The sequence below is a fragment of the Poecile atricapillus genome, chromosome 2 (assembly GCF_030490865.1).
Source record: "Poecile atricapillus isolate bPoeAtr1 chromosome 2, bPoeAtr1.hap1, whole genome shotgun sequence".
NCBI classification, from domain to species: domain Eukaryota; kingdom Metazoa; phylum Chordata; class Aves; order Passeriformes; family Paridae; genus Poecile; species Poecile atricapillus.
In genome coordinates, this window is record NC_081250.1 from 45,652,854 (window position 1) to 45,937,311 (window position 284,458).

The window sequence follows — 284,458 nt, forward strand, 5'->3', positions numbered from 1 at the left end:
AACCATCTGTGCCTCTAATACAATGTTCTTAAATAGCCTCCAGGCAGATCTCTATGGTTTTTAAGTACTTCTCTTTGCCCTTCAGCCTGCTGTTAACCATTTTCCTCATAGTTTTATAATCTGCCCTTTTAAAGTTCGTTGTTACTGTGCTGTCCCTAAGGGAACAACTCTTTCATGATATCAAAACTAAAAGTGTGCAGTGATCACCGTTATCCTACAGAGGCTTGACAACACCTTCCTCTAATAACTTCTGCCTCTTACAAGGTAGCTCCCTCTTGCCCACGGCCTTAACTAATCAGGCATGGCACTGAGGACTGCCACCAGAGTCAAGGAAAAGGAACCCTTTGCCATATGGATTGGAATGGCACCAAAGCCACTTCTGATAAGAGGGAAAGAACTGCTTTACCAGCTGTTGCTTTACCTTCAACAAAAAATTTGTTAACAGTGAGGTAAATAACAGTAAAATTCAATTTTGTGTCATTTTCCTGCCTGGTCCCATTTGTTTTTCCCAGGAGGAAGTTACTTCCCAGGGGCTGGCTCTGAGATTTATAGGTTCTTAATACCTTGAGGAAGTCTACAGGAGGTTGCAGTCACATATAACCCTATGGTCTGTCTCCCTTGGTTTTAATGGCTATCTTTGTGACTGCTGCCTGTGAAATGTTCTCAAGGAAGTGGGGTAGAAGGGAAGGTCTACAACATGAAAAATGTCTTTGCAGATTAGCACCTTGCTCTAGGAATGGTAATAAAGGCATGACACTGAAGAGGCAGCTGATACACCAACCTTTCTGCTTGCTGAATGCACAAAGGATTGATTTATGGCATCTTGCCACAGGAGAGGCCTATAGGTTATTAACCAACTTCAATGGACAAACACTTGCTGAGGCTGCACATCATACCTCTTGTGCTGCTCAAAAGGTAATGACTCATCTGCAGGCAAGCCTGATGTCCTTGAGAACGCAGCTGGCTCTGCACAGCCAACTGAAGCATTACTTAGTTAATACACTACAGCATAAGGAAAACAATCAGCTGAAACGATGACATTGCTGCTTCCTGCTTCATTTTAAATCTGCAGCTTTCTAACAGGATTATATACTGAAGCACTGTAAAAAAGGACATTAAGTCCTGTGATGAAACTCAAAAAATGTGTAATTAAAACTGCTAAATACAGGCTTTTTCTTACAGGCTCGGTGTCTGCAAAATACAGCCTTTGATCCTCCAAATGATATTTCTAGGAAAAGTGCTGGACAAAAAAACCTATCAGAATAGAATTCTGACTCATCCCTTCCTCTTTAGGCCAATGAAATGAACTTTTGCAGTACAACAAATTTGCTTGTATTTCAGAAATACAACCAAAGGTATGAACTCGTGGGCCACCTGCCCACGTGCATTTTCTTGCTCGTTCTATCAAGAATGTAGCATTTTTGATGATTCACCTTGATTCCTATCATTTAGAGAAAGATCCTGGTTCTTCAAAAGAAATTAAGGAGACAGAGCATCTCACCTCTCCTACTCGCATCCAAGCACCTTTGCAGTGTAAAAAGCCTCCATTAGATGCATCTGTTGCTGCAATGCTACTACAGTTCACCAGATTTGTTATACCCTACTGCTCAGCTAACACCATCAATAAATGTTTTAGTCTCAATCAATTGGGAAATTTCAAGTATTTTATTAATAGAAGCTGTACAAAATTCCCATATGAAGTAACAGGATGCATCTGACCAAGATTCTTGTATTGGGTAACAAGCCTTAGCTACTCTCACCTTGCTCCTCCAGCACTGCTCTCACATTTAACTGGACAAACTCCATGAGAAAATAAATGCATATACATTCTCTACTACAGTAGGGGAAAAGGACTGGGACTGGGAGCAAGCAAGAGAGAAGGAAAACTCAGGAAAATTGTCATTTCCTGTCCTAGCCTCATGTTCCATGTATTTACCTTTGGCTTCCCCTTCATAAGAAAGCTCTGGTTATTATTTTCCCATGGCCCATTAGGACAGGTGATTGCTTAAGCATTTCACATTTCTTTCCAAATGAACAAATAATTGTTCTCTTTAATCATGGGTTCCATGAGGAGTTGGTAGTGTGTGTGTTTTTCCTGGTGTGTCATGGTAAAAACACTGAATTTTTACATGACTACCTGATTAAAATGCTTTTGTGCATCACTCACACCCCTTAATAAATCTATTCAATTAGTTATTGTTAGGTGAACTGGGAGTGAAATACAATGAATACAAAGGTCTCCTCCCGGTCAGAGCACTACAAATCAGTCGGAATAAAGGGAAGAAACTGGGTTTCCGCATCCACCTTTCCTTCTCCTGCTGTGTTGACTAAACAACATACCTTTAAATTTATTATTTCCAAGTAAACTCAATTTATTTGCATTCCAGACATCTGTCATGAGGTTGTAGAGCTAGAAGCATGACTAAGGAAAAGTACTGCACTCCACACTTTAAGGTAACCCTCACTTTACTGGAATTCAGTCTCCCAAGTGCTTCACTAAAAATGGTAACTTTTGTTTGAATGCAAAACTATCCAGAATCAAACAAGAACTCAATCTTATTTTGAACAGGCCAGATCAGCTGCGTATTTGTGAGTTTCTCTAATTTTTAGGTAAAACCAAATGCCCTCTGGTCCTTGGCAAGCACTTATCTCAACAGCCATGCCTCCTAAACTGCCTCACAGCTCAAGTCACGAGCTTCCAGGTTGTGCAAGAAAAATAGAGGCAAATGTATTTCTGTGCTGACAAACAGAACCAGAAAAGTTTAAGTAAGCAGCCAGTGGTTAATTCATTCTTTTAGATGAGTCTCAGCAAGTCAGAGTATCTACTTCATTGTTGACATATGCCCTAATATTCCTTTTGTATACTGGAATGCTACAAGATTACTCATGGGTGTGTATGTGTATATATATGTATTTTAATGGATTCCAGTAAGTTTTAAGTATACAAAATAAAAGGGAATACTAATCCCTGAGAAGCTTTGGTTCTGTACTTCTTTAAATTTCTTCATCTTTTATATAGAATGCAGACAAATTACATATTTACAAATGCAGCACATCCTCATGGGAATAATCAGGTTGTCACACAGCACCTCTGTCACAATTCTAATATGAGACCAGTGCAACAAGACTTTAATATCCATTTACAAGTCTCGTTTCAATTTTTGCAAAGGACAGCAGATCTATTAATTTTCAAAATCAGGGTAACATGTACTCACACAAACAGTGTGAAACAGTGTGCAGACTTGCATCTGATGTTATGCTGCAGGAAGCTGGTGTGTAGGGAGACAGGCAGCAGGTACAGGAGGCTCTAATATCAGGAGGCAAAAAAAAAATCTCATTTCATGTACTGAAGTTTTTATTAAAATATCTTTGGACCACTTAAAAGAAAACATAATTTATCGTTTACTACCAGATGAACAAACTAAAACCAGCTGTTTCACACAGCAACTTGAAATTTGCTCCTCGATGAAGCTTTACAGGCGAAATAATTTCAAATGTCCTGTCATGCAGCAGAACTAGTTTCATATGGTTACAGAAGACACCATACATCCAATATAATTTCAAAGTCATAAATCACATTCCCACCACCTTGTTCTCCCAAATCCCATCAGCTCTCAGTGTTGTTTTTGTCCTGTTACAGGAAAGATGCTGAAATTATCACTTTCTTTCTATGCTCATGTGCCCAAGATTATTACTCTCTCTTCAAGATCCAGGGGTCAGAACCAGAGGGTCTTGCACCAGGTTTGTGGAGGCAGGAGATGCTAGGATCCCTTTAAAAGTAGGACAACACTGACACAGGCCTCTCCTTCGTTCCCACTAGCTACTGAGAAGCTGAGGCAGTGCAAGGCAGAAGCTCCTATTTGTTCTGGTCTCTGGGCCAGGGAGGACTTTCTTTTCAGACCTTTTTTCCTTCCTTTCTTTTTCATTGCTGTCACCCAGGATGGCTAGCCATGGCACCACAATTGGAAAAAGAAACAGTCCCTGCTCCATCTGGTCACTCCAGCCCCCACAGCAGCCCTCAGCTGAAGAAGAAGGACACAGAGTCCAGGCTGCTCCAGGCATCTGCCTGTCATCTTCTGCTGAGGAGGAGGCCAAGTCCCTCCATGAGTTCCAGCCACTGACCAGTTCCAGCTGCCACTGTTGATGGAGCAGCTGCCACTGCCGGGAGAGAGACCCTGTTGAGTGATGTGAAGCAAATGGATCAGCAGCATTTGACTGGTTTTGGAGTCCAGGTTTCTTTATGTTTTGTTCTTGTTCATCATTGGTTGCTGTTTGGTGGAAGACAGACTTTTATAATTACAGAGTTTCAGATGCTGTGATGGTCTTTTTCCCTTTGCTCTCTCTCCACCACATGGTCAGGAGAAGGGGTTTCTCCACCAGCTTGTCTTTGTTCCCTGGACCATGTGGTCTATGGAGGCCAACATTTTTGGAGAGGGGTTTCTCTGCCATCTTGTTGTCTTTGCTCCCAAGCAGTCCATGGGATTCAGCACCTTTGTATCTGATGATTACTGTTATCCTTCAGTTGCTGTTTCATTTTTTTAGTAAACTGTTATTTTTTTCAGTTAAATGTTCTTGCTTTTATCTTTGCTTATTGGTGAAAGGGAAGCAGTTAAAACTAAAAAGGGCAGTAACTCATTTTGGAGTGTCTGCCCTGGAAATTGTCTTAAACCAAGACACACATAGCTATAGTGTTGCTTGGCTTAAATTCCCTATTTACAAGTTCCCCCCTACTAAATTAATGCTTTTCCACAGCTTAAAGGTAAGATACAGTTTTTTAAACAAGCTGAGATCTCAACTAATTATGAGCACATAAGTAGTCAACTGGAATAAATATACTAAAAAAAACCAACCCCAAAACACCACCAAATCACTGAGCCCATCAGTGTCAAAACCAAAGCGCACAATCTCCAATGGCTTCTTTAGCATTAGTTGATACCATCAAGTAGAATAAAAATTGCTGTACCTTGCTATCACAACCAATTCAAATGAATTTGAATTTCTTAGACTGCATTCACCAAAGACAGGATCAAGACCACACGACTTTAGCAACTGCAGCCTCATTTACTGCAAGGCTCTGCAAAGAGCTAATCTTGCAAATCACAAATGCAAAGGTTGTGCTAACTTTTGTTAAGCTGTGAGACAGAAAACTTCAGTCTCTGTTTCATAGCAATGAAGTGTCTCTTGAATGTCAATAATATGTTAATATGCAACATAAACCAGGTGATCTGGGATACCAGGATCATAAAGTCACCTCAGGACAACAGGTAAAAACCACTGTTAACTAAGGCTATTCAATATAGAAGAAATACATTTTAGTAATGGAGGGCATTTTAAAATTGATAGAAAATTCATAAGCTGAACATATACAGGTATATTTTGCTACACATTTGTGACCTCAAATAGTTTTTACATACATGGTTAAACTCTCTTTTAAATTAAAGACATGACAGACAGTTCCAACTTACTGGAAAGAAAAGACTTAGCTCTTGCTAATTTTATACAATATTTCATTAGGCTGGACTATAATAAAGTAAGAGAAGACTCAAGACATCATGCTTCAATTTCTATGAAAGCCCTCAATGTTATTCAGGTCTCCAGACAAGCAAGTGAAGCATAAAAAAATACAACCCCTAATCATCATTTTCCTCATCATCAAATGAGAGAAGACTGCTGTTTTTTACTTGCTTGGCTGTACTCTGAGAAGTAGTTGCTTCCCTCTTAGTTTTCTTTGCTTCTTTCATCTTCTTACTTGAACTTACATTGAAGTCCAAACACTTCTCTGATGAACGTTTGGCTGGTTTCCTGAACATAATTTTTCCATCAGCAGGTTCTGGTTCATCATCTGTAACAAAGAGAGTAAAGTCAGAACTCATATGCACATGTTCACAAACACACACAGACCTTGAACCAAAATCAGTGAGACCTCTGGGAGAATACAGCAACCATGAAAATGTACTTTTTGGCCATGAACTGTATCAATGAATGTCCTTCCTGTACATGCACCTGCTCCATGGCAGCCAGCCCTTGAAGACAATCCTCCTGCAGTTCCTATTGGAAATGGGGTTTCATTAACTAGAGCTCTAACTCAGAAGAGACTGTGAGCAGTAGAGCTTTTGCTGCACATTCCGTTCACATCCACTTACCAAAACAGAGAGGACAATTTCATAGGATCCTCTCACTCTGCTTCAGTATTTGTAAAATTTGTGACAACAAATGCCCTTATTTCAGAATTATGGCATCCCTTTAAATAACAAAATGGCACATATACAAGAAAAACTTTTTTTTCCCTAATATATTCTGTCCTGCTGAGACAGTTGAAAAGATCATGTGGTAATGAAACACCCCTTTATTATCATAATGGATGAAAGTTTCAGGGTTTCTTTGTATCCACAAAATCATCCAACTATTCCAACTGACTAATTTTGCTCTAATACAAGCAGAGGAGCAGACACCAATCCTGAAAACAAGAGAAGTCCCTTCCATGATTATCAGGCAGAGTGGGAGAGCTACCGCATAAGTAACAGAATCAGGGCAGTATTTCTGAAAGATAAAGTATAATTGTAAAGTCATGAATCAGACACAAAGGTTCATGCTGCAGTTTGCAATTTTTATAATGTCTGTGACAGGATGTTAAGAAGCCATAGCTTCTATGCAAGATATTTTTCCTAAATTACTTTTGTGAAATTCATTACTCAACAGAAATGTGTTTGACAAGATTATGTGCTATTTAATTATAATCAATAAATAACGTTTCTCTTTAGCTAAAATTCTCTCCTTAGTATATCAGCACTACAGCAGAAGACTTAACATTTCAGTGTTATCTACACAGCACTGGCTGAAACTTTCCTCAGTGCATTCTCAAAACTATACAACTAAAAAACCTGGTATCTTTAGGGTTGTCCGGGACAAATGAAAACATCAACTTCAGCAGGAAATTTCACATAGAATGCCTTAAGTTTCAGAGACCCTCTTAAAGAAGAAACCTTGCTTGAAAAACGAGGCACCAATTCTGTCAATGGCTTCTATGGAATTCATACTTCCAAAAGGTGCATATGGTGATGAGCTGGAGCACAAGTCTTATTGAGAAGCAGCTGAGAGACCCAGGTTGTCTAGACCAGAGAAAAGGAGCTCAGGGGAGACCTCATCTCTCTGCAACTTCCTGAAAGGAGGTTGTAGTGAGGTAGGCATCAGTCTCTTCTCCCAGGTAACAGGACAAGAAATGGCCACATGGGGAAATTTAGATTGCATACCAGGAAAAATTTCTTCACTGTGAGAGTAGTGAGGCATTGGAACAAGTTGTCCAGGGAAGTAGTGAAAACACCATCCCTTGCAGCATTCTAAGAACACGTGACACTTCAGAACATAGTTTAATGGCAACAAAGCAGTGCAAGGTTAGTAAGTGGGGCTTCATATGGATCTAAAGGTCTTTTCCAAACCAAACAATTCCTTGATTCTATGATTCTACCCTAGTTTATGAGAAAATACTACTATGCAAAAAATAACTAACTAGGTTTGGGGAGAAATACTTCAGTCTTAGCACATTAGAAAAGCACTGCAGTTACAAGGAGTTGGCAGCAGTAATAAACTGTAGATATGAAAAGCACAGTTCTCAGTGGATCCATGTGAACTCTGCACAGAAAGCTTAGGTATTTAGATGCTGTACATGCAATACAGAAGTTTGGGAAGTGCCTACAGTAAATTTTGGGACAGAAATAGAACTCCTGAAAGCATATCACACCTAATGAATCAGAATACACTATGCATCATTTTTCTCAGAAGCTGGGCGTCTATTTTTGGGCTCAGAAGTTTAATAGCAAATATTTTTCCTTACTAATTGTTGCATTAACTACAATGTTTATTTGGAAACACAGATATTGTAATTTAAACAAGATCTGAAGCACAATATAAGCCAAATTCTGAAAAAAAAAAAAAAAAGAACCAACAAACCAAATGAAAAACAATTTATAAGAATTTCCCTTATGTGCAGACACAGCTGTCTATGTACTGGAGCCAGTTGGAGTGCCAACAGTATCCAGTACCCATATCACTGTTGAAATGACACAACCAGCTACTGGAAAAGCATGAGGAGCAAAAAAATCAAACCCCATTGAACAGTCTATAACAAACAGATTACTGCATTTTCTTAGAGTGGTAAGTTTAAAAACCTAACCCCTCAAAAATGTAGTTCAAAGCATATCCATAAAAGAAAACAGATAAACAGCTATGTATTTGTAATCCATGGAAAAACAGAGAACAGAAATTTTAATTTTACTCACAACTGTCCTGCTACCCACACAAAAATAATTTCATTTTGCCAACCAGATGGAAAGACTGAAAAGTATCTTTGTAATATGAATTTAAACATGCAGTAAGCTAAGGGCACAAACAGCAAAGCTCAAAAACTCCACCAAAATGGTAACTAGCTCAGCTCTGACCTCCAGGATTACAATATTATTCACAGGTCATTCTGCTTCAAAGGAAATGATTTTAGCTCTTGGCCTGGTTAAACACTGTCAAAATTTCATTATATGCTCAAGGACATTCCTTTCAGCTGGAAGCCCATACCAGCTTCAGAGAGCAGTGTGTGCTGGCAGTGTTTGACAAAGAATGAAGCAGATGAAGAAACACAGTAGGCCTAGCCTTACCTTACCTACATGTGGAGAGAGTGAGAACAGACTATTCTTTTTGAAAGAATTTGATATAGCAGTTCAAGAATTTTGTGTTGATTTGTTAAGACTGTCTTTTCCAGCTGGTAAAAAGACTTCACTTTATCCTTTGTAATTTTACCAGGTTCTTATGTGTCAGCTCTCTGTTTGTATCAAAGACCTACAAAAAACTGACTTGTATTAAGCAATGAAAAAAAAATAAAAAAAATAAAAATACTAAAGAAACAATCTCAATGTTGGTAGTTTTTAAAACAGAGTCCTAATAAAAGACTCTGTTAGTATTACAAATTATGGAAAGCGGGATTTCTGGTAAGCACACTGAAACACACAAAGTAAAATACATAAAATACATAAAAGCACAACGAATAATAAATTCCACTTCTGACAAATGAGTCAAAAACTACGCTAGCAGTTCAAATTCCCACTGTTCTTAGTCATTGCTGCTATTTACCTGGATCACACTTTTACACTAGTTGACCAACACAAGCATAGTCAGATGTTGAGCTGAAAACTCGTATCACAAGTGACATCAATTTAAGAAACCACAAAGTCAGAAATTTCTTCTTTTCTTTTAATTTCAATTTATACATTAAAATAAGAGCAGAAATGAGGGTCTGAAAAAGAAATGCTGCTCTTCAGTTTAGAGGGTTTTTTATTTAATAGTCATTTGTGTAGTCAGCAGCACCACTTCTCAGCAGTTTCTGTCCACATGGGTCAACGAGGCAACAACAGGAAATACAAAAGCCACTAAACTGTCAGGAACAATGGAGCCCATAGATATATATTCAAAGATAGAAGGTTAGGAAAAAAATTACAATAACCTGGCAAATTTCTTAATGGTTTCTAAGGTTAGAAGTTCATGTCAGCCACTTCAGATGCTCCTTCCAGTGCCTTCTAGCCATCCATTCTCTATGCATGCCTATGGAAGCATTTACTCCAGGAATTTGGCACACTGGTGGTTTGAAGGTAAGAAGGCCACTCTTGCTCTGTAGTCAGTCTCAACTGTTTATAAGAACACTTTTCCTTCCTTAGGTTCCTGCTATTTCACATATGATGAAGAGCAGCATTACCTCTGTGAGATGTATCTGACAGAACAGCTGCTTAAATCAGAACAGCCTGTGCTTATTCAGAAAGGGCTTCAATAGCCAAGACAGCAAGGACTCCTTGTCTCTTCCCTCTACTGTCCTTCCCCAGAACCCAGCATGTCAAATGAAACAAGAAAAATATTATAAGGCTTTGAACAAGAAAAGACACCTTGTGCCAAATTTAGTCATTTGCATGTCAGATTGTCCCAGAGGCCATATGAAGTAGAAAAGCAGTAGAAAACAAAATCTATTTCACAGACTGTAACGAATGCTGGGATATCTTGCAGTAATTCACATATTTTCTTTTGTGCAAATTTAATTTTTCATAAGACCGTTTTTCTTTGTCTCTGAACCAACACTGACAATTTTTTAAATGATGCATAAAACATGAAGCAAAACCAGTGTTGATAAACAAACTACTTTTTAAAAAGTCTGAGTCTCTGCTCGATGGAGAAAAATATTTCAATATAGAAGGGCATTTTCTTATATAAGAAAGGTTTGGTCCTAAATTAAAAAAGATCCCTGTGGCTCTACTTGCAAAAGCCAACAGAAAAGCTAGGATTTGTTCTGCCTTAGGAAGCAACTAAATGCAGCTAGGACGTTAATCAGCTGGTTTTACCAGATGAATGCAAAAATGTGCATCTATATAAGAAAATGCAAGTCATGGGAACATCTGGTGTCTAAAATTAAAAATAAACAAAACCAAAACAAACAAAAACAGTAGCCATGTCAAAATGGTTCTAGAAGAAAACAAAGGAGAAAGTATGTAAATGAGATATAGAAAATTCTAGTATTATCACAATCCTAAATCTGAAGACAAGGTCCTTCAAATGAAGACAATCACTACAAATATAAAAGAGAAGAGGGCAGAACCTCAAAACTGAGTACCTGCCATGTTTTAAAAAACCGTTTGTACCCACGACAGACAGTTAGTAGCAAATTTCTTAGGTTCCATCAAAGTCCCTCAGCATTGATGCATGCTGGAAAGTAAGATTATCAGTTGGGAAATTTACTTTCCTATTACCTTTTTAAACTTCATGCAATTTCACTAATGATCTGATTTGGGACTCTATAGTAAGGTCTAGTAGCCATTAAATAATCTGACTTTCAACTCTGGGATTAAAATCAAAGCAATATGAAATGCAACCAAGTCATGAAGCACCAAACTTTCTTTATACCTCTTATTTTCAGAATTGACAGCCAAAATAATAAAAGCAATTCACATGTTACTCAAAACTCTCTTTATTAAACTGGGGTAAACAGCTGTCTAAATACCTGCCTCAGACTAGAAATCAAAATTTAAATCTAGGTCAGACTGACAGTACAAAAATGGCCCAAAATGCATAAAAGCCTCCAGCAAGTTGTAGCACAGTCATACACACCTCCCTTCATTGAAAATTTCACACTGGCTTCTCTCCACAGCAGAGGAACACAGCAGCACTTACCCTGTTTATTCCCATAAGCCATAAAAAGGAAAAGGACACGAAGACCTCGTATTAACTGCAAAGGCAGATGAATGAACAGTAACACAATAATGCAGAACAGAGGGCAGCAGTCCCCAACACTCCTGCTACCTATTTCTGTGGATTTTTTCCTCCAAATTCAAGTTATTACTGAAGGGCTGAAGGGGTAATAAGCAGAGGTGACTAAGTCCTACAGGGACTCAATACTGCCATCCTCACTACATACAATTATGTCTTAGGAATGTCTTTTTCCACCAAATAAGTTCAGTCACTCTATTCAAATACACTTCCATTTCACACTGTGTATTCAGCTTGGTAGCTCTTTTGGACTTTTTTCACAGCATGGACTCCACCTCAATAGATTCTCATGGACAACTACTTCTTTTTGCCCAGCCTTACAAAACCATTTTTCCCCCTACTGTGATCACTCAAAGTTCAAGTTGCTTATATGAAAAGGAAGTCAATGCTCAGAAAGAACCATGACATTTCTTTCCAATAAGTTGAAACTTCTCCCAATACTAGAAGGGTGAAAAGAAATTTTGTGAGGACTTTAGAAACTGCGACACCAAGCATCTGTATGCATTACACTTCAATAACAAGACACCAGAAGTAAGCCCAAAGCTGAGCATATATTCTCAGAGGAGTTCAAGTCATATGCCTGCTCAGACCTAACAAATACATATCTACCTGCAGAAAATAGGATGTAGTTTATTTAGTTTCAAGCTAACTTATGTTATTAAAAAATAAGATTTCTCAACAATCTGCTTTTCAAAAAATATAAGACTCTCAACATATTTTCTGCCACTTCTGTTACTGACTTCTCCATTTAGACCATTTGAATTTTAACACGTATGTCTACACAGAGACAGCAAAAACCTGAATTTTCAAATGCAAATGGCAGACAAAGAGAGAAGCTAAGCATGTCATATTGACAGCCATGTGCTAGGTCTCACAGTGTCCTCCAAATTCAATTAGCAGTTTTTGTAAATAGCTGTAATGGCTAACCACCGAAGACATCCCATTTCTATGATTTACCTTTCTATTTTATACTTGTGAGGTTCCAGTTCCTATATTCTTAATTGTCAAGACATTTCCACTAGAGACAATATTAGCTACATTCAATCTGTCAAGTCTTCTGTCAGCAAAAGATAAAGCTATATTTCATCACACCCTGTGTAATGATTGAGTTTCTGGATGCTCAAAGCATTTATGAATGATGAATACTGAGAAAAATTCTTAACATAACTGTATCCATCAGCTGTAGTTTCTCATTGTTATTGTCAAACTGCAGCAGTCCCTCCCACACCACTTCCATCTTTCCATTCTGTGGAATGGAAATCTGTAATTGCTTGTGGTATAGAAACATTGTTTTTCTGGACCTTTCTGGGTTTTGGCACTATTGTATCATCTGTTTATCTTGCTTAATATATTTTCAAATCACAACACATACTGGGGTTGATTTTAAGCAAGAGATCATATGGACCACTCAGCTAAGTTCCCAATGTTCCCAAGCCACACATCTGCAATTCTTTCCACCGAAGCACAGACCTGACACTCTCTTTCATGAACTCATACGATTACCTTTTAAACATCCACTCCACTGTCAAATTTGGCTGAACTAGTCAATGAGTTCAAAAATTATCACAAGTGATGTCAAAAGACTATGCACTGGAATAATACAGTAAAAACAATTAATTTAAGGGAGTATTTAGAGGGAGGATGGTGCACAATCAAGAAGCACAGAACTATATCAGTATAAAAAGCTAGACAGCCGGAATATGTACTTAATGACTTGAGATTAGGAACCACAAGTGCAAATTATTTAGGTGAAAAATTCAGAACTAATCAAAGGTAGTATTATTAAACAGTAGAAAGCTGAGCAAGTATCAGACCCGCTTTTGTGGGTTATCTCTTTGACTACACAAAGCAAGAAATTAGTATTTGAAATTCACCTGATTCTTTTGACTTTAAGGCCTCTTTGATTTGCTGTTTTATTTTCATTGCTTCCTCTGCAGTCAAGTCCCCTTTTTTCAGTGTCACAACTTGAGGCTGCTCGTCTTCCTTGTCACTGCCATTGTCACTGTCATCATCTGCAAGTGGAAGCTGTTCTCTCTGGAGAAGAGAGAAATAAAACCCATTCTGATTATCACTCCAGCTGCGGGCCAGTTCCCTTTGGTTTCACTTTTGCAGAAAGGTTAGTGAGGAGACTTGGCACAGCTGCCAGATCCAGGCCCTCCCAATGTGTTGTCTCTCCAAAAGATCAATCTCCAATTCTATCATTGAGACATCTCAAATTCTATCACTGAGATATAGTTTCCCATTGAAAACACCAGCATGGGAGTATGGGCTCCTTCAATTAGAGACCAGAACAGTAGGAACTTGGAAAGCAAGGAATTAATTACTTTTCTTCACCATCTTGATTGTGCAGCCACTGTCTGCTATACAACACTAAAAAAAGCTTTAAATGCATGGGTCTAAATTTGAACCTTCCATGCTGCAGTCAAAACAACACAAAGGGAAATGCTGGTCCATGGTGGCTGGATTATTAAACCTGGCTAAACAAATCACTGTAAGCAGCACTGACACAAGGAAGATCATACTCCTGTTTCTACTCTCTCAAACATGTGCACTGGGACAGAAGACTCAACTGGGGTAATTTTTTATTTTTTTTAAAATAAAGATTCTGGAAAGGAAACATTAGTGCAGCATCCTGAAGTCTGGCAATATTAGAGGACCTGAAAACTTTATTTTGTAAGGGAAAGTATATGCAGTATTACTGTCATCTACTGAATATATATATAATGATAAGCTAATTTCTTAAGGTACCCTGTAAAACCGTACTTAGAGGGAAACACACACAAAATCACATCAGAAGCAGAAAAAAACCTGTGCCTTAGGAAAGGCTGCTTTTTAACAAGCTGGCTCAGACCCTGCTGTTGCAGCCATCACAACATGGTTCATGACCAGGGACCTACAGCAAGATGTTTTAGGTCGGGTGGGACCTTAAGGATCCAACCCCCCTGCCGTGGACAAGGGCACCTCCCACTAGGGCAGATTACTCAGAGTCCCAGCCAAGCTGGCCTTGAACAGGATGGGGCACCCACAATGTCCCTAGGCAACCTGTCTCACCACCCTCACAGTCAAGAATTTTTTTCTACATATCTAACCTAAATTTCCCCCTCTTTCAGTTCGAACCCATATTAACTCCTTTCCAACAAAAAAAAAAAAAAAAAAAAAAATAGGGTACTTTTAGAACGTTTTTTCCACGCCGCCCCGCTCCTCCACCGCCCTGGGCTTTTTAAAGCCCAGCTGAAGCTCGGACATCACGGCTGCTCCCCCCGTGCCCCCACAGCCCCCTCGGGCACCGCGAGGCTGAAGCGGCTGCTCCGCAAGGCCGCCACAGCAGCCTTGCAGAAGCAAACACAGAAGGAAAAACAAGTCACACAGACGATTTCAATCAGTTTTAAGCGAGTAAACTACGGCTCCCCCTTTCATTACAAAACCCTGGAACGCTGTTTCCCCGCCGCTCGCCACGCGAGAAGGCAGGGGGCGGGGATGGGCGGGCATAAAGGAAGCACCAGGAAGCGGGCGCTGCCCCTTCCCACCCGAGGGCCAGGGCTTTACCTTGGTGTCCACCGTGGGACCCTCCCGGTACCCGACCCGCCGCTTGAAGCGGCTGAGGAAGGCGGGCTCGGCCGGCCGCACGTAGGAGACCTGGTTCCTCTTGCTCATGGCCGCCGCGCGCGCTTCCGGGCGGGAGGCGAGCGGCCCCGCCCCGCCCGGGGGCGGCAGCAGGCGCGCAGGGAAATGGCGGCGCCCGCGCTGGCCCGGGCAGGGGGCGGGGCTGCGCCGCTGAGCGCCAAATTCAAAGGCGCCGCCATTTTGGTGCGGTAGGCGGGCGGGAGGGAGCGAGCTGCCGGGGCTGGAGTGACCATGGGTCCCGGCGTGAGAGGTAAGCGGGGGCGGCAGGGAGAGGGTCTGGGGATATGCTCTTGGTTTGGGGAGCGAGGGGGGACCGGGACGGCCTCGGGGACTGAGGAGCGGCTCTGGCCTGGCGGGGCATTACCCGTATGGGAGAGCTAGAGGGGCCAGGTGCGGCCGTGCGGGGCTCGGTGCCTCCCAGGCGGGCTCGGTGTTCCGGGGGTTCCGCCCTGCGGTGCCCCGGTGCTGTCGCGGTACCTGGGAGTCGGCCCTTTCCCAGAATCACGGATTAAGCTGAGTCCGAAGGGATCCATCAGGATCGTCGAGTCCAAGTCCTGGCCCTGCACAGGACCGTCCCTAAGAGTCACACCATGTGCCCGAGAGCGTTGTCCGAACACTTCTTGAGCTCTGTCAGGCTCGGTGTTGTGACCGCTTCCCTGGGGAGCCTGTTCCAATGTCCAGCCACCCTCGGAGTGAAAAACCTTTTTCTAACATCCAGGCCAAATCTCCTCTGACCCAACTGCAGGCTATTCCCAGGGCTCTGCAAGTACCTATCGGTCTGATGTCAGTTTTTAAATGCGCTTCTTTCCTTCATAACTTGTGCTTTTGAAGAAGAATGTACTTAATTAGAAGCAAAAATACTTCTCAGATGTGGAGTAAGTCAAAACAGCACGTAAAAAGCTCATGCAGCAGCAGGATATTTCAGTAGTATGAATGTCAAAGAGAAGGTTAGCATCTTTGTACATCATTGTTCATTCTGCTGTTAAAGGCGATCCTCCTACAAAAAACCCCTGTAGTTTTAAAGATTTTATACATACTTTATTATTGGAATATTTTGTCTTTCATTGTTATTTTGCCTATTTTCTAAATGCAATTTTGTTACATAATTAATATTTTGATTCTATTATGTACTTTCATGTGAGATTTCACTCTTAAGTAAAAAATAAGTCACTTTATGTACTGTGGGGTAATATGTGCTATCTCCTTGAAATATGAAGCTGTGCAAAATGAGGCTAAATCACAGAATCAGTGAGGTTGGAAAAGACCTCTGAAATCATGGAGTCCAACCTATGGCTGACCAACCAGGCCATGGCACTGAGTGCCACTCCAAACACCTCCAAGCATGGTGACTCCAGCACCTCCCTGGGCAGCCCATTACAAAGTCTATTCATCCTTTCAGTGAAGACATTACTCCTGATGTCCAACCTGAACCTCCTCTGGCACAGCTTGAGGCTATGTCCTCTTATCCTGTCACACGGCAGAAGAGTCCAACCCTAACCTGGCTACAACCTCCTTCCAGGCAGTTGTAGTGATAAGGTCTTCCAGAGCCTCCTTTTTGCCAGGCTAAACAAATGACACATTGACAAATGTGTGCATTTTCACATTAAAGGACTGGACCTTTCTCTACTTCTGTAACAAATCTTTCTGCCAATGGAACATAATTACCAAATATTTTCATGTGGGTCTGTTCATGCACAAAGCTGAAATTTACAAGTCTCTCAATGTATTTCCCTCTGTACTGCTTACAGTATTTTCCGTTTAGGTGGGGAGTTTTGAGCAGTAATTTTATTTTAATTTTTGTGTCTCTCTCTTTTATAGGAGATTTGCGTGACACTTCAATATCTTTGTTGAACTCACCTAGGTAAAATAATATTGGCTAGTTCCCATTTATTATTAATCACATTGCACAGAAAGTGCAAACAAAACCTAGCATAACTTTGTGAGATAATTTAAAGTTTTTTCTTCCAATCTTTACCTGCTTAAGGTTGCTGCCTTTCTCTCCTAACATCCTTAATGCTTAAAATAAAATGTGCTCATAAAAAAACTGTTGTGCTGACATGTTGGGTTCCTCTTGGAATGCTGCCATGCAATAAATTTTCATTTGTCTGTTAATTCTGCAGCTAGACTCTAGAGTTTATATGTAGAGATATCACACTAGGAACTTCAGTCCTGTGAGGAAGCCCTAAACTAACACCAAAAAGCCCTCCAAGTGTAAACTGCCACAACTCAGAATAATGTTATACAATGAAAGAACAGTTGGCAAATTAATTTGGTGTGTCTTAAATCCTGTGTAAAATTTTCCCTTTCTCAGCTGCTGCTTATGTTCATAGGCCTTTCCTCTGCCACTACCCAACTGCACATTTCATTCATGAATACCCTTCCTCACTTTTAAAACTGTTCTCTTTCTCTCACTTGTATACCAAAAGTAAAAATAGCAGTTATAACATCCTCCTGCTAAAACTTTTGGAAAAGAATGAAGCAAAGTAAAGCCAAGTTTGCTACCACTTCATGTAAGAATTTAATTCTTTAATATTTTATGGGTGTATTGGTATTTATGGCAGAACTCTTCAGAGCCTTTATGTAAGTCATGCACAGTTACTTATTAAAGCTGAAAAATGTGATGAAATTGGTTAGGGATATTTTGGATGCTATGCTTCATTTGATTCATTGATCAAAAATTGATTCTTTTTCCCAGTCTTGTGAGCACCAAAGAAAAATGCTAACAACTTTTTTGCTGGACTGTAGCATTATCTGATCCATTGGTCCATTAAAACTTCCAAGAGAAAGAAGGGCATATCATGTTCACTGTGTAATGCATTCTTTTAGACCTAAAATTAAGCACCACATCAATAAACCACATATTCTTTGTTTTTAAAATCTGCCACATTTTTACCTTTAATGATTTCATCTACAAGTAGTATGGTTTTCAGACAGACTTTTGTCAGACTTCTCATGCTTAATCTGATTGTTGTGATTTAATTTTATCAGACAGCTGATTTATTTGGAAGTAGTCTAATACACAAACATTTATTTAGTGTTGAAGGTGATGCCATCAAAGTTTTTGTAAGGGTGCGTCCCCCTTCAGACAGAGCTGCATTGACCGATGGAGATCATGGCCTGTGTTTATCTGTTCTTTCATCAAATACCATCCGCTTGCATTCAAAGCCTGAGCCAAAGATCTTCACTTTTGATTATGTTGCAAATATGGAAACAACACAGGTAATCATTTCCAGAATCTCATAACTACTGCTATTTTCACCCAAGTTTTGGCAACTACTTTAGAAAGGCTAAGCCTTTCTAAAGATGCAGTGCATTAGGTCTAATTTTTGGAGTGGTCAGATTGGAAATATGTCATTATAGTATAGAATGCTGCGCTAAATTCTGCTGTCTAAGGGTTTTGATGTGATTTTTTTTTTTTTAGCTGTTAATTTCATTAATTGGAGTTTGAATTAAAATTGATAGGTTTGTTTGTAAACATTATGGTAACAAAACAGAGAGAAAATAAATCAGCCTATTGAGACAAATGTATAAAAATAACTGTCAGCTAGTAGCTGATATTAAGATGTGATTTCACAAAATCACAGAATATGCTGAGTTAAAAGGGACTCACAAGGATCATCCCGGCCCTGCACGTTTGTATTTAAGGAACTTCTGAGTTTATATTGAATTTACTATATTTCCTTCTTATACTTTTGCCTTTTAAATGGATGCATTGCTCACCTGGGGCAAGCAATACTGGAAAGAAAATTCTTCAATTTAATTTCTATAATGTAGTGTTTGACATTGTGAACATAATTTAAATTCTGCTAAGACTCCCAATTCCATTTAATTTCTGTTAAAAAAAACAAACAAAACAAAACCTCACCTGTTGTAGGCTATTATTTGTAGCTAGGCTCTTCTTGCCTAGCTACAAGTGAAAAATGTGAAGATAGATGAGACTAAGTTGTGCAGGTCTGTTGAATGTGCCATTGTGCAGTGGCAAATGTTGAAACCTAGATTTTAAAGTGTCACAGGTACTTGGCCTACTGATGGTATAAACTGCATAACATAATCAAAACCACTGGATCAAAATTATTATGTATTTGGAAGCTGTTACTATGATGCTGAATTTTATTATTTCTCTTCGAGTTTTTTTCAGAGAGAGTGATTTATATCACAAGGACTTAAGATGTATAGATTTTCTGAGAATTCCAGGGGCCATGGTACATGTCTAACCTTAAGGAATGCATCTATTATATACCATAAAGTTATGGCATAGGAAACACTGATATAAAAGATACTTCAACAGGTGGTGCCAAGTGTCTTCTCTTTCCCTTGTCCCCAGGAGTCTGTGTTCTCAAGTGTGGCTAAAAACATTGTTGAATCTTGTATGAATGGCTACAATGGAACCATCTTTGCATAGTAAGTGATTTTGTAGTAATTACAGTCATTTCATAGCAATGGTGACGTTTAAGGAGATTGTGCTAATAAGCAGTTGGGGTTCTAAGAGCCAGAGCCTGCCTAATGTTACAGTAAACTTTAAAAGTGCTTCCTTACTGCAGCGCAGCAGGAGGAATGTTCTTGCAGTATTAGATGGTACTCCTTGCCCCTCTTTTGGAGGAATCTGTATGAGGTGTTATGCTTTTAACACTTAAGGCTAATAATGCAGATGTAAACTCATTTCAATCTTATTATTGACTTAAAAAAGTAGGAGTTTAATTGTACTATTAAAGCTAGTGGTTTTCAGTATGTCCATGGAAAAATGGAATGAAAATTGTTTTAACTTGATATTTGGTCAGCTCAGCTTTTGAGTGACTCTTGGCTGCCTGTGGGGAAACTCATGAATGATAATTTTAACTTTTAAAATATTTTTAAGGTAGAAATATATCCATGACTAGTGGTGTGAATATTATTATATTAACAGAATATTTTTTCATTTTGAAAACAGAGGAAGCACTTTGGTCAGAAAATGCTGACTTAAAGGGCTCATCTAATCAAAACCTTACTGTTTTTTTTTTAGTGTAGCATAGTTTTGCAAAACTATGAAGTCCACTTTGTCACAATATACAAGTGTGGAAAAATGAAATGAAATTGCCCTGAAGTTTCTCTATCATGATTAATAACTATATTAGGAAAAAAATTCAAAAATAAAAATATACTTTTAAGTCAAATATATCCTTATGTGCACTACTGAGTGGCATAAAACTCAAAAAGATTGACCCAAAAATTAGTTTTATGTGTATATTTCAAAGTCTTCATTTTATTGCTAACTTTCCAGCTGAAATGAGGAAAAGGATGGTGGGTGGTAGGGGAGACAAAACAGGATTTATCTCAAGAGATTCCTTGGTAAATTTGCTGTTCTATTTTTGTACCTTTTTAGCTGACTGATTTCTCAGCCTGCTTCTATCTCCTTATATTCAGTTTAGAAAATTGTTTGCTTGTTTTGAGCTTTGACTTCTAAAAAGATGCAGATTAATGAAAAATTCAGAATAAAGTTTAACCTTAATTTTTCTTTTTGTTAGTGGCCAGACTGGGTCAGGAAAAACCTTTACTATGATGGGTAAGTGCATGAGAGATTAATCATCTTTCAGTGGTTTCTTAATTTTTTATTTTTTTTTGTCTTGAGCATGTCAACTGCTACTCTTGTGCAATTAATTATTTTTTTAATTAAAAAATCTCTTTAGGACCATCTGATTCTGATAATTTCACTCACAGTCTGAGAGGTGTAATTCCACGGAGCTTTGAATACCTATTTTTTCTAATTGAGCGAGAAAAGGAAAAGGTATGTTTATTTTATAATTACTATTGCAGTAAAGTAATTGTCTCACAGTAAAGATAAGGTTGGTAAACTGGGTGTGCAGCCATTAAGTTACCAAGATTATTGCCATCTTGCCTCAAATGTATTAATGAGAAATGCTTGCATCTAGTAATTACTCTACCAATTAGAGTACAGTTTCTTCAGACACAGGTATGCTTATATTTTGAGTCTAAAAATGCATCTAGGTTTCTGGATGTTGGTTGTCACCTTGATATCAGAAATGTATAGTGTGCACAATATATATGCAACCTAATAGCTTTAGATATGTGTGAAAAGAGACTTGCTGCCATAAAATGACAGACTTAATAAAACCAATCTGTTTATAGTGTAAATTACTGTGTTTTTCAGGCTGGCAGTGGAAAGAGTTTTCTCTGCAAATGCTCATTTATTGAAATCTACAATGAACAGATATTTGACTTGCTAGATTCTGCTTCAGCTGGACTCTTTCTGAGAGAGCACATCAAGAAAGGAGTCTTTGTTGATGGTGCTGTTGAACAGGTGTTGTCATCTGCTGCTGAAGCATACCAGGTATTTTTTGGCGCTTTTTAATGCTGGACTATTCATCCTAAGTCTTATTTGGTAAATATTCCTCTTAGATTAAAGCATGTTCTTTTGCTCATATTTTTTTCTGTCTGTGATACCTTCTCCTCCTGTATCCATACTCCAAAATGCAAAAAGCTGGTTTTAGGTAATGCTTCCTTACTATCCCATGCCTGTAAGAAATTAAAAAAAGTTCTGGAGTTTAGAATATCTGAATGGCAATTACAGTGATCTTTCCTTAATGCTTGCCCTACTCATCTCTGAAATAGCCACAGGAAACTACATTTCCTACTAAGTGGGCTCCGTGTGTTCCAGAATCATCAGGTTTATTTCTCCATGAATGATACACATAGTACTTTGCAGGAGAACGGATTGAAAGCAACCTCACCCCTGATGAGTTGCAGCTGTACTGATTCTCAAAAACAGCCTTGCCCTTAACAGGACACAGCTATGTCAAATAAGGATGGGTGTTACAAAAGAATGGGGTAGCTGGTCAAAGGGGGGCTGTGAAAAGAGGAAGTCTGCTGTGAGGAGTTAGGGTCTGCTAGCTATGTTGTAAGGAGGAAGGGTCAGGTACAGTTGTGCTGGGGACAGACAGGGTTAATCTTCTTTCTTAAGCTGCTTGAGCAAGAGTTTGTCTCATCTCATTTCCATCTCTAACACAAGAGCTACAGCAACACTACTTGTGACTTTTTTTTTTAACTATTATTTTGTGTACTGCTAACATACACCAGTATGGGGTATGTTATCCTTTCAAACAGTAGTGGCACTTTTGGAGAAAATAAGTTAATATTATGACAAGTTCTGCTACTGAGCTTGACTGTAGCTATATCTTCTTTGGTTTTAAAATACTTCTATGGGAAAACAGTAAAAAAAGTCCTTGTCCTTGAGATTTTTAAAAACTGTTACGTGGAATTGTGCCTACAGCTGCTTATGTCACCTGTATGTAAAATACAGTCTGATACAGTTGAAATGGTGATGTCTTTTTCATGCTTAGGTATTAACTACAGGCTGGAGAAACCGTCGTGTAGCATCAACCTCCATGAATAGAGAATCCTCCAGATCACATGCAGTTTTCACTATCACAGTGGAATCCATGGAGAAAAACAACGAGGTTGTTAACATTCGGTCTTCCCTGCTCAACCTGGTAGACTTGGCAGGATCTGAGAGACAGAAAGACACCCATACAGAAGGACTGAGGCTAAAGGTTGGTTCTGTAGTATCTGTGGCATCTTTCTCCTTTCAGATGCAGTGTCCTGTTCCATCCACCAGCTGCATTCACTCTTGTTCCCTCCTCTTTTTTCAGGAAGCAGGTAACATCAATCGATCACTAAGCTGCCTGGGCCAAGTAATCACAGCACTTGTTGATGTGGGCAATGGCAAACAGAGACACATTTGTTACCGGGATTCCAAGCTCACTTTTCTGCTACGGGTAATACATATCTTCTGGATTTTATCTGCTACCTGGGATGTAGAAAAAATTTCATTGGGCTTTTTTACTATAAAAAGCTGAACTCCAGTGCATTAAAGTTGTTTTCAATATTGGGCAAGTGGAAAAAAGATTGAACATTATCTTTTTAACCTAAACAGATTTCTAATCAATCTCTTGCTGTTAACTGGAGACAAATCTATTTATTGTCATAAGCTCCTACTACATGCGTCTTTGGAAGTTTTAATGAAAAAAATAATATTTTCATCCTTATAATTTGGGAAATAATGTGTATCAAAGTCTAATATTTAGAGATGTGTTGAAACATTTGATGTGATTTCCAGAATTAACTTATGTGTGCTTAGGGTTGGTCTGGTGTTGAAGATTAGTTAATCTCCTACCTGAGACCTTAAAGGCTCTTTTCAAAATGAACACAAAACAAAGACGCAGTCAAAGATTTGTTGGGATGTCAGCACTTGCCAAAATTCTGTGAAGAGTATGTGAATGTCTGTAGTATATTTTTGTATTATAATATAGTATTTTTATGTACACATACAATATTTGTATTACAACACAGTATTGTGATCACATCAAAATTTCTCAATGTTACATCCCAGTTCTATGTAGATTGATGAAACACTGAGGAATTCTATTCTTCCAATGCAACCCACAATACATAAAAATTGGAACAGAAGTATAACTTTGAGAGCTGTTACTTTAAGTGGGTTTTTTTGAGGTGTCTGTGCTGCAAAGAAGTCCACAGATAGGACTTTTTCTACTAGAGAGAGAATGCCACTGAGGCTTGTGGACTATCCTATAGTACCATACTTTGAGTCTTTAGCTCAGATTTGAAAGGTACTTGTTTAACAGCACAGAAGAAGTGTACCTGAAGACATGAATGTAAAAGAGAGATGATCCTTTTCTATCCTTGGTCATAATCTGTTGGTTTGTCATTTTGTTTGATCACTGCAAGCAGAAGGAAGACAGGTTGGAGCAATCAACAGGTGATGCTGAAAGTAGTGTGATCACTCATTACCAAAATTATTTTTGCAGTTTAGCATTTTTTTCTCTTCCTGCTGTTCAACTGAAGAAAGTATCTCAATATAGTCAGTGTTTTGAAGCCCCAAATAAAGTAGTTATTTACAGTTGCATCCTTTATGCCCACATTTTAAATAAAATTTGAGAAATTTACCTTCTATGTGGATATTTGTTGAATGAAATACTTTCCTCAGTTTGTTCAGAATGATACATGGTATCTTTTAGGTAATGGCTTTCTGTTGTCACCAAAAACTTGCAAATAAAACTGACTTCCATGTTTTTAAATAGGATTCTCTTGGTGGTAATGCAAAAACGTGTATAATTGCAAATGTTCACCCAGGATCCAAGTGTTTTGGTGAAACACTGTCCACTCTTAATTTTGCTCAGAGAGCAAAGTTGATTAAAAACAAGGTAAGAGAGTTACTTAATGTCTTTATTGTAGAGACAGACACTTGTCATTTAACTCATATATATGCAAGCAAGGCAGCTTCATTGAGGTACTCCTGTGCTTTCACAAATTTAACTTAATTTTCCTTATTTGAAATCACTAAATTTGCTTTTTATTTAAGAATGGCTGTTTTTGAAAAGGGCTGGTTTGCTCTTGGTTAGGATAAAGGACAGCAGCTGGAGACTTAAGTAATGGCTGCTAATAGCACGTATTCATTGCTTGTTCTCAATGAATGAGCACGTCATTAGAAAAATGAAAAGTAAAAATAAAAAGTAAATCTCTACTAAAAATGTAAATTGTCAAAAAAAAAATCTGATTTAATTTTGTTTCTGTTAACTTGTTCTATATTAATCTTAGTGCCCAAATTGTAATTTTGTATGAGTGGGTTTTTAAAAGCATGTTGGCATTTAGCCGAAGCAGTCTCTGATGTACTGCCTTGTTGGTGCAAAAGGTCCAGACAAAATTCTGCAGAAAACATTACATTTTTTAACCTCTAATTCCATCTGAAGTGCAACTTGATGGTTTCTCAGTGAATGGAACTTTGCTTTTCCCATGAGTTCTTCCTTTCCTAAGATGGAAGAAGTTCTCTGTAATTTTACTAGTTTGCATTCTTTGAGTTTTCTCTTATCGTTGAAGATTTTTATTTATACCTTTTCCTAATTTTCTGCTATGTATAAAAGGCTGTAGTAAATGAAGATACACAAGGAAATGTGAGCCAGCTGCAAGCTGAGGTCAAGAAGTTGAAAGAGCAGCTTGCTCAGCTTACTTCAGTGCCATCTGTGTGCAGTATTTCTCTATCCCAAGGTAAGAGTTAGAGGTGAGGGAGAATTTCCTACTACTGTAGCCCAGAAGGTTGGGGGCCTTCATGAAGTTTCTGAACAATTAATATTTTTGTAGGGCCTGACCTACAAGGGTCACATTTTCCTTACGGATTTTATTTCCCGTACTTGTATCTGCTACCTTGCAGGAATTGTTAATGTGGTTTTATTTTCTTCCTCTTAAGTTTTGGTACTGGACTATGGTTTTATTATATAGCTATTCTTCAATTTCCTAAGAGATATGCTGCCTAATCCTTTAAGTAACCAGAAGTTTGCATGTGATTCCTTGTACATTTAAGTCAGAGGGAAGGCACAATGTTGCATTCTTTTTAAGCTTGGGACTGGATTTTTTTTCCCTCCTCTTCCATTTTTTGCCACTTCCAGAAGAACCTGAGAGAGATACATACTTTCAACAGATGTTTGATTTCAATGTAAGATGGAAATAGAATTTTTAGGTAATCTTCCATAAGCTTCTCACTAGGCCATTTTATCTGCAATACAAATCTCAGCAGAGCTTCCTAGTATGTGTGTTTCTCACTGAAATGCACTACTTGATAATGTTTGATTGCCAGGTCGTAAACTTTGTAAGTCTTACTGGTTTTGTGAGTCAACTCTTCCCTGACCTTACCAAGAAATAGAAGATAAAGCAGGAGAAGTTAAAACAGAAGTTAGAAAGCCATGTGTGATATAAAGCATCTGGGGTTTGAGTTTTCCTAAGGAAAAAGGACTTCCCTGTTAGCATACATGTTTAACCAGTAAAAACAAGTCAGAGATGAGGTAGGACACTGAATCATGGTTCATAAATACATGAATATTGTCAGAGGGCTCAATGTTTAGACCCATGATAGACTTCTGAGGGAAAACAAGTGATGATGCTTAAATGCTGAGGAGTTTTGAGAACCTAAGATACCGGCTATCAGCTGTGTTTGTTCTGTGCAGTTAAATTAAGTTTGTAATAGTCAATCACAGAAACATAAAATCTGTTTTCGAGGTACTTCAAAAACATGATGGCATCTTAAAATATATTAAATCAGAGTAATGTAGCTATCATACACCTAGATACCATGGTGATAAGTAGACTTGTCTGTATTAGAATATTCAGAAATGCTATTTTCAATTAATTTCTAAGTGGATTGTTAAACCCTTTTAATCCCTTGTGTGGACACTTTCCTTCCAGATTAAGCCACTAATTGTCCACATAATTCAAGCTTATTTTCCTAAATTTCCTTCTCATAAACCAGTCAGTCCACTTTTAATATGTACAAACTGTACTAATAATGCTAATAATGGCTTAGTGTTATCTAATTAATTTCAGAGGGATTTTGTATTTTATAGATATGCTTAGCTGAACAGACTGATTCTTTTACTTTAATAAAAGTTCATTGCAAGGCTGTATAATGCTTGAACAACTTTGTTAATGATACATTTATGTAAATTGGGTCTATTCTTTATCAGCACTTGCAGGTGACTAGGAATTACTGTCTAAACAGTGTGCTCTACGTATGGCATATGATCTTTGTGGAAGAATTACACTGTGTAAAGAATTTATTTGAATTTACTTTACACAGTTGTCATGTTTTATATGTAGAAAAAAACTGGGTAAGTGGTATTTTAATAAATATGGCATTTGTTTCTTTGATTTCCCCTACAGATGCTCTTGAAAAAGGGAAGAACAACATAAATTACATGAACAACTTTCTTGAAGCAATGTTGTTCTGGGAGAAATCTGAAGGTGAAAAGAAGGTAAGAAAGCACCAATATTTCTAAGTACATCCAGTGTATTTTCTGGTGAGAGACCAGTGAACTTATTGAAGCTTGATTCTCTTAATGATTTTCCTTGGTTTTGAATAAAAATACTCTGTCCAAAGGTAACAAGGGAATTTAGTCAAATGACATTTAAGATAATATCTATAGTGCTTAAGGACAATGGTTTAGTGATAGACTTGGCATTAGTGGAATAGTGGTTGGATTTGATGATCCTAAAAGTCTTTTCCAACCGAAATAGGTGTGTTTTATTCTGTCTTTCAAATTCTGACAAGCCATAGGATAGCTTTGATAGTGTATTTAATTTTAAGGGGTGGGGGCATTTATTGGGGTTTTCTTATTTAAAAAAAATTGAACCGAACAAGCTTCTGTTTTACTTAATTTTGAGTGTTTTAATCAACAGCATGCTTTTTGACACAAATGTCCCAGTTATTCTCATTTTATTGTTCTTTGGTCATGGTGTAGTAATGAAACAGGCAAAATCAATTTTTATTTTTTCCAAAGAAAATTAACTGAAACAGACACTTTAATGATGTGCATCTGAGGGTAACAGAATACTTACTCTACTACATCATATTGAAGTTTCTAAGTACAATTTTTGCAACATGTTGTCTAATTTGGGTTCTTGGTATGAGCTGTTGCTGTCTACACGCCTGCTACAAATGATAGTCTGTGTATTCACAAAATTACTGTTAACTGATTTTGCATGATTTATCTGCCTGTGCATATGTATGTAAGATGTGCCCCTTAAGAATTTACTAATCTGTAGTATGTACTTTCTAAGAATTTGTTAGAAAAAGTCGCACAGCTAGAAGAACTGTGTGCCAAGAAGGAAAAATTTGTTCAGTCGAATAAAATGATAGTTAAATTCCGGGAGGACCATATTGTTCGTTTGGAGAGGTTACATAAAGAAGCTGGTGGAGTTTTATTGCCAAAAGAGCAAGATGATCTCCTCAGTGACCTGAGGGAGGAAGTACAGATACTCAGAGAACAGGTAAAGTCTTCGTTCTTTTCTGGTACAATTTTTTGTGAGATAGCTCACGTGTTGTTGTCCTGTGGTGGGTGAATATAGACTTTTTAGGAAAGTCAGGCAGAAAAGCAGAGGATATGTGGTGGGTTCCCTTATAGAAGCATCTCAAATGCATGGGTTTCCCTATGGAAGAGACAATGGCAGGGTTTAGAGCTTGAGTTTGCATAAAAGGAGAGTTTAGTAAGGGTGATGTCATGGTGGGAGCTTGCCACAGACCACCTGATGTGGGTTAGGCAGAGGACCAAGTTTCTTTTCAGCAGCTGAAGGAAGTCTCCAAATCACAAATCCTCATGCATATGGCAGACTTGAGGTTTTATGACATCAGTTGAAAGGGAAAGACAGCAGTAATGCAGTGGAATTTTTGAAGGATAATACACGTGTCAGATGGACATGTATGGGTTGATATGGTCCTGGAGCTGTCTGAAGAACAGCTTTGGGTTATTCAGGTGTCTGGTAGGTGTGGTATCATTTGTGAGGCAGTTTTGAAGAACAAAGAAACCCGAGAGAGAAGGCAAATTCTTGAAAAACAATTTCCTTCAAGCACAAGTAGGGAAGAGGAGTAAATCTCTTTGCAGAGTAGCATAAATCTAGTTCATAACTGAGCTTCAAAGGAAAGGGAGGAGGAGAACAAATGAAGTTTAGCACAGTCCTACAGAAACATTAGTATGGCTTGCAAGGATAGTGTTAAGAAAGCCAAAGCTCAAAGTTGGAATGGAAAAAGGTATCAAGAGCTGCAGGAAAAGTATCCTACTGCTTTACTACCAGTAAAAGAGTAAACATGTAAGATATAATCTTGCTGTCTTGAGAGTAGATGCCAAGGCAGTAAGAAAATTAACCAAAGAAAAATTGAGTAGTTATAACCACTGTGGGGGGTACCTCTTTTCTATTACAGTTTAATCCATATTAAAGGTGGTAGAGTAACAGCTAGATACCTACAGCATTGTCTGGAAAATAAAAACTGTTGAACAAAATATTAATTACCACAGGTGGAACAACACCCACGAATTGCAAAGTATGCCATGGAGAACCATAATCTCAGAGAGGAGAATAAAAAACTTCGCTCTTTACAGTCAGTTAAAAAGGCCCAAGAAATTGATGCTCAGACCATTGCAGAGCTAGAAAAAGCCTTTTTGGAAGCTTCAGCAGCAGAGAAAAGTACTGGAGGTAAAAACATGCTAATGTTTTCCAGCTAAATATGCTTATAATGTTTCTGCTGTCTGCAGCATAGTGTTGAAAATGTCTGTCTTGATCTATTTTTGCCTTCCTCAAAGTGGTACCTGAAGACTGATAAAACAATTTTACTTAATTGTATTCATGTTGGCCTTCAAGCCATAGGGAATTTTGATTTGCATCTTGTGAAACTCATCTGTAATCTCATTCTGTGGTCCTTAGTTATCACGAAGACTGCAGTAATATTAATTATTACTGTTTTTCATGTGCACTGTTGCCAATACCAATTTTTGTCAATTTCAATTGCTGCTGTGCTGTTCAAAAGCCCACAACTGCTTTCATGTTAGTAAAACCTTAGGTATTTGAGTTGCCGTATGATTTCATAGGGTCTGTGTTTGTTCTGTAGGTCACCGCTTACATTCCACCACCATGTCAGGGGAAGGCAACTCACTGGCATCTGTCGAAAGGCTGAAAGCTCGTCTGCTGCAGACCCAAGCTGAACTGGCAACTTCAAAGCAAGAATACGAAGAATTTAAAGAGCTAACCAAGTGAGACAAAACAGTATTGAAATATCTGTAATTAAATGGTTTTAAGTCTTTATTCATATCAATTTTTGAAAGACTCAGATCCTGATTATATTGACTAGGCCTGTTCTTTGCATGTAAGAAAGGGCCTTTGTTCTTTGTATGTAAGAATAATGGCATGCACACACAGGGTATGTTCTTGTTGAACTTGGTTATTCCCAGACTAGGGAACAACCAACATTAAATCTGAGGGTGCATCTGCACTGCTGCAGGTTTCTTTGTCTTTTCCAAAGCTGCTCTTGATAGTAAGATGCAGGAAAATTCTTCACACCATGCAGGAGATGGACATACCCTTTAATTCTGGTAGTCACCTGCTTTACCGGCTTAGCTGGCAGAGTTTGGCTTAGTTTCCACGTAGAGCAATGTTTTTCAGTAACTGAAGTAGTGGAGGCAAACAGGAAGTAGTAGATGATTGGGAAGGGGAGAATGAGAGGGGTATTTGGGGGTTTGTTTCTGTGCAACAGTAGTTTTTAATATAATCACTTAAAGTCTGCAAGTTTGAGTCATCATAAATGTAGAATCCAAGCACCCCAGAAAATTCTGGCTAACCAGTTGGTTCATTTTTTATCTCAGTTTCAAATATTTTTAAGAAGGCAATAAAACTGTTATCTTGAGACTTGCTATGGGAACAAAGGTTAAATTCAAATCGGAGCAAAGATATGGTGTTAGTAGTGCATTTATGTCCATTTGCTTTGGCATCTAAACATGAGGTAAGGGTTGACTTTGCCCTTATTAATGTAGTGAAGAATTTACTGTCATTGTTCTCCTGGAGGGCAGCACAAGATAATGGGAATGCCTCACTAATACCTTCAGTGTTCATATGCATGTGAATAATACATGACTTCACTTGATTAACCCCATTTCTGAAAAATTCAGATCTTGTAACTGCAGATAAAAGAAAAACAGCATTTCCAGCAAATGTAATGCAAACCTGGAAGGCAAAAGGAACCTGATTTTTTTTTTATTATTTATTTTAATTGTACCTAACAATATTGCTTTCTGTGATTTCAGTGAAATTAGAGTGTAATTCTAAAAGCATCAAGGCACAATTTTGCCTCCCCACTTCTATTTTTAAAAAGTAGCTTTTAATATCCTTTTTGCTTATTGAGGCAATTGTACAAATCTGTATTTTTATTTTTAGATTTGTGTAGCAAATCCTATGAACTTCATAAATAATAGCATTTCGATCTACTGAGGTTATCAATTCAGCAATCCATCAATTGTTCTATATCATTAATTGCAGTAGGCTATTTATATTTTTTTATATGGATTACTTTCTTTTTCTGCCCGTTAAATATACTTCTATTTTATGTATTCCATGTTTTGTGAATGTGTTGCTTTCTTGGTAGTATGTATGCATTTTACTATCAATTACCAGCACTTTCTTAGGGGAGTGCAAACAGAAACGTGTTTTTCAGCCTCCAAAGTCACCAAATTTCACTACACTTAATCTTTCCAGTTTCAGGGTAACTGAAGCTTTACATACAGGTGTAACTATATGCTGTAATAAAAGTAGAGTAAAACAGCAATTTCACAAAAACACCATATGCTAATTTTTCTGCTGTTTTTAATTGCAGTCAGAACTAAAGTTCTACTCTGTTCCCTAAGTTTTGCTGCAGGTGCCAAGACCATGAGGGAAAATGATTGCATTAAACTGCCAAGAGATGAAATAGTATGTTTCCATTTGTCTATGGACTTTGACCCTACCATTATGACAGTAATGGCAACTATCACAGTAAAAGCTTGTAGCTCTGCAAAATACCTAGTGAAAATTATTCCTAAATTTCTGCTCAACTGTTGGATTTCAGTTAAAGTACTCTTAGAGGGCAAAATAATCTTAACAGAGCAGCACTTTCCAAAAAAAAAAAAAAAAAAGCCTTTAGAGGATTTTCTTTAATCCTGGCAAGCTCCAGTTCAGACTTCTCATATAACTGGATAACATTTTTAAAGCTTAAAACCATATTGGAATGGGCGATATCACTTTCTCTTAAAAGGAGCTGCAGAGCTCTCAGCTTATTTCTTACCATGTAATGGATTTTTTTTTCTGACATGTTTAGTTATCCATCTGCTTGCTTCATTATGCAGGCACAAATAAGCTGCTTAGCTTTTTAATTTTTATACGTTATTTTTACTCTTTAATACAGCAGTGATGGCTTTCTTCTCAAAATAATGCATTTCGGTGTTCGGGTAAAAGTTCAGCTGCAGTTTGCTCACTGGCAATGCTGCAGCATATCCTTACTAGTAGGAAGGCATACTCATGGAGTAGTTTTGACAGTAGCAAAATACTTTCTAAACAGGAAAAAACAGATGGAACTGGAATCAGAGCTTCAATCCCTTCAGAAGGCAAACCAGCATCTTGAAAATATTCTGGAGGCAACCAAAGCACACAAACGCCGTGAAGTCTCTCAGCTACATAAGCTACATAGAGAAAGTCTTAAGGTATGGGAATAAGTTTATTTAAGGCCACACATATTTACTTCGGAGTTGTACAAGAGCACAGACTGTAATTTGTGTGACCCCTTAGCCTAACTAGTTTTCTGGAATGTTCTCTATATGTGATAAACCAAATAGGCTACTTTTTGTTCTGGAGTATTAACTTGAGTGACTGCTTCTGTCATCAGATGACAAATCGGAAGAAGTAACAGTACTTGAGAACTAGCCACTTTATGCATTTTATTTCATTATAATGCTTATAGAACTTAAAAAATGCTATACCAGGCAAAGTTTGAATTTCATTTTGCAGTTAAAATAAAGACTGCTTTGTAATCTTTGTAACAGAACATAACCACTCCAACTAAAGCTTACCAGCTAAGGTCTCGCCTTGTGCCACGAATAAGCCCAGATTATAATTTTGAAGATTTTCAGCGTTCTGAAGAGATGATGGATGACATTCTAAAAGAGCCAGTTCCACCAGAGATGAGTGAACAAGCATGTGAAGCCATTGCTGAGGAGCTCAAAGTGGCACAGGTGAATGTTCTAAATAAAAAGTGAAGTGTATGTGCAACTAAGTAATAAAGCAGGCTTTGCCATGAAGTACTTCACTGGCACCAAGTGGATTTTAATTTGCATGGGAAACTGAAGCTCCTGATTAATACAACACTAAACAGTTCCCTATACATAGTACTTGAAAGAGGACTTAAAACAAAAATACTGAAAGTGATTTGAGGATTGAATATCATAAGTAGTTTATTTCAGGATGTTCATACTTTTTTCTATTTAAACCTGATAACTTGTCTATAAGGAGTCCTCTTTATAAGTTGACAGCTACATTTGGAGCAGTACACATGCTTAATATATAATACTGCATTATTTGAAGAAACCTGCTAAATAGTGTTTGTCCACCATTATACATTGTCTTGGATCTTTTCTAGCGGGTGGGGAAGGTCTTTTGTCACATAGAAGAACACTACAAATTTATCTGAACTACTCTATAGAAACTGGAACTAATTTCAGTACATGTAAAACCCTGGCACAACAGCCAAAACTCCTGTTTGATGCTTATCATAGTGCAGAGATCCTGTAAGGAGTTTAATGTATATTTTGAATAATTTCTTTTTAAAGCCTTATTTTTCCAAGACAAACACGTGTCTGAAAACTGAAGTGTTTATTGGATTCAGTCCTTGTATTCACTGATGTATTTTCCTGGTGTTTTTGGCAGTTAAGTTACAAATAGGAGAAATCAGCTACTTAAGACACCAGTTTATTTTTGAGTGTTCTGTTTTCTGTTGGTTCAGATCATAAAAATAGAAACTTGTTGACTTTTTATGTTTAATATGCACAGACTGCCATATGGCATGTGAAAAAAAGTGCAAGATAGCTGCTCTAATTTTGAGTGTCTCTTGTGTCACAGGAGCAACTGAGCACAATGCAGACAAAGCTGGATGAAGAGGAAAGCAAGAATATAAAACTCCAGCAGCATATTAATAAACTGGAGCATCACTCTGCACAAATACAGGAGGTGAGAGAACAATGTAATATAGGGCTCATGTAATTATCATAGAGTTGTACTGCTGTGTTGTCTGGTGAGGTCTTGCAGTGTTACTTGCATTTTGACAAATTTACATAGCATCATAACTCTGGGCTGTGCAGGAAGACAAGGACTTAAAATCATGGAATAGTTTGGTTTGGTTTAAAGGTCATCTAATCCAACCCCCTTGGAGTTGGAGTGAGCAGAGAAGGTTCATAACACTGCAGTTTTGAGTTTGGTTATGATGTTTAAAATCTTGTGAATGCAAGCCTGCTTGAGCTTAAATATAAGCAAATCATCACTGTTGTGGTTGGGTTTGGCCAACTTCATGATTTCTGGAAAACAACTACAGTAACAAGCAGATTTTAAACTTTGGAATACAGAAAATCCTCGTCTCAGTTGGAGCTACCTATCAAAGATTTGCAAGTCTTGCTTAATTGTTAGGGTTGATTTGTCATAGAAAAGGAAATAAGGCCTGTATTCTTTCCAGATAATTTTCACTTCTGATATCTGTGTTATCAGCTCCTAAGCTGTGGTTCCTTTTAAAAGAACTTTTTAGGTAAGGTAATGTCTTCAGTAATATAAATTATTTTTTCCTTGGACTTTGAGGGATTTCAGAGTCACCAATTACTGAATTTAAAGAAAAATGTGTTTATAATCAGTTGATGAAATGCTTTAATACATCATTACATTACTGTTTCAGTGTGTGACTTATCTGCTCCTACACTTTCTTCTATTTAAAAAATTTTACTTTTCTTTTCAAGCTTCTTTCATCTGAAAGGAATGACTGGAGTAAAGAGCGCCAGGAGCTCCTTGAACAGATAAAATCACTTGAAAAACAGCTTCAAGAAAGTCAAAACAAGGCTGATAGTAAGTCTTTGTAATACTAAAATTTCATAAAAAGTTTTGAGGTGTCTTACTTTTTTAAATCAACAATAACATGGGCCGAGTAACTGTTTGGTTGTTAGACATACTGCTTTGATTTTCTTTTTTTTTTAATAAAGAAAGCCATATTTAATACTTGGAGATCATCTTTGCCTAGTCGTGCACAGTGTACAATATTCAAAATAGTTCTGTCTTCATTCTGAATCTGAAGGAGGTACAAGATACAGTATTTAAAAAGACACATAAAAATAAAGGCTAAAACCTCTGTTGTCTATGGAAATTACAGTGATATTGTCTGGAACGTTTTTGATTCACCTTTACTTTTTAAAGCCAGTGTTTTGTTGACCTTTTCCATTCACAAAGCCTTTTTGTGTGTGACTTTTGAGATTAATTCCACTGCAGGCATGTAGAGGTTTGTGAGACTTTCCCAGCAGGTTCTCTAGCATTTTGTGTCCTATAGATAGCACACTATTTTCCAACTAACATGTAAATTATTTTGGGGTTTTTTGACAGTACTAAAAAGCGAAGTCCATGACTTGCGCATTGTCCTGCAGTCTGCAGACAAGGAGCTGTCTACTGTAAAATTGGAATATAGTACCTTTAGGGAAAAGCAAGAGAAAGAAATAAATCAGCTTTCTGGTAGACATATGGATGTACAGTTCCAGCTGGACAGTGTCAGGTATGTTGGCAGTTTGGTACAATGCCTTGTCATCCCTTCTGGATGTATCTAGTGATTCCCTCATCCTCTCCTGTATGTGAACTTACACTTTACATTTACATTCCTTTAAAATTGTTTTGTGTTTGTCCTTTGCTTGTTTGTTAGGGGGGAGGATGTTTGTTTGTTTGGGTTGTTTGATTTGGGTTCTTTCAAGCCTATTTCAGGCAATATGGTGGAATTATTAGAAAGAAAACAAAATGTGCCTGCCTTAATTTTGCTTTCCTGTATCATTTTCTCATTAAATAGGATGTATCTATGAACTTGCTGCTCTCCAAAAATTAAGTGGACATATTGTCAGTCTGGTCACATGAAGTAGGTGACATAATGATGCTGCTCTAAAAATACAAGCAGAAAGAACTCATAAAAATAACTGAAGTTTGAGTAGCAAAGACAGAAAAGCTCATTGCCTTGTCTGCAATAATTATCAGGAGATAACAATCTGCTGTTAGTATCAGGAGATGATAATCAGTATGGTTTTCAATTACTAATGTGATCTAGTTATGTTGGTTTTGTTGCTGTTTTGTCGTGCTTCCATTTTATGTTTTGGGTTTGATTTTTCTTTCTGGAAAACTTAACTACATTTTGCATTATAGCAGGTTATGTCTTACCTGAATTTTTTTGAGCGAGACATGCTAAGACTGGGAACGTGGAACTGAAATTAAATGCTGTGGTTATATTGGTGCATTCTGTGTTAGCAGAAATACTATTTGGAGAGTATTCTTTCTCTCTGTATATTATTTGACTATTTTAAAATAGAGTTGGAGTATTTTTAGAAGGACATAAACCCTTACTAGATTATTTGATCTGGATTTTTTTATGAAGGCTAGAACATGAAAAGATTCTTGAAGAAAAGGCAAGCCTGCAGGATGACTATGACAATTTACAGGAGGTAGCCAAGTTTGAGACGGACCAGCTGAAGCAACAACTTGAGGACAGGAAGCAAGAAACAGAAGCAATGAAAACTGAGCTTTGTGTAAGACAATCAAGGATTTTAAAGGACTTGATTATACCAAACCCAGATTGCTTAATTCCTATTGTTTTATCACTGATAACATTCCACAGTAGTAATAGGCTTCTTGGTAATTTCATTTGGAAGGTGTACCCAAATTATTTTTCCAAACTTAGTACAAGATTTTCACAACCACAGGCTATCAGAAATATCCAATAGCATGATGAATAGTAAGTTTTTAGGCTGAAGAAATTGCTCTGGAAATGTTGAGGGAGATGGGTTAATTAGTAAAGGAATAAGTAGCTTCTTTGGAAAAGAATCCTGACACTGAAGTGCTTTTATCTCAGGGCTAGCCAAGACTAGCCTAATTATTCTATCTTTACAAAGCAGTTTCTTAAAAATTTTCATAGTGGATGTGATCTTGTTAAAATGATCTATGGCTTGTGGTGGATCACTGTCCTGCAATTTAGTTGATGTTGTCCTTGAAAGCCTGTCAGACTGCAGTGACTGCAAAACAGCAGCAAGGTTGCTCAAGGGCTTTTGCAAATAATTTTGCTTGTGTTTCTGCAGAGTTTGCAGTGCCTGCTCGGCAAGCTTGGTCTAAATTTTCCTTATTAGCGTTTAACAGGATACTGATGGATTGAATATTGGTTTAAATTCCGTATATTCAGTATTTTGAACAAATGCAGAATTTTAAAATGCCCCCAAATTAATCTACAATTGAAAATTCTGATTTTTGCCTTCACAGCCTTGGATAATTTGGGACCATCACAGCTTTATAAAATTATTATTAATGGCAGGTAAAAAGATCTGATTACTAAATGTAAATAAGAGTTTACTTTAGAATGTCTTCAGAACAAACTAAAGATCTTCCAGTTTTAAGGTTTTGTGTAATGGTTGGTTTTGTTCAGTCATCTTAAGAATTTGTTTAGATTTTTATTTTGTTTTAGATTGCTCTAGAGACCTTAAAATTGTAACTTCTTATAGCAAATGTATATTTTGATATTCTAGAACCTTTTGCAGCTTCTGAAAACAGAAAAAGAACATAATGAAAAGCTAACATTACAATTGCAAGAAGACAAAAAAAACAATTCAAAGTAAGTTTTAATTAGCAATGGGGTATATTTTCATCTAATCTCATTGGTGCTATATGTTGTATACAGGTGGGAATCCCATTTGTAGAGGTGTTTTTCTCCAGATGGGTTTTTTATTTTATCCAAATCAGAACAGCAATTCATTTTAATTTAAAGTAATTTCATTGTATAGTTTTTCTTGTCAAAGATAAAATTCTGACACTGATAGCAGTGTAAAGCTAGTAACTAAAGTATTAGTCTTTTGCATAGCATTGAGAATGTGATAACTGAAGAACTCTCAAAAATTAAGTGCAAATAGAATAAACTCATATCACTTTGTTCTTGTTAAAGTTCTCTTACATTTCTAGTGAGAAATATAATCAAAACATGTTTTTTTTCACCAGGGAGCTCTTGAAAGTACTTGAAAAAGCACAGGTGGAGAAACCAATTTCAGAAATGGTGACACGGTGTGAGCAGCAGGTACAACAGCAGATTTGAATATTGGAGTTGTGTGTTCATGGCTTTTCTTGAGCATTAATAACAATTTTATTGGCTGTTAGGTTGATTATCAGCAAAATAAATGTAGAGTGCTGAGGCTATATATTTTAAGCTACTGGCAAGTTTTTTAGGTAAGGTTAACAAGTTACTTCCTTTTTTTTTTTTTTTTCATTACTTGATACTTTATAGAACACACCAAAGGTAGTGAAGACACTCCTTCACAAATATTATTTCCTCTAGGAAACAAAACTGAGGATGTTGGAACAGGACCTGGCTGCTGCTGAAGAGACTATTGCTTCTTTGAAGAAGACAAATGATACAGATAAGGTTTGGCTTATTTCTGTTACTGATACACATTGTTGTGAGTAACTATGTGCTGTAGTAGAGATGAAAGACCAGAGCCTTCCTGTACTGCTTAGTCATTTTGTGCTTTTAGGCAATCCTGGCTATATAGCCAGGTAAAATAAATCCTACCTTTTCCTAGCATGGAGTTTGCAGGGAGGTAGGAAACTGGTATGCATTCAAAGACAAGTTGACTGAAGGTGAAACAAAAAAAATGAAGATAAAACTGTCTATTGGACAAAACATTCAATGACTAAACAATGCATAATTCCGCAGATGATTAATAGAGCCTTCCAGTCAGGGTTCTGTTGTAATGGGCAGATGAGAAAGGTAAGAAAGGTGTTGTAGGAATGTGACTGTGTGTCACATTATCTGTATTAATAAAATCAAGCACTTCTTTACGTAAAGACTGTCACAGTATGAAAGCTTAAATCGACTGAGTTCCCCAAGTGCAAGCATATGTGCTGTCTGTAAAACAGGCATAAGAAATCACATGGTGCATTTACTACTGGCATGATGGTGTTGCTTTTTCCATCATAAACCCAAAAATCTGACATGCATAAGGTCAGAATCACCTGGTATTGTCAGTGCAATGGTATTTCTTGAATGTGTCTTTTTCCATTACAAACAAACATACCATTAAATTGTAGTAGTTCTGCTCACCTATTAGTAACCTGCTACAGCCTGAGACTAAATCAGCAAGCCAGTCTTCTCTTCTAATGAACAATGCAGTTTATTCAGTTCTTTAAGTGCTTAGAACAAAAGCCAGTGATTTAGCAACAAATTTTCTGTTTATTCTTTACATGTGCAATTTGAGGACTCATTTTCACCCATTCACTCATTGAAGTTTTGGATTGACAAATTATGTACCAAAGAAAGTCCAGTAAAACGTTATATATATTTTATATGTGTTTTATCATGATTAATTTTTTTATGTTGCAGGAAGTTGTAACTGACTTGATGAGACAGATCCAGGAGCTGAGGTCTTCAATTAATCATAAAACTGAGTCCATAGATGGGCTGACAAGAGAGCTCGAGGATATAAATGTATGTTCTGTCATTTTGAAGGACATGGTAGTGCTCTTTAGAAATGGGAGGCAATGACATGTCTTATCATGGGTCTCAAAGAGTGTAACTTGCTGTAGTGTTTTAGAAGGAAACTTCTTTGTTTTGACATGTTGAAATCTTCTGAACATTTTATGCCTAAGGCTGTCTCAAAAACTGAACCCTCTCCACGTGGTGGGTAAAAAGCTATGTCTCTAAAGGGACCTATTCATCTCCTGTAAACTCCACTCAGCTGACAGTCACATTTAGATTTTCTCAGAAATTGGCAATTTAAGACCTTAACAATTGAAGCTGAATTGTAAATTCATTTTTGATGGAGTGAATTTTTATGTTGCTGGTATTACTATGTTCTTCATCTGAAAACAAGTATAAAGAACTAAAACTGTATTTGAATAATTATAAATAAATAAAATGCCTCTGCTTTATTAAAACAGGTCTAGTTTGCAAACTGATAGAGCAACCAACAGAATACATAATATATTATGTGTGAACTCAAATCAATTCAAAAGGGTCTATAGAAAAATGTTGATGAGACATTTCTAAATATGGCTATCTCTTTAATAATGGTATCAATAGGTAATATGTATTGTGGTGACTAATTCATGTTAATAATCTTTTTGTATCATTCTGACAACTAATCTCTACAAACAGTTTGTATAATTTAGCAAGTAAAATATATCATTCTGGTTTTAGTCATTGACACTAATGTCTAGATCTAGTTGTCATAAGATTGGTGATGTACATTTGTCTTCTGTTCGCCAATTTTAACATGATAACACGTTTTTCTAAAATATTTAAAATTTAATTGAATGCTTTTTGTAGTACAAGTATAATATTGTTCTGGCTGCAAAAGAAGAAAGCAGGGGAATCATAGAAGATCAGGAAAAGAAGATTGAAGAACTGAAGGAAGCCTTGGAAGGAAGAGAAATAGCTGATAACATTGAGGTAAAAACATTAATGTTGGTGTATTATGATTATTTGTTCAATGAGACCAACTGGATGTGTTTTTGCTTAAAATGCTCATGTAGAACTTAACCTCATTTTAGTTCAAACTACAGCTAGTTAAGCTGTTCTTAAAAGAATTTTTCATGAGATACCTGACAAATTCTGTTAAATAATCACGTTACTTGACATAAATATTTTATAAGCTACTTCAAAAAAGCCTATGCTAAGAGCCTGGTTTAATTTTGTTAAGGCCGCTAAGGAATCATCAGCTGAATTTAATGGCAGCTTTAGATGATGCAGCTGAGAAATGAAAATAGGTAGAAGAATATATTATGTTCTACAGTGTCTCTTCCCCCACTGCACTATATTCAGTAATAGCTTTTCTTTAGTCATAATTTTAACTAAAAGCTCCACCTGCTGGAAACAGATCTAGGGCACACATTTGATTCATGTGTGGTTTTGCTTTTGAATATTGTATCTTTCTTTAACTCTGTCTTTTCTATTACTGATGTCACCATTATTTTGTTGAACATCTCCATCAGTCAAAAACAGTAGCACCTCCTTACATGTAATTTCTACAAGATCATCTGTGATTAGATTAGCTAGTCCAATCATATAGCACTAATAAAGTCTTCCAGGGAGCTGTGTGTTTCTGAAAGGACATTGAACATAATGGAAATCTGTTTTAAAATAAACAGACTATGTTCATTAATAATCATATCTTAAAGTGACATTCTGAAACCCAAAGCTGAGTTGTCTAGCAAATGGATCAGTTTGGGGTTTTTGGCTTTTTTTAACTTAAGTGCCAGTTCCTGTTTCAATGTTATCCTTGGATAAGTTAGATAATGTAATAGATATGTATAGATATAAAGATGATATTTGGCTCCTGATAAAATTAGTGTTTCTCCTTTATACTTCAGTTACTAACTTCTTCATGCTTTCTTAACTGGGCAAGGAAGAACTAATCTGAGGTGGCATTTAAAATACTAAAGGAAGTTTCTCCTTATTTGTTAACACATCTTGTTTAGGTATGATGCCCCATCAGATAGCGTGGGAGTATAAATCCTAGAATAAATCCAGAGGTATCTCTGGAATTATCAGTGCACTAAAATGCTGTAATCACTTCATTGTGGATTAAAATCTATACATTCTTTTCTAACTTCTTATTTAGAGAACTGTGTATCTTTTTAAGTATATATTATATTTTTAAAATAGTGATTAATTCCAGTGATCTTCTGCTAGAATCTTAATTGTCACTGTACTGGGGAAAAGTTCTCATTTTCATTCTGCAACCAAGAGCAAGAATATGAAAACATGCTAAAATAAACTTAGAGAAGAATGCTTGCTACAATTAATGATGAAAAGGTAGAAGGAAAAGGGAGATGCTTGTAGCTGTTAGCAGTCTTGGCATCAATGACAAAACATCTTGAAACAGCTGACTTGGAGCAATAACATTTCTTTTTTTACTCATCCAATGACTTGAAAAATAGAGGGACCTTCTGTGTGAAGAATTGCGTCATACAGCTGATCAGCTGATAAGTCTGACAGAGGCCTCTAAGAAACATGATGCATTGCTCCAGTGTGCACAGGAAGACATAGCAAAGAAAGAAGCTGTCATCCAGGAACTCAGGGAACAGGTAAAACAAAGAAATTGAGAGCAAGCTGTTGTCAATTGCAGTTTCTGAAAAAGGTTTCACTTGTCATTTTAGAGCATCTGGTATATAGTACTCTTGTTGAAGAGAAATGTTCTTTCTTGTGAAAGGGGAGTAGTAGTTCAAAAACTTCTGAACAAAGATCAGGTAACTTTAAATATTTTGGAAATGTTGTCTGGAGATCACAAAAATGTTTACTCTGGTGTCAGTATAAAATTATCAGTACCTATAAGAGCAGAGCAACCTCAGGTTATCAGCAGTGTAACCTAGGGGATTACTTTTTCCTCTGCTTAACACTTATCCACAAACGATATCATTATGCAACAGAGAGAGAACTGTGAGCTCTATAAATTATACAGTAGTTTGGAGATGCTGCAGACTAAATAGCTATGTTAAACCTTTGTTCAAATTTCAGCTCTAGTTGTCACAACTATCACAGTGCTACGTAATATATTTGTATTGGCAAATACTCTTAATAAGTTATTTTTTGAAAGAGGAGTTCTTTTATCGAGTTAGCATATTCTCTTGTGCCAGCTGATCAAATCTATACCACTAAAATCTTTGTATCAAATAATGTTTTGACCAGTAATGTTTGCCAACCAAGCTTATAATGGGTTTTTTTCTGTGTTAGCATGCCCTTTGAAAGGTAGATTGTGTTAGCAAGGCAAGGAAATCAAATACTAACAAGAACAAAATTCAGATAAACTACAAAGTAGTTAGCTATATAGATACTTTCAAAAATGCTTGTTGCATACAGGTATTGAATGTTTAAGTGATTGACTAAATATAGAAAAGTTATGAAGTCTTTGTTAAATACCTCCTCGTGTACTTAAGCTTGCTGAAAATAGAGATCTGAGTGCTGTTTTGTTTCCTATTTTGTGTGTATTTCTAATAGTTAGACAAAATGACAGAGGAACTGGAGAACAGGAAGAACGAATATGAACTGAAAATGAAGCAAATAGATTGCTTTGTGGACTCATCTTCAGTAACATTTCCTCAGGTATGTCAGAGAAACATTTTGAGTTTGTAGTTATTGATGATTTGTCTGCCAGGAATTTATTAATTTATGTCTCCAATGAAGTATTAATGCATAACTAAAACCAGTCCTTTACTAATAGTTTGTGTGGTTTGGTTTTTTTTTTACTTTGACCAGTGTCCAAAAACTCCTCCTAATTTTGATGTGAATTTGGCCAAGCTTTTGGAAACTCATGAGCAAGAAATAGCTGATCGAAGGGCCTCTGCAATAAATCTGGAGCACCTTGTGCATGAACTGAATGAAGAACGAAGGGCAAAAAATGACGAAATTCTAAGGCTGAAGGTACTATGAGTTAATCTCTGCTGGCAATTTGTAAGGTCAAAATGAGACAGACTGCAGAGTTCAGTTTTTTTTAATGAGCTCTGCTTAGCAGTATGTCCATTAAAGCAAGAAGGCAGATTTTGATTTTTCCCTTTACCTAGGCTGGGAACAGGTGGTGGCAACTTGCTTGAGATGTCTATAAATCTCATTTTCCCAATGATTGTGCTGATTTGTGTTCATGAATGTCAAATGGTAACATCATCTTTGCTGCTGAAACTATTCTCAATAAAGTTTCTAATGCAACTGTAGATGGAAGGGTGATACAGATACTTGCCAGAGACCCTTGCTTGTTTTCTGATAATTTTTGCCTTCTATTTTACTCAAAAACATGTTCAACTGGAAAACAGGATTTGTAATTTGATCTTCAAATAAAATGTTTTGAATTTCACTTGCTTAGGAACAATTAAATGAGTTGGAGAACTTGCGTCAGGAAATGCAGATACTGGTGGAAAACAACAGGAGTTTACAGAGCCTTGTAGAAGCTCAGAGACCAAGCAAGAACAGGTAAAGTAAAATAAAACATGAAAAATCTCTCTTAATTTGAAATAATTAAGATAAAGTTTACAGGTTTTATTTAAATACAGTCTTATGTTTTTTGCCTGTTTAGATATTGACTCAAACTTTTCTATGAAAATTATTTACTGGCTTGTGAACTTTATGGGCCTTAAATTAGAAGTTCTTAAATGCAACAAAGTTTTATAAAGGAAATGGAAACAATGTAAAATCATTATATGCATAGTAATTCCCTGGGTATTCCATGTCACTTGTGTAGTTTTGGATCTAGTAGATCAGGAATGTCCAAATGAATGCAACACAAGTTTCAATATAGACACAAATGAAATTTTAGAGCCTTGAATATACAGTTAGCCTTTAGTACCTTCAAATCACAACTCCTATCAACTAAAAGGAGCAGGGCATTCTTAGCACATATCCAAATAATATACCAAAGTCCCACGTCAGGAATCCAGCAAGTGAAGAACATAAAAGTAATGGCTTTTTGTGGAAAAAAATTGGTCTGGAAAACCTACATTAACTGTGAAAAACAAAACCACAGAATCCATTGTTCTGTGGCAGTGTAACCATTGTTGTTTGCCTGTGATTTCCATTTCAATTCACAACACAATTTCAAATGTCTGTTGCAAACTAAGCAGAAAGCTTTAGAAACAGCATCATTGTTCAGTAACCTACCTGATCAGTTCACAAGATTCTAAGTTACTGAAAGTAGTGGTTTTATTGTAATTTGATGCAATTATAAAACTCTTAACCAATTAAGTTTTTCCTGTATGGCACTCTACAAGGATGAAGTTGGCTTGTGAGATATTTTAATTGTACATGTTTTCTTATTTCCATCCAATGTCATGTTGATTAAAAACTACTAAAATAAAAATTAATGAAGACTTTTGAATAACAAGAAGCTTTTACCATCTGAACTTGGCAAGACCACTGAGCAGTGATCTTGTAGGAAGTCTTTCTGCAGTTTCCGTACGCATAAACACTGTGAGCTAATAAAATATGTACCTCCATCTTAAAGCTGCTCTGGTGATTTAACCCCAGCCAGCAACCAAGCCCCACACAGCCACTCACTCCCTCACCAGTGGGATCCAGGGAGAGAATCAGGAAAGCAAAACCCAGAAAACTTGTGGGTCGAGATAAAGGCAGTTTAATAGGGAAAGCGAAAGTCATGCACACAGAAGCAAAGCAAAACAAGGGGTGATTTCACCACTTCCCATGGGCAGGCAGGTGTTCAGCCATCTCCAGGAAAGCAGGGCCACTCACACACAACGATGACTTGGGAAGACAAATGCCATCACTCCAAAAATCCTCTTTTCCTCCTTTTCCCTCCCACTTTATTATACACTGAGCATGATGCCATGGTCTGGAATGTCCCTTTGGTCAGTTTGGGTCACCTGTCCTGGCTGTGTCTCCTCCTAACCTCCCATGCACCCCCAACTTCCCAGGCAGTGTGGAAAGCAGAAAAGGCCTTGGCTCTGTGTAAGCCCTTCTCAGCAACAGCAAAAATGTCTCTACATTATCAACCCTGTGTTCAGCACAAATCCAACACACAGCCTCGTAATGGCTGCTGTGAAGATGATTAATTCTACCCCAGCCAAAACCAGCACAGCTGTCTAACAAATGGTTGCATATTTATTACATTTGTAATTGTTTCCATTAAAACATTAATTTCTCTGTACTCTGATGAAAGAAAATGTGTTTAGAAGTTTAAACCCTTCCAGAGTTGTTTCATAATGTTCAGTATTTTGATATGAACACATGCGAAAACAACTACACACATTTACTGGTTTAATCTGGATAACATGTTTTTACAACTGGTTTCCTCTGTTTGTGAGAAACTTTTTTTCTCATTCTTGAACTTCCTAGTGATCAGAAACATCCTGATGTTCAGTACCTTAAAGAGAAAGAGGAAGAGATTGCTGAAGAGCGACTTGCCAAGGTATATTTTCCTTCTCATGTCAGTTGCTGTTGACCTGCTGTGAAGTATTAATGTGATTTTTTTTTTTGTTTGATTTGGTTTTGTTTGATTTTTTTGTTTTCATAGCAGCAAAACAAACACCAATTTCTAGTGAATTCTAACAGGCACAGCCTGACACTTAGCTCTTAGGATTTCTATCTTGGCCTAGCACCAGTGAACTGGGTGTCAGATTGCACAATTAGCAAAAACAGATTCAGATTGCTAAATCTGACTCATCCCCAGAGTAGGAAAGTGAAGATTGTGTCACTTGCTAATGTCAGGGCTGTGTCAAAGGGAAGTTAATGTTACAGCAGAGGTTTCCATGGATGTCCCAGACAGAAGAGACCCTATTAGAGCTCTGCTCTGTGTGAGTGGGCAGAGAGACCTGCTGTGGGTCAACTGTGCTGGCATGAAATGGGAAATAAGTGCCTACAGTAAAGAGATGAATTTAAAGTGAGTATTAGAGATGTGAACTACTAGGTAGAACAATGATCTGGAATGAGCTATGTAGCATCAATTAAGTGACAGATATTTTTAAATATATGTATGTTTATATTAAACATTAAGACTGCATCTAATGTTTTTGAACTTTTACAGAATAAAGCAGTAGAAGAAATGCTGAAAATCAAAGCAGAGTAAGTCTAACTATTGTTCCTTGAACGAAGAACTAGTGTTAAACTAATTAATGACAGAAAAAAAATATATTTAAGAAATAGAAGTCTAAGATCTGAAATGACAAAAGTCATAATTTGTAAGTGTTTACACTTCTGCAAGATACCTTGAGTTCTTACCCTTTCTCATCAGTAGGTGGTAGTATCACCTATTACTACATAGCATTATACTAGGACAATACTTTAATAGGTAGAACCATAAAAACTTAAACTGGAAGGGATGTTTTTAATTGTTTATAGTTATTTATATGCAGTGAATTGTAATCACATTCTTTTTCAAATTAAATTGAAATACTGTTAACTTATTAATATTGTAAAAATTTTATAGTATTAAACATAACGTAATTATTTTGGTTTTATGCTATTTGTTTAAATTTCTGTGGTTCAGCTTGAAAAATGAAAAGTTTTTATTTTTTAGAGGATTTCTAAATTGTGTTTGCACTATTGGGCAAGTAGTCCTCAAAATTCAAGTGTTTTGTACCTTGGATGGCTAATAGTGAAGAAAGAAAATACTGAATCAGGAGACAAAAATTAGCTTGCAAATTGTCCTGCTGTTCTTTTCCTAATTTGTATTGCTTCAGGATTTATTGTGGCTGCATCTCCTAACATGAGTTGTTTACATTTGATGGAATGCTTTCTATGTAAGTAACTTCTTTTAAGGAGGAAGACAGTTCTTATGCACACAGTCATTTCAAAAGTAATTTGCATTAAATTTTCCAGAAACCATTGTCTGGAAATAAGGGATTATTTTTCTATTTGATGCACTGGTTTTACATTCCTGTCTGGTCTCCAAAATACACTTTATAGCAGTGCTACAGTGCGTCATACAAGCAAATAAGGGACAAAGAGGGAAAATATTCTTATCAAGAAAATATCTTGACAAATGCAGCAAATGAATTCTGTTCACAGAGCAGGTCTTAAACACCATGCTTCAGTAAAACAAAACTGATGACAAAAATTTAATGTATGCAATATTTGAATTGATCTGCAAAATTGCTCAAGTTTATAGAAACAGTAGACAGGCTGCTAAGTTTGATGGCACAGTTTAATATCCTGTGACCTCATCTGCTGAAAAGGTCTTAATTCTATCCAAAGTGGTACTCATTCTGTTACCAGGCCAACCAAACAGGCTCAGACTATTTGAACTGCTCAGAGATGTTTCTGAGCAACAAGGCTGTTGGGGTGAAAAGCCACAAATAAGCATTTTAGAAGAAACTTAAGGTGCAGCTGAGTTTAGCTGGAAAATTTACATTCCTTAGGTGAATTAATTCAAAGTGTTCTTGTAGGTGAAATTTCTCTTTTCTCTCTGTTCTCAAGGTGAAGCTTGAATGGAGTTGTATATCCTGGATTGCAACAGAACAGTTCCCAAAGAGAAAAGCAGCACCAAAACACTGCCTAGTTGATAGTTGATATTCAGTTGATAGTAGATAGAAATACAAAACTGTGAAGCAGAATTAAATTTTTCTTGTCTTTAGCACTAAATTCTAAGGGGGATACAATATCTCAAAATAATGCTTTTAAAGGAGCCTCCCTTCATGTCCAAGACTGACTTAGTAATTCAGTTGTATAACATTTATGTTGGTTTTTAATCCTTTATGATTCTTTTATATTGGCAGATTAGAAGAGACCAAAAATATCCTCAGAATCCAAGAGAATACCTGTCATGAAATTACTCTGGAGATGAAACGAACAAGGACCTTGGAGCTCAAAGCATTTAATGAGAAAGAAGAAATTAGATCAAAACTGGAGGAAGCATATGAAGAAAGAGAGAGAATAGAAAAGGTTACATATACGTAAATTTTTTGTCATCTTCACAGCAGAATCTAATTTAGCAGAGGTACAGCTGTTTTGTTTTGCAGTTTAGTTGTATTTGTGATGTTCTCTGCACTAGTGAAAGTCTGGATACAGCAATCACTAGTAGTACAAATTAAATGGTGCTCCTTTTTTGCCATTTAGAGGGTTCTAACACAGTGTCTAAGGAGATATAAGACAAGTATGTATTTCCTGAATGAACAAACTCTTGAATCATGTTACAACAAACTTAAATGTTAGTATGTTAATAACTCTTAAGTCGCTATTACTTCTGAAAAGAGAAGGAGAGGCTACTGCTAAGAGGTACACAATGTATTTATTATTACAGGAAGTAGAATTGCTGAGAAAGCAAGTTGACTCGCTTGCTGAGGAGAATGGGAAATTACTTGGTCATCAAAACCTAAACCAGAAGATTCAGTATCTTGTGAAACTGAAGAAAGATAATGCTAAACTTACAGAGGTAAGTTGCAGAGTATATCACAGATGAAGTAATGGCCTGACATAGGAAAGAGGTAAGCTTTGAGAATGACAACTAAAATTCCTGCTCTTCTGCTGGAGAGAAACAGAGATACCTTTGCTTTTATGCAGCTGAATATGTCATGGCTGGTATGTCTTCCCATGGGCCCCAGAAAAGGATCTCCATTTTATTTCCTCAAGTATATAGTGTAAAAAATACTTGAACAACTCTAGATATTGCTTGTGTAAAATTTAAAAAAAAAAAAAGTGAGGATAACTGCCTTAATATTCCCATGTTTTTTCTCTGTTTTGCAGGAGACTGAAAAACTACGAGTTGAAAACGCTTTTTTGAAAGAATCAAAAAAATGTGACATTTGTAGACATTATGATCAGCTGTAATGACCCAACTAAAATTGCAGAGCCATATTTTTAAAGTGTACAGAATAAGCAAAAGTCACTTGTCAAATTTGACTTTTACTGTGGTTCTGGAATAATCAAATTATTTTAGTTTGTACCTTTTTTGCTGGTAATAACTCTAAGTGAAGATTGTTATTCCAGCTTTGTGGGCAGCTTCCAATGACATTTTAACAGCATTTTGTAATTTTTCAGTTTAAAAATTTGATTTTGTATAGGTGCTGGTTAGATACTTCCTTGAAACTTCTGTACCTTGCCAAGGAAAAGCTTTCTCACTGGGAACTCACCTGGATTTTTGTCTCCTTTTGTGCTTTTATTCAGGTTCCTACCTCTTCTGAAATGCCTCATTTTCCATCAGAGCCAAAATTCAAAAAGCACAATTTCTTTGTTTTTATTTCTTTAGTTAAACATAGGATGATTTTCCTGAGTTGCTTAAAAATAATTTTCATATTGAACTTCGTTCAGTAAAGCATAAATGTGAATTTAGTAATGGGACTGTAAATAGCACTATAAATACATTTTTGCTTTCTGTTCTTTATTTGAAAATAAAATGCTTTTCAAGCCTTTTTTCTGTTACTATAGACTTAGAGCTCTGTATTAGCACTGTAGGAAATTTTTAAGTATTTTGCAACCATTTTCTTATCAAAGAAGTGAAAAATGTTAGGAAATAAAATGTGAAAACATGCGGAACATTTTAGGGGAGTACAGCATAAGCTCATTTAATCGCACTTAAAGATTTCTTGCAAATAACTCAAATGTTTATTAGTGGAACACAAAAATGTTGATTTCTATAGCAATATCAAACTAGGGTTTTGATAGGCCGCTAATCCTATCATTCTGTTTTCTGGCTAATTCATGCAATACTAGTTTTGACCACACACGCTGGGGCAAAAGGGAATAAAGAGGAAAGATGTGTCTGGTAAAGGGCAGGATTATAACTAATGACTTTCTACATTTCTTGGCTGAGGGGAAAAAGAATTTGCACCACCCTATCTGAATTCTTAAGTTGCGGATTTGTTCCCACTTGAGATGTGATGTGAAGTATAGAAATAAAAAGTTGACCTTAAAGGGAAGAGGTATTGGGGTACGAGTCGAGGTCAGAACTAGGACGGATGAGGAGCACACAGTCCAAGAGGGATTTAGCAAGGGTGCTTTTATTTGTGACTGCCATGTTTCAGGTTTACAAGTGGTCCTTGCCTATCTCTTTCTGGACTATTTTCTTGTCGGCCGAGGCTTCTGCCCTTTTTCTGTGTTGTACGCGGCCACGGCAGGAGCGCCGTTGTTCTCCTGCTCCATGCTTTCTTGTTTGTTTCAATAAAGCCTTTGTAGATAAGCGAACACTGCCCCCGTGCCCTTCCCTCGCGTCCCGCCCGCTCCCCGGGAAGGGCCCGCCCGAGCGCGGGGCGGCGCTGCCGCTGCGCGGGGCCCTCAGCTCCGGGCCGGGCCGGGCCATGCGGGCGGGGGCCGGGGCGGCGGTGGCCGCGGGGGTGCTGGGGGCGGCGGCGGGCGCCGCGGCGAAGCTGGCGCTGGGCCCGGGCGGGGAGGCGGCCGGCGGCCCGGTAAGGAAGGAGGCGGGCGGTGCTGGGCTCCCCGAGTTCCCGTGCGGCCGCCCGTGGGCCTGCGCTGCTGCTGGCGGCGGTGGAGGGGAAGGAGAGCGCTGGTTTTCCTGCGGCGCGCCCAGGGGCTGCCCTGGATTTGCAGGGAAAGGGGGGCGGTCTCGGGCAGCGGAGCCATGACTCAGCCCTGGGGGAGTCCAGCCTTGCAGGGCTGACTAATGCGCGGTGCCGACGCAAACAGCGGGGGGAGCGCAGTGGGGCTGCCGGGTGTGAGGAGAACCGGCGTGGTGTGGGAATGCCCCGAACCAAGCCCAGCTCTGGGAGCCCGTTTGCAGTCTTTCTACGTCAGTGGTACTTTAAAGCAGGATGTTAGTGTGACTGAGCATCAAATGCTTGTTCTCAGGCCGCCGTTTTGCTGATAGCAGCGCCTTTCTCCCTTTATTCTATCTCTGCTCGGCCCTGACCAGAGCAGAGGGGAGGAGCCCTTGATTGCCACTGTGCTTCTCTTCGGGTGCTCGCTGGTGATGGTCTTTATCTCGGTCCTGTTTCCCAAAGCTCCATGTGCTTGAGGTTACGTGGGACTGATGGCCCTTCACCTCAGCATAGTGTCCCTTCACCTCAGCATAGTGGCCTCCAGGAGTGACCTCTGGCACAGCCATGGCAGAGGCGGAGATGGGCACGAGGTTGTGTGTGAGTGGGCAGAGGAGGAAAGCGGCTTACATGTATCCTAAAAGCGCTGTGCGGAGATTCATTTAGGCATAGGTTGTTACTCACGTGGCAAATGTACGTTTGGATTTGAAATCCAAAAGGGAACCCACAAGGGAAACTAAGATCTGAAACAAGCCCAGCCCTGCGCCAGGGGAAAAAAAACAAAAAACAAAAAACCAACAAAAACAAACAAACAAACAACAAAAAAAAAGCAAACCCTAACCTGTGTAATTATTAGAGGGGGTTAAAAAGGCAAAAAGTCAATACCTGCCAATCCTGTTGATCCTTTCTAATATCTCAGGGTGGTAGACAGGAGAATTTAAAAAAAAAATAAAAATCCTGATACTCTTCCCCAAAAATACCTAAATTGTGCTCTGTATTGACAGAATGTCAGAGCATGGAATTACTGAACATGCTGATACCATCTTTTCTGAGTATTTTTTCTGTATTGAAATTTATTAAAATATTGCCCATTTGTTTAGGGGAACTTCTTTTTTTAAGTGCCATGACAAAATGTCACATCATTGGATGTAGACTGTTGCCAGAAGGTCAAGGTTGATGATCCTTCCCCTCTGCTTACCCCTAATGCGGCCACTCATGGAGTTTTGGGTCCAGTTCTGAGCTCTCCAATGCAGAAAAGAGATGGAGCTACTGGAGAGTCCAGCAAAGGGTCATAAAGATGATGAAGGGAATAGAGCATCTCTATCATGAGGAGAGTCTGAAAAAACTCAGACTGTTAATCCTGGAGAAGAGAAGGTTCAGGGGGATCTTTTAAATGTGTAGAAATACCTGCAGGGAGGGTGCACAAAGGATGAAGCCAGGGTCATTCCAGAGTCAAGGGGCTCATGCTAAAATGAGCAGTTCCCTCTGAACATCCAGAAACATGTTTTCACTGTGAGGGTGACCAGGCACAGTCCCAGGTTGCCCAAGGATGTGGTAGCCTCCCTCCTTGGAGATACTCAAATAGTGTTGGGACACAGACCTGGGAAATCTGCTAGAGTGATGAGGTTGGACCAGATGAGCTCCAGAGGTCCCTTTCAACCTCAGCCATGCTGTGATTCTGTGACTGTTTCTTTTTTCTGGGCTGATTGGTTTCTTTCAGTTTTCAGATCCATTCCAGGTGTCAGTTACTAAGTAAATTAATCAGCTTAGCTGTAAAACTAGCCAAGTTTTGTGTAAATGCCGTAATCTTTCTAGTATCTTTAATTGCACGGGATTGTAGCTGCATAAATGTTTCAGAGGGCTCCCCTTGAATCCCACACATGTTGCAAAGGCATTTCTGCAGAGCAGCTATGAGAGGAGAGAAATTCAAGGGGTTTTGTGTTGGAGGAAGAGGTACAGAAATCGAAAAATACGTGTAATGGCAGCCATCACTTGTGCAGCGTGGAACACGGCAGCTAAAAGTGTATTGACACTTCTAAGAGCTGATGATGCAGGGTAGCAGGATACTCCACGGCACCACAGGGATGGATTTCCTGGCCAGAAGGATGTGTTGTGGTGGCCCAGCCTGAGAATGACCTGACCAGGAAGGGTCACTGCACTTGAACAAAAGCTCTTTGCTTTCTCCGCTCCCCTGCCAGTCTTCATCTAAAATTACTTCTGCCACTTCAGGAGTGATTCTGGATTATCTGAAATGTACACTGAAATTAATCTTTGCTTAGAAAAGCAATCAGAACAGTAATCCTTGACTCATTGGGGTGGCTCAGCTGAGCCCTTAGCAGGGGAGGAATTTATCTCCCTCCTTCCTTGTGGGGAGCACGAGGATGTTCCTGTCTCTCTGTCTGTGTGGCATTGCGATGACCACTCTGCTGCCCTGGGCACAGAGGAACTTGACCTTTCTCTGATAAACCTGCCTTTGAGGCGTGTGCCACCTGCTCTGCATTAGGAGATCAGAAGCAGCCGTGTTCCAGGTCACTTTCAGAGGTGGCATAGTTGCTGTAATGATGGGAGGAGCCAGCTTTGCTTCACTACTGGTAGTCTCAGACTAGCTCAAGTCTGGCAAGGTCTCTGGAGGTCTCCAGTTCAACCTCTGCTTACACATGACCTTCTCCAGTTAAGTTTTAAATACTTAGAAGGTTGGAGAGCCCATGACCTCTGCTCCAGTGCTTGATCACCTTTGCTTTTCCTCGTAACAGATTTGTTCCAAATTCTACTTGTTGCTCTTGTATCCAAATGGACTGGAGAAGAGCCTGGGCTTCATCCCTCTGCACCCTCAGGATAATGGTTGAAGGCAGTAACAAGATTTCTTAAGGCTTTGGTTTTTTACCTCAGCAGCATGGTCTCTTTCTGATGCAGAAATACACTGAAGTTAGGTGAAACACAGAGAATTTTCCCCTCTCATCCCTACTCCCAAGTGTGCTTACTCACTGGAGGGGTGTGGATGTACATGACTCTCCGAGGAGAGTAAAATTGCCAGGTCATACAAGCAGAGGGTGAAACTGGGAGGCAAACCCCATCCTGTGGTGAGCCCTAACACAACAACTTTTCTTCCTCAAAAGGAGCAGTGGTGACTGGACATGGTTGTCCCTCTTACCCATCCACACAGGGTTTACCAGGGTGTCAGTGGGAAAACAAAGTGATTCACAGATGAGAATCATTCTGAATCTTTACTGTTGCCCTGATCAGTTGCAGAAGTTGGAGACCTTTACCACCAGTGGGGAAAAATGAGGCCACACACCTGCACCATCCCTCAATGGAGTGAGATTAGCCTCAGAGAGCTTGTGCCAGCCATTGAGCAGAGATTTGCTTTACATTGTTTTCCTTTTAACTTTGTACTTGCCATATTACTTGCTTGAGAAAACTGTGGGCTTGCCTATGCTTGCAATTAGTAATTGCTTCTTCTGAGTGGGACAGGACACAGTTGGTGGATCCCATTGATTTGGGCAGCTGGCAGGAGGACACTGCAGCCATTCCCACAGGGCAGGTGTCACTTTTGAGCTGTACTTGTTGGTGGCCTCAAACCTGCATTTCTGTCTGCCTCGAGATGGATCCCACCATGGACTGACAGGCTATGAAGCTGTGATTGCTACGGGTTTAGACAAAGCTTTGCTTTCACTTGTCACTGTTTGTAAGAGTTGTGATCTGCCTGCCTGTGATCTCCCTTGGTGTCTTCACATCAACTACATGGTACCCAGGGGCTGGGAGATGGCCTCAGCTGCTTAAATTAAGAAAGGGTGGGGGCACTGTAAATGGTCCAGGCTTTTTAGGTGCAACTGTGCCCTTTTTTCAGACTGAGGCAGTTACACATCTGGTCAGGTTGTCTAAGGAGGGAGATCTTTCCTGAGGCCCTTGAATTCAGGATTGGTTTTATTGCTACTAAATGCCAGAGCAGAGACCCCTCAGTAAACCTCACTACTCTCCAGTGAATGTGCAAAACCAGGCATGAAGCCACTCAGTTCTTCCTTTCCTCCCAGAGATCCTGCTCTACCCTCACTGCAGTAGTAGGGCAGGCCAGGTCCTTGGAGCTCATAAGAATGAGCGCTTTGGGACCACCCCAGTCTTGGCTCACATTCACAGCAGTTGGGTTCTGGGGCATGCACAGTGCCAGAATGTACATCTCTGGTGTTTGTCATACTGAATTTGACCCTTTTCCATTCATCACGTGGTAAGTGAAGGGTATTTATGGGCGGTGTGTGTGGCACCGTGTTGTGAGCTGGAGAGCTTTCTGCTGCTGGCATGGTAGCTGCGACACATTATTCCAGCACTTCACAGCTTGTAGTGTGAGGCTGGGCTTGCAGCAGGACATGGCAGGCTCACAGTCTGTCCAGAGCTCTTTCCTCGTTTCCATTTCCTTCTGTGATTTAATATATTCATCTTCATGTAATACAAGCTGTAATTTAGTTTTAAAAGCCCACACCATTAGGTTTGGCTCCAAAGTGCCCATGAATTATTGATGTTGAATGTGTGGAGGGTGAAAATACAGAGTTTGCCATTTTGTTCTGCAGCTGCCAGTGTTGCTTCGCCTCAGCTGTGTTGGCCTGGTGTTTGTGTGCAATGCAGTGATGTGGACAGTCTTCACAAGAGCCTTACGACTCTCCTCCTCCTCAGCTGCTGCCTCTGTGACAACAACAGCCTCTAACTTCATCTCTTCAGTGAGTAGATCCCTTCCTCAGCCACTGAATCCTGAGGAGCAAGGCAAGGTGGGAATGCCCACACTGGTTGTAGCTCACCTCCCAGTGCAACCAGCATCGCTGGCCACAAAGGGAGAGTTACAGGCAGATGTGAAATGATTGTGTCAGGCCTCAGCTGCTCTGATTGTTGTTCATGGCACAGGTGGTGGAACTTCCCTAGGTGGCGCAGGAGGAAGGGTGCTGCTGCCCAGCATGATGCCTTGCAGCACCAACACAGGCTACTGAACTTTTCTAATTAGTTGGAGCTGGGAGCTTTGCTTCATTTTGCTTTTCCTTTGCCGCGCCTCAGTTGTGACAAGCCAGAGTCACCCTAGCTGGGTGTGAAGATGCATCACGTCTAGTGACAGCAAGAGTCTTTGACCCACAGTTTTTTTCCAATTGCTTTTCACTCTTGGCAGCAGTCCACCTTGTTTCTGTGCTCCAGCTGGCAGACTGCTCATGATAGTGTCCAGTAATCAACAATAATAATAAATGCCCAGTCAGTGGGAGATTTGGCTCCTGGGAAGTGCTGGGAAGGCAGCAAAGCACATGCACATCTGCCATATCCTGCTTTGGGACCACAATATGGCTGTGCTTCCAGGCTGGTGCAAGGCATCTCCAGCATCACCTTCAGCAGCCATTCCTGTTGGTTATCCCAGAAGGAGTTTCCTCAACCAGGTTTTTTCCAGGGCTGTCTCTCCCAGAAGTCCTCACAGCTCTGGCAGCACAAGAGGCCTTTGGGCAGCTCAGGCCAGCAAAACTTTGTGTCTCTCTTTTCCTTCAGGCTATCCTCGGAAAACTGCTCTTCGGGGAGACGTGGACGCCTCTGTGGTGGGTCGGCCTCGCCATGACAGTCTGCGGGCTCGTACTGCTGCACACGGCTGCACCCCAGCTGGTACAGGTCCCAGCAGAGAAGAAGGACTGATAGCTGCTGGAGGGATCACAGTGCCATGCCACCCATCTCCATCCTGTCTCATGACAGCATCCCCAGTCCCCACCGGCCTCCGAACGTGTCGGCTACCGAGCTGCTAAACCCTGCTCACTGCTCATCTGCTGACTTGCAAAATCACATTTTTCCCGGTGGTGGTGTGGTGGCAGTGACAGCCTCGGAGGGAGCTGGTCAGCTCTGAGTCAGAATTGTGACCCCAGGGCCAGAGGCTTATCAGCCACTCCTCCTCTTCACACCCTGTGGCTGTGGAGCTTTCCCAGTTTGGGGAATGCTGAAAGTAAACATGGTGGCTGTGGAAGGTGCTTGTGCATCAGTATTTTTCCATGAAAGGACCTATCCCAAAGTAGAAAAGCAGTCAGAATTACATGCTGAAGACAGCTGTTATTTCTGCTCTGCAGTTCCTGACTTGCTGTCTCTTCAAATGGACCTGTGCCCACTGCTACCTGTAAGGCTGTGGAGACTTTCATTAGTTCCTTCAGCTTCCTCTATCAGTCACTTAGACCTTTTAATTTGCCATTTGTATCTGACATCTAGAATTTTCACTTACCCATTCCTGACATGTTACTCACTGTAAGGTTGCTTCTCTTTCCTTGAAACCCTTACCCAGAATTGGGTTTTGATCACCATTCCTGCCTTGTGTAGGTCAAAGTAATTTTGGGACAATTCAACAGGCAACCTGCTTTCACTTTGAGTCTCTGTGTTCAACATATCCCCTGTCCTCACTCAAGTTTACAATTGCTTTAATGTTTGGTAAAAGGGAGTTTCTCAAGCCATGTTTTTTCTACACCTCCAGATGATGCTTATTCCAGTTCTCTGTGTTTCACCTAACTTACTCCCATTCATGTGATGTGATCAACCAAATCACTGGCATCCAGGTATCTGCTAAATTTTGCATCAGTGATTATTCAGTGTTCAGGTGTCAGTTTGGTGAATGTGTCACAAATCATCATTTTTAAGGTATCGGCTTCATTCCCCTGCCCACTTCTTTTTTTTCCCCTTGGAAATTTTTCATTTGGAATCCTAATTAAGAAATACAATGATGCCTATAAATGTATGCATCATGCTGGTGATATCACTTATTTGCTCTGGGCTTGCCAGGTTGTCTCTGTCATCTTGTAATGACAGAAGGTGAGTCACTGTTCTGGCATGTGCAGAAAACCTAAGGACACATTTCTGTGAGCGTCTGTAACAGAACCTGTCAGGTCTATCATGACTGGCAGATCTGCGCCAGGTCAAGTGTAAAATAGATCTGTGGATGGAAATGCCACTAAAGTTGGGTTTGTGCCTTTTTCTTATTTGAATCAGAAGAGGACAAGAGCCATTTTCTCCATTCCCTGCCATTCTACCTCCCCACATCTGGCAGACATGTCCCAAGAGGGGTAGTCTTTGCTTCTCCCCTCAGTGTACTCTCAAGTCTTCCCATCAAAGAGGGGAGCTGATGTGGTGGGGGAGAGGGCAGAGTGCTCTGTGTGCCTTCCCTACCTGCCACCATGGGTCTTTGCACCCAGGGAGCTCTCTGGGTGGCAGCAGTGGGAGGGTGGGATGCATCCAATTGCCTGGGAAGCTGGGACCTGGCACGGGGACCCAGCATCCCTCATAGGTCTGCAGACATAACAGCCAGGAACCATGTATTTCTAAGTACATCAGGTCTCCTTAGATCTTCATACATGATGCAAGATTATTGAAGCCTGATTTATTTGCCCTTGTTATTAATCCTCAGACAGCTGTAAGCCATGTCTGCTTTCATGGAAACAGCAGTAGAAGGACCAGGCTCTCTGGTTAATTTGGCTGTTGCACCATTTCCTAATAAACCATTTGGAAAGCTTTTTAACCTGGACTATCTCAAAACTGGTACTTTTTTATTATGGTCATTGTTGGAGTTCAAGGTTTAGGAGGTGTTTGTTCAGGAGTGGAAGGTGTCCAGAAGGTGTGAGCAGCACTTTACTTGGTGATGCTCACTTTAAGGCGGATAAACCAAGATAAACCAGGGCTGTAAATTCTCTCATAAATACTTGAAGGTGGGAACGGAAGTAAGTTTTCTTCCAGTTCCCGTGGGAAGAAAAGATTACCAAGTAGGGTTTATTTAATGGCAGAATCTTGTGTACACAGAGTTTGGCCATGTCTGCCAGTGGGGACAGGGCTACAAGAAAAACTGCAATCACTGTGTGGCAAAGCAGTGCACTTCTGGTAAACCGTTCATGTGGGATCATCCAAAATGTGGCTGAAGGTAATAAAAGAAAGGGGGATTTCCAAAATAAAACTCTGTTCAAAGCTCAGTGGCTGAATTTTTTTTATTTACAGATATTTTAGACCACACACACAAAAAAAGCAATGTGAGACTAATGAATGAGCTGTGTTTGACAAGTGAGTGGTTCAGATGTGGTGGACCTTGTAAGGTGGCTGAAGACTATGGCCAACTCCAGGACCTTGGTTTACTGGGGCAGAAGGTGGGTTATTTTTATGTGGGAACTACAGCAGTGTGCTTGCGTAGAGTTTTTGCTCAGTTAAGCCAAGGTATTACTAGAGACGAGTCTTGAGCACATGTTTCCACTCAAATTCAGGCAAAATACTCTTCTGGGTGCACATCTCACAGGAACACAGTGCTGTATCTACAGCACTGGTGGATAGGGGCAAAGCCATGGACGTTGTCTGCCTGGGCTTATGCAAAGCATTAGATACTGTCCTGCATGACATCTTTGTCTCTAAATTGGAGACCTGGATTTGATCCCAGGCACACCTGCAAGTTGGGCACAGACATGACTGACAGCAGCCTTGTGGAGAAGGACTTATGGGTGGTGGCTGACCAGAAACTCAACATGAGCCAGCAGTGTGGACTGGCAGCCCAGAAAGCCAAACAAATCCTGGGCTGCATCTAAAGGAACATGGCCAGCAGGTGGAGGGAGGTGATTCTGTGTCTGTGCTCTGCTCTCATGAGACCTCTGGTGCCCCTGACACAGGAAGAACATGCAACTGTTGAAGCAAGTCTGGGAGGCCATGAAATCAATAAGAGGACTGAAGCACCTGCCCTATGAAGGCAGACTGGGGAAGTTGGGGGTGTTCAGCCTGGAGAAGAGAAGGTTGCATGGAGACCTCCTAGCAACCTTCCAGTATCTGAAGGGGGCCTACAGGGAAGCCAGAGAGGGACTCTTCATCAGGAATTGCAGTGATAGGATGAGGAATAATGAGTACAAACTGTAAGAAGGTAAATTTAGGACAGGTGGAAAGAAATCTTCACTGGAGCAGGTTTTCCAGAGGAGCTGTGGGTGCCCCATCCCAGGCACTATTCAAGGCCAGGTTGGATGGAGCTCTGGGCAGCCTGGTCTAGTGGAAGGTGTCCTTGCTCCTGGCAGGGTGTTTGGAAATAGATGATTTTTAAGGTCCCTTTCAATACAAACCATTCCGTGATTCTCTCACCTCCCAAGTGCAATGTGTAATTACTAAGTGCTAATTACTCAGTGTAATGAGTCTTTCCTGCACCTGCCTCTCATTCTCAAACACAACACTTAGTTTTTCAGTATCTTGTTCGTCATCAGGCACAGCCGTACCATGTCATACTTTTAAAGAGTAGAAGAAGTAGGTGCATGGTTAACAGGAAGGCTCACAGTAACACTCAGGAAGATTCAAATAAGAATACTTGAATTAATGGTGGGAAGCATTAGAAAAATCTGTTGTATAAACAAGGTCCAGGAGTATTGTATTCTAAGGTAAACAATGTGTCGTATATCTTTACAAGGAACAAAGCCAAATGAAATAATAGTTTCAGTTGAACCTTAAATCTCAATTTGACTGATTAGATAAGGAAATACACATAAAAACTTTTAAATGTCCCTGTTGTCATTGACAAGGAGTCACTGAAAGTTTGTACAGCATCTCAGTCACAACATATATTGAAATCACTTGAAGGATGGTATGCTTGCCCAGGTGATAATTATGTGAAGTAGATGCAATAAATAAGTTTGGTAGATTGTTCTGCTGAGTTTGGTGTATTCAGAATTTTCAAGGAATTTGACTCAGTGCCCTCTGTTGATCCTTCAGAGACCTTAAATGATCACATTGCAAGAGTGTCCCACACAACCACATAATTACACGATCTTGCAATCAGTGGGTGTTTTCAAAGAAGAAAGTCCTGTGACACAACGTGCCAGAAGAGTGGCTTTGACCTTGTGTGGCACAGAAAAAAAACATGAAATTAGGAATAAATGGGTACTAATCCTGACATGTTTGGGTGGTCTCCTGCCGAAGAATAGCATCAAACCTTCATTTTGGGGATCTGAGAGGTGCAGAGGGAAGTCACACAATACGGGCACTTATCCACAGCAAGTGGTGTGATGCCTGCAGCTCATTTGGTCTTGGAGAAAAATCTGGGGTGAGCTCAGGTCAGTGGTAAAAGCCTTCCCAGGATAACCAGGGCTTTGACCCTAAAAATCAAGTGTGTGGAGTGTTGTAACACATGACTTTTAATGGAAATGATTGAGGAGGACAACATTTTTATGAATCCATCTTTCTGTGGATGGAGCAAAGGACTTTAGACTGTAAAACAACACCTTCTAGTTTTAGGCAGATGGTTGTTGAGCTGAGTGTTTCAGTGCCCTTTCCAAGGCAAGTCTCTTTCTAGGTACTTTAACACCAAAAAAACAAAGATCAGCAACTTGCTTGTAAAATCTGTAATGGGGTCCTGGCATGGGCAGGGAGGAGGGGGAAGCCCTGTGGGTTGGGCAGGGACAGCCAGTCCCAGTGGTGCTCTCAGAGTCCTGACATTGTCAATGTTTCTACCTGGAGTGTTTTTTCTAATGCTGGACCCCCAGATTCAAGAGGTCTGTAGGAAACTGGTCTGGTTCAAGGATTCCAAGATGGCAGGGGCCTAGGAGGAGAGGCTGAGGCATGTGGGCTGGTTGGAGACAAGGAAAGCTCAGGCTGATGCAATTAGCTTTGGAAAGGAGTTAGAGAGGCAACATAGAAATGGCCGGTACTAACTAAACAAGGCAACAGGCACAGGTTCTGTCTTAGGACTTTCAAGCTGGCCATCAAGGGAAGAAACGTCACTAGGAGGTTAGCTGCCTATACAGGCAGCAGAGGAAGTTTTCAAGACTCAGCTAGACAAAACCTCAAGTGACTCAATCTAGTGTTGGTGGCCATCCCGTCTGGACAGATGGATGGATTTCCTGTGGCCTAGGGGCCAATGTCATGATCACCGCCATCTAAAACTGGAAACTGGTTTGACCTTCTGCCTCCATGTTTAGTAGTTCCCTTTAAATCCTGCTGCGCCACAGAAAGGAGGTTCCTCCTTGAGGCACCATGCAAACCTAGGCTGCCAGAGGCTTGTATTCTAACCAAAGAAACCATAATGGACACTTGCATTCATAGCCTGAAAACAAATTTGTCAAAGGCGAAGGACTCCACAGTAATGAAATGCTTTGTGAACTTGAGCCTTTGCTGGTTGAGGGGATAGTCAGGTGGGTGCAGTGTTAGCAATGGCTCCCAGAGCTGGGCAGTGCTGACCAGCTGCAGCACCCCAGCATGGGGGGATGACCAGGAAGCCTGGACCTTGTGTTACTCCATCCCGTGGCTGTGTGCTCCACAGTGACCCATGGCCAGTAGCAGCACTTGGCATACGCAGGAGATTGCTTGCCCTGGGATCAGCCAACCAGCCAGCCATGATATTCACTCTCCAACTAAGTTTTTTGGTTTCTGACCAAAAATTTCAATAACATTATTAGTTGTTTCAATTTTCTCTTGAGGTTTAAGGAAATGTGTCTGTTAATTTCCTAAGCAGCTCCCTTCATGCCCTTGAAGTCCTGAGGGATTGCTGGTGCTATGTTAAAGCCTGGGGAACTCCTGGGTGGGGCCTCCCACTCCCGTTTTGCTGGGGGGAGATGATGCACACCCTGCTAAGCCCTGCACAGGTTTTGCACGACACAGAGGCCCCACTGCACCCGAGGGGATGAATCCATGGCAATGGAAATAAGCAAGAGGGAAGGGCTGCAAAGAGTGGTAGTAGGTGGGGCACTGTAGACGATGCTACCACTTTTTGTACATTTTGAACCTGTTGCTCTGTCTCACTTGGCTCAGAGGTCACTATGAGCCTGTGAAGAGTCGGGGCTGGGGCTCGGCCGTGTGAGCAGCTCGGGTCCTCCCCTGGCACAAGCAGAGCATCTCTTGGTTTTGCTGTGAGAGGTGAGAGTTGGACAGCTCTTCTTGGCACTGTGACCTGCAGTGTGCAATGTCTGAACAGCAGCCAGGGCTTCTGTTTTGCGACCCTAATTGCTTTCAGTAAATTAAGTCAACGCTTAGGGAGAAATGAGTAGTGCCCCAGGGAAGGATGAGGCCTTACAAATACATTTTCCGCTGCCAGCTGACTGTTTCCTCATCCAGATAGGAGGTAATTTAAGTGACTTGTTGCCTTCAGGACTCCAGAGTTAGGCAATCACAAGCATGATTCTGCCAGGAACGAGTGTTGCATGAAAATGCTTCCTAGAAAACCGTGGTGGTCATGGAGTCGAGCATCATGAGCTGCTGTGAAGGACAATAGCCTGGATGCTGTGACGAGGAGCGGGTGAGAGTACGCTGGCTTGGTTGCTTTTCAGGGAAAATAGCCAGAGATCCCTGGGCTCAGTCAGTCCCATCATACCTGGAGACTGCCACTTGATGGATGCATTCAGGGGTGGGACAAAACTTTTGCACCTGCTGTGGTTCTGCTCTGCTCTGGTGCAGCACATGAGCCAGACCCCCAGCACTGGGTGGGACCATCTCCTCCCTGCAAACCTTAGTCTAGGAAGTTTCTCCCTTCCTACCACATGGCAATTCCAGTTGCAGTGCTGGCTGGCAGGAATGTGGCGTGGCTCAATGTAACTTACAGTCTGTGGACCATGTACATCTCGATGTATATAGACACACACCCACACAGACAGGTGGGAGAAGCTGTTACACCTCCCCTGAAGAAAGAAATGTTACTCGAAGACACTGGCATGCAAGTTTCTGTTTTCTCACTTAGACATTTGCAACCAAACACATATCCTGTAGGTGGGAAGGTATTCTTTAGAATTTTCCTTGTTCGCTGGAGCTGTTTTTAATACATGGATAAACTATTTTATCCCTGATTAAATATTTGTGCTGTTGATTTCCTTGCCCTTACCATTTATTTTTTGCAGCCCTCTTTTGCTTTATTTTTCCTCTTACCTTTTCATACTGTTTGCTTTAGGTGTAGGCTGTGGGTATGTGTTCACACTGCAATCAGTCAGTGTGGTCATACATGCAAGCAAGTTCATGGGTCAGTGGCAGTAGGGTGGATACAGCCCTGGAATAACTACACCCACCTTGTTGGACCCTTTCCAAACACATACTTTAGGTTATGGGATGGCATGGTGAGGGGAGTCCTTCTTCCCATTTCAGGTGTCTGGATGGGATGAAGGTGTGAGGAGGGAGTTGGCAGGCTAGGGCCATTCAGACAGCAAAAGAGACAGTGATGCTTTGTAATAGGGGCTGAGAAGGCCCTGAGTTGCCTGGAGAAAGTAAGCTGGAATAACGGAGAAAGTAAGCTGTTAATTGTCTCCTCTGCCACGAGGATGGGGGCCACAAGGGAAGCCAGCAAGCGTCAAAGCCAGAGGAGCTTCCTCTTCTTGCAGTGTGTCATTTGGCTGAGGAACTCCTGCCTACAGGAAGCAGCAGAGGCTAGCTGGCTCATCAAGTTCAAAAAGTGGGCAAATATTTTTGGAAAAGGTGACATGATGGAGATCTTTCTTTGTAATATATTGCACAAAATTCTGAAGTATTTTGCCAAGAAGCAGAAGTACCTCATGCTAAGTTATTTTAGACTAATACATAATATCTCAACACTAGAGCATGCATATTTCAGGCATTTTCCAGTGCAACAGTTGTACTGGAACTGAGGGTCAAGTCATAGTACTGAAATTCCAGTTTCAACATGTTGTTGCTCCATATATCTAGACTGATATTTCAATTTTGCCTTTTGCACCTTAGCCAAGAAAGGGATCTTAAAAAATATTTTAACATCATAGCATTTTGGCTTGCTTTAAAAGTTTTCCCTTTTGTCAATGGCCTAAAACCTCAGTTTTTGGGCCCACAGAACTTCTCTTTCAGGGCAAGGAGAGTGTTTTGCCTGAGTAGTCATAAGTCTATATTTGATGTATATGGAGGTATAGTCTCTGTCTTTGCCTTCTTCAGGAGCAGAGCCCTTGGGTGGTGCTGGTTTGGGCACAGGGGTGTACAGTTTTCCTTCCTTCTGCAGGTGAATGCCTAAAACTAGTTCTGGAGGCAGGTGATCTTACCAAGGTTTTCCCCTTGAGGGAGATGTCCTGAAAGAGTTGTGATAAGGCTTAATCTCAAACTCTGCCTGGGAGAGATTCCTCCTGGATAAAGCCATCCTCTCCTGTCGTGGTGAGCCATCGCACCGTGCTTTGGTGACTATGCTGATCCTTCGTAACCCATTGGTTTTCCCCCCTGGTACCACCCTTACCTTCCCCCATAAAAACCCCAGCTTCTGCCCAGTTCAGGAGGGAGCAGCTGTCACTGGGACCCTTCACAGAGCTGCTGGACAATAAAGGCTACCTCTGTGGAATCACCACACAACGCTCCTGTCGCTCTGAGTTGGCCTGGGAAAAACCTAGCAAGCTAAGCTGAAATCACTGAGCTGGAAATCATTGAGCTGATCACTTGTAGCCACAGGCTGTACCTTTGCTTGGTTACCCAGTGGCCAGGGATTGCCAAAGACTCCCCAAAGGCTGTCTCTTGCTGGACCCCTCTCTCTGGGAAGGTCGTGGCATCCAGGGTCAAACCAACAGACCCCGGCCTGGCCACCACAGCCAGCCACCTATATCCCTAACTTAGGTCAAAAAATCCTCTTTCAGTGCTCAGTTGGAATGAAGGAGTTGGGCTTCCATGACCCTTGTGGGTCCCTTACTACTCAGGATATTCTATGATTTCACAATTCTGTGAAACAGTGGAATTTCCATAATAATTATACAGGCATCAATCACTTCTTTGGTATTTGTCTGTGAGAAACTCATTACCAGGTATCTGGGGCCAGATGACTTGGAATCAGTTAAGATCTGGGCTTGGCCATCTTGCATCAATCTGTGACGTCCAAATGCCTACCACAAGTTGGCTCATGTTGGATTAGAAGTGAATCTGCCTGCATCCATTGATACACGGGATGCCCTGTGGGCATAGACCACTGTCATGGTCCACAGTCAAAGTATGTGAGGGAGAAGTGATCAAATCAATGCTCCTTTCAGAGTAACAGCAGCACTGGAACATCAGGATCATTGTGTGGATGTGATGTGTCTCAATACTAGGACATTCCTAAAGACTGAGGTACAACTTAATGAAATTGTGAGAGCAGGACCAACGTAGCACCTCAAATCCAGCTCAAAAGAGATGGACCAGATAGATCCTCTGCTGTTCTCCATCTGTGCTTTTTTTGTCTTCGACACCACCAAGATTTCTTACTACTTATCATTCCTTAGGCCGTGATTCAGGCAGGACTCAACACCTACTAGGAGGTGAACATGGGAGCAGCCCTGCTGTGGTCAGTGGAGAACATCTTCTCCCTGTGGTGCCCCTCAGGACCCAGACAGGGGCTGTGTCTGTGTGTACCATGCCGGATGCACTGCTCACCCTCTGACACCTCAGAGCAACCCCTGGGAAGGCTGAGAGGATGAGTTCACCTTTCCAGATCACCGAAAAAGAAACCTGTGCTGCTTTTGATCTGTTATTTATTTTGAGTGTTACTCTGACTAGACATAGGGAAAAAAAAAAAAAAAAACCCCGACAAAACAAAAGCAACTTGGAGCCTCAGGTGTGTATACAAAACGTAGCTCAGTAAATTGCTGTTATAAAAGGCAGTTTCTCATGGGGTTGCAAATGAATGAAAATGTAAAGCTAATGATTTGTCTTTCTACTTGGCATCAATACCTGTGGTCATGCTCTGGAAGTTTGACTTGTTTTGTCATTTTTGATATACAAAATAAACAAAAACCTGAGACAAAGGGCAAGCTTGTAAATAGAGGAGCAGCCACTGGGGAATTTTATTTGTTTGTATTTTATTACCTTCTTGTGCCAGCTAATAAGGTGACCTTGCAACAGACAGATGCAGATAAGGTTAGCTGCCTCTGTTGTCCTATTTTGCAAACTGGGAAGTAAGTTGCTGAAATTATTGGGAATAAGGAAATTGCCTGTGGAAAAAAGAAAAAAATCCCCTGCTGTTGTTAATTAAAAGAGTATAGTTTTATGAGATGGATTGAAGTGATTAACTGTTACAACAGTTTACAGTTGCAGTTACAACTGTTACAACTGTTTGGGGTAAAAAAATGAAATTAAATGGGTGGGTATTTTTTATTGCTTCAACAAGAAGGAAAAGGCCATGGGGCTGAACCATAGCCAGCCACTCTACCTGGCAAAGACAGGAGGTTTGCCTGTAAAAAGACAGAGATCACCTGCTGACAACATGAAAAAATTTGAAACCACATCTTTTAAAAACATTCCTGTAGTTCAAGCTGAAATTCCTCTTCTCGGACCGCACCAACAACTCTTGGAGAGTAATAGAATTCAGTGGCCTTTCCTGGCAGGGCAAGCTCATATGAGCCAGGTGTGTTGGGAGTCAACAATTGCCAAGTTTAGCTTTGTTGAATTGAGATACTACCAGTGTATCTCTACTACCTAGAGAAAGATAATAGGAATGAGCTAGATCAGCAGCCGCACCAAGCAAAGGAGAACTGAAACCCTGCCCCAGTGGCCAAACCCCCACCCCCACAAAAGGCCAGCCACATTCCAAGATGGAGTAGGTTCATGGCAGGGAAGAACCCACACCCATGTAATTTTTACAATCTTTCCTCAGACTCTGAGGCTTAAAGTGAGGGTCAGGACATGAGCACTGTTGAAATCAAGGTTTTGCAAAACTCCACAGGACTGGAAGTATGACTGTCCCTGGTGAATACATGCCCTGCTTCCCTTGCTCACCCGCCAGCACACATCTAAAACATTTTTTTCAGAAGCAAAGTGTGACCAACATAAATCTCTTCCTGTTTGCAAAAATCTGTAATTTTGCTGTAGGACTATCATGTCAACACACTTTAAGATGCCTCCAACCAAGCATAGAATGATGTACAAAACAGGTTGAGACTGGATTAAGAAGATACTGTCAGTGACTTCAGCTGATGTGGATTACTTTTGCTGCAGTTAAGTGAAAATCAGTAAGATACATCATAAATGTTCAGATTACATGGGTTAGTGCTTATGTTGTTGTGCTGACATTCCGTGTATACTTTACTTCATCCCATATTGGTTCTAAACAAAAACGTCTTTCACCCTCTAGGAGGAAGGAAATGCAGAATAAAAGCAACACAGAAAGGTAAATCAGGGCTGCAGTGTTTTTGTCAGTAGTTATATATGTAGTTGCCAGCGCATTGTCTGGTGCTGAATGGTGAGTGATGCTTGCTGAGAACATTGGTGGTTCAGGTGTTCTTGCAGATGTCCTGCGACATTATGGACGTGTGCTGCACCCTCGGTGCCCTGTGGTGCCCTCAAGTGAAGACACCCAACATACACCTGCCAGCAGGCAGTGACATGCTCGAGGGTGGCATCTGCTAACTCAGCTCCTCGTTTGCACCAGGGGAAACAGTCATCCTAAAGGAAATACCTACTTATCTAAACCAAGGGAGAAAAGTCGGTGCCTTTGAAGGCTTCCACAGGGAGATCCTTTTTAGGAAGGACTTGCATTTAGACATGGCAGCCTTGCAAGCAGAATTCTACCTTGCTGAACTGTGGGGTGCTGCCATTGAGGGAGGCATCAGGAGGCTGAGGCTGCTCCCACAGCTGAGCCACCTCTACATTTCTGGGTGCTGCCTGGGGACATTTGTTTCTCTTTCTGGACACTGTGCCCATATCACTGGCGGTCTGTATACCAACAGCCCTCCTCTCTGTGGTGTAGACTCATCTCTCCATCTTTGGTTACCCTGAGGACCAGGGTGGCAGTGGGGCCTGTGGGGTTGAACCATGTCCTGGCAGAGTCCTCTGGCATAGCTGTCAAAGAGCAGCCGGCAAACAGCAAACAGCTCCTGTTCCACCACATTTCCTTCTCCTCCTGGACATAACCTGATTCTCCTCTTTCCCACTCAATGCTCCCACTGGGCTGTCTACCTTGGTGTTCGCCTCATCCCGTGGGGATGGGGCCAGTGGTTCAGTGGATCCTTCAGCTTTTCAACCCATGTGTGTAAATGGGATTTTAGCCCATAGCTCCAAGTATTTCTGTCTCAAATGTGATGACAAAAACCTCATTAACTTAAAAGAATGTTAGACTGGTCCTAATGGGGAAATCTGTTCTCCTAAGGATTAAATGTTTTTGGGTTTCCTTGTAAAGTTATCCCTGGAGTTGCAGTCCTGGTGACCTGGATATTAGGGCATAGGTAAATTCTTGTTACTCACCTAGCCCGTGATTTTAGTGTTTGTCAGTGAAGGGTCTGTCCACTTGTCATCTGATTGTGCAAATTCACCTTCCATGTGAGTCGGGATTTAAGTTTCGCTGTTTTTCAGGGTCTGACTATGTGCAGAGGGAGTTGTAGGCTTTTTTTTTTTTTTTCCACGGGAACTTCCTTTCTTGAAACACCACCCCTTGGCAGTGGACCTGCTGACACCTCAGATAAAAAGGGCAGCCTGTCTTCCTTCTGCACACTCAGAAGCTAGTGGCAGAGACTACTCAGGAGCTTGGAAGCTGCTGGCATCACACACATCGCAGGTAGAAACTCTGACAAGAACCATGTTCGGCAACATTGGTGAGTTTTTAATGCTGTATATGATATGTTTTAATGCTTGATATGATATGTTAGGTGTGAAGTTTGGCAAGTCTCCTGCAGGGAGTATGGCAGCTCCAGAGGTTCTCACCCTTCTGATTGCCATAAGTGACACCTTGAGAAAAGAAGTTGTGGTGACAGCACTGTTCACAGGGGATCAGTTTGCTCTGGCTGTGCAAATTCTGTTTTTGACAGATTGGTAAACTAACTGCAAGACTCAGCTCATTTTTCATCACTGTTCTTCAGCCTGTAGACATCTGGTTCTGTCAGTGATAATGGAAAAGAAATGCAGCTCTTTTAAAGTTGTTCCACATCATTGTTAAAAGAATTGCTTTTTTTGAGGCTACTTTATCGTGTAGATTATTGCTCATTAGTGATGGCTGATAGCATCTGATGAAAATTTCAAAATAACCGAAAGGAGGATTTATTTGGGCTTGAGCTCTGTCCCATGGCTGTCCTGCCTACCCTGTAGTTAAGGCATCCTGCACCTACCTTGAAAGGTGCCTGGGTCACTCCTGCAGCAGCTGCTGAACCAGAACAAGCCCAGCTGGTCCAGCCCCAGAATGCCCAAAACCCCTGGGGTCTGGGATGTAGCTGAGCAGATGCACATGTGGGCTGGGTGGTGCCTTCTGCAGAGTTGGGAGCAGGTCTCCACAGCTTTCAGGAGAGGAGGGGTGTTCTGACACCACTCTGAGTCCCTCAGTTTCAAACCTCTGTACTCTGAGTGTGGATGAGCTGAAATTTTCCAGGAAGTCTTGGACATCAGCATCTTTGGGATGCGGTCTCACATATCTGAGATGTGCATGAGTGTTTGCCTGGCGGCTGAGCAAAAATCAGGAGCAAATGCAGGTATACAAATTATGCTCTCTCTTGAAAAACTACAGTTCTCATCCCAATTCCCTTCTGTCCTTCTGAGCAGCCTTTGTTCCCACTGAAGCCAGACATACTATAAATACCCTGCTCCATATTGATAGGTTTTTAAACCCCATCACCTCCTCATCATATGGGGAAAAAAGGCCTCACATACTTACCAGTGCCAAGGTCTTATATGCCCATCTTTGATCACTGTTCTCTTGAAGCTCTGAACACCTCTCCAGGCAGGCAGGCAGCAATGCAGTGGAGCTTGTGGGTTAGCATAGGAAGGAGCTCTATAAAGAATAAATCATTCCATAGAATCACAAAATGACTAGGTTGGAAGAGACCTTCAAGACCATTGAGTCCAACCCAGCCCTAATACCTCAACTAGACCACCGAGTGCCACATCCAATCTTTGTAAACACATCCAGGGATGGTGACTCCACCACCTCCCCAGGCAGATCATTCCAGTACTTTATTATTCTTTCTGTGAAAAACTTTTTCCTAACATCCAACCTATATTTCCCTTGGCATAGCTTGAGACTGAACTAGGAGACAAAATATTGCCTTGAATTGTTTTTCTATTAAAAAGGAAAAAAAAAATCTGACAGCATTTGAGGTTTGGGTTTGCTTCTGGCCTGGCCCAGGAGCAAGCACAGACAGGACTGCCTCTCACAGCCTGAGCCTCTGTCCTGTGAGCAGGCACGTTCTAGGTATACTCAGCTCTTCTATAAATCACTAATTCCTGTGTTGGCAAACCAAGGTGCCTGCAGGCAGCTGGACACAGGGTGTGTGAGGGCCCAGCTCCATGCCTAGGGCGGGAAGCAGGGCTGGAAGACAAAAGCAGCAGGTAAGGGCTGCCCAGGCAAGGTGAGCTGTGGCCAAGCCCCCTCAGATGTGGTGATGGGTGCGCCACTGGCTCGCTCTGAGGCATTCCTTGGCACAGGGCACCGTGCCAGTCAGATCACAGGGTATTATCACAGGTGTGTTTGCACAGGAATAAATGCAGTGCAATTGACGGGCAGCACTGAGTGGAGACTGGTCTTTGGCAGAGTGCTCAGCACGGTCAGACTATATTCCAGGGCAGCTGTTGTCAGTGAATCCTCCCTGTGCATCCTCAGCAGAGGTTGGCAGCACTGGTGATGTCCAGAAATGGGATGGATATGCAGTCCCTAAGTTAAGAAATGCTGGAAGGATGGATTTCCTAGGGCCCTTTCCCACAGCTATCCTATGTGCTCAACTCACACATCCCTTTGCAGCCCTCTCCCAGGGTATCTTCTCAGCCCAGCACCAGGGTTTTCCATAAAGAACAAGGTCGAGCAGCTTTAGTGTTTGGAGATTTCTTAATGCTGAGGAAGATAACACTTCCTCTTGGTTCTCAAGAGGGTTAAGCAGCTAGTTCCAGCTGAAATTTTTTGACAAAAATGCACACACACCCCATTGCGCAAAACATCAGCCCAAGGTTGGCAACTGGCATGCAGCAAGCAAGAAAAAGCACTCGAAGATTAAGCTGGTTAATGAAAGATGCTGGTCAATTTTAAGTCTATTTGTTGTGCCACTTATATATTTTATGTAATTAAATGTATGTAATAAATTTTTGTAATTACATGGTTTATATATTTACTAAGAAGAAATAGACAGAGTAGTAGTCTGGTGGGGATCCACGGCTGGTCGGTTCTGTTTACTCAAGGCTGCAGTTGCTGCACAGCACAGGCTGCAGTAGGAAGCGTGACACTGATTTCAGCCTGCCCTGGGACTAGCCCTGCATGTGGCATCTCTCACGCCACACCAGCAACCAGCAGATTCCAGCCTCTTCAGCATTAGGGATGGCTCTTGTTGTTACTCCAATTTACATGGTTGCCAGGTACCATGCAAATCTGTCAAGACATTTGGTGAATTAATCTCTTCAACCATTATGCTTTTGTCTTGCTGATATCAAAGTTACCGTAACCCGTTTTTGCCTCTCCCATGTCTTCATCTGAATCACTCATGAGAAGAGTGCTTATGAGGTATTGTTACTCCCTACCAGTTCACACGGAATGCTCTAGCTTTTCCTGTCCCAACTGGGCAGCCAGCCAAAACCTCATGCAGTGACCCCCCAAATCTCCATCATCACTCAAAGCTGAGGGCTTTCTTTTTGCTCAAGTGTATCACTGGGTTGTGCCTCTCAGAGCTCCACTCCTATGCCACAGCCCTGAGCCACAAGCTACTGGGAACAGAGATGCTGAGGCTTTTCCTGGCCCTGCTCCCATCCAGAGTTGTGGGACAGGAGGCAGTCATTTTAAATACTCTGTCTTAAAAATCAGCTGCTGTGTTGGGAATGAATGGGAGCAAGGCACTTGAAAAGGGTTCTTTCTGGGGAGTAAATCTGTGCTGAAGCCAAATGGGAAAAGCAGCAGTTATCATGAAGGGAGGCAGTGCTCTGTGGTGAGTGCTCTACAGCAGTCCATCCAGAGTAGGGACAAGCTTCTGCCTTGCCCTCTGACTATCCAGCCCTGAGTTGCTGCAGCATGAATCTGCCTCCTTCTCCCTCCATGTCTGCCCAGGGAGTCTGAGGTTCACCTCTGGGTATTTTAATTTTTTTAAAATTTAATTTAATTTAATTTAATTTAATTTAATTTAATTTAATTTTATTTTATTTTATTTTATTTTATTTTATTTTATTTTATTTTATTTTATTTTATTTTATTTTATTTTATTTTATTTTGTGTTGTCTTATGCTAGATCACTTGTTACTCTAGATATTTTGATGACTTACAGGGCTACATTAAGAAGAAGAAAACTGTCTCTACTGAGAAAGTAACCATCAATCTTTTATTTTTCCTTTCTCCTTTTCTCCTAATGCCTTCCCAGAGTCTGGTCTGCAGGTCACTGGGATTGACTTTCTGAAGAGCCAGAACACGCGGCAGCACCACACGGATGGCTACAACATCAAGAACCTGGTGGTGCGGCGCGGCCAGCCCTTCCAGGTGCAGGTCAGCTTCAGCAGGGAGCTGAGGGCTGCCGACAAGCTGTCCCTGCGCTTCACCATCGGTAAGCAGGAGTCCCTCTGTGGCCACCAGGCAAAGCCAGGGAGCATCCAGCTGCCTCTTCCTGGCACTGCACAGGCACTGCAGACCTGTGCAACCCTCTCACATATTGCCCTGGGTTTGCTTCTAGGTGAAAATCCTATGAAAAACAGGGGGAGCCTGCTGTCGCTGAAACCGGAGCGGGAGGATTTCACTGGGTGGAAGATCTCCGTTGCAAAGAAGAACGGCAAAGAGGTAGAGCCTGTGGGCAAGGGGTCTAATGCCCAGTACTGAGCCCATCAGAAGCTACAGAGCAAAGCATCCTCATACCCCTGTCCTGCTTTCCCTTGGTCCTATGATTTCAGATGGGCAGCAGCCTTGTCCTGCTTGGTTCATTGCTCCCCCCATGCACAGGCAGGCTTTGCCCTATCCCACTGCCTTCCTCTCTTTCCCTGCAGGGACCTCCATGGCCCCCAGCTCTGCCACTGGTGCCAGTCCTGTGGCACCATGTTTGTGCCATGCCTGTGGCCATGGTGGGATGTCCTTCATGCTGTCTCTCCTTGTTGCCTCCTCAGTGTCTGCTGTCTGTCACCAGCTCGCCCAACGCCCCTGTGGGAAAATACAACCTGCATGTGAAGACTGGCGCTAACATTTACAAGCCTGAAAATGGTGTCATCTACCTTTTGTTCAATCCTTGGTGTGAAGGTGAGTGGTCCTGCTCAGTGGAGTGATAATTACTCCTTCCAGGGATTGTCCCAGATGGAGCTTTGCCTCATATTTTCCCTCCTCTCTTTCTTACATTTCTTTTTTCCCATAAGACACTGTAAGCAGCATCCTCATGGAGCCAGTGGGAAGCTGGGCAATAGCAATGAGCCAGCTCCTCATTGGATATCCTGCAGTGGCGGGATGTAGAGGGACATCTCTCAGTCACATCTGTTTGCACCTCTGTACCATTCCTCACTGTTTCCCTGAGCCAGCCAAAGATTAACTGAGAGAACTGGGTTGGCTTGAGATCCAGAAAAAAGTTCCCCAGTTCTCTCTGCTGTCTACTTAGTACTCTATAGTGTTCAGAAATAAGATTTTTAGAACAAGAAAAGAGTGGTCACATAGCAATGGACCTACAGGGGGAAATTAAAGATTAGTCTATTGGAAATTCTTTCATGATAGGAGCAAAGAAATGGGAATGCTGCATGGTCATCTGTTGGTGTGAATGTTGCAGATCCTTGGTTACCCCAGTTTAGCTTCCCATGGAAAATTTCATATAGGGTGTGCAAACCACCTGACATCTGAGGGTTTGGGTTTTTTTCTCCAGATGATGTTGTCTACATGGCCAATGAGGCACAGAAGAATGAATATGTGCTCAACGACACCGGCTGCATCTATGTTGGGTCTGCATACAACATCTACGACAGGCCCTGGAATTTTGGGCAGGTAAAACAGAGCTGTCTTGTCAGCCCCATTACCCTTCTTCATCCCTTTGGCATGAAGCCCATGAGTAGCTCAAAGTGCTGGAATGACCCTTCCAGCTTCACTGGGAGGGCTCATTTGCTTAGAGTTATCTATGTGCCTACAAATGTTCCCCACCCACAGCTGGAGAACAGGGTTTAGTGTGGCCCATTGATGGTCAGATCGTGTGACCTCCTACTAAAGGATGTGGAAACTGGGAACAGGGTGTTTCTGATTGAAAGAATTCCCATAAGGGAAATTCCTGCACTCATGCAACTGTAGGTCTTGTTAATCCACTAATGAGACAGGGGGAGGGCTGATGGGGAAAAAAATATGACTTAACTGTTGCATCATCATCAGGAATGAAAAGGGTAAAATTACTGGCAGAGGTTATCACCTTTCAAGTGGTGTCTTCACTGACAGCCGTGTGCAGGACACAATCAGCCACCCTCTCCGGAAGGGTGTTCCTGCACGCTGCCTCTGAGATAACTCCAGAGGAGAATGTCAAATTGGCTTGGGCTAGAGATAAAAGGTGGATGCAAGAGCAGATTTATTTGCACCCTGTAGAAAGCAAACAGGAACCCAATCAGAGTATCCTGCACCTTATCCAGACAGAAATCTCTACCAGAAAATGTTCCAATCCAGGGGTTTTTTGTTTTGTTTTGTTTTGTTTTAGAAGTCTACAATTTTTGCAGGATATCTGCAGATATGTATCTGCAGGACAGACATAACCCAACTAAGTTTTACACAAAAGGGGCCAAAGGGCATCATCTGTAGTGCTGTTCCTATCCTAATATTTATTCTGCTCTTAAACAATGAGAATTGATATTGATATTCTGACAAGCTTCATTGGATCAGATGTTTGACATCTTTTTGAACTGGCCCTCAGGGAGCTTTATCAGCAATTGCTAATTAGAAATCTTTGCTATAATAATTAGCATTTACGTATGTTTCTTTTTTCCAAGGTTCATTTTGTACCTATGTCAATAGACTAATTATTAGTAGAGATCTTAAATGTTCATTACTCTTGTGAGTAATTTGCAGAGTTGTGGGGAGACGACGTTGGTGACTTTTGTGCACAGGAGTAAAGATTGCTGGGTCAGGTTCTAACTGTGTTTGCAAGACACATGAGACAGGCTTTTGTCTTCCAAGGCTGGGATTAATTTTAGCCCTTCTTTGGAGAGAACAGCTTTGGGAAGCCCCACAGCCTTGGAAATTCAATATCATAAAGGAAGTTTAGAAGTTAGAGCTAGTCATACATTTTCCTCCAAATACATGCTTTACAGTGACAAGCAAATTCTGTTTTAGAGCAGTATATAAAAATATCTCCGTTTTCTTCTCAAAACAGTTTGAGGAATTTGTCTTGGATGCCTGCATGTATCTGCTGGACAAAAGCAAGCTCAGTCTGAGAGAGAGAAGGGATCCTGCAAATGTGTCCAGAGCCATGTCTGCTTTGGTAAGCTTCTCTCAGTGAAGTGCTTTGCCTCTCCATATCTTCCCTCCTCCTTGCTTGCTCTTCTTTCCCTGGGACCATGAACACCATTTCAGGAGGCATCTGAAATAGAGTCCTTTGGGAAACTGCAGGCAAAGAGACAGAGGCATTTTTGGGTGGAGGGAAGAGGCAAACAAAAATATAGCATGTTCCCATCTCCAAAGCTTGCAGCTGCCCCAGTGGTTGTCCTTCCTCATCAGTTGTGTTGGTGGGGGCAACACAAGGGTTGTGTTTTGGGCAGGTAACTGCTCTCTGTGGTGGGACCCTTTTGGAGCCCTGTGGTTTAACATACAAGATGCAGAGTCAATTTTTACTGCCCTGAGCAGAGGTGTCACCTCCCTCTAGATATGCAGGTGGAGGCTTTCTAACCAGAGGAGCCCCCAGCCAGCACCAGCAGCCTTGATGGGTCCCACATGGCAGTGGGAAGCCACAGGGCTGGCCAAGATCCTGGGGTTTATTCAGCTTCATCCCTTTATTTTTCTCCTTTGTGTGTGGCCACAGGTTAATGCCAACGATGACAGCGGAGTCCTGATGGGGAACTGGTCAGGGAATTACGCCAATGGAACATCCCCTATGGATTGGATTGGGAGTGTCACAATATTGCAGAAGTACTACAAAACAAAAAAGCCGGTCTGTTATGGCCAGTGCTGGGTCTTTGCAGGAGTCCTCAATACAGGTGAACAGTGACCCGCCCCCCTTCTCCCACACCCTGATTACTGTGCTAGTAAGCCAAATTACTGTGCCTCTGAGCATCAGAGGTGGCAGGGTCTGTCTGTAAGGAGAGGCTGAGGGAGCCAGGACTGCCCAGCCAGGAAAAGAGAAGGCTCTGGGGGTCTGATCTTTGTGTGTAAATACCTGACAGAAAGGAATGGGACACAGACAGGCTCTTCTCAGTGATGCTTAATAAGACCAGAGGTGATAGGCACAGCCTGAAACATGGGAGCCTGAAACCTGGGAAAACAGCTTTTTTCACTGTGGGGGTGGCCAAGCACTGACACAGGGTGCCCAGAGAGGTTATGGAGTCCTTGGAGATTTTCAAAAGCCATCTGGACACAGTCCTGAGCATCTGCTCTGGAGGACCCTGGGTGGGCAGAGGGGTCAGATGAGAAGATGCCCACCAACCTGAGGGATTTTGTGACCTTGTGTTTTGTCTGTCTGTGCTGCAGTCATGCGTTGCCTGGGAGTGCCATGCCGCTGTGTGAGTACCTTTGACTCGGCCCATGACACAGAGGGGAACCTGACAGTTGACATTTACCTGAACGAAAAAGGAGAAAAGCTGAACTCGCTGTCCTTCGACTCTGTCTGGTACTAACGCTTCTTACACCCTGTGCTGCCTTGCAGTGCCCCATTTCCCACCCCCAGCAATTCCTTTGAGAATTTCACTACTGCTTGGGGTTTGTTGCCCAGGAGAGAGAGAGAGAAAGCCAGGGGTTTCCCAGGGTTACCTGCAAATACCCATTAAATCTGCCCTTACTAAAGGATTAAGGGAGGAGATCGTGACTCTTCGGACTGTAACAACTCACTCCTTTTCTTTCCCAACCAAATGCACACAGGAACTTCCACGTGTGGAATGATGTCTGGATGCAGAGAAAAGATATACCAGATGGGTTTAATGGCTGGCAGGCAATTGATTCAACCCCTCAGGAGCAAAGTCAAGGTAGGATTTGCCTAGAAAGGCCCTTCTGCAACTCGTGAGGGAGGCAGGGACATTTTGTGTGAAAAACATGCTTCCCAGACAGCAAACCAGGTGCTCTCCATGCACAACTTCATGCACTGGGGCAGTGACACTCTAAAGCAGTAGGTCTCACTCCTGCCACCTCAGCCCAGGATGGAAGGAATAGCATTTCTTGGCAGGCAGAAAACCAATGCTGTGGGAGCACGAATGTTGTTTCAGAGGTTAGAGCACATCTAAGTCATTGGTGTCATGAGCCTGTTCATTGGTAGATGCGAGGAGTGATCACCAAAATTGGTGACTACACTCTCTGCACAAGTTCAGGGAATTTGAAACTGGAAAAAACCCAAAAGGTTAATCCTCAGGGAAGCGCAGAAAGTGGAATATTGCCTAAAGATCAAACACAGGTGTCTGGATGCAGTTGACTTCGTAACCTGATACTGAAATTGAAGAAGGAAGAAACTTTCTAGCACAATTTTGAAGCATTAGAAAGCAGGTATTCATTATTGCAGCTTGCTGGACACCCAGAGGCTATCTCCTCTAATTGGGTGTATCATGAAACTTTACAAGGTATTTATTCCATTATGATCATACGTATTCATTAGAGTGTACTTCCTGGCTGATACATAAACATCACTTCTCCTAGAACTAATTTGCATGCATCTGCCTCTTACTGGAAGGCCTTTTATGGTCCTGGAGGGTTGTCTGAAGGGGTCCCTGGTGGTCGTACTCATGTCACCGATGACCTTGCCTTGAACTTCTCTTAGGGCACGTGCTGTGGCTTCTTGTCACGTAACTTTGCCACAAATGCCACTATATTCCTCATTATCTGTTTATCCACTGATTCCAGTTACGTTTAGCATCCTGTGTGGCTGCTTTTGCATTCTTTTATCTACTTCTTTGAAACACATTGCCCTTGTTTGGAGAAAGCATCGTTATTTTCCGTTCCTCTTATCAAACCAAGCTGTGGCTTTCTAACCTTAAAATAATCTAAGTGAGGGGAAAGATGCAAAAGCTCCTACCAGGCTTTAGTCATCTATTAAAAAAGTCCCAAGCAGCTGTGGGAGAAATGAGAGGTTTTGGAGTTAATTACTGGGTTGGAGGACTGTTTACTGCTAAGTATCAACTGCCATGGCCACAGATTCCTGCTTGAGTGTGTCTGAGTGTGGAGCAAAAATTGGAGTCACTGCTCATGTTTGGAAAATCAGCTGGTGTTGAATGCCCTTTCTAGGTCGTTTCCAGTGTGGCCCATGCCCGGTGAAGGCTGTCCGGGAAGGAGATGTGTATTTGCCCTACGACAGCAAGTTTGTGTACGCAGAAGTGAACGCTGACAGAGTCTACTGGGTTGTCAAGAAGGTGAATGGCAAAGACAAGTACTTCAAGGTTGGCACCGAGACCCGAGACATCGGCAAGAAGATCAGCACAAAAGCCGTGGGGCAGAACAGACGGGAAGACATCACCTGGGAGTACAAGTACCCCGAAGGTAACAGCCCCCATCCTCTACCCTAGTGCCAAAGAGGAGACCCCGACCATGCAGGTCACCCCACAGCATGTGTTGCTTCCAGTAGAAGACTGCAGGAGTAGCTGCAGTAGCAAACATAAAGCCTGGAGACCCCCGGGAGGCAGCACTGCTCCCAGGAATCCTCATGCCCGCAGTGACACCTATAGGCTGCTCTCCAGGGACACGAGCAAGCTTCCAGACAATGAAAAAAACGGGCTGAGTGATGGACCTAGTCATCACACCGACCTTTGCTTTATTTCTTCATTCCTCTCCATTTTGTCTTTCCATTCCCCAAATCATATTGGGCAGGGGGGAAAATTCCATATTTCCTTCTCACAGTTCTCAAGATTCAGCTATGTTGTCCTAGACTGTTAAACTCTTCTCACTGAGGAGGGAAAAAATATCAGGCTGAAATATTTAAGAGTATCCATCCTCTAAATTGTCTCTTCCAGGAAAGTCTTCCAGTCCAGAATCCTACAGTGGTAGGTGGTAGCCTAAACCAAGACTTTGTCCTGAGCAGAGGCTGGAGGTGCTCTGGCATCCTCACTGCTTATCAGCAAAAGGATAAATAAAGGGAAGATAGCTCTGGGTGAGGAAACTGAGATACAGCTGTCACTCATATTTTTCTTCATCCAGGCTCCAAAGAGGAAAGGATGTCTATGCAAAGAGCTATCAGCTTCCTACGCCCTTCGGGATTGGTACCTCGTTCAGGCTATGCTTCGACTGTGCAGACGCTAAGTGGGAGCAGCCAGCCTTTGGTCCCGAAGGAGCCAGCCACCAAGACTGGGCTCCACGTTGAGATAACCAATACAGAAGCTTTGCATCCTGGCAATCCCCTTGAAATGGCCATCACAGTGAAGATCTCTGCTCCTGGGAACTGGACCGTTGATGTTACTGGCTCCTGCCAGCTGCAGTACTATACTGGGAAAGTTCAGGCCAATCTTGGAACTATCAAGGAGACCATCAACCTAGAAGGCACATGTGGTAAGCACAGAAAGCTCTCTTGTTCTGTAGACTAATTTACTGTGGCGGTCTGGGGTTTGTAGTGGCTCCACTACAGACCAGGGTATGGCTCTGTACTTTGTGAAGAGCAGAAATTGCCTGCCTAGAACCTACCTCCCTCTTAACTGCATTTGGAAGTCTCAGTTAGACTGGGATCCCTCTGTAGCAGGGACCAAATCACAAAGGCCCCGCTGCAGCCTCAAGGAGGTGGTTAGAAATACAGCAGTGTGGGCTGGCAGAAGTTTTCATGGCAGGAGTGAGATGTGCTGAAACACATCTCCCTCCAGTCCTCACTGTCTAAGCATCAAAGATGTCACCTCAGGCTTTGTGTGCATCCATGTGGATCTGATCCCTCACAGAATTTAGATGGCTAGAAATTTCAGCCTTTTTTTTGCACTTGGTGTTTGCCACTCTTATTTGGCTGGTGGTGATGCTGGTGAGTGTTATTTTCTAAATTCTTTACCCAAGTAAATCCCCACATCATGACTGCCTGCCTGGCTGTTCACTGCTGTGCTTTGCACTTCTTTGAGTAACCCGAGTTGCATTTTTGATCCCAAGCAATGTAACTGAAACTTGCTAAACAAGAGACTAACGAGTGATAAAAAATTAGCAACCCTTGCTGATTCCTAGCATGAATCACTCACAAAAAGAAAAAATAAAAAAAAAGTAAAAAATAAGAAGAAAAAAAAATCTTCACTGTTGATGAGTGCCGAGTGTTTTCACTGATACACTGTTGCTGTCAAAATGCAGCAGGACACAAAGGTAGTCCTATATATACATGCATACATATATACAGTTAGGGAAAAGGACAGGTGGTTTTGGTTTTATTGCCAGAAGCCAGGAAGCTTTGCAGCTGAAGCAATGCTCAAGCACCAGTACTGCTGACTTAGTGGCTTTTCTGAGCTGCTGGAAGGTTGTCCAGGCAATAAAAGATAAAATCTGAACTGAAAGGAAAGGCAGCAATTTTACAGCAGGTAGAGGAACCCTTGGGGGTGCAGGCTTAGATGTACCCAACCTTCTGCTCCTCTGCCTCCTCCTGAGTGCCCAGGCAGCCAGGGATGAGGGCTGTTGAGGTGCTGGATGTGAGCCCAAGCCAGTGCTTGTCTGAGCAGGGAGATGGTGGGACTCAGCCACCTTTCCCATGGGCTGCATGGGCCAGGTACCACCCACCCAGCCAGGGCTTCCCTCCACAGGAAAGCAGGAAGGTCTCAGCAAATATGGCTCATGCCACACCCTGGGACACCAGCCACCAGAGCTGACTTTGCCACCCAATTCCTGGGTGTGTGATAAAGCATCAAGTTGTCTTTTCTTTCCTGCAGAGATGCAGGTCCCCCTGAAAATAGCACCTGATGCGTACATGAAGACACTGTCCTCCGTGGAAGATGAAGTGCTCATCCTTGTCACTGCCATTGCCGAGGTCAGGGAAACAAACGACAAACTCACCAAGGAGACCTCCATGAGATTCGAGTATCCCCCCATCACTGTCCAGGTGAGGCAGCTGCCAGCTGGGCTCCTGGGGGACAAGGGTTAAAGCTCTGCTCGCTGCAGCACCACAGTGGTGGTAGCATTCCCAGGGGGATCTCCCAAACAGCTGCCTCCCAGGATGCTCAGTTCTTGGCATCTTATTTGGCTAGTCAACATTCATTTGAAGGTTGAAACCAGACATGAAATTTAACTTTTATTATTGCCCCATCTAAAAGGGGAGGCAGGGGCTGCTGGAGGGAAGGGGATGGGAGAGGACAGTTTGTACAGGGCCTGCCTCCAAGCCCACAGCTCTCCCTGCTAAAGGAAAAACATGTTGAGAAAACAGCTTCAGGAGGCTAGAAAGGTTATGAAGGGGGTGTCCCCCACCATGATGGTGGTGAGCAAACCATCAGCAGCTCTGGCATCTTTATTACTCCTCTAATCCCCAGTCTTTGGGTTTGTTTCTCTCTTTCCTCCTCTGCCAGATGCCAGAAACAGCCCAACTGTACAAGGACTTCACCTGTGCATTCATCTTCAAGAACAAGCTGAATGTGACCCTGGAAAACTGCAAGCTGCTGGTGGAGGGCTTGGGCTTGTTTAAGATGACAACATTTGAGCAGGGGTAAGGAGATGAGACAATTAAATGACCATGGCAGGGCTCTGTTCTGTTTATATTTTTTTAATATCCTTAAAGAAGTGGTATGGGGATCTGGAGAAACAGGGACCTTTGCCAGCTGTGTTTGAAACTGGCATTTTGGCCAGACAGACCCACACAGCAGTTGACAGGCTCAAGGCAGAGGAGCATGGCAGGGGCTCCCCCCATGCTCCTAATGTTCTTTCCAGTAAGTGTGAATACAGCTGCTTCCTTCAGACCTGACTTTGGTGTTTCAGCAGTATGGGGAACTCTGGGGAAGGTCCCCAGGATCTCTGGGACCACCGGGCAGTACCATCATGCCAGGCCCCATTTGCTGCAAACTGGTCATGGGGGAAGGGGAACACCCACCCTAAACACATGCAGTGACTATTTCTTTAAGAGAAATTATTCCAAAGTGGCAAATAACCCTAATTCATGCTGGGACTGTTTTGGTTTTTCCTTCGTCTTTAGGGATATAATGCCTGGCAGAATCATGAAGTCTGAAATAATATGCACTCCAACAAGACTAGGAGAGAGGAAAATCGTAGCCAAGCTGATCTCAAACCAGATCAAAGGGATCTCTACAGAGAAGGCCATCACCATCACTGAGTAGGATCAGTGTCTTGTCAGCGTGCAAATGTTGGCCTTGCTAAATGTATCACACCCCTGGGCACTCCTTGCCTTCTTGCTTGCTGCACAGTACTTTTAAAGTAAAGAGAAAAATGCCATAAAGCTAAGGGAATTAAACTGGCTTAAGGGCACAGTTGCATTGATTGCAGTTAATTGTGATTCAATAAAGGTTGTGAAAATCGACTGTGTGATTTGGTTTGATGATCTTGTCACACTGGGATGGCTCTGAATCCACAAGGGGGTGTTCCCATCTCAGACCAGGGATGGGAGCTCATGTTGGTATCAGCTTCAGCCAGAGATGGGTGTGAGCCTGGGAGGGGCTGCTGTGGTCTTACATGGAAGGTCACACAGGGACCTCACTGCACCAAGGGCTGCTGTGCAGCTCAAGGCACACTGCAAGCAAATCCCTCCTGAGCAATTCCCTCTTCCTTCCAGCTCACCACCTGGGGGATGTACCAGCATGTGCTTTCTCTTTAGAGTTCAGAAAGAGCAAACCCAGCACAGTCTACCCCAACACCATTTTTCATACATCTTCCTATCCCACTTCTTTTGGGGGTTTTCAGGCATTTTTGGAAGAGGTGCCATCTCCAGCAGCATTCATTACTAGTGCTTCCCTAGAAATGAAGTGTTTCCCCTTCCACCCTGAACACTGCTGGACTACAGAAATAACCTCAATGGCAGTGTACATCAGGAACTTTTCCAGCCATGGTCACACTGGAGAAGACAACAGCTGTGCACAGCTGGAGCCCACCACTGTAGTAGTGCGGAAAAAATTCCCTTATTAGGCTTAAGGGCTTCCTCACACCACTGCACTGCACACCCCAGCAACTCCTGAGGCCACATTTAGCAAGGGAATTCTCTGTCCCACAACATGGCCAGCAGTGGAGTGGCACTGGGTTTGCCAGTGTTTCCACAAGTAAAGAGGAAATCAGGTCACACAGTAGTACAGGGAGTAATTTATCTGTTTATTTAAAAAGCAAATGCTCAAGCATTAAGGCAGTAGAGCGGAAAAAATAAATGGTGACTACATCTGGTTATGTGCCAGCCCATAAAAGGGGAAGAGCGAAGGAAAAAAAAAAGGAGGGATATAAAAAGGTTTTAACCACTCTCTTGTGTTTCAAAGATTTGAGGAACTCCCAGACGAGCACACATGTGGCTGCCAGGCCACAGAAGGGGGTCAAGGCTGCCCTGACCCCTGCTGTCCCTCTGCCCACAGTGTTGTGTTGCTCCACAGCAGCACAGGGTCCCCAAAAGGCCACCTCCTGCCACCCCTGTGGCACAGCACGGAGTGGGAGCTCCTCTCCACAGGCAGAGCGGGTGCAGGGTCCATGTGCATCATGTCCACAGAGTAGGGAGGAGCAGGTGGTGCTTGGCAGATGAAGTCTTAGCTCTTTAGAAAGTACAACAGTGACCAAAAGCACAAAAGGAGTTTCAAACAGCAAAAAACATATTTTTTCAAGAGATGTAAATTCCCTATTTGCATAGAAAACCTGCTGTGGAAGACACCAGGTGAGAAGTCCGAGAACACTTTCCACATATGCCACGACTCTGTCCATCACATGTGTCAGAGCAGTGATGGGATCCTCAGCAGACCATGTCCCACTGAGCAGTGCAGAGGGAGCATCCTCCCCAGACCCATAAATTTAGGGCACTACAAGCAGGCTCTCCAGGATGTCTTTCCTGGGAGGTGGTGAGCCAGCTAGAACCATAGCAGCATGGTCTGAACATGAAGGCATGCTCTAACAAAGGGCAAGAAGTGTGTAGGGGGAAGGGAAGGTAAACAGTGAGCTTAGTTTCAATTCTATAAAAATCGTGTTTGGTCTCAAGCTACCAGTCAATTATTAAAGAATGAGATTTACACAAAAGCTGTGGATAAAACATATTTTTCCAACTTTTGAAGACTTGTGATTTCTGACATTTGTCACTCTACAGTGAGACAGAAAGGAGATACACCAAGGGGTACTGGTACTTTGGAAGGGGACAAGGGAGACTGACAGCCAAGAAACACCAGAACTGATTTGCTGGGCACAGGAAGTCATCCTGCTAAAGTCTTGGGGGCACCACAGATACATACAGGCTGTCCATGCTCTGTGTAAGGCACAGGGACATGCCCCTGTCTCATTCAGACTGTAACTGAGGAGGGGAGATGACTGTTCTGGCTCTTACCCTCCTCCTCACACTACTTTTCTGTTTCCCCTGTTAAAAAAAACAAACCTGGGAATGCCAGCACCGGAGGAACAACAGGAGAGGTGGGAAACAGAGGCAAATGACAACTGTTCTCGTGATGAAGTGAACCAGGTTTGAGTGGAGGAAAAAATTGGCTGCCTCCATCCATGCCTACCCAAAGCCATGTCCCAGAGTAGGGTCCCTGTCCTGAGAAGCATCCCTGGAATGCAGAGCATGGGGGTCTCTCCCAAGCTGACATCCCTACATGCCTGCCTCAAGGTGATTTTCAGCCACAGACCAGTTCCTCCCTCTAGCACCATTCCCACTGCAGACACAGCACTGGAGGCAGAGGTGTTAGCTGGATGCAGAGGCGGAGCAGCAAGCCAAAATTAGAAACCATGAGCTAAAAAGGGCACTCTTAGTCTTCCTCTTTCAACATCACCATTGCTCCCTACAGAAAATCCCTTACAGACCTGTGTATGTCCCTGACAGCCTATTCCTGTGGGATGCTGAGAGATGAACACAGGCTAGTGCAGAAGGAGGAGGGCTTCTTCCCTCAACACCCTGCTGCACAGGGCACAGCCATTCCAGACCTCCTGTCTAAAAGACATGAGAGGATGTCTCATTTTCCCTCAAACGTGGGGTTTCCCTTTATCCCAAAAAGATACACAATTCCTAATCACATTTTCTAGATCTACTTTTTGCTGACAAAGAGAAGACATCTCGAGCGAACAGGGGATAGGACAACTATTCAGAGTTGCCAATCACCCTGGATTTTGGTGAAGCTGTGCTTCTAACAGTCAAGGCACTCTATTTGTTCCCAGTACCTTTGCCAGAAAAAGGGACTGCTATGGCAGAGGACAAGTCCAGGAGAGAATCTCATCCCTCCACGGTAGCCCTGAATGCCACACAATTAATGCACACAAAGATGCTTTCTGGGGGCTTAAAAATAAACAGAAAAAAAAATCTTGCACAAATTCCATTTGATATTGCTCCTATAAATAATAAAAACTTCATACAGGTCTTTCACAATGCCATGCTTTCATCCCAAAAACTCCTTTCTCTTCTTTTTGAGAGGAAGCAGTTATCTTTGGTTCAGGTTACAGGGGAGATAAAAGAAAGCATGTTCTGTGGGGGGAAAACCAGTAGCATATTTCTAGTCTCCTGCAAATTTAATGACAATTAATCTAAGGGATATGACAGAAGAAGAAAGAAAACACAAATGAAGAACAGCCTAAACTAAAAGTAGCCTGACATCTGGAGGATGCCAAGCATTTGCAGTGCATCTGAATGCAGCAGCTGGCAACACCTCTGCAGGACTTTGCTGCCTCCAGCAGTGATGCCCTCTCTGAGTGATGTGTGTTCCTTCCACAGTCCTAGGATGACTCCAAATTTCTCCCAAATTTGCCCTAAACTAGGACATACAGGTTCACCAGCACGCTGCAGGGGCTGGCTGCAAAATCAGTGTAAGGAAACCCAGAGTAATGGCACGTACTAGTAGGACAATGTTATACCCCAGTAAGATTAGGAGGCACTCTCTACCAACTCTAGCTACCAGGAAAAGAAGAGAAACATCTAAATTAGACAAGTCAAATGGAGAGAGGTAGTACCTCCATCACAGGGTGTTCACATAGCCCTGGTACCTGGCCTAGACCACTTCCCTGCTCCCTGGGCTGCAGAGCTCAGCCAGGCAGCTCCCACTCCACACATCTTACACGTGAATGAACCACAGCCCTGGGGAAAAGCTTCCCCCCCACCAGCACCAGCAGCAACATCCCAGTCAACATTTGCCCATTCTTGGCTGCACTGGCCATGGGCGAATGCTCCTGCCAGCCTGGCACCATCACAAGCCCATCATCACCTCCAAGAAGCACCACCAGTCCTGGGCAGTCTCAGAAGCACAGAGGGTGAAAATTAACCCCTGGAGATAATTCAGAGTCTAAAGGAATCACACCCAAGGTGAGCTCATCCATCGCCCTGCATCCCACCTCTGCTAAGACTACTGCGCCAGCAACATTCATAACTCAGAAGAGCACCCACAGGATGGGATGGGATAAAGAGGATGCATTTCTACAGAAAACCTTCAGAGCTGGCTAATCTTGCCATCACACATTTAGTCCTCCAAAGGGCTGTAAGAACAAAAGATGAACCAGACTCCCTAGGATGGCACATTTCTGGGAACTGGAGCCAATCTATCTGACAATTATAAACTGTCCTTAAAGGCCATGTAAGAAAAGATCGATAAAGCAGTTGACACAGGTCTGAAAAGGAGCTTATAAACCCCATCACTTATGAAGCTCTCTCTGGAGATTTGCATTGCTTCTGCTAGTGCAGTAGCATCTGTTCCAGATGAATACTCCTGAATTTTTTAATGCACCAGAAAGTATGTTAAAAAACAACCCTTAAATCTCCAGCACAAGTAATTATTTAAAAAAAAACCCAAACCACCTGAAAGCTTCTCCTGGAGGAGGAGGACACTTTGCTTATTCACGCAGCACTTGGATGGCAACATCTCGAGCCAGAAACTGCTCGATTTCTTCTTGGGTCATTATTTCAGACTCAGGAGCTGCTGGCACCGCTTCAGCTGGTGCTGGGCTCTCACAGTTCAGGTTTGAGAAAGGGTTGAACCAACCCAGGGAAAAGGCACCTCCAAATGCCAGCTTCATTCCTGCCCAGCCGCTGATCTTCTCCCAGGTTGGCTTCTGGTTTTTAAGTCGCTCAATACCCTGCAAGGAGAGAAGAGTTTATGGTCGTCTCATGCTTATAGCAGGTATTTGGGCACCAAGCACTGTAGCACATGCAGAACTGCCTACCTATAGCCAGGCTGATGCTATTCCAGTTTGAGTTAATGATTCCTCTGTATTACTGAGAGCTTCATCTCCAAATTTAACAGCAAAACCCTCACACAAGATCAAATTCATGGACAGTCTGAATCTTGCTGATGTATTTTGGCATTGGTTGCTATTGATTTTTAGGGTACAGAGACAGCTTCTGAAAAGCCAGTCTGTTGGGAAACATGGACCTCTTCTTACACAGCTTTTTTTGAATCCTTCCAAGGAGTGACAAAATAAACCTACAACTTAAAGAGTTTCACCATGTTTGGGCATTTTTTGCAATAGTTCAGACACAGCCAAAATACTGCACCTTTTTCCAGCGATCAGGAATGTACCACCGCCATACCTAGGCTAGTCACTGGAAGTTCACTCTGCGCCAGTTAAGTGCAAATATTTAAGAACACAACTTCCATTTACCAAACTGTCGAAGATTAATCACAATGCAAGCCAGCTAATCTGCTGGGAGGTGAGAAAATCTGTACAGGTTAAAGTGGAGGCTTCAAAATGGGACCGGAACCCTGGTCAGTCAATATTCTGATTCATTCTCCCTCCAAGAACGTCACTTTCAGTAAAGCCAACATTTTGTTTGTACCTAAAGAACAGATCTATCAAATTTGGACAGCAATATTTTTTTCCTGGTAGTCTTCTCCATGTAGAAATAGGGAAGTAAAATTTATTTTCTTAATTATTTTTTTTCAAGGCTACCATTGTGTGACATAGGGCACAATTTTTTATGCCTATCTTCTGTATCATGTAAGACAGGAGTCATCTGCAGCTGTGTATGATCCACTTGTGATGATATACAAGTGATCACACAGAGTCTCTTCTTAGAGAAGCAAGAATAATGGATCCAAGTTTTGAGAAACTTAGGGAAAGGAAAAAAATGTGCAGATTGGGTTAAAACTGTAAGAAAGAACCGTTTTAGAAGAGCTAGATGAACAGTACACTTGTCACGTTCTAATTCTACGGATTTTTCTTGACAACACACAAAACATTCAAAGCTTTGCAACGAGGGGAAAGGAACACACGCAGCAGCTCGGCAGCAACACAGCTGCACTCGCTGTCAGCCTCACAAATAACACAACAGCAGCAGCTCAGTTTGCAATAACATTGAGTCAGCACGAGCAGACCCAGGAGAAAACACACCATAAACCAAAGCACTGTGTGCAAAGCTTTTGTGAACTTCATTCCTTCATTCATGCCCCGTGTCTCATGCTCAATCAGCATGAGAAACCCAGCAGTAAATGTGCAGAAAGGAATGACACAATACCAAATCGGAATTCCTCAGGGTTCTAACTTGGGAAAAATTCAAGCCCTGAAGGACTTTGAAATGCTAAGCACACTGCCAGCCTGCAAATGTACCATTTCAAGTGCTCCAGGGAAAATCCCCTGCAGCATCTGGTCCCTTGGGATGCTACACTCGGTGTGCCACAGCCAGGGCCCAACCTGACCCGGCTGGGCAAGCAGGAGTGGAGCAGAGCTTGTGCACAGCAGACCCTTGGCAAAGTGTTCTAGCACTACCATGAGCTTTTTCTCCAGGATGCTGCATTTCCAGCACCCTGTGGCTGGGCAAAGCAGAGGCTTTGGCAGCTTAAAGCAGGAGAGCACCTTTGGTTGTGTGCTGTTCCTTAGCGAACTGCAGAGGTTTCCCGTGTGTTAGTAACTGGCTGGAGCACAGCTGGAGCACTTACTGTGTGAGCATCTGGAGAGAAGGAAAACAAGTAGCACAGAGCAGGAGGAGAGACAGACATCAGGCATTTAAACCCTTCCCTGAGAGCACAAGCTTTAACCCTGCCCTCAGTCATTTGTGTAATCCGTTCCAATCCCTGCTGACATCTAGACTGGCAATACAAATTTGGAACACTTCTGGGCAGCAAACCATCATTCCTTCCCCCCATAAAACACTGCTCACCTGCTCCTATCAGCAGCTGCTATGCAAGGCAATAAGCAAGGTCAGGTTGTGCTAATGCCAATTAGAGAGCTGTTCATCAGAAGGGGCATACTTTCTCTCTCCCAACCTGACCTCACTAATCCCTTCACAGCATGTATTCAAAATAAACAGAAGTTTTATAATTGTATCTTGATCTAATTTTGGCTGCTGGTCACATGGTCAGTAGGGCATGAGGTTATGCCTTAAAAAGAATCTAAGGGAGATGGAAGGAATGCACAGCTGTTAAAGACATTTCATTACTGTTTAATGAAACTTTTTAAAAATAAACATACTTACATAAATCTTTCACTATTATTTTAGAAAGTGAGAATTTTGTGTATTGAATTAAACCACGACTTCTCTTTCCTATCATGCAGTTATTCCACTTAATTAAAATAAAAAAGTGCTTAGAAAGCATCATCTTTCCCTATTTCAAATTACATAATTTTGAACCCATACTGAAAAGACATACACTGAGAAATATAAAATACTGGACACTCTTCTTTAAGTAAGCGGCACGACATTGCAAACATGGGGACAATTAGACAAGGTTGACCTGTGACCACTGTGATGCTGTAGGATAATACTCTGTTTCTTCAACTACTGCCCTCGGTATCTGCTCCTGCCCAGTGCCAGAGGAGGATGGTGGGCTGCATGGTCTCACCCAGAAGCAATTTGCAGGACAGCTCTTGAATGTTAGAAGAAATGCATTAATTTCTTTCAATGTACTTTTAAGATGGGAAAGAGCAAGCCAAAAAGCCAAGCATTGAGATGGTTAAGGAGAAGACACAGAAAGCATTGCCATTGGAAATCATGATTAAGGCAGAATTTCTCTTGCAGCAGTTCCTTGCATACATTTCTGCATGGAGCACCACTTAGTTTTCTAAAACAGAAATGGTCTGATTGAATTTGTCCTTTAATTTCTCTTGGCCACACTAAAACAGAACCAGAACCTGAAATCAGGTAGTCCTGACCAAGAAAGTACTTTCCATCAGCAAACCAGTAAGTCTGCCTTTCTCATATTAATACCAACTTACTTTTAGTACCATTCAATTTGCATCAAAGTCGTACAGCACAAGGAAATCTGAAGGCCCTGGTTATCATTATACACACAACAGATACCAGTGGCATTTCTGTGATGGTGCCTCATTTAAAAAACAAAACACAGAGTTTGACTGAAAATACCAGTACTATATAATGCTGTTTAACAATTAGCATTTGGTTTGAAACAAGAAAAACTCAGTAGTTACACATTTTTCCACAATGGTCAAAAGACCAGACCAATGCAATTCATCTTCCTCCAGAACACATAGCTAATAAGGGTAATTAAAATAAACCCAAACTGGAATGTAGAATTTGTAATCAAAACAATTTTTGAAGCAGTGAACTATAGAGAGATGCATTAATTAGTTAATTGCCTAGGTGACTAAAGCCTCTCCCCTCAATATATCTGATTTTGCATCAAGGCAGCTTTAGGGCCAGATTCTCTGCCAGTTCAAATTATCACTTGCACGTGTCTCACTGGCTGGACTGACCATGGCCTAAGATTCAACTTAATTATTAAGCTGAGAGTGTTCTCTGAGAAACACCATCACATGCTCAAACCAGAGTTACAGCCTCTCCCAGCTGGAGAAACAAACCACTGATTAACAGATCAGTATACTACCAATTAACTCACTTTTCAACTTGGAAGTTGAACACACACGTTAATTAACTTTTATATGCTTCTGCCTGCTTGCATTCGAAAGCGAAAGTTCAGAAAACCATTACAAGATTTTTCCCAAGATTTGGATCGAAGAAAGAAAGAACAGCAAACAAGTTTTTGGAAAAGTTTTATTGCATTTGTTTTCCATATGGAAGCATTGACAGATTGAAAAGATGCAGCATTCACATTACTTCCAAAATGAGACATCCATTCAATTTTTCCTTCCCTGATTTCCCTCCCTTTCCCCGTGGCTTTGAAGCAGTCTAAACAGGTCAGTTTCCAAAAAATTATTTTAAACCAAGGAAAGAAAAGATTCCTTGGAAGTCACAGATGCAGCTGATTTGTGTATTTCCTTTGTTTGCAATTCATTTGATAAGCCCATGGGAGTTGTGAATCAAAAATATAATAAAATTCCTGCCTGAACACAAAATGTTGTAATTAACATTAAGAGCTGGAATTATGAATGGTTTAGCTCTACCCGTTTTTGGAATGCCTTCTGTCCCTCCCACTTTTCATCACCACACAGTTCATAACAGCATGCATGCTCCTTACCATAAATATTTCCCGGTTTCAAACCCTTACACATATATGTGTGTGTGCTTACACACACACACACATGTATGCATAAACAGGAGAAAAGATTTACAAAGCTCTAAACCAGGGCAACGCTAACAATATAGAATCAATCACCCTGGAACACTTACACATCCCATCAATATTAGTCTTTATAGTCATCTGGGCATTCATGTCAGTTTTTTATGTTAACACCGTTTAGCAGGCATTGCTCTAACAAGTCATTTACCAAGACAAACACACACCAAAAAACATGATTCTGCTATTCTAAACACTTGAAAATTAGCTTGCTTGCTTTCCTGGAAGTGTAAGGCATGTAATAATCCAAAGAGTCTTCTAAATCTGCCACAGTTATCCTAAAGGGGCAACAATTTCCTGCACACAAGGGAGGGAACAGATAAAATAATGCCTGAAAGATGGAATCAGTTCTGTGGCTGGAAGGAAAAAGGAGGGTGGAGTGGGAATTGGTGTTGGCAACGTTTAAGCACTTTAACTGTTTGTGATCACCAGGTCAACTGGCTCACTTGCTGTGTTGCCTTCTGGTCTTGCACCTTTTGGTACGTGAAGTAGCTGCTTCCCCGTTCAAGTTCACTTATGAAAGAGCAATGTGCTCCTTCAGGAAGTCCAAAGGTGTCTGTGTAGGGCTGTTGGCACTCACATGTCATCCACAGAGCTCATCACAGTCAGGAGACAGCATGAGAATTTACTCAGAAGAGGTGGGTCATAACAGAGAAGAGAGGATCCCCTTCACATTAGTTATGCCATACAGAAAGCAGAGAGAAACAAATGCCAGTAAAGTTAATGTGATAAAAAAGAAAGGGAAAAAAATAAAAGGGGAAAAAAAAAAAAAAAGCAGCAGCAGTTTCAGCCAGAGATATAGAATTATCTAAAATGGTGGAATACAGGGCTTTTTTTTTCCTCTGCAATTATCAGCCATTTAATAGACATAAAAAAGTTCATTTTGCTTTTTGTTTTAAACATTCATGGAAAATTTGTAACAGTAGTGCTGTAATATGTTTCTATTTTAGTGGAAATGCTGGTCAGGAATTCCTCAGACCACATATTGGTATGGGTCTGCTTTTCCTTGGTCTGGTGTTGCGAATGGGCTAAGCCATGCTATAGAGAACGGATGGCCAAATACTGCTTTCATGTTCATCCATTTTGTTTTTTTAGCCCATCTTCTCTCTTCCTTTTTCAACTGTTCTATTCCCTGAAAACAGAAATATCACATTTTCAGTCAAATACTCAGGTTTTGTAGTTCTGGATTCGGGGAAAGGTCTACTCTCAGTTACCCCTTATCCAAAGGACAGAGTAAGAAAATACAAATGCATCTGTACTGCCTTTCCTTTTCTTCTCACTGTTCTATATTAAAAAATACTAAAGCTAGAAAGTGTTCCTTGGAAATAAAGTTGCTTTCATTTCCTTCAGACCTCCATACTTCAGAACCACTTTAAGACCTGCCATCCAATTGCCTCTGATGTCAATAAAAAAAACCCACCACTTAAAACCAAACAAAAAGTATGTGCTTTAATGGCTGAATGCATTATGTGCTAACCAGATGGAAAAGTTTTAGAAGAAACCATTACAAGCTTGCAGACAAAAACAAAACAAAAAGAAACACCACCCAAAAACCCCACAACCCAAAGATAATCTCTGTAATGCTCCCAGATTCACCAAGCAAGTTCAGGAAGTGCTCATGCCTCAGTGTAGCTGAGTCTACCTGGTGCCTCTTCATGTGTCATTAGAATCACTGCTAAAACATGCATGGGCTGACAGCAGGGAGAGAGGGTTAAATAAGATAACTGATTTGAAGAAATCATTGGCATTGTTTAGTAAAGGTTAGAGGCAGAACAAAAATGAGCCATCAAGCAATCAGCTGAAACATTCTCTAGTTAAACATTAAAAGGAAAATAAAAATCCGTATTGTGTCTGAAGCCCAGAAAGTGAATTTGGAAATTCTTTCAGGAAAAATTTGGCTTTTCTTTCAGGAAAGCCATTTATGCTTGGCTGCCAGAGAAGCACAATGAGTAAGAGCAGTCACTGGAGAGCATCACTCTCCCACGGGTGGCAGCAGCAGCAGCTGGCAGATCACTCAGCTCCTTGACTCTGCATCTTTTGCAAGGTAAGGTTTCTCCTGACCTATGTGTGTCTCCCACGCTCCACAGTAAATGCCCTGCTATACCTATCTGTGCCTCAAATTACTGATGCTGGGAGCTCTGATGAGCACAGCATGGGTCAGCTGCAGGAGTTGGGCTGATCCCTGGTAAATGTCTCCTCCAGAGACAACAGCAAGACACCAGGGTTCTGGGTCCCTTCAGGCAGCAAGGAATCATCTTGGCAGGACAGCATACACAAGATGAGGAATGAAGTCTCCCAGTGACTGGAATAGAAAGGTGAAAAAAGGGCAACACACAGCCCTGTCTCTAAAATGCAAATCAGAACGTTGCAAGAGAGCACACCAAGAAGCACTTCACCTGGAAATATTCCTCTGCTCAAAACAGATTGCTTGCGTGTAGCTAGCTCAATGCTAGCAAACCAATAATGAGACATGCCATGGAGCAGAATCCTTACTGGTACGTATTAAAAAAAACACCCAAAAATAAAAACCCACAACCCAACAGGGGAAGACCATAATTCATTTCTTTATTTTAGAATGTGGCATTGTTCCTTTAGCATCTATGAGTCCCCAGAATTAGGCTGGAAGGGAAAATCTGGGTACTTATTTGGGTGCCCAGCTGTAGGAAGCAGTTTCTAAAAAATTCCTGACAGGTTCCAAAGATAGAGAAATTCAAATGATGATTTCACAGGCAGCATTGTTAATTTACACACTTACTGATGAACACAAGCTCAGCAGGATCTGTACCACACTGTACTTCTTCCTGGGGCTCTCCCCATCAGAAAGCACAGTGAAGTCTTCCTCTGAACACAGACAGCTGGAACATCAGCCTCTTGCAGAAGCCAAGCATTAAAGAAAGCACTGCAAAAAAAGGCTCAGAGCAATGGGCCTGTACAGCATGTAATGCCAGTCACAGCTCTCTGACAGCAGCCAAAACACCTACTCTAGCTTCAACTGGCCACAGGCAAACAAGGGAAAAGAAACCTAAAAGAGGCAGGGGAGGAAAGAAGAGCTGTCACTCTTTTAAGACTATCACTTCTCTCCAGCCACTCTGAGCGTGCTTGGTGAAGAGTGGAAGTATTCACAAGTGTGGGAACACCCCCAGCAGTCACCAGATCCATCTTTACAGAAGTGGGCAAATACATGGATTTAGGACTGTAATATTACTATATAATCTCTACTATACCATCTTCAAATTAGTGATGGCTTGGTGGATTTGCACCAGACTGTATCCAGCAGGCTTCCATGAGCCTACTCTGCTCCCTCTTCTGTTTCCCTCTGGCAGGACTTTTTGAACCATTGAACAGGTAGCTAAAGCTGAAAACTCTTGGCTAAAGTAAGTGTGTGTGTGTGTGTGTGTGTGTGTGTGTGTGTGTGTGTGTTGTCTGTACTCCTCCCCCAATTACTCATCTTGGCTTTCCAGCACATAAACCTGTGAATAGTGACAACCAGGACACACAGCTGAATTTCAGACAATCCCAATGTAAAAGCACTTCATTAAAGGAAAAAGGTTCTCCCATCCACAGGGACAAATACCCTCTCCAGAGTAACCCCAGCTACCTATGCCTACGTTATGGGAGGTACTGTCAACACAGCACCCCAGCCAATACACAGGGTACACCACTTCCCACAGGAACCCTCAGAAAGCACCAACCAGCACTGTGCTAGCTCAGCTTTGTTACACTGGACCTCTCCTCACAGGGTACATGGCACTCCCTGTGCCATGAGGTGAAACCCTGTAGCCCATCACTGCTTCTACAAAAGGTGAGAGAGATGGGGTAAAGGAGAGAGTGTGAGACACCCACCGTTTCATCAGTGCAGATGGAGTGTACTTGGGTCCCAAACATAACTGAGGTGAAGATGAGAAATAGGAGAGCCTCAAAACACAAGAGGATGAGTAGAATCACTGTAGTTGGTGGAGAGAAGGAACTACATTCTGTGAAGACAAAACAGTGGAGTTGGAAGGGTAGACATCAAGTAATGCACCAGCTGCAAAACACCTGCTAAGCCACAAGTTTCCCATACCCAAACTATCAAATAAATTATATGAACAACATTTCCAGAAAGATACATGGGGAAGCTCTGACATTCAAACATAAATGATCACGCCCTCAAATTTCAAAAAAAGTGAAAAAACCCACCAAAACCCCTCCAACACTTCAAGAATGCAAATTTCTTTTCCACTTTGGTGTTTCCCCAGCACAATGACTAGGATGCAATTCTCCCCCATTTAACCTGGAGGTTGTCTCTTAAATCTTAGACTTAACAGATTTTCCACAGTGATAAATCCATTAGAAATCTCAAGCTGTCAGTCAGGACACAAGCATATGTAGCAGCAACATAAAAGCAGGGTGTGTATCCTTTTGTAACTGTTCTAAACTGTAACTTAAAGAAGGTCAGATTAAACCAAGTTCCTATTTTTCCTCATACTCAAGAGTGCAAACTCAAGCAAGAGCTGGAAAAAAATATCGAAACCCAATAAAGTAATTAGAAAAGAGGAGCAGAAGAAAGTAATGTTATAGGGTCAAAGTCACAGTTGAGTGCTGCAAAGTTACAGCTGAGTGCTGTAAATGCCAGAATGTCTCCAGATTTTTCCAAAATCTAAGACTCTCACCAAAAGCCTCTATTTTTCTAATGAGATCTTGGGCTTAAAGAAATACATCATAATCAGGGACTACCACAGTCTGCACAAACACAAGGCAGCTGGAACAACATATCCATCTCTCCTAACAGCTTTGTTCTGCCACCTAAACCTGGCACAGGTAGGAAAGTGCTTTCCCCACAGGAACAGGCTTTGAGAAAGAAGGGAAACTACCTTTTGATGTATCCTTCCCTTATGGCCATGGCCACTGCTGTCAAATGCAGATGTTCCCAATGACAGCTGGCAGCTGTTTTACAAAGTTTTGAAGTGCAGAACAACCTTGTCAAGTTCAATTCACATGTGTATCCTCTGCAGTACTATGAACTAAAACCAGTCATTACACTTAATAACACTACTGAAATTCCAAGTGAAAAAACCGTCCTCCTTTTCCAAAAAACTCACATCCAGTACATAGATGGGCACACATATTCTTTGACACCTTGCTGTTCAACTCAGCATTACATTCAGGATTTCCTATATCCATTTGTGGTTTTAGGAACATAGATAGACTGACTTTGTGAAAATGTACTCACTGACTACTTCAGAGTGAACGTTGAGGTTTCTGGTTTCGCTTTTTTGAGCTGCTTGGGCTCTGTTTTTGGTTTGCTGGGTTTATTTTTTTCTGAGGACAGGAATTGTTTGTTCTCGTGAGGGTGGATTTTTGGATCTGAGCTAGCATGTTTTCCTGGCAGTCTTGCAAGAATGATTCACAGTACCCTTTTTTAAAAAGTGTACACATTCTTCTTATCTTTTGTTGGCATTCAGGAAATTAGTGCCGTGTTCATGCCAACAGTAGGTTATTGCATACATACTCCTTAGGTGTTCCTTACATATCAGCTTTTTCCTACGACTATCAGGTGTAAGTTAAAACAGGACTTTTTAGTACAGAGATTCCAGTAGGTCAAAAGGAATTATGAGGTTCCAGGACTAATCATTAAAAAGACAAAAAAAAAAAAAAATAGAGATAGCATAGCAGAACCTTTGAAACAAGCAAACTGCATTTTAAGTTCTTATTCAAAGGATAGTACGTTATTTCAATAAGGTACTTTGTTTATACTCACTTGTCCAGTCTTCTTCAAAGCAGTACAAGAAGTGAAATCCCACCATGATTAGAGCATGCAGGGAAATCAGTGCTATATACATCTGAAAAATAAAGGATGTAATACAGGTACCAAGTGAGTTCAAAGACCAATATGCTAAATCTTCCCAACACTTTATTTAAAAGCATAGTGCTAAGATTTCAAAATAAAACCAAACCACAAAACAACTCCAGAAACCATCAAGCTCTGCCATCTCCCCTGAAAAAGCATGGTGAAACTGGCAAATGCCACAACTACACAGATTCATTCTCTCCTTACAAACAGCTCTGAGTGCACACAAGACAGACTGCTGAATTCAACGCCAGCTGGATCCAAAACCCAGCCTCCTGTGTCCCAGAGTGGCTTTCCACACAACTTTCTGTCCTTACTTCAGTACCTGAGTACTGCAGGACTTTCAGAGAACAGTAACACTGATCAAGTGTTACTTGCACAGGATACAAGCATTCTGCTGTCAAAGCTTACATCCTTGCTCTTTACAGCTCTACAGCTTTCCAGATAAACAACAGTTAATTTCTTTTAACCAGAAAATGTATTTTATCTGTTTTCCAGTATGAGGTTTAGAAAAATGATGTGTTTTTTTTAAAAAGTACTTTCTCCTGAGGCAGACACTGGCATGGAAAGTTTCTCTCAGGCTTTAATATTTCGTACTTAATCATTTTTGGTTTAAACGAAGTCTTAGCTTTGTAATAAAAACTGTACATAATAAAAAGTTAGAACAAAAGTTATGTGCAACATTACACATAGATTTCAATTTACTAAGACAGGGCTAAAAAATTACTCTTCTGAACCTACAAATTCTGACAAAGATAGGCAATTAGTAGAAGTGAGAGAGACTTTCTAACAAGAAACACCTCTGGACGCAGTAAAAGGCAATAGGGGAGCATTCTGGCTTTCCTTGCAAGTTGAGCATGCTGCTGTTCTTTCACTTCCCCATGTATCAAAAAGAATATCCAAGAACAAAACCAGCAACCCTTATTTTGTTTCTCTCAACCAAATTAAATACAGTCTGCTTGGAAGTGGATATCAAATTTTAATAGAAACTGAAATCCTTTTGAGAGGACTAGAACACCTAGCTCACTTCTCAAGATAAAAAAACAACCTGCTTGCCCACAGGAAAGAAATGGAATTAATTCTGTTCTGTAATCCACATCCTTACAAACCACACTATAGAACACTAAGCCTGTCATTTAACTGAAAATCTCCTCCTTTCTGCTTGGTAATATGAGAACACTCTTCTCAAACCTACAGATGTCTCAAAAGATTTATTAATAAAACAGAGCATCACTGAAACTCACACTGTAATGTTCACACTACTCCCACGGGATATTCGCAGTTCACTTCGATGAAACACATTTCAAACCTTCCAGAAATATCCACTGTTCAAGTTTGTACTCCCATTTTCTTACTCATGATGCTACAGATATAGTACAAAAAAGTCAAGCACCTCCTTGGGTTTTCAAATACAAAAATAAACCACTTGCAATTAAAAGGTGGATAATTCTTATCCAAGGGGATGCAGACTTCCCACTCCTTTGAGACGTGGCAACAGCTCTTATTACATGATCCCACACAGATACTCGTACAACTACAATGTTTAGGAACCCTAAGTATGGCCTGGGACCCCACCAGCCACTGTTTGATGTAAAAGGGCGGCCCCTCCCTCAAAGAGCTCAGCAGCACAATACACTACTGGCATAACAAAGCAGGTACTGAAGAATCATCAACACAAACCTCAAAAACCCCTGACAAATGCTTCCTGATGCCTTTTCCCATTGCTGTGGATGGATGGGTGGGCATGGGGGGCGTGTTCCCTAATTAGTGAAACGGAAGCCTGCAGCAGGTCCCCATAAAGTTCTTCCAAAACATGAAGGAAGAGAACACCAGCCCTGGAAGCTGCTTCACAGACTGCATTTCACTGCATTTCAGCACTTCCCACTGGACAACCCTAAGCATCACCTGCAAAATACTTACTGTAAACAGTACAAAGTACTTCTGGTTATTCTCTCCTACACAGTTATTGACCCACGGGCAGTGATGGTCCATTTTTCGAATGCACCTCTTGCAAACACTGAAAGAACATAGGTCTTTTATTAACAGCACTTTTCATTCCAGGAACACAAGATTTTACAGGGGTTTGGGGACAAAGAAATTCAGGAAAAGAATAAGAGGTGAAATCTGAACATAAAATAATTTACTTGCCACCGTATTTATATTTGTGGTTTGCTTACTTAACTAAGCCTGTTCAAAATGAACCATACAATACCAAACCACCATTGCAAAAATTAAGGCTATGCATCAGTGGTTCTTTCCAAAATATGGTTTGAACAATACATTCGGGAAGATGGAAAAAATCTGTGATTTTGTTTTGTTTTAATCTAATTGGCCTGTAAAAATGTCCACAGATTAAAACCAAACAGAAATCACAAAGAAATAAAAGGCAGTAATGAATAAAGATACTTTTCAGAGTTTCTAACAACAGACTAAGGCTTATTTGCCAACATTTGGTGGTAGCAGAAACTTGCAGAAAAAAGAAAATCAAATAAGGCATTAGAAAAGATTCCTGACATCAAGGTAAGCCACAGACGAGCAGAAAATAGCTGTGGCAGTCAGTCAGGAAGATGGCACCACGATATACATTCCAGGTGAAATTAGATGTTAAAGCACTTCACAAAACCAGGCTAATAAAATCGAAATTCAAATTCTTGCCAGCGTGCAAATTGTGGCTGGAAGTCAAATAATTAAAACATTATTACTCTGTCTGAACATCATTCTCTTGCTTAGTCAGTAACTGCTTCAACTCACATAATAAAGTCTTTTTCTCTGCTGCTTTCTCAGATGATAGGAGACGAAAGGCAGTCAGTCTCCTGATACCACATTGTACAAACAAGCACAGAAATCAAATATGAAAAAACACAAAACCCCGAAGCAAACAAACAACAGACCCAGAAAGGAAACAGCCATTCCAGAACAATTCTGGCAGCAATGAAACAAAGGACTAAGCGCTCTGCTAATTTTATTTTTCTTCTTCTAACAAAAAGTATTTTGACCTTAATATAAATAATAAACTTCAACACCCAAACACTTAAGGGAAACTCAAACAAAAACATAAACATGTTCTTATCAGCATGTATGAATAAATAACAGAAAACCTCTCTGTCAGAAGAGCCTTTCACTCACTTTAATTGGTGGGAGGGGATAATCCCCAAGGATATGTGCTATGCCTGAAAAACAAGTGAGTTACTATAGGCCTGATCCTTAAATGAAAATCCAGGCAGTCAGGCCCCAGCCTCCCAGTATGGGGCCAGATTAGGAGCTCCTTCTCCTCAGGCAAACCTGGATTCCCTACTACCTGTCAGCCCCACGTGCAGTGGGAAACAAGAAAAGCCTTGTTTTGCCAAAACAAGCAGCTTAAAATTATTTGAAGCTACATGAGGTCTAAAATCAACAGGCACAGTAAAAGCAATTTATCTGCCAGGTAATGTACTTTGTAAGACAAGTATCTCTTGTTGTGATTAAAAACAAAAGGAAGGGGTAAGGGGAGGAAGGTGGTGAAGCAGGAGGATGCCTCCCTGTGTGCAGGTGTGCACACACTTCCCTTGGGCTCTGGGAGAGGTGAGGACCCAAGCAACCTTCCAACTGCTCCTGCTTCCCCAGAGGGACAACCTGAAGCAGCCAAGCCACAGATGTGAAACAGACAGGAGAGGAGGCTGGGAAAGGAGTTTTATTCCATTTACACCAAAAACGGCTGGATGATAGGCAGAACAGGAAGTTAGCTGAAGGAAAAGAAAACACAGAAACCACAACTAAACACTACAGGGAACAGGGATTGCCCATACTCTTGACACTTTCCTCCACTCAACCACCTAGCTTCCAAATGCTGGCAGGACTAGTTTACTGGGCACAGGGGACTCACTAAATAGCATACTCATCAAAAACATCCTGGTCCCTCTGGCATACAGCTAGCAGTATCCCCTGCTGATGCATACACCCAGACTTGATATGTTAAAGTCTAATAAATGTCCCTGGGCCACAACAAAAATATTTAACTGAAAATTCTCAACAGCATCAGTGCTCAGTGGATCCCCTTCCCAAATCCTAATGTCTGACAACTTATCTTAAAGGATGGAAAAAAGGACCATGCTGACAAGGTTTTGTGTTTAGCCAGTCTTTTTCATTTACCTACACTGTGAGTCATCATCAAGACAGCATTTTAGATGTGAAGTTTCATTCATAATTGAAAAGCTGTCAGAGGGGATTTTACAGTAGCATTAATAAGTGATAGGCATGATCACATTGCTCCTGCTGAATAACCAACTCCTGATTTTCATTAAAATTAAAAAAAAACAAACCAAAAACAACAAAAAAAAAATAAGAACATTTGCAAACTGAAGCTCTGAAAACAAATATGAAAGAAACGACCAGCAGGACAAGTTTGCTCAGCTCATTACCATGTGTTTCCCTCCCCACAAGACCACTGCATGAATCAGCACTCGCACAGGTACGAGCTCTCTCTGTATGTATTGGTTTTTGAGTAGGTAAGGAAGTTACACTAGTGCAAACTTATTAACTACTTACTGGAAAGCAGGTTCGCTTGCTCTAAAAGCAGAAGAGAATTTTAGGAAGTAGTTATTTTTTTGCTCACTGCCTTTAGTACTAAAAAGCTCACTACCAGTTACTCTCTTCCGGGAAGTTTATCCTACCAGAAAAAGAAAGGACATGACAGATCAGTAGGCATACTGATCCATCACACAGAACAGAACAGTCACAGTACTCAATGAAAATGTGGAAGTCTGAACCCTTAAAAAATATATACAGTTACCTGCACTTCAGTTTTAACTTAAATATCACTTCTAAATAGAATACACAGTTAGACAAATGGGTGTGTGAATAAAAACCAAAATGGAAAAGACACTGACCCTTTGGGAGACGTTTTATAGATTTCTATGTATTTTGGAATAAAATGTCTCTTTTCAAGTAATTTTGACATGAAAATTTATGGAATGTCAGTTACAAGTCTGGAACCAAGGCAGCACTCGAAAATTTTAAGTGTTTCTCACTTTGCACGAAGTAGCCCCAGCCTCCTATATATGAAAATTTGTCAGAAAAGATACGAGATTTCTTTTGAGAAGCTTAAATGTGTCTGGCACTATTGGCAACAGAATTTGTATGCCAATCCTCAGCTGACCCACTCCAGTCTCAGACTGCAGAAACAGGGCACACTGGTGAATTATTCTTGAGGTCTTGATGAAACAGCCATCCTCAGAAGAGCCTTTACCTGCAGTGATGTGCTCTGTCGGGTTTGATGCTACAACACTTTGGGCACTTGTAAACCACCTGTCCTGGCTTTAGCTGTAAACTCTCGATGAACTCTTTTGTGGCATTACCTTTGGGTACAGCACCCTGCAGGAAAAGAAAACCAACAAATTGGGAGATTAACTTGTGAACATTATGGCTGCTAAAAACAACAGGATGATTTAAAACTATGGGAGGGGAAGGAAGAAAAAGAAAAAGAGTAAAAGCTTCCCTAAGATCAACATTTTCAAGAAGAGCAACAAAATTCAGAAAAGAAATTTAAATGTGGTCTTAAAACACGAAGCCACATATTTACACATAATTTTGGTGGGGCACTTGTTGTTTTTTTAAAACATCAATAAGCCTCCACTTAAGCAATTAAGTCTTTCGTAGTCCTACAGTAACCTTAAAATATTTAAGAATCCTCATCCCTCTTTTCACATTAACGAATTTATCATGTCAGTGTTTCTTGTCACAAACTGAAAACTGCAGATGTTTTATGCCAGTAGAAGCAGCTTCTTCTGAAGTATCACTGTGTACACTAAGAGTTGCTGGTAAACAACTCATGTATTTATAGTTATGCTTCCATTGTGTATTTGTTATTTAAATTGGGGTTTAACATTCAAACAGTGAACACTTAGAACTGTCACACCTGAATAAGACCAGGTAAAACATTCTCAGATGTGCAATTTCCACTTTAAAGTATATCCTTAAATAGATAACATATTGCAGCTACAGAAGCCCAAGTTCATGTATGAAATAAAAACAGCGATGCAATATTTCAATAGATTTCTGATGGAACAGTCTCCTTTTAGTACATCTATGCAACCTCCCAACAGCAATAAACAGGAATGACACATGAGTGAGAGAACTGCACATTAAATCAGTAGTATAAGGCTCTTTTAAGCAGTCTTTGGGGCGTTTTTTCCCACAAAAACTCCCAACAGGCCTGACTAATTTAAAAATTACCAAAACCAATTTCCACAAAATGCTACAACTCATGCTCTCTTTCTTCAGTATTCAGCGAAGCTCAAAACTTTAGGAATGTTTTTAGCAAGGGACCCTTGGAAGCAGTTCCTGAAATGCAGGACACACACTATCAGTTGTGAAGACCTGAGTTGTTAATTTATTTATAGTAAGAATTCTGCTTGTTTGCCTCAACGGTGCTCTCTGTTTCATTCTGATCCTACATATGCCCCTGGTTCCCTGTGTCCTGGAAGCTTCCTTAATCCCAGACTCACTGTCTGCCAGATGTTAGTCCACCCCTTCTCTCTATCTTCCCTCCTGCAATTTATTTAGCTGAATTCCTCATTAAAAAATGAAACAAAATCCCACTGTCTCTCCATCCACGTACATAAATCCCACCTCACACTAGGAATTAACATATCTTTTCCCAATTACACTCAACAGAGATTGTATCTGCTTCTCCAACACTGCTTGCCTAGCCTGTTTCCAAACACAGCTTTTGTTTCACAAGAGCTGCTGCTACCTGCAAAATAATTTCAGAGACCTGAAGGTCCCTAAGCATAAAAATCACACAACATACAATAATTAACATACACCCTTAGGATACAAACTATCTAACACACTGCTGCAACCCTCTATTCCTGAGTCCAGCAATCAGAAGTTTCAGAGGCTAAACTACTGCTTACACTTCTGCCCAGCAGCAGTAGCATGCAATTCATTAGTCTTTACCATAAATTGTGAGATTAACCCAAATCAAGCCACTTCTGCAGTGCTGTGGCTTCTGGGAGAGCTGGAATCTAAGAAACAAAGATTATAATGAAGTCTGAACAGGACCTAACAAGGTTTCAAGAGGGAAATAACATTTGGAAGGGACAGAATATCAGAGGCACACCACCACTCCCAACAGCAACAAGAACATTTGTGAGGAAGGAGACAGGAGAAGTCTAAGCTTGTCTTTCCTTCCACTGACTAGTGGAGATGGGGTTTTGAACTGAGTCTGCTGTCCGGAGGTTATTAAGCAAAATAAACCATCCCAGGCCATTCAGAATTGGCATCATGGTGCTAAACTTTGTCACAAACTGAAAAATGAGAAAGCAGCAAATTTGATCTCTCAAAGCAATGTCCTAAGGATACATACAAGAGGATCTCACGACTCTGATGCTTTCCAACTTGCCTAAGAACTGCCATCCCTTAGCATGCTCAGTCCATATTTATTTCAGCATTGTCCAATACATTCAACAAAATCAGTAGAAGGAGAGATGGAAACACAGCTTTTCAAAACAACACATGTTCTGCTCTGTTCTGCTGAAGCAATACTTGCCAAGGCAGACAACCAAAACCAGCTTTTCCAGCTTTCCTGTTTGTCAAGACACAACAAGCCACAAACACGAGATCTGCCATTGGGGAGAAAATAGCACCAGAGAGGAACACTCTCCTTCCCAGTGCAGAAAGAGGAGCTGCTCACACACCAGGAATCTAACGCTAGGTCCTTGACTTTGCATCCGACTTGAGTGGGACGAAAAATTAGCATACCACATCAGCAGCCTCACTCAGCAGGCTGACACACAAAAGTTATTTAAATCTGCCACTCACTCAGCAACTGAGTTACCCAACATCTAGCAGACAAGAAAAACACTGCCTGTTTCTTTCCGAGACACACAGAGAGAGGTGTATACTTACTGGATCTGTCAGCATAGCACGAAAATGTGAAGCCAAAGCGAGGAAAGCCAAGGTGTTGAACAGTGTGCCATTGATGACACTATAAACATAATCTCTCGATGGAACTAGCATGACAAGAAGGACTACAAAGTCGGCATAGAACACCAGCATCCAGGTAACGACAGCACATGCAATACCACAGCCATCTCGAATAAACCACATTGTTCCCAGGGAAGCGCGGCTAGGAGGTGGAACACACTTTTCTGGCTGGAGGTATTCAGGTGTCCTTTCAATATCTCTGAAGCGGTGGACTGGAGTAATCATCATAGGCTATTATGTCCATACTTGCATCTGAAAGAGAGTCAGAAACAGTGCTCACTGCTCTGCCAGACATCCAGACCTCTGGTCACATAATGGCACGGTCATCACATGGGAGAACTGCAGAAAGTGAAATGAAAAAGCCAAAAAGGTAAATAAATCAAACACAAAATAATGGATTGGGAAACCACACTCTTGCGCTTATCGGAACACTCCTTACTCAGAAGACTCTAAGTGCTTTCAAGAAGTGCTTAATTACACACTAGGTCTACCTGTGTGCCACCTACACCTCCCTAAGTGGAAAGGCAATAAGCATTTTAATGAAGAAAAAGTCATCAGGTAGGAGCCAACAGGAGCTGCCACAACAGGAACTGAAGCAAGAACTCAGCACTGTCATGTGAGGGGAGAAGAGAAAGTCCTGGCACCGCTGGCAGGGTCTCTTCTTGCTGCTTCAGATTCAGGAAAGGGAAGGGTCTTTTCTACACATACTGGGAAACTTAGCAAGTGGAAGAGATTTCCTTTCTCCTTACCCATTGCCACCCAGCTTTGGGATAAAAGTTCAAAAACAAACAGCTGTACAGTTAGATTTGCAGGAACTGATTAAGAAGCAACCCAGAAAAGATCCTGACAGGAACTTCTAGTCTTGACTGGAGGACGTAACCTCCCAACAACAGCTGTCTCCCACTCTCCCCTCCTCCTCTGGCCTTACATCCCTTGGAAGTCTTCTGCTTTGGCATGCCTCTCCCATCACCTTTGCTCTATCCCTCAATGGCATTTGTTTTGCCTCCCATTCATGATGTCCAGCCGACTCCACTCTACTTCAGCAAGAGCACCAACACTGAGTCTGTCCTCTCCCCTCCAGCTCTGCAGACACCTTGTCTATCCAGAGAGTAAGATCCATCTTGGAACCAGAAACAGTAATGCTCCAGGTATGTGCCATGCTTGTGTAGTTTCCACATAACTCCCACCAAATACAGGCATTTGAGAAAACAGAGAAGGTGCTCCTAAGTCTTTGGCAAGGGATCAATCCATCTGCACTCAATCCATCCACCACTTAAGGCTGGAGCACACCTGGAATGCTACGCTTTGAAAGCAGCTCTTTACACACCCAGCAACTTCTTCCAAAGACACTTCTACTCAGAGTATTTGCTCAGTGCTCTAAACACTTCATAACGCTACACCCTCTAAAGACCCACCTCCTACAAAAATGGCTACAGTAATTCTACTACCAAATACACTGAATTTCATATGCCTGAATGGAAGGTATCAGCCTCCTGCTGTTTCAAAATTAAGGCTTATTCTCATGGCTTTGCAAAAAAGAGTGTTCATTATGCCACTGAAATTCAGAGAAAATGTTCACCATTAATTAAGTTGTCAGCCATAGATGTTCATACTAGAGCTATTTTTGTCTTTAATTGTTTAAAAATTGATACAATTTACAGAAAACATAGTGAGAGAATTGTAGAATTCCCTAGGACTTCAAACTTTTCTCCAGATTTTATGGCTAAGTTCTGCCAAGTACAAGAAGAAAGCTCTACTCCGTCTAACACCAATCTAAACGGAGATGTTGCTGCCCCCATCTCAACAGGGAAGGAGATGAGAGTTTACTTTTCAGTTGTTATATTAAGAAGACCAAACTGAAAAGAGGGCAATTATTCTTTCACAGCCAAAGAATAAGGCTATTAATGAGCAGGATGATTAATTACATCCAAGCACAGAAGTGATGAGTTTTGTGTGCCTGAATGCAAGCGTTACGAAGAGAGGTACTGGAACTGCTGTGGCCACAGTGTGCAGCAAAAGCCAGGAGCACAAACTTCCTAGGCGCACAGAAGCAGATGAACTAGACCATTTAGAATATTTGTTTTCTAACACAACTCATATAAATAAACTAGGAGAATTAGGTATTTTCTCATCTTTCCACTTTGAATATTTAATATGCTGCCAAGCGAGTTTAAGATTATTTATGAATCTGAAGAAAGTCACGTGGATTAATGTTAAAGCATATCAGTCTTGTATTTATACACACATCACACAGAACAGAAATCAAGATGAAAATGTCCTTGTGAGGATGTCATTTACTTTGGCAAGAAAAAAACCCACAACAAAAAACCCACTCCTCATTCACAAAACTCACTTAACACATTGTAATTACTCTGTATTTTAACCACAGCTATAATTTAGCCTCATGATTCCTGATATTTAGGAAGACAAGCTATGTCATTTTCATAAACAGTGATTACCCAAACAATCTGGCAGTCTAAGTTCAGATAAATCTATACCTACTAGTACATGCATACCTTGTTTCCCATTTTTCACAATTTCTGTAAGGACAATTATACATTCATTCACTCACGAAGACTTATCTAGTATTTCTAAGACTTAATTCTTCCACTCCCTCAAGGAAACAGGTTAACCTTCACTGCTTGTTTGATAGTCTTATTAAAATTGCTATGCTTGTTTGCCAGCTGAAAATAAAACTGACAGAATTGAAGACTCACACCTGACATCAATGTTTAGTTGACAAGAACATCACATTACATTAAAAAGTAAGAAAGAAATCTGCAATTTAGGTGTTCAATTTTCAATCGAAAGTTTAGATTGATCAGCTACAGTAACAAAGCTGGGACAGTCCTGAACATAGACCCTCAGGACTTTTTGCCTAGACTCTGAGCCATTTTTTTTCCCCCTAAGGTTTTGTATCCCAAAGCAAAGGAATCTAACAGGAAAAGCAAACTCCTATTTAACAAAAGAATCAGTTTGACAAGTCACCTTAAGGTCAGTATTAGCAAAGACTGACTGAAAGCTGAACAAATACACAGTGATTAAGCTGTGGGTTTAGTTCTGAGCAGCACACTTCAGCAGTGAAATAAAAATTAATCTCTCTTGCAAGTGCAGAAAGAGGTTTCACTCCAATAAAAGTTTTACAGCTCTCTCTCAGAACTATTATTGAGCTAAACTGGGGAAAAAAATAAGAAAAACCTATTGCTGTGTAACTGTCTAAGGAGAAACTGGAAGAAGCCCTGAGGCCTCCTCAGTCTCAAAGTCTGGAGACTCATTTCTGCAGTGAGTCAAGAGGACAGCACACAGGCCCCTGATTATGGCTGAAGGAAAATTTTGTTATTTGATGTACTTTGCCATTAAATGCTTGCTTTAGAGGCCTCATTAGGCAACAAAATAAATCAGTACATAAAAACCATACATTGAGAAATACATACGTGTTTCAGTGTTCATTATCTTAAGAGTCAAGCTATAGGAGCTTGGAGCCTCAGCTTCCCTACCACATGACCCGGTTAGTGGGGTTTTTTAAATTCCTTGTTCTTACATACACAAACATCTGTTTTGGTTTATGTTGCCCAGTTTGGTATTTTCAGATAAATAATACAACCAAAAAAAAAAAGGTTGTAGCAGGGTGGGAGCAGTAACTTGCCCTAACTGGTTTGCCCTTCAATCACGCTGCATATGAACTTAATTTATAATACAGATGGAATATGTCAGCTCCTCCTGCTGTGGAGCAAACAATACGTAAACAGTGTAGGCAAAGGGCTTAAGGACTTAATCTTGGTGTCAGGCTACAAGGGTGGCCACTAGGTAAGTGTGAGATACAATGACAACACACACATCAAGTCAGCTTAATGACATGACAGAGCAAAGACCTTTTCTTTTTATCTGGAAGGCATTTGGCAATACAGGAACAATCAAAAAGCATGTAGTACATAAGTTAGAAATGTAAACAAAACAAAAATGAAAATCCACTTCCTGCTACAATGAACACTTAAAATATGCTATTACACCCTATATAAACTGTCTTTTCACCTGCCACAAACCATGTCAAAAAAATCTGGTTTTTAATGGCCTGTGACAGCCAAAGAATGTGCTAAGAATGTACAAACAAACGATGTGGGCCTTCACCCAATAAGTACCTGAGGTTCTGATGAAAAACTTATAGCAAGCTTAACTCACCATCATCGTGAACATGCTGATTTTCATGTAATCATTCATGTTAGTTAAGTCAAGCACATGGGTCTGACTTGCAAAGCTACAGCATTACAATGTACATTGCAACCATTTCCTCCATTACAAGTCCATTAACACTGAACTTTGGGAAGAGGTTACATTTTCACTCTGTCATATGAACTAAGTGAATTTTGAGTTCTGCAAATTACATGAAAACAATACTGGGGAAAAAAAAAGAATAAAAAGAAGATCAGGGCAGATCATGGACTTTTTTTTTAGGTTTTCAGTTTGGTTTTTTATTTCCTTCAAAGAAATACTTCCCAACAGCTTTTATGACACACAGAGTACCTGAAAGATGACAAACAACACTGAAGTTAAATTTTTATCATCAAAAGGAAGCAAAGATACATAACTAGTCATACTATATTCACGACAGCTAAAGTAGGCACTCTAGATCCACAGGACAGATGTCCTTTTATACAAAACCAATCAGCTCCAGACAGATAGAGAGAAACTGCAGAAGAATTCATTTTTAAGCTTATTTCATTTTTCTGTACATAAAACTGCATAGATTAAAACACCGCATATTTAATCTTTCTTTGCAAGAGATGTAAGAGAAGGTGAGTTTCCTAACTAAAAGGGTTTTTACCTACGCCTCTCCTGCCACAGTTCCATGCAGCCAAAATCTAACAAGCTTGTGAAAACTTGTCAAAGCAGAGATAGTAAGAAAATATCAGTATTTAAATGCATTTTCCTAATGGCTCCTGCAAAGCCTAAAAAGCTTTATCTGATCTGCAGGAGTGCAACAAAACAGGCCAGCTATGCTGAGAATTTTTGGCAGTCTCCTGCAGATTCATCCAGATATCCACTGGCATGGCAGCTTCCAGCCCCTGGACGGTCAATGGGACATTTCTAACAGGTCTGTGAAAGGCAGCTAAAAAAAGCAAACCTATTATTAGCAGGCTCAAATTTGCTACAGAGATCTGTACTTCCATTGGAATACTTTCAGGACTCTGCACATGGTTAAAAAAACCAACCAAACAACAAACAAAACAAACCCCACCCCAATTTGGGCTAAAAACCCAAATGGGTAAAAACATGATCTTGGATTATAAAGGCAAAGGCAACAGGGAAGAAGAAGCGGGCACGGAAGTTAAGTCTGCGTTTACAGGACACCCGATGACTCAGATCAAATTATCACAGGGCAAAGTCAGCACTGCCAGCCCTCCTCCAGCCACCCCAGGAGTAGGGAAAAGGATTCTGCCTATCACAGATACTTCTTCATTTTTCTCCTGGAAATTCAGGCTACGTTAAGGAGTATAGTTACAGCCTAAATACTACGTTACCAGCTATGCATCTGCTTTTAGCAAAAGGTAAGAAATATCTCAAGATTGTCCTGAATCCTTTGGCTCCTGAAGTCAGGCAATTTCAACACTTTCAGTTCCCCTACTAAAGAAAAATGGCATAAAGAAATCTTTAAAAAATTACAAGGCTTAAAATAAATGTGCATTTCCTGAGGGTAAATGCATAGGCTTGGATTACCTCCCTTGAAAAGGGGAATACAGAGCATGTAAAACCAGATGGTTTATACCAACCAATTTATAGCATTTTTCTATACATGAAGGGAGTAAGTGGCTGCATTATAATGCTTTATAGTAATTGTTTACAAAACTGTTTATAACTACTTTGATGTTATTTTCTATTTTTAATTTATTTCTTATTTCAAAGAGGTCTCACACGAACAAGACCTTAGAAAAAATGGCTCACGCTAAAATCATACTTTCATTATTTTTGTCAGAAGCATCTTTTTAGAGGGGAAGATTTAATTGAAGTCATGCCTTCCTGAAGAACATGTTTGAATAGGAGCGCAAATACACAGAGGGAGCTTCTCCCTAAGGAAAGAAAGCAAAGGGGGAAATTACCTCAAAGATGTCTGGTCATATCTAGAAACTCCATCCTGAGGGCTTGGATCGGGCTGAGAGGGACAACCTCAAAAGAGATGCAGCCACATAAGGCACAAACACCTCAGTCCTCCTCTAATTTACATCAGTGTAGACAAGAAGCAGCTTCAACAGTGCCAGAGGAATTCCGTCAGTAGAACTGAAAGGAAAATAAGGCCATGTTTTCTGCATTACAAATACAGGGGTTTCCCTATCCTGATGCTTGCGGTATGCAGTCTCTCAGGGCACATGATAACAGCTTCCTGGTTGATGTCTGTATCATTTCTGTTTAACTAATGGACATGTATCGTATCAATAAATTATAATGCAATAAAGACTGACCTAAGAGTCTGAGTTATCTGGTGACTGCACCCCCACCAAAAGGCCTGTCAGCTGCTAGCCTGAGCAAAGGAGAGCAAAGACAATGTAGTTACTGTCCAAGGTACAAAAACACTGGACCACTATGGATGAGTGACAAAATTGGGGCAACATGCAGAAACAGGGTACAAATCACAAGGGCACCAAGACTGAGGTCAGACTTGGATCTGACTTGTTCTGGTCACAAAGCTAGTGATCTTAATTTAATAAGTCTTGCATCAGAGATAGAAGGTACTTTATAAAACTGCCATTAAGTAATGAACCATTACAAAATAACTGGTAAGTTTTTAACTATCAGAGCTGAAAGGGGAACAGAGAAATTCTGTCACTTCAATCTCACAGTTTCCCAATAGACCAAATACACACAAGCTACTAAACCTATGTCAAAAGAGAAATATTAATCCTGAGCATACCATCTTTGTTGCATTGCCATCTATCTAAAGTTAAGCATTCGAAGGAAAGAGCAATCGTGCAGGAGAGACTGCACCAGGAAACAGAAAACAACAGATGGGGATGTCATGCTTTCCCACAGCATTGCAGTTATCCTGAATGCACAGCCTTACGAGAGACAAAACAAGAGAAGCTGTCCTGGTCTTCTGGACAGCTTTGCAATTTACATGCTGACTCAGAATTTAAAACAGCAAGCCATTGGATTAGGGGAATGTAAATTCTCAATTTGTCCTTTATCAACTTTTTTTTTAAAGAAAGACAAAAATTAAAGGGGAAAGTTTATCTATAAAACTGGAATTATTTTTAGTTTCAATTTAGAAAACTACATAACTTTCATGGCATAAGGAATATGTTTTGCAGAGCAGGAAAGAGCTGCAGCTTCTACGTTTTAATCATAATAAGAAGCTGGCAGAACCCTTCTAGTCTAAAAAAAATATTCTAAATAGTATCTTTCAAGGCAGGAAGAGCACTTTAACTACCAGACATACGTTTTCACTCAAGATGGTCTATCGCAGGATTTGGCTCTCACCTGCTTTTGCTACAGCCCCCTCTTCACAAGCACGAACAAGTCACTCATTCTCTGATTTTATTCCCCCGCCTGTAGTTTATTATTCTGCTTTGCCACATAGGGGCAGGTAAAGATGTAGGTATGAAGGCTGTAAGGCATTTAGATTTTAAATCTACATATTACACCGAAGCAGATCCCTAAGCTGACTACAGAAAGTACACAGGGTATACATTAAAATAACACATAAACAACATAGGGACCAAAAAATTATCACCTCTGTCCTGCAAAGTTAAAATCACAACTAGAAGAAATGTATGCTGATACTTCAGAGAACTGGAAAAACCTGCAGGTTCAAAGTTGTGTAGGTTAAAGCTTTTGAAACATAGCAAAGAACATCTGAGTTGGCAAACTAAGCATTTCTTGTTTTGCTCACTTTAGCACTGGCAAGCAGAAGAGATCCTTGCTGCCATAAAAAAACCAGCTTCTGTGTGCAAACCTTAATTTTCCTATCTTTTGAAATACAGAGTTCAAGACAAGACCAGCTACAATATCTATTATCTTCCTTATCTATTCTGTGCTATATTGGACATCAGTAATTCAAGTGGCCACTGCAAAGAACAAAGATGCATATCACATTACTACCTCTATCACCTGCTACAGCCCTCTCTGTATCTATGGTATGGTACTACTGCCTTCCCACTAAACCTGTATATGTCTTCTTTTACCTTTTTTTTTTTTTTCCCAATAGCATAGTACTTTACCTTTACTCATTCACACCGTTTCAGCTTCAGCCCACTCTGCATGCTGCATCACATTTAAGATTGGTCATCCCTGTCAGTTCTGCATTATTGCAAAACTCACAGATGAACATAACACACCATCCACCACCAGCCCAGGAGCAGAAACATCAACAAGGGCTTGCATTTCCTCTCATTCAACATTCCTCTGTTGTTGAAAGATCGTAACAGTGGGTCTTCTGTGTCCTTTTTTTACTTGCTGTTTTACTTGCTCCTGGAATAGTGTTTCCCAACACTCTTCTAGCTGAACTCTGCTGCTGTAGCCTTCCCTCTCATTTCCTTACCTTTCCATGCCTTTCCTCTCTTTCTTTTTCCCCCTCCTCTTGCACTCCTACCTCTTCTCCTGTAACAGCACCGGCTCTGTATGGTCATCCTGTCACCTGCAAAGAGATACTGGGCTACAAGCCTTGACAAATCTCTTGCTGCAGTCTCCAGAAGCGCTGCAAGCAGCCCCCAAGCTGGGGACACAGCCAGGAGCAGGCAACAGGAGTTAACACACCAGTGCTCCCGTGCAGTGAGCCAGCACCTGGCTGCACCTCACCTCTAACACCTAGCACCTCACTAGCAGGGAACTGCTGCCATATGGGGAGGTCTTTGGCACCCACACCCTACAGACAAGCTGGCTCGCTCTTTTGGACTCCCTCTCAAAAGGACAACGTGTGAAGTGTTACTGGCAGACTTGCTGCACTGCAGCTCCAGGCAAGGGCTGTCTTCTTTCCTTATTGCCTGCACAACACAGGAAACACACAGCTTCAATTAGGAAAGCTTTAACTTCTCCTTTTCTTGTACACAGCCTGAAGCTTCAGATCAGTTACATGCACAGGTTAAATATGATGTTCCAGGTACAACCAGTCACATTTAGTTTGCTTCAACCAGATAAGCACAGGATGCAGGGAATAAAAACTGACAACAAGCTATTCCGTCGTGTCACATTTTACATTATCTGCCGTCTTCTGCCAGGAATGCAGAAAAACTGTATTCCTGAATATTGACCTAAGAAAAAGGTCATGCCTACACTGCAGAGAGATCAGAGAAAAGCATAAGCTCACCCAACTAACATCTGCAGAGACTGGCTGAGCTACAGCCAGTCCATTTTCAGTCTGACACAACTGTGGGTGCCCATCCAGTCTCCTCCACAGGACAGATGTCCAGTTACAGCTGCATGGGAAATGTCTGCACAGGAAAACTGGCTCCATGAGCAAGTCTTCCTGAAATAATGCAACACTGCAAGTTTAAAGTGCATGGACTGTGCAACACTGCTAGCTCCTGCTCTGCTGGGAGTGCACAGCAATCCACCCATCGAGAAAAGTAAATTCATATTAGGTAAAAAAAAGAGATATTCACCAAAGCTGAGCTAACATTGCCCAGGATACACACATACTGCTGAAGACTGTCAGCTGTTCCCCTTTGCTGACACAAAGGAAACTGCCCAGAAAAAACACAGAACTACTTGGGCACAGCAGACCTGCATCTGCTGTGCAATTAAGCATTCATCTTCCTGCAACCTGCTCCCATTATTTGGATTAAATTACATTTGTGTACTTTTGTCTACAACCAAACAAGCAATTTCAAACTGAAATAGACACCATTGTCTTTAACTACATCACTTAAAATGAAAATTAAAAGAAAGCAGAAACATACATGAGAATACCCAATAGATGTTACTGCTGTAGGTCCTAAATGTCACAACAAATACTTTGGGGTTTAGGCCGACCTGATATTTGCCCTTTTATAAACCTATAAACACAAAGAGTTTCAGAGTCACACCTTCTAAATCTCAATGAACACTCAGTCAGACACAACTTACTACCAGCAGGTCCCACTGGTGTCACAAACACTATTGCATCAGTGAGGCAGCACCAAGAGCTACGCTGACAGAGTCATAGCCTTTGAAGAAGCGAATCTTCATTGCACAAGGGGCTGCATTTTTAAAAGAGTTAAGAATGGCGTAGCTCCCCTTATGATGACTCTTATCACTGAAATGCCTGTAACGCTACACAAAAGACTTATTTGTTGCTTTCATTAAGCAAAGAAAAACACAGTCCTTACTAATGCCTTGTTATGTACACCACAAAACACCCAATGCAGTCACCCACTGTAACTCACCAGTCCCTCCCTTCTCTGTGATTCCACTGTATCAGAACAACCATCTAAATTTGGGCTCATTTCCTACAGATCTGACATTGCACACACACCTTTCCTGTGCTAAGAGTCTGGCACACTGTCACACTCGTGCTGAAAAACACAGTTTATCTTCTCTGCATCAGGGTCAAAGGAAAGAGATCTAAACGAACTTTGCTGTCCATCCCACATCCCTCAGTGGTACACAGCGAGTGGAGAGCCCATCAGGGACCAAACTGCTGCCCCCTTCTCCCCAAGGCCCGTTTTCTTAATCGTTTCCTTGAGGACTATTTTCTAACGAGTCATCGTGAACTACTGCTTCTTAAAAATTTACCTTACAGAACTACTCCAGTAGCACTGAGAAGCTGCCGTTCTAAAGCAGTCCGGATCGCTTGCTAGCGTCACGTAAAAGTCACCATCCATTTCAACTAAACCCGCCACAGTACAGCGCCCTGGTTTCGCCAGGGATTGCTCCCGATGCCGAGGGCGCGCCCGGCCGATGGTGCCATGGGACAGCCGCAGCCACACGCCCGGTGACCAGGGCCACCTCGGAAGCCACAGGGGCAGCTCCACTCGCTGTCCAGCTGCTCGCTGGCGGGCACGTCCCATCGCTGCAACGCCATTAGCGAATTACAGGACCACTGCAATCCTCTGACAGATCACAGGACCCCGACAAAATCGCTGGAGGCTCCGACTTTAAATTTCCTGCCGAGGGGACTCAACGCTGCTCCGAAAGGCCGCGGAGCAGACCTAAACCACGTATTTAGCCCGGTATCATTTAACGTGTTCATCCTCCCAGTATTTAAAGCCCAGCGCTGGAAGGCGGCGAGGGGAGAGCGGGAGCCCTCCTCCCGTTTCCCGACCGATGCCCATAGGTCCCGGGCACACCGCTGCGGGACACGACCCGCCGCCCGGCCCCGGCCCGCCGCGGGATGCGGAGCACCGCGCGGCCCTCGGGTGGCCGCGCCATCCCCGGGCTCCCGCACGGCCGAGGGGCCGCGCGGGCCGGGGATGCCAGGGACAGCGGCGGGACAGGGAGGCAGCTGGTGGAGAGGCGCAGGTGGCGGCGGGATGGCATCCCCCGGCGACCCGCTCCCGGTTCCCAGCTCTCTGCTGCCAGTTCCCGCTCCCGCCCCGCTCCGGCAGCGCACACACCTGCCCGCCCCCCGGCACCCCCCGCCCCGCGCTGTCAGTCGCACCCACCTACCCCAGTGGCCGCCGCCGCCGCCGCGGGTCCGGCGCGCCCCGCCGCCCCCGCGCCGGCAGCGGCACGGCACGGCACGGCACCGCACCCCCCCTTCCGCCGCCCGCCCGCCCCTTGCGCGGAGGTGGAGCGGCCGCCGGGAGGAACCAGGAAGTGAACGGCGGCGGCGGGAGGCAGCGCGTCCCCGGCCCTGCCCTTCCCCGCTCCGCCAAGGGCTCCCCGGCCCATGGACGGGCACCGGCTCCGGGCCCCGAGCGGCTCCGGAGCGCCTGTGCCGACCGCGTGTTAACGGCCCGGGCCTGCGGCTGCCTGGCGGGGCAGTGCGGCTTCTGTGAGGAAAAACCCCACACTTTTTTGTTCTGACATGGAAACGGATGGCTCTGCCTCTGCGGGCACCTCTGAGCCCCAGGCAGGTTCAGGGTGGTTTTGGTTTGCGGGTATCCAAAATCTGCTGTCACCCAAGGAGGAGCCGTGCGTGCAGCGCAGAGCAGTGAGGCTCTTTGGGGGACTGCAGTATCATTCTTAGGAGAAGAGGCTAAGGGAGTTGTGCCTGTTCAGTCTCGAGAAGAGACTACTGAGAGGGGACATCATTAGTGTGTATAAATGTCTAAAAGGAGGGGGGTGTGGATGTGCCAAAGAGATGAGCCAGGCTCCTCTCAGTGGTGCTAAGCACTAGGATGCAAGGCAGTGAGCAGAAACTGATGCACAGGAAGTTCCACCTGAACATGAGGAAGAACTTAACTTGTGTGGGTGACCATGGACTGGAAGAGGTTGTCCAGAGAGGTTGTAGAGTCTGCCTCACTGGATATACTCAAGAACTGTGTGGACACAAACCTGCGCCATGTGCTCTAGGACAGCCTTGCTTGACAGGGAGGTTGAACCAGATGACCCACTGTGGTCCATCCCAACCTGACCTGTTCTGTGATTCTGTGAAGAGTGCTTGTCCTGGGGTGACACTGCAGGTGTCGTGTTCAGAGCCAAGCAAAGGCTGAGTTTGCTTGACACTTTCCACGTCAAGCCACTGCTTCCAGCCTTTGCAGCTTTGCCCAGGTATTAATCATGCTGTGCAAATCTTCACATTTCAGGGGATTGCCTCAGGCTGGCTTTATCTGGGCTTGTGATGATTTGGCACAGCCTGTTTTTTTGGTAATGGGAAAGGGCCAGAAGAGGCTTCTGTGAGAAGCTGCTAGAAGCTTTTACCATGTCTTACAGAGCCAATTTTCATCGAATGGCTCCAAAGATGAACATGCTGCTGGCCCAATTAGAGAGGTTGGTAACACCTCTGTGATGACATATTTAAGAAGAAAATCAAAACAGCACACAGGCAGTTTTTTCCAGGGGTGGTGAGGCACCACTGCCAGGGCCATCCCAGCACAGCGTGCGGCGATGCGCCACAGTCACCACCATCTTGGTACGGCCCACAGCAAGCCTTGAGGGCCTGGCCACCCCTAGCCACCTGTGCTGCCAGCAGAAGGGCAGGGGTGGCATCTTCTCCTTCCTCATGCCCCCTGTGAGGAGAGGTGTTAAATAGTGCCAGTGCCACAGCAGCTGCCATTGCCCACTCAGTGGCTGTGGGGCCACCTGACCGGTGGCGAAAATATGGTGAGCAACTTTCAGTGCTGTAGGATCCCGCAAGAATCTTTGAATTGGTGGAACTTGTTTGCAATGGTAGGTACAAGCAGCAGTTTTTCTTCTAGACAGAGGAGGAAGTGAGGACATCTGAGAGATAACAATATGGCAGCACTAAGGTCAGTGGAAAAAGAAGGAGAGAAGGTGCTCCAAGCGCCAGAGCTGAGATTCCTCTGCAGGCCATGGTGAGGACTATGGTAAAGCAGGCTGTCTCCCTGCAGCCCAAGAGGTCCACAGGGGATGAAGAGATCACTCACGGCCCATGAAAGAATTACACTGGAGTGGGTGGATGCTGGAGAAAACTGAGCCAGTGGGAGACCCTAATGGAGGGAGAGCCCCTGCTTCCAAAGACAACGAGGGCCCATGCTTCCAAACTAGAGCAGCCTATCCTTAGAGGACTGCACCCCGTGGACAAGTGACCCACACCACAACAGCTTCAAAAAGACTGTTTGCCCATGGGAGGGACCCAGGGCATAGCAGAGTAAAGACTACTGTCCCTGAACAAACAAAAAAAAATCTCAAGTCACAATCTGACCAAACCCCCCATGCCCTGTCTCCTTCTGCCATCAGTGGGAAAGAGGGAGGGGTTAGGGGGGAAATGGTGTTTTAAAAGCTTATTTTACTTCTCATTATCCTCCTCTGACTCTGTTAATAGTAAATTTACTCTATACCTTTAAATTTGAACCTGTTTTGCCCTTAGAGTGTTTTTTCCCAGTCCTCATCTCAACTCATGAGCCCTTTGTTAATTTTTCTTGTCTCCTCTGCCCAGCTGAGAGCAAGAGAAGATCAGCGAGCAGCTTTCATGGGTACAGTGTCAAACCATGACATGGGCCAACACACGTCATGCATTTACCACCAGATATTGCTTTGCCTTTGTTAAAAAACAAAACAACATGAAAACCCCAACAAACCCAAGAAACAAGTGGCATCCTTTTTTGTGTGATAAGCTTCACTACCGCTTTGTGCTGGAATTTGAATGTCCTCAGAAGTGCTCTTTAGGACAAGAGGTTGCCTTCTGCCCTCCCTGAGGAAAAATGAGCCAAACCCACCTTTGAAAAACTGCTGTTTACATGTGAACAGGATTTGCAAGCTGAGCCTCTGGACGATGCATGGATTTGACTAACATTAGGTAGACTCCAAGCTGGGATGGCAGAAGTGGGAAAAAACTAACAAATCACTCTTTCCTGACAATAGTAATTGTAAGCTGCTGTGGGCTAAGCCATGAGAGTCAGGAACTACAATGAGAGCCAGAATGTCATCTCCCCATGCTCTCAGTGGAAATCACAGGGTGCATCTGCATTAACACTGTTTTGGATGAAGAATTCACTCACATTTTCATGGAGTTTCTGATTTTTATCTCTTGTTTGGTTCACACTGTGCAATGCGAGGACACAAGTATCGCACTGGAAGTCAAATGTAGGGTCAGTCTGTGATGGACAGCAGCACTGGCAGATGTTATTTTAGAGAGACCATACAAACCATTTCATGCATGGGCACTGCCTTTGTCTGGCACTCCCCTGGGCCAGCAAGGAGACCTGGCCCAGCTCACCTCACTGGGGTGAGTGGGGAGGACAAGCTACCCAAGCTCCCAGCTCTGCCAGGCTCCACTGCTGGCTCTTCCCACAAAGAAGCAGTAAGCAATCCCCCAGATACAACATCCCTAGTGTGCAGAAATGTGGCTCCTTTTAGATGCAGGTAAGACGTGGGAAGAATCCCAGAAATGCATTGGCTCTGGCCTGACTGCTAATTGATAAGCAGCCTGCCAATGGGACCAGACCAAGATAAAACTTCCAAAACCATCCATCACTCTTGAAGTTTGCTCCCACTAAATCATGCCACCTGATCAAGTAGGCACAGCCAGGAATGCTTGGTACATTTGATTGAACAAGGAGTCATAGAAAGTCGGATAAACTCCAACAATGTGCTGTGTAATGCTTGGGAGCCATGGATCATTTTTAGCCAAGCAAGCATCAGCGTGAAGTCAAGATAGCATCTTCTCAAATACTCTGAAAATTATACACAGGAGCTGTGCAAAAAAAGGCGTGCAAACTTATATTAATGACTGTTACGAAACTTTCAATTAAGGCTGTCAAAAAAAAAACCTCCAACCCTTAATTATTGTTTTAATATATAGTGCGGGTTTTTAATCACATTTCCCACGCCACTTTCCCAGCGATATCTGGCACAGGACCAGCAGAATCTCTTAAGGAAAGCATCTGATTTCTTCCCTGCTCCCGCACCAGCCTTCCCCGCGCAACGCACCTCGCTTGGACCGTTCTGAGGTTTAAAAACTCCGCAGGGACAATGAGGAAACACAGAGGACTGTGACTACGCCATCCATTTCTGAGCACCAGGATATTTCCACAGCCTCCTTACGGGAGCTTTTAGCAGGAAACGGGAGCTTTGGTTTTAGCGCGACGCTCAGCTTCTTGGACGGGACGTTTTCCGGGAATCGGGGTGCCTAGTGGGCACCGCGTCCGGAGCGCTGCGCCTGCTCCACGGGAAAGGCTTCTGTGGCTTTGCGGCTGCACGCCCCGCTTTGCCATCAGGCAAGGGGAGCCCCCGCTGTGAGACGGCGGTGCCGGCTGGGCGGGCCCAACAGCAGCTGTGGGTGCCCGGCAGCTTCCCCGCGGCGGGCGGAAGACGGGCAGGGAGGCAGGAAGGCGGGCAGGAAGGCAGGGAGGAAGGCGGGCAGGGAGGCAGGAAGGCAGGCAGGAAGGCGGGCAGGAAGGCAGGGAGGAAGCGGGACACTGCGCAGCTGCGGCCGTGAGGCGGCGGCGGGAATGGCGTCCGTGGTGCTGAGCGAGGCGGAGAAGCTGTACATCGTGCACGGCGTGCAGGTACCGGCGGCGGGGAGAGAGTGGCGCTGGGGAGGGAGGGAGGCAGGAGGGAGGGAGCCCTCCACCGTTGTGTGTGGTGGTGAACCTCTGGAGTAGTGATCATCGGAGCACACCGAGCATCGGAACGGGAAGCAGGCTGGGAGCCTGTGGACGTGGATTTGTTTTCACGGAATCCCACAATATGCTGAGTTGGAAGGAACCCACAAGGATCGTCAAAGTCCGACTCCTAACCCTGCACAGGGCACCCCAAGAATCACACCATGTGCTCGAGAGTGTCAGGAAAATTAATCCACAAACACCGGAGGTTTATGTCCAAAAAGGAGACAGAGGAGTCCTTTTACTTTATTCCAGTAAAGGGAGAGGCCATGGGGCATTCTCCTGAGGTCTCTTAAATTTTTGGAGGGCGCAGCCTCCTTTTTATCCTAATTCCCGGCCTAAGGTACAGTTTTCCCTGAACACCTGATACCTGGGATACCCCGCCCCACCCCAATGCATGATCCCTTCTTAATTCTTAACTCTTGTGGAATTCGTGGTGTTTCCTCAGTGTCTCTTCCATCCTTTAGGGGAATCCCTCCCATTGTTTCTGTTATCTCTCAGTGATAGTTGCATCTTACCAGCAGACCCACAGCTTGTTTGTAAAGATAAACCTGTCATTCATCTCAAGAGCATTGTCCAAATGCTTCTTGAACTTTGCCAGGCCTGCTGTTGTGACCACTTCCTTGGGGAGCCTGTTCCAGTGCCCAACCATCCCCTGGGTCAAAACCTTTTCCCAATGTCCAACCTAAATCTCCCCAGACACAACTTCAGGCCATTTCCTTGGGTCATGTCACTGTCCTGTCCTGTCACCACAGGGAAGAGCTCAGTGCCTGCCCCCTCCTCTTCGTCTTGTGAGGAAGCTGCAGACTGCAGTGAGGCCCTCAGTCTCCTCCAGGCTGAACAGACCAGGTGATCTCAGCATCTCCTCAAAAGACTTCTCCTCAGAGCCCTTCACCGTCTTCATTGCCCTCCTTGGGATGCTCTCTAAGAGTTTAATGTCCTTCTGTCCCCATTTACTCCTCTTTCCTTGCTCTTCCATGGCTCTTCGTCAAATTATTGCCATTGGACAGAGTTTTGGTCTATAACTTAGTGAAGGAACATGAGTGGACAAAGGAGTAAGAGTGAAGGTGTCTGAGGAGAAGCCCCAAAGATAGAAGAACTGTATTCTCACTGAAATTTACTGAAAAACAACCTGTTTTTATGGGAACAAGCCGTGTAGTATCAGAGGATGTGTAATACGCATTTGTGGAATACAGACAGATCAAAGCATTTGGAAGGCTGGTGTGTAATTTTTGTCTGCTGGGGTCCTAATTACTGATGTAAAACTTGCCTATCCCAGGAAAGATCTGGGTTGTACTAGGTAAAGTACCATTTAAAGTCACGACCTTTACAGTTTTGAAATCCGAAGCTTTCTTTTGGGAATTAGAGGGATTTGGTGCAATTCATATCTGCCTGCAGATGGCTTGTTGCAAGCTGTAAATAAAAGATAGAAGTATACAAGTTGGTTCTTTCGTATTCCATGGTGAAGCTACAAGCTGTTGCTTTTATATCCTCTTTACTGCTACATTTGGTATAGGAGAAGAAAACTTTAAAGTCACAGAGCTTTTGGTTTGTAGTGAGTTTTTTTGTTTATTTGTTTTGTTTTGTTTTTACTTTTCATTACTGATTCCCTTAAGTGCAGTATATTGATTGTCATACTTAGGAAGACCTTCGTGTAGATGGTCGAGGCTGTGAAGACTACAGATGTGCAGAAGTAGAAACAGATGTTGTATCAAACACAAGTGGATCTGCAAGAGTAAAGCTGGTAGGTAAATTTCTTAAGGATTGGGTACCTTGCTGATGAAATTGCTTGTTCATGTGACTAGTTAATCTGAGGCTATTTGTAGGTAGGGGGATGTGTGTGTGTGTGTGTGTGTGTGTGTGTGTGTGTAATAGCATGTATTTGTATAGCAGCAAGTGAAACCATGTGATATGGAAATAATGTCAGGATATATAATTAGTTCAGGCTGGCTTGAGCTGGATTTACTGTCAAGTGCCTGGACAGCCTTCAGTCTGAGCAAATCTAATATTTAGTGTTCAAAACTGAAGTTGCTGTTGTGCCCAGTTCCTGGGAGGGGAGGGGGCAAAAATTCCTACTCCTTTCAAATGAAGCAAAACTACTTCTGATGTGGTGACTGTGAAGAAGACAAATGTACTGTGCACCATTATGAAGGTTCTACAGAAAGCTGTTTACAGAACCAAAATGACAGAAGTAGTCTTGATAGTAAGAATTTTTTTAACCTAGAAAAAAGTAATAAGTATGGTAATTATTTGAAAAATCTTCTTACACTTAATATTGTCCTTCTAAAGCCTTTTGTTTTTTAAAAAAAATGTTATTTTAAGTTCACTCTGATAGAATGATCTAGTAACTGAAAGGTAGAAATGACAGCTTAACATAGACATTTAAATTAAACAAATAGTTCTGTAGTTATAATTCCAGTTGTATGATGTGTTTTTGTTTTAATAGGGAGAAACTGATATCTTGGTAGGCATAAAAGCTGAAATGGGGACACCGAAGTTGGAGAAACCAGATGAAGGTTACTTGGAATTTTTTGTTGACTGGTTAGTATACTAGAAAAAGAATGAAATCGATCTAATATTTGGAATAAATGACTAATCAGGTCTTGCCATTCTTCAGAAATTTATGCCTTCATTCCACTAACCTCCTCTAGGTTTGAGTAATAGGAATAAGTCATTTTACTGTTTTGACAGCAGTGAATGTTGAGAAATTTTTTGCTGGTCCTGCAAAGCCATGAGAAGCAAATCTGCAGGACTTAAAGAATGAAAACAGGTTAAATAAAACAATCCCAAATTGCATAGCATCACTGCAGCTGGAAAAGAGTAATGGTTCATGTACACATGCTTGGAACTGGACTTAATGACTAAAAAATGTCAGCTGTTGATTTTGCCATGATAAAAATAGAGAAAAACCTCTTTCAAAAAAAGTAACTTGGAAGAAAAGAATTGACCAATGCAGACTGTACTTTAACTGTACTTAAAGGTCTACTTACTTTGTCTGTGAAAGCAGTGGAAAAGGTTTGAAGTGTGTTTAGTACAAAACTTTTTTTTTTGTTTAAAAAAAACATAAAACCTCCAGTGTAAACTCCAGATGCAAAAACTAATTAGAAATTTTAGTTATATATTTATCAGTGAATACATCTTGCATTAACTAAAATGGTGTTTGTTTTTAATCAGATTTCTTGCATTTTGCTACAGATGGACTGTTGTTTATCCTTACAGTCTTTATAGTGTTTCAGTTATGGAAGAAGCTAGAAGAAAACTGAGAACTCTTGTTTTCAGGTTGCTCTGAGATAGCACAGTGACATCTCAGTGTTAGTCTATACTGTCTGCAGCCTGAGACTACAGTATCCATGTCTGGCAGACTAACCCAAAACTGTTCTTTGTGATTTAAAGTGCTTTGGGGAGCCTCTCATAAAAGCCTTGGCATCGTCAAGTTGGCTGCTTTGCATGTGACATCTCTTTTCATTCTCACTAAAAAAAAAAAAATTTTTGCTATTCTGACATTAAACCAGTATACCATTAAAAAAATCTAAAGGTGTGAGAGGTACTAAGTGTGTATCTAATAATCTTTCTGGCCTAATTATCTATAGCTCCCTTAACATTGGTATGTCACATTGTGCAGCCTTATCTAAGACTGTGCGTCAGTATGTTCTAGTTAACTGTGGAAACTTGAGCTTTGAAGGAAAGCACTTACCTGTGAATTGATAGTTTTTTTACAATTGCTGTTCAAAAAATATCAGATGGGAAGATGGTCTTGAATGTGGTCCTGCTGTTAGAACTCATGCATGAAGTGTATAAAATAGTATGTGTTTATTGTTTTGGGTTTTTTTTTTTTCTGGTTGTCTCTATATGAAGACAGTCCACTGACAGCAGAGACATTTCCTTCCTAAAAAAAGTGGTCTGTGGACATGTGGCAATTCTGTGATGCTTCCTGTGTATGTAAATAGATATTAGAAAAACTTCAACTCATTAGATTAATGTTAGATTGTATTTTCTGTTAATCTCTGCTTTATAGGATGGGAGGAGATGTGAATCAATATTGTGGGAGTTGGATCTAGTCAGTTCAGGAAATAGGTAATCTTTAACTTCTGTGACAAGAGGATCCAAGGGCCTGAGCTTTAGAAGAGTGCAGTCAATTGTCACTTGCTTGTGGCACAGGGAAAGGTGTCCTTTGGCTTCCAGAAAGACACAGAAGACAAAAAGTGGAGGCAGCTTGTTGTCTGTCAAGGGGAATGAGCTGCTGTCAGTACCCTGATGCTTTTCCAGACTGCCACTGGGTGGTAGTAACTGAGCATAATTCAATGCCCTGAATCTACTGGTGAAGTTCCTGGGTGTTCTATTTGGCTTTCATATTGTTGAAGCTAATAATAGAACCTCAGACTGCAGTGATTACCGTCTTAAAATGCTTATTTCCCAAAATTTTCATGGTTTCTTTTACTGATTAAAATAATCATTTGGTGGATCATGTGTATAATTCTCTGCTCCAAACTTCTATTTCTCTTTATTCTGCTCGGAGTCCTTTACCTGAAAGCGTGCTGAGGAGCACACTTAGTCCCATTTTGAGACAGACTTTAATGCAAATCTCTGGAAGGGTTGATTTTGGGGGCACTGATTTGTGATCCTAGAAATTAATTATCCTAAAACAAGTCTATGTCCTGTGTGGTATTCTTACTGCCTGTCATCACTGGAGAAGGCATTCATCCTGACCCTTGACGTTGAAAGACTGCTGTGTCTGCTTTTCTCACATTTGAGTTTTGTGGCTGATCTGATTTATTGCTTTCAAACTGTAAGAAGTAGAAACAACAAGAAAAGCAGACATCTGAATTCCTTGCATGCATCAGATTTTGTTTGTGGAATTAGGGAAGCAAGGAATATATTTGTCCATCTGACCATCTGTAGATTACAGTATATTAATGGCCTGAGCAATAGGTCAGAAATGTTTAACTGTTGGAACAGATTTTGACTGGTGACAGGAGGAGTTTTGAAATTCAGTATTGATCATTAGAAGCATCGTTATGCTTTAGGAGGAATCTTAGATTGTTAGGCAATGTGACACTGAAATAATTTTGATAGCCTTGAAAGTTACCTGCTGCTTGGTCGTAGAAATTCTGTACCACTACTAGGTTCTTTCTGTGCTCCATAAGCCAAGTTTTTTTTGTCATTTTCTAGCCTGTTAAGACAACCCCTTTCCAAATTTTGCCCAGTATAAGTTCCTGCAATAGTCTGTAGGCATTAGGTGGCAGTATTTACCAAATAGTTATAATAATATTCTGCTAACCCTGCTTCTTTATTTCACTTTGATTGCAAGGAAATGAAGTGTTAAAATAATAATGGAATTAAGATACAGTGAAACGCACAGTGATATTCCAATTGAGTCTTAGGTTCTTTCTACTCACTGTCAAAGAGAGCATCCACTTGTAATCAAAAAATACAACATTTGATAAAACTTTGTGCTTAGAAATAATGATGAGGCATAGATTGAAGTTTGCATTAATTCTTGCAACTTGCCATTGGGATTATAATGCTTGCATAACTATGGCTTAAACAGAGTGGTCTTGTTAGCTTGCATGAAAGCTGCTCCCATGGATAAATGCTTGTTTAATACAATCTGAAGACCTGCCTCAGCACTGAGTTATACTTAGAAAAGATCCTATCTCATAGAATTGGTGTCTGATAACCCTGAATAATATTCTGTGTCACACTTGCAATGCTTATTCACATGGCAAATATAGTTTGGAAGACTAGATCAGTGCTTAATTGCCAGTAATGTTTCTTTGTATTTTTAAGCATGTGTAGTGCTGTCTGTTTCTAGTAGCAGCAAATAACTTCTATAAAATCCAGTAGTTCTTCCTGACATTCTGAGTTTTCATCAACTCTGCAAACAACAAGTGGGGAGAATTTACTGTGAGGTAAGGATAATAGTAGATAATTATGTGTAAGCTTATAGATTCTGCAGTACTGTTGGCACAGCTCACTTGATGGTTTAAGTCACACCTTGATAATCGGAATCTTTAGCTCTTTGGGTTTGTCTTTTTTTAAAGGTGAAAGGACTATATTCCAAGACTTAGTTTTCTGCTGTATAGTCATATTCCTGGTGTGCTGAGGTTTTGATCATCATATAGACACAGAACATGTATGAGAAATTTGCCCTGTGAGGTGCCCCACCAGGAGAGTACAGGGCGTGGCCACTACAGATTTTGAACAGACCAAAATTACTTCGGTGTAACTACTTCCTTTGATATGTTCTGTAATGAGAATTAGTTTGGTGGAGGTCTGACTGGTTTATTTTAAAACAAGACTTGCAATTCTGTTTCAGGTCCACTGCTTGAGAATGTTCTTGCCGTCTCTATAAACCAGAGGCTGGGTTTGGAATCTTAGCTCATTATTTTGCTGTATATGAATCTCTGGACATTTCTACTCTATTTTGTTGTTCTTTGGAGGCAAGGCATTTTTTTCTTTGGTTTTGGGTGGTTTTTGTTTGGTTTGGTTTTGCTTTTGTTTGTTTGGATTGGGGTTTTTTTGTCTTTTTTTGTAGGCCTGTTTTCTTTTATTATTAGAAGTTTCTTAGCTGTGTACGAGGCCCCAGCACCCAAGACTTTCTTGCATGACTGCTCATAAATAGTTTGTTACACTGAAATCAGGGAAGTGAAAACCACAGACTTTGTGAAATCCCTTCAGGAAAAGATGTTCAGTTGTTGTTCTCCATAAGCTGCAGAGAGTAATGACATGCTTTCTTTAAGGGGCTTGATAGCAGACAATACACTCAGTAAAGAAATTACCGATTAAGGTCAGGCAGTCATGTTACTTATAAAAAATTAGTGTTCTACTTGTCATATCATCATATCTTTCTCTTCATAGCCACTCTTCTAATAATTCAACATTCAACTCTTACTAGGCTGTCTTGGTAGCTGTTGTGAACTTTGTACACATGTCCCACTTGTTTTTTTTTTAAAAAGAGTTGAGGTGATAGAAGGTGACAGTGCTTAAGAAGTAGTATCTGAGAGAATTCACCAAATACTACTTTAATTACAATTGGGGAACTGAAGATGGTAGTGGGATTTAGTTAGCATTAGTATTTGTAACAAAATGTCAGTATATTATCTGTATCAAAATATTCTCTTATGTAAAATGGAAATCAACCCTTTTCAGATAGGATGCTTATTCTTGTACAGATAAATCCTTAGAGACTTTTAATGCTTTATACTTAAAAAATATTATTTGGGTATTTGCTGCTTCAAAAGTGAAAGTATTCTTTTCTTTCTTTGTCTAGTTCTTCAAATTCTCCTGAGTTGGAAGGCCGGGGAGGAGAAGAACTTGGCACAGATATAGCAAATACACTATACAGAGTATTCAGCTGCGAGAACAGTGTAGATTTGAAATCCCTTTGTATTAATCCCAAGGAGCACTGCTGGGTTCTCTACGTGGACGTATTGGTAAGTACAGAAATGAAAACTAAGATTCAGCAAAATGTTTCTAAGGCAGAGACTGACTTAGCATAACCTTCTGTATTTTCTTATTAAAAATAAAGCTTCTCATAATGTGATATAATGTATCACAGGATGGATGGCAGTTTTCTTGTGAATCTACTTATAGTAGTTAATCACTAATTTCAGCTTGCTCTTTTTTTACTTTTCTTGATGCTTCTCTTCCACTGCAGAACTAATAAAACATTGAATACTCTGAATCTGTCTCAGGTAAAAAGCAGTGATCTTATATTGACAATGAAATTGCCACTAAAGAAGGGTAAACTTCTATTCCAAGCTAGATGTAACAGCAAATATATTGTTCAAGTAAATGTAAGTTACCATGGGTGCATGTTAGCCCTAACAGAAGTGTCCATCTGTCCGGTTTTTTGTACTCTTATCACACCTAATTCACTAAAGTAAAATAGAAGCTTTTCTAGCAAAAGCTAGGTTTAGCCTAGGTGCTTTTTGAGGAAAGTTGTATATGTGTATTTAACGTAGAAGATAAACTGAACATTTGTTCCCATGACAATAATGGAAACTGAATTTTATGCGTACAAATCTGATGCCTGCAGCAGCTCAAAAACATTTCCAAAATATGCTGCATTTAAAGCATTCTGTCATGGGAATTTCAACAGGAGTCTGCAAGTCAGACTCTCCTGAATGTTATTTCCAATTCTTATTGGTCCAAAGTTGAGTTTCTGTATGTCAAATTTGGAAATGAAAATATGGTAAGGGATCTTACAGCAATCCATTAGGGTCTGTGAAATAATGTGCAAAATGTTAAGCTGTATGGCCAGAAAATTAAATACAGGGTTTTGTTGAACAAAACAGGACCATTTAGACTAAGACCTAAATAAATGTGAAAAATATGAAATGTGAAATAAAAATTAGTTCACTAGGTGTTTAAAAAGCAGTAGCATTAGCATAATTATAGTAGAGATGGTCCGAGAGTCCAGCTACAAAATGATGGAATATGTACCTCAGCTGAGTGCTTTAACAGCCTGAGCCACTGGCTTATTGCAGCTTGGTGTGGTTTAATGGAGAATGAAGTGTTAGTTCTGAGAAATCACACTGGGGCCTTTAGTTACTAGGTAATTACAAGCAGAGATACAGAATATTAAATGCTGTGCTTATTTAAGCAACATGCTGCTTAACGTTGCATAGGCACTGCACAAACAACGACTTTCATAAAGCTGTCTGCTTCTGTGTGTATATATATGTGTATAAATATAAATATATATGTATATATATACACTGTTCTGTATAGCTTTTGTTTGAGATACAGCTGGTTGTTATGTGATTCTTCCTGGACAGATCTGTTGGTTGTCCACAGTCACAGAGAAAAACAGTCTCTGTGTTTCATGCAGCTAGTTGTATCAGAATTATGAACATCAGGCCTATGTTATGTGAGAAATTTTACATTTAGCTCTTTTTACAGTGCCAATAAAGAATCCGTTGCAGTTTCATAATTACAACTCTAAGCTTGATGAGTCTTTTTAATGTTATGTTCTGCAGGGATTTTGTGTGTGAGCCATTGAAGAGCTGTTGGTACAGTTAGAACAAGATACTGTTAACATTTCTCTCTTATTCTGTTCCACCCCCACCTTATTTTTCTTCTTCAGGCCTCTGTATTTTCACATTTTTGACATATTTGTAATATTTCCTTTTCTAAACTGTAGACATGTATATTACATGTGATAGTGTATACGTAATCTAGGTATTTGACACCTACAGATTTTCCTGAAGCTGCTGTTGCTGAATCATTCCTATAGAATTCTACTTTTTATAGGGTGTGGTGTAAGGATGACACTTGGGCTAATGTGAGGAGCAACTCACATTATTAGTCATTTGAGGGAGACAGATTCTGAGTACAAAAACAACACTCATAGGGAGTCCTTTGGGTGATGCTTTCCTTCAGAATTCCTGGAAATTATTTACACTGGTGTTTGTGTTGTAATAGTTAAATTGGAGGGAAAATAAGCCTGAAATCTGTGGTAAGGCTGAAAATACTGATACCTTGCAATCAGGTGTGAAGGTACTTGTCTGAAAGCCTCTCATTCCAAAAGACAAAGATCCAGAAAGAGTGTTATGAGCTTGGAATACTCTATTGCTATGCAATTTAGCCACATGCACTTTGATTGCAGCATCTCTATTCAGCTCCTTTGTGTTAACAAAATTTGACACATGCAGCCTCAAAAGAGAAAATAGCGTGTCTTGCAGTCATGCAGCTTTATCAATTAAAAACATCTCTCAAATATTTTCCAGTGGTCAGTGTACTTGGGACATGCTATAATTCTGTACAGTCAGACTGGAAAAAAATAACTTCAACCATGCATCCCACAAAGATGCAGACATACGGACAAATTGAGATAGGTGTGTCAAAGGTTGAGAATATATACCTTGACCTTTCAGAGTATATGCATTCTTTCTTAATAGTGGAAGGTGTTCCAATAGTAGCTTACCAGCGTGCAGTACCACAAAGGCCTGTTCTCACCCTCTCTGTGTTTCCCTCAATTTCTTTCCTTTTCTAAGCAAGCTATTGATGTCAGAAGTAAGGTTTTAGGCATTTTTGAGTGGCTATTGATATATATGTATAGCCTTCTCCCCATAATATGCCCCAGCAGCCTGCTGGGCTAAGCAAGAAGAATCAAAGTGTGCAATCTCTTATCATTCCCTACCCAGTCACAGCAGACTGTGTGTCAGGAGGACAGGGTGCATTAGGTTCTCTTGAAATTTTGCAGTTCACTACTGAGCACCTTCCAGGACTTCCTCATGTTTTCTGTTTCCCCTCCTGCCCCCAGTCTGATTAAAGAGCAGTTAGGAATCTCTACTTTTGGAGGAAAAACTTCTCTGAATAAGGTGAGGTCTACAATGTGTTATATTTTCTTTCCCCTAACTTTTTCACTTGCATATCAGTAAATTAAAAGCAGACAAGACCTCTCTGCTTCCCATAACTCACAGTTGTGCAGGCTTTCCTAGTCCTAAAAATAACTAAATAAATGGGGGGGGGGGGAGGGATGTCAGTACAAGGTGCTTCAGCTGAGAAAAGTGTTGATTTCTTTGTGGAGGAATTGTTGCACCATGCTCTGTGCAGGCCGTGTTCCTTGCCTCTAGGAGCCACTGTAGTACAGATAAGGCTTTAGAACAGCAGCCTGAACACAAGCCTAGCAACAGTGCAGGCACATCCCATTATTGTGTTATAATAACAAAGATGTTGTGGGGCTTATTGTGTTACCAAGTAAAATCCAATAATGACTGAAAGGGGCAAGTTAACCTCTCTGTATCCAGCAGCTGCGTGCAAAGAAATAATCTAATCACCTTTGTATTTAGCTTTTTATCCCAACTTTTTGTTATTCTTTTTACACTATTCAGTCTGTCTTCATAAAAAGTAACTGTCTTTACAGAATATCTCGTTTATGATATTCTCCCTGTGCATGAGTTTATCTCATTTTTAAATAAATTTTGAAGAACAGTCAATGCAATCAGGATTGCAAAACGTGTTTTACTCTCGTCATACAGCATAGGTTGATGTCACAGAGAAGCATCCATATGTTCTTGCTGAAGTAGTTCCAAAGGCCTAGTATATGTGTGTGTTCTCAGGAAATAGTAGTGGCAGCTGAGAGCTGAGCTTGTCAGAGAAGTGACAGTAGGCTATGGACAGACACATCCCTGACTTGCCTGGCAGCCTGCAGAAGGTATTAGTGGTTTTGGGAGCCCTCCCTTGTTACCTTGTATGCAGTGCTGCTTTTCCCTTTGACTGCTGTACTCCTGATCTTCATGGGAAGAAGCTGAGCTAGGCTCCCTCCACACACTTCACTTGTTGATAACACTCATTTGAAATAGACTTTGACATCAGGCTCTCCTCAGATCACTTTCAGCTACGAGACAAACCTGACGATGACTCCCATAAAGAGAATAAATCATGATGTGCCTTCATAACTACACCTTATATAACTAGCTTTCCATACCATGTTCTTGGTGGCAATGCATGTTTCTTCTGTGAAAGCAGTTCTTCCAGTTGGTTTTGTCCATCTGATATTTAAAAAAAGGCTCCTCTTTGAAATGAAATATAGAAAATTGATTGGCTTAATTTAACACTAAAGAATTAATGTGATGGGTTTATAAAGGGTATTCTGGTCATAGACTAGTTCAGAACCTTAGCACAAGATAATAAGAACAGTGATGGTTTCATTTCAGCTTCTATTATTAAATTTTATCATTAATTTTATTATGAAGTGCATTAACTCTTCTATTTTGCATGTATAATACAGTTAGCTGAAATCTTAATTTCCTATCTGTTTCTTTTCATAGATAGGCTTTAAAGACAACTTTGTTTTTTAAAAACCTGTTCTGGTATTTAATTTTCTTCCTTTTCAAGTAGATTTAAATAAAATAAAAGGCTTCATTTTAAGGACCTTAGCCTGATTTTCTTTTAAAGAGATTCTTCTTTTCCTCCCCAGTTATTAGAATGTGGTGGGAACATCTTTGATGCAATCTCTATCGCAGTGAAGGCAGCTCTCTTTAACACAAGGTAAAGCACAGATCTTATTTCACGTGGGTGGAAGTGGCATGGGAAGTGGAAAAGAAGTACTCTCTGTGAGCAAAGCATTTTTAATGCTTACTTATTTAAATAAGAAGTACCCAAGACAGTTTGCATTCAGATACAAGGCAGTCATTTGCATGCAAGTAACATGAACTAATGTTATTTTAAATCAATTTCTAATGATCAGGTGTCATATTACCTCTTATGCACAATCAGGCTCACAATATAACTTTTGTTGTAGCCAGATCCAGAAAAAATAGTCTTGACCACGTGGGTTTGTAGCAGGTAGTTGGAGGCCTTGGTGTTGATGCCTTGTGGGTTTGAAATAAGATTTACTGATATGTGATGCTCCTGAATAAGAAGCCCTCTCTCAGTGTGACTACTGATTTGTAACTAGCCCTGATTTTCCACTCTTGATTTTGTTCTCATTAACTGTCAGCCTAGATTTCTCTTTAAAATTAAGAGGAAAAATGTGATAGTGAGAGATTGTGGGGAGTGGGAAACAATGTGTCTATAAAAGAACTTTGCCCCATGCGTCATAATGCAAAGAATGGAAAAGTAAAATCTAGTAGAATGAATGATGCAAGTCTTCTGAGCATGTTTTTAATGAGATTTACTACTATTTTTTCTATTGTTTTTATCTTTGCTTATCTGTAGGTGAAAGGGAGTACAGAGTTTTGTAGCACCCTTGAGAAAAACAACCTAGTGAATAGCTTTGCTAAATAACTTACATGGCAAAAATAGCTGGTAGAGGTGCAAAACCTAGACTTCTACAAACAAATGTTTTAAAACTGGATCTCAAATTGTTCTTCAGCATTAAATTAGAGAATTGCTAAAGTCATTAGTGTAGTTCTGGCTTACTTAACAGGGAATCAAAGGCACAGTACTAGATCTGGAAAAGTATGCACAGAAAGAAGAGGAAAATATGCTTTTGAAGACAGGCAGTATATCAGGTTATAAACACTTTCAAAGGGATAAGGGGAGACTTATCCATCTGAGACTAGAAGTTGTATTTGTTGCTGAGAAATTTCTCATGTTAATCAAGTTCTCAGCAGTAACTTTTAACAGTAGATTGTTTTTATAAGATTAAGAAATACTTTTAAAAATGTAATGGCTCACAAAGGAGTTGGCAATACAGTAAAAAGAAGAAATGCCTGTAATTCTGTGTGTGAGTTGCCAGGATGCAGAAGTCATATAGTTCAAACAGTTGCTACCATGTGAGTTGTTTTGCAGATCCACAGCTCATACTTTATTTGTAAGATAACTAGGGCTTTTTTCTTACTTTGACCAGAAGAGAGAGATGATCATATAAAAAGTAATGAATTAAATAAGTGAATGAAAGAAAATCTGTTGCTCTGGGAACATGGACAACACGTTGGAGGGTGTAATTATTTTAATATTTCTTACTAAATTTTATTTCTCTGACAGCTGTGTCCTTTATATAATCTTTAAACTGTGGGCAAACATCGCGGGTCATGTATCATTTCAAAATGTGGTACAGTATGGCACAGCCTGTTGATTTTATACCTTTGAAAACCCTAATTGATTTGAGCAGGGAATGCTAGTACAGCTCATCTCATACAAGCTCAGAAGGTCAAGAGGTGAAATTCAAAGTGAAAACCTGCTTTCCTCATTCACTATTATTCTCCCCTTCCCTTTGTAGCTACTGGGTTTTTTTTGGATTGACACAGGGTTGTTCAAGAGTAGCTGCCTGTTCTCCATAAAATATTATTCTCCAAACAGGACAAGATGTCAGTTTGAAGATTGCTTCAGATTAAGTGTTCTGAACTGTGTTCGACATCTGTCCCTCTTTGACTCTTACTTGCTTTTCCTACTTTGTTTACAACCAGGTTTTTGTTCTAAGTGTTTTCAGATCTTTGCCAGTGTTGACTAGAGCATTGGAACAAAGAGCAGGGAGCTCAAGCTGCTGTTGTTTCTTTGAAGCTACAAAACTTTAGATATTGAAAGCTTCAGCTTCAATTTAAAATCTTGCTCTGAGCATTTTTGTAATATCTGCAGACACATTTTGCTTTAGAGCTAAGTAAATCCAACATCACAACTTACGGAATTTTGCGCAAGACTTACGGGATTAAAATCCTTTGAATGCCTGACCTGACTTGTTCTCTCCCCTACAGGCATGGAGCAGTGACAATAGAACTGGTTTAGGGGGAATATTTACTCCTCTCAGTTTTGTTTTGTTCATTGAGTTCTAAAAACTGCAATCAAGATCATGTGTACAAGATAGCAGATACCAGATTTCCTTCTTGCACATGTCTCCCAGATGTTTAAAGATCGATTTATTAATGATGGAAGTAGATACTGCAAAATTTGCAGTTAGCAACTGTGTCAGGACATTAAACTTGGTCCTGTGGAATGTGCCTACTTGAAACCAAGGCTGCAGAAAATGGGCAAGTTACAAAAACGACAAAGTTTATAACAGCCTTGCAAATACTGAGGTTTTTGCTGCACAGCATGGTAGAGGCAGAACTGATGCCTGCTTGGAAGGGTGGGACTGGTTTTGCATTTGTGAAATCTGGATCTGCACACACAGAAAAGAGCACTGTTTGTTACATGACTGAGCCTTGCTGTACAGATCTCTGCCCTGATTAGTTGTAGGACTCAAAATAGAAAAATAAAAGTTGCAAAGTAAACATGTACAGCTATTTCTTAAGATAAATTTTGACAAACTGGGAGAGGAAATCTACAGTGCTCTGGAAAAGCTTTGTACTGCATTCACTTTGCACAGTTTTTGTGTCCATATACCCCTTTTTTATGCAACTGTGATGCTTGTGTCTGATCTTTTTGCCTTTGCAGTATTTCAATTTACACCTCTCTCATCTGTTCTTGGCCAAAAAAGTCCTTGCAGGCATTTTTCAGATATTAATTCTGGCAACTTTTTCTTGCAGACCAAACACTGCTCTGGTTTCAAAGCAATTCTAGGTTGGAGTTAAAAATTGCTTAATCTCAGAGATTTTCCTAAAATCTTGCTTTGTTTTTTAAATACTCCTCTGGCACGTATACCTCTTGCTTGACTAGGCTGTTGTCCAGTGTTGTCCATTGTCCTGTGTAGCTTGAGGGTTAGTCACCTTGTGACTTTATTCCATCAACTTGTAATGGAATATTTTAAACTTGAAAATAGGCTTTGATGTATTTCTAATGAGTTGGAAAACATTTGGAGTTTCATTTCCGGAAAAAGCGCACATCACAATTGTTCTGCTTACTCAAAGTCTTAGTTTTGGGTTGGCTCAGGCCAGTATGCTTGTAGGGAATTTGTTGTCACTGGAGGAGGGTTAGCTGTTTTGAAGTACTTGCCACTACGACTTTTAGCCACAAATAACTAAAATACTCTTCCAGGGATGAAGCAAAATCACTTTGTGTTGGTGGGGGGAAATGTTCATTAAATCAGTCCCTATTTCCTCCTTTTTTAAAAGAAGAGATTTGTTATAGAGGGTATAAAAGAATGTAGCCTCCAGACTTTAGTTATAAAACACAATGCTACTCTAAAAGCACTAATATAAAATCAGATTGTGGTTACTGAGGTTCGCTGTCTTGAGACATCTTGAAATATTTTATTTACAGGTGCAAATGTGTGAAAGAGAGAGTAGTGTGGGTGAGCTCTGTGTGTGTTTTACTGGCCAGTAATGCCAAGTCTCTCAGTCAGTACTCCATCCTAGCAGGCACTAAAATGGATAAATGAACATGTATAAGATGCTGACATTCTTGGCTGCCTGAGATACCATCTTCTACTAAATCATTTTAAATTACTTTATTCATTATGCTAAGGAAACTGCCTTAAATCATCCCATAAAACTTCCATTAGTGGCTATCACAACTACAATGTATGTACGACTGATAAGGAGCCTGTCTAGCTCATTTGTGAGAGAGCTCATCATTCACAACTGAGAAGAAAACATTTCTTGGATTTCTGCCTGGGTTTTCACCACTGCTTCATCCTGATGTGTTATATATTGCTTGTATATCTGCCCTTAGAACAGTAGAGTATCTTGCCAATCTTCTCATCTTACCAGAGAAAGAATTTTACTAATGTAACCATTTCACCCCAAATCTTTTCAGTTGGTGCTATTCTTTCCTGAACAGCTTTGTTACTTCTGTTTGCTACTGATGGCACACCTTTGCCAAGCAATGCAACTGATGTAATCCTGACAACTTTACTGTTGTCTGCAAGGTTGGGAGCCACAGAACAAAAAGATTCAGTCTTGGTAATCTGTCTCCTGTATGTCTGTGACATTCCTGTACATATAAAGAATTGTTCAGAACTGATTTGTGCAAGTTCCAAACATATTTCTCCCCGTGTAGTAGTGTAAAAAAACAGCTCAAATTTTAACTGTTTGAATGATGTAAATATGGTGATCTTATCCTAAATATCTTCCCACTTACAGTGTTTTCTTTGTAGTCTCAGGGAGTGAGTTGTTAGTACTTCGATCACATTCTGTACTGTTCTTCTAAACATTTTGCCTCATTTGGAAGAACGGGGACTTCCTGGAATTGTGACTGTATAACAGCTGTATTTGTTATCTGTTCTGGCAATGACTCTGCACCTTTTGTTTCCACAGAATACCCAAAGTTCGTGTTCTGGAGGATGAAGAAGGCACCAAAGAGATTGAGCTGTCTGATGACCCCTATGATTGTATTCGAGTCAACGTAGATGAGGTGCCCTGTATTGTCACACTAAGCAAAGTAAGCATGACAAATTTCTGACTTTCTGCCTAACAACTCCAGTTTCTGATAATTTCACCTGCCATTTATTTTTTTCCCTAGAGGTAAAATTGGAGTTACAGAAATGGCCAGTGTTAGCTATGTATATATTTGTTTGTCTTTGGCCTCCTAATTAAGAACTTTTACTGAATAACGGGTTCTTTTGCACCTCTGACTTGTAGGTTTCTACTTGATGCATTCTTAAAATGCCTCTTCTTGCAAGCAGAGGAGTTGTTTATTACTTGTCGTCTGCTCCTTGCTGAAGATCCAGAGCAGCAGATATGTCAGTATGTTAAAATGAGAGGTCACTGTGTTCAGGACTAGAGATTGTGTGATCTGCCTGGAGTTATATGCTGAGTATTTGTTGCTGAGGACCATTTTCATGGGTGCAATACCATCCCTTTCCATTCAAACAGGTTTTTGTCTTCCATATATAGCACACAGCTAACACGGTTGATTTTATGGATGCTGCATTTTCCATTGCAAGTGTTAGTGATTGGCTTAGGTACCTGAAAGTTTGCTTCGCATTTCTTTTAAGCAAAGTACATAAAATTGTAGAGGGGCCATTGCTGAAAAGAGAACTCACCTGAGTCTTGGCATGTGTAATTTTCAGGTAGAGGGGAGCAAAGTCTATACTTAGAGTTGTAGGGATAGGTGAATATGGAGTTTCATACAGATGAAAGTATGGTAGAAAGGAAAACAGAATGAAATGGTGACAAGCTTGTCTCACCTCTTGTTTATGTACCCATAGTCTGAGCTCAGAGGCTGTTTAAATCCTGTGTTATCAAGTCAGTCTCTGTTTCCAAAGGCCACTTGATTTTAGGATGGGAGGCTGTAGATAAGTAACAAAGCCACCACTCACAGTTTGATTTCTCAATGGGGGAGCTTTGAGATCTGCAAACTAATGCATTGTTTTGTCGCTAACTTGCAGATTGGATATAGGCACGTGGTGGATGCTACCCTACAGGAAGAAGCCTGTTCTTTGGCAAGCCTGCTTATTTCGGTGACCAGTAAAGGTGCCATCACTTCTATGAAGAAGGTGGGGAAAGGTAGCCTGGATCCTGAGAGTATTTTTGAAATGATGGAGGTAAGGAATGTTGAGCAGTTGACTGTCTTGGATGATACTGGATGAACTGGAGCTTGGGTGTACAGAAGGCTTCAGTAAGGACTTTTAGAGCAGAGACCTTGCTGCTTTGATTTGGTGCACAAGGGACTTTGTGAAGGTCACAGGCAGTTTCTTTGAAACAGATTCTAATGTGAGTGGATACTGTCTAAAACTTCTAGATACCTGAAATGTGTGGTACTTAACTTCAGTTTCAGGCAAATACTTCACAGCTGTAAGACAGTAAAGCTTAAGCTGAGAAACTTTTAGGGTATTTTTAAAGAACATGATCAGTCTTTTACTGTTTCTTTTAAAGACTGAAAGAGCAGAACTTTTAACATGGTAAAGTCCCTATAAAAGTAGAGATGGTGTTTGGAATTGGTGGTGCATTGTGTTCTAGCACAACTCATTTGTTTTATGATAGGCTTGCTGTTCTCATTTTACTGTTGTTTTTCTTTGCTTCCTTATTGAGTTTACAATCTGTCCCTACTTCATAAAAATACCAATGTCCAGATACTGTCCACATTCATATAAGATCTATTTCAAACCCTTCTTCAGGCTCTTAAATCTGTTTTCCAGTGTAAACTCTCATGCTTGAGTTTGGCCTTGAGCATGAGACAGAAGTGGCTTTTGAACTTGAAAGTAAGAATGAAAATGAGATACTTCAAGCTGGCTCTGTCTGTTTCCTAGAGACACAGGGCTAATTTCTGCATGGCTCTAGTGAGGAATGCTTGTCAGAGTTGGAAGCCAAGTTTGACAACTGTTGGTCTCAAGCAGGAATTACTGAGTATATGGCACTTGACTATGTCATGATGTCCATCCAGAGTGCTAATCCCAGTGGTACCAGCGGGCTTTTTATTTACTTTCACATATGCCTTTTATACCCCTTACCTGGGTAGAGAGGTGTTATCTCTAATTCCTCTGCAGGAGTGAGAGATAAAGCTGATCACAAAAAACCCCAAATGTTTTCTGTAAGGTCAGACTTAATCTGTTTGGTTCTGCCTTAACATCCTGATTAGGATATCAAGAAAAACAAAAAGGCCTGGGAATGCCCAGTGGAGGAACTAGGTAACCTATGTCTGACAGCTCTGTTCCCAAATGATTTGGTTCTGCACAGTTCCCGCTCACTTTGACCTGGGGTCAGTGATGCTGTCCTACATTTGAGGAGAAGAAAGTGTATCAGCCCTCTGGACTGCTGCAGTGATCTTTGTCCCAGTGCAGAGCTGTAACAGTTCTTGTTCTTATGGCCTCTATTTATGTAGTATGACTCATGGTGTCTATGATTTACAGCTACCCTTCTGCAACAAAGCTCTTCCCAAATTTCCTTTGGTACCACTGTCCGTATTCTGGCGCCTGGCTCTTCAGTTTAAAATGTAGCTTATTTTCAGGCTTGTGCGTGGTTTCAGGAGGTGAAACAGAGTTTTGTGTCAGCTGTGTGGCAAGGCCTAGGCTTTGCTGCATAGATCAGGAACCAATAAACTCATTTTAATATAATCTGCCTTTGGCTCTCTAGGGATGGGTGTGATCAGGGATTTACAGAGACCCTGGGAAAGCTCCAATGGGCACCACTGCCTTAAGATCTTTATTTCACCACTGCCCAATATTTCTCTGCCCTGTACCTTGCACAGTATACTTGGGCATGTGGGATGAATAGAGGTCAGCACTGGAGCTAATCCTGTTTGGTTTTCACTGCTGAGTTTATTTCTGTAAAGAAAACATTCTGTTAACTCCTTTAAGGTCCTTGGACAGGACAGAATTACAGATCATATAAAGGATCTGCCCACAGAGTGATTTGGTGGTGCAGCCAGTGTGCATTTTGGGCTTTTCTGGCCACAGGACAGGGTGTTCAGCTGGTCTAAATTCACTTTACTGATTCTGAGCACATTCAGAAGAGTCTACTTAGCTTTCTCTTAGTAGGCTTCTTTGCTGGTCAGGTGTCTCTTGTCCTCTGGCAGCTAGAATATTGCTTCATGCTCTTTGTGCTGGCTGATTTGAATGTGTGCTTGTGCCTGATGTGAATTTAATTTGTATTCCTGAGTGATCCAGTGATGTACAGATCTGGTACTAATGATTGTGGAATGCTTCTCTGATGAATGAGAGCACTGCCTTTGTGTGTACATTTTTCCAAAACTTAATCAATTTAAAATGAAACTTTCACCACCATTATTTTTCTAAATTAAAAGCATATTTTATGATACCAGCTGGTGTATATGAATCATCAAAGAGAAAATATTTGTCAAAAGGAAGTGTTCCATAAGAGTTGTCTTCCTGTAAATGAGCATATGTCTCAGGTTTATTTTGCTTTCTTTGCTTTGCAGACAGGACAAAGAGTAGGCAAGTCACTTCACATAGCCCTTCAGAAGATTTTGGATGAAGAAGAGAATTTGGGGACTTCACGACCAAAAGTTGGATTTCTAGGATGACTTTTTATTAAATATTCAAAACTGTTTTTAATTGATTTTGCAGTCTTGTCAGTTTGTATATAAAGAAAAGGGTTGGGTTTTTTTTTGTTGTTGTTCCAGTAGAGCCATCCTCCTGGCTAAGAGGCTTTCAAAATGTTACTAAACTTAAAGCAAGCTTGTTTAATACAGTTAAATGCAAATAAGCAAATTTGAGGGGCTTTCAATACAGGTAATTTCTGGCACCTAGGAAGTGCAGAAGCAGCAGTTGATGCTGTTACCTGGGAAGTGCTTGAATCTGTTTTCCAGAGTGACTGGTGTACTTTCCATGTAATTCTGTTAGCATGTGTTTCACTTCTGTAAGCCAGCTGCCATGTTCTAGAATGCATATGGGGTTGTCTTCAATGCAGCACAAATGAGAGCAGCACGAGGTGGAAGTCTTCCTTCAAATTACCTTACTATTCCTTGAATAAAGTGTGGTTAGATTTTACTATAAATACAACATGGTCCCAAGTTCCCAATTCATATTTTAAACCAAGATTTGTCTACAGCTGCCTCACAAGGGGAAGCAGGGGGGCAGGCACTGAACTATTCTCTTCAGTGACCAGTGACAGGCTGTTCGAGGGAACAGCCTGAAGCTGAGTCAGGGACAGTTTAGGTTGGATATCAGGAAAAGGTTCCTCACCCAGAGGGTGGTTGGGCACTGGGACAGACTCTCCCAGGAGGCGGTCACAGCACCAAGCCTGACAAGAATTCAAGAAGTGTTTGGACAATGCTCTCATGCACATGGTGTGACTCTTGGTGTCCTGTACGGGGCCGGGAGTTGGGCTTTGATGATCCCAGTGAGTTCCTTCCAACTCAGGATATGCTATGTTCTCCTTGCTCCCTAGAGCTCTACCTGTCCCTTTTGCCAACTGGTTCAGTAGTAACCCAGCCAAAACATCTCACTGTGGCTAAGGAGAAGGGACATGGCCAAGGTAATTGGGAAACTAAGTTGATCTTTAAGAGTTTGATAATTCAGCTGGAAAAGCATAGTGGCTATCAATAATGATCCTTCACAAGGAAAAGCAGAGGATCACAGATAAGGCATGGATACAAGTTGCATCACCAGGTGTTGAAACCAGTGGCTTCCCTCCCTACATCAATTGGATGGCCCAGCAAAGAGTAAGAGGTGTTTATTTGGCATGATAGGAAGAGACAACAGATGGAAAAAGTCAAAGGAAGAAGCTGATTTTTAAGAAGCTGATATTTCATCTGCAAATGGTAAGGATTGTTTTGAACAAACTTTATGGCAGAAGTTACTATAATAATCCAGGAGTTATTTAGCTCTTACTCAAGCAACACTTTCTGAATTTTCTGTTTCAATTTTATGATACCAGATTAAGAACTTTCTCTTGACTGTAACATGTTTGGTGGGGAAAAGGGAAGGAAGTCTTTTGCTGAAGGAGAGCAGTAGATACAAGACAGAACATACTACAGCTCAAACTAATAATCATGATCACATTAAAGTATATGGAGTATTTAAGGTCCCCAAATCTCTACAGTCCTTTTGCTAAAGGTTATACATATAAATACATTAAAGATGACTGCAACAGAGCTGTGTATTTCAGGTATGTGTAGCCACTGCTATAGCAAGCAGTGTAACAGGCAGGTCATTAAAAAAATAAAGTTGTCCCCCAGAATTTGCCCAAGGTTTGTATTTTGAAGGGTTGGTATTTTTTCAGTACCTTAAGAAATGGTGTAGGTAGGTTGTAATGGTGCTACACAGTAGTAGAGCCAAGAAGTGACAATGAGTGTACATATTGTCTTTTATCACTTCAGCAGAATTATTCTGTGTGAGGCAAATACTAACCTGACATCAGCTTTACAGTAGCTGTCATCCACTCTTTGCCATGCAAAACTGCTTGTAAAAACATAGAAATAAAGAAAACTGAAGGGAGAAAAAGACCTTTAAAGTACCTGAGACTTATCACAGGCAGGTTTTTTTTTTTTAATCACATATTATTCAATGTTTCAGAAAATGGTTAATGTAAATGATACTGCAAATCTCGAACCTCAGCCATTCTCTGAATGTTTTATTGCAGATTTGTGGTTGGAGACAAAAAAGCTGCCCCGAGTTACACTCGGGGTGAATTTTGTAACATGAATAATGTAATTCTACACAGCCTTCCAGCTGAAGGATGTCCAAGCATTTTGCAAGTTACATCACTTAAGATGCTTCTTTTCCCCTCTCCAGATCCTTTTAATTTTAAATATATTTTTATGAGAGCTGGAGGTGGTGTTGGGAAAAGAGACATCGCTGTGTTTCAAGTGTGCGAACTGACGCCTCTGTAGAGGGGATTACACGTGCACTCCCTCCCCGTTTCTTAATAAGGGTAGCAAATATTCTGCCCTCTGAGATCCAGGCTGTGTGCTCAAGGGAGAGACTTGGTGCTGAGCACTTCCTCAGAGCAACGCCGTAAATTAACATGGTACCAGTGTCTGCAGTGCCTCCCCTACACGTGTGTGTCCTCCTCTTGGTCTTCTGCAGCTGGGTCTGCAGGCACAGAATGAATTGGGGCTCTTAAGGGGTTCTGTTCCTCCTGTCACTGCTTCCCATCTGTTGGCATGGAAAAGCAGTGGCGTGGGGTGTGACCCCAGTTCAGATGGGGTCTGCTTCAACCCCTGAGATATAAATAATGAGCCCAGCCAAAAGTACTACAGAGCTGCTAGTTGGTCTCAGCTGCCCCTGGAGGTTTGCTGCTACCAGCTCATGTCCCAGATGGATAAACAAAGCTCTGACAGGGGTAAAAGGTCCTACAGCTCTCTCCCAGTTGATATGGTATCTGCCAAGAAATCTGTGAGACTGTGGTTCTCAGGCATGCTAAGGGCTAATTTCTATTTTCTTAGCTCCCTTTAACCCCTCCCTTCTATTTCAAACAAAAATAGCAGAATTTTAATGGAGACTTCAACTGAGAATGCCCCTGTTCCCATCTGGGCTGGTGGAAAGTTCCATGTGTTGCTGTGCAGAGACTGCCACGTTTTCATTGACTCGAGTCCAGTACAACTAAGAGGAAACATCTGTGGAGTGGGATAGCTCTCTTGTTTGTCCCAGAAATTAATTGCTTCTTCTGGGAGTGTCGAGAGGCTGAAAGCTGTGTACTAGAGATGAGGAGTCTAGCAACTCCTGCTAGGCTTCTATTGCCTGAAAAGCACACACCTGCAATTTACCTGTTTCACAGGGGCAGCATTCCCCTTGAAGCAGGAGAAGGCTAGGCTGTAGGTCAGTGGACCTGGCAGATTTACCAAGCCCAGGAATTCCATAAGCCCACGTTTTGCAATTACAGTTCAACACTGTAATTGTGTAGTCTGGGGAGAAGAGAGGAGCTCATTCTGCCCTGTGGAGGCAATGGGGAGGAGCATGGCTGTGCCACCTGCAGTCAAGCTTTAAACAAAGCCTTCAGCACAGCCTGCTGTAGAGACAAATTGGTGTGAGCCAGAGCTTGCTCTAGGCTCCTGTGAGACTGGAGTAGGAAAATCTCTTTTCAATGGATTTGGCACCTTGATTTGACATAGACAATAGGGTGTTTCTGCATTTGCTTTGTAAACATCAATTATCTGAGCTTTACCCACTTCTGCTAGGACTGCCTCCAGTTTTCCTTTTGAACTGCAGCAGATGCCACTGCCCTCCCCAGCAGTGGGAGGTTCTCCAGCCCTGCTCTGGCACTGGTTTACTCTGCCTGTGGTAAGTGGCCACTGGCACCCAGAGAGTGGAAGAAGCACAGCTGTGACTGGTAAGACCTGAGCACTCCAGTCCTTACCCCAGAGCTTTGTTCTCTCCATTCCTTTAACATGCTGGAGAAAAATGCAGGAGCAGGTCTGCAACTGGTACTGAATTTCTTCAGTCATCAGCTTCTATGTGATTTCTCAGTTCTCCCCATCCTCTTGTGTCTTAGTGCACTCCTGCCCAATTGCATTCCCTGCCCCCCATGCAAGGCAGCTTTTCCTTCTAAGGCAAACTGTGGCTGCTCCTGTTAGCTGTGCCTCACAGAGGCTTCTTTTCCTTTGTCGAAGTCCCAGACTTGCAGTGATAGTGCTCAGCCACAGCAGGGCACTTTGGTATGGGTCTCCCCACAGAGAAACTGCAGTGCCTTGGGTTTTCTTTGGATCTGTATTTCTAGCTGTTTTCTTGCATTTCTAGCTATCCAGGAACAAAGATGTTTTTGCTGTTGCTGCAAAACATCATCAGAATCTCAAACATGCTGCTAATGACTCCCTGGTGATGGTTTAAACCTCCACTTCATTGACTGGAACACTTTTTAATAAAGCTGCAGCTACCTCTTGAGCTCTGGGAACATCTCTGTCGCTATCCTGATCTCAAGATTTGGGTAAGATGAGCAGCACAGGCATGGCTGAGTTTTCATGTCACACCATTTGTCAATGAGATTTGTTTTCCTTTATACAGAGATGATCATAGTTGCTGCAGCCCCTTAGCTTGTACATTCAGAAGGCTAAGAAGACATCTCAGGTCCTTTCTGGTTTCTTCCACCCAGCTGGCTGTGGCAGGGACCACAGCCAAGCCAGTGCTAAGGCACTGGAAGTACTAGGAACCACCAGCCTGCAGACCCTCCCTTCCAGAGGAGCTCTCTTACTGCCCCTTCTCTCTGTGTTTTGGCAAATGGGAAGCTTGGCTATTTCCACTGCTGGAAACCTCTGGGTTTAAAAGTCAAGATTTAAGTCCTACCTGTCTTTCTTCCCTCCAGCAAAATACCAACTTTAACATAATGAGGCTTTTCAAGGTCATGGGTTGCTTTCTTTCTGCTGTCTGATCATGCAAACTTTTCTCTAAATTCAAAAAATTAAGGAATTCAGGAAGCTGAAGTTGAAATTCTCTTATAATCCATAATTCAGCATCCACAGCAATATGAAAGCAAACCAGTGCTCAAAGGTGAGAATGACATGAAATAGGAACCTAGGCTGACAGAACTGCTGTCTACTTGCCAGTCCAAAAATACTGACCATCAAGTTCCATGGTGACCTCATTTGAACTGATGCTGTGACAGGCAGTGGACCTGGACAGTTAGGAATTCCTCCAGAGTTTCAGTGTTAAATTTAGACACTTCACTACAGTTTTCCTTTGGCTTTTTGGACTTTGGGATCTGGGTGGCAAACATAAAGCAGTGAAGACAGATTACCTCTAGCCTACAGGAGCTGCAGTCTCCAAACAAAAGGGAACGCGAGTCCTTTGGTGCGGCTTCTTTGCAAACAGAAGGATTTTAAACAGCTGATACTACTTGAACTCAAGTGCTCCACATTTGCATCTGGCTTAAAGCCCATGGATCTAGCACAGAATGGATCCTTTTGTCGTGTAGTCCTTGGTGTACGTGGGGTAGGGATGTGAGCCATGCTTGATGTGGGATATGATGGGAAGGTTCCCTCCTTGGGCTCCAAGCCAGTTTCCTAAAGTTGATGCTGGGGATAACACTTTGGCAAAATCCTTGGTTTTCCCCATCATTGTCCTTATGAAAACCGCCCTTTCCTGAACTGTTCTTGCATTTCTTCTCAATTGGTCTCCAAAACAATGATCCATAGATTTGGCTCTCTCCGTTTTAACCTGTTCCGATGTTTATGCTGGTGGAAATCAGGAACTATGCCAGCATGAGTGCAGGCAGCAGCTAATGAGTATCAGAGATTTTCTTGTGCTAGCCCCACTTCCTCACAGAGTGTTTGTTACTGTCCACTGCTGTTTGTCTCCTGTTCCTCTTAGAGGTTACTGTGGTGCCACTGACACACGGATCCTGCCCCTGAAGAGTGGATGTCACTGAATCACAGAATATTCCAATTTGGAAGGGACCCACAAGGATCACCAAGTCCAGCTCTTAAGTGAATGGTCTGTACAGGGATTGAACTCACAATGCTGGTATTTTTAGCACCAGGCTCTAATGGCCTGAGCTAGTCTCAAGGGAGCAGAGATGTGAATCCCAGTGTGCTGCCCCAGCCATGGATCAGGCCCCTGAGCTGCAGGGCCCCGCACGTAAAGATGCTTTGGGTCTCCCCTTTGCTCTCCTGCTGTCAGTGCTGGCAGCAGCCTTCCCAGAGGAGGAGGAGGAGGAGCTTCAGGCAAAGAGCTGGCATCGTTCAGCATTGGGGTGGCCTGCCTTTGAACTGGTGATTTTGCCCTGAAAGGCCACGTCTGTTAATTGCTGATCTTGATAATAACTGTGTGAATACTGTTATCCAGTCCACCCTTGCACTTTCCAGCCATTGTGCGGCGGCACTGCCTCATTTCTTGGCTTGGCCATACCTGCTCTTTTCCTAGGAGCCAAAGCAAAATAGCCTCTGATCTTGCTGCCCATTTCCTTGCCTAGCTGGGCACGAAATCACAGGTCTGTGTTTCTGCCAGGAGCATCCAGCTTCCTTTCATGGGCTTATTCCAGCTACTGTTTTGCTCACTGAAAGCCTTCCAAATTCAGCATCCCAGCCTACTTACTGGGTTTCCCAAAGCCACGTAAACTTTTCTGTCTGCTTCCCTGTGTCCCTGGAATGGTTTCCATAAGCATAGGTTCTTCTGCCCTCTTTTTTTCATCTCAAACCAGTTACCTTGCAATTAACAGGAGCTGCTCTCTCTAACCATGAGACTGGGCTTGAAACCAGGGAGTGAAATGCCTCTACTGGAAAGTAAAATCCATAATTGCACAGATGTTAAAAATCATGGACAAAACCTTGGTTTCTTGGCATAATTTTAGTATTTTGCTAATGACTTCCAGTTCTATTAGTTCATCTAATAAAAAGGATTACCTCTACTCACTTCCCACACCTCTTTACATAAGAAATGTGACTCAACAGGATATCAAAAGCAAAGGACCACTGAGAGCCCTGTTATTTAACTGGAACTTCTGGCTTCAGCAGGAGCCTGGGCAGGGGATGGCTGTTCCCTGAAGCATCCTCATGCTGGATCCAATGCAGCAACACTTCAGCTTGCTCCCATCAGCTGGCTGGGCAGGGGTTTATAAGCTTTTGTAATGTCAAGGATTTTTTTTTCAGTCTACATTGGACAGAATCGGGGCAAAGCCCCCTGTGGATAGGTGTTACAGGTGGAGACAAGTGTTTTCAGTCTACTTATTTTCATTTTTTTCATTTTTCAAGAAAAATGATGGTGACATCCAGCACAGGACCTGCTGACTGGTGCAGGGAGGAGTCCCCTTGGTGCAGACCTGCTCTTCAGGGACTAATGCAAAGCCACCCTGCCCTTCTTGTTTCATCTGGGCAACATTGGTTGGTCCCAGATTGGAAATCTGAGGTTAGGGATTGCTGTCAAACTCCACACCACAGCAATCTGTTTCATGGGCAGCAGTAAAGGGAGAATTTTGGTTTATCCTTCAGCTTGGCAGCATAGGAATCAAAGCAAAGGCAGGCGAGCCAAGGAAAACTGGGAGGTACTGAGTTACCCACCAAAAGTACTTTCGAGTGTCAAGGAAAGGAAACACGTATGTGTATGTAGGTGTCTGGCATCTCTTGGGCTCCATCCATCCCATTTTGAGATAGTCCAGGCAGGAGAACAGTAAATCCCCAAGATACGTATTTTCCAGTTTAAATTTGAGTGAAGGATGGTGCATGAATCAAACTGTTCCTCCTATGCTTTGAAAGCTTGGACTGCATGAGAGCTCTCTGTTCAGGCAGGACATCAGGGCAGGATTTTCCTTATTTAGCAGAAGTGTGAAGCAGAATAACACCATGGTTGCCAAACTAACTCAAAGGCAGCTCTTTCTCCAGTCACATCCCTGTTTATCTGGGACCTACAATTCCAGAGGTCCACAATGTGCTGGGTGGCATCTTGCCTTAAATTATCAGAAAAGTTTTAAGGTTAATGGCTGATGTCTGGATCACTTTGATCTCCAAAATGCCCATCCCTCCCCTCCTCCCTCTACATGAATTTCCTCCACTTGTTCAAAGTGCTGCTGTTCCTCCAGCAGGAAGGACTTACCTGCTTGTGCTGCAGCTGCTGAACAGCCACACCACCCAAAAAAACAGGCAGTGGTCTTGGTTTAGGCTGCAGAGCTGCTCAGCACAGCCCAGCTGGTTCAAGAAGTCAGGCTGGGAACCTGCAAAATTGGGAATGGGTTTTTGTGGAACATATGCCCCTGATCCCAAGTCCCTCTGGAGATCCCATGGAGAAGCAATGATGGCAGGACGAGCCTACCAAAGCCACAGTGAAAGTGCTTTTTAGAGGGCTAGGAGCCACCCTACACTGAGCAAGGAGCTGGGGTGCTCAGTCCCCCACCGCTCCCTCTGTTGGTGCCGGCACATCCCTTACGGGCATCCCTGCTGAGGGCCGGGGGACAGGTGGCCCCTCTCTGCTCCCTCAGCCACCCAAGCGCTGCTTCACACCTCTCACCGCTGCTGCCATCGCTGACACACGAGATCAAACTCGTGGCACTGTGCTAAAAGCCGCAGGAAGTCGTTCCAGCCATACTCCCAGCTTTTCCTTATGTTTAGCTTAGCAGACTGTCGGCACTCTCATTCCCTTTTTTCTTTTGTTTTGGTTTGGTTTTTTGGTTTTGTTTTTTTTTGTTTTTTTTTTTTTGTTTTTTTCTTTTTTAACAAAAACAAGCGGCGTGCTAAGAACTGGAACAACCCCCCTGGGAGGTGTTCAGCCTTGGCCGGAGCCGCCGGAGCCCCGCGGGGCCGGGAGGCTGCGCTGGCCCGGGCTCAGCCGGAGGCTTTCTGGGACAGCCATTCCCGGCTCCAGCCGCTGTCCAGGCGGCGCTGGGAGGGCAGAGCCACTGCGGCTCCGCTCGGACCGGACGGCATGGCGCTGCGGGCAGCCTGCCTCCTCCTCTGCCTCCTCTCCCTCGCACAGGTCTCCGGCCAGCAGAACGGCAAAGCCCGGCAAAAACCGGCGGCGTCCAAGAAAGGTAAGGGGCGGCGGCAGCTTCCCTGCGAGGGAGACTTGCAGGGCTTGGGGGGGGTGTGATGAACCCACTCGTTTGGGTATTTAACGGTGCTTTAGAGAAACTTCATCTAAAAACCTAATAAAGCGTCTTCCTTCCCCCCCGTCCTCCGTGGGAGTGATTGTGCAGCTCCTCTGTAAAATAGTGAGGGTATTGAAATGGTTTTGGTGGGTCCCTACCCTGAATAAAGTTGTTGGGACAGCTTGGTCTGAATTTCAGAGGGAACGAACGCATTTTCTGTGTTCCGTCTAAGGTTCATCCCAAACTTTTCCTCTAATAATTAAATTCTCCCTTTCTCTAACCCCCTCACCCCTTCTCATTCATTTTGCAGAAGCAAGTAAGTGCCAGATGACAGACAATTTTGGAGATAAGAGCAGGCAGAAAATATCCAAGCCATTCAGCATCAACAGGGCTCTTCATTTAAAACCACTGGCCTCGGGTGTATTTCACACGGGACACGAGCTCTGACTACTCAGGCTTGTCAGACAGCAGTACACACACAAAGTTGCCTGGGTTTTCTATTCCCTAGTGGGTTTATTTCTCCTTTTCTTCTCCTGTGTTCCTCCTGGCCCATCCTTTGTCCCTCTGACACAATGCACATTGAGTATGGGAGAAGGCAGGAAGGTGAGGAAGCAGCATGTGAGCCTGCCTGCCTGCCTGATGTGTCCCGACAGGGCTTGGACCGCTTCTGGCAGGCGCTTTCCTGCTTGGAACGAAGTGGGGAGCAAGGAGGAAGCATCCCTGGAATTCACTTGGCCAGGCTGCTGTCTACGCTAACTCAGTGGCTATTTCTGTCAGATTCCATCCTTGAGAAATTTTTGCCTTTTCTCCCATTAGATCTTTCTATGAATTCACAAACTTAGCTGCTTATTCCACATCTTATTCTGCAGGACATGGAATAACAAAAAATTATATATGAGCCCTTGGGCTCATATAGGGCACATACATGCATTGCACTTGCTGGAGGTACCAGGAGAGAGACATTTCTTAGAGAAATCCTATTTTTCTCCAGGTATCATTGCAACTGCTGTTTGTAATCGAGCAGTGACAAGGAGGTGGGAGAAAAATCGCCTTTTTGACAAGAAAATTTGGCTCTGATTTAAAAACTTTAAAAACTTTTGAGGAGGGTGTCCTGAAAGTCAAGCCATCTGGACCAGTCAGAATTTATTTTCAAAGGTGAGGTCATATTTTCTGTGGAGAAAGGGGAAAATCCAGCAACTTGGCATTTTTTGATCAGTCCCATTCAGCCCCATAGGGGATCAGCTGCCCTGCCTTTACTGGAAACTTCCAGTATTTCTTGGTTAATATTTTTCAGATTTTCACCAATGCCAGGGGTAGGAAAAGAGGAGAAAGAGCACTAAAACTCCCCTGTGAAGCTCCTCTTGCCCTCCAGCCCCTCTCCACATCCAAGGCTGCCTGCCCAGCCACCACAGGGGCCAGGGCTCAGCCCCTTCTGCTCTGAACAATGGCAGGATGTCCCCCCCATCTCATCCTCCCCAAACTCCTCATCCAGTACCCCCATCCTGATTCCACCCCTGCACTTTGCCTCGGAGGGTCAGGCGGGGCAAAGCCACTGGAGGGTTGGGGTGTTTGGCTGGATTTACTTTTTTTTAATCTATTCAACCAAACCACAAATGTTAGAAAAGAAAAAGCACTGATTTAAGCCAAGCCTTTTTATGTTTGGGGGTTTTTTTAACTTTCCTTTTTTCTTTTTTGTTTTGTAATTGTTGCTTATGTTTGGATCTGCTTCAGAATGAAAAATGATGCTATTTCAACATGAAATAGCCAAACCACAGTATTTAGAAAATGCTGAGACAGCACATCCACTTGGCCTGCTGTTTTGTTTTTCCCCCTCAAATTAACTCCCCAGTTATTGTTCCAAATGCAGTAGCTCAGCAAACTCTCCCTGAGCCCCAGTGTCTTGGGGTACAGATGGGATTTGCCCTTGTCTGGTAGCTCTGGAGGTGTCATCCAAAGGCATTCCCAGGGGAGACAGGCACTGACATCCCTGCCTGGGCAGCGTTGACACCCCAGGGGCTTGGGGTGCAGGCACCAGCTCTGGGGGGGCTCTCCTTGGCCACAGCTGTGGTGGGGTGCTGGGGTCATGGAAGGGACCACCTTTGCATAGCTCTCACATGTATTTCTAAGGTAACTGGAGACAGAAGTCAGAGTCTGGATGCTTAATTCAGTGGATAGGGAATAATTCGGGATTCTTGTCTAATGCCACCTACTGCCCAAAATTTCAGTGTATTCTTGTCTGGATGCTCTTCCCTGAAAATGACAGTGAACATTTACACTGCTGTAAATCCAGCGTGGCTGTGTTCAGTCTCCTCCTTTGATCCAGGGACAGACTGCAGTATGGGACCTGACTCTTCCACTTGGTACCTTTGAGGAAATGCCTGGTGTCAGAAGAAATGCTGGTGGCCAGAGAGCTTTGATGACAGACATTGTGAACAAGAGCAATGCTCATTCCTCTGGGGGCCAGAAAGCTGTTTGGATCTCCAGGCAAAGCTAAAAAACCTATTTATATATTCGAATTTCATACAGGAATAGTTAAAACATTAACATTTAGTACAGAGGGATTTTTTTATTATTCAGCATTTAATTAGAAAAGGTGAGAGTTCCCATTTGCAGCTTTAAGTACATTCCTGGCCATTTCAAACCAACAGACTATTGTGACCCACAATTCTGAGTCTCCTTTTGACTTGCCTCTGCCCATGCTTAATCCTGCTGCTCACAGTCCTGCACAAGGACCCACTCCAGCTCCCATGGGATCATCAGCATCCCATATGCCAGCTTCCATCACAGAAAACCTAGACTGTAAACAGGCTTGATCTCAGGCTTCAGGAGGTGAGCCTTGAGGACATGACAGCGCTGAGACAAAAGCCCATGGCAATAAAATAGACAACACAACATCTGTTGATGTAGACATGGTCCTCACTTTATAGCTGAAGGGTGAGTCAACCAGTCCTGGTTCTCCCTGAGACATCCCAGTGAATGCACTGCTGTAGGAACATTTTGTGGCCCAGGATTTGGAAATGAGGTGCTGAAAAGGGACAGGGCTCTTAGGTGGTTATCAAAGAGACATGTCACCTCTCATGGCAGGGACATTCAAGGTGGGAGCCCTCCTGCAAACCCAGTTGTAACACCGTAAGGAGCTGCCCCAGCAAGACTCATTGGTAGTGTCCTGCCATGGCCTTTGGATGTTACTTAAACCTTAGAACATTTGTTCTGCTGCAAGACAGCCTTGCATGGAAAAAAAACCCGTGATTAATTAGCCATTTCCCACAAAGTGTTTTCATCAAAGGCAGCAAAATAATATCTAGTGCCTCAGTGTTAATCCATTAAAGTTAATTGAGCAATGAGTAAAGCAGCTTAATGACCTCCTCCTGACGTGTCTGGCTTTTCGTATTCATGGCACCATGTAATCTTGGGTTGGTGGTTTTGGTCCACATCCAGGCTGCTTCCCTACTTGCCTGCCCTGGTACCTAAGCTCCTTGGCCCTTAAGGAAGTCCCTCCTACTGCATTCATGGGCAAATTGTCCCCTTTCCTTTCACCCCGGGAGAACTGCCAGATGCTTTCAATAAGAGAGCTACTAGATGCATACAAGTCCCTCAGTGTCCAATCTCTCACCACCTACAAGGTGTAAATGGTCCCTTTGCTCCTGTCTGGGAGAAATCCTACTACTGATTAATAACTGTTTGGAGCTGTAGCAGAAGCAACACACCTAGCAAGAGGTAGGCTTTAAGAGCCAGCTCCCCAGCCAAAGAGGTGTCTTCTTACAGCAGGAGAGCAGCTCTGGATGGTGTTTGGGTACCCACACTGGGGCTGATGAAGGTAGAGATGAGGCAGAGGCCGCTCTGATGGTCCAAAGGATGGTGTGGTTGGTGATGCAGAGGCAGATCTAGTGGAGGTAGGATCTGCAGCCCTTCCAGCCCCTTCCTGCTGAGGATCAGCCTGGTGAGCAAAATGCTTTCCTATCAACCCTCCAATGACAGCAGACAAGAGGTGAGTGCAGCCAGGAGTGCACAGGGAGAACATCATGTCTTAGGGTGTTTAAGGGAAGCCAGGAGGGTGTGCTGTGAATAGAAAGAGCGTGTTTTTGAGGAATTGGAAAAAATAAATCCTGTTCATCATTAGCTTCAAGTTGCCCACAAAAGATTTTTGTGTGTCAGGACTTCTGTTCAGGCAGCAGCATCAGATGGTGTCCTCCTGCATTTTTGGGAGCTCTGCCTAGGGGTGTCAGAGATAAGCCTGCACCTTGCAATGCTCATGCATGTGACCTCCTCCCCAGCACTGCTGTGGCTACCCAAAGTGTGACACCTGCAGCTGGAAGACACTTGAGGTGTACAGCCCCAAAACCTGAACCAGGAAAACAAGGTTGTTACTGATAGTGGAACCAGGCTGGCAAGCAAACACACACTCTGATGGATGTGCAAGGGGACACAGGTTCTGACTTCGTGGATTCCTTTTTTTGTATCCTTCTCTGAGGGCAAAGAAACATGGTGTGTTGATGATAGGATGATAGGACCAGATTTGGTTGCCTCCCCTGGGATACAACCAATATTTGTGCTCATTCTTTGATTTCTCCAACAGATGGTGTGAGCCTCAAAATGATTGAAGACCTGAAGGCCATGATTGACAACATCTCTCAGGAGGTTGCCCTACTGAAGGAAAAGCAAGCACTCCAGACAGGTAAAGAGCTTGCTGAAGAACACATGACTTTTACTTTGAGAGAGGAGTTGCTTGTAAAGTGGCTGCAATTGCTCCACATGTCTCAATGAGAGATGCCCAAGCACCCCACAGCAGCAAGCCCACCACTGGGACAGAGGTTGGGGGATCAAAGCAGAGTGTGGGTCTCTGGGCTGGTGAACTTCCTTGGGCAGTTAATGACAGGAGTTGTGCAGGGTGGAGCCCCCCACTTTATGTGCTTCCCATTTGGATATTCCTATGTTGCTAAGCCAGATGTTCATTTTCCTTTATGAGGTGGAGGGATGGGACTTGGATCAGTCTGTGCTTTAACCAAATGCAGCTTAATCTTTTGTCTGAACCCCAGTGAAATGGTGACCTGGTCTCTTATACATGCCATGGTATTGCCTAGGGAACTGCACTGAGGTCAGTCCTGCTTCATGCACGGAGGACAGTCCCAAAATGTCCATCTTCCAGACATGTTCCATAGTTATTCTGTGCAAACTCCGTTGACATCAGTAGGAGTAGGATTTGCAAAACATGAAGCAGAAATGAGATGAAAATGCAAATTAAGGAGAATTTTCTCCTTAAAAGAAAAGGAACACAAGAAAAATGAAGGCTTTAGTTCCAAGACCACATTCATTGAGAAGAAATTGGTTTGGATATTAATGTGTGGCTCTGATTAGATATTGTTTGGCTACAGTACTTGCACTCTTAAGGTTTAGAGCTTAAAGAAAAACAAAATAAATTGATATCCTTAACACTAAAATCAGAGGCAAGTAGAAATTTCCTCTGAAGACCTCAAGCTATGCAAGCGCAACGCTTCTGATCAAAGCTTATTAAAAAAGACTTTTTTTCATCTCACATAATTAAGATGATTTAATTGGCATGCAGGCTTTTTCCCAAAACACTCCAACACTCGGCAGTGCCTGTGACAAACCGTATTTCCAACAAATTCATCAGAGAAAGAGTAGCATTGGCTGGGGAAGAGCAAGGCCAGGGGAAGGGGCAGGAGGACCATGTTGTGCCTCTGCTCCAGCAGAGCCCAGAAGGGTGGCAGGGGTGCCCTGAAAATCCATTTCACCCAGTGATTTGCAGAGGGGGAGAGCATGTCCCCATGACTGTGTTCCACTCTGCACAGGAGAGAGAGGGGCCCTTGGAATCCCGTGCTGCCAAGGGACACTGTGCAGCCTAAGAAATTAAGTTTGTAGTTGGCTGCTGGGTTTGCTGCCGCTGCTTCTTCTTGGGCACCATTTTTAAACCAAATTCTCTTCCTGTCTTTTTATTCCGTTCATGTTTGAAACCTCTCAGTTTGCCTGAAAGGCACCAAAATTCACCTGAAATGCTTCCTGGCATTTTCGGAGACCAAGACATACCACGAGGCCAGCGAAAACTGCATCTCTCAGGGCGGCACGCTCAGCACGCCCCAGAACGGGGAGGAGAATGATGCCCTCTACGATTACATGCGCAAGAGCATCGGATCCGAGGCCGAGATCTGGCTGGGCCTCAACGACATGGCCACAGAGGGCAAGTGGGTCGACATGACAGGCAGCCCCATCCGCTACAAGAACTGGGAGACTGAAATCACCACCCAGCCCGACGGTGGCAAGCTGGAAAACTGTGCAGCTTTGTCGGGGACCGCCATTGGCAAGTGGTTCGACAAGAGGTGCCGAGAGCAGCTGCCCTACGTCTGCCAGTTCATGATCGTGTAGCGGCGGAGCCTCCCCGCTGCCCACCCAGCCCGGATCTCCCCCCTGGGCAGCAGGATGATGAAGCTGTAGTTGTGTGTCCGCCTCCAAGTGCATCTGCACACCCACACGCACGTGTTCAGTAGAGTCACCCTTTGCAAAGAGAGTCGCCGCGGCTCGCTGTCGGGTTATACAGCCCTAGAGCATTTCCTTTGGCCACATCCAGCCCTGTTCACAGCTGCACTGCTCTTCTTAAGGCACGATTTATAGATATATATTTTTTTGTTTTTACACAGGGAATTTATTAGGACAGCTCAGTTGTTCCAGCAAAGAACCAGTGCAGCAGTCCAGCCTGGCATACAGCTGCCTTGGCTGCCCAGGGCTGTCACTCTGGAATTCCTTTCCCATTTTGCTGAGCTTTCTTGGGACACCAGCATAGGCAGTTTCTGCTTTCTTCTCTTATTTTGTTTCCCAATAAGCCCTGGCAGCAGTTTGTGAGAGTTCCATGTTCCTCACAGTGTCCCAATTCAGTCTTGTGAGGATCAAGGTCCTGTCTCAATGAGCAGAGGGAGCTACTCCTGCTTTGCATTGAGAGATGCAATTTGGCTTATTTGGCAGGGTTCCAGCTGTTCAAGGGGCTGTCCAAGTAGTCAAATTACGTGTATGAATGAATGAGCAAGTTACAGGCATGTTTGGTCCTTTTCTCACCAGCCAGAAGCCAGTTTCACTGACTTCAGTGGGAAGGCATGACCCACTGCCAAAATCCCATCAGAAGTTCTATTTGTGCTATAGTATCAGGGGGAAAGCAGAGAAGACTTGGAGCATAGTTAGTCAACAACATTACTAGAAATAGAAGATGTCTTTATTACATAAATAACATAAATTTAATACTCTTAGGGAGTACGTTACTATATAAAAATAACTATATATTGAAAACAAGCCCCAGGACAACTCACTCTTGCAGCTTTAGGAATGACCTGACCTGTTTATATGATGGGAATCCAGATGAACTAGTCCACTATGTGCTGGTTCTTGGCAAATATAAATCGGCTGAGCACTGTTTGTGCCAATATAGTCATGCCCAGCTGAAGGCCTGACCTCAGTGATTTTTCTACTGAGTAAAGGTTAAAGTAAAAAAAAAAATAAAATAAAAAAAAAATTAAATAACAGCAATGGTGGGAAAGAAGTGCAGGTCACCCTGGCAGCTTAACAGAGCTTTGCTGGCTGTTGGCTAAAAGATATCAGTGGTTCTTTGCAGTGCTTGGTAATAACCCCTCCGGTTGGGGTCACACACCCTGCACTTCCAGGTTGGAGGTGTCAAGACAGGATCCTGCCTGTGGGAGAGGTGTTCCAATTTGCTGCTTTGTTTAAAAGCAGCATGGTGGTAGGTCTTCCAAGACATCAAGTCTGAGCCAAGCTGGAAACACAGACAAACACAAATGCAGAGTGCACGCTTCTGAAGTTGTCACTATTGCCAAACTCTCCGCTGTTCAAATGACTATAAAATAAAAATATCTCTATAGCTTGCTGAAGGAATGGAGTTGTGTCTATGTGATTGGAGTGCTTTCTTCTCCTTGTCTTTCTCTTCAGAGCTGCTCCAGGGATATATCTGAAGGCTGAAGATAACAAAGGCAGAGGGGGAAAGCAGAAAGTGAGAGCCTCCCACCTTGTAATACGCTTTATAGGATTCTCGCCCTCCTGCCCTGTTATCATCCCAGTCACATGCCATACACAGGATACAGGCAGGGAATCCTTTTATAGGAAAATAAGATTTCCTTCCTCCCCTCCCTTGCTGCTGGGAAATTTCATTCTGAAATAGAAGCTAACCCAGAAGGAAGGTCCCTCCCTCAGCCCTGCTTGGCGGCAGTAGTGGTGCTGGGGAGATGGCACCTCAGATCCCAGCATGGAGCCAGTCCTTCCCAGGCTGGTTCTCACCTCCTCCACGACGAGCAGGGCTGCAGCAGCCAAGAGTTCCTCTCCCCCACCCACTGAGGTGGTGATGACTTCTCCCTCCTCCTTCTCTCCAGTGTCCCATATAGGAGAGGAGACCATCCACGTAGAAGACAGTGCCTCACACCAGTCTGTGAGGTTTCAGCTGCTGCAGGACAGCATGTGGAATTAGGGCTCTTTTGCACGGCTCTTCAATGAGCTTTACTTTGGACCCTGCTCCTGAAGTTTTCCAAGACTCTTTGCTGTAGGTCATGGTTACACCCAACAAGCCAGCTTGTCTCAATATAAATCCTCTAGTTCCTTTGGCAGATGTTCCCTCCATGTTTTGAGATACACATGAAGGCAAAGCAGAAGTTCTGGAAGCGTTGCTGGCTATAATCCTGACTGGTCATAAACCACAAGGTCTTAAAACACGAATGTGTGGTCAGAGAAATAAACAGAGGGCTTTTATGGGAGTGCAGAAATGAAAAAGGAGCAGTGTGAAAGCCATGGATCCTGGCAATGCTGAGCTTCAGGGAAGTTGTGGGTGCTGGCGCTGGACCATCTTTGTATGGAGTGTGAATCTGAAAAACAGCCATGGAGATGGATGCCAAAGGATATTCCCAGAGAGGACATGAAGGAGTCAGTCTATCAAATCTAAAAAAATAACGAGTTGCTCTCAGCAGATTTCTTGCTCATATCTCTCTTGCTCTCTATTTTCATGAAGCTAAACTCCTGCCAGCACCATTCCTCATAGATGTTTTGCTCTTCTGAACCTGGGAGGAGCACAGGGAAGAGTGGCTTTGCCCTGTCTGTACTTGTTGGATCCAGGATGACAAAACAGACCTTTTAGTTTCAGTGCCATATTTATAAGCTTACTATTCCCGCAATCTTCTTCTTACTCTACATCATGAGCTACAAATTTATTTGAAAAGCCAGAGATAAGGAACTTTTAGAAGATCATCCTTGCTCACCACAGCAATGTTGTTTTCTGTGTCCAACCCTGTGTTTTGCGGTCACAGGGAATGCCAGGATGGAGGGATTGACTGGGGGACAGCCACTGGCTGCCTGCATAGGGAAACTGTCCTGAGCTCATCGCTTTTTTGGTCTTCCATTAAATCCTTTGGCACTCAAACCAGAATGAAACATCTGCTATCCACAAAGTGTGGTCTCAACCAAAGGCATGCAGACTAATGGAAAGAAACCTCAGCTCTTCCCTGAGGAAAAAGAAATGGGGAAGTGATCATGTCTGAGCCAATGTATTGTGATGCCTGCAATCCCTAATGAACCTCATGTTATTAAAAATAGAGGATGTTGTGTAAGTCTTTGTGCCACTGGTGGCACTGCTCAGCTGCTTGTGGCACTGTGACATAGCAGAGGAAAGATGAAGCATGAAGGGTACATATATTTATATAAACAAAAGAATAAAAGCTACTGGGTGAGCCTACAGAAGGAGTTCCCTCAGCACTACAACATCCACAGCTGACTTCAACAGAGCTGCGCTAATCCACCCCACTGATGGCCCCCACCCCAATTCACCCTGGTCCAGAAGTTCAGGACCTGGTCCAGGTCTTTGCCTGTAGGTCCAGGAAAGTACCAAATGATTCAGAGTGAAATGGTTAACCATAAAACAGGTAATACCTTTCCAAGGTCTCTCTCAGCACAAGGGCCAGAACAGCATCCACACACCTCAGCATCCAGGGGCTTTTGTCTTTAGCCAGTGAAAGGGCTGGGTAGGCAAAGGTGGGTAAGAATTTGGGAGTTATGAGCCAAAAGCTTGGTTTGGGCCTTGAACACTTCTGTGGGAGCTGGTAGTTGGTAGTGCTAACAAGAAATCCAACCCCACACCTCTGCTCCTCGTGCATGTGCACCCAGCCTGGGTGTTACCCCAGAGGTTCTCTCCACATCAGGTCACACTCTCCCTGTCATCCTGTGCAAGGAACAGTCCCTCAACACTTCTGCTTCTGCCTGACACAGAGGGAACACACTTCCCACTTCTGTGGCTGTGGAATGAGGCCTGTGGTGGAATGAACCTCAAAAGGGAAGGACCTCCTCTGCCCCTGAACCACTGAGTCTTGTGATTCCTATCGGCTTTACTGTTTGCTCCTGCTCCTGTGTAAGCACTGAACCCCACTGTCAGTCTCTCCTTTTACAAATAAAATACAAAACTAAATTAAAGTTACATTTCTCCATCTCAGAACCCACCACAGACAGGGAAAGAACACAAATCTGTGAGACTCAGCAAACGAGGCTGAGCCAAAACACCCCTAGGAGCATAAATATAAACCTGCTGGGGAGGGGGCAGGTCACTAAACTAATGGAGAGCATAAAAATAAACTCCTTGGAGATAGATGATAGGATATCTGACTATGGTGCACAAAACAAAAATGAAAAAAATATTATTTATTGCTTTTATGTGTAAAAGCACCTAGAGGGAGTCCAAAGGTAACAGTTGGGGACTGTTCCAAATACAGCTGAAAACAAATCACAACCATTTTAGCCTCACACCCAGCAGCCTCTCCACGCTGTCCTGTGCTGTGCAGACAGGTCAGTGTCTGCATCACCTCCCTGTGACTCCCCTGTCCTGCTGTGCTGGAGTCTGGTGCCATCCAAGCTGGCAGCAGCCACAATCACCCCACTGCCTGCAGCATCCCTCCAGAAAGGAAAGAGAAAGCCAAGATGCTGTGCTGCCAAGAGGTGAGGCCAACTGCTGATCACAGGACATGGCTGCTCTCACCTCAGCCCTTTTAGGAAGCTGGCCCTGGGCCTGAGGCAGAGAACCCAACACCTGAGCTGCTTGCCAGGCTGGCAATGGAGAACATGTCTCAAAAAGCTGTGTTTAGAAAACCGTCTTTGGGAAGCACTGCAGCTTGTCAAAGAAAATGCAGGAGGGGAAATAAAACCTACAACCCCTTCTGCTTTGCAGAAATGACCCATGGACAGCTTGGTTTCTCACCACAGTGTCAGTAACTTCTATTTCTGTCATGCCCATTAACAAGGATCCCAAAAGTGAGGTCTCTGACATTTTATAGTTTACCCTGTTTCTATGTTTCTCAGGACCAGTGCGGTCACATCTGGAGTTGCCAGGTCTAGTTTTGGGCTCCCCAGTACAGGAGGGACATGGACCTAGTGAAGGCAGTGCAGGGAAGTAGAAGGGATTTGGGGAACTGTTGTGTGAGAAGAGACCAAGAGCTGAGACTGACCAGCCTGGAGAACAGAAGGCTCAGGGGATCTCATCTTAAATGCCTGATGGGGGAGGGTAGTGAAGACAGAGCCATGGGCACAGACTGAAGTACAAGAAATTCTGCTTGAAGAGAAGAGAATCCTTTTTCTCTGTGAGGATAGTCAGACCCTGGCAGGGTCAGGTTACTGAGAGAGGCTGTGGACCTTCTACCCTTTGAGATACTCACTGGTCTTGTGGCCAATGGGACCTTGCTCTGAGCAGGAGGTGTGATCTGGTGATCTCCAGAGGTCCCTGTCAACTTCTCTGCAAACATAGCCCCCGAGCAAGGGATCCTACCGACATAACTTATTCCTCTTCAACAGTCACAGGAGAAAAACAGACATTTCAGGAGGAGACAGCTGACCTCAGACACCTGATGGACAAGCTGTCATGTAAAAGCCTTCCTACAGAAAAAGGTTAGCAAGAAAGCCAATAAAATAATCCCTTGTGGGATGTGATTTCTACACCATAGTGCTGCCAGAGCTCTAGATGCTAACTAGGTCTTGCTGCTCTGCCAAGTGTGATCAGCAGACAAGAGCTGAAACTTCATTTAGTTATTCAACCAGAGGGAAATGGAACAAACTCCACTAAATCACCAAAAAGCAAATGAATTTTTTTTTTTTTTTAATGTTAAATGTTCAATCCAAACACACAGTTCAGGAGTGCATAGATGAAGATGCGAATCAGATCAACCACAGTGAAAGATTTGCTTTACTGTTAGAGCAGGACAGTCCAAGGGCAGCTTGAATTGCACCTGGATTCATGTGCAATGTGGACATTGCTCTGTCACTGGGAAAGTGTTGGAAACCAAAAATCTGCAGCCTTAGAAAAGGCCTGGATTGATGTAGTGGTGAAGGTACACAGACATTGGGTAGAGAAATTATAAACTTATGTCTGTATAGTTATAAGTAAGAATATGTCTTAAGTAGGTAAGAAATTACATTAGGTAAAATAGTTTGAAGTTTGAACTGTAATAGTGTGACTTATAGAGTAGGTTACAGATCCAGAAACTGTAACAGTGAGATGCATGAGTACTGTACATGACCTGTCAGCTTAGTGGCTAAGAGACAGATGCAGTGCAGCAAAATTAAGCAAAGGTGATAGGTGAATAAGTGAAAACAAACTTCGTGTCAACTGCCTGATGGGCTAGAATGTTATATATTGCTGTGCAGAGAAGAAACAGGTGACTTCCTTGAGCTCTGGTTGACTTGTTGCTCCTGTAAATCTTACACTTCGAGACTGATATCTTATTGGGCTGCTTAGGCAATAAATCATCTCAAAGCATGGCGGTCCCATCCCTTGTATTTCATCTCGACAGGAAGGCTTTGATCCAAAGCCCTGAGTGTCCAGCCATGACATGGGGGATCTAAACCCCAGGAGATGGGCAATGGCACAGGTCCCACCTGCCCAAGCACCAACACAGAGGTGCTGCAACTTAGATTTATCAAGGTAGGCTCTCACACTCTGCTCTATAATAGATCAGAGCAGAAAGCCAAACCCCCAGGTGACTTTAAACCAGCCAAATTTTAGGAAACACTCCAGGAATTGCACTGATTATAAACAGGGTTAAACATTTGGTTCCATTGAAGAGTGAGGACTTGAAAGGAGCTGTGTGGGTGGGGTGCTGTGTACTTACAGCAAGTGACTGACAAGTTTTATACCCAGCCTGGAAACTGCTTTCAAAAAAGAAGTAAAACTATTAGTGGGGTTTGTTCCTAAATTAAAATGTATGTACCAAAAAAGAATGCAAACACAGCAAGTAGTTGTAGTGTATTGCTAGAGGAAGGTAAACGCTTCTGAAAGCATAGTACTGGGGAAAAACACACCTTACAGATAAAATATGGAGACCTTGAAAACAGCCAGAAATCATCATTAACTTTGCTTCTTTAAACATTTGTAGGAATTGTTTGCCAGCCTATATAAGTAGCCTATTTTTAAGCCTGCTGAAACTACAGGCGTGGGTAGTGTTCACAGCCAGATATAAAACAGCCTCATGACTTTGATCTGGTGATAAATGTCCATTAAAAAGGGAGAGCAGACAGCCCCGAAGGCCACACTGCAGTGAGCAAAGCAAATATTCAGCCTTTGATTCATGTGCTAATGAGGGAGCTGGGATGACCCTGCAGGTCCCCAGAAAATCTTGGTCTTGAGCTGGCTGCATCAGGTGAGGCAGAGCTCAGTAGTGAGATATTGCCTTGTGGCCACCATCCTCTCACCTTCCCTGCAGGGCCAACCTTTCCTTTCACCACTCCTTTCTTGCTCTCCTTGCCTTTCCCAGTGCCCTGAACTCACACTCCTTGGGAATTAAAGCTGATAGTTCCAGACACAGGGACTTGAAATTGCATTAAATTAGTGCATTAAAAAAGCAAGAGACATTATGGCTGTAAAGCTCTGGACCTTAAAATCAGGAAAATAAGATACACCAGAATGAGGTGGAATCACCCCAAAAGGATACACAAAGGAAAAATCTCTAACCTCAGAACAAGCACTAAGTTTCAGCTTAATGATCAAAATTAAAATTGGTATCTGAGCCTTCAAGAGTGAAGGGATGCATTGTTCTCATCATCTTTTTCTCCTTCAAGGTGGCAGGAAGGGGAATGTCTCTCCTTTGTTTTGGTCCCCAGTGACAGAAAACCACCAAGTGATGACTCTTGCATCACCTAAAGGACAGTATGAATTGGTGGAGATGTTTTTACTACAGTCAGTGTTAGTGAAGCAAGTACAGATTTTGTAAAGCATCTTGGAAAAAGGTCACTGGTAGAGATATGATTCATCACACCGTTCACGGACCTGGGTTATTGTTCTGCACCCTTCTACCTAATTTGGTGTATAATTAGGTGTTACTTATACAAGAGGTCATTCATGTCAAGAGAAGCACTACTTTCTAGACTAATTTGAGTTTTTCCTACATATATTAATGCTTTCCCAAGTACCTCTCCAGCTACTTGAGATGTCAACTACTTCAAGTACTGCCACTTCACTCAGCGCTGAAGCAGCTTCGTGGCTGCTCTGTGGTGAAACCTGAGGACTTTGCTCTAGCAGGTTCACACAGCAGCTTTACTGTATTCCAGGCAGGTTCAGGTGAGGAGAGAGTAAGAAATATGTTGTAGACAGAGGTTTGTAAATATTTCACACCAACACTGAGAGAACATTCACCAAAAAAATCAGTTTATGGAGACCTCTGTCTTGAATTTTGTTGATTTGGAGCATAGGGAGAAAGGCAGACAAGACATGAAAATACAACAGTAGGAAAAGAAAGGAGGGTGATGACAAAAAGCCATCTTTCAGTGGTGTTTGGAGCAGATTTGTCAATGCATGCTTCAACCTCTAGAGCCTGAGCTGTCTTAGGTTTAGAAGTGCTGCTTTCCCAGCCATAACCTGGGCACAGATTCCCCCCAAGCTGTGTTGGGAAGCACCCGTACAGAAATTAATCAACTCCTTTCAGCTGAAGCTGTATCGTGCCCTTTAACCCAGATGGGTGACCATAAAAACCTAAGGAGAATGTGAGAGAGTTTGACCTGCAGAACTGACCGGCCAAATGTATAAAATGTCAGAATACATAGGTATATAGTCAGTTGCCCATGACTAGCAAGCAAAAATATTGTCTTCTGAGATATTAGACACATGCTTGAACCATATGCCTTGCTGGGCTGGTTTAAGATACTTAGAAATTTGTTCTTCAATAACCTAGAGAAGAGAAATTAGAAAGGAAGATCTAATCACTTGCTGCTTTTTTTATTTTTTTATTGCTCTGAAAGATTAACCTATAAAATGTTCACCAAACAATTATACTAGAATATTTTATTAGGCCTTTGGTTACTTTGTAGGGTTTGTCTCTTGTTAAATAAACTCTCATTAACTTAAGGAAACTATGGGAAAACCTATTAACTGTTTATAAGCTTTTGAATGGGTAAAGCATTCAGCTGTGAAAGGAATTAACAAGTATCAAACAGCTTTAATTTGGCATAAAGTAGAACAGTTTTAATTTACTATGCAAATGTGAAATCTAAAAAGATTCAAGCTGTTGAGCTAGCATCTTAATAAAATGATAATTTTTATACAAAAACATTTATCACTGCATTTTTCTTTAAAGCCCTCGTTTCTGATGATATCAGGAGCAGGGACATTTTTAGCCTAACTCTGGTAGTTTCTGCCTCAGGAGAAGCTGCCAGAGGATGTCCAGGTCTTCAAAGTTGAAAGCTTCAGACTGTCATGGCCCACAGTGCATCTGTAGAATTTAGTATGAGCAAAACTCTACTTAGCAGCTTAAACTGTAGAGCAGTAGGGTTTTTTTCCCTTTGTAGTTAACCCTGTATTACAAAACACCTCTGTGTATTTGTTCCCAAGTTACTTTTCCCAGAAGCCAGCGATTAAATAGAAGTAGCATTCTGAGAGGAAAAACACACCACTAGTTTGCTTCTCCTTTATTTTATAAAACCCAGACACTACCTTTTAAATAAAAAGCATTCGTGATGATGAATTTGAAGCAGATGCTGAAACAATTTGGCTTAAGAGCCTGCAGTTCATACTCCCGAGACCAAGTGGTGAATCGCATTTAAGACAGGTTCTTCTGTGCAGAAAACTAGATTTACACATGTAATTAGCAGCTGCTTTGCCACCATTAATCTCATGTATGAAGGGAGGTGTCCCTAGGGGCTCCATCTGCCATTTTTAGCCTTTAAGGTAAAGACCAATATGGGATATTTTTCCCATCATGGCAAGTTGCAAAGGTTATATCACCTTCAGACAAAACCATCCCCAGGGTTCCTGAGGAAGAGAAACACCCAAGTCCGTCCCCATTTAATTTAGGGAGGTGAAAGGGGAGTGCCCCCTCACCTCTCTCCATATTTACCCAAACCAACCCACGGAAGGATGCAGCCTCCAAAAGAAATGGCAACCAACAACTAAAATAAAAATAAAATTTTAAATTAACAAAATCAATTTAATAAATTATATATTAAAGGAAAATAGGTATTAAATACATGCAATTTGATATAAAAAATAAAAGTTTTATTTAAAAATTAATAAATAAATGAAAAGGGAAGCGCATACTTCACATGAAACATTTAGTGGTTCTAAATAACACTTTCTCAGATCAAATAATCTCCAGGTGGAAAAAAGCAAAATAGTTCCGTTGCAAAGATGACAGGATACTGCCAAAACATTTTCTCTCATTTTCTTCTGAGAAAGCATTTTTCAGAAAGTGTGGTCATTTTTTTAGCTTCATATCTAAAATAAGTGCTGTGTGCTGAGCGAGTGCTGCTCTGTTGGAGTATCTTTGACAGGATGCAGCATGGCAGTCTTTCTACAGCTGTGAGTGACTGCAGCAGTTGTACCAGGATAAATGCACACATCTATATACAAAATGCACTCACAAATGGAGCAAGGAACAAAGCAGTTCCTCGGGTCTTTGAAGATTCATCTTGCCTGGAAGCGTAAAGCCCGGTTTTCGTGAGGCAGTGTAGCAATTCTTTAAGACAAGAAATGGATACAGCCCAAACCACAAAAAACACCTTTTATGTGTTAAGTGTTGCTAATTGAAACAATTTGCCGTGCCTCATTTATGTAGAAGAAACTTCCTGCATGTTGTTTCAAAGTCCTTGTAAAATGGCTGTTCCTTCCTCCAGGCTGGATCAGTTCTCCACGCCACAATTCCTCAGTTTTAAAGATCATCACTAAGTTGGATGGAGAAAGCTGTTTAGACTCAAGAAATATATCCTCCTATTTTTTTGTTTTGTTTTGTTGTTTTCTGCTTTTTATTTGTTTTGTTTTGGGGTTTTGGGTTTATTTTTGGGTTTGTTTTTTGGGGGGGGGATGTTTTTTATTTTGGCTTGGGTTTTTTGTTTGGTTTTGTTTCCAACTTCAAAGTTTTTGGGAAGGCAGATTTGCTCCCACCTTTGTGTGCACCACAGTCTGCAGTTAGATGCTGGTGAAGACATGCACATGGATGAGTGATAGTTGGTGTTTTGCTCTCCTTCCTCCCCCCAAAACATTCACAGACTTAAAAGTTTTCCCTGTCACACTTACAGGTATCCCAGCACGGTTTCTTCAGAGCAACATGATTTCCCCCCACTCCCTGCTCCCCCAGGGTCAAGGAGTTGAAGTCTCACTGTTAGTCTGGTGTTGACAATAAAAACTACTTTCTCATTTCCTACTGGTGCTCTACAAATTTTGCTGGAATGCAATGAAACAGTAACTCAGCTTTTGATATATCTGGAAATTTGACTACACAGAAACATGCTTAAAAACAAACTGAGTATTTTGATAGCTCAAGATTGCCCAAACCTTACAAACTCAAGACCAAGAAGCAAGAGTCTTTTCAGCTTTGCTGGTTTGGGCAACAAAACCCTGAGCTTCTCTTTGGTCTTCAAAAGCAAATTACATTTGGGCCAGGAGTTCTGCAACTGCTGCCCTCCTATGGACACCCACCTTTCAATTAACAGCTGATTAGACTTAGAAGTTTTCATTTTTAGATAAAGACCACTGCCAGGGAATTACTCCAGGATGGCACAATTGCAGTAAAAATACAAATGATAAGCACTTGCATCTACATTTGTATTAAGTGGCAGTTTTGGAGAAGGCCTAGGGACTGGATGATCCTTGCCACGTTTCCCAAGCCTTCCAAGAGGAGATCTCATTAATTACGCCTAGGATCCATCCCCAGAAATTACTGGGATCCTCAGTAGTAAGTATTTCAAACATCACTTTCTATATGCATTAAAACTTGCCCCAAAATAAGTAAATTAATAAACAATAAAAAAAAATCCCAAAAGAGCAATCAGTATGATTGCTTATATTAATATGCTTATTCCATGAGCTTATATTTAGAGCAAAATGGGCTTCAGATATTGCCATAAGGGTCACTGCTGGGCTGGAGGACTGTTCACAAAACATGCTATTATCCCTGAAAAGAAATGAATTTTGAATTCAATTGTATGTGTCAGCTGGGCATGAATAAATTACAAATATCTTGACCCTACTGAGAAGCCGCTGAACTGTTTATTTTCGTATGAAATCTACAAATATTTTACAACCCTTCTCCTCAGTGATCTGAACACATGCCTTTAAAAACAGGTCATTAACAGCATATCACTGGCTACACAAGAATAAGGACATGCAAAGAGAGCAGTTTATTATCCCAGGAAACAATACTTCCTAGAAACCCCTTTCTATTGTCCAGGGCGATGGCATAGCTTACCAACAGGCAGACAAAATGCTCAAATCAAAATACTTATGCCTGAGTTCACACACACACAAAAAGGAGATACATTAGTTACACCAGTTGGCAGTAGCATTATTATTTATTTATATTAAAAAAAAAAAATTAAGTCACAACTTTCTCTTAATGTAAAGCAAACTGAAATCTGTGCCTGAACACTTTGTTTAAACACACCAAATAAGCACAGTGAAAGCCTCAGTGAGGACATCTGTAAACTAAGGTTTATATTGCCACTTGGAAAGCTGAGTTAAAACAGAACACATAAAAGTATCAGTCAACAAGAATAATATTCTCAATGAACAAGAGGTTGTGAACAAAACCCCAATCTTCATTATGTTTCCTCCAAGTTGGTTACAAGGAACATGAACCAAAAATTTCATCTAAGGAACTGCAGAAGTTGAGCTAGAGGGATGAGAAAACCATAAATTTCTTTTACAGACTATTCAATAAAACAGAAGTGAGGAACATTGACCAGACAAGTGCACAACTGGACTACTCTGATTAAAAATGTTTTTGGCAATTCAGTTACCTGAGAAAAACGGATATTGCAGAAATCTTTTTATCTTCTCAAATTACATCAAAATGACCCAGTACACTTTGAAATACGTGATCCCAGTGAGTAGCCAGAGGTCTAGGAATATGCATTTCTGTATTAAAATTGTTAAAAATTAGCAGGAAGATACCTGAAACAATTAAAGGCACTTTTACCTGGCACGTGTTTTGACATATGCTACAGAAAACCGTGTCAGGTGTGACTTTATACTGAATTGTGTAGTGGTCCAAGCAGTATTAACACACTGTTAAATACACACACTTGACCAAATAGTCAATGAGCAACGCCAGCATAGTTAACACAGGAAGAAATCCACAATTTTACTTAACGTAAACAGTGAAGTTTCTAATAAAGGCATTTTAATTTTAAATATATGTTTAGCATCACTGCATGCAATACTCGTCTAAAAGTTTCATGTCACCTCTGTGTATCACTAGGCCAGAAACAGTCATGGTAAGGTATCTGGAGAGAAATTCTCCAGTCGTTGAGTCTAGTGCTGCACACAGAATTACAAACACCCTCAGTAAACTGCACAGATGCAACAGATGTTTGTATATAAAAGGCAAGTTCATTCCCACAAGGAATCTGACCCTCGTGTTGTCACAGGCACAGAAACTGGGGTGGGCATGCTAACTACAGCACTTAAAATGAGACCTGATTTCAAGAGATACCTTTCAGGGGCAGGTAGACAACTGATTTTTAAATTCTGCCAGAAGTCAAGAACTGTCCCTAACATCATAACATGGTTGCTAAATTCAGACTGATACACCAGGAAAAAATATTAAAACATATAGGCTTTTCTTATGGATTCAATATTTGCATTTCAGAGACACCAGATGCTGTAAAAAATTTTCTTTACCCTGTATTTTAAACCTTAGTAACAGGTGAAGTTAAAAGCACTGGTAAACAGCTAAATGACCACATCATTATTTCTTCACTGAATTCTTACTCTCATTTGAACCAAAAGTGCAAGGTATTAGTAAAATGTGAATGTCACAGGCACCTGAACAGAACCACAACGGTTTAGAATTCTGAAACTGTTTTTGTTAAAGAGCAAGTACAATAATCTTTGGTGTAAGCTCACATGGTGCAATCCAAGCATAAAAATATCAGTCAAAAATCAGAGAAAACCCATAACTTATCTTCTGAAGGAGAAGAGCCCAAGCTCAAGTGATCACACTGATATACAGGCACAGAACTCTTCCAGGCAGCATACATGGTCTTTCACTACACTCACATAGCCACTGGCATGCTAAATCTGATGCACTCTCAAGCTGCAAGCGATGGAAAGGATGGTGGCCCCACCTTTGGTCAGATATTAGCAGATCAGCTGGACGTATGCAACCTGAAGCTGCCTCGAGATAGTGATGCAGTTTGCTTCTTCTAGGAGTCATCAACCAACACTCAGACAAATAATGGCTTGTGAGAGGAAGAAATACTGGACAGAACACTCTCCCCACTAGCAGTGGCCAGTTTTAAGCTGGTGGCTAGGAATTAACTTTCCTGATGCCCTTATAGTACAAAGCAGAAGCCCACCTTTGGCACCTGTTTCACAACCAGTCCTGGAGAGTCCTGACTGGTATTGAGTTTGCAAGGTGTTCACTTTAAAACTGAAAGCTATCAACAGCTGAAGTTAAAAAAAATAAAAAGGACAAAAAACAACTGAAAACACACACATGAAACAAAACAACATAAAAACATATTTAAAAATAACATTTGTCTTCAGTATGTTTTTCTCCTAGGCCACTGTCCTTATACCTGTGTTTCCACAGGAAACTGCTAGACCTGGCATAAAATTACTCCACTAAACCACCCATTTCCTTATTTTCCAGCAAGGGCACACTTGTATCTCCTTTACCCTTTTTATTTGCATCTCCACTGTCCCCTGACTGCCCTGATTTCTGATGAGCAAATGTGTAAGTGTCTTGGCCTGTGTCCGTCAGGGGCGGGCGTTCCTCCTCGATGTTAGAAGAGCGTTTACTGTCTTTTCTGAAGGAGAATGGAGGTGGAGAAGGTGGCAAGTTAGGTGGCAAGAAGGGTCCATCAAAAGGCCGGTACACATCGACTTCTGGAGCAACTCCATTGGACTCCTTCAGCAAGTGTCCATAGACCACAGCATCATCAATAACTGCATAGACATGAGACTCATTGTTTTGCCTCCCTTTTCTGAAAAAGCCTTTTTTTCCAGGCATCTGGGTATTCACATTAGCATTGTACACTCCCACCATGGGATTCTGGGTTTTCTTCTTCCTGTTACAGAGATGAAATTGTTAACAGATCAAGAACAACACATCTGGTGTGTTGGTACTCAATAACAACAGCTTCTGTTCACTCATCCCAACCAGAGTGTCAGGCAGCCTACCTAGATTAAAGGCTTTACTTGCAATTTTGGGAGAAATTACTCTTGAGAATGGACATTCTTTTTTAACAGAGCAGAAAACAACTTCACACTCTTGGGTTACCCACTGCTGCTCTGCCAACCCTGAAGTTTGCAAGATTAACTCCAGTGGTCTCCCAGGCACTGGGGAGCACTGGGCTGTGCACTGTACCGAGTCCCACAATATCCACTGGCATTAATAAGACCCAGGGACCATTAGGTCCTCACAAAAATAAGGCTGTGTTACTGAAGACAAGATAATGGGTAAAAATGAAAGTCAAATGAATTTTTCTTAAATATGCTTTCCTGAGTGACTGTCCCTAAAATGGAAAGAACAAAGGCTGAAGACTTTTAAGTCTGTATTTGTAAAGTCTTTCCTGTGTGGCAGGAAAATGTGCTAAGTGCACTAGTCACCATATTGCATAAATTCATTCCAGCTCTACAGCCTCAGGACCCAACCACCTTGACAGCACTGAGGATACATGTATCAGAAAGCCCAGGCTATCAATGACTTCAGACTCTGCTCCTATGAGTAATGCCATGCATGTAAGCTTTGCACAACCCACTTCCCTCCCCAAGGGTTCATCTCACAGAAAATTGCTCCCACTTGATGTGCAAACTGCAGAAGTTGCTGGAGGCTGTGCAGATGAAAGAAAGCTCTTAGTCTGCGTGAGTTCACTTTGTTTGAACAAAGACTCGAGCGGAGTCATGCATACAACAGCCACATTCATTGGGATTGCATGTTGCAGGGACTGCTGAGGAGGTCCAACCAACACCTGACTTACAGTACACCCAAAAGCCTGCACTTAAGGCCAAGGTAAGTAGTGATCTGCAGGTTGAAGTAATGTAACTCCAGGAATGCTGCTCTGCTCTTGAAGTTACTCAATTTAGAGTAAAGAAGCATTCCCGGGATCACGCTACTTCCACCATGCCTTCCTCATGCCTTAGACCCTGGTCCACAGGGTATCAACACATGAAACAGAAGGCCAAGCAGCTCTCCCAAAATGCCTTCTTGAACTGCAGAGTTACAAGCTGAATTATGAACTTACTTTTTCTTAACACAGTACACCGTCAGTCCAATGGCTGTGAGAACTCCAGCCCCGGCCACCACAGCAAGTATGATTCCAAGGTCTGCAAACAGACAAGGAACAAAGACACTGAGCAAAAGAAGGAACACCCAGCTTTCTCCTAAAATCTGCCTGGGTTTCAACCCCTTCAAAAGCTTCTAAGCATAGCAGCTGCTGGCAGAGCAGCAGTTCCTAAGCCATGCTTGCCACAGGCCATTTCCAAGAGACTGGAGGCCAAGAAATAACAAACTCCTGCTATTGGCAGTGGAACACAACCAAAAAACCCAACCAATCCACCCACCTCCAAGAGTTTTTGATACAGCTCATGTGCTGCTAAACTTACCCACAGCACCTCACACATCTCTGACTGAACAGGCAAGGAAGAGATGAAAGCATAGAAAGAAACAGAGAAGGACTCAAAAGAAGAAACAGCAGCATTTCCACGGCTTCCCCTCAAAACCATACTTTCCTCTGAAATACACAGGTTGTGTTGACCTGGGGTTTTCTAGGAGTCATAAAATTGATTAGGAAAGTCCACGCATGAGCAAAGAAAATTGCTGCATGTTTTAAAAGAAGTATAGATTTTTTAAAAAAAGAAAAAGAATATTAAAAAATTAGAAATTGCAAATGTGAAGCAAATTTACATAAGCAAAGCCTACCCTAAAAATTCCCCCTCATCTGTTTTTTAAAAACTGTTTATGTTTCAGGGGGATGAAAGAGAACAAGAATGCAGAATTTGCTGCTAGCAGTCAGGGCCCAATCTCCATTAAATGGTCAGGGACCTGTCCTAGGGAGGATTTCTTGCTCATGTGAACACTGAGACTAATTGAACTGCTAACATGAAGTGAGGACTACTTTGATGAATAAGTTTGCATAATCAAGTCCCAAGTTGTTCACCAGGTCTGTGACCCTGGAAGGGGAAAACATCACTTGATCTTATTATATATTCTGTCTGTTACCTCCAATTAAAAAAGCTAAATTAATTTTTTTTTTAATGAAATCTAGTCTTACTACCCCTGATCCTTGCAATTTCTTGTGTCAATGAAAGAAAACCCAGAACCATACTTCCCACACCCCAAAAAACCACACCACATTAAAACCCCTCCTTCCTCCCCAGCTCCTAGAAATACTCAGCTGAAACTCTCAGAAGTTTTTGAAGGACAGACTTTGCCAAAGACAGGAATCTCACAAACTGCCTACATCCAAGGAGGACCATCATCCATTACTGTTACCCCAAGGGAAAGCAAGGAAACAAGCAGAAAACAAACCACCACAACCTTACAGGACTCACCTATCTGCTTGTCAGCCAAAGTCACCCAGAACTGCAAGACCAGCTGTGTCTTATCCACAGGTTTACAATTGGAGACGTTCACCCAGAAGTTGTGGTGCATAATTCGGGGCTGGGGCAGGAGCTCATCCTCGCGGCGCACGATCTCCTCTGCTCCCAGAGCCTCTTCCTTTATGTTGACGAAGGCACGGCCCGTCTCACAGGCAATGCCCATGCGGTCCTTGGAGAAGCCCAGGCGGGCAGTTTGCTTGTTGGGCACAATGATGAACCAGGATATGGAAACATAAGGAGGTAAACCATGAAGCCAGTTGGGAGTCTCCAAGTAAACTTTAGATTTTGGATTTGGACTCACGGTGAACGTGCACTCATCTGTAGCAAAGGGAAAGAAGAAAAGAAAACTTAGTTTTGATAATTACCGTCCTTTCCCACATCAGTGTTATCACAATAAACACAGACATACCTGCAGGATTTACCACAATCAACTATCCACTACCTGAAATACAAAGCTCCTTCTCTCTTCCCAAAATAAGCCACACCACTGGTTCAGATAAAGGCTGATTCTAGAGTCTAGTCCTAGAGCCATTGCTAAAGGATTGAACTCTTCATTTCTGTTTATCCATATGGGCTTTAATAAGCCTATTGAGAGATCGATCACTGTCCAACAAAGTAGTATAAAATCTACTACCTTACCTTTAATATGTGGCACAAAAGACATTTTCAGATCCTGAGGGACAGATTCATTGATGGATCCTTTACCAAATGTTTTTAAGGATATGGTGATATTATTCCTCATCTGAATCTTTTCAATAGATCCACCAGGGCAGAATACACCAACATTCAGCTCCGTCTCTGGGGTGGCACTAACGATGCTGTAACTGTAGCTTGTGTTGCACCTCTGCCCTTGGACGTGTTGCTGAAGTTTCAAGGACGGAGATGTAATTTCTACATTGATCAGATCAGTAGCCAAGAGCTTCCAAATAAACATATGCAGTCGGATTGGCAATCGGGTAATAACCTTGGGCACTGAAAGGGAATAGATCTTCCTCTGACACCAACGAATATCCATACAGCCTGCAAAAGCAAAAACAAAATCCCAAGAGTTGGGTATTTCTTGCAGAGGAAATACCTGGGCACACACAGAGTACTAGCAGGTTTGCATTACAGACCCAGATAAGCATCTGCCTAAGAAAATATCCTCTCTTAGTAACCTTTATCCAAATGTGTATTGTTTATATTTCAAGAGCTTTCTTTAACAGGTGCAGGACACCAAAGAAACAAATAGAAACATATTCAAAGGCCCTCACTCAAGACAGACCTGCTGACAGGGACACTGCTGCAGACTAGTCAAGGTATGGATACTTTAAATAGTCTATATAGTTCCATAATTTGCAGTGACTTAGGTGACTTCTATCTCTTCCCTTCTAGGAATAGCTACGCAGTTTCTCTTCTTAAAGGCAGAATGATGTACTGAATAGGTCACCTCCAGATTCACTGCACCCATCTCCCAGCTGGCCAACACCTGGTTTCCAACCTCAACCCATTGAAAGCCAAAACAAGGGAGCAGGTTTGGCTGACCCCTGGGGAAAAACATGCAAAAGCATTCCCTAAGGAATAGGGAATATAATAGGAAAAGTAGCATTAAGCTACGTTTGTTGTACCTATGCCTTTTTCAGCCGTGATCCTCAGCCGGGACAAGTCCTTGCACAGAAAGGAGATCCTATAGACAGCACCAGAGGTTAAAGTCACGACACGGTCACAGGTGCGAGGATCCTTGCAGATCAGGCATATGGGTTCAGACATGAGGGGGCTCTGGCTGGGCCATCCTTCCAAGTGTATTTTCACAGTCATGTTCTTCTCCTTGCTCAGGTCGACCAAGTGGGTGACATCTGCAATGTAAAACACCCCAGAGCATTTACAGGCAAGAAGCACAATGTGAAGCAGAACTTCCTTCACCTCTTCTCACCCCATTATATGAGCACTTGGAACATCTGGAAGGAGAAAATGGGAAGAGAAGAAAAATGCAAGCATAGTTTTTAAAGACTGACTGTCATGTGCAAAGATAGATTTTGGATCCACACATCATCCTGGTGCTGTTAATAAGGTGCCTCTCTGACGTCAAAGAAAGCCAGCTGGCCTAGTGGAAGTGTCCCTATCCATGGCAGGACATCCATTTGGAACTGGATGATCTTTAAGGTTCTTTCCAACCCAAACCATTCAATGATTCTACCAAGGACAAGAGGGGAAAATAGTGTACCTGTATACACACATACACACATATACTCTATTACTACTCTGCATTTTCTGGTTTTAGCTTTAGCTGTGGATCTCAAAGTCATACAAAAAAGGTGAATAAAATAGCTTTCTCCTGTGTGGGAAATCAGGCAGACAAAAAGGCAAGTGGTCAAATGGAGTTATCCAAGTCATTAGCATAACCAAGCATGTAACCTAGGACTACTAGAACAAGGTCATCATTTTTCAGAATGTTTATTCCTGCAGCAGCTAAACAAAGGAAAAGTTAAAAGAAATTATTGTGACTGGAGAGAGCTATATTTTCTTCTTACTTAATGACAAGCACCACAGACAGCTGTAGAATACCCAAATGTTTGGGAAGCTTTGAGAATATGCAGATACCAATACATTTTTAATAAGAGCAGTGTTGCAGATGGCAACCTGAGGGCTGGATTTGAATCTTTGATGGAACTTACATAACTACAAAATCAATCATGAAATCCTATAAAATCCCTAGAGAAACCACTGTTGTCTCTTAAATCCAAGTGGTTTATTACTTGCATTTCATTCATGGAATGACAACCTGTTTTTAATTTTTTATGTGATTATTGTCTTGTCTACTGGCCATAAATATATTAAAATTGTTTTTGCTTTCCAAAGAAGAAGGGAGATAAAGCTGATTAACTGAATACAATGTTTTCAATCTATCTAGCTTCCAAGATGCAGCACACAATAAATGTAAGCAAACATGATTTTATTAACAATTCTGTGAGGATTTTTCTGTTCAAAAATGGAGCCAGGTTAGACAGACAAAGAACAAAGAATTGTAACTGTGAGATGCTACAGATCCTTTCTGGACATGTGACTTCAGGGCACAAACCATTCAAACCTTATTCTCTCTGAAATTACTTAGAAAGCCTCTAAGTAGCTCCTGACACAGTGGCAGTCAAATGTGGACTTTCCCCCGCCTGCAGTGAGTGCACCTTGATTATTAACCTCCACCTTGAACAGAGGTCAGAGCTGCAAAGCCAGAGGCTAAATCACTAGCTCCATGGCTCATTACCTAGACAGGCCTTTTACTGTTTTTAGAGAAATGCTCTGGTATTACAAGTCATTGTGCTAAACAAATCTGAATTTGGGGCTAGAAAACAACAAAAAAATTATTTCCTCAGTATAGAGAAAGAGATGTAAAGACCATCAAAATATGTAGGGGATATTATTAGTGAAATATCTTACTGACAACATTTGTGTTTAATGTGACTTCTTCACACTTGTTGATGTTCAACCTCCTTTAGGAAGCAAAATAAAACTCAAAGGAAGAAAGGAAGGGAAGACGCATATTGATGCCATTAGCAATACAGAGACAATTTTACGCCTCTCATTTTACCAGTTAATGCCACAGATCTTGCTACCTACCGTGACAGTGGGTTTCACCTTGTTAAGCACAACTGCTCACGTAGGGAACAAAAATCTGGGTTCACACTTTGAGAATGATCTTTAAAATGTAGAGTTCATGTCTGAAAGCAAAACTGTTAAAGGCTTTTTTCAGTTATATGATTCAGGTGCTGGAAAGGGAAAGGAGTCTCCATTTATAAGTTACGGTGTAAAAAATACAGCAGCACTAAATACTCCATTGCAAATTGCAAATTTTAGCATTGCTGCTCGCCTTGCTGTGCTGGTGGCCAGTGGTACCCCGGGCAGTAAAACACGCCTCAGCGTTGCTTGGCAAGCTTCTTAAACTCATAGAGGGACCAAAGTTCAAGGAAAATAACAAAAAAAGTGTATTTCTCTCCCTTGCAGTGCTCAGTCCAGACATGTATAAGCAAAAGCAACGAAAGGGGCAGGCAGGTACTTACTCTCATCAACCTGTGGGTGCTGAATAACGACTTGGAAGAGCAGGCGAAGAACGCCTGGGTTCTGGGCATCCTGATCACAGCCCTGCAGGGACATGTTGAAACTGCCAGCAATATTGGCAGGCTGGCTGTCACTCAGCTTGAACACCTCCGGGTTGCTGGGGGAGCCAGGGATGTAGTACTCCACCCTCTCCTCCTTCCTTTCACAGTTGGACAGGCTGTAGTTGTGGAAGAACACGCTTGCTCTCAGGTTGGGAGGAATCACAAACTGCCACGTCATGAGCTCGTCTTCTGGAAAGCCCAGCGGGTAGTTAGGGGACATCAGGGTGATTGAAGACTCCCCCTTCAAAATGGATTCAATGATGCATAACCCTGAAACAGGGAAGGAATCACAACATATAAAACAAGTTCCAGTTACTGAAGACACGTCTAGCGCCCCAGAAGCAGAGGCTTTATTTTGACAGTGAGATCACCCACTCCAGCTACAGGTTAGGCTATTACAAAATTCTCAGACTAAAACATATACTTGAGTTGATTCTTAAGTCTTCAATTACAGAAAGGATAAGGAATGTATTAATACTGCATTTTCAGTTTAGCAGGTTAACCTTTCAAGCACATGGACAGACAAGCCTTTATTATTGGCAAAGGCAAGATCCTAATTCCTACTTCTACATTTGGCTTTGCAAGAGCAAACACGCAACCTGATAACTGCTTCTGCTTCACTGGGTTTTGGGAAAGAAAAAATGCAAGCTTTTATAGCAGCATGTAGCTCTCTTCACAAAAGCCTCCTAAATTTAACAAAGGCACACCAGCAAAGAGCCTCAAATAGGTATAATAAAGAACAAATGGGAGCTCTGCAGGCTGTGTAAGACACTTTATCCTTGGATGACTCTTGGCAGTGTGAAGCTGGTACACAGAGATTATGGTCCCACTCTAGGACTCCAGTGATGATGTGCAGCTGTGAGGAGTGCCAGGAATTACAAACCACTCATGTTCTAGACACTCGAACCTGGACCAGGTTTCTTTTATAACTGATAGCAATAACACTAGAATTCAAGTACAGAGCAAGATTTGTCATGAGATCACAAAGTAACCCAGTGATTGCTGTATAATATTTCAGGTATTTCAGGAAGATTATCACACAACAGTTTGTGTTACTGTGCAGGTTGAAACAGATAAATGTATTTATGCAGCCTCCTGTGCGTTCCAGGCATTGCTTCACCTTTTCCCACACTCCGCTTCTGAAGAAAGGCATTGGTTTGAGGCTCCAGAAGTTAAAGAAACTTTTTTTAAAAAAATAAACAAGCCAATCAAGCAGCAAAACACTCTCTGGCTCATTCTAATTATGCTATCTAGTCTCACCTAGCAGAATGCACAAAAACAAGAAAGCAGGTATGTTTAAGCTATAGGAAGTTTAAAGAGATTTAGAATTATTAATGTACACCAGAACCAGCAACAGAACAGTTTCCATAACTAATAGCCAATCAAACTAGGATACTTTGACTCCAGAAGAGCACCATCTAACCAAACAAAAAATCATACAACAATAGTTTCCAGAAAAGATGAAGCGGAAGGGAGTTAGGGATAGCAGGACCAAAACTGGAAGGTTAGCTGTGAAGAAAGATTGAAATAGATTCTGCTGCAATCTGCAGGAGACAGTTGCACTACTCTACTCACGTTTTATGGAAGCCCTGTTGGCTATGTTGAAGCCTGAGGTGATGAGAAGTGAGTGCCATGGGAGGTGCAGGGACATGACAACTCCTCCCAGCAGCTTGATGCGAGACACGGAGCCATTCCTGCAGAAGGTGCCAATGTTGACCGTGGCCTTATCAATACTGCTGTTGATGTTGTAGCTAATGGAGTCTGGGCACATCTCTCCTGGTTCAATCTGTCTTAGCCATGGGGTAGAAAATTTTAGTTCAAGTCCAGCTTTTGTACTTGCCTGCACGTCCCAGATGTAAGTCCTGTTAAGGCGAGGTAACCCCGGTGGGTAAAGATGAACATCTCCGTAGGGGCATGGGCCTGACATACAGTCTAAATGCAGAGAGAGAAGAGCTGTGATACACTCTGGAAAGCATTCCTTTAAATGGGGAGTATGATACTTCCCCTTCCTCGCTATTACCACTTATTTTAGGCACTAAAAGACACTCCTGTGACCTGGTCACAGGTTGTCTCGAAACAGGACTCCCAGCCCATAGAATAGACAGGATAAACCTGCTTTAGTCAGGCTGACTAACAGAAGAGATTCATTGTCCCTAGTATTCCACCTTGTTTGCTGAAGCATTTAGAAGGTATTTAGTGAATAGGGCAGAGTCTGAATGGACTAAAGGGACAAATGCAGTGTCAAGAGAGCTGGAAATCACAGATCTAGAGAATCCATTTTATCCTATGTCACCCAGAGAGTTCCTGGCAAATCATTCATCTTTAAATTTTTTACTGCTTGACATGAACTGTATTTTTGTTCCATTGGTGCCCAGATGAACAACAACTGCCACTGCAGGATTCTGAGGGGAACTCAGAAAACTTTTATTTGAAAAATCCAAACAACTGATTGACACTCAAAATAAGTATACTTTAATCCATGTCTAGGCTTCAACTTAAAAGAAGAAATATCACAAGTGTGCCTTGCAAATATACGAGATACAGTGAGTGTTACTATCTGCATGAATAATATGAATAAAATTCCAAAAGATGAAGAGAATTATCCTTGAACATCACCCCAAAAATAATGAAGATGTTACTAAAGACTGAATACCCAATGAAGTTTGGGATCGAGTTGAGAAGCAGCATGTGTTCATGCCATTAAAGAGTATACACAACAAGGATAACATTCAAAGCAGAAGAAGCTTTAGTTACACTTCTGAATTTACAGTTTCTTGACTTCAATAACATTCATTAAAGATAAAGAAACATGTGCAGGTCTTCAGTGTTTCTGTTGTCCTTATAGACACAACCAAGCTGTTCATCAAATATATAATATATTATTATAAGTGTTCAGAGGCTTTTGACAGGAACAAAAAGATTCTTTGATGGATTTATGAACTGTGGGAAAAGGAAAGTCAGCAAGGAATTGATGCAGCAAACTGCCTTCTAGCTGTTTCCAACACAGCCAAGTCAACATTAATTCTGCCAGCTGCAACACAGACTTCAGCCTGCATAATAGCAGCAGTCATTCAAGGTTATTTATCAGTGCTCAAAGATTTCTTCTTACCCAAGATTACGGCAGATACCTTAATAGAGCAGCAGAAAAAAAAAAAAAAAAGCACATGGTTTTACTAGAGGAAAATTACCACTGCAGAAAAATTAAAAATTTGTATCTTACCAATATTTTTCTTAATTTCCATGATGAAATACTTCTCTGGAGTACTACAGGTGAAGGTAAAAGTCACATTATCCCCAGGTTTTATCTTGAGTTCAGACATGATGACATATTTCATGCGGATTCGACAGCTTGGTGAAAGAGTGGGTCCCAGTTTAATCGTAACTGTGGTATTGTCCTCTTTATGAAGAGAGATTGTAAATGAAGCTAAGAAAGAAAAAAATACATAGAATAGAGGTGTTTTGTTATTAGCACATATGAATAACACCAGGCTCTCCACATAGCCCCACAGTGTCCAAAGGTATATTAGCATCCACATTCCCAGGAGCCTCTGGTGTTGTACCAATAGAAAATGCCTCCTCCCTTCCAGCACAAACAACATAAAAATATGCTTGCTACATGTGCCCAGGAGAGGTATACAAGGAATTTGTGCAGAATCAGTTCTGCTCCAGTCTACCCTCACCAGTGTCATTTATTTCACATTCAAAAAGTAGCTCAGCTATTCCTGTCAAATTTTTGTTCCCCTGATTTTTGTTTTCAATTTGTTATCACACAGCCCGCTTCATTTCTGCAGGCACCCATCAAGTCACGACTCAATTCAGGAAGTTTATTCAGCAGCCAAACAAAAAAATAGCTTCAACTTCAACCACAGACAATGGTAACAGATGACTTTCTGGGTATACCTCTACAATTACTGCAGGCCAGATGAGGTATTCCAGCAATACCAGAAGCACATACCAACAGATATTTTTAGGTGTAGTCACGGCCCTCTCCCACCCTCTCCACCCTTCACAACTCATTCCCTGAAGGTGCTTTGTTTGCACAGGATGCCTGTGCAGTGCCCCCCACCAGCACAGAAGGCATCTGTGGCCTGAAACATACTGCATGTGCTTGGATACCTCCTCTCCATCTCTGACACAACCATCACTGATTCACAGCTTTTGGGAAACACTTCACAGATTTCAACCTATCTTCAAGTACTGCCAGATGCAGGAGCAGCTCTCACAGGAAATACTGGAGGCACTGAATAAACTGTTTGTTGAATAATCTTTTATTTTATGGGTAGCAGTTTATCAAAAAAATGACTCAAACCTGATTGTCTTCTAAAAATATACACACAATATAAGGCACCAGAGAGTACTGACTAGACATTCAAGATGACTATTATCAAACTTCAGTTGCATGCTTAGCAATTAATGAGGCCAGCCCTAGCTGAAATAAGTTGAGTTTGCAGTGAAGTCAACCATACCTCAGCCCCGGGTGAAAATCTGAGGACAGGACAGACAGTAAGTTTTCTGCTGCTTGTTTTCACTGTTCTCCATTTCTTATTTCAGTGTATGGAAGATAGAATCATTTGTGCTTTTAGTGTATAAGAGAAAATAATAATGCATATAAAAAATAGTAAGATAATAAGAGATCTAGAAATAAAGGTACCCCAAGTTCTGTTCAAAAACATCTCTGCCTTGAGTGGGACATCACACAGGGCTGCATGACAAAGCTGTGTCCATATGCCAGGCTGGGAATCCTCATGTTCATTAACCTCAATGAAAAAAGATTTACAAGCTGGCAAACCCAGCAGAGCAGCACCCTGAGGGAGTCCCTGAAGCCATTCCAATTACCAGGCAGCAGCCAGGAAGGTGTAGGAGAACAGCTGGCTCACACACACCTGCACAATGCCCCAGGCTCTGTCCAACTGCTCAGCATCCCTTGAGCTCCAGTTTGGTCCACACCAGCTGCTGCCAGTGCAGGGGTGGTAAGGATGCTGGTCAGAGCCCAAACATGCAGGGGCTCACCTGGTAGGGTTGTGGGGACCAGGGCTGAACACACCTTGGGAACCCTTGCTTGGCAGAACCCTCTAATGGCATATGAGCACACCAGAGACCCTCAACAAACATACCCGCCCAGCTCAAAACTTCAGTCATCGCAGCTGCTGAAAGCAGCTTATTGCATTACTGACTCCATTTCACACAAAATCCATCTGTTCTACTGAAAAGACGTTAAAAAACCTCCTAATTTTTAAAGGAATCCCATGGTTTTGCAGGGCCTGACTTTCACTGCAATGCTTTGCAAGAGCCCTGGGAACTGAGCAGTGAGCGTGGTCGGTCCCTGCCACTGGAAACATTGCGGCTCCAGGTTTGCCAATGCCAGGCATCAAAAATCCCACTGCTAAGGGGAGTAGGGCAGAATAGTGTACTCAAAGACATGCCTCATCATTGTGTTTATCTGAGTTTTGCTGCTCTTGAGCCTTTCTAGCTTTTCTACACAATCTTGGAATCAAAAGACTTAACAAGTCCTTGAAAGTGCCTTACTTATTTGCTTCCAGGATCAAAGGTTTTAAATGAAAATCTCAACCACCACAAGGCTTGCCAAACTGCAGCACATATTTTTAACCACAAGTTTACCAACCCTCGAATACCATCAGTGAGTACCTGGTCACTGAGTAACTTTCCTACAGCTTTTAAGTGACAGGACAGCTCTCTGACCTGAGAATTCTCCTACCTCTTCCAATGGCTCGCACACCTTACGTCTGTGTTTCTGCCTTAGAAATGCTTTCACAGAGGTTTTCAATATGAATTTTCCTGAGGAAGTAAAAAAGATGATGGTGTAGCCTGGGAACTGCCTGTACAACAACCTTCCAAGCACACAGGGGACAATCACAGGGGCAATGTCCATGGGGTGGAGAAAAGAAGAGAATAAAGCCAAGCAAGCAGTCAGTGCTGCTCTTCCTCATTCTCTAGGAGGAAGCAGTCTCCAGAAGAGAAAATGAAACAACGATTTCCAACCTAGCCCCGAGTTCTATTTCCCATATCTCTGGATTGTTTTTGGGTTCTCTTGTTTTTATTTACAACACTTAGTGCACAAAATACCTTTGACCATGTTGGTCATAATTTTTCCGACGTTTAAGTCGTCCAGATATGAAGTGTTAATGGCACAAATCAAATAATTAATAACTACACAGACAAAAGACATTTCTTTCTTGCATATGGTAATTGTAGTACTCATAAGTTTATAAGTATTACTGAAAAGTCTGTTTCTAACTCTCTGGTCAAACAGTTATCACTGTTCCTGTCCCCATCCCTGGGACAGCACAGCCATATGGCCAACCTGGCAGGACAGACACCAGGATCACCAACAGCCAGCTCTCCTACACCACATGCTGGCACATGGCTCTAATTTTTAGTCATGAGGATTAAGTTTAAGTATAGCCTTAAGCACGTGACTAGTTTTAAATCCAACAAATACACACACTGAGTAAAAACCGAAAAACAGAAATTTTCCACATTTTGAAATGTGCAAAGCTTTCCTACAAGGGTCAAAACAAAGTATCTCCTGCCACAGCCCTTGAAAGACCCAAATTCTGCTGCCTGGGCTTTTTTTCCCTCTTTCCCCCTCCTCTTGATGACTTCATGACCATATAATCATTTGTCAGCTAAATATTGTTTTTCAGCCTAGACTTATTCCTCAGCTTTCCTAAATAGGACCTGACCAAAATCACAAAAATGTTTTCAATGATCAATGTATCATCACAGCAGTAAGCAAGAAGGATGCAGACACCAAATTAGGCCAGCAAAGTTGCCTGCTAGAAGCCCACATGAGAACATACACTTTCAGTGCATGAACAGTTTGCACAGATGAAAACCCCCAGATAATAATTTTGGCCAAGAAATAAGAGCGTGATGCTGTAATGCCAACAGCAGCCAGCTTCTAGGTATGTTCTAAGCTGCATTAGACTATCAAATCTAATGGGAAAAGTAGAATAAAAGAATCAGGTGGGAAGTATATGCAGTGATCCCAAAGTCACTAAAAATAAATGAACAACTGGCTAAAACTCCCCAAACTACAGCCACACATGAGCAGTACGATAAAGAGACTACTTAAAGACCACCTTTATTGGAGAGTTTTTATAAACACGAGTGACTCTCCTCATGACTCACACTAATCTGTCTTTGTCTGTGACTCCCACTGCATGCCTCTTTATTAGGATTACCAGTAACTGGACACGTTTCTTGAAAAGAAGCAATTTCCATGCCTTATTGCTGCTGCATAGGGATGACACACAGGATATCCAAATCAACACGAGGAAGCATTGCTAGGCTGGATCTCGTCTCTGTCTATACAACAATGAAATCTTTCAGGTAGAAAATGTTAGAGGTAAAGCCTCCAGTGCTGAGCTGGTTCATAGCTGATGCAGACAGCTGATCTCACCCTATTCTTTTTTCCTGTGAGCAATTACAGTTTTGCAGCCTCCCTTGGATATCTCATCAACTGCCCTAATCTCAATCTACAACCTCCCTTCCACAACTGGATTTTTCTACTGCTCTTCATTTCAGAACATGCCTTCAGGAGAGTTGTCCCATCGCAGCAGCCCTCTAGCACTAATGTCCCTCTCTGCACAAACACAGCTTTTCCTTAACAGTATGGTATTTCCAAACTTCTATGTTAGTGCTCAGAGCTCTCCCACTGGGGTTAGAAGTCAACTGCATAGTATAAAACAAGTTCAATCATTCCAGAATGTTGAGCCTAAATTTATTTACTGTGTTTGCATCTGACAATCTCATAGTAATTTTAACATGTATATATAAATGTCAAAAGGACATTTTTCCTGTACAAGAGGGAGAGCAGTGTAGAAGGCAGCTGGCAAATAGTCAGGGCAGTAGCACTCACACAGAGCATGTGTACGTAAACACAAGCAAAGGACTTGGCAGAACAGCAATTTTCATGGCTATGTAAAGTGCCTTGCTACACGAAGCAGGAGCTAGAACAGAGTCCAACTAGTTTTGGCTTGACAGCTGCATTTTATTGCAGTAATTTACCCATAAGGGTCTATGGATTGTTCCACACGACTTGACTGGATGGATTAAAGCAATCAAAAAAGCCCCAGACACACCAAGAAAACAAAACATCCAAGGAAATCCCAGATGTTCATTTATCCCAGAACTATGTACGAAAGCTGTTGGTTTGCTCATTCCGGTCAAATCACGGGCTTGTTCCATGACAGCCTTTTTTACCGAAACCCAGTTGGATGGGGCTGACTCAGGCACCATTCATGAGCTGGAGGAGCTGGGCTGCTGCGCAAGACGAGCAGCAGCAACTTGCTTGATTATGAAATATCATCTGTACCTAAACCCCTGTTCTGCCCCAGGGGGATCTGAACCCACACAACCAACACGCCTCTCCAGAGAGCAGGCTCATTCCCTGCAGTGTACAGTGCCACCAGCTCGGGACAAGGATAGCACAGGGATGCTGTTTGCCTCTACAGCTTGGCAGGCTTTCCCGAAGGCTCACTGCCTCTTCTGACCCCTTGCAGGGATGCTGACCTGCAGGCACACTCAGAGCCTGCTGAGGTTATTCCTCTATGCATAATCTGCTGCAAAATTTGTGGCAAGAGGGTGGGATGCCTGGGGTATAACACAGCAACTCAGTGTGGTAGTGCATCACCTCCAACACAATTCCCCAACACATCAAGGAATATTTGAAAGAGTAAACATCTCCCTGCTTTGCCAACTCAGTTGTTTCGCACCTGTCTTACTAACATCTTTGACAACCTGAGTCCAGCTCTCCAGTTCAACTGCAGCACCCAATTGCCCAAGTATCATCCACCCCTCCAGTCTCACCTGTAATGTAATCCAGGTGGTGACTGCATTCACAGTCTTCTAGCCCTTAGCTAAGTTAGTCAGGGACCCATACACTGTTTGGACTCCTCTCACCTTCTGAACAGTGCTGTGAGCAGCCAAAGAGAGATCACAAGTACCATCACAAACTAGAGCCAACCCTTCCTAATTTAATTGTAAACTACCCTCTACATTACATGATTATCTCCCCTATTTGGACCTGTCTTCCACGACCACACTTGTCTGGGATGTAAGGTCCACATTTTGTGAAAGGATTACTTTCAGGGAATCACCCAGAAAATTACAGTGATAAAATCGGCAAAGCTTGTAAACTCTTGAGAGACAGATGCTGCCAACTGCTATTATGCCATGGTAACCACACCTCAGGAGGGGGCACCTGGGGGAGAATACCCATTCCTGAGCCATCACAGAACAGCCCCCTGATCTTCACTGATTGTTTGAACTGATAGCCAGGATGGGGATGCAAAGCAGGTGAGATGTCATGAATTTCCTTCCTCATCAGGGAGGAAGGGTAGACACTTCTGGCATAGTGATGTTACAAGCCATTTCAGCACAGCTCACCAGAGATCTGTCATCACCCCAGATCAATAAGGTTGCTCACTCAGAAGATGTTAATTTGTAATGCCTAACATGAATAAAGCACCTCCAGATTGAAAATAACTGATAAAAAACCCCAACAACTATACATTTCTGTACTTATATTGCTTTCTCTATAACCCTTTTGGAAGATAATTAAAACACATAACTCGAGTAGATTTTTAAAAGCAGCTTTTTTCACTGCAAGTGGGAAAGAGACACTGTTGACTCTCAGCTGCCTTTTCCTAATTATTATTTTACAGATATGAAGTGCTGTTCCTTCTGCAGAGGTGAGATGTCAGCAAACACTGTCTATGAGCTGACCACCAGCATACAATCTATAAAATGTTTAACACGTGGGTTTGCGCAGCTTGAGGAGAAAATGTCACGCTGGCTCGAGGAACGTTGACACCACACAGGTCCCTGCAGGAGCCTCCCTTGATCAAAGGGGTGTTTGCCTGCATAGTTTTTATCCCTACCTTGATATAAGCCAGCAAGAGGACAACATCTCAGAGCGTGTCTGAGCAGCTCTTCAGTCCTGGCTCTGGTTCACAAAGGTGTAAAAGCACATTTCGCAATCAGGGATCCCTCCCATGCCAAACATCCTGCCATCAGCTCTTAGTTTCTCACTTCTGAGGAGCTCCAGATCATCTCTTTCCACTCCTCAAAGCTTGCTCTCTCTGTCTCACAGCCAGGTACTCAAAAAATCCAGGGCCAAGTCCAAAATGCCAGCATTATCCTACCTTCCAAAATAAGAGTTTGATCTGACATCACTTAACTACACTCTATCCGCCAAGAAATCCAAAGGCACAGCTCAAAGCAAGCTGCCCCATGGCACCCTAGTGGATGTTTGTTAAAAGGTGTCCAATAGAACAGGCAAAGTAGAGACCTCCTGTACAGGAGACAGATTTAAAAAAAAAAAATAAAAAAAAAATCACTTTTTCCGCAGCAATGGCAGTTCAGGCACTCATAAGCAAACCAGATCTTACTAACATACTTGAAATGCATATCTACTAGACACTATGGCACAATTCTTCAGCTGAAGGTCTTCCTGAAAGTCTTCCAGGAGGTTCCATCAATACTATCCACACCAGGCAGGCTCAGCTGCAGGCAAGCAAACCCTCACCTCAGCAGCCAATACAGAAACTCAAGATGTTGCTCTGACATAAAAGCCAGCAGCCAATAATATATAAGTGCAGCCCAGCCCACGTCCTTTTCTTCACACCCTGGTGGCACAAGCAGATGTGACGCAAGAAGCAACTGTATGGTAACATCTGCAAGAGATTCAATAAGTTTACAAATCAAGGGATGGTGACCCGGCTCTATTGGCTGAATCCTACTAAGAAAGCACCAAAAGTCAGCAGCTGGTCTTCAGGAACTGGTTAATGGTTTGGTTCCAACAAGCCAACCCCTGCTGCAGTGGGTGTGTTGTCCTCTCCAGAGCCGAGATTTGATGGAGACACCTGAGCAGCATCAGTGAGTTGGATGCTGTTCCAGAAACTGCTGTAAGTGCTTTGTTAAAGTGGTATCATCTTTAGTCTTTCCCCAGCTGGGCAAAGGTTTATAAATTACAGAAATTATTAAAGGTGCAGATTTTAAAAAATATTTTAACAGAAGCTTACAAGAGTAGTCCAAAAAATAATTAATTTAGCTCAAAACTGGCATCCAAGGCTATTTTCCCCATATCCTCTAGCTAATACATGCCTTGCTGCAGCTAGGTCTTTCTAGGAGCTTTTGCAAGGACACCAAGACCAGAAAATATCCAAAGGCAGAGCTTCAGGGAGCACCCAGAAGAGAGCAGGAGTACTTTACTGCTGTAAGAGAACTACTGGTCAGCTCAGCTCAGATGCACATTCCACCCGTGGCAGTGGTGAGCAGCACCCAGCTTCTCCCACAGCCCCAGGAATAACTAGCACCACCACAGCCACAACAAGAAGGGGTACAACTCCACAAACATTCATTGCTCTCGTGCCCAGGACCTGAAGAAGGTTGTGGTTTGTCATCAGACATTACAAAAAGCAAATGAGAATGGGGCAAAATGAGAATACAGAGAAACTGGTGAATAAAGGAGCTATTCAGCCACCACCTACACTAATCTGCAAACACGCCATGCCCCTGTCACCCACAGCTTTAGTCAACACAGGTAAAACCAAAAGTATCTTGACTTTGCTCTCAGAACAGGATGGTTCCTCACGCTGTTTCCCATTTGAAAAATTTCTGGAATGCACTAAGTGCAAAGTTATTCAGCCTCTGCCTAAGACTGAGGATTTAGCAGCTATGGATCACAAAGCTTTGCATTTAACATATGCCGGTATAAATATCAATTAGGCTGGATGATAAGGGCTACATTAAAAAACTGAACCCAAGCAACGTTTATTTGTGAAAACACTGCTGCTGCTATTACATATTTCAAGAAGTCATATTATTTTTCAGTGCTTTTTCTTCTACTTTCTTTTTTTCTATTCCAACCTTATTTGTAGATAAGATAATTCATATAAGCAATTAACAAGCCTGAGCACAACTGACCCAAATGATATCTGATATCATGCTGGGGAAAGGTTCTTCCCTTATTTGATTGAGCAAGCCCTGATTTCTCTCTAGAAACTCTCATTGCAGTATAGAAGGACAACACACAGAATTGTAATAAAAATGAGAGGAGGACTACCTCTTAGTTAGCAAATTACTTACTCCATGTCACAGGTCCATGGTGGTACTCTGGATATGAGATTCATCAGCCTTCAATCCTCTCACCTTGTTTTTCCCTTGACTAGTCCTTTGCCTTGAATCAGTGCCAAGAAATAATCATTTTCAGCATGCTTTCCCCTAATTATTTTTTGGCTGATGAGCCACCACATCAAATGACAACCCCAGGCATGAAAAAGATGCCAGCCACCTAAGGAGCCTGGCCCAGGAGCTGGCTCATCACATCCCTTTTCTTCTCTCCTGGGCCACTTTGTAGCCAAGTGGCTGCTAGGTGTTGCTGCTTCCAGTTTTGTGTATGAGTAAGCCCAGGGCCAAGAGTACAGCTCTTGGAGAAACTTCATTCACACAGCTCCAGAGACAACAACCTTACTGCGGATCTCTAGTGGGGAGGCACTCAAAGTGGTGGTTATTTGTGCTGCTATGGACAATAAATTCAGCTCAGTCTATCAATCCTCAAATCGTTTCACATTCCCACCACCTCACACACTCACTTCCCATCAAACTTATAGACTAATGAAAAACACACACAGGCAAGGCTCACCTCTTAAAAATAAACATCTCAATGTTCTGGAATTGTGAAAAAAAAATAAAATTAAATTTAAAAATATTAAAAAGGGTATTTTCTGGTGGAGGATTTAAGGTAGTAGTACCAGAACTGAGACACAGTTGAGACACAAATAAAAAATTTACTATAAACACATTAGTTGCTAGAGAGTAAAAACTTAGCACTCTAGACTGATAATGGCATGAGGCAAACAAACCCAAAAAACTTGCAACACATGTACGTTGGTTGTAATCTTAAAAGGAGAAGTCTCAATGAAATGAACAAATTCATTCAGAATGGATGATTCAGAATGGAAATAATCCAGTTTCCCCTGACTTTCAGAGGAGAACTAACAGGGCTATTATTTATATTCTGTCAGAGCAGAAGAATGACCCTGCTAACAGCTTGGGGGTTTTTATTTTATTAAATGAAGCAGCTTTACATGTTAGGACTGACGTGTGAGTCAAATCAGTCAGTTGCCAAGAAAAAGATAACTGGAGGGTAAAACAAGAATCAACATGGCACTATCTCTAAATTCACATATTATAACAATGACATTTTAAAGACAAAGCCCAGAATACATATGCAGATTTTATCACAATCATAAGGATACTCTAAACCTGAAACATTTATGTTTCATAGACAGCATAGATGTCTGATTAACTTCATTATTAGTGCCTCAAAGAAATTAATTTTTAGTTGGAAAACATATTTTCAAAGGTCAGATAGGCAACACTCCATTCACACTCCCATGTTCATGCAGAGCCAGCAGAACAAATAGTTCTTTCTGTAGTTTTCCAGCTATAAGTTGGAACCAATCTTTCATGTGATAAGTAACTTTAGGCATAAAGCTGTATCTCAAGAAAACCCTCAAGTTCCTCTGAGGACAACGTGACCAGCCATGCTCGACCTACACCTTCCTACAGGAACACTGCTGGGAAAGGATGGAGCAGGAGAGGACAAAGAACTTCAGAAAGGATGACAAGAGACAGCTTTAGAGATAGGCACACCAAAATCTGTAGCAGAGCATCGCCACTCCCCACAAAGAGCCACGTGTGCCTCATACATACCCCATGTGCACACCCAGCCTAAACCCGGCCTTGCTGAAAGGGAGAAAGCTGCAACCAAGGAAAGGGAGGCAACCAAAACACAGCAACAGCAGAGCCAGTACCAACGTCAGCACCAGCGCAACAGGAACTCCTTAAAAATTACAAACTACATAGGTGTGCAGAGGAAAATCTTAATCTGAGCTGTCTTGGGCTTTCGGGACAAACCTTTGCTCAGGGAAATGTTCCAGCAGTTTTAGTTGTGCAATAACAGCAGCTCCCACTGGAAAGAAGGGCACACGAGATCTCACGTGCCAACACACCTGGGAAGGCACCATTCTCCTTCACCTCATGTCCCGCTCACCATCGCAGCCTTCAGCCTGCCAACCCACGCTGCCAAGGTAGCCGAGACCCAGTCACCTCTTTTTTTGTGGGACTGGGGGGTCTCAAAGAGGAGGAAGGCACCGTGCTAGAGTTTGAGAGGATGACAGAGCATGACTCCTGGCACACAGGAGTGGTGGTGCTTGTGCAGGAGACAGACCAGCGGGCAGAAGCCTGCAGCTGGAAAGCAAGGGACTGAAGGAGGTAGGAAGAGGGGCCACCATCAATGGCAACAAACCACTGGGTCTGTCAGTGGTGTTTTGTGCAATTTCACTGTTACTAACTTTGCTCTAAAGAGCAACTTCAGGATTTGCCACAGGGCAAGGCCAGAGGTTGGGGAGCTCTTTCTCCCACGTTCCTCTAGATTAAGCTAAGATCCTTGGACAGTCTACCTCCTCTGCTTCTAGCACTGATCCATCGAGAGTTTGAAATATTTGTTTACTTTGAAAACAAAGCACAATTACTAAACAGCATTATATCCTTTCTTTTTCCTTTGAAGAGGCTTAGAGAGGCAAATTGCTGTTATTCACTCAACTCAGAGGCAATACATTAAATGCAAATATTTTATTTAAAAGACTACACAGCTTGAAACTTAAACCTCAGGGCTGCCCAGTTTCAAAGGAAATATTTCACATGTATTGTTTATGATAACAATAGCCTAAACTCCACTTCAGCAGAACCAGTGTGGTTAAAGGTAATAGAAATATTAAAATGGCATAAATTTCACATCACACTCTTTAGGTAATTTACAGTCACTTCAAATAATTCACCAGTTATTTTGTACATAAGGACTTCAAGAGCCTTTAAAAGGGCTACTGATAGCAGTTAAAGAGACTGTTTAGACTTGAGGATGGGCATTTTTTTGCAATCAAGCAGCTTTGGAAATTGAGGAAAACACCACACACTGTCCCTGTGTTCATAACTGGAATTCTTTTAGGGTTGCACATAGGGTTAGATACATGGGATTTCAACAAGCATCCAGGAATTTCAAGAGATTCAGAGCTGGTAGTGAGCATTAGACCATCTGACTCAGCTGGGCATATAAGCCATTCCATTTCCCTGTATCTATGGTTCACCTATTGCTCTATATAAATAATATTCTCTGCTGAAAAACTCGGGCAACAGCATGGTCCCACACAGAATACAGTCCAAGGAGCTCTTTACAGAGAATTCAGCTGCTCCTCTGGCGTCCGAGAAAAAGAACTTCGGGAAGTTACTTGCATAATCAATACTCCAGCATGTGAGGATGTAAAGATCAAACCATTTTTCTTCTTAGTATTTTCAAAAGAGAAAGAAAAGGATGCATTCCGACTAGAAGCGCCGAAACGAAATGCGATTCTATCCCACCACCCCCGCCCCTTTTAAATAACTAATAGTTATTAAATCAGCAGCAGCACACGGGGATAAAGGCAGAGTCACTGGCGGTGCCGCCGTGCGGGCTCAGCCGCGCCCCGGGCGGCTCCCGCCGGCGCGGGCAGCCCTGAGGGGCGGCAGGCAGGGCATGGGCAGCTGGGGCCCGCCTGGGGCTGATGGGGGATCGAGCCGGGAGTAGGGGCAGCCGAACCGAGGCTGGGGGGAGCCGGCCCGTCCCTATCCCTGTCCCTATCCCTGACCTTGTCCCTGTCCCTACCTTCCTTCGAGAGTAGCTGCGCCGAGGCTGCCAGGAGCGCGGCCAGGAGCGCGGCCAGGAGCGCGGCCAGCGCCCGGCCCACCGCCATCTCCCCGCATGGGCCCGGCGCCGAGGCGGGCGCGGGTCCCCTCCGCCGCCGCCGCCGCTTCCTGCTCCACCTCGCACCTGGAGGACCGGGCCGGGCTGGGCAGGTGAAACCCCTCCTCTTCCTCCCGCCCGCCGGGGCCGGCTCGTCCCCGCCCGGGCGCTGCCTCCGGCCCGGCCCCGGCTCGGCGGGGTGGAGCCGGCTGGGCGGGGTGCCGGAGGTGCGGGTCCTTGTCAAAGAGGTGTTATTCCTGCCCTAAACGCTTTTTCCTGCCCATTTCCGCCATCATTTACACTTTCCCAAAGGGGTATGAGTTGGTCACCAAGCTCCCCTCTCCCCCTCAGAGGTGTTACTGGGTAAAGGGCCCCTTGCCTGCCAAAGCATCTCTGAGCTTCAGCGCTTAAAGGAGCTTGAAGTTGGGGACAGACTTTTTTACCAGACAAGGGGTAATGATTTTAAACCGCTAGGACAGATTCAGATTAGATATTAGGAAGAATTTTTTTGTGATGACAGTGATGAAACACTGGTAGAGGTTGCCCAGGGAAGTGGTGGATACCACCTCCCTGGGAACATCCACAGACAGGTTGGACAAGGCTCGGAGCACGCTGATCTATTTGAAAGTGTCACTGCTCTTTGCAAGGGGTTTGGTCTTGATGGCCTTTACAGGTCCCTTCGAATCCAAACCGTTCTGTGTTTGGAAGCACCATGTTTCAGACAGAAGTAGGTTCCTCCCAGCAAACAGCGGTTTGTATCCTGCTTGTTAAATATTTGGGGACTTTGCAAGGGAAAACTGAGCAGAAACCATCGTGACATAGTCCAGAGTAGGTGTTTGCCCAATGACTAAATACCTTACTAACATCAGACAGCTCATCTCCTAGTAATCCCATGCAGTTGCTTTAGAGCATTTGTTTCTTTGGCAATATCATTACAAAAGCCCAGTACATTTATACTAGCCCACAGCAGCACCTGGCTATTATACAAATCTATGGCAACGTACACCAGAATATTCATGTTCAAAGAAAGAGAAAAAGCCTAATGAGATCAAAAATTCACAGCCTGTTACAGATTTGAGACTGAGCTTTGGAGATGACTCTTTGCTCTTGCTGCCTTCAGCTGGCAGTGAGGATACTCAGCTCCCTTGGGAGATCTTTACACCTCTTTTGTGAATAAATCTATTTTTCAGTGATCTTCTACATAGTGTGGCTTTTTACTCATCTTAACAAAGAATATGCAATTAAAAGAACATATATGCAGAAAAAAAAAATCCTTTAGAGAAGGAGCTAATAACAGTGCTCATAAGAAAACAAGTGGTTATATGACTGCAGAGAAATGAATGGATAGTTTTACATTCACATGAAGAGGAATAGAGAGATTCTGAGGGACTCAAATCAGATGTGATACCACTTCATTAATTTAAGGAAATACGGGAGGTCTAGAGTTTTTATTTTCTTCTGCTGGAGAAAGAGGAAAGTTTACGTTAATTGTGTCTAATCAGATTTCACCTCTTCCTAAAGTTCAGTATTTTCCCACTAATTCTTATCTCAGCTTTATATTACCTTACAGTTCCTCTTTTTTCCCCCAATATCTAAACATAGAAAAATCTTAGACTTCCTAAGAAGTTAGACTTTCTAAAATGGATGTGGGTTTATGTCCATTACAAACCTTAACACTACTCTGTCATTTGTAATTCTGATGTAGGAACACAGAACCAGAAACCACCCACTGTCTGGCTGCTCTTATGTTGTCCTTAGTCTTCCCAGTGGTTTGCCAGAATTTCCAAACAAGAACATCACCGTCTAATCCCTTTGTAAGCTCTATGAACATTTGCTGGCCAGGCTAACATCACCTCTATGAGACAGCTAAGTTAGTTCCCTTTAGATTTGGAGCTGATATGCTGAGGGACAAGTCTGTATGACTTTTCTGATGTGATAAGAGAATAAGTGCTCCTCCCCTGTAGGGTCCAGAGAGCTGCATGATGGACTGGCCATATATAAGAGTCACTTCCTAATAGATTTGGACATCTACTGTTGCATAAACAGTGTAGATAGCTGGACTGAGATGTTTAAAATTCTTGGCATGGGAAAGCATGCAGAAACAACTGCTTCAAGTAAAAAAATATTGACTGTCTATAAATATAATTTTATGGAGGATAAATGACCAACACAAAGTGAAGACATTTTCCATTGACTTCATTAAGGCTTGCACAGTGAATCAGCTTCCTTACAGTGGCAGCAGTTCTGGTGGCTGTTGTTGGTCAGCAACAGTGAAGGAGTCAAGCTCCATCATACATTTTGTCTGGACATGCCAGGATGCTATAGCAGAGTCTCAGGGGTTGGCAGAGTTGGTTATAGAGTTGTTCAATGTGTGTGGCAGCTTGACGCTGGCTGAATGCTAAATGCCCAAAGCCACTCCATCAGCTGGGCAGGGGAGAGATAATAGAGTGAAAGACAAAACAGGATTATAAGAAATAGACCCAAATCATAAAAACACCTTCCCCCATCCCTCCCTCCTTCCCAGGCTCAACTTCACTCCCCATTTTCTCTACCTTCTTTCTCCCTGAGTAGTGCAGGGGGACGGGAAGTGGGAGTTGTAGTTCAGCTCATCACATGTTGTCTCTGCTGCTCCTTCTCATCATGCTCTTCCCCTGCCATGAGGTCCCTGCCATGCAAGACAGTTTTCCACAAACTTCTCCAGCATGAGTCCCTGTGATCAGGTGCAGTTCTTCATGAAGTGCTTCCATCATGGGTCCCTTCCAGCCCCTCAGGAGCAGACTGTTCTACTGTGGGTCCCTGCAGGGTTACAAGTCCTGCCGGCAAACCTTCTCCGGCATGGGCTCCTCTCACCATGGGTCCACAAATCTCACCAGGAGCCTGCCCCAGCATGGGCTTCCCACGGGAGTCTCCTTTAGGCACATCCCCCTGCTCCAGTGTGAGTGCTTCCACAGGCTGCAGGTGGATCTCTGCTCCACCATGGACCTCCATGGGCTGCAGGGACATAGCTGCCTCACCATGGTCTGCACCAGGGGAATCTCTGCTCTGGTGCCTGGAGCACCTGCTGCCCCTCCTTCTACACTGACCTTGGTGACTGCAGGGTTGGTTTTGTTGCATATTCTCACTGCTCTCTCTGATGCTGTTCTGCAGGTTGTTTTTCTTTTCTTATATATGTTCTCCCAGAGGTGCTACCACAGTGACTGAAGGACTCAGCCTTGGCCAGTGTGGGTCTGTGTTGGAAGTTGTAGCAGCTTCTCAGAAAAGCCATCCCTGTTACCAAACCCTTGCCACACAAATCCAACACCTCCAGCCCAAAACACCCTGACCCTCAGAGTACAGTTCAAATGGAAGTGCATCATCCTAGGTGATGCTATCCCAGTATCTAGAAGGTAAGAAGGCATCCTCTGAAGGTGAATGCAGTTAAATAGGCACTCTTCTGAAATCAGACTTTTCCCCTCTGCAAAAACTGAGGACCGCAGGTGAAGTCACTCTAATGACAAGAGTTGATCTGCTAAGCATAAAAGTAACTTAATCTGCTTTGCTATGACCTTAATTGCTTTACCTTTGTTATGAAGATGAAGAAAGAAGAAAAATTTGAAGAGTAAGGGACTCTTCCTTTCACGAACCTTTTAAGCAAACTTTCCTTTGAATTAGTTATCAACTTTCAATTCAGTGTACTTTTTTGAGAAGGTGAACACTCTTGTGATCCTGTCAATTCACCCATGTGTCTATTTTGGCTTTTGCAGCTGATGAACAATTCCCAAAGTCTGTCTTTTTATTGAAGACAAATAATTTTTTTTTAATTCCATCCTGATGAATTATTTTTCCCTAAAACATTTCTTGTCTTCCTCTCTTTTTGGTTATGCCCCTATATTGGCAGTGATGGGAAGGATCTTGATTTTTAGTCCTAATGTAGGTTAAATGTGAAAGTGTTTGTTAGCAAACCTACTTTTTCAGGCTGGAGCCGAGCAAGAGCAGCATGTATCTTTTTACATTCTTCCTCCCTGCTCTAGAGTCATTTCCCAGAAAAAAACAAGAATCAGCTAGGTCAGATTTGGGGGCCAGACTTACCGGATCAGCTCGACGTGGTGTGCAAGTGGATTGAAGCTCCCACGGGTTGAAAAATAATTGCATCTGCAGTAAGTGTGCGCCCACACACAATGAAAGCTCCATCAAGAACGTCTAATTTGGCTTTCACCTCTCATTAGCTTAATGCAAAGTGCCCTGGTCCAGCTGGAAATGGTGTAGAAAATCATACGTTTTAATCCTTGTTAACATTATTTGTTGTTTTTATGGTATTCTTTTTCTGCAGGTCTTGAAAGGTATTGTAATTGTATGGCCATTTCATGTGGGCCATATGCATTTCACTGGTGAGCTGTGCTGACTGGCTGACCACAGTAATGTCAACACACACTTCTGAGGAAAGGCTGGGATTAATCATCATGGACATGTGAATTTAACAAGGGAATCCAGGGAAGAGGAAAAAAATGGGATGAAATAAGAAAAAACATGTAAGTCAAAAACATTCCTATCCTTTGTTTATGGGAAATACACCTTTCCTTTGAGTATGAGAATCATATCCTTTGCCTGGAAATTCCCTGTAAATTACACATAGCAAGTTGCAAGAGACCACTGAAAAGCTATAAAGCGAAGCACATGAATTCTGAACCATACTGGTTTTGAGGAGCAAACCTCCCACTCCAGCTTCCTTTTATCCTCCCATCCAATGTGTGTAACAGCTAAATAAACATCTCAAAGACTGAGACAGTGTCATCCCTACCAATTGTTGGCAGTAAGAGATTCTGCTCCCTACTTTTTTTCACCTGGAAAGAAATCATTAAAGTAATAATCATAAAGGCACGCGGGCATAGACCTTTATGGTCAGCCCAGGGAAAATTCTGCTGAGAAAATATTCAATCATCTTATACTGAGAGAGAGAAACAGGTGTTCTTTGTCCTAATGAGAGAATATTCACTTGAGTAATTTTTAGGATGGTGCTTTCTACTGTGCTCTGACTCTCAACACCAGAACAAGCTTGGTCAATCCTGAATTGACGGGATGTGAATTCAGTGCAGATGTCCCTGAGGCAGGTGGTAGAGGAGCCAATGCAGGCTCAAAGAGAGTAATCAAGATGCAGTTCATCGTGCTTGAAACACAGCTGCTGTATGAGATAGTATTTGCTTTCACTGGGTAAAACAAAGCAGCTTTCAGCCAGCTGTGTAACACTTACCCAGCTGCCCAAAGAGCACCAGGCGAGTACCCCATACTGGTGAGAATAAGGGCACTCGCGGGGTGTTCCAGCTGAATTCCCAAGTATTTAATCACCTCTGTTAAGATCAGATCAAGCAGATGATTTATGGCTTTATACCGTAGTCATGGCTAAAGACCTTACTTAACATGGAGAGCTTGAGCCCTGTCACCGTGCCAGCTCTGAGAGTGAGCCTTGCTCCACAGAGTTTGGGAATGCATGAGCCAAAAGTAAGAGAAGCCCATACTGGAGAACAGAATGTGTTAGAGGGAGCAGAACCCAGGCTGCTGGTGCCTGACACTCCGGACAGGGGTGAGTGCAGCTACACATCACTGGGGGCTGAAGTACTGGGGAAATTGCTGTGTGCTGGCTCCTTGCTTCTGCTGCAGTTGAGAACAGCAATGATGCACAGCATCTGCTTTCCTGGGCTGGAAGATCAGCTCAGCATGGCAGGGAAATGGTGAAAAGTACAGCATCTCCTGCAAGAGCACAGGAAAAAAATGCATTCTTCAACCCTAGAAAATTTTTGGTGTATTTTTATCACTATCTAGAGCTCATTGGAATCTAATGAATGTGCTGCCTCCTAAGGTAGGCACGGAAATATGTAATAGCCTATTTATTCTTTGAGTTAGTTTTACTTACCATGCTTAATGAAAGTGATTGATTCCCCTTGTACTGTAGCTGCATCACCCTAGCAGACTAATTAAGACAGAGATAATTTAAAGGAAATATTATCTTTCCTAATACTAAGGAAAGATGTGAGAGCTTTTTATGTTTTCTCATCTCTGTTCAAGAGAACCAAAGACACTGTTTCCTCTGCTTCAACCCTAGCAGGAACATCCAGCTGTAGTAACAGAGCGCATCTGTCACAGCACTTGTGGGACACAGCTCCTCTCTGCTGTGCATGCCAGCTGTGTGGAGAAGAACGAGTTGAAGTCTCATGACTGTCTCAACAAATATGGAAGGAAGGAGATGGGATTTTTATTGCCTGCCAGGCATACAGCTCCACATGGTCTTTTACGTATTTGTGAAAATGTGAGCCATATGAGTACATTTCATTCCCTTGATAACTTCTTAAAGCAATTCTCCTGCCAAAGCAATTCTCCTACTGAAGTGGTTCCACTTCAGTGGTTTCTAAGTCTGCCCCTGCACCCCTGACCAGGTCTGGTGAGTCACTCCTTGGGGGAAGCAAGTGACTCAGAAGGAGCAAGGGAGAGCTACAAACATAAAGGCCAAGGTGCATTAGAGTCAGGACCCTTCTGATAAATGTAGGTATGTACTTTGATAATCATGTTATCAGCATGAGCAGTGTTGTACTGACACTGAATCTAGTCCACTCAACCCTCTGGACACAGGATTAAGTCCGTCTCTGCAGGATAAAATGGAATTTTCCACAGTAAAACAGAATTATTTGCATTGCTATCCATATAGGATCAAAAGAAGTTTCCTGAGTTGAAGTGTGTTTGGGACCTACTCTTTTACAGTGTTTATCAAGGACACACATGATGCTAAATAAACAATACAACCCTGCATGATCTGTCATAATATATAAACTATTGATCATAAATTTAAAAAAATGTTTCCAGATATAATAATGATCCATGGAATGTTTTGGATTCAACAAATCAAATCTATAGACTGAAATTATGCAGCACATAATTTTGGTCAAAAGCTTAATTATTTCCAAGTTATTCATGGTGGCTAGATGAATTGTAGGAAACATAGTGCTTACAGCACTTGAATGCTGATTCTGATTAGTTTTTGAATACAAGTGATATTCAGCGACGCTTGAATGCAGGGCTTTGAGCCAAGGCTTGTTACCTGAAAATACACGCACAAAGCACCTCAATAGCTTATAGAAATTTTTCTCTTGCCAAAACATTTAAAGTGTTCTTGTTGATATCTCTGAATTGACTTGGCAGGTCTGCACAGGGAGCGCAGAAACATTTGTTACTGCTTATTCAATGATTTTAAGCCACAAAACAAACAGGGCTGGAGCTGACTGGTTACTCTCCCGTCGATTAGTTACCGTGAGGCTTTTCCCCCGTCATAGCCCTGATGTGAAAATGATGAGACAATGAGACTTCTGCAAAGATTGCAACTTGTACGCGCAAGGTCTTATCCTGACATCTTTTGCCCTTCGCCTGAGACGTCACAAGCGGGGCTGGATGGAGCGGCAGAGCGGGGAGGGATGCGAAAAGCTGTGCCCTGAGCGAGGGGGAGGTGGGGCAGAGGCTGCGAGCCAGCTCTGCCCCTGGCCAAACTTCTCATGCAATAAGGCTCACTCATTCACGTAAAGAAGACGAGCGGGATTTATCCCCGAGCACGCTTCAATAAGCAGATAGCTTGTAATTTTCCTGTGAAACTGGCTGTGAAGAATGTGGTGCTGTTACAGTAGAATGGGAGAGGAATTGCTGCCCCTCCCCGCTAGGTTTTCATTTTCCGAGGTATAAAGTTACTGTTTTCTTCTTGATCACAGTTGAAAGGGAATTTACTCAGGAAGGGAAACAAGCAGAACTTCATGAGGGGCTGCCTTCCCCACTTCTGTTTTTGTGCTATGCCAAGTGCAGGGGAAGGAAAAAAAACATACCAGCAACCCAGAGTGGCTCTTTGGCTGGTTTGTATCCATCTGCTCCCAAACGGTGGTCACGGGTGGTTCAGCAAAAAAAGATGTATTGCCTTACCACATGAGACACTGTGGCCTGAAAGGAGTAACTTGCTTGCATATGGAGTGCCCATCACACATCACACAGACAGGCAAAGGAGACAGCAGAGAGAGTCTTGAGGCTCAGGCATTTCTGAGCTGCTGGGAAGAAACCCAATTTTTTGTCAGGGAGAATTTGTATTCCATCATCTTTATCTGTCGCTAAGTGAAACCCTAACAAACCAGCTTAACAGCAGGAACATTCCTCATCATGTAACCTCTGGTTATTTGTTGCATACTGCATAGATCTCTGTCATTTTGTACAGACATCTCTGGTACAGATGTTCAAGCTCTCATAATAAAAGTTAAAAATAGTATGTGTGGTAAACAACTTGTGGAATAGAATAGCACTACCAAATGGCACATATACCTGTATATGTATTTAGCAGCCCGAGTCACGTGAGGGACTCCAAGGGGAAACCAGCACTTGCACATGGCACGTATGAAAGGGGTGCTTAATATTTGGGAACTATTAGTGATGTGCCTGAGCTATTAGCTATATTGATAAAAATATGGTAGAGCTGAAAAGAGCATGAAACATTGAATTTTCCTCCTTGGGCTGTGCACAGGGTTCAGCATTCCCATGCCTTCATAAAGGTCTGTGGCTTTGTTATGAAAGTGAAGCAGGTGCCACCTGTGTGATATTCTGCCTTTAAAGGGGTTGTGTTGCCTACTGAAATGATCCAATTCACAAAGACCTTGATTGTGCCTGGAACTGACAATCTTTCCATGATGGATTTATAAAGCTCCCAAGCAGGGGGCTTGCGTCCCAAGATTTTCTGTTGTCACTTAAACCTGGTTCTATTCTTGCAAAATATTTGCCAGATCAGGTGGACATAGAAAAAAAAAGGAGTAGGTCAGGGATTAAAGACAATTGTGGATTTAAATGAGATTTAGTGGTGCTGTTATCGGTTCAATTGCTGCATGTTGTCCAGGAAACTGAAGCTAAACTTCTTATTCCACATGTAAAACTGCTAAGACTTTCCTGGAAATATTTAATGAGAAAGAAGTGAGCATATGCTGAAGCTATTTTAAGTTATACAGAACTTAAAAAAAAAAAAAAAAAGAAAAAAAAAAGTGAGATTCTGCCCAACAGGCTAACGTGAAGTGTTAAAGTTTTCTTTTAACCAAAGTCTTCAGTTAGATCCAGTTGTCACCAAAGCCAGCAGAAACTTTCTGTAGAACCTGGTAACGTACAAGCCTGGGGTGAAGTCTAGCTCTATTTTTGTGTCTACAGCTTATCTACTGCTCTTTTGGGTACTAACTTCAAAATGCACGCTGTTGAACTTCTGCCACAGATGTGATACATTCACAGATTCCAAAGCTCATCTATTAAAGACCAAAACTCAAGTGAAAGGCATGTACTAGAAAAGCAGCATTTCTCAGAAGGTAATTGCCACACATTGCCTATAGTCATTATAAAAATACCACAGAATGCATTTGCCTGGCACATATGCTGGTTTTTCCAAGAGCAAATAATGTTTCCATCAAAAAGAATTTCTCCCTAGGATTTCAGAGCTGGACTTCAAAAAACATCTCTTTTACACTGGAAAGACTTATCATCCTTAGGAGAAGCACAGACTCAGTGAAAAATTACTTTACAAATGTCCAATTTATTGGACAAGGAGAACATGTTGGCGACAGGAGGCAATGTAAGATCCTTCTTGCCTTAAAAGGCTCAGCATCTTTTTCTTTCCTGATCCTGCCTGTGCATTCAAGCTCAGCAGGCGGCATCAAGCCCTCTCAAATGAGCCCCTACAGACTCATTTGAGTCTGCTATCTCTTCCTCCTAGCAAAGCTGTGTATAAAACAGGAGGAAAGAGGGAGCATATTCTCTAGGACACTGCATCTGTATCATGAATTAATTGTGAAAGTCAGTTGGCTCTCACTCCACATTTAGCAAAACACAAATTCACGTCTTCCATCTCAGAGGAATGCTTTGAGAAAAGTAGGTGCAGAACGTCTCCATTTCATTCCATAACAGGACATAGCATAAACCTTTTGCGTACGCTCTAAATGCTATTATTTCCCTTGCTTGATTTCGCTTGCCTCTTCCTTTGTGCTGTCAAGTATTCCTGCTGTTCTACACAGGTAGAGTCAGCTGGACGCAAATGTCACTGCTGCAGAGATCTGCACGAATCTATCCCCTGCTGGAACATCAACCCTCTGTCAGCTTCTTACGTCAGGGGGATTCACATTCGTGGAAGAGAGCAGGGACAGATCCTGGCACAATATTTATACCTATCCCCTGCTTAGCTGCTTAAACTTTCTTGACATCAAATTCTGCTCATTTGATTCTGTACTACATTCAAAACAGAGGCCTTTGGTGCAGGTTTGTAGGGAGAAACAGGGAATTGACTCACCTTTGCTGTCCCTGCCTTCCCATCATTATGCAGCAAATGTAGAAAAATTTCCTGGATTTAGAGCTGGGATGCAAACTCAGCTGAAAATCCTAAGGAGTCCTCCTAAAGCTTAGCCACTCTGAAGCACTTGGTACATGGATGCCTCCTGAAATATTCTCGAATATCTTCGTGCTGTCAGATGGATTTTTTGGAGCTACACAAGATGGCGCAGCTCGCAGCATCCTTCGTGCCGCCAGCGGCACCTCCCGATCCCGCCGCGATTCCCTACGCGCTGTCCCCAGGATACAGGCGAGGCCAGCAGGCTTCTTGGAAGCGAACAGAGACTGTGGGGGAAATTCGAACTGATTGCTTTGCTGAATGCCACATTCACTGTGTGGAGGCTGAATGGCCCTCGGGTTATTTCAGCGGAGCAATAACTTGGATAAAGTGATGGTTAGGTCATTTCAGAGGGAAACTGTGAAATGGAAAGCCAGTTTCTCATTCCTCAGTAGACAACAGCAACACGGAGAAAAAACTTATTAGTGCCCAGCAGTTCACTGGGACATATATTCCTTTGCAGACACCTTATTCAGGTAGTATGAACTGATGCTGGATCTGCCAAGGTCCGACACAATTCCTTGCACAGAGGAATTGTGTTTCTTTAATAAAAGACCCCAGTGAATATATAAAAATATAACTGCAGAGAAAGAAAATCATCATCATCATCATCATTCAAGAAAACAGCTCTGTACCATGGGAGGTACATATCACAAGTGGCATTTAATGGAATGTATAATTTTCACCCATTGTAGATTTGGAATGGCAGTTTTTGGTTAAGATTGTCTAATGCTTCTCTCTCTAAAATAGTTTCTGGTTGTTTGTAAGCCTACCATACTCCTGCTGCTGAATTTTTTCATGATATTTAATTCATCCTGAATTCCTTGAGTACATTCTAGCCAAATTGATTTAACTGATTCAATAAACTCATAATTTTACTGCCAGTAAAAAAATATGGAAATAATTTATTTTTTCAAAAAACTCTGTTGTTCATATGCTTTGGAGCCCAAACTAGAAATAAAATGGGGGTGGTTTGTCTGGCTAGGGTTTTCCAGAATTTCTGGCAGTCTGAAAGCTCTTTGCCTTCTGTTGCTGATGCCGTGTAGTTTCCAGGTGTCCCAGTTTGCTGAGCCAGGAAGCTCAAGGCAACAAGCTCTCTAGGAGATGTGAGAAAGGGAACAAGAAGGGATTATGCCCTAGAGGTGATGTGAGACAGAGAAAAAGGTAGGAGACAGGGCAGTGCTGTTCTAAGTCAAGGTAAGTCAAGGTAATGCTTTCTCAGGTTAAAGCAGCAGAAGCAAGATTTTTGATAAAAGTTTGTCTTATCTGGAAATTTCGTCAAACCAGATCACAAAGCAAAGACACCAGAGACAACTCCAGGAGGAGATCCACAGCTCTGTTTTTAGAATAGTACCTGGCATGAAAGTCATGAAGCTTTGCCTATCCTAGTGGGAAAATACCTGGAGGATGATGTGCTGGCACTTCCAAGATAATCATCCCTGCTGCCCTCAACAACTGCTTCAGGAAAGAGGTTTCAGGAGCTCGGGGATCAGCACTGTGTATTGGCACCTATCAAAACTGCAGGTTACATGCTGAGAAGTAGAAGAATTTTAATTTATTTTTGTCTCACACTCGTGGATCCCCGAAGCACACAATGTTTCTGCTATCACATTGCTGAGAATCAAACCAGCTCACCAGGCTGCTGCAATCCTCACTTGCAGCCACAAGTACGTGCACCTTCTCTAGAGAGTGTATGAGCCATTTGTCATCTAACCTTTACATGGATCAGGGCTCGCTTTATTTTGTGTAATTCTTCTTCCAACCAGCATTTTAATCAGTCAAGTTTTCGAAAAGCATGTCTGTTAAAAAGGGTCACCAGTGCTGTGCATAAGGGTGGACAGAAGAAAAAACAATGAGCAACAAGATGTCCCCAACGCACTTAAAAACGCCACCAGATTTTTCAGTTCATTCTCCAATTTTGTTTACCATTGTTAAGGAGAATAAGCGAAATTTCTTTGTCATCATTCTTCCCTCCCTGAGACATAAAGTTATTATCAACACTTACCACAGTTGAATAAATAATTAAAAATGAATAATTTATACAATTAATGCAGTCTTTGCTCCCATTTATTTAATAACTGCCAGAGGATCACAAATTTCTTTTGCATTTATTCCTTAGTTAAGTTTATTTGCTACAGCTTAATGATCCTACTGCTCTGTAGATTGAATGTTAATTTTGAGTAATTATTCATATTCATTAATATGCACACTGTTTTCTTGTGGTTGGTCAAATAAATCAAATTATGTCATTTTTATTTGCTGGTTGAATACATCTGCAGTCACTTCCAGTACAAACATTCATAAACATGAATGCAATGCTTGTTTGTTTGAACAGTTGGGCATATGAACTTTGAAAACTCTCTTTTGAGTTTATTTGAACTTGGAAACCATGATTTGCCCCATATTTGCAAGCAAATGAGCGCAAAAGGTGTGGCAGCACATCTACAGCAAATGTATTTCAAATCCAAATAGGTATTAACTTGTGACTTGATTATTTGCACATATTTTTCCAGTCCTTCAAGCACAATTGGTGCATTCAGGCCTCTGCATTAGACTGCTATATAAAAAAACATTATTCTCTCCAGGTTCTGACATCTTCCTTTCTCTAATGAATTCCCAGCAGATAAACAGCATTCTTTTATACTTCTGATAGGCATTTAAGAGCTTCTTTATCCAGTTCACAGCAGTAATGAGAAATAAAAATTACTTTCCTGGTACTGTGTCGCAATGATCTGCTTCAGTGCGAGCTTTTCTTTTGACTTCAGCAGCAGATGGATCCTGGCTCTATTCAGTAGATGGTTACTTCTCTCAGAAAAATCATAATATCTTTAGCAGCAGCATGCAGCCTTTATCAGAGGGAGAATCCTACCTGCCTTCCCAGGGTCTCTGCTGTCTGCAAGAGACAGTTGCTTTTTCATGTTCTATCAGTCCTTAATAAAACCCCTTCTCACCGTGGCCCAAAGCTCCTGGGAATGAATGTCACTGCAGTAACTTGAAACCTAAGGATCAGGATTTCCTAAAAGCTGAAGCATAAGTATTGCCATCAGCCCTTGTTTTTTGTGAGAATTTGAAGTGTGATTTTAAATCAGTGAGATGTTTGATATTACTGAAAAAAATATTATAACCCCAAATATAATACAACATTCAGATAATAATACAACAAATATGATATCACGTAATAATAACCCCAAAATTACACCACCAAGAAACTATTTTGGTGTGAAATCTACAAGTACTGTGGTTGGGGAAAGTCTTCCCTCTGCACACTGAAAACCTCTTTTCTAGAGGAGTATCTCTGCAAAATGATTCCAGCTGAAATATACCTGCCTTAGTGAACCTTGGGTATTACTGAAATGGTGGGAGGCTTTGTTACTGTCAGAGAGTCAGGCCAGCTACAAAATGGTTTTAATTTCTTTGACTTGCATTAGCAGGCTTGGGGACAGGCTGGAACAGGTTCTACCAGAGGAGCAGTGCACCAGGAGGTGCAGGAAGACACATAAGGAGGGATGCTTACAGCTCCAGCTGGTGAGTCTCCATGGTTAGTGCAATCCACTGTCCAAATCCATCCCACCTCAGGGCCATGCAGGCACTTTGTGTTCAAGCCAGGATTTGAAGCAAGGGCACACAGAGTGCTGAGCTCTCACACAGGCTCCAGTTTCTCCTTCCCCACTGGCACAGAGCTCTCTCCTGGCTTCCTTCCTATCTTTCATTCTCTGCAGATTTGTGCTTTTCCACAGATATTACTCACCTGCCCTGCCTTTGTTTTCTCTTCAATTGCTAACACACTCAAATATCCGTTTGGTAAAGCACTTCCCCTCTGATTCCACCTCCCTCATGCACTGCCTTTCCGAGGGTATCCAGTTTAACTGAGGTCTCTCCTGGGATTAATCATTGCAGATCAGCAGGACAGCCTTGCAAGGCATCATCTCTTTTGCAAGTCTGAGTGCCCTGCTGCTATTTGTCCCTTTTTTTTTTATTTTTTCATTTTGGCTCATAATTATTTTTGCATTTGTACTTGTGAGTGCCAAAACTCTGCTGAGAGAGGCTTAATGCTGCTGTAAGTAGATAAACTAAAGGAGGTTTCTGTGATAATAATTTAACAGTCCACTCATAGCCAAGACACACCAGAAGTGACCTCCACAGTAATCCAGGGGGGCTGAGCCCATGGGAGAGTCTCCAACTAGCTGGAGACAAAGCCAAAGGCTCAAGCTTGCTTCTGCCAAGCCCTGTCCCCTCCTAGGCTGGGTGGCTCTGCTTTGCCATGCATATGACAACAGCCACAGCAACAAGTTTGTGAAGAATCTGGGGTGTGTTGACATGAATTATTTTATAAAGATTAAGATTAGTCAGATGAATAAAACACATTATAAACATTATAAAATTTATAATTTATAGGGGAATCATTTTTAGAGCTCAGAAAAAAGTCACACAAAATACCAGAGATGTTTCCTGCCCACATATCAAATGAGTAAACAACCTTGAGAAGAAAGCAAGCAACTTTCTAAAAACAATTTTACAAAAATATGGCTGTAAATATCCAACTTTGTACAAATGGATACCATTGATTTATACATATACATCAGGCCCTCACTCTTTGGAAATGAAAGCATATATTTGGTTTATATATAAAACTCTCATGTTTAGTAACAAAGCAGTCAAGGAGGCTATCAGACACAGAGACACTCTTTCCCTCGGAGTCTTTAAATAAGACAGATTTGCAGTAGCAGGGAAACCTCCATTCAAAGCACTTAGTCTACATTTTCTCATCATCTGGGGAGGGAAGCACTGCATCTACATGGGGAGCTGCATCCATCTGAGCACCGGCAAGATGGGCAGTTCATACTCAGAAGCAGGCAGCTATGGTCTTTATTTTGTTTTTGAGGAAGGTACTGGGGATGTGGGCACAATTGCAGGGTTAGCAGGTCTCTTGATAATGATCCTGAAGGAAGCTTTTAGCAGAGTAGGTTTCCCATTATTGTAACTCACCTACTCCAGGGTTATAATTGTTCCAGATAGATCTAATGCTTTCCATTATGCATCACTCAGATTGCTTTGATAAACAAAGCATTTGCTCATGTTGATTGTAAAATGAGAAGGAAACTCACACCCTAATCCAATTTAAAATACAGCCAGGAGGTGGATGTTGATTATAGTGTGAATATAGACACTGTCACATCAGTGTAAACCCAGTTGCTGGATTAGAAAACAGCAGTGCAGTACCTGAAAAACTGGGCAGAAGGAGTGGTACCAGCTCCTAGTACGCCTGGGAGTCTCAGGGCTGTGGATTTTTCTTGATCTCCCTTCATTATGCAATAGAAATGTGCTCCTCAGTGTGTTAAGGCATTCTGCTTATTTCAGCCACTGAGAGGTGGGATGAGAAAAGTACATTTTGGGTTAAAATATAAGCACAGATGAGGAGTCACAGTTTGTGAAAGAAGGCTGTGATTTAACAGTTAGTCTGGCTTTGAAAAAATTCTGAGAACTGACGGATGGAAGAAAATAAAAGCAGGAACAGTGAAAAAGAAATAGGGAATTGAAGGGGAAGGGGAAGAAAGGAGACAAGCAAAAGACAAGGGAAGAGTATTACTGGGGAGCAGCATGAACACTAATGGAAAATGATAACCCTAACCCCCCAGAGAACCAGGATTCCTATTCACAGATCAAAACTCTTGGAAATGCCTCTCTGTTCAGCTGCTTTCATTAAGACAAAGCAGCCAGTAGTTTCGGTTTGTTTCAGGTCTCGATGCAGTTTCCTCACCATTAAGCCACCTACACCAGTGGCCCTTTTTGTTACCAGCACAGATGTCAGGAGCTTCAAGATCAGAAAGTCTTCATCTTGCTACAGGCTCTTGCCTGGCCCCCATCCCTGTAGCGCCTGAGTGGAGCGATAATCCCATCTGACAGATGGGAAGAGAAGCAAAGCGATGCTCAAGTTCAGCCAGGCAGTCTGCATGAGAGCAGGGCTTAGATCTGCTCAAGCTCAAGTCCAGCCTTCCTTTCAGCCATCCCTTCTTGGTGAGGTCTACATGCACTGGAGCCTCTGTGCTCTCTCCTGAAAAAAATGGGGCTGGTCCTTCTTGCAGAGTGGCAAGGCACCAGGAAAAAAGTCCTTGTTTGCTGCCTGATGGAATTTTACTTGGGGGACATTTGGTTTGGTATAGCTGGATTACTGCAAACATTATGAGCTTCAAATTAAGGGAACTGCCTTTGTTTTCCTTAAAAAGCAGGTTTTCAAAACAGTGTACATAAGATCCCATGAGACTTACTGGCTCAACTGCAGGCCAGATTCAACTCTCAGATATTACAAATGGAGACTAATTCAACTGCTGTTCATAATGTTGCTGCAAACACCCTCTCATTCAGCAGAGAACAATGTCCACTCCTCAGTTTTGCATCAGGATAAATCCAAAAGGAGCACACTTCCAAAAATATAATTTCCCCTGAAATCTCATGGCCAGCTACTCTAGATGTTACCCAGACATGTCTGAGAAGCATGTTTCTATAAGAGGCTTAGACTAAAAAACCAGTGATGAGATGACATGGGGGTTTTTTCAGCTTGTCCAGGTAGTGCTCTGAGCCAGGCTGAAATAATACATCCAGTGTTGGACCTGCACAAGCTACAGCTCCCTGTAGGATGGAGCTTCTGTGCTGGACTCAGCTCCATGCTGATTTCACCTCTCCATCTTCCATCTTGGAGCTGTCTCAGAGCATACCCCGAGCTCAGTCACATCAGGACACAAATACCCACAGAGAGACACATTCTTGGACAACAGCACAGGAAATAAAAGCATAAGGTAGGAAACTTCTCCTGCACTCTGGAGGGAAAGATGTGAACAGGTGTCCCTGTCTTCTCCCTTTGTTACCAACATCAAAGTGTGGCTCCACCAGAGGACATTGACCAAACAAATGCAGACCACCAGAAATTATGTGGTCCAATTGTGAAAGTTCAGCACCTGGGGGGAAACTTGCTGGTTTTATTTATCTTTGTCCAAACAGTCCAGTTTTACCCTATTTACCCCATCCAAAGAGATAATTTTCAACCCTTGTGGCTGTAGATCTGCCTGCCCTTCTCTCTCTCTCAGCAGCAGCTGGCAAGGCTTGACTGTATTCACCTCTCATGTGGCATCCTATGTGTGGTTGTGGATGCACAGGAGAAGGAAGAAAAAAGAGGAGGACCAGGAGTACAACAGTAACTATCAGGTTTTTTTCTTGTCTCTAGTCCTGGTGTTAGGTATCATGGCTGGTTTGAGGATTTACACCAAAAAAAGCAATGAATCTGGCGGAAGAAGGGGTGGAAAGGGGATGACACTGCAAAGTCCATCAGAATGGTGTATGAGCTATATATACATACAAACACAAGCACACAAATATATGTATATATAGCAGAAGGCACTTCTGGATGCGGTAAGACAAATGTAGGAAATGCTTCATTATTACCATGCAAAGACTTTTTTCAGCACAATTCTTCGCATATTCCCCGCCAAAAACTGTGCCTGAAATGAGGGTAATGGAAATATTGATTGTTCTCTTAAATTCTCTTTGTCAGCTTCATTTCCCAAAGTGTCCTATATTTAAAAGACAAAGGACTTGAACCCCAACATGTGCTTAATAGGAGGAAGTAGCCAGTCTGTTAGCTGGCTTTGGACATTTTTTCCTTTTCTAGGAACTGAAGATGCAGGAAAAAGTTCTTTGTCAAAATGATTTGGTTAAACTTGAGCACTTTTTCCTGTGTTTTTTACCTTTGGTTGGTCTGTCACTTAACATACTTTATTGCATAAAATGAAACCTGGCCAGGTAACAGTTGCTTATTTACCAAAAAGATACAGTTCTGTTCGCCACCTGAAATTTCAAGCTTCCACATAATTCTCTGCAAGCCATTTGTGTGGCGTAGCCAGCCTGACCTCCAAGCTGTACGTGCAAAGCTGAAAGCCACCACATCTGACCCGCGTGGCTCAGAGAGCCAGGGAGCCTCAGCAGTGGCTCACAGGTGAAGGAGAATTGCTGTGTGCTTGTGTGAACCCTTGCAGCTTGCAGGACAGAGCAGGGTTTGGCATGCCTATAGATCCAGGTGCAACCTCCTGATGCTCGGCTCAGAACTATAAGCCAGCCTCCCTGGTCTAAGGCTTTTTTAGGGGAGCCAGCCTGGCTCACTCATGGGCTGCTCAGAACCATCACAGCTGTGCAACAGCATTCCCTGGTGTCTAAATCCCAGCAGTTATTAAAGCTTTCCTGCCTGGTGGTTGTTGCTAGGCAAGAGGCATCCTGCAACTGCTCCATCAGTGAGGTCAATTAAATGTTGTCCTCAAGCAAGTTCCTTTGAACTGAAGTCTGTGTGAAAACAAAGAGACAAGATTCTGGTTCTCTTCATTAAAGAATGATTTGAGCTGTTGATAGAGACAAGCCTTAGTCACAGCTTTTAATTTCCTCAAAGTAGAAAGGAAGTTTGGACAAAATTTTCTAAGGACTAAGGACACTGAGTTTTTAAAAGGAAAGAAAAGGATGTAATGTACATCATTTGAAATAGCACTGCTCACCCCCTCCTCCTTTGCATCACTTTTTCATCTGAAATGAGGGCCAGCATCAGATGACACCATAGTTCATGCCCATGTAAATGGTAAGGTCCCAAGTTGTACCAACAGAACAAGGCATATTTTTGCTCAGATTTTGGATTTGCTGCAAGAGGAGGAAAAGGATAGGAGGGTTGCTAATGTTTAAAAGAGAAAGCGAAGCAGAGAAAGTGAAAAAAGGGAAGGAAAATATCATGTGTAGGCTCAAAGGTAAAGGCTGTTTTTCTCACTGATAATAAATGTGCCAAGAAGGCTGAATTCATTTTAAAAGGTCATTGGAAAAAAGTCAGATGGAAAACGTTTTGATAATTGAAATCCAAAGTTTTGTGCATGTTATTTCATCCTGGGTTTCTGTCAGCTCAGCCAACCATTTTTGGGCAAGCAGCGTTGCATCTTGTAAAGGAGCCTGTCTCAAAGCCAGGATGCCCAGATCCCTGCTGGAAGCAGCTCTGCTCAGCTCCATCAGGTAGACACAGCCAGGACCAAAACCTGGGAAACTGCTTGCCCTGGGATTGGGAAAATACTCACAGCTCAGCTAAAAACGCTGGAAGTGGGGCTGTGGTTGAGGCTTCCCTTACTTCAAAGTCTCTGGATTTCCTTTCATTCCAGCAGGCAGAATGTTATTTTAAAAAATTAAGTTGCAAAGCTAAATTATTTTTAGGAATTTTTGCCTGAAAAATTACAAATCAGAATACTAATGTAAGAAACTTTTCATGCCTCATTCAGTCCTAGTGGGTACCTAAATTGATTTTTGTAACAAATAATTTTTTTTGTCACTGAGAGACAGTTCAGGAGCCTCTATGCTTATTGAAGTTTCATGTTCAATGTTTTGAATAATTCAGGCAGAAAAAAAATAGTTTGAAAATGTCAGATCATTTTACTTTGAGATTTTGGTGTTTCGTTTTGCTGCAGCATTGTAAAGCTAAAGGAGACAGAGGAAAACACTTGGTAATGTCAAATCCTTCACTACATTTGGTGTGGGAAAATCCACATCTTTCTACCCTATGAGTTGGAACCCACCCACCCTTCACCCACCTGTCACCACCAGGTTAGGGAGTTGCTGGCTTAGTGTAATGACAGATATTTTCTTGTATATTTAAGAGAATTTTGAAGACACGGCATTCAACTCAGTGGTCAGGAAGTCAAATTTTGTCCTCCCACCTCTACAGTGCCCCAAAATGCTAGGCTTCTCTGGGAAAGGGGAAGAATTATCATGATGTGGTCAGTCTTCAGTATCCAGAAAAAAAAGTGTGATACTGTACCTGAAGGTGAATAATTTCAGTACTTTTTAAAGAAACAGGAATGTCACCTTTCCTCTTGCTCCCTTGCAGCTGTGTTCCACCTCCTGCTGCTCAGGCTGCAGCAGAAACTTCTGAAGGCCTCTCTGAAAGTTTATAAATTTTTTCATTTAACCTGAAACAGTTTCTCAGCCCTTTCTTTTGGTGTGGAAAACAACACTTGATTTTAGGGTCAGTCCAAAACTGATAGTTCTTTATTGAATTATAATCCTGTAGTAACACAGTGCATTATTTCATGCCCCCTCAAATAGCTTTCCACCAGGCAGAAATGAAACACATATCCTTCCTTTGATTTCTGTTCAGGCATCCTGCTGGTGATAGCAGCCAATTAGCTATTTGCCATGGGATGGCAGCATCCTGAACACATATCTCAGCTGGTGAACCATTTGTCTTCTGAAATCCCCACTCTGCACCTTCTGGATATAGTTCATGCCCCGGTCTAACACACTGGAGTAACATGAGCTGCCAGCATCATATCTGCAAATATCAAATCAGCAAATATAAAAATACAAAATATTTGAATTTGTGGGCTTGGTTCTGACACAAAAAATGTACTGACTTTTTTTCCCTTCTTGTCCTCCCACTTTGAAAGACCCTTCCCAGCTTGCTATGGCTGTCATGTAGAGGAGAACGCATTCACAAATCCTTCTTATTGACTGCTTTTCTCAGCAGTAGTTTTCAAGGGTCTTTCCCCAGTGCTGTACGAGTCCCTGCAGGTGATGTGCCACAGGAGACCTTCAGGCTGCTGGAAAAGCCTTTCGTAGAAGGCAGCGTGATTTTAGAGCCAGAGCCAAGACATGGTTTTTTTCCATTGCTGGGGCTGCAATCCTGCCCTAGCAGAAGGAGTGACAAATGCTGCCCATGAGAGAAGAGTGTAGTACACAAAAAATCATTGGGTAAGAAAACAAATGTTAATTATGTAAGCCAAAAAAACCCTCACCCAGTGCACAGAGAAAATGACAGACAACTGCTGAATTTTCTTACTAGTGCATCTCACTCTATTTTATTGCTAGAGCTTTTTGTAAGAAGAGTTAAGCTGCTCACATATGTCAAAATTTGCCAGGGTTTTCATTTAAAGTAGTGCCAGAGGGGCAGGTGGCAAAGGAGCCTGAGAGTGGTTTATCCAGCTTTAACATGAAGTGGAACCATCATGTTCTGGCAAGGAGGCTAAACGGGGGAGTCAAGTCATCACAGCACGTAGTTTCTTGCTCAGCCTCCTCATGCTTCGCCTTTACTCCCCTCTGGACAAGCCATTTAACTGCAGTCATCTTCGGTTGCTTTATTTTTGTGTTAGAGACAGAAATATCTGTGCCCCGTTTCCATGCCTACTCATATTTACAGAGTTTATTCTGAAATCCCAAGCTGAAAAATCAAAGGAAAGGCTTGATAATAATGTGACAGCAAAGCAATGACACCTCCAGCATCCGTTGTTTTGCCCCGAGTCTTCTCTTCCAGGAGAACAGTTATTCAGAAAGGGAGGTCAATGGAACTCTAAACACATGAAAACTGAATACTTCATATTTCTTATTGTCTTTAATGATGTTCAGTGACATGAAAATGTTACCATGGAAACTAGTTTAACAAAGGTATTACATGTGCTGTTTCCAGGGTTCAAGCAAGGCTCCTGCCTCTACCATGAAATTTTAGAGGAAGGAATGACTTGTCAATGTCTTCATGGGTCAAACAACAGGTCTCTGAAAACCCCCAGTCCAGTAATTAGATGTTTGTGGAACTTCATACAAATAGGACATCCACTGTTCCCAGCTCCTTCCCTTTTAAGTGATCAGTATAAATTTAAGATACCATTAGTTGAAGACCCTTCAGGAAATGCTAGAATGGAGTATGGCATGAAAATCAATTCATTTCTTCTAGTGCTTTGCTGTAGATTGTTTTAGAGCAGAAGAAATATGATCTGGACTTTCAAAATGGAGTTAATCAAACAAAATTTAGGTGCTGAGAAAACAGAATGTTTTGCATGTTTACGTGTCTGATGCTGAACCTCCTCTCATTTCCAAAAGACATCTCCATGGAACGTGCTTCTGAAGTCCATCCAGAGCTCATAGGAGGTGATATATTCTTCAGAGGATATAATCCCTGTTATACTCTATTCCTATTCCATTCTTCATATAATTATATTAATAGCATGCAGAGAGAGAAAGAGAGAGAGAGAAGGAGGACGCCTGTGGCAGTCAAGGCTGAGGTATTTTTTTGGTTGTCCCAAAACCAGCAGTGGCTGAGAGGTAGGTGCAGTGGCAGGATCATCACCAGGGTAAGCACAGCTCTGCAGGAAGCGTACAGAGCATGTTACACCCCAGGATGGACTGGCTTGGGAAGGCCAGCCTGCACAGGACATCCCTGATGACACAAATTTGAAAGTCTAGAAAAAAAGACCTGCAAGGAGAAATGGAAGGATGTAGGTTTTTAGCCAAAGAAAACACTGAAGAGTGACAGAGAAAGGGAGTGTTTAGTTGGGGAAAGGGTGTGGTGAGAAGGACAAGGAATAATGGGTTTCAAATACACCTGTGATGGTTTTAAGGGTGGGATTCATCTAAGCAAGTACAGATATCTACCATATAAATACTCCATCTAGGTTTCATCCATAACCGTGAAGAGAAAGAGTCACTTACAGAGAACTGATCATCTCATCCTAAAATAGACATCTAAAATAGTGCCTTCACAGCACCTCGTGGTTTTCATCCACAGCAAAGCAACCTGTTTCTTGCATCCAGCACTTCCAAACTGGCTCCTGCTCTCACAGCCATAAACACTAAAGTTTGCAAATGAACTACATATGTGGGATGGGATGCTAGGGCCTGCTAACCCCACTTATCCTCCTTTGCTAAGGCAAAGAGCAAACTCCGGAGCAGGCTGAACTGCTGCATCCAATTAATGCTGTGACCAGAATCATATTTAGCAGTTGTAGTACATCCCTGTGAGTGCCAATGACCATGTTAGAAAGACCACATGTTTATGAAGAATATAAATGTCCCTGTTTCATCTTGTCATGTGCTGGGAATTGGCCCTGAGTCATTCTTCCTATGAATACTTTCAGAAGGACCAAGGGGAAGAGAGGAAGAGAGAACGTTACCTTGGTGAAGGGCAGGTTTTCTCTTGCACTCTAAGGTGAAGGCATATCACAGATGTCTGTGCAGCATCGTGGGTTTTGAGATGTGGAGAATTAGTGTCTGATGACCAGGTTCTATATAATCAAAGAAGAATTACAGCTGAAGTTGTCAGAAGATAATAAACTAAATAACTCTCAAAACAATACCTTCCTTTCAACATACTGAGTTCTGTTCCAGATATGCACCCATGCTATGGATAAGCCACCCCGCCCTTCTCTGGTAAGCTTCCATATATTTTATCAGAAACAATAAATAAATAAATACCATCCAAAGGAGCAAAGAAGCAGCCATAAGCAGTACACAGAAATCAGGTCAGCACAGTGGTACTTGTAAAACACAGTAAACACATGTTACACCACCAGCAACAGGCATTAAATCAATACATGGGAAGATGTGGTGTTACCAGGAGGCGAGAAGCTATAGATTTCTTCTGGTTTAATTGTATTTCTGCACCTCTGTAAGCTATTAGATGTGAGTAAATATGCCAGTGCAGAGGCTTAATGATAACTTACTCTAGCATTTCTGTAACACTTTTCTTCTTCAGAATGCCACCTGTCTGAGACACGTAGGTAAATATTAACCCTGCTCTGCAGCTGATTTATTTATAAGCTATCAGCAGGCAGGTTATGCTGGCAGGCTGTAGAGACTAATTTATAGCTCAGCCGTGGGGAGTCACTTGGTTTGCCTGCACCTGGGAGTAATTTCATACTGCCACCAATCCTTCTCCAGCCTGTAGATGGAGATCTCCCGGTCAGCCAGCTGCTGCAGCGAGAGGACAATGGAGAGCTGGCTGCAGGAGCCCCACCAGCCTCCTCCCCTCTAGATTTCATGGCCAGCCCCAGGATGGCAGGCCAGTTTGTCCCCTGACATTTTACCAAGTGCTAGGGACAGCCAGGAGTATTTTGTTTTACATTTGGAAGAGCTTGCTCTTACTTGCTAAAGAACAAAAAGGTCCTGACCTCAACTTCTCTAGTGCAAATCAGGAGAAACGATGCTGAAACCACTGGGGCTGCAGCATTAGAAGCAGAGTGGTTACAAGGAAATAATTCTTTGTTGTTTATCGATCACACAGAGGATTCAATTCTTCCTGTGTTACAAAGAGTCAACCAGAGAAGAAAAAACATTTCATTAAAGAAAAAAACATTTGGTGGTGATTGTTCTAGAGGCTAAGGAACTACGTAACAAATGATTTATCACACTTTTTAACATCTTTCCTACTAGGCTAATAGCACTGTAATACATAACATCTATCCTTTCCTAATTCACTATAAACAGTTAAAAAGCAGGTCTTTAAACACAAAAAGGTGATACTTTCTGGACACAGTTATTGTGATAACTGTTCTTGCTGTCTGGGAAACAGGATAATCATGGATTCAGGCACACAGGGGCTGTGGGGTGGATGGCACCCAGACATGTGGGTGCTGCCATGGGCAGCTGGACTGTGTGGAGAGGGGAGCAGCCAGTAGAGCATGACAGGACATAGCTCTGCTCCCAGGGGGAAAAGGCACAGGGATTTGGTATGCAGGCTAAAGCACACACATACTGAGGTAATAAAACTGATTTGGGTAAGTCTGTTGAGCCTGCATACACTGAGGTGTTCATGGTGCTTTATGCCACTGTGCATTAATGGGACAACTGGTGAATGTGGTAAATGCACATTTTGATTCCTTTTCTGCTATTTAACTTGCCAATGAGTCACTTTTTCTCACTGCACAGGCCAGTCTTTGATGGCATCATTAGCCTGTGATTACATCATAAATCACACCTGTGTTAAAGCAAATACCCATCTCTGTAGAGCAAACAAAGATATGCCTTGTGAATATCTGTATTTTTGTGAGTCTCTGTCTTCCTCTAGAAAGCAAGATATATACAGTCCCATTTTTCTCTGATGTAATTTAGAGAAAACACTCATTTTAGTTGCAATGGCTACTTAAATTTTTTGTTTGCTACTTTTAACTTTGTGAATTATTTACGTTCAAAATTAATCATGGGTCATGTTGAGGCAGAGAACAGCTGTCTGCTCTAAAGGAACAAATACTTCCATTTTCCAAGTCTCCTGTCTGAAAAACTCATATCCCAAGAGTCAGGTCAGGAGCATGGGATGGCCAGAGGAGGTAGTGAAGGATGCAGTCAGGGATCAAGCAAGGACAGGTGAAGTGGTTGAGAACATAGAATCAGGTTAGAGCTAAGGTGTTCAGAGGCAGAAGCAGCATGCAGAGCCAAAAAGCAGGAGACTAAAACAATGACCAGCAGCAAGAATCTGGAGCATAACAGCAGCCAGGAGCTGGGCTAAGCAAAGTCAGGGCATCCCAGCAGCCCCCCAAGGACAGTCCAGGGGCTGGTGACCAACTGCAGCTCGACTGTCTGGGACCCACAGATTGGGCTCAGAATACCCCAGACATTTTGGAGCAAGAGGAGAAGTGAGGTAGTCCGAGACCTCCTTCAGAGCAGTGCAGCAATGGCACTGCACCTCTTCAGCTGCACTGTGGTAAGCTGGAAGCGTGCAGCTGAAAACTCAGTGGAGCTCCTGTGCCATGGGCTGGGTTTGCTGCTGGAACACAGCTCTGGTATTGGCTTGTGTGTGCAGAACATCAGAATGGGCTTGCTGAAGTTTAGCAAAGCATGTTTAACAAACTCATGCTAGGATTGGAAAGCCTGTAGTAGAGCCATACACTGTCTACATCTTCTCATAGGTCAACTGTACATAAATCAAGTTACCATTCTGGGTAGCTCCTCACAGAGACCCAGCTTTCATTAATACTGCCTCAAATTATTATTCAAGCATATGCTTTTGTTATCCATTACATTTTTTTTTCTATTTCTCAATATACAGAAGGTAATAACTTTGACCTTTAAGACAAGGCATAGCTTGTTTTTTAAATGCCATTCTCAGTATAATGTACACATAAATGTAACCTTATTAGACACTATTACTGGTTATTAATGACATGAGGCATAAATATCTGGGCACAGAGACTATAAGCAGATGTACCCCTGAATTAAAATACCAGTCATGTTACTGCTAATCACTCAGACCTTTGGGCACAAGCAATGCTCACCTAACAAAGTTAGAGACAGGAATGGATTCTTCTGTGAGAACAACTGTGGTAGTTGATTTATTTTGCCATCATCTTCAAAAAGGTGCCCAGAGAAAAAAAAAAACAACAACTCAAGATATGCTATGAAATACATTACAAGAATATATTTTTACTCAAAAACATTGTACATGGAATATTCTGATATGTGGGTCAGGGAAGACAGGAAACCATCAAAGTCACAGTGGGGTCTAGCAACCAAACCAGAATGGGGAAAAATAACTTAGGGAGGGAAGTGTGAAACCCTGAAAATGCAAGAAAACTGGAGAACTGAAACAGGCAACGTAAACACAAATGTCTTTCAGCCATGACATTTGGATTCCATTTGCACAGCACCTTAAGGTGCAAACAACTGCGTAAAATCCTGCTCAATTGAAACGATTTTTAAAAATTCTGGCTCCCACAAGCACCTAACAAAGCAAAAACATGACAGGCATGACTGAGCATGGCAGGACTAAGACAGTGAGCATCTCCCTGTACTCAGCACCAGTGAGGCCAGACCTTGAATCCTGTGTTTAATTTTGGGCCCCTCCCTACAGGAAATAGATTGAATGGGTCCAGAGAAGAGAAACAAAGTTGGGGAAGGGTCTGGAGCACAAGTCTTATGTGAGGCAGCTGCAGGAAATGGGGTTGTTCAGCCTGGAGAAAAGGAGGCTCAGGGGAAGCCTTGTCACCCTCTAGAACTCTCTGAAAGGAGGTTGTAGACAGGTAGGAGTCTGCATCTTCTCCCAAGTAGCAAGCAACAGGACAAGAGGAAATGTCCTCAGCCAGGTAAGGTTTAGATTGAATGTGAATTAAAATTTCTTCCCAGAAAGGGTTGTTAAGCATTGGAACAGGCTGCTCAGGGAAGTGCTTGAGTCACTGTTCCTGGAGGTATTTGAAAGACGTGTAGATGTGGCACTTATGGATACGGTTTAGCGATAAACACAGGGACATGCAAGGTTAATGGTTGGACTTGAGGATCTAAGGGTCTTTTCCAACCTCAACAATTCTATGATTCTATGGAAATTAGAGCTAGTCAGAGCAGCTATAGGTGCCTCTTTAGACCAGCCTGAACACATGACGATTTGTGCTGCTTTGTCTGAAGCAGCACTCACACCGACAGCCAAGTTAGCACAACGTGGCAGCTCTCACAGGCCACCACCTCTTCAACTGTTCCAGCAATCTGCACTACAGATATGGACACATATCCCACAGCTCACAGACACATGCAGGGCTGTGCCTCAGAGGTGGCACAGGGATGACCGTGAAGCAGCAGTGCTGACTGCTGCGCTCAGCCCTTGGCCAGCCCTCTCTCAAAAGTTTCACCCTCCTGCTCCCCCAGGAGAAGACTCAGATGTGTCAGTTCAGTGTGGTTAACTGCAACACATGGGTGAGTCAATAGGAGGCATGGGCTGCTGTGTGCTTCTTTCCATCAGTAATGTTCTCATTGGATCTATTTTTTCAGTGCATATATATGTATTCTGTACTTTCTCTGAATTAACTCAAACCCCTACATTTCAGCTGTCTGAAATAACATAAAAACCTATGGTAATATGGAAAATTAAACTCCTCAAATGCAAAACAGAGGAGCTGATATATCCTCCTTGCTTTATGCTTTATCCAGACTGACTGCTCAATGCTTTGAACTGACAAATAAAGATCAATTTCTTAAAATCATTGCAACAAACATTGATTTCATTTTTCTCTGAAGTCACACTCTACTCTTTACAACAGGCAGCATAAGGAAACATCCAGCACACTCTGTTCCTGTGCTAACTTCAAGCCTAGTATTGCTTGAAGAAAGTTTTTGCTGAATTGCTCACATATTCCACTGCTTCCTGAATAACCACAACTATAAACATGCTGATTAATACTAGATAGTACAGCAGCTGTAGGAAACAAAGGCAAGAAAATTAAGATGGTCAAAGTGAAAGAACATTTTGTACCTTTTAAACCCTAATATTCAAAACAGTCTTATGGGTGCATTGTCATGAGTAAGTGGTTTTACTGTAACTGTAGGATTGGAAGATATTAGGAAGCAACTAAGCACAATGATTATTTGCCAAGCAATAGCAGACAACATATGCTTGGGAACTTGCTGTGAATTCTTTCTATTGCTACAGTCAACCTGTAACCCTCAACCCTGAGGATTCTGGTATTTTAAATATATTACAGAAATTTATTAACTCTTTGGTGTTTTCCAGCTTATGAGCTCTCTGAATATCATTGTTAGAAGGATTTAACTGTGATTTTAAGCAGTATTTTGGTCAGAAATGTCATTAGCACTATTCATCCTCATAGGTTTCACATTATCTTTTTATATTTTACAAAAGAAAAATAGCAATAGAGACTGCTTGATTGACAAAAAGATATTAAAGATAGTACAGTTATCAGATGAATCACAGGCAATTTGATGAAATTAATTGGGAAATGTTCAAAAAGTGATCCTATTCTTGTCATTTGTTCATGTAAAAGACTTTGTGATCATGCAGTTAAGGGGGGCTGTTCTCATGGCAATCAGCAGGAGTTACCTGCACTAAAAAAGGCTCCTGTTTTGGTTTTGAATAATTGGATCATTCAGCGTTTGTGCTTCAGGGGGTTTGTTTTTCTTACACAGGTGAAGTCTAATTTCTGCTTCACTGTGCTCTGCACATGTAGGAAAACAGATTAGCCAATGTTGTTTTCTTCCTGCACTTCATGTGTGGGAGGAGAGTAAATCTCTCTGACCCATTCCACCCACAGCACTTCAGTTAGCATTGGGCATCACCATTATCAGTCTCACTGGCTCAATTCACGGAACTCAGAATTGTCACGGGCATGAAAGATTCCAACTGCAGGAAGAAAAAAAGCATTGTCTCATTCTGTCTTAACCCAGCATGGGCTGATGCCTTTAAGTGTTACAATGGGCATCTCATGGGGAGAGGAGATGAGTATCTGAAATGGAGATAAGTAAGGGACATCTTGGAGGATGGGTTTTGTCCTAGGCAATCCACTCTAACATTCAGATAGCTAGAGCAAAGCCTGGGAAATTACATTTTATATGCAGGGCAAAGAAGTATTCCCAGGTAGTATCTACAAATTCTAAAAAAAAAATAACCACTCAATTCTGAAAAGAAAAAAAAAAAGCCAAACTCTGACAAAAAAAATAATAAAGCAAGCCAAAAATGCCTGCAAAACTCTGAGTACAGGATAAAGACTTCCATACATGGCTCATATAATGCACAGACACTCCTGGATAGCTCAGACAAAGACCTTTTCTGCTCAAAATTACTTCTAGGCCAAGCCTTATTTCATTTCCAAAATGGCAGCTACATTTTCCTTAGCTGACCCACATGTATCTATGAGGAAGGTCCACAGCCACAGCACTGTGGAGCACTCCACAGGCATGGAATGCAACCAGCTGAGCAACTGGAATGCAACCAGCACCTGCTGGAGGTGGTCCTCTCCGTGGAGAGCTACCAGTACTGCTATTTTAGTTTTTGTGAGAAACTGCTGCTTGCATGTGCTTGCTGTAAATTTATTCACAGTAATATCCACCATAAGTGTGTTTCCAGGAAAGAAGGAAAGGTCATGTGTGGCTGGGGTGGAGTAGAGAGGGATAAGGCATCAGTCTTCATGTTCTCAGCCCTAAGCAACCCTACAAAAAGAAAGCAGGAATTGAGGTGCCATGGGAAATGCTCATCTTAGAGACTGGATGAGATGTTGCATATAAACATCATGCCCTGAAAGTGGGTTTCTCTGTGTTAAGTAAACGATGTGACCCTGCATCATTAAGTGCTTTACATGCCCTGGAGGAAATGAAAAAAATTTCAAGAATTTAAACTAAGTATTGCCTGAAGAAAGTACTTTCCAGTTTCCATTTAGAAGCAAGTACATTTCTGGCATAATTAGGCACAGCTGATATTCTCCAGAGAAAATGTGATGAAACACAAAGTGCAAGAAAAGGAATGAAACAGACCCATGATTAATTCTCCACCAGCTACCTCCACACCAAATTTTTCATATATTCACCTCCTAAAAATTCTTTCTTACACTTTGGGGGATTCTTTCATATTCTTTTGGATTAATTAGAATCTCTTCCAGTAACATTCATCACTTAGTAATGATTTGTTTTAAAATGTCTGCTCACCGCAACACCTATCAATGGGAACAACATTTCCAGAGTACAGCTATTGCCTGGATAAATTGTGGTCAAAATTGTGCAGAATACCTTCATTTAACAACACAAAGCTCTATACATGCTCTTCAATGCAAAAATGAACACAGAAGGAATAAAATCATGTTCATGATTTGCATTTTTATTGTGCTTCACAAGCTTAAAATGTTGTATGGGATTTACTTCATTAATCCTTTCACTGCCAGTATGAAAAGTATAAATATTATTTTGTCTGCAGCTAAAGGGTCACAGACAAGTTTTCCTAAGGCCTGAACCTCACAAGCCCCTGTCTGAGCTGTACACATTTATCATCTAATAAAAGGAGGGCTGTGGTGAGTTATCCTGGCCATTCAGCCATTTACTAGTAAAGCCAGAAGGCTACTAGACCAACACTTGAAAAATCTGCCAGATCTGTTGCTTATACAACTTTCCCATGGCCCATAATCCAGGGCAACAGAGATCACTCTGCAGAATCCAAGATTTAATTGAAAAGTAACGGGTTTTGGCCCTAAGGCTGCATACCTGACCTGAGTATAACTTTCAGTGCAGGTCCACTCCCAAGTGAGATCATTTCTGCTCTGGCTGTAAGACACCTGCCTTTGGTTAGAGCAGAAGACAGGATGAGACACATCCTAACATTTCAATTGAGGATATGTGGGAAAACTGACATGTGAGGGCTCCCATGATGCATCAGATAGGGGTTTGGGCAGGTACATGAGTAGAGGGTGACTCAGAAACAGGACTTTGAGAAATTAAGGAGGAAGGAACTCTTCTAATGGGTCTACTTTTCACTTACCAGAAGACTAAATAACTTAGATCCTTTGCTCAGTGTCTGGGGCAGACGTGTGGAAGAAGACCTGTGATGACAGGACTGGTGGGAGAGACAACTTTGCACTTGGGTTTTACCCTCAAGACAAAGTTTCCTGTTCATCTTTGCCCTAGAAGTATCACAGACCAAAGGCATGAGAGGTTCAGTCTGAATGGGTGGGAAGCAGAGTGGAAAAGCAGAAGAAACTGACAGCACAGTTTGCTGAAGTACATTTTTAGGGCTTGATAACAAAAGACATACTTGTGGGAAAGAGAGGTGAGAAGTCTGAAGGCAGAAATTGTCAAGATAAATACATGCTATGGAAAAGGAGAAGGGAAGAAGGACATACCAAGTGAGAAAGAACTAATCTTAAGAATGATTAATTTTCAATGACAGAAGACAAATGGAGTGAAACTTTGGAAACAATGAAGATAGGCACAAAAAAAAGGTGAAGATTCTGTAGGTAGTCATTAAGGTGTTTGAGTGAGAAAGTATTGGCAATATAAATCAGAATGCCATCCACAGCATTCCAGCACGTAGTCTGGCCTGCAGTAGTGACCTGACCCAGCCTGGGACATGCAGTCACACCAGCATTGCTTCACTTCAGGTGGAAAGCTTTAATACAGGTATGAGGAACATTGGACAATGAGAAGTGTACTTGTGGTATGGGCAATCCAAGATGTGAGGGAAGAACCATACCTGTTCCATAAAAATGGTATTTTAACGTTTTCCTTACAACCTCAGAGAACATATGAAGCAAAATTAGAGTAAAATCAAAACAAGAGAATCACAGAACATCCTGAGGCAGAAGGCACCCTGGAAGACCACCCAGTCCAGCTCCTGGCCCTGCACAGGCCAACCCCAAAAAACACACCATGTCTCTGAGAGCATTGCCCAAACCCTTCTTGAACTCTGGCAGGCTTGGTGCCATGACCACTTCCCAGGGGTAGAATAGAAAACATGCATGAAAGTGCCCTGCCATTTTGTTGTTTTGCTGCCAACAACACAGAGAGTGAACTCTCTTTTTATTACTGGTATGGTGGTATCATTTCTCAGTTTTTCTCATGCCTCACATTTCTTTCCAGGCTTTTATTCTCTTTCGCCACTAGTTGTGCCATTTGGGGCCAAAAGTGCTATCAGTTGTTCAAGCAAAGAACTGAAAAGTTTGAATATGGAAATACTGAATATGAAGTATATAATCAAGTTCCTAATTCACCTGGTGTCAGTTTTCTTTTTTCTCTATGACCTTAAATGCTGTCTTTTTCCCAGCTGATATTTTGCAACTTCTTTGCAGGATGTGCTGGCACATTTACTCCCTTTTATGCTTTTTCTATGTTTTTTTTTTTTATTTCTCCACAATCTTCTTCTGTATCTCCATTTAAACCACTTCATGTTGCTTAGCAACACCCAGAATGACACCAACAAGGTACAATCCCACTGTTTCTAACAAGTCTCACCTTACAAGAAACACAAATATAATTTTACTTCACACTCCTAGTGAATTCACTTCCTCAGAACAGCACTGATTTATGTCTCATTAGTCTTATGTTTTCTATAACAGCTAAAAAAAAGTCAAACATGCAAAAACAAACAGTGTTTCGTAGGATATTTGCATCTTCCAGTTTGGCTCTGTTTTGTTCTGACATTGTTAACCTGTCAATATAATACAAAAGTGAAAATAAGAGACAATGTCTCAGATCCTGGTTTTCCCAATGTGCAGATCCAGGGACTCTGACTGACATATAAATGCTCAAAATGCTACACTCAGTTATGAACCCAAACTATACAAAAAGTTGGAGATGTGATTGTGAGACTGAAGCTTGTCCACAGATCTGATTAAACACCATCCAGGTATTTCCAATTAACATTTTTAATATCCCAAAATTTATACCAGACTGCTTTCTTCCTCAGCACAGTAGAACACAAACACAACAAATGGGCTAAGCTACTTTTTTATTATTATTATGATTTACAATTATTTTGGACAACTTATTTAACCAGAACTATTATGAAGATGGGACAAGAAATACAGTAACTTATCTGTCAAAAGTTGTTGTCAGTTCCAAATCACAGAAGAGAATTTTTTTACCACAAAAAATTCACATACAAAATCACAATGTGAAACACTCAAATGCCCACTGGTCTTCAGTGAAATGTTTAGCTTCTGAGGGGAAAAATGGAAACTGATTTGTTTAAAAATATGCTTTGAAAAATCAGTTACTGGTTAAAAAGATTTTTTATGTTTTGAAATTGGAATACACTTCGGATTTGATATTTACATGTTTTTCCAGAATCATTACAAATGCTTTTTTGCAAAGCCAAGGTCTCTCCCTGAAATAGACAGGAAAAAAAATTTAAATGTATTCTGTAAAATTCCTTGGAAAATAACTGATATTTTCATACTATCTTCAGAAAGAAACTAACTTCCAAACTGGCAAGGCCCTATATTGGACTGAGAAATCCTGGCTTTGGATTTATAAACTATGTGTATAAAAAACAAGGAGGAACAAGAACATCATACCTACCCTTACATCTAAATATATATATATATATCTTCAAAAGAAATCCTTTGATCTCCAGTCCTACAAAACTTCAATTAACTATTTGATTTCAATAGGGTTTTGTTCAGCCCCTAGGATCGTGTAATGTCAGCCCTAGAGATACTTTTATTCAGCAAGCAGATGCCATGATGAATAATACTTATTTAGCGAACTAGAGCTTTTAATTAGGTTTTTTTAGGGTCTGGTTCAGTAGCCCTTCCTCATATTGAGTAACATTTACTGCACAAATAATCCTGCTGTTGCATTAATCATTGAAAGCACTGGTGAACTAAGCCCTGGATAAGTAACAACTCTTACAGTTAACCTAGTATGGCAATTTTGCCCCAAATATCCAAATACCTCCTGACATTCAGAAGTGCTTGGTTACTGACAACCTATTGAGCAACAGTGTGCTTACATAATATATAACTATTATTACACTGCACTACATTTTTGTATTTTTATTATTGGAATCAATGTGGCACTAAGTAACAGCAAAACTCTGTCCATGCTAAAACTACATATTCCTCTGCATACTTCCCCTTCGAACACATCTGTGAAACACAACTAAGAAAACAGGGGAGAGATTAAATTCTGAAGTCTGAATATACAGAAAAAATTGTACCAGTCTAACACTAGCACAAAAGCCTAGTACCTTCTAATGCTGAATGTCGAGATTGTTCTTGGTTCCTGGAATGAAAACAAAAATCTGTAATAGAGTTGAGTTACATTTTAAAAAGTAAATCAAGAAACTCCCTCTGTTCCTAGATATCTCTTGCTTTCCAAGAAACACTCATATGTAAATAAAGTCATGATAACTTACCAGGAAACATGATCCAACAAACAGTGAAGGAAAATCAGTACTACTTCCTCAGTATTATTTGTTTCTCATCATCCCTTTTCTCACTTCTGCTTTAACTTTCTGTTCTACACAGTGAATCCTCATACGTAGATAGATATATACAAATATATGCCCTCCCTGAGTACATAAAGGATTATACATGGTGACTAATCTGCTCTCGTGTTGACCCTGCTACCAGCTGGTCTTAAAAATAAATCCAAATGAATAAAAATGGCTTAGAATCAATTCCAGCTAAGAGACAATAAAGCTCCACTCCCAGTGAAGAAAAGAAATAGACATTTCAGTGTCTAAACTTGTAATTTTAAACGAGCTGGCGTGTATCATTTCACATTGCCCTGGGCTTGCTTCTTCCAGGTTGCATTCACAAGAAATTCCCATGAATGAAGGCAAAAGTTACCCAAAATTATAGTTTACTTAGAGTCATTGTAGCAGCCACAGTTACAGGAACAGAGTTATTGATGTTAGGTGTAACAGCGACTGAAGAATGCTCGCGGTTTGCATAGTGCATTTCCACTGTCTGTTCTTTACAGAAGCCCTGCTACCACCTCACTGAAACTGGAGGGTTCAGGGAGTAGGATCCAGCCTAAAGCATGTACAGCCCGCAATCCCTGTGCCCCCTGCTGTGCCTTAAACTCCTCTTTAAGGCACAGAAACACAGACTGGTCTGCCTCCGCGAAGGGAACATGCTTATGCACGCGGTTACTGTGATCTAAGGAAACACCTTCCCCAACCCACAGGGGCTCTTTGCACATTGTGTCTGAGTCCCATACTCCCTGAAAACATTGCAGGGTTTTTTTTCTATTCTGGACAAGATTTGCCTTTGGAGTTTGTTTAATGCCACCCCTGTGTTCTACACATTTGTGTCTTAGCAGATTTTTAATAATAGCTGCAGTTACAAGTGTATTTATAGAATAACTATGAGAAAATCTCTCTCTTGTATCATGCTTTTTAAGTGAAGCAGCAAAATACTCTGTGTGTGGCAGTGTCTATTCACAAAGTTTGTATTCAAGCTGATATTGATAGAAGTTAGAAAAACAAGCCATTTTGTACCAGTTTTGGTGTACCAAAATTGTATTGCTACATGTATGCAAGAACTGCAAAATAATAAATCTTTAACAAATGAAGCTGCCTGTTTCAGACAGTAACACCATTCCCTTGTTTATGGTGATGTAATTCAGAAAAAAAAAAACAGTATCACATCACTGGTGAAACAAGGATAAGCAAAAAAGAGATTCCACCCTTGAGTTTAAGCACAGGCTGCCTGTACCACAGAGATGACTGTACATCATGAATTACTAAAGACAGAAAAACTTCCAGTAGAAATTGTTAACTCTCTGCCTAAATGCATCTCATTCAAAAGATTAAATTATTCCTGAAGATGGCAACTTTTCTGAGGTCTATTCATTATGTATAACATTTCTCTTTTGAGAGGGTGTTAGCAGGATCTTCATGTTTTCCTGCTAACCCTGCCTTTCAGCATGAAAAAGTGTCTCTGTCACACAGGACATGATAGGCAGAGAATTGCTCTCTAGCATGTCAAATGTCTGACAAGAGCTTGCTCAAGGTGGAAATGACAGTTTTACACGTCAAGGAAAGAAAATAGGGGCTCTCTAAACTAGGCATAGCGGGGCAGGTGCCCTTTGGATCAACAGGTCAAGAGAACACTTCCCACATTGACCGGATCATCTACTTTCTGAAAACAATGCAACTGCAATGTTTACTCAAGTGACAACCCTAACAACAGGATTAACGAGAGGAACAGTGGGTGTAGAGGCAGCCTAGTAACATGGAGCATTTTAAAATCTTGATTTATTTCTGCTGTTTGTCAATCTTTTTATCTCTGTCTTTTTGTCCAGACAGCAAACACATAAAGCATGCATTTATTTTATTTCGTTTTCAGTTAAAAAATATGGAAATCCTAAGAATTTAATCCTTCCAGACTTTTCATCCAGGCAATTCCACCATACACTGTGAATACACCAAATTAGCCCCAAGCAAATTCATGCGTTACTAGCAAATTAAATACATCTATGTTGACCAAAAAAAACCAAGAATTCCTATTGCAAATATTTGTCACTTAGCTCATATTTTGGTTTTAGAAACTTCAGCTGGACTAATCATGTCTAAGGCAAATGAAACAACTTTTTGTAAGGCTAAACAGTTGGAAGTATACAACAAATTATATTTCAGGCTACACAACTATCCACTCAAACAAGAGAGAAGAAATCTTTCTTCTTTACATGCTTGCACAGCAGCAGCTGGAATCTAGTTCTGGACTGGCAGCTCCTGCCTTCGCACCCCACAGACTGGCTGTGAGCAACCCTGCAGACTGGTAGATGAAAAAGAGGTACAGTATTACTGTGTCTCCAACAAATACACTGCATCTAAGCTGGTTTTGAGGAATTAACTTTGAGGAAGTCAAGAGACTTGCCCCATGCTGCTTAGCACAACTCAGAGTGGGCCTCATCTTCCCAGGACTGAACCCACCCAAGCTCAAACTGAGGAGAAAACCTTAGTCTGTGGAGCTGTGCAGATGAAATTGCTTTAGAGGATCTCTGGCACAGCTGTGCTCCCCACCCCTCTCCACCCAACCCTGGTGTAGGCATACAGACCCACATCTGCTGCACAGATAGGGCAAACACCAGCCAGAAAGGGTTTGGGATTCTCCTTTTGCCACCAACAGCCCGGTAACACCATTTCACGGGGAAAGGAGCTTCGTGGCAGGTTCGCAGACAGGAAGGCCAGCCAAACCCTCTGTTCCACCCTGGAGGAAACAAACCAACAAAAGGCTACAGTGGCTCCAGAAAGAAAACCTCTGTATTAAAAGCCAAATAACGCAGAGCTACAATAATAAATACACACTATCTCAACCAGGAAATACAGTGTGAAAGGTTCATTAAAGTTCAGCTTCAGCAATAACAATATATATACCGCATTGGTTCTCCATTCTGTCAAAGAGAGACATCCCTTTCTGTCCATAAAGGAAAAACCCGTTCAAACCACATCCTGTACAAAAATGCTACTCTGACAACAAATGCAGCCGAATAGGAGGGTCTTTGATTTCCTCCATTGAATTTTTAGGGGGGGGGGGGTCTTGCTTTTTTTTTTTTTTCTTTTTTTACGGGTGGGGGGGGTGTTTGGTGGGGTTTTGTTGGGGTTTTTTTTTGTTTTTTGTTTTTGTTTTTTTTACTAAAAGGTTCGATCAAAACGGGTATTAAAGATATAAAACGCGCACATATGATTTGGTCCCCTCAGGGCCGCTGCCCTCGGGGCCGGGCCGGGCGCTGAGGCGGCCCCACGTCCCGCCGCGCACCTGTGGCACGCTGCAAACAAGAAAACCACGACAGAGTCCGTCCCGCGTCCCTCCACAGCACAAGACGAAGAGAAGGGGGGTCACCGGGAGAGGCTACTTGGCGGCGGCGGCGGTGGCGGTGCCGGCGGCGGTGCCGCGGCGCTGCTCCATGCCGTTGGGCAGGAATCCGGCGATGATGGGCACGGGCCAGATGAGGGCGGCCACGCTCCACACGATGATGACCAGAGTCATGAAACACGCCACCAAGGTGGACTCGATGGGCTTGCGGTTCATCCGCCAGCCCGGCTCGCCCTTCAGCTCCTCCAGGCTGAAATCCAGGCAGCAGAAATTCAGCGGCTCCCCTTGCAGCCAGTACTGGCCGGGCTCGGCCGCCGGCGGGTAGGAAAGCGAGGAGGAGGAGGAGGAGGAGGAGGAGGAGGAGGAGGAGGCGGCGGCGGCGGCAGCAGCGGCGGCGGCGGGGGGCTGAGGCTGGGGCTGGGGCTGGGGCTGGGGCTGGGGCTGAGGCTGGGAAGCGGCGCCCCGCAGCCGCCCGACCCGCCTGCTCCGCACCCAGCTGCAGCCCACGCAGAGGCGCAAGTCCTGCTGGGCGCCGCCGGCCGCCAGCCCCAGGTGCTCGATGAGCAGCGGCGGCCCCACGCGGTGGAAGGCGGCGGAGAAGAAGGCCCGCCCGTGGCTGTTGGTGGAGAAGAGCAGGAGGTCGCACTGGATGCCCAGCGGGCGGCTCCAGCGCACCAGCAGCGAGCTCAGCATCTGCCGCTGCACGCTGATGTTGCAGTGCGGGTCCTCGGCGGGCTGCGGCTGCCCCTGCGGCTGGGGACGCTGCTGCTGCTCCTGCTGCTCCTGCCCGGAGGTGGTGGGAGCGGAAGGGAAAGGCTCTTGGCTAGGGCTAGCCGGCGTGCCCGGGCTGTCGGTGCTGCCTTCCTCCTTGCTCGCTGCCCCGTCGAGGTCCATCTCGAGGCTGGCCAAGGAGCGGGAGGAGGAATTGGCAGGAGGCAAGAAGAGCTCCTGCTCCTGCTCCTCCTGCCCGCTGGAAGCCGCCGAGGGGCTCCAGCCCTGGCAGGGCGGCAGGCAGGCGGCCAGCAGTGCCGGGAAGAGCAGCGGCAGCATGGCATTAACTTAGAGCCGGAGAGGAGGGAGAGGAGGAGGAGGAACGGGAGGCTGCATGGCGCTGCCGGCTGCCATCTGGGAAAGGAGGCACAGTGCTCTCGCCGAGCGAGCGAGAGAAAAGGAAGGAGGGTGGAGGCAGGCGAGGGGGTGGGAGCGGGGCTGGGGCTGCCGCGGCGACGAGCCGAGAGAGCCGGGAGCCTCGGTGACGGCAGCGGCTCCCCCCTTCCCCGCCTCCTCCGCCCCCGGCCCGGCCCGGCCCGGCAGCGCCCCGGCGGGAGGAGCCGTCAGCCCGCCCGGCCCCGCTGCCGCGCCCGGCGGAGCTGGTCCGCTCCCTGCCCCGGCAGCGGTCCCCCCAGCCGGGGACCCTCTCCCCATAGGGACCCCTTCCCCCGTGCCAGTGTCCGAGGGGAGAGCCGGAGCCTCCCAGCTCCGCCGCCGCCGTCTCACCCGGGGGGCTGCCGTGGCGGCCGCCGCTCCCCCTCCCCGGTGGGCGAGGGGGAGGAAAAGCAGCGGGCAGCGCCGCCTCGGGCCGGGGCGGAGGGCGCGGACCCCGGCATAGCGTCCAGGAACGCTCTCACTGCGACTTTATCGGAAGGGAACGGGACGGGACGGGGGAGACGCGGAGAAAGAGAGTTTCAACTCGGTGCTTGCTCCCTCCAAGTCCGGACTCGGCCGCAGGATCTGCTCCCGCAGCCGGGCGTTCAAAGCTGGCCTTGGACCGCAGGCATCCCACCCATCCGACGGGCGCTGTCGGTCCTTGCAGCAAAGATCTAAACGAGAAAGCTGCTTACGAGCAGCACGAAGCTCCTAAGCGTGGTAACCGTGAGATTTGGCAGCGTTTTTGAAACGCTGCTTTACAAGCATGATATTTATAATCAGACCAGATAGTCAGGCTCGTTTTGTGACCCTGTGCTAGTTACAGTATTACTCTTGACACGGTTTGAAGCTTGCTGTGTTGCAGTTTGACACTTGGAGCCTCGGGGAGGGCCAGAGCCAATGACACAAATGATGAACGTTTCTCGGTCTTTACTTGGAGCACAGGATGGGATAGAGTTACATTATCCTGGCAGGCATCCAGAACTGAGACTGTCTTCTTTGTCTTTGTAGCCCTTTTTTGACAAATAGCAATGCAAAAGGGTACACTAGTCTTTCCCAAAGGATAGACTAGAAATCCATAAGGCTCTCCTTTGAGATTGGCGTTGGTCCCATGTCAGACATATTCCCACGTCAAAGTGACACATGGACACATTATCACTTGGAAAATGAGTTCCTGTAATATCAGCCTCAAGTCCTTCAGGTGAGTGATGGTAGTGAATGAGCCTAGAGAGTGAATTTTAAATTTAATATTATTCAGCATGAATGAAGGTAGTGACTCGGTTTTCTTTTAAAACCTGTGCCTAAATATATCATGACAAAATCCAAAATTGTTTGACTTCCACTCAAAAGTTATCTGAGCAGCAAAATGTGTCTGTGTTTGGTCCTGAATTCATCCAAAAGGTACTGGCTACCTATAGTTTGGCTTACTACAGAGAAAGATGCCTGATGAAATGTTCAAAGCAAGCTGTCTACTTCCAGTTCTGAGCTCATGCTCAAATATTGCAATACAGTTAATACCTTTCTCAGTGTCTCTTATTTTAGGGTTCTCTGACGTTTTTTATTGCCTGTTGAATGTGTCTCTACATGCTTCTCTTGATATCGTTTGTCATATCCACACTCACACATATTTGTGAGGTTATAATGATGTCTATAGACCCCCAGATTAAGAGAGGGCTAGTGTGTAGCAAGTAATGCCAAAACTGTGTGGCCACTGTGTGCACAAATTACATTGCATTGGGATTTTTGGCACAAAAGACTGGAAATGAAACTAAGCCTCATAAATAAGATTTAACTCCTGAACACTGTTGCAGTATGTGGGTGGCAAATGTTCTCAGGCAGAGCTTCAGTTCTTTTGGTTTCCACTCCCAGCATCCAATTGAATGCAGTCAGGGGTATCTGTGAAGAAATTGGAGGGGAGAAGACTTGAGCTAAGTTTCTTTTTCTGCAAGGAAGGATAACCTGCCACAGGAAATTTAAATGCCTTCAGCATCATTTAGACCTCCATAGCAAAGAGCTAAAAGACAGCAATTTATTTCAGGTTGGAGATGCATGGGTGTTCATACCTATTCCTCTTCATCAAGGAATAATTGACCAAGTGGGTGGAAGAAGCAGAAAGTGTGTTAGATCATTGACTGAAAGACACTGTCCAGCAGGGCCCTTTACAGATACTTTATTTCTAGGTCTACCATCTATAATTAATCTCTGCATGGATTCAGTCAGTCAAAGAGGTTACAGCACACTTGAAAACTTTGTAAACAGAAATATTATATAGCTCTATTCTGTTGTTTTCAGACACAGATCTCAAAGAGCAGAGTAGTTTTATGGCTGGGGAGACAGAAACATAAAGATATTTGGGGACAGCCAAAGGTGACCTAGATGTCACAGGCAGATCAGAGTGTAGGTTTTGCAGGTTTGATTCTATAGCTATAACTAGAACTATAATATGTACTATAGGTCACAGTAGAATTTGACAGTATGGTAGAGGAGGTGTGAAGTGGGCTATAATGATAAAATTTTAGAAGGGAATAATGAAGTAACAAGACAGTAGGAGTTTCATGAGACAGACTGCAGAGCTGTTGGAAGAGTGAAGATTAATAGTAAAGGGTGATTAGACTCTTTGGAATTGTTTTAGTGACATTTTAACTAAGCATTTTTAATAAAGTATTGCTTGTGAAATACTTCAAGTAAGATGAAATCAAGAATAAGTATTTCTGCCCAAGTGGCATTATAATTTAAAATTGATCCTAAGCAGATACTGATTCCAGAAAGAAATCCATAGTTGCACTCAAGTCAAAAGCTTGTGATGCTCAGGCAGTGTTTCTCAATTGAGCCAACTTGTGTTGTTCTGCACTGAGGAAAGGGAGTAACTGTGTAACTTTTCTTGACAGAGAATATGCTTTAGAGGTTGTCATTTCTGAAAGGAGTTGCATGTGGGAGAGAAGACAGGAAAGTAGTGGAGTACAGGGTTGGATATGCAGCTGTAACATCACAGAGATATTTTCCTGTGGAGGGACTCCTGCTGTCAATTACAGGGAAAAAGATGTTGGGAGCAAGTAAGTATAGTGATGCATTACCAATCCCTGTAAAAGTGCCAAATAAATAAGGAGACTTTCACAGTCAACAGCTGGAGAGGGAGGCTGGGCCAGGAGAAAGCAGTTGGTACTTGAGTCTTCTAGAAAAAAAGTAGTTTCAATTCTGTGAAAGAAGTAGGATCACATCATCCTGGGAATCGTTCTGAGAGATATACTTGTTCCTAGCTGAGAAAAAATGTTTCTGCGATACAATTTAGAAGGCTTGGTTGGCTAATGGTTTCACAGCTGATACGGGGGGGAGAGTCTCAGAGTAACGCAAGGAAGTGAACTGATCATGTAATGTCTGTGGAATGAAGAGTCATCGATAATCAGTGGTTTGCTGGTTGAGGAAGGAGCTAAGGGTTTTTTTGTACTGCCCATCGAGGTGTTTCTTTGATTGTAAGTACAGTAATCAGGACTTTCACTCTCCTCCTTTTTGCTTGGTATTCTTGTGGATTTGCCAGAAATTATTTGCAATGAAATACTTAAAAGGCCACTGAAGCTTCTGAAATAGATAACAGAAGCTGTTCAGGCTAAGCATCTTGTTACTGCTACATCATGTCAGAACGATTTATCTGCGGAGAACAGAGATCGTGTGCTGCACACAACAAACCAGGGTTTTGTACCACTCTTCACCTGAATATCAGAAGCCCAGACAAAGGGAACAGCCAATTGGCAAACAGGCCGACAACAAGGGCATGATCTCTCCAGGGAAGTCAACACATCTCTCTCGGTAAAGACACTAAGCTCATCATTTCACAGGCATTTCTATCAGCAGCAGATTCTGCCTCTGCACCACCCTCTCAGTTATATGAACAGATGTCCCTGAAGCCATAAAATGACCCACGTGCAAGAGTTGGGGCAGATGACAATTTTAAAATAACTTTGATAATTGTGCCCTATTTAATTAAAAAACTGTAAACATTTTCAGCCCAACCTTAACCACAATCTTTAACCCCTTATCCAGATCACCACACACTGCTGCAAAAAGCTATACCTGTGTAGCTGAAGGAGGGAGGCAAGGGAAAGGGTTTGAGCAGCAATGGCCAGGGCTGTCTACTGGATGTCAAATAGGCTCTGGTGGGGCTCCTATGTCTGCAAATCACACAGATGATGGAAGTGTGGACCAAGGGAAAGCAACCACCAGTCAGGGCTCCTAGAAGGAGTACTGAAGAAGAGTTACCCATGTCAATTACTACAAAGTGGAATCCGTCTGTAAGTACAATTGCTAGAAATCGGAAAAACATTTTTCAGAGCATTTTTTTGGTGGTATCACTAAGATAGAGGGCCTACTGGATGAGTGCTCTGAGGACTACTTAGGAACTCATCTTTGTATTCCACTAGACTGTGTGTTGTACGAGCACAGACTAAAAACACTGTTTCCATTCTAAAGATCAGTGTGAAATATATGCAGAGAATGCTAACGGGAATGCATTAATAGACTTTCAGAACTTTTTTTTGTAACATGCTTTATAGCATAAATAGCATGTTTATAGGCTGAGGTTTTTAGACAAACATCAAAGGAAAAAAAACAGTAAAAAAAGATTCTGTGGGAATGGGTATGAGAGTATTCCAAGGAACAAACTTTGCACCTCCACAGTTGAAGGTGATCTTTAGGTAATTGCAAGATTTACCCCTCCCCATACAGGTTGGATAGGTCTACTTGGCCTACAAAAAGTGTTAAATGCAGTTCTTTCAGGTATTCCATTTATACAATGAAGTTTTTAAGATCAGATTTAACATGAAGCAGTGCTCCAGAAGACTGGGTTAATGTTCTTGCCTAGGCTCCCATGAAGCTTGATCAAAACCCTCACTCATGTGAAACTTCCTCCCAACTGAATCTCTAAAGCTTAGGCAAGATTGAACCCTGGACTAAATTTATTTTGTCTTGTAACTACCACGGTTGCTTATTTTATATTTTATTGGCCAGGAGCCTGACTATATTTATAACCTATTTGCTTCATATTTATCTCACCAGCCAACCTATCCAGTGCTGGAGCTTGGCTGAAACTGGCAAATTTAGGATCTGATATACTGAAAAAAAAAAAAAAATCCAAATCAAATAGTGCAGGTAGAGAGAGTGGCAATCTGGGTCATTTTAAAGAAATCTCAGATGGGGCTAAAGGAAAATGTAAGAACTTTGTTCCCACCAGAGTATACACATTGCAGGACTCAGGCTTAGTTACTACCAGTTGCTAAAGGCCATTGTACAGTGGGTTTGACCAGGTGTCAGACTTCATGTGTTCTTGAAGCACAGATGTTCTGAATGTCTAAATGATCCCTGGGATTCTGAGGAAGCAAGCCCTGAGGTGTCAAGCCATTCTCAAGGGAAAAGAGATCCAGTAAAGCAGTAGTTGTTTAATGCCAATGCTGTGGAGGTAGCAGGAATGGAAAAACATTTGGTGTGATTACATATTGTTCTGCAAAACATTTGTACATAAAGTAGCATTGCTTAATGACTATTTTATGAGTTTGCCTTTGGAAAATCTAAACATTTACTACAATAATACATTGAAAAATAGCTCCCTGGAAAGCATTTAATTCTACAAATACTTTGTTTCCCAGCCTGTTCTGAACATGGCTCTAGGGCTTGCCTTTACTGTTATTTATCCCTGCAGAGAAAAAGAGACAGGTGAAAAAGTCTGGTATCAGTCTGCACTAAGCACATGTGGGTTTGGCTCTTACATCCAGTGTCACCTTAGCCTCTCAGTGGCTTTGAAGTGCAGCTATGAAGTACTGAATCTTGCTTCCCTCAGAAGTTGCAAGGCACTTGCACTGTGAAGCAATCTTGTTCTAGAGAAGAGGAAGACAAGCTAGTTCACAGGTCATTTGAAACGTGTTTTGTCCTACAAAGAAGATGCACAAGTGCATTACATTGTCTATGGCAGTCTATATCCTAAGGAACTTTTTCCAGAAATAAGTGAATAATAAGAGAATCTGAGTTCAGGGGATCTCAATGTGCAGCTGTGTGCAGCTCCTTACCCAACCTGCAGCCCTGACCATCCTCTATCTTTCTGTTACTAGCTGGTTCTTCAGCACTCTATGATACAGGAAAGAGACATTGTAAGGGAGTCTGCAGCATGGACTTAACTGGTTTCACTGCAGGTTTTTGTCCCCAGCCATAAAGGAAAGTGTAGAATAAAGAAGGAAAAGTGGAGGCTGCGATCAACAAAGTGAGGGTGGGTGGAAAGATAACAAATACCAGGAGTGCTATGAGGCGTGATTAAATTGAGAAAGGCTTTGAAAGTGAGAACAAGGAGTTTGCATTTGGCGCAGCAAAAGAGGCGAAATGACAAGAGAACTGTGGTAAAAGAGTGCTGTGCCCAAATGAATGAACAGTTCCAGATGGTGTTGCCAGAGAGGAGATTACAAAAGGGGAGAGGTACAGGCCTTGGCTAGGACTTTCAGCAGAGCAAGCTGAGATGAATTGTGATACTTTGGAGATGCTGCATGAAACAAATCAGTGACATTTGAAGTACAGCAGCATCAACATCATCAGTAAAATCAGCAGTAAAAACTAAACTCCTCCCTGCCTCCAGACCATGCATCAACACCTTAGACTGGGACTCTCAGAGCTGCTGTAAGCTGTTGGCATGCAGAATTCTGAATTCTGAAGCAGCACACAGGTACCACTTGGTGGTCAGCAGAATAGTTATATGTGTGCCCCTGTTATGTGCCTTGCCTGCTGTCTCTTCTCCAGTGAGACACTTTTGCTGTACATCAAACGGGGAAAGAGATTCATCTGCCTCAGTGAGTCAGCAGAACAGCGTTAACTCTTTGTGGAAGTGTCAATGCCAGCGAGTGGGGCTGAGTCATCCAAGCAGATACAGCTAGCCTGATGCCCACCCATTCCTTCAGCTGGGAAGCAGTCCTGAGCTGCCAAAGAGAAGGTGCTAATATTTCACATTCCACTCATCAGTCCAGCATCATTATTATTTGCAAAACAGCAGACAGTTTCTAATGTCGTATTTAAAAACCTGTCAGCTGTTTCTGAGTTAGATAAGAACCAGATTTTATTTGGGGAAAAAAAAAAAAAAAAAAAAAAAAGTTCTTAATTTCCAGGGAATTTGCTTGTTCATACTACTTATTTTCCCAGCAATCAGTATGAGCCATAATTAATCACTCAAACCTCAAGTCTTATACTTTTGCTGAGCTGAAGTAGCCTCATGGAAGTCAAGGGAGTCAGAGCTTTAATTCCTAGCTTTTGAAGAACTCTTGTCCTAGTCCAACAAAGTCAGCATATGAACAAGGTGGCTGATTGCTTTCAGCAGGACCCTGCACTCACAAATGCTGTTCTGTTTGGTATTACAGACTCACCCTTAGTGCAGGGGCATGCAAGTAAGAACAAATGCCTGTAAGCCTGATGCGTTGAACAAGCAGCAAAGGAACACCAGCTCTTCAGAGAAAAAGATTTTCTATTTTCATGCAAATGTTCCCAGTGTTCTGAAGCAGAAGGAGATGCTTGGAAAATGCATGCAGTACAAACTGCTTGTACTCTAAGAGTTTCATATTCACTCAGCATTACCTGCTCTTTCCACAAACTAATAATCACAAAACAAGTAGGAATTATAACCTCTGATGTTATGTGCCTGTTTCTTTGCTGAACTGACCAGGTTCAGAAGGTGTGCCTGGATATTTATGATATCTTGGCTTGATTCTGTAAATTAAAGAGGGATACATCTCAGACCCAAGATTTTTATCTTAAATTAGTTTGTGGCATTTCTTCCTTAAACCACCATGTCAAATGATACCGTTTCTAATATATACAAGTCCATCATCCACATCATTGCAATTGCCCTTGGCTCTTTTTACTGTGTTGCTGTAAAGCACTAGAGCTGACAATTGGCTTTTTATCTTCTCATGAAGACTGGTAGGTGGTAATCTGTCATAACTGTATTCAGGCTCCTCTTCTCAAGTTCTAGCTATGAATGAAGGCTTTGTTTCTCTTCTCACCTATACCCATACACTATATCCTAATCTTCTTGCAGTCAACAAACTGTGCTGGTGGAATAGCTATGGCCCCCTGGTTTCCAGGCTGTGTTATACAAATCCCAAACTTTCATCTCTGAGAAGGTGGCATATGCATATTTGTGCTTTTGGTTACATCCATTGTAGTTGGATAAAATCATAGACATAAAAATAGGATTTAAAAATAATTCCCTGTATTCCTATTGCAAGACAGGAAAATTTAATTAGTCCCTATGGGATTTCCATGTGCCATGGTGGTCAGGGATGTTGACACCACTGGACCACTAGAAAAAAAGTGGATAATCTGAGAGAGAGCTTATAATACTTTAATTAGCCTAATGCCTTATGAGAATATTATTTCCATTGTATTGTCTGCATATTTAAATATTGAATTAGCTTTCATTCCTGGCATAAAATGTTCATTGGCTACACTTGCTTCTTCATGCCAGATCAATAGCGTCTGCAAGCAGCAGGCTAGATCAAAATCTGTTTTCCCAGCTTTACTGCCTATGTACAAGTGCAATGCCAGAAGAGAAAGTATTTATTCCACAGGGAAGCAGTTTGCTCAGAAATTTGATTCAGGCTTACCTGACTCTCCTGGTTTAGAAGTTTCTCCATTTCCTTTCTGTTAACTTGTGTTCATGTTTTTGCCTTTGATTTTGATGGGTATCTCTTGACACTGATGTCTGCCAATACACATATTCCTGCCTACAGTAAAACAGATGGCTTCTCTGTGCTACAAAGTGATAGATGTTAATCCACTGATCATGACTTCTGAAGTGTATCTGAATGGATGTCAGAGCCTTTCTGTGCAGAGCTGTATATAATATGTTCAAGGTAACAATATAACTTCTATTTAAACCCCATTGTAATTCTTGGATTTTCTGCTTTCAACTTTGCTGTGTTATCATCCCTGTAGAGTTTTTGTTTTCTAATACACTGATTTCAAATGCTTACTCAGAAGACTGGACCCTGACTCACATGCTTAGGGGCTGCAGGAGTTTCCCCAGGCAGCACAGGTTTTCTGCCTGCAGTATCTGAACCAATACTCCCAGTCCTTCTCTTCTATGATTTATACCTACCAGTCCTCAGATGGCCTAACAGGGACTCCAATTTAGACATCTCTCACTGGGTAAAGTGACCTGTTTTAGTTTATTTTCACTTTCTGCCAGCAGCTCTGCTTAAATGGGCCTCCTGGGTGGCTGGTCCTAGGAGAGCAGGAGCACAGTCTCAGTTTAGGGGCATTTCTATCTCACTCCTATTCTCCCTGTTCTAGCCAGGTTTGATATGTTGGTGATGATAAGAAGGAAGCTGCAGGAATGTTAAGTAAAGGTAGTTGCTTGTTAAACTGGGGATTGCATAAGGGAAAACACAGAGCTCAGTGCCATATTTTAACAAAAACCAAACAAACAAACAACTGTGCCTTACAGAGAAAATCATGTTACAGGAACAAAATTAGGAAGAAGTATGGAGCATTAGTCTTAATTTGGCAGAATTTTTGGGTTTTATGTAGTTGGAGGAGGTGGGTATTAGACTTTCCAGCTGTTCTCCCTGTTGTCAAGTACACTGGTAGCTGGTTTTCTCTAGAGATGTTACAAATGCTGGTGCTATTTTTGTCCCATAATTTTATACCTTTGAACACACACATAAGGAAGAAAGATGAGTTTAATGAACAGGACTCACTGAAGCTCTACTGATAAGTGAAAATTAATACAGTTAATTTTGCAGCATTACTTCCTCATTCAAAATGGTGTCTTTAAACATCAAATATTGACATGACATAGTATACGGATTTCCCCAGTGGAAAAAGAAAATTATATAATTTAAGCAAAATTGTCCATATAACTTGAATCTGAGGCTTAACTGACACAGGTGGTCTTGTGACAGTCCTTGGAAGAAAATTTGACACAAGAACTGGGGAATTTTTTTGTGTCACTCTTGAAAAGAGGAGCTTGAGATATGCTTGAAAAGGCATCTTCAAAGACAAAGTCCAAGAACAGTTGCAAAGCAGTAGAGCTTCTTTTGTGAAAATTCTTGTTTACTATAATTAGAACTGGTTTAGTCTGAGGGTTCTTCCACAGGCCATTCTGACCTTCAATAAATTACTATAAAATCATTCTGAGGAAGAACTGAAAAATTAAATTCCTCAGGAAATTAAAATTCAAAAGAAATTTGTTTCCAAGGTATTATGTATTTTAAGGAACTGGCTTACTACTGTCATGTCAATAACAAAAACTGCTTTGTGCCAGCTGTACTATCTTGATTAATTTTGCATAGACTTTTCATCAAATTAATGTCTCAAATATCCCACATTGGCAATATCATGTTTATATATTATCTAATTATTTAATACAAAATACAGAAGATAATACATACAAAAGCCACTGATCAAGCAGTAACACCAAAAGCATTTTATTAAACTAAGCATTTCTACAAGATCACAACAAAACTAAAAAGGTGAGAGGGTTGGTTATATCACTAAAAGCTGAACTAGAAAGTTGCAAACTGTCACTAAATGGTTTGATTTCAACAAAGACACATTTTGTACCAACTTTACGGGTCATGCCTTTGGCTCATTTACACACCTAACACTGCCCTGATTATTAGCTTTGTTAGAATAATCCTTCACAGAGATTTTACATCTGATCACTCACTCATTGATGGTCAGATTCTCCTAGTCCTCATAACATGCTGTGTCCAATGTGCCAGGGCTACAAAAAGGTATGAAGAGGAATGCTAAACAATTTATTCTAAAGGCCAGATTACAAGGTTTACATCAACATCATCCTGTTGTTTTTGATTGATTTCTGATTAAGACAGGAGAGTAGAGAAGCATGAGACCATAAATTCACTTGCAATATGGCCAGGTACCTGCTGAAATAATGGTGTTCTCTGTGATTTCAGAAGTCATTTTTTGGGTCATGTTTTTCAGCTACTAGAATCTGCTTTTGAAGTCAAATCCCATCAAGAAGTATTTGTTTCACAAAAAGTATTTACTCATGAGTCCCACAGGGACTGTGAGCACTAAATTAAGATCTCCAGGAGCTCACCACTGAAGGTGATCACTGTTTATATAAATGGTATATCTGTAGTATGACTGCACCTGGATCCATTCAGCTTCCTTCAAATGACTTACAAGAGGCACTTGAAATGTCGCTAGAGGACATGAGATAGAAGCATGGGTTCAGTCACAACAGCCAAGGTTTCAATCCCAAGGCAGAAAAAGCCTTTATTTCAGGGTTTTCAGCCCCTTGTATAAGGTGTACCGATACAGGTTAACCTGATTAGTACAAGGAACGACACCTCTCTTGTCCCATTGGTGGAATAAGAGAAAAACACTCAGAACATTTGTACAACATTCTTTTGAGAACCAAAACCTATTTACAGAAAACAGTCCTTGAGAGGAAAAAGTGTTTCTCTAAAGACTTTCCCTTGGTAAACAGATCAGGCTGAAAACTCTCTCAAGCTCAGAAAATCATGTCCACACTGGAAAAATATATGGATGATAATTTTGGCAGTGCTCTTATATGTAGTTAACCCATGAAACTATTCCAAAAGTTGAATGCCTATACCTGAGGCAGGAGGATCCCATAAATACGCATACACTCCTATCTATATTGTTTACAGGTAATATTATGTTCATATGAAAGCTTATTTTCATTTTCCCATGAGTTTTCTATAAAAGCCAGGCTGAATGGGGGGCAGTTCCTGGCTCTCTGCATTCTTTCCACAGCATGATCTGGTGAAATACTCTACCAGAAAAGGCCCTGGAGGGAATCCTAATCCTTTGAGCAGCCTGTCTGGTAACTGGGCAGAACAGAGTGCTTCATTCTGCCACTTCTTGCTTCATCTTCAACCTGAGATGGCAAACATCTGGGAATATGTCCTGCATTTTGCTTTATACAAGCAAGAACAGCTAAGCACAGAACAGGTAAATTAGAAGGGACCACTGGACCACTTAGCCCAACCCTCTGCTCTAATCTGGGTCATCTGGAGCAGATTGTTCAGGGCCATGTCTGGTCAGATCTTGAATGTCTCTGAAGATGAAGATTCCAACAGCCTCTCTAGGCAACCTGTGCCAGTCTTTGACCATCTATTAGATGGAATTTCCTTTATTTCAACATGTGCATATTGCCTCTTGTCCTTAAACTGGGTAGCACTGAGCTACAAGTCAGTGGATGTCACTAAAGCACCTAGCATAAGGACAACTAGTTTTGGGGATGCCTGTGAGTGCCCCTGTAGCCCAAAACATGTTCACAGAGAAATAGCAGCAACAATCATGCGGGATTTCTCTCCCCAACAACTCCCAGGGGGTTCCAGTGCTTTTTGATTAAATTGAATAAATAATTCATTTGACACCACAGACATTGCTCAAGATGAGCTTGGAGCTGATGGAGTGGGAACTAGGAGCATCACCACACAGGAGCAGTGTGAATCTCCTTAGGTGCTGGAGCTCTTTCTCTGCAGCCAGAGGGTAGGCAGGGAGAGAAAGACAAAGTGAGCCTCAGGCACTGGAGTAACAATACATCTCCATGTGGGGCAGGAGACCTTCTGTGGGACACTTGCACCCCACTTTGGGAGCTGGAGCCTCTGCAGAGTGTGGAGGGGCAGGCTCAGTATTCTTCTCTTCCCATCCTTTGCCTGAAGTTTGCCATAAAGGTGAAACGGAGCCTCATTTGTCAGGAAAGAATTAAATGATCCCTAAGGTTACCAAAGCACTCAGAGACCCTTTGGGAAGAAAAGTGCTACGTAAATAGAAGCTGATTCCTACAGGTTATTAATAGATGTATCTGCAAAAGTAATGTGAAAACTACAAAGGAAAGATCATTCTGAATTAAATTACCATAATTTTTTTCATTGCTGTCTTTTTCAGGAGACCTGGATTATACTGCTAACAATGACAGGTTTGAATAAGAGACAGGGTTTGTGTGGGCCAGAGGTGGGAACAGAGAAAGAGACTAATTATATCTTTTTTTAACCTTTGTATGCAGCTGGGCAGGATAAAAATGAATCATGCAACCAGCAGCTGAGCTGTTATCCCAGTGGAGGCTGCAAAATGGTGCCCAGGTCATTTATAAACATGATCTAACCTGTCCCATTTCTTCTGGATCTAACCACTTCAGAAATCATTACATAAAATCAGTGTTTTCTGCATGCTTCACCTAAAGCTCATGTAATTATCCTATGGACAAACCAAAACATTTACCTCACCTGCTCTTACCTCAACAATGCAGAGGGTGAAGAGCAAGCACTGATGTGGTCTGGGAGAGCTAGAAGTAGCACTCTTCAGCATACCTTTGGAACCTGGGTTTAACAGGCTAAAGATGATGGCACTGCTTTTACAGTCACTCAGATGCGTAATTTGAAGCCTTCTATGTGGCATTTATTCCAGTTTTAATGCATGTTTTGATGCAAAGCTTTGTTCAAAAGTGAGAAATGGATGGGAAGAGAAACCTTTAATGCCTGTATTACTCAGCAAAGTAGCAGGTGTCTGACCAATCTTTCTTTGCAGGTAGAAATTATGGAGAAATGGAGGAATATGTTCCCATGAAATAAGAACTCTTTTCTCTCTGGTCCTTGACTTTCCTGCCCAAAATTCAATTCAAACTACAATTTAATCTAACTGGTCTACTTCTGACGTGCTGTAGCTTTACTACTTTTAAATGGGTCTGGCATGAGTTGGAGTATATCCCAAGCAAAGGATTTGACCCTTCAGTCTTGATTTTTTGCAAACTCTATTCACACCATTTTGCAGTATCAAAACACAGGATTTGTGTCCTACAACAAATTAAACCTATGTGAAACAAAGGGCTTGTTATGAATAGAGCTCTTACATGTTGCCCTGCAACACTTCAGCCTTATCAGACTGAACTCTGGAAGCTGAATGAAGTGTCTTTGAGAGTCTGAACCCAAATTTTGCTAAGTTTTGTATCAGTTTTCCTGGTCCTCAATTTGGTCCAGTATAGTATTTTTTAAGAGTGATCCAGGACACTAAAAGGCTTTAAAACCTGCAGCTTGAGCCAATTTATCCAATTCAAGAATTTTGGCTACTTTTTTTGATTTCCACTTTTTTTTTCTTTTTCCCCTCAAGGAAATTGCATCAATTTTGGCTGTGTTTTGAAAAGAGAGTAAAGAATGTGATGCATTTGTTTATTATTAACTTACAGAAAAGGGCAATATATCACTGGAACAGCTGCGCCTGATGGTGTATAAAAGACTCTGATTGCTTAAATCTTCCTGTGGATAACCTGATGATGACTTCATGCCATTTCTTTGCCTTATGTAGTGTAAAAAAAAAAAAATTAAGTGGAAATACTGTACTCAGTAAGTTACAAGAGAAATTCTGTTCCTGGACACTCACATTTTACTGAACTCAGATTTCCCCCCATTCTTCCCATATATAATCTGTGGCCTTTTTGATATTTGCAGTCAAGACCCTGTGACTTTGCAATTATTTAAACTCTTAAATGCTAGGTAACCTGTTGCCACCTGAGTGACCAAATGCATCCTCACCAAACTGCAAAGAATGACTCAATTAAGCAGTAGCCTGCACCAGTATCTGTAAAGGCCAAGTCAGTTTTTGTACATCATCCCAATACAGCAGATTTGTTGATAATTTGGATATAGTGCATAACAGCAATGCTTGTGTTAGGAGTTTCCCAGTCCTAATATCACCATTTCTTCTCCAGTGGTATGTGTCATTCACTTGTCATCCACTTGCTGCCCTGGCCTTCAGAAGACAGTCTTTTCTAGAGCCCTGATCAGTACACACAAGCATCAATCACAGTGGGGAACAGTCTCCAGCACACATGTCTCCTGGATTTGGGCTCTCAGTCACACAGTTTGTGTCCTCCTAGCATGTTTAGTACAGTGAGAAGAATACGAATGGAACTCCTGAGCTTGTGAAGATCCAGCAGGTTAAATACCTATAGTTTATTTGTCAGGCCAAGCAAGTGAATATAATCCACTGCACTCTTTTATGACCCTTCATGAGAAGTGAGGTCAGCATTTTAGTTGCTGTTTTCTAAACCCTCTATTAGGCTGTTCTTGCTTCAAAATCAACTTTGCAATGTTCTGTTGGATGTGGAACCAGTAAGAAAGCCTGAAGGGATGGGAGGGCTTGGTAATGCAACTACTTCCTCATGACATGAAGGGACTTGCAGGTATGTGTTGCACATCTGTGGCTTTGAATATGTTCATTCCCAGGCAAAGGAAGAACCCATGCAATATGCACTTATCACAAACATAATCATGACTGCCCAAAAGGAGAAAACTTTTTATAAGCTCCATATAGAATCCATTCGGGAATCAGTATCACATCTTGAATGCCATGGGAAGTTATCAGCAATCCTGCCCCAGCAGAGACGACTTGTGATGGTTTGCATTAGCTATGAAGAAGCAGATGATAGCGGCAAAGCAGCTTTAGGACAGAAATCACTGAAAATGTTTTGAGGAACTAAGGAATTGAAATTGCATTTGGCATTCAAGAAAGAAAGAAAGAAAGCAGCTGTTGCCTCACATATGTTTATTTAATTTCTTCAGGGTCTTTTGGGTAAAAGTTTACTGTTGGTTCTATCAAAGCAGCACTCATGGTGCTGCCCATTTTTCATATTCAGGCAGATGCTTGTATGTCCCAGAAATACCATCTCTATTCTTTCTAAGTGAAGAAAATGATCCCCAAATAGACAAAAATTAACAAAATGCCTGTATTTCGCATGACTTCAGCAGGAAGTTACACTGCAATGAAACCACTGGGTGCTCCTTCCAGCACAGGTGCCACCTCCAAAACCAGCTCATTTATCCCCAAACCTGGTGTTTTCTTTGCCAGCCTGTCTTGAAGGAGCAGTTTAGAATGCACATGGACGTGAGGCCTTGACTCCAGCTGCAAATAGCACTGTGGAGGAGGGGAAAGACGTGTAGGTGGGCTTGATGTACATGTGGGGAAGAGGAGGAATATTTTGCAGCCTTTCCAACAGGCATCTGGTGATGGAGGGGCTGCTTGTGGGCCAGCACCGCTTCTGCCAGCACCTGGAATGTTCGCCATGGCTGAGACCGTGAGTGCTCATTGGTTTTTTAGCAGCGCTTTTTTTTCTTCTGAATGGGAAGCACAATCCTGAATTTCTTCTTAAACTAAAAAATTAAATACAACTCCATGTCACTATTCCAAATCAAGACAGAGAAAGCAATACATAGTCTACATGTGCACAGCTACCCTTTCAGGAGACTGACATTTTCTTTTCTGGGCACCAGCAGAGGCTTTGCACTTCAGCCATCTTCACAGGCAGCATTTTTAATTAAAGTTGTAACTTATCTCAAGGAAGAATCCAGAAAATATCTGGATCTTTCTTCCTTTTGTCAATCCTCTCCCCTAGGCATGGAGATAATGAACTAGTCACTTCAAAATAGTGCTCACCGTGAGCTAATTTATTTCATTGTATTATTGAGCTTGAGGGTTAGTACAGACTTCAGATTTCTCCCAGAAATGACAGAATATTTTGAGCTGACTGATTTGAGACCTCAGTGGCTTTAGTTTTCTGCCTGCTTGAAGCTTCATTCCTGCTGGAGAAAGAAGTACAGTGAGTCACTGGGAAGGGCACTGCAGTAATGGATTGCAGTAGGGACACACACACACACAGACATGAGGTCTGCCATGAGGGATGTGCTGGTCCTTGAGATGACAGGAGTCACAGCAGTGCAGCTGGGACATGTGTTTTAGCAAAGCTCCTCGGGCCATGAAGCCCCACCAATAAGCACCCTGTGCACATGGAGCAGTGCTGCTGCATTTTTCTCAGCCCACAGCATCAGAGCAGCTGCTGTGCCCAGCTCCAATGAAGCCAACCTGGACATGCAGTACAGGGGATCACAAAGGTAGGTAAGGCTGTGCAGCTGTGGAGATACCTGAGCCTACAGCAGAAAAGGGGGAGCACATTGCATGAGCACTGATACTTCCAGAGCAAAGAAAATGAGACAGAAATAATCTCTTGTAAAGTGAAGATTGTGGCCTCATCGCAGATCTGTTTGCTTGAAAATTATTCTTACAGATGAGCTAAATAGAAATATGTTTTGTTAGGAAACTTATCTAAAGTTTAGCTTCACTCATCTCACTTTTAGCTCCAGATTTACAGACAGCAGGGAACCTTTCTACTAATTGGAGTTTAGCATCAGTTGGGGCTAGCAGAATTTATACAAAACCTTTCAATGGAAGAAAAGCTTTTAAGGAAGGCCTGTGCCATTTTTACTGATCAGATTTTTTTTGTGTGTTACTTGAAAGTATGTGAAAGGCAAGGGGTGGGAGTAAACAGCAGGTATCATTTCTGATCAATTCACTTCCATTATTTAGACTTGGGCACTTGTAGAGCTGAAACTTCATGTACAGCTCATAAGAGGATGGAATCAAAGACATAAAAATGCCTGTAGGAATCTCAAGAACAAAGTGGCTTTGTAAAGTGTATTTTTGGTCTTGGAATATGGGAAGAGTTTGTGAAACCTAAGACAGTCTTTACTGAACTAACATTGATGTCCAACCTCCTAATGAATTTGGGCTCTCATTTCCATTCACTGATACTTTTATTTAGACCCTTTCCTAAACTTTACTCCCTTTCTTCAGAGGAGGAAACAAATTCCTATCTACTACTGGACACGCCTGCTTATATCCCATTAGAATCAGGCACAAAGAGATCATCTAATCTTTATTTTAAAAAAAAATCTTTATTTAGATTTATGTAATCTAATGCCTATATTTGTGTGTTTCTTGATGGACTTATCTAGATTTTCCTACACAGAGATTCTCCTGTGGTATATTTATATCAGATTATCCTGTTGTATATTTATATCACCCTTTAGAGTTTCCATTAACACCAAAACATTCAACCTTGAGCAGTTACAGTAACTGCACAGGACCTGGAAAGGAAGCTCTCTATTTATAGTTTAGTAAATCAGAAACCTACATGGTAACACTTGTAATTCAACAGTGGATTTTTAAAAATGTAAACAGAGGAATCAAATCTAAAATAGCATTGATTTTAGTTGAAGGGAAAATATGTAAAGATGATGAAGTCAATGAAAACCTGCCTGTTCACTCTAGGTAGACCTTATTTTTGAAAAAAAAAAAAAAAAAACAAACAACAAAACCCCATATCAAAAAATATATGACATTCTTTTTCTGAGTGGAGTATCATACTAATTACTGTCCTTTTTTATTCACTAGTGTTGTTGTTAATGCAGGTTCTCTGTCTGTCTTCATAGTTCAGCAGCTTGTTTAGCAGATCACTACAAATGCTCCAGGTTTGACTCAGAGATGTTTTCCAAACAGGGTCATTACTGTTGGGTATCAGGATGCTGTCATCTGTGCAGTGAGCTCCCAGTCTTACTCTTGTGCCCATATCTGCCCATGGTTCTGGGCAGTTGTTCTTTCTTGGTTCCAGCAGTGCTGCCTGAGAACAGCACTGGTTCTGCTCATGGCTTTCTGGAGACTCAGAGCTGCCCAGCACCTGGAAGTACTTCTTTGCCTGCCCCCTGCTCTGCTTTGTCAGCTGTCTTCAATCTGCCTGTGGTTGTTGTCTCATATTCATCCTTAAAAGCAAGATAATTCCCACCAAAATTTTTTACTGAAGTAGCTGAGGGAGCACTCACAAGGTCCCTTCCTCTGCCAGAGCTGAAGCAGTGGCAAACAATACAAATGGAGTGACAGGAGCTGGAATGGTACAGCTGTTTGCAAAGTGAATTTCTGTGTGTGTATATATATGCATATATAGGCATGTGCATTTTATGATCTGATCATTTCTCCTTCAGAAGAAAAATGGTTCACAGTCTGCAGGGAGCAGACACACCTCTGTTATCTAGTAAAGGGGGTGTTTATGCCACAGTCAGTGAAAAACAACGTCCCTTTCTTTAAAGAAGATCTCTTTGAAGTCAGTCCACCATGACTTTTTCTTGGGTTAAGGAGCTTATTCTGTTTCTTTAACCCAAGACAAAGACTTCCCTGAATGAGTCACCCCACACCCCAATGTCATTCTTACTGGATGTCTGAAGAATGAAAGAGGATTGAGTTTTTATTTTTAACATACCCATTTCCTTTGGCTGCGCTGTGAGTTGAGAAACCTTCATTTGTGATTCCAATGCTGTAGGGTAACTAGTTTCCTAAAATTCTCCAAAGGCAAGAGATTCGCAGTCATACTTTATTATATGTTTATAACTATACTTGGGAAAACTTTGCATGACCCAGAAATGTTTGCCAATATTTGAGGGGATTTGCTGAACATCAAATGGATCTCTCTTACCATTTAATGATGATTTTTTGCACTCCAGATACTGCTTTTTATCTTGGTTCTTGAAATAAGACATCTTTTCTCAAGTTCACCTCTTCTGTAGTATGCATAAACACTTATTTATTGTTGGAATTACTGATTAGTGAATGATTAAATTTCTGAGTTGGATGGATTCAGTAATAACTCATTGTAACATCAGATTAAGTCCTGCTTTTCATACTCTGTTCTAAGAGTATTTGGTATACTTATTTTGGCAGTACCCTTAAACCTAAGTCAGTGTTACTTAACATATAGCATATCCTTGATACATGCTGGTCCATTAAACAAAGGAATGTGTTCATAACCTCTTCCATAGACGAATTATAGAAGTATCTGAGTGTCTGCATTTGAAACATTCCTTTGCTGTAGTCCACGTAGGACACTGAGTTCCTCTGACCACACTCTCATGTGGGATCTGGTAGCTGTGCTGCCATGGTAAATCCTGTACTTGCTTTAAGGAATAAGCTTGATTTTGAACTTTAACAAATGAAAGGTGAATTTTTTTTCCTGTGCTTACAGTCCTTATCTTTGGCTTGCAAAAGGAGAAACAACCAAGAAATGCTGAAAGCGGGAAAATCTGCTGCATTCCAAAGGTATTACTGCTAAGAACCCAAATATGTGAAACACAGACAATGGAATAGCCAAGGACATCTTTTTGTAACTCACATAACTCCTAATTATTTCAAATGTCTTTATTTTTCTATTATTAGGAGCTTGACTTGTGTAAAATATTGTGAGATGAAAATATTGTTTCTACTGAATAACTACAGGATGTATAGAATTACCTAAAAAATATTATTATTTTGATGAAAATGTGTACGAGCCATAACTATATACTGAGACATGTAAGTTCTTATCATACATATAAAGAAACTTAAATTTTTCTAGCAGATGGGATATGTAATTCTATTTCCATTCCTTTCCCAACAGACATTTTCTCATTCGGTGCAGGCACATTGCATTGGTGTCCTTGTCAGACTTTCACTTTCTCAAAGGTGTTCAGGCAATTCTGATGTCAAAGGGAATTTGTTACCTAAAATATTACAGAGGATCTGGGCATAAACTCCTCAGGAAAAAAAAAAAAAACAAAACCAGGATGAAGCACATTTCAATTCCACTACATTTGGTGGCATTTCCCCATGTACAACTAGCATAATTTGGACTGATAGCTATTTGCATAGTTGGTTAAAAAAAACTTGGGGGGGAAGAAAAAAAAAAGCAGGGGTGAGGAAAAGCAGAGAACAAGAGCAGAGTCCTGTAATTCCAGAGGAAAGTGAAGTCAATTCTTTGAGGACTGGAGAATTCTAAAGAAGGAACAGGAAGAATCCCTGGATGTGGTAAAGAAAAGTTCTTACAAGACTAAAAACAAAATTTCAAATGTTAGCAATTACTTTCAAGGTGTTATCAGCCATCGCTGGTGTGTTGTCATGGGGAGAAAAAGGCGTTGCAGCATCAAAGGAAACAAGGAATCTAATGAAGAAAGAAATTAAAGGAGTAATTTGCATCTATTTGGTGGAACAATCTTCAGAGGCACTTTTGTTAATTAGGAGGTTTGAGCTGCACACATTAGAGTACTGAGAGGCTGGTGGAAGTCTCCAGACATGTTTCAAGGCAGCAATTTGTGTGGTCACAGAACATCTCTATAGCATCACAATTTATCAGTGAATTGAGTTATTTTTCCTTCATTGCTTGAAATTTGACACTCAGAAGGAAAAATGACCAGCTGCTTGCAGGAGCCTGTTTCTCTGAGCAAACATAATACTTAAAAGCTTGTATTTTCTTCCAGGACTTTTGATACTCCTTCTATCCACTGGGGTGTGACTATGAGTGTCCCTAGTCTTAGTTGTGACTGTTTGTTCTTTTCGTGTCGTGGGTTGTATTAATTTCTTATTATAGTTTCGTGAGTGTTTAGAGGTCTAGATATCTGTTCTGAAAAAAGTAAATAAATAAAATATACATAAAGGGAGAAAGAGACTAATTCCCTGCTCCACTAAAATTAATGAAGAGAGAACAGCAATCAAATTTAGCATACTTTCTGGTAGAGTTCAAGGCTTCAGATGTTAGTCAGGTGGACTTTTTTTATCATTAGCATCTAAAACTTCAAATGACAGGAGATGGCTTCTTAAATCCATTTATATTTTATGAATCAAGAAAAAGTCTTGATTTATCTAGACTTCTTTACGTATAACAGATTTGAATAAAACCGAATTTGTTATTCTATAGACTTTTTTTACCAATAGACATATAACTTTTCATCCTTTATATAGGAACTCCCTCAGTCTGAATGCCTTTTCCTTCCTTTCTACCTCGTATTTCCTTCATCTGGGACATTCTCTGGTCCCCACATTCTCCATTCTCTGGCTGGGTCTCCTACTTCAGAATCTAGCATGTCCCTGCCCCTTTCCTGTGCACCCAGCTCTGTTCCTTTGGTGGATAATTGCCTGCAACCACTTCACCAAAAAACAATGCTTCCTGTCCAGTCTCATAGCCTTGCTGGAGTCAAATTGATTCAGAGCCTAAAATTATCCCTGAGGTCAACACCACTGACATAAATACAGGGGATTTAACTCTGTGTTTTCCTTTCAAACACGATTTTTAAAAATTTCAGTCTTATGTATGTTTTCAAAACATTTTCATTGAAAAGTATGAAAGCAAAAACTCATTCATTCTTTTTGAGTAATACCTATTCTTTGCACCCAGCAGCTGTTGCAAATATTAAAATCTTTTTTTAAAATCAAAACAAGCACACTGCTTTCACAGCTCACTTGCTTTTCCCCTCATTACCGATCTTTTGCTGTAACCATGGATCTATCTGTAATGACGTCTTTTGTGTGTACTAAACTTTGTATTGCTGAAAAAGCACTGACCAAACTTGCCTGGAAGTCTCAGATGAAGATTGCTTAAAGGATGCGGCTGAAACAAAAAGGTGTTTGTGCCATTCCATAAATAAATCCTCCTAAGTGTAAATTGTGGCCATTCCTCTCTCCATCTGAACAATTCAGATTTTTCAGAGAGCTGCTTTTATGTAAGATTAGAGAGCTGTCTCCTTGACATGATGCTCTGCTTCTCTTCACCATTAGTTGGGCGTTAGTTGTTCTGGCTGTAAATAGACAGGCACAGATGGTACCACGACTCTCCGAGCCTCCACACATCTTGCACTGCAAGGATTTTTGTTATTCTTGCTATGTCTCTAGCAGCTCCTACTCTTTCCTAACAGTTTGTTGAGAAGAAAAATGGAAGGCTAAAGAACAATCAGTCCCTTTCCTCTCTAGGATTGCTGAAGTCTTTGGACAGGACAGCAGCATTAATTTTTACTTTTTGTTTTTGCTAGGGGTACCCAGCCATGGGCTCATCAATGAAGCAAAAATTCTGCCATCTTCCTTAGGTGAAGTCGGTCATTCACAAGACAGCTGAGATGCCTGAGACAGACTAGATGTCCCAAAAGCATTAAATTGTGAGACTCAAGTGGTACATCCTCCCTCAGTTCCCTACAGCTCTGATCACCACAGTTGAAGCACCATGGCAGATAAAAGAGAAGCTGATATCTCAAAAGACTGCCTCAGTGCACAGGAATAGCGTTTGCGGGAAAACAAGCTGGAACAATTGGCAATGCTGAATCGGGAGAGAGCATGGATAAGAAGGATGTGACAGATTCATACTCCCGACTCCTCATATCTGTCATGGAGAGGGTAAAATGGGTGCTGCTTATTAGCCTTTCACATAACAGAAGAACAAGATGTTAACTTAAAGGCAACAAATTTGAAATCTAATCAAATTTGAAATTATAAGAGGAAATCAGAACAGTTAACCTGATAGAATAACTATTGAAACCAAGAACTTAGTGAAGCTATAATAAGGACTGGATGTTTCCATGTACTAATAAAGTATCAATTTAATATTTTCTCTGTCCCATCTCATGTAAGGTTATAATCTTCTGTGTCTCTAGAGAAGTCAGTTTACTAACAAAAAGAAAAGAAGTAGTCTTCCTTTCTATGATCAGGCAAATCTGTTTGTTTACTACTTGGTTTTTCATCATCTTCTATAGTCTTGGGTAATGGAAGAATCAGTGACATGGTAATGGGTGGACTGTTCACCTGCTCCTTGACAACAGTTCCTGCATTTTCACCTATGAAGCTACTAACTAGAAGAAAATGGATAAAGGTTAGTCAGTGCATTCATGAATGGTTCATCTCACATCTGGGCCTCATATTTTTGTTTAAATCTGTGTAACATTTTTGGGGGGACTAAGATTTTTCAGATACGCTAATGCCACTGGAGTAGACAGAGGAGTAACTGTAGAGCTGTAGATGGAGAGCAAATTTCTCTTTTTCCACTCTTCTTCCTCCAAAGAAAGACATTGAAATAGCAGCAATGCAGCTGTGAGCTTGGTGTTGTAAAATGCAGACCCACTAGGTTTCATGGCCAGGGGATGGTTTGCTCCCTCTTCATCCACCTCTTTGATATGACTGCAAACTCATCTACTCATCCACTCAGCCACTCTGTAATGATACAGCTTATCTTTATCCAGGTACTGTAGCAAGACAAAAAAGCCCTCCTTTTACAGGTAGGCACGCCCATGTACACCAGCCATGGTCTCTGGCTGGTCCTCAGAGACCTGTGGGCAAGCAGGAGGGGTGTCAGAGCCTGGACCACCACACACAGGGCTCCTCTTACCTGCTGCTCTGCCTTGCTCAGGGGAATTCATCTACATCTGTACTTATCACCCCATCAAAGCCCTATCTTAATCAAGATGACAATATCCTCCTACAGGGACAGGCTTGCAGGAGAGGAGAGTGTGATGAAAATACTGAGAGAAGAAACATCACAGCTCGCCTCTTTTTAGTGAAAGGGTTTTCTGAGAACAGTCCATCAAAAGGGCTAGACACCTAAGTGATAGATGAGTTTCCTAGAATTTCAGTGCTTCAACAAGAAAAGCAAAAAGCACCTTAATATTGAATAGACACTGTGACTGTCATGTAGAAATAAATCTATGACAATCTGCAGAGGAAGCAGTTGAAGGCATGAAAAGCCTGATGAGATTATAAATAATATCATCTATTGCATTGCACCATGCTCACACAATTTGTGTTTCCTCAGCTACTCAGTATAGACTGCTATCAGTTCACCCCTTATCTGCTGCAGACTTTTGCAATCTCTTGGCTCCCCCACAAACAAGACAATTTGGATACTGACATGTAGAAATAGGAGGTGTCTCATAGCGGATGCCAATGTAAGTGGCAAATCTGGGTGAAATCCTGACTGCATGAATGGCTCAGGATATGCCAGCATGTGTTGCAAAAGGCAAGCAGAGTTGCAGTTCTTTGAAAACGTGAAGACAAATAAATATACAATTCCCTTGATGGAATCATCAAGTGGTGATGACTTTGAAGTCTGTGGAGCAGTTTTCCTGGTAGTTGGCTTGTTCAGGCTTTTCTTTATCCTGGAGAGTGTGCAGGCATTCCCAGAGAAGTCTGCAGATGTCCTGCTGCAGAATGCAGGATATGGTTGATTCATCCATGCTTGGTGCCTTCCAGTTAAAACCATCTGCCTTCCTAGAACACGTGCCCTCACTGGACACGTGATTAGGATTGATACAGAACTGCAAAAGGAAATTTATGGGCATTGGGACCAGGTGTCACCTAAAAGCAATGCTCTCAGACCTGTGAGACACTCATGTGCTCTCTTGCTTGGCTGTCTGTCTCACCAGCACACCCCAGCTTGCCGTTCAGAGTTGGACAAAAAGCCTGGCATCTACCATGCAGCACTGCAATGGGCTGAGCCCCTAAGGAGGTTTTCTTTGGAGGCTGCTATGAGAGTCTTTAATAATATTCCCGATTTTTTTTTCTGATTCCTGCCAACCAAACACCATGTCCTGACGATGAATAGAGCAGTTAGAGCCAGGTCTGTGTCTGCTACTGAAGCTCTAATGCTTTGGTGCTGAAGCGAGCTGCTTGCAGGAGTTGCTAGGTAACTGTAACCTGCTCACAGCTTATGTGAGCCAGCAAGATACTTGTGATGATGTCATGATTCAGATTTGTATTTCATCTCTGAAAAGTTTTCTCTCTGTTTCTACAAGAACAGGTGTGTGGGGAAGTTCTTCAGTGAGGCAGAACTTCTCTGGCTCAGCATGCTTATGCAGCTTAATTTCACTCTTGCAAACACCATAAAAAAGCAAAACTGACCATGGCTTCTCAAAGTGTGATTTTAGGGGAGAACTTATAACTGTTCAGACCTCTTTCATCTTCTAGACACCAATTCAGTGGAAATACAGATATCATCATTGCCTACTCCACAGCCTGCATGTGAACAAAATGATGGCTTACTTTCTGCTATTAGTAAAATATAACAGGAGTTTTGTGATTATTCTCTTCAAGAACAAAAAAATCCAAATATTATGTGCCAGATACAGACTAAAGCTGGGAGTTATGATCCTTCCAATACTAACTACATGCCTAACTTTAATATTTATTACTAAGGAGCATCTAGTCATGGCAATATGTGATATTACAAGAGTGTATAGCATATCAGTAACAATGGGAAAAGCTTCTCCATCATGATGCTCTGAGCATGTTGTGGTGAGTATAGGACTGATGAACAGGAGACCCCAGAATTGTGGGAGATCTAACAAGTAAGGACTTGAGAGACTTCAGCCCTAAACCTGGGCTGAACAAAGACTGCGAAGTGTGTATGCTTCCTCACTCCTAAACCAAGAGAGGATGTGCTCCTACAGCATGGTGGGTCTGAAGGCGTTTTAGTGGCTTTCTGACCGTATGGGAAGTCAGGGTGTGAAGATTAATTGTGTGTGTGGGTGTGGGTGTGTGTGGGGGGGGGTGTGTGGGGGGGTGTGTGTGTGTGGGGGGGTGTGTGTGTGTGTGTGTGTGTGTGTGTTTGATACCCACCGGGGCTCTACAGATGCATTTCCCATTTCTCCTGGTTTCTTCCTCCAGCCTATCAGTGAGAAACCTCTTCTTCTCCCTGAAATACATCCTTTTCTTAGATACAACCCAATCCTCTTGTGTTGGAGAGTGTTCTGTAATCTCTGAACAGGCCAGTTTGCCAGGAGCAGTAGCTGGTGCAGGCAAGGAGACATCAAACCCTTTGTTTCCTGTCCTCTGCTTGTAACACGCATCCTCTGTGAGCCACTGCCCTCATCCCTGACACTCCTAACTCTATCTATTGGTTTTTCTTTCCCTTTCCGATTGTCCGATTTGATCTTTTTCTTTATTTCTGTCTCTTGCTGCCATTCTCCTCATGTGTGCTGCTCTTCCCCATGTGTGCACATCCCTAATCAGTGCAGGGCTCAGGTCCTAGGTGTGTGCTGTGCCAGGCTGCTGCAACAATTAGCTAACATTTGGAGAGTGCTATGTCTCCAGCATGCTATTTTAAGATGCGCAGTCTTGATCACATATACGGGTCTACCTGGCAGAAAAGGAACTGAGACAGAGCATACAGCTGACATTCCCTTGGCTCTGGATGAGTGCCAGTGTTAAATGTACTGTTTAGCACAGAGAAGACCATTTTCTGCATGGTCTAGCAGGCACTCATTAGGACAGGCAGAGCCCAGTGGGAAGGATGATATATCTCAATGTCAGCAAGTGCCCTAGTATCTTCACCTGTCCGGGATGATCAGACAAGAACCCCTCCTCGCAGATGAACCACAGGAACCTATTCTTTGTGTCATTTCCACAGAAATCACTGGGATTATTTGCATAAATGTGCATTTTTCTCCCCTGTTTCATGGTATGATACCTCTCCCAAAACATAATACATTTACTGGCAAAGGAGCTGAGCAGACCTGCCAGTCCTCTAGTAACTGTTGGGTTCTCCTGCCTGCAATTTTTTAACTAGTTGAAAGGATAACGTAAATGGGGATGATTAAAATTGCTGATCCCACTGGGAGAGTTTTCATGCATATTTTACATACTGAGGCATTCTGCTAGATCTAATTTACAACCAAGAGTCTATGAAGAATTAAGTGACTGAGATTCCTCATTCTTCACGTTTTCATTTTGTTTTCTGCTTGATTCCCTGTGTATTCTGATGTTCAAACCAGAGATTAACACACACTTCACAAAGCTTCTTGATATTTTATAGAAAGTACCCAAGGTTTTTGTACAGCTGCCCAGAAGTGGCAGAGTAGAGGGCTCCAGAGCTTAACAAAATGATCAAATTTATAACTTGAGCCATGTCAGTTTGCATATCATTAAAACTTGGAATTAGAGATTTGATGATTTTCCAAAGTGAAGTAAATGAAGACAAGTGTAAGAAGTGAACCAAAATGAGGATTAAAGTATATCCTTCTCTTAATTGCCCAACATAATCCTCTCATTAATAAATGGCTTAAGTGCCAGGTAAAAGGAAGTCAATTACCTAGAAAACTAGTAATCATTTCACTAGTTATCTGAAAAAACAGCACCTTCCAGTAACACAGTATAATATTTTTGAGTTACAACTAGCAGTGGTACTTCCTCAAGGCAGATGATCAGACTATACATAAATCAGACAGGAGTACTTTAGGAAGGTGTCATTAAAGTCCACCTTTAAAATCTCACAACTTTCTGATGCTATTATTTTGGGGAATGAAGTTTTTCAGTGCTTAATTCCTTCCCAAAGATGATTCGTTTTAGATGTTCATAATCATTCTAGCTTCATATCTACATTTGAAGAACACATTATATAAGCATACAGTTTTGTATGATGAACAGGGGTATCTGCTGATGAAAAAGTATGGTGATACAGGATAAGGAGCAGATTTAAGAGGGTACTTGTAATTCAACAAGTGTTGCAGACCAACAACAAATGCTTCACTGTACAAGCTGATGATGGCAATCTGAGACATCCATGGGGGGAAACATTTTTTATTGAAAACCATTTTTAATGCTATTTTGTTTTGAATAATCTGATTTTTCTAAACAAGAGATATGTTAAAAAATATTCATTAAAATACCACAGAAATTATAAGCAGTGTTTGAGTACCCTTTCTTGGGATTAAGGTTTTGAAATATTTCTCCCACGGTTTTTATTCTGTTCTCATTTCATTGTTCAGAGATAGCTTGCAGAAGCAGTTATAATTTATTATACTCTAAAAAAAACAGCTTACCCAGATGAAGACATTTTAAGATCAGCTGGTCTTTAATAGTTCAATTTGTGCTTGCGTTGTAACAGTTAGTTTCGGTTTTCAGGAAACACTATGGTTGCCCTAGCCCATCAGGAATGAGTTTCAGCATTTCTGTGGCAGCTGTCCCTCAGTGCTGAGGACTCGAATCAGATCCCCTTATGCATAGAGCAGTTCAGCCCTGCTCTGCTCAATTATGACAAGGAGACTGGAAGATGATAAAAGGTGCTTCTCCCCAGCCTGCATGGATACTTTACACTTCCAGAAAAATGATTCTGTGTGATTAAAACAAAACTAGGTGCCCTCTATCCCAGCTCCAAAGGTTATTCTGGCTGTTTATTCAACAGCAAAGCTCTTCCAAACAAATCTTTTCCAAAGGGGTAGCTGTTTCCCAGCATAAATCCCTCCAGGGAGCTGAAAAGCAGTGACAACTTGGAGATTCCCCTGAAGATGCCAGCAGCCACTGCACAGGGTGGAGGCTTGTGCTCTCAAGCACCCTCCACAAAGACAGGGTGGGCATGCCACGCTGCTGCCCTGCTCCTCCAGGAAGGTGCCACTGCTGAAGTTGGCTACAGCCTCTGTGGAAAATTATCATCAGTTGCATTTTATTTTTATACCCTGAACTCCTATCTTTACACTGATAAGTGAACAGCAGCCTCTAATCTCTCTTCTAAATCCTGAGCCTGGTATGGCAACCTCTTGGGCATCATGGATGCTATCCTTAACTCACCAATGAGACACAAATGCCAGCAATTATCCTTATGGCAGCTATGTGTGATATTAGTTGTCTTTTTTTGGTCATAAGATCTTTTTTTGCTGTCTGTCTAATTTTCTCAGTAGCAGTTGGGTCACAGGAGTCAGAGAAAAACTCTGCAGTCACTTCTCTTGCTAAAGGCTGAGATTCACTGACCAGCAGCATGCAGAGAGTTGTTTGGGACTGCTTTGACATTAAAGGTTTCATTTCCAGAGATTGCCACACAATGATGCAAACTGCCAGGGAAATTTAAGCACAGATGATTAAGGCACAGTGGACTAGCTGAGCTGCTATTCCTCCAGAAAAGCTGCCTTGTAATAAGTCATTTAGATAAGAGCAGTGAGACACTCTGGCCTTCGAAGTGCCATGGTTTGAGTTCACCATGGCCATAGGAAATGTGAAGGGGAGCTTTCTTGGCAGGACAGGCAAAATGCAGCTTTCCCACTGTGGATGAGACTCGGCAAAGACTGCAGAGGTGAGGTTGTGTAAAGCTGTTCTGCTCTATAGATATGGTCCTGCAAAGAAAATAGTCTCCATACACATCACCCTCTTGGTATAATCTCCCTTTCAGAAAGTAAAGAGGGGACCTGCATCTCAAATGATTGTAAAAAAAAAAAAAAAGTGTAAAAACAGATCTATCATGTGGAAATTCTACCTCTATCTATTGGGGAAAACTAAACACAGGTGAAAGAAAAATTATTTCTATCTTCCCTGAGATTGGTAGGTAAGTATTAAAAGGCATTTTCTCTTCTCTTAGCTAACTTTTGCTAAAAGAGAGGAATTCCAAAATCTTGTCCACCACATACTTCTGTGTGGGTCAATAGTGGCAGTAGTGAGTAAAGCCAAACTCCTTTGACTAATTCAAAAATCCCTGGAAAAGAGATGGGGAAATGTACAGAGCAAATGAGGTATAAGAAATTGGGAAGAGGTAATTTTCTCTTTTTGTCACAAAGAGGAGTTTTAAAAAGGGCTCTGCAGTTGGTGCTTGTAGCTAGATAAGATTTAATACATATTCTTTCTGATGGTGATGAATTGCATTGGTCAGAAGAGATCCTTTTCTATACATGCAATACAAAAGTCTTGGAAAGAATATTTTAGCTAAAATGACTGGAATAGTACTAAAGCTGCAAGATGGCAGCAGGTCTTCAGAGCTAGTGGTTTGTTGACTTAATACTCCTCTTCCAGGAAAGCCTGTGGCTGAACCAGACATATCCAGGTGTACTTTGTGTTCCTTGCTAGGGACTGTGTTTTCTTAGACATGGAGGGGCCATTCTAATGAGTCCCCTTTCCCACCCTTCACCCCACAGAAAATACAGTATGCTAAAATGTGAAATATATGAGTGATAGCAAACACTGAGAAGAGAGATTCATGCTTAAAAAATGAATTCTTCTCCTAACTTAGATTCACCAGCCTTCTAGTCTGAGTCTACAGCCAGTCTACTGCTGGTGTTCAGCAGTTCATTTGATAATGGTTCTTCTATATAAACAAATATGTGCACAGATATATGCAGGGAGATATCTACAAACATTTGCAATTCACTGTAGTGGCAGAGGATATAATTCAAATGGCATGAGAGATGTTTGAATTGTTTTGCAGAGAAAAGTGCCATAATTTCAGCCTCATGCAATTCCTACATATTTCACATGCAGTTAGTTTTTGCTTAGTAACTCACAATAAGAACCCTTTTAAGAAGTTGTAAAGAAGCTATTTATCTCCTTTATCAGACTAGGTAACAGAAATTAAAGTAGCTTCCATCCCATGAATAAGCAGGACACCAGTCCATTCTTGGTAGCATAACCCTGAGATGCCTAGTTTTCCTCAGGGCCGTGCTCCAGTGATTCATCCACAGTGCTCAGTCCATCCTACCTCCCTTCTCTCCCAGAGTCATTAGCCATTCTGCTCTATTGTAGGCATAAAGGAACTTTCCATCCACCTACACTAAAGCTAAAAAAAGCCAACAGAGCCTTTGGGCCGTGTATTTTCTGTACTCAATATACTGATTTGTGTAAACATGTATTAGTTTTACCTCCTCTGCCAGCAGATTGCATTTCTTAAAGTTTTTTTATATTTATAGTGCTCGTGCTGGGAGTGGTTCTGCTCACCTGTGGTATCCCAAACATGTCTTGCTTTCCAGGATGGGAAAGGATACAGAGGAGAGCGACTAAGGAAAAAATGTCACAGGCCCCTTCCACTAATTGGACATTGGATTAAAGGGAGAATGCCCAACCTGCTGAAATGGAGACAAGAAAAGAAGTTTTCCTTCTGTCACCCTGTGCTGAGTTCTGTAAGGGAAAAGATCTCAGTGCCTGCTGACAGAATTTGGTCTCATCTTGACCTTCCCTTTATTACTGTATACAGATTATTTTTCTTTAGACTTAAACAGTGAGTGAAGGTGGGAAGGGTAAATGAAGAAGAAAAAAAGAAGAGAAGAAAAAAAAATAGTTTTATTATTCTTGCTCCTGGGCTTTGTCTATTATTTTTGAATCACCTTGGGATTAAGTCTCTTTAGAGATATGAAGGATAACTTCCTCAGACATAATTTAATAATTTTCCCTTTTCTATTATATTAGTAAATTCCCCCCACATACCTTCCTCTGAAAAGCAGATCACTCTGAAATATATTACCTGGGTTAATACTTTATTTTCAGCTGCACTGCTCATGCTTGGGTACTCTTGGTTCCCACTCTTCACAAGTTTGTAGTTATCCAGGAATACTAAGACATAAATGCGAAAGCCTTTTACATCAGCATTGTAGTCCTGATATCTTAGGACAGTAAAAACCTCCATTTTATTTACCTGTTTCTCTCTTTTTTCCTCAAGTTGTTTACACCATTCTTTTTCTACAATACACTTGCATAGCAAAGATTAATCTGAAAGACTTCTTCACCAAGCATAGCCTTTCACCATAAGCACATCCAGTTAGAGCTGTGGTGTCCCTCTGGTTGTTTGATTGCCCATCTCTGAAAGCTTGTAGCCACTTCACTCAGCTTTAGCAAGAATAAAGTTGACAGAAGGCCCTTCAAGACCCTGTTCTTCTTCTGCTGGCTTGCAAGGTAGTTCTGAGTTACTATTTCTCTAAGAAGTAAAAGCTTTTATTTTGTCTCATTATTATAGTCATTCAAGAAGGAAAATAAACCAGAGGGCGTCTATCTGTGCCAGCAAAGAAACATCCCTCTGATTAGTAAGAAACTCATTCATTAATTTCCATTTTGAAAAAATGTTTTCATTACCCAATTTTGCTTCTGCCAGCTATAACTAAGTTGAGAAAGATTGAACTCTTTATATGCAACTTAAGATGGATGCCCAAGACATTGCTTTCTAAAATAATTGTTTTGTATTGCTGACTGATTTTCTACTAACAGCCAGAGTTATTCAAAGCTATGATATTCACACTTTGTCTTCTGTTCAGTTCCAGGAAATTTGTCTCATGAGGATTAGACATGCTGCCATCTGCAATACAGACATTTCTATCAGCGGATATGGCCAGGAAAACCTGCTGTTTGTGAGTAATTTATTTTAAAAATAAGTACTGTCTCTTAAAAGTGAAACGGGACAGTGACATGTAGCTCTAAAACTAATCTTCTAGTTAGAAGCAGAAAATAACGCACATCAGTGACTATCTGTAAGGCAAGTAGCATGGGCATAAAGAGGGATGCTCTTCCACTCCCAGCCCAAATGCAACTTCTGAACTTCAGTTCCACAGCAGTGCTGAGACCATTGGCTGGGACCACCGGCTGCCGATTCTCAAATGTCTCCTTGAGGGTCTCCAGCCAAGGTTCCAGCTCCATTCATCTGCATTGGAGTGTGAACCCCCTTTTTGTTCACATGGTACAGAGAACCCACAATTGCAAGGGGCCAGGGAAGGGCACAGACACTCAATCTACTAAAATGGGAAGGGCAAACGAGCATGGGTCAGATTAAGGGTCAGGATCAGACAGTTCCCTTATCCCACAGGAACAACCTGGGCAGGCACTGAAGCTTTCATATGTGCCCCTGAATGAGGCACAGATCTTCTATGACAAACTGCTAACCAAGGGAGTAAACCAGAGATTATAATCAGTAAAGTAATATATGACTCTTCTGGTTTCTCTCTTAGCACTAGGTTTTTTTGTGCCACCAAGAGACATATAAACTGACATCAAATCCTTAATATACTTGCTCTAATGACAGGGCTTTAGTCACTCCTAGCTGCACCCTTGCTTTAGCTTCAGACAAGGTTGCTACCTTTGTAAATACTGCTTGGATAGTAATGCATTAGGCACAAACAGTAACTGCCAATTATCATCCTTTCCCACAAACCCACAAAGGGAGGAGAATTTTGTCACCTCTGTCAGACACAGGCCACAAAAAGATCACTGTTTCAGTGCTGGCACAACTGAGAGGGCAAGAATTCTGTGGCCAGGAGGCTGAGGGCAGAACTAGAGAAGAAATCTGTTATAAAGGCAAGAAAACGTCAACTACTTATAGTTTGTGAAAATGGTAAGCAAACAGTCCACCACTTAATGCCCTAATTCTACTGATTGAGTCATAAGTCTTAGTGTGACAAATGAATGAAAGCCTTTTTTTTGCAGAAATGCCCAGTATCTGGCTGGTCTGAAGGAAACAACCGGAGAGGTGTTTTAAGGTTCTTGTTTCATTTTAAGGCAGGGCCAACCTTTTCTCTAAAAATTATGGCTTTTTAATGGGGCACCACTTAACATCTGGCAATTTGTACTTCTAGATCAGAGAATTAATAAATACTGGCACTGAAAACAGAGAAAACATCTTCCCATGCCCATACATCTCCCTGTCCTATTGGCAAAAGCTTAAGGACAGTCCATTGAACACCCTCAGTCAGAGGTCAAAGTGATATTTTTGGAGGCTTGTGCTACACAAAATCCATGGAAGAAAAACATTCCTCTTGTCTTAGCTAATGGGAGAACACAATGTAAAGCACTGCCCTGCTTTCTGAGAGCAGGACACATACCAGCTGACTCAATTTTCATCTTCCAGATTGTCATTCTTATACATATACACCTGCTAGAGCTATTTTTCAGACCAGGACTCGGAGCAAGATCAGGGGAGTCTGCTGAGCACTGGCCACAGTGGAGCCATTCAAGGGGCACTGTCCTGCAGTGATATGACATCAACAGGAACTTACCAGGAGAATGTAATCTGGAGGGCACATACATGACACAGTACAGGAGACAGCTGGGAGAAATTTGTGGGAAATTAGCAGACGAAAACAATGATTTATTTTCAAAAATAATTTCTTTACAAATAAACGATCTAATCAAAGAAAGTGGTGAGAAATACTGGCCTCTTGAACCCAGCAATTACTCTGGGAGAAGACATAAACACTCTGCATTGGCTGAACCTGTTCTTCATCCCCTCAAAAAACAGAGTTCTGGGGCAGCTCTTTCATTAATATTTCACTGTACAGCTTGCTATGCAACCAGCAGTTTGAAGCCAGTTGTGTGGCCATTCCTGTCCCTAATGGCCTGATTCACTACAGCCCATGTAAATCAGTAAGAAATATTCTCACAGGGAAAATGAGGTCTTGGAGAAGGCTCTGAATACAGCAGATAAATCAGCAGTGATGTTGGCATTGCATAAAGGGCAGGGTGAATAATAATAGCTACAAAGAACTCCCAGCAATCCTTAAAACGTGGCAGGGGTTAGGCTTTGCCACCAAGACAGTTGTTCAGGAGAGATTTAAATATTTTGAAGGAAAGCTCAGTAGGGCAATCACACAGGGAGCTACTAAAAGGCTCTGTTTCAGCTGTAGCCCTGAGTGTTGGGCTCTGGCTGAGGATGCTGCCACAGAGCATGGCCTCTTCAGCATTTCACTCATCTCCAAGCATACACATCCAATAGTCCACCACTTTGTTGCATGTGGTTCAATCCATACTGGTGGGCTGTGAAGACTGAAGCCACCTCCTCAGCAGCTTGTAAAAAGGTGCCTCCAGCAACCTGTACTCTGGCCTGCTCTTGCCCCGCTCTCTGGCAGCCACCTTGGCCATTTTCAGCTCAGTGAATGACTACTCCTCCTATGAAAATTCAAGCCTGGTGCTGGAAGCTCCCACTATCCAAACTCACCCTCCACACTCGTGTTGCAGCATGTTTCCAGAACTTCCTTTGCAGACCCAGCCATGTTCCTACTGGCCGCTGTATTCCCAGCAATTTCCCCCTGTATCCCTTCAGGGAAGCCAGAGGGGAATATATTACCAGAGCCATCTTCACTGTGCACTGGCTCTTCGGAGTCTGGACAGACTGCAATATTCTCAAATGTCTTTGAATTATTTTTTAATTTCTTCAACAATTAATTCTTGGTCTGTTTTCCTGGTTCACTGAGTGCTGTACATCTCTTAAGTCATTCATGCTAATGATCATCTCCTCTGGATTTTATAGCTAGTAGTGGTGAAAGATGAAAGCCCAACATTGCCTATTATACTGGGGCTACAGTCAGATATTAAAAGCAAAAAAAACCCTTCAAGATGACATCTGTTGTAGCCAAAGTTCATATATTCCTTCATGAAAATTCAACTACATAAAAAAATGACTTTGCAATAGATGATGATTCACACTTAAATATACAGCTGAAAGCCACTCAAAATTCTCTTTTCTCTACTTCCTGCTGTTTTGTGAGTCCAGTGAAAGAAGAACTATGATCAGTGATAATAAATCTCCATTTTCTCACCTTGCCCTTCAGCATTTTATCAGAGATAACAGAAAAATTTGGTGCTCTTTTGACATCACACAAATAGCATTCTGTGGTGCTCTCTCTCCACTTCTGCTTTATCTTTCAGTGCTCAGCAAATCTTCACACAAAACTAAAGTTTAGCTGCAAAAAATAAGGATATGGAGGATATGCATGAACCCAGAAAGTAGCAAGACTGCTGCTGAATGGCCCTTTTTGGAGAAATGGGCCCTGTTACAGTGGTTAGTGAGCAGCTGCTTTTCAGCTGAGATGTATCAGCTAAAGACAAGGTGATACAAAATTTAGCAAAAGCCATAGAGAGATGTGAAAACTGGAGGGCTTCTTTCTGGCTGTATGTTGGAAGTGCATGACCCTAGGCATTCACATCCCAGAAAAGGATGTGGTTATGCATGAGAAGCAGACCTGCTCCCTGCAGTTCCCACTGGGAACAATCTCCCTGCAGTGAAGGGATGATGCTAGTGAGTGCCAACCAGTAGAAGAAAGCAAAGCAAGAAGGCCTGAGGCAAGTGTCCAGATTGATGTCTAGCACAGTCTCCTGTATCACTGAACTGCAGAAGTAGGTTAGAACCTTGAGAGAGAGAGATTGTAGCATTTCTGTCCAAAGGACTAAGTGCTTCCTTGGGCAGTTGTTGACTTGCAGCTGCTGTTTACCCATTTCTCTTGATCACTTCAGTCCCATGGTTACTTTGGCTAACATCCAAAGCCAATCTCTGTCTCCTGCTCCACCCATGTCTCTGGCTGAGGTGGAAGCTGAAAAGATATTTGGATCACAGGAGAGGGTTGGGTGCTACTGAAGTCATCACTCATCTTCCCTTTTGAATGCCTGCTGCAGCAGAGTGAGGTGAAACCATCCTTACATGGACTCACATCTTCATAAGGTGTTTCTTGGAATTTGCTGTAATTCAGAATGAAGTAATTGCAGTTTTGTGGGGGAAGATTAGCCTCCTTAGACACCAACAAACCACCATAGCAGCCATGACTATTGGATTGGGTATGAGTTGGTGGCATATGACAGCAGGTTGTAGGAATGAGATGGGGAGTATCACATTCATGTAGCTATCCTACAGAAACCATGGAAGAGAAAAATTGTGGCTGGGACCCCACAGAAAGGAGAGCCAATGGAGAGAAGAAGGAAAACATAAAAGACATTGCCCAGAATCATCTAGGACTAAGCTCTGTTTTATGCAACACAAACATCTTGCTTACATTGACAGTTGAAATGGGAGGTTTTGTCTGCTGGAAGCAAAGAAGCAATACCAAATACATAGGGCTTTTTTTCTAATTATTATGTCATTCAGCTTTCATGTGCCCATGAGTTAAACAGCAGGGCGTGATCCTCAGGGAGGATGCGTGATGGGGGTCCTGCAAGGCTCCTGCTCAGGAATATGGTGGTGAGGAAAGTCATGCCAAATATACCACACCAAGCATGGGAAGCAGGATGCCAGCCAGGAACCATGGAAACTACTTTGAAGTTAAGTCCAGGGGGTTTTTGTGCCTTTCTTTCATGTCGCAGAATCTTCTGGCTTCTGAGGTTTTTATGATTGCTCTGATAATTGAATGATTCCCAGCGGAAATAAAAATGTTATTTACAAAAATTCTTTAAAAAAAAAAAAGTGACAATTAACTGCCAGATTTTTTTCTACATCATACACTGCAATCACAACTATCAGAGCACTGATTAAAACCAAAGGCCACCCCTGCAGATACATGGGGAAAATCACTCGAGGTCTCTCGCAAATTGCAATTTCGTAAGCTGGCAACCCACCAAAGCACCCCAGCTCAGGTCTGGCCAATAAAAGCACAGAAGCAGCTTTTTCATGTGTTTCTCCACTAAAGTTTGGTGTTAATGGAACAGAACATTCCAATAACCTTTTAAAAGGTTGGACTAACTCAATTCTTTGGGTTGGAGAGAGCCAAGCTGCATTAATCTGGTTATTGGGTAGTAAGTAATAAGCAAACGGAATGACATAGAAGGGAGAGATGTGGTAGTTTAAGGTGTTTTCATGAAGCAGTTGGTATAAAAAGACAGAGGAGCTGAAAAGTGGGAGGTTTAGCTTGCTGAGAGGGGACAGACACCCACAAAGTTGTCTCTCCCTTGCATGACCAATCCCTGAGCCAGGCTGCACCTGCGCATCTCCAGTACTATCATCCTGGGATGAGAGGGATATGTGGGGATGAATAATTCATCTGCGAATCAGCTCTCCAACTGCACTGCATTTTTTTTTACTGGGTTGCTATTTTTAATTTAGATACTCCCACGTGTGTGTTTGGTGGATTAGAGGCATGTGAGAAATAGAAGGAGGTGGCTGACGCAGGCAGGTAGCAGAGCCTGGGGATGGATGGTCCAATGCCATCTTCCTGCTGAGGGCAGCCAGGGCCTTAGCACCTCTGAGCCCTACCTACTTTGGTGGGAGCTGAAAAAGCTCAGCACTGCTTGCTTGGATTTATACCCCTGTGTTGGCAATCACTAAGAAACAATGCAGGTGCCTGTTCACTTATAGCCAGAGCTGGATGTCAGGATATCTGGGTTCAGTTCTGAGGTCTGCTACTTATCTCCTTTCCACAAACCTTGTAAATCCTTTCTCTTATGGTTACAGATTTGCTAGTGGAGAATTGTTACCACTGATTCTTTTGGTCTGCCTCACTTTCCTCTGCGGTAGAAACCATCGCTGCTTGTTTATAGCTACAGAAGGGAACTCAGGTGGAAGCCTCTCCTGCTGTTAGGCGTCATCTTCCTATTGTATTTTTTAATCGCAAACATCAAAAGGAGCAAGTCATCAAAATGGTTTAAGAGAAAGTAGAAAGGTTTTACCTGCAGCAGCTCAATAAGGAGATGAGGAACTGTAGGATACAATGGGGTGGGAAAAGCTACCTATTTGGGAAAAAAACTATTACACACTCATCTTCCAGAGAATCCAGATTTCTGGAAGAGATTGGCTGGAATTTTGATTTGTTCACTAGTTCCTACAGTTAATAAAAACAAAGATCAATCCACAAAGAAAATCCTGTCATGTCTGAGAATCTTTCCTTTTCCCCTTTCTGCGCATACGGTATCCAGCCAATTACTAATAAATACTGCTTTTACAAAGTCTAGAGTGCTTTGGCAAATCCCTGGCTGGTAAAGGCATTCATGTCTTCTTGTGGACTCATAGAAACTGATGTTTAGAGTAGTTCACTCCTTGTTAAGTTATAGAGAGTACATGGGGAACTTCTTAAAAATGAGATAAGAGGGAAGTATTTGAAAACCAAAAATTAATTAACTATTGTGACATCATTCTATAGATTACTTGTTCTGGAAAGGGCCTATGCTTTTCAAGGCATGATGCACTGTGCTATCCCTTCTCAGTATCTAAATAGAGGTCTAATTTACAAAAAGCCCTTTACTTCTTACTTGATTCTTAATCTTTGAGATCAAGAAAAACCCCTTGACTATTGCATGATTACTCAATTCTTTGTCAGCAAAATCAGATGCTGTGCCCAGATTTTGGGGTGGAAACAGCAAAACAAAATGTAGCGATGTAGAAGTGATGAAGAAGCCAACATCCTCCACAACAAAAATTTCATGACTAATGGTTCACAAAGCCTGGTGGTCAGTTTTAACCATGTGGTATCCAGGAGACTGGGACAAAAAGCATTCTCAGTTACACTCTGTTCAGAAAGTAGGTAATTAGCCAAACAGCTAAATGTCCAATAAGCTTCATTTATCAGGTACCTTTGGCCTCCTGACTTCTGGGAAAACAAGCACCAAAAAGTACACACCACATGGTGGCTTCTCACACCAACATTTTACAAAGAGTATCTACAATTTTAAAACACTAAACAGCATGCCAGACAAAGGTTTCTCTTTCTTTCCTAAAACATGAATTTAATCTACAAAAACTACACTTGCCTGCAACCTCCAAACAGCGAGTCTACAAGCATTGAAACAAAATCTGGCTCAATATTTGGAACCCTTGGAGGCATTAAGGCAGGAATGAATTGCATTATATCATTAGAAAGACTGCCGGCTTTCCCAGGGAATATAAAGCATTCAGTTTGCAGCTGGTACTTCACAAGACACTGAGCCATAGCACTGCCCCAGTGCATTTTGAATATGCACTACAGACCATTTTAGAATTTCTAAATTTTTATCAAAAACTTAATTATTTTCTTTTCTCTGATGGCATATCTAAAGGCAGATTTCATAGGCATCTTTTTACCTACCTAATTCTCCATTATGCCTTCCAGATTTTTGGAAAGTTGTTGGCATGTAAATGTTGCTTTCCAGCTGCTCTTCTTCAGTTTTGTCAGAGCTCAGATCAATAGAGAGAGCAATCATCCAACTTCCAACCTGTGAATTAGCTTTAGTACAGTCACTTGGTAGACCTCTACCAGGACAGCATGCTGTCAGGCACACCTTGTCCTGTAGTGCAGAAACTGCTGCTGAATGATTGTCCACAGTGTCCTGTGGGAAGTGCCCTGTGTTGGATTAACAACTCAGCCTCAAGCAGGCAAGTACAGGTTTGAGTTTAAACCCTTGGTTTAGGATAGAAGTGAGAAGTACTTCAATGGAAACCTGAAAGGAGTAAGAAGTATTCCGCAATTCTTCTGTCACCCTTTATACAAATAATGGGCTGTTCTTAATACAGATACAGCAAAACACTCTAATAAAGAACAGGCACTAAATATCCTGGACAGGCCTTAAGAAATCTTAGCATTATGTTCATATAAAAGCAGTGCTAATGTGGGCTGGTGATCCTAGTTGTCAAGTCATCATTTAGTCTTAACTCCTCTAGTGGTATTTTGAACGTTAAAGAGTAGAAAACAATATTTTAATTAACATAAGGTTAACAGTGTAAGTATTTGGTTTGCAAAACATTTGTAAAAACTGCGAACATTACATGCTCTACTTAGACTTGGGAATGTTAACAAGAAAAAACTACATCCAAAACACCTTTAGAAGTAAAAATCAAAAGCAGGAATCAATCTGACTGTATGAGTAATAGACAGACTACCTGAATATGATATTTTGGTATTTTGTTCACTTCATGAAATCTTCTTCACAAGTTCAAGCTGAACAAAAAAAAAAAATTAAAAAAAAAGAAATTAAAAAGAAAAGTGGAATGAAACTACTGAAGCAGCCCTGTACTTCTCATGTAGACCACAGTGACAGGAAACACAAACAGGTGATCACAGTATCCCTCTGGGTCTGCATAACTAGAAGTGAAAATTTCCTTGCATTTCAGAATAAAACTTGGTATGGTTGAGTTTATTTATGGCAATGGAATATTTAATGAGCCATACTCTCCAAAGACACACCCTCAACCGTTAAAAGAAAAGCGGCACTCATTTAAAAAGTCTTATATTGTTGAAATAGTACTACTTAAAATTTAAAATATATTTTCTAATTTTAGCTATACCATACAAATCTCAAACATCTTCTATTAAGAAGCAATACACTCTCCACTTTCTTATTCGGATTTTGTGACATCTTTTCCTGTAATCTCAACTATAAAGAGAAAATGAGTGACAGGTTTCATTACATCAAATCCTGAAAAGGAGGTGTTAATTGGTATTTTAGAATTACAGTCCAGAGCATTCAAAAGCCCTATTCATTATCTAATCATTTAGAAGCAAGAGGATTTCTATCTAGTACCAATGGATTTGAATAGCATATGCGTCATAGCTATCAACCAAGACTATTCTATATAATATCTGTGTAGTTTACATGGCATTAAATATATCTGTTGATACTCACATAATAAATTAATAAAAGTTATTAAAAAATAATAAAAAAATAAAGTTAAATCATAGTAGATGATCATTAGGAAAGATCGCCAGACATCAAACAGCATCCACAATGCATTGCCGATCCTGTTTTGCTTCCTTTCCAAAGGAAATTAAATTAAAAATTCCTTTAATTGGACTCCAGGATGCAAATAGTGCTAATGAAGAATATAAGGTATCTGCAATTGCATGAGACAGCCGGGGACCATAATAACATCATAACTCTCCCAGGTGTAATACATGTAATGTCCTAAAGCAGCAATACTTTCTGCTGCACTGTGAGCAAACAGTCCCCATGTGCATCATCCCTGACATAGTGGTTTGCTGGGTCCAGTATCTAGTTACTCTTGTGCTGCTTCTGCTTGGGCTTCTCCAGCTCAACAGCCTTCACCATTCCCAGATCAGCAGCCAGGTTGGGACAAAATATCGGACTCAATGTTTCATTAAATTTCTCATGCTCACTTCTCATGCATTGTTGGCTTTTGGGCCTGTCCATGCATCATAAGAAGCAGCAGATTGGTAAATGAACATAAAATATTAATTTTAAAGTGCCAAGATGTCCTGCAGCTTTCACATCTTCACAAAAGTCCATGATGGCCAGAGGGCATAAGTGACTGAGGTTGACAAAAGCTGCCCTTGGGAGGTCAGTTCCCTCCTTGGTCTCTTTCTGTAGTCAATGGAAAGAGCAGGGTCTGACTTAGGTACACTGTGTTGCCACTGGATGAACTTCTTCCCTTTGTGTAAAGCCTTCCTCAGCTAAAACAGGCCCCGGTGAAAACTGTCCCCATCCCCATGCCCAGAGTGGGCTCCACAGAGCCCAAAGTGGGATTCCCACACGTGGCTCCTCACTGGCCTGGGACAGTGACACACAAAATTTGGCTACCTTAGGTATAAAAAGGGCACAGTGTCCTAGCACAAGAAAACAACTTATACCCTGAAGCACTACCTACTTTATCACCCTGACTGCAAGGAGATACCATGGCTCGATTGTAAAAAAATGGTAATAAGGAACAGCATTGAGTCACCAACCATAACCATCATTCCCAGGCTTAGCTCATTCTTGAGTAAACAACTTATTTTCTTTCATCAATAAAGTATGAATCAAGGTATATCCTGTGCTGAAATTGCATGTCCTTTGTTTGAATTTTCTTTTTGGAACAGGAAGGCATGGAACATCCCCTCCTGCCTGTCTCTAGCAAGTAATTTCAATGGGAATAAGAAATGCTGAGCGAGCTTATCCGGTACATCTGGTATGCCTGCAAGCCATGCTGGCAGTTTTGCTGAAAAATGTGCAGAAGAACCTTCCCCCTGTTGGAATGTAAATCTTCATTTTTATAAAAGCATAACAAGTTTTGAAGGGGTTGCAGAAAGTGATTTACAGAAATGCCAACTTTGCATTACATATCTATGAGACATTCAGAATTCCCACTGTATTGCAGGATAGATAGCATGGCTGTATCTGCCTTACTTTGTGATTCCAGGCTAAATCCTAGCAAGCAAGGCTCCTGTTTAAATGTTATTTCCCAAAGTAATTTATGATTTTTCCAGCGAAATAAGGACTTGGGTGATCAGTTATAGTATTTCTAGAGGCCACCCTCATTGCCAAACCTAGACCAGGCCCTGGCTTTCTACAGAGATTGTAATGTTAATGGGCTGAATTTTGTCCTAAAACTTGCTGGAGTTATTGGAGGCAGGAAGCAGTTTCCACTCCTCTAGAAGGTTGTTAGAGGACCTCTGTGATCCAGTAATGAGAACCTGCTCTTACTATCCAGTCTAAATGCGATATGGTTACTTGTGGGTTTTTTATTCTTTTCCTTAAACAGGAAAAATAATATCTTCTCTGTTGCTGGTACTAGGCTAACTAATATACTCTTAGAAAGAATTCAGTATGTTACCATAGCCTTTGTTTTTTAGGCTAAGCAGCATTTCATGCCATCTCTCTTATGACATGCTTTATGGCACCTGTGCACTTGTTGCAGATTAATTAATCTTTTTCAGAGAAATGTGGCAGCAGTTGTGTTGCAGATGTGCATTCACCCATGCCTTCTATAATGAAGTTTTCACTTTCTGCTAGAAATACCTTGTCTAATGTATGCTATGGCCACAAACACCTTCTTCATGGGTTCATCCCATAGTTGATTCACAGTCACTCTGTGATCATCTCTGACACCCACAGTTCTCTCCACCTGAGTCATTTCTTGTGTCCCTTAGAGAAATTCCTCATTAAGCCTGAAGTGCACACCCTGAAATTCTGTTCCAATCAAACATCTCTTCCACTTATCTTTCAGAATCAGAAAGGTTTTAATAAATGACAAGTCTTACATGTTATCTATGCCCCTTCATCTTTCAAGAGCGTGCTAACTTCATCTGCTAATGCACTTAATGAAAATATTACCAGCACTGGTCCTAAAATTTACCCTTAAGGAACTCATTGTAGCTTGCTTCTTGGCTCTCTTTTTTTTCTCTTCCTCTGCCCTTTCCCATTGGTCAGTTCTTCCCCACCTTTCATGTCATCTGTTAACCCCCGTCTCCTTTTGCTCCATTAATATTTTCCCATATAGGAGTGTATCAACTACTTTGCTAAGGTACAAATGAGATTTACCACATTTTTTATTTTGGAAAATCCATTATCTCATTTAAGGGAAGCTATCAGGTTATTCTGGCACCATGTCCCCTCTATGTAAACCCAGGCCACTTTCATCTTGTTTTATGCTGAACTAGAAATAATAATTTAGTCATTCCTTCTCCTTTGGTAATTTTACCATGTGTAGAAATACAGAAAAAAAAATTGAGGGAGATCAAATCCACTTCCATCTGGGGCATGTTGACGAGCATATAGATAGAAAACACGAGTATAGATATGTGTATGTGCATATGAGTGTTATGCATTACATACACACATGGGCAACCCATACACATACATGTAAATATTTGTACACAACAACTTCCAAGCTTCACTGAGCTTTTAAGGAAATATTACCATTTTCACTTGTCCATACAATAAGGATTAATTAATACTCATTATTTTTAAGATATTTTAAATATGCAGATATTTTCCTCCTTTTCCACTTCTCCTTCTGGCGCCAGCTGACAGCCACCAAGACAAGCCCAGTGTGCAGGATGGTTTTACCCGGCACTCAAACTGTTTCCTGCTGATATCATTACAAAGTTCAAGTGCAATCTAGTTGTTGGATAATTGCAATGATGAAGTTTGTCCATTAGTGCAAAAAGCTATTTTAATAGTCACAGTGAACAGAAAATGTCCATTTGCCATCTGTTTTAAATATGGGGGCCTGGTTCTTAATGAAAGAAAGGTCAACACATGAAAAGTGTTTAATTAAAAAGTGCCTGTCTTGTTATTCCTTCTTGTCTGACATGGTAGCACACACTTTTATAATACAAAAATTCATTGTGAGAAGAGGTGGAGGAAGAGAGGTGCAGTGCCTCTCCATAAGGTGGCTGTCCAGATGAATGATCCTCTCCTGCACATATGTGTAGAGGATATGTACCACAGCAATGTGGCAGCCTTTGCTAAGGGCTTCGAGCAGCTGGAATCACCCGCCTCTCAGCATACAACTGACTTACTATCTGAAATGACTCACTTAAAGAAGGACAGAAGAATTAAAAGCCAGGTCTCCAAAACTTGCATTCCTAACTGTAATAAGGAGACATGATATTCCCAGATGGTCCCTGTGTTGTAGATAGTTTAATGACAATATGGTGTCACTGTGACCAGAGCCCAGCAGCTCATGAGGACTGAGCTCTTATGCCCTGTAAAGGACTGTAAATTCAAAGTTTTAAACAGTCTTACAAAAAAATTCTTTTCAGATTTAAAAGCAAGAAATGTGTAGCTTTGAATGCTGCAAAGGGGTACTTTGGCTTGCCACTGCATATAACCAATTCAAAACCAACAGCAAAATTGTGTTATTGCATTAGGAGATGGCCAAAACGAAAATACAGTACCAATTACTTTGTTTGAAAATCGAGCTGGCGATGAAAGGCAAAAAAAGTAAAGGTGCATTGATTCTGATAACTTCTCGCCACCCACATGCACACACCTACACACACGCTTTTAGTCTGAATCAGTAAGAAGCTGCTGACTGCCACTGGTCTAACGCCTCCGCGTGGAACGTGGAGGATGTGCATTTGGGGTTAAATGCACCCTTCTGTAAATAACACAATACAAGCGTATTGTGCATAAAACCCCCTCAGAGTAAGGCTCACCTAGGTCTTAAAAATTACTCAGCCCCATGTCGCAGCTCCAGGTTCAGGGTACCAACATCTGCCCACTAAAACAATGCCGGTAAATACGATTCCACCAAGTCTGGATTTTGAACGTTTTCAAAATTCTTCTGTAACATCCAGCATTTTAATGAGTGGCACGGGGACAGGCACAGCTATTTTACAACCAGACAGGGCCATCCTGGTCACCGGGCATTGGATGGCAGGCAGGTTTTTGACTTCTTATGTAGCTCATCTCTTCTTCCACTGATGCATTGCATGAGTTCTTCATTTTGACAAACCAAGAAATGACAAATCTTGTATTGGTTTGGATGACAAGAACCTCCCCTGTCACCAAGGCCAGTTCCCAGCTAAAGTGGGCATCAAACAGTAATACCTGTATACAAGTAATATCTGTTATGAGTTACCAAAACTCACAATTTAAAGGCTAAGCTCCACCCCAGTAATGTAACCAGTCTTGCCCAAACCAATTCCTTTCTATCCCAAAAGTATATCTCTGCTTCTTCTACCTCTTTCAAGCATTTATTCTTCCACTACCACTATACTTGAGTGCTTTTAAAATAAAATCCATTTCAAAAGTGAAGCTTCTACTGATCTTTTTGGTCTCACTCAGAATTCTTTCCTTTGAGATCTAGGCTCAGACAGTAGATAGGGTTTGAAAGGATTTTTCTTAATTTTACTCTATGAATTTCTTGGTTTTTGCATTCCCAAGTGATAGTCTCCACACCCCTGATCTAATCACCTGCATTTTTTATTTGACCTTGTGTTTTAAAGCAAAACCATTAAATATATGTATATGTAAACAACAGCAAAATGAAACTCAGTAGCAAAAGCCACATTCAAGAGTTGGATGAAAAAAAATAACCAGATTCTTTAATTACATTAAATGGGGCTGGGATTTGAAATAGGTCATAAAAATTATTTTGCATTCCAAATGCTCAGTTTTAATCCTCTTTTTGTAGGAGGCTGAAAAAATACTAGTCATGTTGTTGATGTAGGAGCTAAAAAACAATTCCAGGAAGCACAAACATCAATTCTGGTAACTATCAGCCAAAGCAAAATGATGCTTGTATGGAAATCTGGGAACCATGTCTATTTAAGTGACAGACAACTGGGGCACTTCTGCACATTTCCAATACAGGAACTAATGAATTATCTAATTACCCAAGCAGCTCCAGGCTTTATGTGGACTAACAGAAATGCTAACACATTAGTGCAAAATCTAAAAAAAAAAGAAATCAGGGGACTATTAGCCTGATGGAAAATAATTTATGATTATTAAAAGAAAATACAACTATTTCTATATCATTAATTTCCCATAATGAAATGAGACTGAGAAAACAGACTAAGTTAGAAAGCAAAACTGCAGGTGGGGAAGGTGGAGATCATGGGAGAGTGGGTTAGGTACCTTTTGGAAAAGACTGAGCCGTTTTAGGGCTTGTGTCTCTGCTTCCTCTCTGCACTCTGCATGGGTTTCAGTGCAATAAGGAGAGACGGGTGAGTGGATGGTGTCTCCAACCCTTGCCTGGGCTATCAGGGTATTGTTGGGTTTCATTTTCATTTATATGGTGTGCTGTGTAGCTCACAGCTCTGATTCATGATTGCTACAGGATCCTGCTCAGGAACCTGAGAGGTTCCCTCTTCCAAAGGGAAGGGACCTGATGTGGAGCAGCTGACCATCCCCTTGTTTGCAAATGGAAACCTCCTTGTGTGTGTAGTGCTCTTCACCTCAACTGAGGAAAACACCATAGAGCTCAGAGCAAGAAAAAGTAGCAAAATAATGAGATGATTATCTTACGTTGTCTTGAAAACATTTTGGAAGTCCAATCATGGCCTCAAACTCAGAATTAGAATTTTTAAAATACATTTCAATCTCTGGACTGTTGAAGCATCTAACATTAAACATATTGACCTATATTTCTCATGCTCTGCCATCAAGATTATAGCTGATTGAGTAGTTAGACCTCTGTTTTATATTTTTAATCCATTCATTTCACTAAAACATTGCTTTCTCATCCTGACAATCTACTTATGTATTTGATTTGCTCAAAGCTGAGGATAATCTGTTTAGATTAACACTAAATCACAATCTTAAATGCTTCCTAGAAAGTTAGATGTATGCTATACACAAAAGTAGACCTGCCACACCTGAGGAATACTCACTGAGGTTTGGGCCCATGTAGAGCCTCTAGCTCTTCTCTGTTTACCATATTAACCAACAACCCAAACTGGGTTTGGCTGAACTCAAATCCATCCTGGAATTCTGATGAAATGGCAAGTATTGTACCAAGTCTTGGCTATAGGTGCCATTTTGCAGATGCTATTTAAAAAAAATAAAATGGAGAAAAATAAAACCCCAAATCATACAATAGTCTTTTATTTTATTCTGGAAGGATTTTACTGGTATGACTTCTATCAGCTGCTAACAAAAACAAGTCAAGCAGGTTTGACACGGGTTTGAATTCTGTTACTTAGAATATGTAAAAGGTGACTTCTGTCAAGATACTACTGGAACCCTACTCTGAGAATATACTGAAATTTTAATTTGTGACATTTTGTGTTGATTTTATTGGAGCTTATTGTGCAAGCTGGATTCTAATAGTGAGGAAGGCAGCTAGTATCAAAGGAAGCTAGACAAGACAAAAGTTTTCTGTAAACAGAAACTGTAATAAGGTGAGAAAAGCCAAGACCAACCAGAAACATTCTGAGAAGGAAAGAAGAGCAAAGGTATTCTGCATAGTATGATAATTCATGAAGGCCAAAACCAATCGAGACATACACTGTTATTTGGTATTTGGGCTTTTTTATTGCCTTATTTATGGTAGGAGTTACTTACCTATTAAGCACTGACTGTTTGGCAGCACCATTTCAAAAACACTGTCAAGACCCCATGTCAGCAGTGCCTAGAAATGGCAATGAATAATTGTCCTGGGTTGTCAAGAGGACAGCCAAAAGCACACCAAAGCTCCAAGATCTTATACTGGCTTTTTTCTGTGGTATTACTCAGTCTGCTAACCTGAGATAATTTTCATCCATTCACTCACACGTGAATCAGGAGAGTGCAGAGGTTAAGGCCAGTGTGAGGGGAAATCATCCTGTAAGTTGAAAATATGTCCTAGCTGATCATGAGCTCTCATTTATCCTGGGGAAGGGACTCAGCCAGGAGCTGCACTGCCTGTTCCCACACACAACAAAATGGTTCATCTTTCCTCAGTCCAGGAACTCACACGGAAGCTCAGGGAGAAATTTGGGGTGGAAGACCTGTTAAAGCCAAATTGCCATCACTTGCTGACAGGGGGATCAACTGGAAAGCAAAAGAAAATTATGCACAGTCATGGGGAATCTGTACTAGTTTATCAGCAGGGTAACCATCAGAGCTGCTCTCTGTTCATTTTTGTGCTGAAAAGGTTATAATTTAAGTACACTTGACAGGTACACACAACCAAGTGGAAAGCTTTTATTCAGTAAATACTTTTTTTTTTTTTGTTACATAAGAAGGTTGACTTTACTGTAGGCATTGCACTGCATAAACAGAACGTGTCTGTTTAAACTGTGTTGGAGACACAACAGTGAAGAAAAAGGTCTAAAAATGGAAAGAATCAACAGTTGCCCACAGCAAAAGGGCACAAACACAGGGGGGGGAAAAAAAAATCTTGTTCCTTGGAGGCTACTACAAGTTACTTGCAGTAACTTGTTGACAGTGTTGACAACAGGGTGAGATGTTGCTTTCCAGGCAGAAGTAGAATTAATTATGCTGTGCTAGATTGCCATTATTGCTTTGTGCCATGTCGTCTAGGACGACCCCACTGGAGCAGGGAGGTTAGACCAGATAACAGCCAGGGGCCCACTGCACTAGAGCTGAGCTCGTTCAAACACATGGAATTTCAGGACAAGAAAGAACTGCAGTGCCTTTCCTGCTCCCAGGTACCCATCCTGTGTTTCTGTGACTTCTGCTTTTTACTCTGACTAGTCAAAAAGACATCACCAAAAAATCCCCAAACTATTGCCTTTATTTCAGAATCTGCCAAAAAACCACAAAAAAACGAACAAACAAAAACAGAAGGTAAGTAAAATTACTGAAATTACTGAAATCTAGCCCTAACCTAATACAGTCACTTTACAGGGTACACTTTACAGCATAT

The 284,458-nt window shown here is 41.9% G+C and overlaps 9 protein-coding genes across 17 annotated transcripts; 5 read left to right on the plus strand and 4 right to left on the minus strand.

Annotated features, from left to right (window-relative positions):
* Positions 1–3,174: 3,174 nt before the first annotated feature.
* KIAA1143 (KIAA1143 ortholog) lies at positions 3,175–14,984 on the minus strand. Its single transcript, XM_058833608.1, has 3 exons — positions 14,839–14,984; positions 13,167–13,326; positions 3,175–5,842 (listed from the first exon to the last, which is right to left on the minus strand). The coding sequence occupies exons 1-3, from the start codon at positions 14,944–14,946 to the stop codon at positions 5,631–5,633; spliced, it is 480 nt and encodes a 159-aa protein (XP_058689591.1). The 5' UTR covers positions 14,947–14,984; the 3' UTR covers positions 3,175–5,630.
* Positions 14,985–15,147: 163 nt separating this feature from the next.
* Positions 15,148–50,139, plus strand: KIF15 (kinesin family member 15). Its single transcript, XM_058833595.1, has 35 exons — positions 15,148–15,166; positions 16,735–16,777; positions 17,952–18,135; positions 19,241–19,317; positions 20,418–20,455; positions 20,580–20,677; positions 21,062–21,241; positions 22,251–22,460; positions 22,560–22,685; positions 24,009–24,131; positions 24,849–24,972; positions 26,638–26,729; positions 27,535–27,744; positions 28,767–28,944; positions 29,357–29,498; positions 31,832–31,973; positions 32,313–32,501; positions 33,385–33,492; positions 34,266–34,371; positions 34,900–35,065; positions 35,927–36,077; positions 37,065–37,150; positions 37,531–37,606; positions 37,865–37,951; positions 38,909–39,013; positions 39,854–39,976; positions 41,467–41,613; positions 42,524–42,628; positions 42,782–42,946; positions 43,383–43,489; positions 45,365–45,437; positions 46,053–46,090; positions 47,743–47,908; positions 48,267–48,398; positions 48,710–50,139. Exons 1-35 carry the CDS (start codon positions 15,148–15,150, stop codon positions 48,791–48,793), a joined length of 4,200 nt encoding a protein of 1,399 aa, XP_058689578.1. The 3' UTR covers positions 48,794–50,139.
* A 119-nt stretch (positions 50,140–50,258) lies between these two features.
* TMEM42 (transmembrane protein 42) lies at positions 50,259–58,400 on the plus strand. The gene is made up of 3 exons (XM_058833609.1): positions 50,259–50,367; positions 55,017–55,163; positions 55,966–58,400. The coding sequence occupies exons 1-3, from the start codon at positions 50,260–50,262 to the stop codon at positions 56,104–56,106; spliced, it is 396 nt and encodes a 131-aa protein (XP_058689592.1). The 5' UTR covers position 50,259; the 3' UTR covers positions 56,107–58,400.
* A 10,430-nt stretch (positions 58,401–68,830) lies between these two features.
* Positions 68,831–82,815, plus strand: TGM4 (transglutaminase 4). The gene is made up of 14 exons (XM_058833596.1): positions 68,831–68,915; positions 72,642–72,821; positions 72,948–73,051; positions 73,372–73,501; positions 74,109–74,227; positions 75,591–75,698; positions 76,236–76,410; positions 76,901–77,039; positions 77,288–77,391; positions 78,638–78,889; positions 79,544–79,891; positions 81,229–81,398; positions 81,859–81,995; positions 82,479–82,815. The coding sequence occupies exons 1-14, from the start codon at positions 68,900–68,902 to the stop codon at positions 82,618–82,620; spliced, it is 2,124 nt and encodes a 707-aa protein (XP_058689579.1). The 5' UTR covers positions 68,831–68,899; the 3' UTR covers positions 82,621–82,815.
* ZDHHC3 (zinc finger DHHC-type palmitoyltransferase 3) lies at positions 69,972–121,568 on the minus strand. Of its 9 annotated transcripts, XM_058833603.1 has the most exons (10): positions 117,289–117,327; positions 114,300–114,344; positions 111,814–111,991; positions 105,641–105,970; positions 102,978–103,102; positions 99,674–99,770; positions 97,664–97,745; positions 95,767–95,897; positions 87,252–87,529; positions 69,972–70,081 (listed from the first exon to the last, which is right to left on the minus strand). In XM_058833603.1, exons 4-9 carry the CDS (start codon positions 105,944–105,946, stop codon positions 87,287–87,289), a joined length of 984 nt encoding a protein of 327 aa, XP_058689586.1. In that variant the 5' UTR covers positions 105,947–105,970; positions 111,814–111,991; positions 114,300–114,344; positions 117,289–117,327; the 3' UTR covers positions 69,972–70,081; positions 87,252–87,286. The 9 variants fall into 9 exon arrangements, with proteins under 9 accessions (XP_058689586.1, XP_058689580.1, XP_058689583.1 ...); XM_058833597.1 differs by lacking the exon at positions 69,972–70,081 and having other exon boundaries at positions 87,158–87,529; XM_058833600.1 differs by lacking the exons at positions 69,972–70,081; positions 114,300–114,344 and having other exon boundaries at positions 87,158–87,529; positions 117,293–117,419.
* A 32-nt stretch (positions 121,569–121,600) lies between these two features.
* On the plus strand, positions 121,601–142,577 carry EXOSC7 (exosome component 7). Its single transcript, XM_058833607.1, has 8 exons — positions 121,601–121,758; positions 123,497–123,598; positions 124,301–124,395; positions 129,125–129,287; positions 133,781–133,851; positions 138,438–138,561; positions 139,511–139,666; positions 142,000–142,577. Exons 1-8 carry the CDS (start codon positions 121,702–121,704, stop codon positions 142,102–142,104), a joined length of 873 nt encoding a protein of 290 aa, XP_058689590.1. The 5' UTR covers positions 121,601–121,701; the 3' UTR covers positions 142,105–142,577.
* An 8,083-nt stretch (positions 142,578–150,660) lies between these two features.
* On the plus strand, positions 150,661–158,920 carry CLEC3B (C-type lectin domain family 3 member B). The gene is made up of 3 exons (XM_058833297.1): positions 150,661–150,974; positions 155,608–155,706; positions 157,012–158,920. Exons 1-3 carry the CDS (start codon positions 150,869–150,871, stop codon positions 157,410–157,412), a joined length of 606 nt encoding a protein of 201 aa, XP_058689280.1. The 5' UTR covers positions 150,661–150,868; the 3' UTR covers positions 157,413–158,920.
* Positions 158,921–169,803: 10,883 nt separating this feature from the next.
* CDCP1 (CUB domain containing protein 1) lies at positions 169,804–195,138 on the minus strand. Its single transcript, XM_058833652.1, has 9 exons — positions 194,959–195,138; positions 182,449–182,652; positions 180,804–181,160; positions 179,130–179,498; positions 176,703–176,930; positions 175,735–176,115; positions 175,048–175,413; positions 173,739–173,820; positions 169,804–172,562 (listed from the first exon to the last, which is right to left on the minus strand). Exons 1-9 carry the CDS (start codon positions 195,044–195,046, stop codon positions 172,109–172,111), a joined length of 2,529 nt encoding a protein of 842 aa, XP_058689635.1. The 5' UTR covers positions 195,047–195,138; the 3' UTR covers positions 169,804–172,108.
* A 35,963-nt stretch (positions 195,139–231,101) lies between these two features.
* TMEM158 (transmembrane protein 158) lies at positions 231,102–234,400 on the minus strand. Its single transcript, XM_058832041.1, has one exon. It carries the CDS (start codon positions 234,295–234,297, stop codon positions 233,284–233,286), a length of 1,014 nt encoding a protein of 337 aa, XP_058688024.1. The 5' UTR covers positions 234,298–234,400; the 3' UTR covers positions 231,102–233,283.
* Between the last annotated feature and the right edge of the window lie 50,058 nt (positions 234,401–284,458).

Excerpts from the sequence above, each read along its gene's own strand:
- TMEM158 (XM_058832041.1), bottom strand. The coding sequence starts at position 234,297 with ATGCTGCCGCTGCTCTTCCCGGCACTGCTGGCCGCCTGCCTGCCGCCC.
- TGM4 (XM_058833596.1), top strand. Across the intron at positions 73,052-73,371 it reads CAAAGAAGAACGGCAAAGAG|TGTCTGCTGTCTGTCACCAG; the intron begins GTAGAGCCTGTG and ends TTGCCTCCTCAG. Across the intron at positions 77,392-78,637 it reads CCCTCAGGAGCAAAGTCAAG|GTCGTTTCCAGTGTGGCCCA; the intron begins GTAGGATTTGCC and ends TGCCCTTTCTAG.
- CLEC3B (XM_058833297.1), top strand. The coding sequence starts at position 150,869 with ATGGCGCTGCGGGCAGCCTGCCTCCTCCTCTGCCTCCTCTCCCTCGCA. Across the intron at positions 150,975-155,607 it reads ACCGGCGGCGTCCAAGAAAG|ATGGTGTGAGCCTCAAAATG; the intron begins GTAAGGGGCGGC and ends TTTCTCCAACAG. Across the intron at positions 155,707-157,011 it reads AAAGCAAGCACTCCAGACAG|TTTGCCTGAAAGGCACCAAA; the intron begins GTAAAGAGCTTG and ends GAAACCTCTCAG.
- KIAA1143 (XM_058833608.1), bottom strand. The coding sequence starts at position 14,946 with ATGAGCAAGAGGAACCAGGTCTCCTACGTGCGGCCGGCCGAGCCCGCC. Across the intron at positions 13,327-14,838 it reads GTCCCACGGTGGACACCAAG|AGAGAACAGCTTCCACTTGC; the intron begins GTAAAGCCCTGG and ends TCTCTTCTCCAG. Across the intron at positions 5,843-13,166 it reads CTTAAAGTCAAAAGAATCAG|ATGATGAACCAGAACCTGCT; the intron begins GTGAATTTCAAA and ends TCTTTGTTACAG.
- EXOSC7 (XM_058833607.1), top strand. The coding sequence starts at position 121,702 with ATGGCGTCCGTGGTGCTGAGCGAGGCGGAGAAGCTGTACATCGTGCAC. Across the intron at positions 129,288-133,780 it reads TTCTCTACGTGGACGTATTG|TTATTAGAATGTGGTGGGAA; the intron begins GTAAGTACAGAA and ends TTTCCTCCCCAG. Across the intron at positions 139,667-141,999 it reads GTATTTTTGAAATGATGGAG|ACAGGACAAAGAGTAGGCAA; the intron begins GTAAGGAATGTT and ends TTTGCTTTGCAG.
- KIF15 (XM_058833595.1), top strand. Across the intron at positions 20,678-21,061 it reads TTGAGCGAGAAAAGGAAAAG|GCTGGCAGTGGAAAGAGTTT; the intron begins GTATGTTTATTT and ends TGTGTTTTTCAG. Across the intron at positions 24,132-24,848 it reads CAAAGTTGATTAAAAACAAG|GCTGTAGTAAATGAAGATAC; the intron begins GTAAGAGAGTTA and ends TATGTATAAAAG.
- ZDHHC3 (XM_058833603.1), bottom strand. The coding sequence starts at position 105,946 with ATGATGATTACTCCAGTCCACCGCTTCAGAGATATTGAAAGGACACCT. Across the intron at positions 103,103-105,640 it reads GTGCTATGCTGACAGATCCA|GGTGCTGTACCCAAAGGTAA; the intron begins GTAAGTATACAC and ends CTTTTCCTGCAG. Across the intron at positions 97,746-99,673 it reads AGTACTTTGTACTGTTTACA|ATGTATATAGCACTGATTTC; the intron begins GTAAGTATTTTG and ends TTTATTTTTCAG.
- TMEM42 (XM_058833609.1), top strand. The coding sequence starts at position 50,260 with ATGCGGGCGGGGGCCGGGGCGGCGGTGGCCGCGGGGGTGCTGGGGGCG. Across the intron at positions 50,368-55,016 it reads GGGAGGCGGCCGGCGGCCCG|CTGCCAGTGTTGCTTCGCCT; the intron begins GTAAGGAAGGAG and ends TTTGTTCTGCAG. Across the intron at positions 55,164-55,965 it reads CCTCTAACTTCATCTCTTCA|GCTATCCTCGGAAAACTGCT; the intron begins GTGAGTAGATCC and ends CTTTTCCTTCAG.
- CDCP1 (XM_058833652.1), bottom strand. The coding sequence starts at position 195,046 with ATGGCGGTGGGCCGGGCGCTGGCCGCGCTCCTGGCCGCGCTCCTGGCC. Across the intron at positions 176,931-179,129 it reads GCACCCACAGGTTGATGAGA|ATGTCACCCACTTGGTCGAC; the intron begins GTAAGTACCTGC and ends TTTACATTGCAG. Across the intron at positions 172,563-173,738 it reads GTGTACTGTGTTAAGAAAAA|GAAGAAGAAAACCCAGAATC; the intron begins GTAAGTTCATAA and ends TCTCTGTAACAG.